We start from the raw sequence: 288,358 nt of genomic DNA on the forward strand, positions 1-288,358 counted from the left end.
TGAAGTGTTACTGCGACCATCCACTCAGGACCTTTTCTGTAGTGCGTTTATCTACTGAACAGTGGCTTTCACATAGCACCCAAACAAAAAAAAAAGTCACTGTGACAAAGAGGCAGAAATCTGATGGTGGCTTTCAATACTGATGTTTCCATCTGGTCGAAAGTTCCATTCGATCCACAATCAAAGGCAAAACTACAGCAATAGTGAGTCAAAGTGAGTTTTAATTGCACCTTATTAGAATAGTTAGAACGTCGTATCAAACAATGAGGAAAAAAGTAACTGGCGTCTTTTTTTTTTTTTATGGAGCTTTCTCATTGGCCTCTGGGGGGGCGGGGAAGCCAGGATACGGTCAACAAACTCTGCTCCCCCGAAAGCAGACGCATTGAAATAAATCCGCACATTAAGACATTATTTGTGGACTTCAGTAACATACAGTTACGGAGGACAGATGTGTTGCAGGAGTTTGACCAATATCACACCACAAGTGGCGATGAGACCAGGGCCTCATTTATCATGTACGTTTATTTTACTACTTCATGTAGATTAAAGTAGTTCATACCATTAAAAGCAGACATCTATTTTCATACGGTAACAAACTTTTCCTATATAAGTCGCTTTTGTACTCCTGCCCTTCCATTGCATACCTCCCATTTTATTACAGATACAAAACATTTTATTATTAAACTTTTGTATAAATCTGGTTCTTGAGTTCCTTGAAGGATCTTTGCACTAAGGTTAAAAAAGAAAAAAAAAAACATGTTCATGCCAAAATATTCAGTAAAAACAATAGTTTTATAATTTATACACAATTTGTGGCATTTTAAAACAAAGGTTGCACAGAAAAACTTGAATATAACTTATCTAATTTAGTTTGCACAAATTTGAAACTGGTGCATTTCTGGGTTGCTATAAAATGGCAATAGCAATACTGCAAATTAAGAATCGGACAGAAAACCAAACTTGCTCCATGCTCATTTTTCCATAGCCGTAAGATCCGTTTGTTGTTGGGGAAACGTGGACCACAAATATGAACTAATAGTCATATGGTGTTTTATTTTTCTGGCTTTCTGTGTGTATTCTTTCAGTATGTACCCAGCTGCATGTCAATTAGCCCTGAACCCTCCATTAATCTAAGCTAACAGATTTTTCTCATGATGAATTTGCAAGAGAGTCTAAGCATTAGATGCACAAGTTTTTACCGCTGAATGTTGAAACGTGAATCAGCTGCAGGTGAATGTAAAAGTTTTTTGTTTTTTTTTTGTTTTTTTTTGTTTTTTATCATTAAACTTAGCAATTTATTGTGCTTTTATTTTTGTGTGTTTGGCACCTTTTGTATTCCAAATATAGTGTATTTGAACCTCTGTCATTGTAAAACAAACAAAAAAAAAAACTATCATACTTAATGTGCAGTACTTTGTAGAATACTTGTATATTTTATGCTGTTTTACCAAAAGGTTGTACTAAACCTTTGAAGTGAGGTGTTGAGCCTGCGAATTCTTGAAGAAGACAGTTTTAATCTTTGGGGTCCATTTAAAGCAAAAGGTGTGGAACTAAACCAAACTGAACCACTACTCCCATCAACAACTGTGTGGTTTAAGATGCACTGAAAATAAAATCATTTCCAAACTTTCACATCAAACTGAAGTTCTTAGAGAGATACTGTTGAAATTTTGTGACTGACTGCTAGGTTTGTGAGGTTCGTGTAAAAACAGTGACACTTCCACTAAAGCCCACCGTCCGTCTACCTGCAGTTTTTTAAAAGTGTGACTCCTCAAAAGTTCCATTTCTAATCTAGAACATCAGTGATACCTGCAAAATCTGAGATGCACCTTAATTTTAGGTGTAATTTACTTGTGATGGAACGTTTTGCAAAAGCAGTTAATCCAATATGATAAGTGGGCTTTTCTTTTTAAACCTCATATGCAATATCTCTATCCTGCTTGTTGACATAAATCCAACTCCACTCTGCCAAAACTTCTGCAACTTTAGTGCTTTATCAATCCTGAAAAACCAAATTACATCTACACAAACTGTTTTCCTGCACCGTGCTGAACACCACAAAATCTGCAGGATTTAGAATCGGCTTGTTTTTATTTTTTTTATTTTTTTTTGTGGCACGCGTGCAACATTCGGACATCCAGATGTGAACTTTGCAAATTGACCCGACATCTGTTTGTCACTTGAGGCTGCAAAGGTGGAATAATGAGGCGCCATTTCCCAACAACGTCCTTAATGAGATCATCTTTGTGTTCTAGTAAAATAAAACCTAAAAGATTCCAATAATTAAAACAGGCTGAAAAAAAAATCTAAACATTTTGCTTGTTATACTATATTTTCTGCTATGCTATATATATTTGATGGTGGAATGACTTTATGACTATAAAGATATGTTGAATGTTAGATGATGTTTGTGCTAAGGCTTCTGGGAAACAGAGTCCAGCCCATCCTCCACCCTTCCACCCTCTGTATCAGCCGCAATCTGAGCCTGGTCTCCAATGTCTTTCCTGCATTAACCCATTAAACCAGCCCTTCCTTTTTGAGAATGTACATGGGAAAATGTTTTTTTTTTTTGTTTGTTTGTTTTTTTTTTATTTTTAAAAAAAGAATTTGAAAGGTTTTATTTTTTATTTGTATTGATCACCTGGAAGCTATAGAAAATTTTCAACGTGTTTTAAACAGGTTTTACAAAATGTAAAACATTTTTTATTAATAAAAATGTCTTCAGAAAATGAAGCCTGAGATTGTTTGATTTATTTATTTAGTTGTTTGCATTTTTACGCACACACACATTCAAGTTGAGTTTCTGAACTTGTGGGGCCTAAAATCCCCCTGACAACATAATAAACTGTAATCCTGCAAAGCCTGTAATACAGGATTTAAGGCATTCGAGCCAACACAGGAGGCTGCGTCTCAGCCCACACGCTGGTAGTTTTCCTAAAGTATGTGAATAACTGCATTTAAAACGACTAAGTGGACGATTGTATCCTGTCTGTAACTAAAAACAATTTTTAAGGCGTTAATCAGGTGAAAGGTCCAAGAAGCTTTAGGTTTAGTCCGTTTTAGAGTTTAGACTTAAACTTGATTATTGTTACACTGGAGAATTTTTTTTTTTTCTAGTGCACATAAAATATTTATTTGCATGAGAAAAAAGGACTTTTGACCTGACATGTGCTTGTGCTGACATTCAGCCAAATACATACAATATTAACTAGTTAAGTTTTTTGCAACATATGTCTTCAAAGCACAAAGTGTTTTGTCTGTTGTGATGATTTGCAGGTGAGCTGCTGTGATTGGTTACTTTGAATGATTGCGCTGGTGGCTCCTGGTTAGTGATTGGTTCCTTCATGGGCCTCGTTGAGGACATTAGGCCAGTTACTACCACACACAAACACATGCAGTGTTTTTTTTCTAGTGAATAAAACAGGTCTGCACATCTGGGGTGAGTAAATACTTTTGTTGTTAAAAATGTTTCCCCAAAATGTAAGTTTGTGTGTGTGTTTGCCAAAACTAAGGCAAAATAAATCAGATACTCGCTTACTTAACCTCCTAACTACTGAAAACAAGAGGGAAAGCAGTACCCCTCCCTCCTCCCAACACACACATTAAGCTGCATGTTCTGAAATAAAATTAATGGGACTAAGCAGCTCTGTGAAGTTGCTGGAAACGGCTGCTGTTATGGAATATTTTGACCCAAACATCCGTTTCACAATATGGAAATAAAGGCTCAGACATGCTGGTGATAAACCGAAGCTGGGGACTGAACACGGCTAATTTTCCCATCTGTGACTTTCCATTAAAGGCTTTAGTTACATGAGATTTTAAATCAACTCACTGAGGGTTCTCTCTATATAAAATACTAATTTAAAATGTCCTGTCAAGACCTCACAGTAAGAAATCGAAGGCAGGAAGCTCTTCCAGGCATGAATCCACCAACAAATCTGTTTCTTGTTTTGCCCAGTAAAGTATCACATAAATTGGAGCATGATTACTGTGATTATTGCTCCCATGTGACCAAACAAAAGCCCCTTGTTTCAGCGAGAACACAGAAAATGTTTGTGGTCTGAACCTGCTGCTGAAGTGTATGAATGTTAATGATACTGTGTGTGTGTGTGTGTTGCTGTGGTTTGAGCTTTAAATAGCAAAAACAACACCACCTGACATTTCCATTCCCTGTCTTCAAGCTCCAAGAATAGCCTTTGTTGCTGAGAGTGTCTTTTGTTCCATTTCATCATCGGACATTTTTTTATTTTTTTGGGCACTGACACAAAGCTAGAAGAAAAACATATCCGCGTGTTTTTTTTAAGATTTGTGTTTGGTACTTTCGCCTTTTGTTCTGTGGTCAGAAATAGAGTCAGGAAATGGAAAGGCAAAGCAAGATTGATGATGTGAACATCAAATGTGGCCAGTTTGATCCCAGGATGTTGAGGGTTCTTGGTCTGGGTCCCAGGGGCACTGTTTATGCAACCCCCCCCCCCCCCCCCCCCCCCCCCCCCCCCATGTACTCCCATTTTTTTACGTCCAGTCCTCTCTGGACTGGACTGAGACCAGCCACTGCTAACACTGATGTCTGAGTACTTCAGAAAAACTGAAAAGGGGGAAATGATGGCTGCTACATGAAGCTAGATTGGTTGTCCACCAACGCCCCCCCCCCAGACCATAGGTGGGCTCAGTTGCACCTGAGTCCAGTCCTACAGTCTGTTTCACGACCAAACAGGGAGTTGAACATTGGGATTTGTACCACCGGAGCTGAAGATTTACAGCTTCTCATTCATCTTACTTCCTCTTTTTATTTTAATTCGCATATTGGTATATTAATCTTGTCAGGTGGTGAATGAAATGATGAGATATGTTAATCTGATAGAAAGCCAATTACTAAAGGCTGAAGAAAACATGTTTGCACAAAAATAAAGTGTTTAATTCGTTTGCATGCTAAAGAATTTAGGAGCTAACGTGCTGTGGTAAATGACACTTTTCAGGGTCTTTGTTTGGCCATTGGGATCCACATTAGGCCTTGGACCTGGATTTCCTCAGTGAACCAGGATCATCATCCCTTCACCATGAGGAGGAATCCACTCTGTCACGGTAGGACATTCTCCCATCTTATTAGCGTTTCGCATAAATGCTTTTTTTTTTGCTAAGTCACCCTGTGTCCCTGTCACCTAGTGCATTTACCAAGGTGTATAGTGTGTGTGTGTGTGTTTGTGTGTAAATGTGCTGTTATTGTAGCTTGAGCTTTAAAAGTAGTTTTCCTCCTGTCGGTGGTGTGTGTGTGTGTGTGTGTGTGTGTGTGTGTGTGTGTTATGTAACAGACTCTTGGGGATAATTAAGTCGGCAGAAGCAGAATGTACAGCACAGCATAAACACACCCAAAATAAATCTTACCATTTAGCAAAGTGGAGACCCGACATTATACACACAAAGATAATAAGGTCAAAGTTTTTCAAACACACTTTTCCCACACAAATAGTTGCAGGCAGACACAAACACACACAGTAACATGGGGTAACACCCTTTAAATTCTCCTCTTGAAGATTATTAAACTATCGACGGCAAACTGTCAAGTCTTAAAACAGTGGTTACTTTGGGGAATATAATTTAAAAAACCTTTTTGCTTAACACATAATTCCAAGTGCTCCATACTGTAATATCCTACACTATAGTCAAAAATAGAAACGAATGAATGCTTGTATGAAGTAAGGGCCAAAGAGTGGCCTCGGTAGAATTTGGAGAGGGTTGCATCAGGCGTAAAAGCTGCCTGAACTCACAGGATAAAAAAAAACCAAAGTCCAAGTTGTTTATAATGCTAAAAAAACAGACCAGTCATTCAACATAAAATTAGACATTTTATTATCTTTGTTCTTTTATCATGTCCTTCTCAAAAAGAGAAGTATAACAGTACACTTTGTTTCATAGAAAATGAAAAAAATCAAACGACAACCACAACAACAAAGTTATACATTTTATTTTTTCCTTTTCGTGATTTTTGTTATGTATTTTCTTCCCAGGTTGAGGAAGAGTAATATTGTCATAGAAAAATACTATATTACATAGAATAGAACTTTACACAATCTGAAAAAAATACACAATATCAACGCATACATTACTTATGGCCCAATCGGAAACTGCAACTGCAAGGTCTAAAAATGATTTAATGCTCAAATGAAAAACAAATAAAATGATTTCAGGCTATTAGGACAAAATGTGATGTAAAAGACTGGAGATGCTTTCACAACTAACACATTATTAGAGACACGAATATATGAAACATTTTCACATCAACACGTAATTTGTGTCTCACAGCCGTCTTATTGGAGTCCAAAGGTTTTAAATTCACGTCTGCAGCAGGTTGGCTGATTTGTTAGCTGAACGGATTGTGAATAGTTGCATTTAAAATTTACACTTCTAAGCAGATGTTTAACTGACGAGAGGTTATTGCAGTTTTCTGTGTAGATAATAATCTGAATTCCGTGATAATTTGGGAGGTAATGAAAATACTATAGAGGTGCTGAACAGACATTATGGTTGTTGCTTAAAGCTACAGTATGTAACTTTTTTACAAAAAATAAAATCCCTAGAAAAATGCTCCTAAACTTTACTTTGAAAGGCTGCAGTCAAGTTTCTGTGAGCCACACTCATGGGGGGAAAAAAGTTGGAGATGATTGCTTCTAAGTTGTGTCTGATTGAGACTCACCCTAACGGGTATTTAATGAGAACCCCCCCGAAGCGCTGAGCCAAGCAGGGTGGGGTGTAGGAGATTGTAGCAGAGCAGGTAGACGAGGGCCTGTGCAGAGCAAAGCTCGTTCAAGTCTCATTCTCGATCTAGCAAGTTGCATATTTTAGCTTTAACTGCAGGTTGTTAGAGAGTGGGGATGAATTACCTGAATATACACTTCGATTAGCAAACGAACACTAATTTCCTGGAGACAAGGAAAGTGGTTAGTTGATGAAGTTAAATGGGAGCTAACTGCATTAGTTTTAGCAAACTGAATCCATTATGAGACCTGCATACGGGACTTAAACATGAAACCTAATCTCAACATGAAACCTAATCTCTTGTCTGCCTGAATCGGAGAATTAATAATAGAGGGTAAAAAAAGGAATCGCGTTTGTACTTTGCCGTGTCCTGTAGTTACAGATGTCTCATATCATGGAGAAAATGCTGGGGGGATTTGTTGTTGTAGTACCACAAGTGGCCACTAGGACGAACTTGCTGAAGCACTGTATCCATCTGTGAGACACCCAAAATAACAAGCTGCTACCATAGATGTGTGTTTGATGCGGACAGGCAGAGATGCTACGAAAACGGCTTTGGGCAGCAGATGATGTAATAAAATCCTTGACTTCAGGGTTAAAAGAGGCCAGTGTCATAAAATGCAAAAACACTTTTTTTTTTTTAAACGGATTAAAATCTTTAAAGTGAGATTGCAACATTTCTACGAGTTATTTATAGCACTACACTATACAGTCTCACTAACTCAATGTTTGCTCTTGGTATTTTTCAACCACTTAGAATATAAATGTGCAAATTGTTGCATTTAGTACTACGACTTGGGGCCTTGCAGTTCCCGATCGGGCTTTAAACTGACCTTTGACTCAGAAATGCATAGGGAGTATGGAGGACACATACATACATAAAAACCAACAGAAGAGTTTGGAAGGCTTTTTCTCAGCAATATTTTTTTTTGTAGCTTTACAAAACTTTTTTTAAAATTCCATTTTGCCACTTGATATTGCGTAAAAAAACAAAACAAAACACCACCACTCAGATGAGTTTGCTCATTGTACATGAAAATACTTACAGTGCATGGTATTCAACAGTGTGCTTCTTTTTTGTAGTAAGTGCTTAGAGAGAAGTTATGTCCCTTTTTGTTGTCTTTCTCCAACTTTGGAAAAAAAAAAAACCAACTTTAATTTTAAGGTTTTTATTCTTTTTTTTAGTCTCGTCTGGATTTTAGAGGGAAGCATGGAAGTCTGACAGCCCTGAAAGTTATCACCACTGACCAATATACTTGGCACTTGGCACTTTCTTTTACACACACACACACACACACACACACACAGATCCACAGATGACATGTATAATAAACACATCTACAGTGGCTAAAGAAAGTATTTTTTTTTTTATTGTGTTGTATCATTAATTTAAAATATTCGCCCATTAACCTGCACTCAATAACACAATGATCCTATGTGAACAAGGTAAAAACAGTAAGATATTTTTTGCGCTGAGGTCTTTAGTGTTTATACTATTCTTTGTCCAGGGAGAATTGTTGTTTGAGCTTGATCGCTGAATTCTCTAGAGACTTCTTTGGAGTTGGTTTGTGACTCATGGTTTTGTGTGCCGAACAATTCACACTAGCAAATGTGTCTTCATAAAAAGTCTGACTATTAAATTCGCAAGACAAAGCAAGAAGCACCACAACGAAGGGTTTTAGGTTGTGTAATCGTTAATTTTGCCATTTTGCACTTTGAGTGCAGACTGATGGGGGAGAGCAATATTACTCAAATGAAATGAAATCAAACAAATACTTCCTGAAGCCACTTCATATAGTACACACACTCCCAGGGCAGCTGGACTCCAAAGAGTGTGTGAAAAAGCGAGAGTAAGAGAACAGTGGCTGCGATTGTCCTCTGAAGGACTGGAATATGTATTAATGGGAACAAAGGCCCGTCTCTCTCACACACACAGTATTGTTCCATGTATTTGTTATCTGTGACTGCTGGCCCTGTTCTGTGCTGATGTGTGACTTGTCCCATCTGAACAGTTGGGCGTTTCATCCGAATCCCGACTGTCTCTGTTTTTGCCCACGTGGCTGTTAGTTGTCATGATGTGCGTGTCACAGAGCGGCCGAACACTCGTGCACGACCCCGAAACATCACTTGAAGGTGCTGTGTGTAGCACTTACAAACATTTACTTGTTAAACTGGTTGTTTAGCCTGTTATGAGAGAGGCTGGTGGGGACTGTTTTAAAAAGCTGGTGATTTCTTAATTGAAACTGGCCATGAACGCTGCTGCCTCCTATATGAAAATAGGATTTGACTTATCTTTTTACTGTGCTTGTTGTTTGGATTGGTTTGCATCTCCTGCATCTCGAAGAACCGTATTACAGCGCTTGAGTTTTGTTAAGTCAACTCTTTAAGTCTTAACACTACCACCAGACAAAATTACACGGAGTCAAACTCTCGTTTGATTGTCGTAAATTCGACTTATAATGCATAAGCTGTTTAAGAACACAAACTTGGGTCAAATACCATTTTAAAGTTGTCACAATGTCTCCTTTGATTTGTAGCTATTGTACTGTGGTGCTGAATCTCTTGTAAGTGCAACACACAGCAGCTTTTATGTTGTTTCGCACATGCTGCACCTCTATTTAAACTGTGTATAGAAAGCTACTGCTTTTGATTTTGGAAGCTGGCAAAAGGTTGAGCTTTGTAATTGTCTGGGATCCGGTGCTCCACAGAATTATAGTGACAAAACGGGACACGTAGGACAACTCTGCCAGAAGTTGGAAAGACCGTGTTGTCGGGAGCATCCTTTCGTTCACAGCTGCCCAACTACTGTATGTTGCAGAGTAAGTTAATAACTGCAGCATCTTGCCCACTTTCTTTCATTCAGATCTTGGAGTGATGGTTTAAAAAAACAAACCTGAACGTACTGAAACAGTATTTGAGCAGACTGGCGAAGCAGCAAAATGGACTTCTACAAAGGTCACATCTGTATAGACCACTGTCAGACACGAGAACTATTCAGTTCCTTCATCATTAGTTCGAAGGTCTTGTATACATTCTTAAAAAAACTAAGGAAATTCGTAAAGTCACTAGAAATCTCCTATTGTGTAAAAAGGCAAATTCCTCTAGTGACCTCAGCAATTGAAATGTATGTCAACCTGCGGCCTGTCATTAAAACGGATCAAGTAAACTTTGGAATGGTTCAAGTTAGGTTTCCCGTTTGAGTGGTTTGGTTGAAATCGGTGGAAACCTAATGGGCAAAACTTGAGTTTACTGTGGAATGCTTCATGCCCCGTGTGTGCTCTGCTGTAGGTGAATGCCAGGGATTCACTTACGCCCATGATGGTGAGAAAGTTGTTGACGAATCAGCAAGTGTGTGCGGCTTACGTTGGCACCAACACTTCCAATACAGTGACCCATTTCACACGGCATTGAAACTCGTGATGAGACTACCTCAGACATGCTGCAGGATTGTATTCGTTTAAAGTAAGAACCAATCTACGGAGTCAGAGTTGGTTAAAAGTGCCAAGTGAGGGGCTGTTAATGTTGGACCAATGGTGGAAAGACCAGTAAAACCTCTGGTTGTTTTTCTGCAATGTTGCGTGTCTTCCTGTAAGAGTATCTGTGTTAAGTATAATTATTGCAAGCCACTGGAGTGTGTGTGTGTGTGTGTGTGTGTGTGGGCCAGATCCCAAAGATATAGTTTCCCACTTCACCAGGTTCAGTATGTTTCCTGCCTGAGTGTGACAGAGTGAATGTTTGCATGTCTAAAGATTTGTCCATCTTTTTGTGTGTGTGTGTGTGTGTTACAGGTCCAGTGGATGGTCTAAAGTGTTGTTATTCTCCTCTGGGTCGTCGTTGGCCAGTGGATTGCGGCTGATGACCAGTTCCAGTCTATCTCCAGCCTCTGTGATGAGAGGCACCGCCAAGCAGCAGTCAAAGTCCCTCGTCCTCACGTGATTCACCTGGACGCAGACGGAAACACAAATTCTGCTCCGGTAAGTTTTACTGCAGCAGACAAAGCACCTGTAAACACTTTTGTTGACAAGCTGTCTGACCATCTGACTACAGAAGCTTTTTGGCCATCAGCCTGGTCCTCAGGAAATCAATGTTTTGGGTATAGGCCAGATCATTAACTGCAACTAAAGATAATTAATGTTTTTATTAACGGAATCTTCTTTCTGGTTGAACCATGTTACATTCAAGTCAGAGCCAGAAGAAAAGGCTAATGTCTTCACACAGCAGGAAGGTGCAAAGCAGTAATAGTTGGATTTAAACCATTTGTTTGTTTAAAAAAAAAAAGAGCTGTGAATGGACAAAGGCAGCTTGTAGATCATTAACTACTTTCAGATAGAGTTTATTCAATTGAAACACAAGAAGGTGAGCTATTAGCAAACTAGCTGTAAAACCAGGCAGACCATAATATATCCTTAATCTAAAATGGGATTATGTATAAAAAGCTTCATGTTGCCCAGATACGTAAACCGATAACCTCCAACTTAAATTAATTTGATTATCATACCTGCAGAATCCTGTCATAAGGTTTGAGCCCAGCTCGGTCAGCGGGCCCATCAGGTCTGATCATGTTGACGTAAACTCCTTTCTCCAAGAAGCCATCTGACACACTGAAGCCAAAGTCATCGCTCTCTGGGTCCTTTATCACTGTCACCTACAGAAGATGACACAAAGATTTGAGGAGGTTCTAATGGAATCTCCATAATTAAGTAGCTCTGATAGAGGGGTAATGCTCTAATCTGACTGGTCCTCAAGGGTCATGGGGAACAAAATAAGTTGCCACTTTCACTGATTTCATGATTTCTGTTAAATATTACATAATCAGTCCTTTTATGCAGGCGATCAGCTGACTGTTGTCTTTACGGTCAGTTTCTGCTGCCACAACAAAGGAGCAAAGCATTTATAAATCACACTGAACCTGATTAGTGTCTTTGTACAGGCAGTTTTGCTTTAACTGTGTTTGGCATTTGGCAGATGAACAAAGACTTTTTCAGTTTTCTACTTAAAGAATAAATTCAGTCATTTTTAACAATCTCTATATGGATGCTAAAACCAACAGCTCACTTTTGGTGTCTGTCCGCCTGCAGCCTAGATTATCTTATTTGTCTGTTGTGTAGTCCTGCTGGTGTCCAATCGGGTGTTTCAAAATCGGTGGTTGAGCCATTAAAGAAAAAAAACGTTCAGTTGCTCTGAGTTGTCAAGAGATGCATGCTCAGCTGATTGGCTTAATTCAGACTGCTGTAAATAAATAATGCGGATTCAGGGTTTTCGGGTCGACATTTGTTATTTCGAATGAAGAAACATGTTACCCACTGAGGTGTGTGGCTGTTTCTACTTGCTAAACAATTGGGCTCATCGTTGGTTTTAGTATGTGTATGGCGGGGAAACAATTAATTTTTTAGATTGACTGAAATGAATCTTTTCATCCTTGAACTTTGGGGAAAAGGCATTAAAACTTTGTAACAAAGTTTTAATACATGCTGTACTTTATTCCCCCATACTGGAGGATTAAATGCAGCATCTTTCACAAGCAGTAATGCAGATCACATTGTCTTCCAAGGGCCGAGGTTAATAAAAATGCAATGGCAGTATTATGATACATTACATTTTAATGAAGCACTGTTTAAATGGAGTAACATTTTGGCTCACGACCAACGATCCCATCAGAAAAACAATCATTGATTTAAGCCAATGTATTTTCTCCCCATGGAAAACAAATGTACTTCCTATTCCGGGTCTGAACTGTTCAAATCTGAGTAGAGCCATGTATGAATAAAGGTTGTAAATCCACAGGAGGGTGAATACAGTCAATAGTATACAATAGTTGCCTAAGGGAGGGTGGACCGCTATATTCTACATTCTATACTATATTACATAATCACCTGCACATTTTAAAAACTTGTTTGTTGCCTAAGGACTAAACCTTAACCTAAGTTTTTGTTAACAACCCAAAATGAGTACTAATAGTCTGAAAAATTAGCCCCATCTATCTATACTTAATGTTGGTTGCACATTCACCTAGTACAACTGTTCTTTGGTCATTAAAAGTTTGCATCCTCCTTCAAACACTGCACGCTCAGCAAACTCAATCCCAATATTTGAAAAACTCTTCTGCATCTTCCTTTGATGTTTTCTCCTTGACTTACACTTGTAAGTCGCTTTGGATAAAAGCGTCTGCTAAATGTGAATGAACTTTTATTTCCTGATGAAGAAACATTTGTAGGTCAAGTAACTGTACATTTGCCTTATGTTTTTTTTGCCATGTTAAAATAAGCTGGTACCAGCTTTTGCACATAACTGTGTATCAACATAGGTGGTTTCTGTTCAGGGTTAAGTAAAAGTCTTAGGATGGAGATTAGAACTCACTTTGTGCAGCTCTAGAGGCGTCGGGGACAAAATCCCCTGCATTTCCTCTTTGATCCGACGAGACTCCCACGTCCTCTCTGACACCCTCAGTGAGGCTTTGGGCTTGGGATCATGGTGCAGAAGAGTGGAGTGGTTCTCTTGGTGGAGATGGGACCCCTGGTGTAAGTGGGTGTCTGAGTGCAATGGAAAGATTAGAATATTTATCAGTATTTCTACACACATTCTGACAACATTAATTATGGATGCACTTAAATTCAAATTAATTTTTTCTTCTCTCTTTTTAATCCTATGTTAGGAGCTTAAAGATGCAGGCGTCCTTGGTTTTGTCTAACCTTGGTGCAACTGGGCCTCTTCGTGCAGGTGGGCCTCCTCATGCAAATGGGCCCCCTGGTGAAGATGTGTACCCTGGTGCAGGAGAGAATTTCTCCGCAATGGGCTCATCCGGCTGTGACTCAGTATGGGTTCAGCTGGGGGCTTGGTGGAACCATCTACGCCCAGACTGATGGCTGTGCCCGTCATGATCGATGCCTACACAACCAAACAGACAAACAAAGTCTGAAGATTCTCAGTCATCCCCGGTGCCATTATACTACTTTTAAGTCAAAACGATTTTATAGACTAGCTATATAAAAGAGAAGAGAATTTCCAAATTACAGGTTTACATAATGTCACCAGTGAAACTTTGCCTCAGTGGGCTTCATTCTATGATACCCTTAAACCCTCCAATCAGATAACAATGGATACATACTGTAATTTTGGTCGGCTTTAAAACAAGTGTGATGCTAATGACTATGTTGTAAGTTGGAGGTGGATGCCAACATACTAAAGTAACTCACCTCTATCTCTCTGAGAAGCTCTGACTGGCCACAGGTCTCCAGGTCCTCAAGTGCCTGACACCAGAAACTGTCATCCGGATCCAACAATATCCCGTCTGGCTGCTGACCAATAAATCTGTAAATTTCAGACAAAAATGTTTGGGGCTGTATCATTGTATATATCCACATTCTTGCGCCTTCCACACCTTATTTCGCTTTATCAGTATTTTGAATAAAGACATGAAAGATCATGATATTGTTTGTTTATATTTGACTTTGGTGCAAATCAGATTGTTTTATGACCAATTTATCGGAAACCAGAAAATTGCCTTATTTTGGCCACTGTATAACATGAACATTTTCTGTAGCGTGAAATGATTACTGTAGAATTGAGTCTGTGTCTTAGTAATGCTAGAGTATCCTCAACATAACTATTAAGGCAAAGTAGTGTTAGTACAGGACAAGGCTTTTCATTCTGGTTAAACCCAACAAGACTAAGCTTTTAACATAGAATGTCCTTGATTGAATAGATTAAATCCCTTTCACTGTGCAACTTTCTTTTCTCCTCCAGCCTCACAAGTGGTTTACAAGCATGAACCTCCTGACTCATCACTATACACAGAGAGACACCAACACGTTCACCTACTTCATGAGTCAACCTTCACAATAACATTCCAACCTCACTACAAACTCTGTTCTTACTGGCAACACGACACCAGTATCAACTATTACAACTTTAAGGCTCAAATAGCCTACGTGCTGGTAGGTGAAATGAGTGTCCTATGGCTTATCCTCCAAATGGCTGCTCTGTTAAGTTAATATTTCATTACTGTTATTATAAACGACAATCTTTAAGTTTTCAGCTAAATTAACAATTTTGAAAACCAATGAACACGTTTGCACAAATTTCAACGAGGTACAACATAGTAAACTCTTGCTCGGGTTGTCAATGCGAGCCTGTAATTATGCTTCCTGAATCTTACTAAGGCAAACTGCTGCTTTGAAATATTGGTATCAATGGCACATCATTACTTTATGACTTTTACAAAAATCAAAGCAAATTCAAATGGTGATACTGATTAAACAAATAATCCAAGTTTCAGATTTTACAATATAAATAGGAATGGTAAATCAATAGCTGCTGCCATTTAGAAGATCTAAAACGGTATTGCATGAATTTAAAGCTGGTCAACGAAGCTCTGAAGGGGAACACAATTTGTACAATTAGCACGTTGAGTCCTACCCTGGTGGTTTGTCCCATTCATCCTCACTGAAGCCTCCATCACTAAAGGGGTAGTTCTTCCGGCGTCCAGGCGGAGGTGTAGTGCTGTGTTGCTGCTTGACACTACGCCACTCATGAGGATGCAGGGCAATACCAGCTGCTTGATGGCTGTAGGGACCTGCAGAAGGTGAACGTCGCTTATTTATTTAATTGTTGCAGTAGATGAAGGAAATCATTTTATATAAGAAATTGCGATTGTTAATATTTCTTAGGCGAAATCCAAGTCTGAAAATATAAAACAATGTCAAACTAACGTATCCACATGCTGACCTTTCATTTCATACCCCCGTTAATAAAAGACTCACCTTGGCTGCAATAGCCAGCATCCAGCCCTGAGCCATCCCATGACTCCATGGCGGAGTCCACACTGGGTATGGTTGTGGAGTAAAGCTCCGAAAGCTTATTAGTCTGTTGGCTGTCGGTCAAATCATCCTCCTCTGGATCACTGAGCTCATTCTCTGTTGTGTCTTCTGCCTCTGCTGCCTTCCTCTCCTCAACATCTTAGAGAGAAAATGCTGGATTAGGTTTTTGTCCAATAAAACGACTAACAATTCCTCAGACAATCATATTTTCAGAGGCTGATTATCTCTGGATTTCCAACTTGCTAAATTGATGGACAACAGCCACCTGGCAAAAGAAGCTGCTATTGAAGTTGGCAGGTTTAAGCGTGTCTGCCTTTTGTACTGACTGAGTTCAACATATCCGTTTGGTAATCTTCATAAGCGTTAGGCAATGAGAACGTGATGCAACGGAAGTTTGTACACTTACTGTCAAGCTGCTTTTTTATCTTGAGGGTGACCGTCTCTCCAGCCATTTGGAGCAGGTGGATAGCCTCACTCAGGGGCTTCCCTTTAAGACTGACACTGTTGATAGCCAGGATCCGATCTCCTACGTGAATAGCCCCTGTCCTGGACACACATTAAAACATATGTATTCAACTACTGCATCTCCATCACAGCGGGTCACAAAATACCCTCTTCGAGCTCATATCTCACAAATGCCACACATATGTACGAGTGAAGTCAAAGAAGAGTGTTTTGAAATCATCTTTTTTTTTAATAAAATGTCAAGCCTTCATTCTTTTTTTCATTTCTACTCACCCATGGCTCAAAAAAAGAATTGGGTCAGCAACACAGATTTAGCAGTGTTGATGTCATGTGTTTTCCCGCACTTCGTTGTGTGGTATGAGGAAAAGTGCTTTATTGTCAGCAGTTACCAACAGGAAGCAGCACATCTAAATCACAAACGCCAAGGAATGGGCTTACACAGTTGTGTGTTGCAGCCTCCCTAGATGTGTGTCAGTGGAATGATGCGAGTGTAACTGTGTGATGGACTGGACGCAAGCTTAATTCACCAGTGGATAATTATGAATTAGGGAAACCATTTTGTCATTTTCTGCTCCTGTTACCTTATCGTTGTGGAGACGAGCGGCTTCCTCATCTCTCAGCCTCACTGTGTTTCTCATTATCTCATTTGTCAACACCCCGTGTCACGTGACACCTGCTGCACACTTAGTTGCTGGTGGAGGATCCCACTATGTACTGCCGTTAGCTTCCTCTATTATTTCTCCTAATAAGGCTTTTGCCTCCCTGATGATGATGATGATGGCTAAATAAGGCAACATAAGTGGAGTCATGTGCGCCATCACGACTGCATGATGTGCTCCAAAAAATTGAGAAAAACTAAGTGCATAACACACAAATACATATTTAAATTAAATGCCAATGATTTTACTATTTATCTAAATATACTTTTAATATCAAAACATTTCCATGCAGACTGTTGTACTGACTGAATAATAATTAGAATGAACTTAATATTAGAAATAGTTCACCACAATTTTATTTAGTCAGGTGGAATTTCACACAAAGCAGAAGTAGTTTAGCAGAACAAAAAATGGGGATGAGCATTGGGTTTTTTTTGCCCAATCACAACTTATGTGTGTGCCTTTATTTCTGGGTGCTGACTGGTCAACTAAATGTGCCGCAGCCCTTTCAAACACAAAGTGAACACAAAGAGAACAATCACTGACAAATTTTTGCGACTTTCCTCAAGATAAGTAGCCACAATCTGCCCAAGAACTCAACTAGCTGTTGAGCTTCGCTTCGCAGACTGATACCATGTCCGAGACAACAGCGTAGACCCAAACCATGATACTGCCGACACAATGTTTCACACACAGGATGAGAAAGTTCTTGTGCTGGAATGTAGAGTTTGATCAGCGCCAAACATGACTCTTCTTGTTCAAGCCAAGACATTCTACTATCCACGGGAAATTCTTCCAACTGCCTTCAGTTTCATCCACATGGCCTGGATGTTGATGGGTTTTGACAGTGTTGGCTTCTTCTTTGCAGCTCTCCCATGATGGTGCACTCATGAAGATTCATACTAGCCACAGCAAGAGAGGGCTCCAGTTCCCCAGGGTTCCCTGTGACCTCTCGGACCTTTGCACGCCTTGCACTTGGTGTAATCTTGGTTGATCGACTACTCCCAGGGATTCTAACAGTGTTGTTGAACGTTCTCCATATGAACAAACTTTGTAGAACCTCTTCTGTAACCCTTTTTTTGAAGCCTGGCGAGCACCGATAACTATTACGGTAATGCCCACAGAAATCTCCTTTCTTTATACGGATTCTAACAAACTTCTACAGTACAAACCTGTGTTTTCAGACCTTGAAAGCAAAGACGTAAATGACAGATTCACGTCTTATTGTCATCCCGTTTATGAAAAAAACACACCTAATTAGATATTCCTAGAGGTTCAAGTACTTCTGCCACACAAATATTAAAGTTAAAGATTTTTTTGTTCCTGGTTTGTTTAATCGATTTCCAATTTAGGACTTAAAGTTTGATATTTAGGATTCACAAACTTTAAGGACCACTTTATTTTCTGAAAGTACATTAACAGCCCATTTTATCACTATGTAGTATTATTAATTACGTATTATATTTGTATGTTTTTGTATTATTTGTTGTTTCACTGCTACTGAAGGAAAACCTTAAAATGTGAAAATTAAGTAAAATCCTTAAGCCATCTCTGCTTTAAGATTCACAACTTAAAGTAAGAACCCAGATTTCTTAAAAAAAAAAGTGTGTGTGTGTGTGTACCTCTCAGCCAGGCCTCGTTTGGTCAGGCCAGATATAGTGATTGGATCAAAAGGCTCCTCAGTGCCTGAGATGGTGATGCCTAGAGGGCCTCCGTACCGCTTCAGCTCCACTGTATAGATGATGCTGCCTGACGTCTCCTGCTCATCTAATACACACACACACACACACACACACACACACACACACACACATTATTCTACAGTTTCAGCTCCAAGGAATAGATGACACTCCCTGATGTTTGCTGGTCATCTGATACACACACCAACACCACTTTGGGTTCACTGAGTGATGTTGCATCAAGTTACTTGTTCATATGAAACGCACACAAACACATTCCAGAAGTAGGTCAAAACTCATCTTAAGACAACACTGCCGAAAAAGACACAGTTTCCATGGTAACCAAGGAGAAGACTGCACTGTCATCGTCGTTTAACGTGAACACATAATGCATGAATGTTGCGTGTCTAGTGGATGTGAATGTGTTTATACCCTCTGAGCCATAATCCATCCCTGTGTTTGTTTGCGTGTTTTCACATCACCATAAAACACAGTACCTGGTTGAAATCTCTTTGATGCATACATTTAATAATTCATCACTCAAATACAAGACAGCAGCATATTAGTAGCATGGTCAGCGTGTTGTTCCCAGTAAACACACTACAATCAATGCGAGATACCTCGCAAATGTAAAGTCTCCTTTACATTTCTTTATTTAATTGCGAGTCTGTGTTTATTTTTAATTAGTATTTTTTGCATGTGCATTTTTGCATTTATCCTTTACACTGGTTTCAATTGTTGTGATTGCCTGCTGGGATCAATGAAGATGCATCTAACAATATCTACATAAAAAGGTAATTTCACAGCTGCTGCAGAATTTCGAGTTGTAGACAACAGCAGCACCTGGTGGTCAAATGCAATTATCACTTTAAACTGATCTTCTTCGTATACAGCCTCATAATAACCAACTGCAAACACGCACACACACACACACCTGAATTGTCTTCATCTTTGCGTATCTTTAGTTTGACCAGTTCTTCACACTGCTGGAGGATTTGCTCCGCATCTTCTTTGGAACAGTTCTCCAGCCTGATGTTATCAATGGCCAAGAGCTTATCACCAGGTTCCAATGTTCCTGTTCTGGAGGAGAGAGAGAGGGACACAAAAACACAAAGGCAGAAACAGAAAAAATGATCAGCTCTGTCAGAACTCACACGACCCACACAGTACTTCCTGAAGTTGAACCGAGCAGGACTAAGCATGCTCAGTAACAATGTACTTGTCCCGGCTGCTTTTAGTGCAACTGGACGCAGCACGATAAGGGATGACTTTATTATAGGTGCACAATAGAGATATAAATTCGGTTTGAGAGAAACATATACAGTATATTAGGTCAAGAGAAGCATCTCATACTGTAAGAATCTGTAGGATACCTGTGGGCCATGCTGCCCTTCTTGATGTCAGAAATGATGAGAGGCTCTCCAGGCTTCTTACTGGCTGTGAGGAGAGATGGCATCAGTATAAACAGCAGCAAACCAAATCAAAAAAGTTTGACATTGCTTTCCCTAATATGCCTTAACTCTTTACTTTTAACTGTCGGCTGTGAAGATTTCCATTCAGAAGATGGCGCCATTGCACCACTGTACCATTTTCACTTTCAGAGTCTGCCACGGTTTCAGAGCGAAGCTGAAAACTCTTGTCAGCCCTTCTGCCTCATTAACATCTATCAATACTTTCCCTAAATGGGGCTATTTGTTACATATTATATCATCAGTGGCATCACATAGTCACAACAAAGAACATTCAATGTTGAAATCCATACTTTGGGGAAAGATTTCAGCACCACTGTTAAAATGGTCAGGGGTGAGAGGGTAACACCACAGGCCGATTCTGCTGATGAGCTCTTGTCAATCTTTTTCTGATGGACACTGTGTGTTTTTATTAAACATACAGTTCGTTCAACAGGTTCACCTGCCATAGAGGTCTTTAGATAGTTCAGATAAAACAGTATACTCGCACTCTATGGAAGTGAGCGTGTTTTAACTACTACGTGGACAGAAGCTCAAAAGCTTAACAGTGAAGCATGATGCTGGGTAAAGCATCCGGCTGGGATAAACACGTCTCCCAGTTCCAATCCCAGCCCATGCACCAGGTGTGTCCTATAGAGCAAGCGCTAGCTGCCCCGGCGACACCTGTGGCTGCCTACTGCCGCCCCAGGGGGATGGGTTAAATACACATTGGAGGACAGAAATGTTCTGGTAATAAGTATATCTAAACATTATGTACCTAATGACGACCATCGAAGCTTCTAATTTAAAAACAAGGCGGCTTTTATTTCAAACCTTGTTGAAAAAAATTTCTCCACTGCATTCAGTCAACAAATGTAGTTACTAGTTACTTTTCAAATAAATATCGGAGATCAGGTTCCGCTGTATAATTCTCTGCAGCTAAGTAGCAGCAATTATTTATATCTGAGTCGACAACATGGTATAGCACCAAATATCGGTTGTAATTTGATGTACATATCATATCATATCATATCTGATCATATCATATCATATCATGCTTGCTACGCTGATGATTAGCTAAAATGTTTTTGATGATTATGGCATATTGAGCATTTTTTAATCAAATATTTGTCAAAACGTTTCTATGTGCAATGCAGTGCTTTTTTTATGCAACTTTATAAGACGGTCAGCGTCAAAAAACAATTGTCCTTCTTTCCATTGGGTGGTGCATCTCCTAAACAGCAGCCAGTTGCTGCTGCCCTAGACTCAAATGAATGCAGCTGCACGGCAGCGGAGAATCATACAGTTGCCCTTTTTAAATGTCATGGATCGGTTTGTCAAGTTCGTGACAATACTGGCAGATAACGTGAGACGATGTGTCGTAAATACGCCAACTAACGTAACGTGTGTCCGCGCTTCATAAATGGGAGGTTGGATGGCTGTTCCAATCAGGGGGTACGTGCAAATATTATCTTCAGGGGTCTGGCTTTGTGCACATGGTAATCAGAAAACAACAAAGTGGTTTCCCTAAACCGCTGCAAAAGGTTAATATACACATTTAGAAAGCTGTCTACATACTTTAGGCCCTACAATATAAATGCATCAGGGCTTGAGTTAAGTGTTAACAGAATAAAAACAGACTGTCATCTTGTGGCCTGGAATCTTTCCCACTTTATAAACACCTAATGTTCATAGCTGAGATTCCCTGCAGGCTCGTCTACCTTGAAAAATATACATTTGGCCATTTATGTGTGCGAGCGTGCAGGGTGGTCTCGTGACATTTCAACATTTTGCCAAGAGCCACTCGAAACAAAAACTAGATCATAAAAACAATGTTTTGTGTGCAAGTGTATGTTCCTACCACTGATGGTGAGCCCCAACTCCACTCCTCGTTTCTTAGGCAGTTTGACATGGAAAGTACCGCTGCTAGGCACTACTGACTCTGCAGCAGAAACGCATGCACACAGTGTTACAAACACAGAGAAAAGCTACTAATACAAAAAGCAAATGATTATTTTCATCCTGCTGAACATTTGTAATTACAAGGCGTTTAGCTCTTGCTCTTATCTCCTCTGAATGGCTCTTCTTCAGGGCAAACAGCAACTTCAAATCCTCATTGTTTGCCTTCGTGAGTCATTTTACTAATTCCACCACTAAAACACGATGAGTGCAAGTTGAGAGCAAAGCAACCACTTGGGCTTGTTTTAAACAAGTCAGTCATCTGGCTATAACATTCTCCATCTGAGTGACTTAATTTCATAAAATGGTGTTTTGTTTGACGTCGACAAATATTCACAGTTTCCAAACCCTTGCAGTCTGGTTGCATCCACATTTGGGTGTTCAGGGTATTGTGCTGATAATTGTTTAACAACTTGTTGACCTTTAAGTTAAAATGAAATGTTAACAACCAGTTTATTCCAAAAAAAAAAAAAACCACAACATGCAAGTGAGAAATGTAAATGATTGTGACTTTTCTATGGAGAAATCCGAAATAGGATCAACAACACAACACTTTGCACTCAGCCTAGTTGTTACATTTCCATGGGGTTAAAAGCCTGTGGATGTGGCCATGCCCTGCAGTGAAGAGCTGTAATTACTGTGTCCCACCGTCCCTTTAATGACTCAAGAGCTGAGCTTGACCAGTTCTTCCTGGCCGGGCAACCATATCTGCATTTTCTGACAAAACGTTTAAGTGCTGGCTAACAATGAACGATCCGTTGTCGTGTTTTAAATATTCAATATCATTATTAGTGTCTGACAGGTGTTGACAGTTTTTGCAATGCAGGTGTCGGAAACACGCAAAATATTGCAATTGTATTCCTAACGTCACGCACCTGCTACATCGAATTCTACCTCCAGTGTAACCTTATTGGTCAGCGCCGCGTCTCTGAGAAGCTGGTTGGCTTCCTCCAGCGTTCCGTCTTCTGTTGGAATTCCGTTGATCGACAGAAGGCGGTCTCCCACTTGCAGCAGGCCACACCTACAACATGAGTTACCGTGAGGATGCCATACAGACTGCAAACATTAAATATCGTATTCATTCTAAATGGTTTTGTGCTTTGAGAGATGAACGCATTTTACAGCAGTATTATGGTCTCATCAGTGTTCAGTTAACTTTTCTGTTTTGTTGAACAAATGCTTTTAATTAACTATTATTTCAATTCATTTTCATACTATGCAGCAGAGGAGTGTGAATTTCACACTGGGGATCAATGAAGTCGTATGATAATACTGTATTTTGCTTTAGAATCCAATTTACTAACCATATACTAGTTAACGTAGATGAGTAAAGGAATTATATTATGCTCCAAAACGCTGTAAAGTCAAAATGTGAAGTAGCAGAAAATGCTTTCCACCACTGCTTAAAACTGGGGCAGTCAAGGTTTATGAAGCCATTATGGAAAAGTTTCATAAGAACCTATTGAAGTTCTTCACATATATCACATATATGTTCAAATTTCAAAAAATAAAACATGTTTCCGTGGTTATTTCTCGTGCCAGCAGCCCCCCTCCCTGTAATGCATTTTTCATTATTATAGCCAGGAGCTTCAGATTCCCTGCTGTGCTACATATCACTACTGTACAACCCCAATTCCAAAAAAGTAGGAAGGAAGTGTAAATGTAATTAAAAAAAGGATTGCAATGCATTTGCAAATCTCATGAACTCATATTTTGTTCACAGTAGAACATAAACAACATATCAGATGTTGAAACTGAGGAATGTTACCATTTCATGGAAAATATTCACTCATTTTAAATTTGATAGAAGCAACACATTTCAAAAAAGTTGGAAGAGGGTCATCAGTTTGATTTCAAATAATAATAATAATAAGAGATAAGAGCTAACCATTGACAGGAAACCCAACATTTTTGCACCTGGCTACAGATGTTCAACACAACAGCAATCTAGAGTATATTCACCTCTTTAATAAATGAATGGGGACGATAGATAATGTGACTTTGACACGGTCACAAAGCCAGTCGCATTTTTTGTTACATTTCAACATCGATTTGAAGGATCAAAAGTCATAATCGAGTTACCCAATTGAACAACTTAAATTAGAGCCACTCTACTAAATGCTACTGATTAAGGTAGCTACCGCCTTCTGCCCCAATGAGATTTCTGACAGCGGAAAATCAAGATTAAATGTCCCATTTTAACTTGGCCTCACCTTTATGCAGTGACTACCCTTTGGATTTTCAGGGCATTTAGGATTTGCTCTTCGGTCTGACTAGGAGACATACACACACACCAATTGATGTTTCCTGATGTATTAAGCCATGAGTGGGTGACCTGTAATAATACAGTCAGACATCTTCATTACGATCAACCCAGGACTAAATGGCTTGTCATCCCTGTCTCACACCCATTTTATGTTTAGGAGTTGTTTTGCACAGTTTGACATCAGACTTTATCTGAATGCTTTAAGCTGGTTTTATGTGTTGCTTTACTACTTTTGATACCTCAAAGTATCAGAGAAATGTTTGCACAGCCTTTATGCACAGCTCCCTTAGCTCCCATCCGTTTATATTGTTGGCCAAATGGGCCAAGTAAAGCTAGCAACGCCTGCAAAATATGGAGGTTTAGATATTTAATTGCTCATATTTGATGGACTAAATTACCAGGAAAAAAGGGACAATGTTAAATGATTCAAAATAACGGACAATAACGTAGATTAAATGCTGCAGGTCATTAATTATAATATAACCACAATAAGTGATATCATGTTTTCTGTTTCTAGCCACACGAATGCAAGATAATTACGAGTTAAAACTTTAAAGGAAGATGTTGCTGGTCATAGTTGAACAAGATCTATGGTTTTAAAGACAGTAAGTTGTGGTTGCGAGTAATTTAGGGTGGTGTGTGGGGGTTTATTTAGATTCACTCTGTCAAGCAGAAAGGAAGGTACTTATTGATTCCTCCAGCGTGGATGAGGGGAAGCCAGCTAATTAGTGTTGTTAGTGTGGGCGCTAATGGAGAAGGGAGTGTGGCCTCAGGGTGAAGAAACACACCCAGCACTTAGAGAAGTTGTTAATACAACAGGAACATATTGTAAATCAGTTACACACACACACACCTTTGACAATTCCTAGACAGAGGGTGACATGGAATTGTGAACTCATGCATGAATTAAAGGGAACCAAATATGATAACAGACAAGTGGGAGCACACACATGCAAATAAATATTTGAAAAAAACCACATTCAAGTAAATAAAGAATTAAAAAAATATTTTACACCCACACATCACAAAGCCAAGCAGGACTGGTAATGCAGCATTAAAGTCAGCGCACGCACACACACACACACACACACACACACACACACACACACACACACACACACACACAGCCATTAGTAGAGCTGTAGCACGACAGCTTGATAATATCAGCTGTTACTGTTACAACCCTTTCAAATTACATATGTTAACACAGTGTACTTGTGAATACATTACTGCATAGGTCAATAGTAGTAGTATGTCTTTACCTCAGTAAGATTCATGGTCAATTTTATTACGGTTTAACTTTAATACATTTCTAAGCTTAAATTATTGATACGATATGAATAAAACACGACACTTTTACACCTTTGGTAGCAAATTAAAGTAAATAGCAGGTTGGAATAAAACACCAAAAACACAAGCTTGTACCTGTGTTTAACACTTTTAACACCGTTTTAGTCCCAAGATCGACAAATTAAATTTCAGCCACACAAATGGTTCCCTTTCTGAAAAAAAGGGGTGTTACAAATGTAGAATTCATTTATTTATTTATTCATTTTATTTCACAGATGTCAGTAAAACATTTCAGAGTTTAAAGGACTATAGTCTTGTATTTATATATTCATGATATTTATAATGATTTTATGAAGTTTGTTTTATTGTTGGCTAAAAATCTCATTCACTTCTTGTTAATGGCAACAATGGGCCTGCTGTGGCATTTTAATGTAAAATATTTTTGGAAATGTTCAGGCAGGTTTCGGTACAGTTGTTTTTGGTCTCTTCAGATGGGAGAGGTTTAAAGAGTCTGATTTATTGTCTCAGCTGCACATATCAAGTCAAGTTGCAAGTTTTAATGGTCAAGTCAATTCAAAAGTAACCAAATTCATGACGGATTTCCCACCTCTGCTCATTTTTGCTTATCAATGTGCTTTTAAGAACACTGTATGAAACATTTCTCCTTTTGAAGGCACGAGGACAAGCGCGCCAGAGACAAGTGCAATTGCTCCCGACCGTCCACAGCATTTATCTAGATTAAATCAGTTGCAAATAACTAAAGATAATAACCTTGTTGGAAATCTGTCACTTCAAAAGTGGTAGACTTTGGATCAGTTTTCATATCTATCAGATTAAAACGTCATTAGCCTACAAGTAATTACTGGAACCACAATCAAGTATCAATTCTGTTGATGGTACCAGCAAATGAAGCCTACATTTGTGTGGAGTGACATCTGTCAGAGTTGGGTTTTGGCTCAACAACCGACTTAGACACAATAGCACATCTAATGTGGACAAGTAAGACAAGAATATTAAATCTAATGGTTTCTAAATGTGAAGCCCCATGTTAACTTTAAAGTTCCAACGTTGCCCCTTTCCCCAGTTGGAAACCATAAATAATATCCAATAAGTCTATCTTTTAAAGATTTCAACGCTTGTTCCTCAGATGGTTTAACAGGCCTACTGATGTTTGCCATTTAAGATTGCAACAATTATTAAAATCAACAGCAACAGCCTATGTGCTTTTTTAAAATGCGTCACACCATAACATAAATAGCTCTAATATGGACATATAGTCATATTCTTGGTGTGCTACAGTTAAAACAAAGTAGAAACATACAGAGCACAAGGACATTTTCTACGAACACATTATCTATCGTCAAAAACACCTAGGCCCCAGAAATCTGCCAAAAATCACATAACTAACAAAACTTTTTTCATTAGTGAGACCAATAAATCTGCTAATAGTAATATACTTTAATGTGATTGTGCACGCAGAGATGTTTGACCTTTGGCTAAATGCTTGATAACGGGCTCTACTCTATGCTTTTCCATGTGTGACTGAATGCATGTGTGCATGCTCACCTCTCCGCAGAGCTGTCAGGCTCTATGAATCGGATCAGTGGGGGTGCAGACAGTGTTTCAGTGGCAAATATTCCTCCCTGCAGCTGAACACCGAAGCCATTGAGCGGGTCGCCTGTTAGGACGACCTCGCTGGTCTCTACGTGAACCACCTGACCACCTGGCCCCACCGAACTCGACGCGAGGGACACTACAACGCACAAAGACACACAAAACACACACTCCATATTATATCTTTAGATGTTCATCCTTTCAGAAACCTTTTATCCAGGGCTTGGCATTAACTTTTTTTTGCTCACCAGCCACTGTGGCTAGTGGTTTTTCAAATTCACAATTTTGATATGTTCTTAAAAGCAGAGTAGAGTGTCGTCGGCCACTAGTACAGAAGCGCAAGGTTTCACAATGGACTAATGAGCATCACTGTGTACATGTGGTGCTCATGCGAGTTCTAATGTCTTACTTTCCATTTATTTCAGACGTCTTTTGACACCACAACAAATATATATAGTCATACCCAACCTGCCAAAGTAGCTAGTGGGAGTGAGTATGTTACCCACCACCGCTACAATCCCCCTGCATTAGGCAGGTAGGCGAGAGTTAACGTCAAGCCCTGCGTGTAACATTGTACAGACAGACAGATGAAGCCTACAGGAACTCTTGTGCTCTTTCTTTCTCTGCCGTCGTTTGAGCAGCGAGTTGCGTGGGCTCATGGGGACTGTAGGTCTGGGCAAGGTGCTGGAGCTCTGGCTACTGGGACCTGACGTGGTTGTAGAGCCTGGTGAGAAACTGGCAGAAACCAGAGCTGCAAAAATGAGAGTTTGAGAATAAGGGCAATGTCCACTGTTCCACTACTTTTATACAATAGCATAAAGAGTGGGATTAAAGAATGAATAGAAACAAAACTTGATTTTTTTAATGTTTTCTTGGGTTTGCTTTTTTTTTTTTAATTTAAAAAAAATAAATCTTTTTCTTCAGCAGTGATTAGGGATGTCTTTTAACTACAACACAAAGTCGTGGTTAAAATGCCAAAGGCTATAAATCGAACCTTACATGAGACACCACATGTCCTCTGTTTTACCAAGCAGAATGAAAAAGTAAAACCAGAACGATTAAAACGGCTACAAGATACTCAGCAAGACTAAGGCGAGCCTAAGTACAGGGTAACAGAAAGAACCAATAAACAAGCAGATGAAAGAGAAGAAATTAAAAGTCTGACAGGTAAAATTTCTGCCACTGTAGGTGTTTGTGACCTTACACTTGCAGTAGTCAAGGCTGTTGATGGTGTTATTATTTGAGGCTGTCCATGACTTGTTGAGAGTGGAGCTTGCGTTGCTGAGAGTTGAATTGGGAGGATGACAGTAGTTCACGCAGGGGTCCCAGGAGTGTGGGTGGTCTGACTTCTGAACCTTCACTGGAACACACAGACACAAGCACACACGCATGGACACACACAGACACACACACACACACTCAAGGTTATATCCCTGACGTCAACGCTTAATAATGGGACAAGAGATACTTGGGCAGTAAGTAGTCACGGTTTAAGTAAGAGAACATGTTGCTATCCCTTCTTTCCGCCTTTTAAAAATCATCATCAAATCATCACTCTGTCAAAATAAATCCAGTTAGAGTTTTATTTTTCCATTTACACTTCTTAAAAGTGTAAATTAACCCTTTAATTTACACAGAAAAAGTGGTAATGAAACCGCAATAACGCACTACAGAAAAAGGTTCTGAGAATGCAAACTAGCTTGTCCTCACATCCCCCTTCAAAGGTTTAAGCCTCGCTCTCTTACTCTGCATTAAAGCAATGCACAGATTGTTAAACTCTAGAATCTGCCTTTGTGACAACAGTAAGATGTCAACATTATAAATGCATCTTTGTGGCGGACTTAAGGATCAGACACATGGCTCATTTACTTCTGAAAATGCCTAACAATCTGAAGCGTGTTATATACCATGTAAAATGTATTGAATGATTTATATACATATATAATCAAATAACCCAATGATTACACAGGATGTGATTTTGACAGTGGACCATTTTCTACTTAATTCTGCTAAATTTTAAGGCCTAATTGTGGTTTGCAATGCTTTACTGTTTGATCCTCTTATCCATAAAAAAACTGGGTTTTTTTCATCTAAATAATTTATGGTCTTGCATAGCAAAGGTCTGAAGTTGTTTTCTGTGAAAGTGAGAACACGTTGTTGTAGCTGTACGAGCTCTAAGGGTCGACAAGCTGCGTTAAAATCATTATACATGTCTAAGTGTTTCTGATTAGGTCATAAAGCACAGAAATGTCAAAGTAGTTTAAACTACTTTGAACAATTAACTGGATTGTACTATTATAGAAATAAGAACGTCACGCAAGCCAATCAGACGCAAAACACCGATTATATAAGAGTCTGCTATTCATTAGCATATCATATTAGTAGATCTAGAACAGAGTTAAAAAATGAGATCTTGCTTTCAACTTCTTCAGTTGTTTTCAAGAAAAAACAATTTAAGTGTAAAAGGTTCTTTTAGATTTAAAATCACAATCAGGACTCACAGTTTTCTCTACAAAGGTTAAACAATCTTAGCGTGGAAAAGCTTTGGTTGGTTTGCAGAATTCCTACCGGTCAGGTTTATATTCTTTTACTGTGTGTGTATTTATGTGTGTGTGTGTGTGTGTGGAGTTGCATATGCACATGGTTGCCACTTCATGCTGACTGCACGTAGTGTGCAATGCACACACAGAAATATCTGTGCATTTATGTTTTATTTTCCCTATTTTTATCTAAAAACCTAACCAGGGACAGGGTCTGCGAACTAGCAGCTGCTTAGTATAAAAGAAGATGTACCCACTGATGTACCCACTGAGACAATCAGTATGAAGTCCAGTCTATTCCAACTTTTGCAGCTTCCTTTGTAATTCTCCACCATAAAGACTTATCAGTACTCTAAAGTTGATCCTAAGCTGCCCTGTACAGTACCTCCACATCCATCTAGCTTTTGTTACTTCGACACACAAGTCCACTTATCTAAACCGCTCTGTTGGCAGGAGGTCTGAAGAGCAGAAGCGCTGGCTGGCTGACATCAGTGTAAGATCTGAGAAATGCAGAAATATTCACTCATCTAACCCTCCCTGGGGAGAAGAGATTAAAGTCACTGCATCCAGCAAAAACACCCCGGCAAGATAGATCTGCTGACAGGAAAGGACTGCAGTTAAACTAATAGATGTGCACGGGCAGGACACACAGAAGAAGACATTATGCACACTCACATGCTCACTTACACTGCATAAACATACAAGACGCATAAACAAATGCTGTGTGTACACATACAATCATGTCTCATCAAAACTAATCTGCGCTGCAGAAATGCACACTGAAGCACAACCAAAGTCACACACACACCCACCAAATTTCCAAACCTTTAATCAGAGAGTCTATTATTAAAGCTGTGGCAAGTTGGCTGCAGGGTCTGCTGCAAGGCCATCAGTATCCTAATGAGCTGTGTTCACATCCTGACACACACATACACACAGCCAGTCAGGGTCGTGATTAGATGAAAGGAAAGAATGAATTTTGCCTTGCAGAGACAAATGAAGGAGACACAAGATGAGATGATGACCTTTTGAGTGTGTGTGTGTGTGTGTGTGTGTGTGTGTGTGTGTGTGTGTGTGTTGTTCACATGCCACCTCAAGGACTTTCTTAAAATTAGCTTTACACTCTTTTTTTTTTTTGGTCACAAAACAGTGACCAGAATGGGATGTGTGGGATAGAAAAACAGGAAGGGAAGAAAAGGAGACAAGAGCAGAAAGGAGGGACCTTTGGGAGAGGTGGTGCATAGCTAATTCAGGGGAGAGGAGGATACGAGATTGGTGGAGGAAAGAAGAAGCAATCAGGAGATAAGAAGAGAGGGAAATGATAGGAGAGAGGAAGAGGTGTCAGGCTGTAAGAAGCGTCTGACAGCTGCAAAAGAGGTGTAATGACTTTAATTAAATACCATCCTGCCTTTAAACTCTCTACGACTGTTACTTTTCCCTTCATCCATCGCATCTCTTTTCAGTTCGGTTCTCCTGTACTTTTTCATACGTAGCTGAAGCTCCCACCTCACACTAATTCTACAGAAAGTAGATGAAAATAAGAGCTTCTAGTCCAGTAGGTCTGTAATATCTACTCTTTATCCTCAGTTTTCCAGATTTCCATTAACCCTAAAACAGATTTCACCCCAAAACCAAAACGTGTGTGATTACATTTAGTTAAAATGTGTCGACCAGTGTAGACACGGCGTACAGGACTTTTCTTCTGCAATATGTGTACGTGCACACTCACACTTGCAGTTATATTTTAAACCCCTCAGCTGTGGGCATTAGCTCAGGATAATAAAGCAGCCCCTGGAATCAGCGTTTCGTAAATCCTCTGCCACTAATTCTCCTGGCATTGAAAAGCTGTTGCTTAGCTACCGGTAAAGAAACACGTCTTGGGGTAATTAAACAAAAAAGTTGCCGTCGCAGCCAAAATATTCCTCAATCTGCATTGTGCAAGACATGGTGGTAGGTAGGAAGACACAAGGGTGAGAGGGATTAATCCGCTGAAGTTGCATGAGGCAACATAATTGGGGCTAAGCACTAACAATATACTGACTGCTTTCTTAATGTTGCCTTTTTTGGGCAAAATGACAGCAGTTATTAAAAGCACACACCATCTACTGCCATAGCAATTTTTTCCAATACTAGTAATCTTGATGATGAATATCTATTGTTTTTTCCATTCTGTTCAATACAGTTGGCTCTGGTCAACTTGAAAGCAATAATTTACTCTTTACGCAAAATTCTTTTTATCAAGACTGACTGACTATAAAGTCAGATTTTAGAACAGAAAAATGAATGTTTTTCTTTAGAAAAAGGGCCTTTTTAAAAAAAAAAAGATAACAAGAAGTCAGCAGTCCAATCATTTTTTTGTCCTGACCCTAATCGTCTTTATTTAGCGATAACACTTTCTCATTTGTAAGTTATGCTGCTACAAATAAAATGCAGACCATAACACATGCAGAGTGGCAAAAAAAAAAGAAATCATAATAGCTAAACTTAGGCACAAATACTGCATAGCAGAGATTAGGAACAAGAATTTCTTTGTTTGGTTTAAGGACGTTTGCTCCCGTATCATGTAACACTAACCCATCTTTGTTAGCACGCAGTGGGTTTTACAGCCTCTGAGGTTTTCATTGAGCTATAACGTTACAACTGACAACTGAGAACTTCTAATTGACATTTCAGAGCATAAGGATGAGGACGTTTAAAATCTGCGAATGCTATAACGCTATAAAAAGTGCAAATATCATTTTGTTTTCTTTAACTCAGAATAAGAGAGGTCACGCTGAAATACTTTGAATTCTTCAATGTATGTTTTTGCTTCGCTATCGGAATAGGTATTGAAAATTTGTGGATTTTCAGTGGTATCTGTGCTGACTATCAAATATTTTGGTATAGACATTATACGTGAGCAAGTTATGTAAACAACGCACTTGTGTGAGTAACTCTTTCAGAAAAATGCACACATTTAAATTGTGCATACTTAAGAAGCGGATTTCCCTGAGTTGTTGTTATATTAGTGCAGCTGCTCCAGCCCACATTATCACTATTTTCCCATAGAACAATAATAAAAAACAGAGCTTCCGAGTCTCTTAATCAACTCCAGTGGCTAAAACAGACAACATTTTATTTTTAACATATCCCCTTGGGGATGAAGCCACAGTGAAACAATGATTGCAAACTATTTCACTGTATTCTAGTCTGTGTATGACTGCAGCTAAGGACTTAGGTAACAGACACCACTGTGAAGAAAACAAACATGCTGTAGGCACAACCATGCATGCACACACACACACACACACACACACACACACACACACAGCCTGTCCATGCTAGCTGTGACAACCTGTCCGTCAGCAGAAAACATCATTTTCCATCTAAGGACTATTATTCTTCTTCTTCTTTTCCTTTCGGCTGCTCCCTTTCAGGGGTTGCCACAGCGAATCATGTGCCTCCATCTAACTCTGTCCTCTGCATCCTCTTCACTCACACCAACTAACTTCATGTCCTCCCTCACTACATCCATAAATCTCCTCTTTGGTCTTCCTCTAGACCTCCTGCCTGGCAGCTCCAACCTCAGCATCCTTCTACCGATATATTCACAGTTTCTCCTCTGAACATGTCCAAACCACCTCAATCTGGCCTCTCTGACTTTATCTCCAAAACATCTAACATGAGCTGTCCCTCTGATGCACTCATTCCTGATCCTGTCCATCCTCGTCACTCCCAAAGAGAACCTCAACATCTTAAGCTCTGCTACCTCCAGCTCTGCCTCCTGTCTTTTCTTCAGTGCAACAGTCTCTAAGCCGAACAACATTGCTGGTCTCACCACCGTCTTGAACACCTTTCCTTTCATTCTCGCTGATACTCTTTTATCACACAACACACCTGACACTTTTCTCCACCCGTTCCAACCTGCCTGCACTCGCCTCTTCACCTCTTTTCCACACTCACCGTTGCTCTGAACCGTTGACCCTAAATACTTAAAGTCCTGCACCTTCTTCACCTCTGCTCCCTGTAACCTCACCGTTCCACCTGGGTCCCTCTCATTCACACACATGTATTCTGTCTTGCTGCGGCTAAGCTTCATTCCTCTGTTTTCCAGAGCAGACCTCCACCTCTCTAGATTTTCCTCCACCTGCTCCCTGCTCTCACTACAAATAACAATGTCATCTGCAAACATCATAGTCCATGGAGATTCTTGTCTAACCTCATCTGTCAGTCTGTCCATCACCAGAGCAAACAAGAAGGGGCTCAAAGCCGATCCTTGATGCAGACCCACCTCCACCTTGAACTCCTCTGTCACACCTACAGCACCTCACCACTGTCTTACAGCTCTCATACATGTCCTGCACCACTCTAACATACTTCTCTGCCACTCCAGACGTCCTCATACAATACCACAGCTCCTCTCTCGGCACCCTGTCATACGCTTTTTCTAAATCTACGAAGACACAATGCAACTCCCTATGACCCTCTCTGTACTTCTCCATCAGCATCCTCAAAGCAAATACTGCATCTGTTGTACTCTTTCTAGGCATGAAACCATATTGCTGCTCACAAATGTTCACCTCTGCCCTTAGCCGAGCTTCCACTACTCTTTCCCACAACTTCATTGTGTGACTCATCAGCTTTATTCCTCTGTAGTTGCCACAGCTCTGCACATCTCCCTTGTTCTTAAAAATTGGTACCAGTTCACTTTTCCTCCAGTCCTCTGGCATCCTCTCACTCTCCAAGATCTTGTTAAACAAACTAGTCAAAAACTCTACTGCCACCTCTCCTAGAAACTTCCATACCTCCAAAGGTATGTCATCAGGACCAACTGCCTTTCCACTCTTCATCCTCTTCAATGTCCTCCTCACTTCACTCTTACTAATCTTTGCTACTTCCTGCTTCACAACAGTCACCTCTTCTACTCTTCGTTCCCTTTCATTTTCCTCGTTCATCAACTCTTCAAAGTACTCCTTCCATCTTCCCATCACACTACTGGCACCTGTCAATACATTTCCATCCTTATCTTTAATCACCCTAACCTGCTGCACATCCTTTCCATCTCTATCTCTTTGTCTGGCCAACCTGTACAAATCCACGTCTCCCTCTTTAGTGTCCAACCTAACATACAAGTCCTCATATGCTCTTTGTTTGGCCTTTGCCACCTCTACCTTCACCTTACGCTGTATCTCCCTGTACTCCTGTCTACTCTCTTCAGTCCTCTCAGTGTCCCACTTCTTCTTAGCTAACCTCTTTCTCTGTATACACTCCTGAACTGCCTCGTTCCACCACCAAGTCTCCTTGTCCGCTTTCCTCTTTCCAGATGACACACCGAGTACCCTCCTACCTGTCTCCCTGATCAAATTAGCTGTAGTAGTCCAGTCATCTGGAAGCACCTCCAAACCACCCAGAGTCTGTCTCAGCTCCTCCCTGAAAACATTCTTCCTTTTTCAACTTCCACCACTTCGTCCTCTGCTCTGCCTTAGTCCTCCTTATCTTCCTCACCACCAGCATCATTTTACACACCACCATCCTGTGTTGTCTGGCTACACTCTCCCCTACCAATAATTTACAGTCACTGATCTCTTTCAGATTACAACGTCTACATAAGATGTAGTCTACCTGAGTGCTTCTCCCTCCGCTCTTGTACGTCACCCTATGTTCCTGCCTCTTCTGAAAGAAAGTGTTTACTACAGCCATTTCCATTCTCTTTGCAAAGTCAACCACCATCTAAGGACTATTATACTATATACTATATTAACCTAACGATTTAAATCATAAAACCACAAATAAAGAAACATATTAAGCAAACATGAAGACAACTATACAGCATCAAGAAAGTATTCACATATTATGTTAATGCCTCATTTAAAAACGGATCAAATTGGTTATTTTCCTCAAAGTTTTACAAACAATACCCCATAAACGAAAAAGAAAAGTATGAGTATGACGCTACAACTTTGCACACCTATCTTTGGGCAGTTTCTCGCATTCTTATTTGCTCTCAAGCTCCATCAGATCTCTGCAGAGATGTTCAGTCGGGTTCAACTCTTGGCTCTGGCTGCACTACTCGAGGACACTAGTCCTCCTTTCTTATCTTGGCTGTGTGCTTAGGGTCGAGAGTGTTCCGGGACATGTTTTCGTTAAAGGATGTCTCCGTATATTGTTGCATTCATTCTGACTAGTTCCTCCATTTACGGATGATGGAAGCCACTGTGCTCAATGGGACCTTCAATGCTGCAGAACGTTTCCTGAAATCTTTCTGTTCGTGAATACTTTCTGGATGCAATGCGGAAAATCGGAGAGCACACATGTAATATGTGAGTTATTGCGCTTTGTCTGTCTCTTTCCCACTCCCACCATTAATAAGTAAAACTAAAATCACTTTAGTAACATCACTAACAAGAGACTTCTGTCATACTGGACAACACAAAGTGTGAAAGTATAAACAGTGGCCAGGCAAAGCAGCTATATTTGGCTTTAACTGTGCTTGGGAATGAATTATTGATTAGCTGAAAGGGTGAACATCAATAAATAGTGAAAAAAGGAATAATTAATTTATTTTTATGTAACAGAGAAGCTGAACAAGTTCTTATGATGCTGTTTCTGCCCATGTGCTGCACATACACAAATTTCTGTGGAAGGCAGGCACGAGTCACAAACGTTTGTTATTTTTAGCCTCCTAATTTTTTCTGACAGTATGGTGGAAAACAAATTTGTTTTCCCCAGATCTAACTTACTGACATCAAACATGCAGAAAGGAAAGTAAAAACTGAAGTATCTGATCAGTAGTAATGTCATGGCAAATTAAATAATCAACTAAATTGGCTTGATTATTTGACCAAGAAAATAATGGACCGTGTTAATTGTTCAAAAAAAAAAAAAAAGCTTTGAGTTTATTCTGGAGGTTCAAAGGGCAATAATGATACCCACCTGTGTCATGTTGTTTTCCCAATAGCCTTGTTTGGTGGGAGGGGAGTATTTCTAATTTGACCAGTTCTGTTGTGCTCACTAATAGCTGTGTTGCCTCCAGGACCGTACAGTGTTCTGTCGACGTCCCATCTATGGACAGGAGGTGATCCCCAGCATGCAATGCTCCACATCTGGTTAAAAAAAAACAAATATTCAGATTAGAGAAATAGTTGCTTTTGTTCTGACGGAACACAAGCACGGAGGCAATGCACGTTAGCCTGATTAGCTCAGATCAGCATGCTGCAGAGTTGGTCAGGTCTCTGCTCTTTACACTGCAGTCAGAAATTTAAAAATGAATTTCCAACCATGTGGGAATGAATGGTGACAGAACGTTGACCTCCACAGTCAGCCTATTCAGTTGACTGAGGTTCTTTTAGAGTTCATTCCAGCCCTGACACAGAGTTCAAGTGCTTCATGTATATTTTAGAGCCAGACTGAGGCTCGGGGCAATATCTGCCTGCTGCTCGCTCTGAGTCTGTGTGTATATGCATGAGGGAGGATATAAACTGAGTATAAATGTGCAACCTCTACACGTCTGTAGCTCCAATTCATAGGTTTGGATATAGAATTCCTGAGAAAGGAGCTCCCCCCAAACCAAAAACGTTGAATGTAAATGCAATAATAATCTTGCAAATGGTACAGTACCTCGATTATTATGGTCTAGACAAATCTAGCAAAAAAAAAATAATAATCTGGATAACATTATCACCAGTGAAATATTCCCTGGTGGTAATAGGTTTGTGGATTTCTTTTGGCCCTGGGTAAAGTCTGCAGGCCTTTTTTCAGTCTGTGCAGGGGCCCTAAGTTCACCAATTACAGCTTATGTAACCTGAGACAAAAACAATCCATAAAGCACTAGCAGCTGCACATCTTATTAGTATGGAGCTTTTTTCATCTGAGCTTTACCAGCTGGACAGAGTGAATTCTGTCCTCAGAGATTTGACAGAATAAATCGAGAAATCGAAGTCTGGACATAAATAAACATATTGTGTGTTTGTGAGCGTATACCTGTCCACCACACTGCCTGGTTTAACCCGGTCGATGACAATGACTTGCTTGTTCCGATGACTGGCCGACGTCAGCGTGATACCCAGTGTTGCTCCTGGAGACTTAGCAATTTCCACTAACAGCGGGCCGGAGGCATTTGCTACTGTGTCTGATGGGTGAAAAAGTGATTTCCATTTTAATCATTCGGCTCTTTACTGCGAGCTGATGCTCTTGTGCAGATGAACAGAGAAATAAAGTACATTTCAATTTCTATATCTTCAACATTAAGTATCCCCATAAATGAACTTGACGCAAAAGGAAAATGCCTTAAAAGTATAAAACACCAGATGTGACGGCCAGGGAATTGTTTGCAATGCATTTTGGGTTTAGTTCAATTGAGCAAATGTTTCGCAAAAAAGGCAGAACTCAGCCTGAGGCAGAAAATTCAAACACATCAACAATCCAATTTCTGTGGCTTCAATTGTCTGAGTGTTGATTGTTTGTGTGTGTGTGTGTGTGTGTGTGTGTGTGTGTGTGTGTTTTCTCACCCATAACAGTGACATCATACTCTATCTGGAACAAAGCTTCCTGGCCACACTGAGCCAACACACTGAGGGCATCGCTGTGGTTGGCGTTGTGCAGCGGCACGCCGTCCACACTGAGGAGGCGATCACCGGGACGCAGCGTGCCCTCTCTGAAAACGTGTAGGAAGGAAATGACATGAGATTTTCCAGCATACGATTACCGAAGAAAATTAAAAGAAACCAAATTTCAGAATTTACACCAAACTTTGGAATTTGGCATTTCTCTTTTCTACCTGCTTACATTTTGCAACATTCCCTTTATTGCCTCTGCTTTTTTCCCTTTCCTATCACTCAGTCAGTGTTCGTCACCTATTCTCTTGCCAGTTTGGGGAGTGGTCATCGTTGCAAAAGCTTAAGTTGCATAAGTTTATGAAGTAACAATGAAAACAAAAATCATTACAAACAAAAAACCCATCAAAATAAATTCCTCCTCACTTCAAGTCCTTCTGTTGTTCATGCATAAATCTTCTCTTTTTTCTAAATGAATTAATTGTTTTGTAATTTTCAGTCCTTAGTAGACAAAAAAAATAAATAAAATTTACAGGCTGGGTTCTCGATATTTTAGTGGCATTCATTGCTACATATCAGGAAACTATTTACAGCATTTCACCAAAAAATGGAAATGCAGCACGTTAAATTTTTTATGCAGAAGGCTGCATTGGATAGCTGGTTGATGCTTTATGCATGATGCCCGAATGTGAGTAATATAGAGCTGTCATCATACCAGCCAAACGTTGTAAAACATGATGCTGATAGCCCTGAAGATTTTCAAAGTGATGCAAGCGAGGTTGAGACCAAAACGATTCATTATATGATACTGTATTTTACGATGGAGAATCAAGTTTCACAAGCAAACGTGGAGATTTATAAAACAGAAACAGTTTGATTAGTAGTGAAATTGAAAGTTTTGCTATTGAATGGGAAACAGGTGGCTCAAATGTAAAGTAATTGGAAATGAGCCTTGAGGGTTTGACTCACAATTACAGGCTCTCAAAGCTACAGTTTCTTTGTGGTCATGAAAAAATAAGATAAAAACATAAAAATAAATAAAAATCTCCACGCTTGCTTTATTACTAACAGAGTAATGCTAAAAATGTCGGCACTCCTGGACAGTATGGTGCTTAGGATTAGGTCTTCTTGAACTGGAATATAAATGGGTTATAAAGCAGCATGAATATCTAATTCGTCTCCCCTGAACTGACCCACATTTTATGACAATTTTCTTTAGAATGCTCTTAGATGAGCTGGGGGGGGGGCAATTTAATTCAATAGCAAGATAGAATTTAATCTTGGTCTTGGTTAAGTCTATCAACCTATTTGTGGAACTGCAGAGGTTTATTCAATCTGTCTATGAACATTTGGGCTGTTTCATGTGTGAATTTTCTGTAACTACACTGCAAATATTTCTATGGGTTAAGTTTCAACACATCTACAAATAATTCTGACAAAAATATCCATTTCAGAACATCTAAAGATGCTTTCAACAGATTTAACAAGCATGAATTCACCTACTCAGAAGAAAACTGACTTCAGGCAGTTATTCTGCACCTTCCCAGATTTATTGCTGCGTGCAATTTTTCCCTACATACATAAAAATAGCATCTCCCACATCTAAATCACTCCTTGAAGACGCTACGTGATCAGAGAAGAGGTTATGCATTTCATGTTTCCAGTCTTCTCCTGTTTTGGCTAGAGTGACAGGGGTAGAACCGGCCGAGTCAAGCAGTTGAAAATGGCTTGAAGCTGTGAAAATTCTGCGCTAGCAGTGGAGATGGGTGACAAATTGACAATAAAAACCCATCAACATAAAGTGTCTTAGTAAGGGCTTATTTCACCACAAGACTGCAGAGCTTAAAGGCTCCTTATCACAGAACTACCTGGACTCCATCTTTAGTGGAGAGACGATGTCCAAAACACATGGCCCTTTTGTCAATCTCCCAAAGGTGTCCAACATTTCTGTGGCACCTAACATTTCCTACACAACACTTTGCAATTAAACCCCAAACAAGTTTAATTAAATTTAGACCAGAGAGAGAAATGAAACACGTAGCAAAGTATATATTCACCTACTCTACTTAAGTGTCACTTTCACTTATGATCCCATTGGGTTAGATTAAGCATTTTTTTACAACAGCTTTTAAAAGAAACAGGAGCAGTTTCTTGTATAAATGTTCACCGACACATTTAGAACAGCTCCACGTTTTCTGTGAAAACCTAGGTCACCTTGTTAGGTTTGAATTTGTCTTCCTTCACACACAAAAGCACATAAGCTACAATTCAGTGTGAGTAATACAAGTGTGCATTACATTCAGCACAAATTAGCCATAGCGTGTTGACACCGGGTAATAAGTGCCAGCGTTCAGATTTTCAGATGAACCCTGTCCACCACAACATTAAAACTGCCAGCTGGTATAACTACTGCGGCTGATCAGTGTAGTCATTTATTTTAACTCACTTTAACCCGTCCACATATCCACTTGCTGTCAATAAGCTGCTACTTAGTTAAGGAATGATAAATAAAAGTGATAAACCAGCTACTCTTCCCCATTTAGTCATTTTTAAAAAAGTTATTTTAAGGACTATAGATTGTGTTGTTTTCTCTGTCTGCTACATTAGCTGTACACTCTAGGACTTATTCAGACAAACCGACAAATGTAAAACGTTTATTTTGCAGAATCTGAAAGAACATGTACACATTCATTTTCTGGTTGTGCAGAAAGTGGATTTAAAATTGCACCAAATTCGTTTAACTGTTGCAAAGTTGACCTTTATATGAAAATGTTGCAGATAAGTCGTCGTGAAGGCTGTAAACAAATGATGAGCACAGTAAAGGGAGATGAAACTGAAAAACTGTAGCTATGAGTAACACATTGTTGGGAATAACAAAGTTCCCCTTAGGGTTTACTTGCATCAAGGCTCAGTCAATATTCAAAGATGTTTGACTGGAACTGACGAAGCTGCAAACTTGATGGATGGCTGTAGTGGTTTTACTCACATTTTTCCTAGACATCTTTTTGGAAGTCATAAATGTTTCCTCTGTCTGAGTTTGACTGTCATCATGTGTTTGCTAGCATTTGTCTTGAACATGGCTGTCTCAGGGTAAACCTGGTGGTTTAAATGATGGGATGTACGTGGGCCTTGCGGGTGGGCAGCCCAATACGCAGCAGGCTGGAATACACAATGTGTTCTGACATTTGACAATCATGGCAAGTACCAAGCATTTTCCCAGGCCCGTAATCGACATTAAACTCTAAAAGCAAAAGTGGCTTTTGTGGGTATATATATGGATATACAGTAGTAATAGTAGCAAGAGTCTGTTCTACCTGTCTGCGGGACCTCCTGGCCTGACATAGGTGACCACCAATGGACGTGACTTATGCCAGTCTTCATGGGTACCACCTGTAGGAAGAACGGGGGACACATATCACACTAAACACTGGACCCATAGGACTAAAAATCTCAATTTCCTACATTTAATTCAATTCAGTATGAAAATTGCAAAAAACTATTAGCTGTATCAGCCAACATAACCATCACGTAAACCTGTGAGCAATTTGTAGTTGATTTATATGTCACAATACTGGTACTTTCCTAGATACTTTCGTTTAAGAATTCACTATCAACTAAGACTTAAGAAGGTATTAGTGTTTACGAATTCAAACCTAAAAAATTATTAAAATTTTTAAGGTTCATGTTTTCTTCTGAGCAAAACTTTGACCTTCCTCTAATTGCAAATAAGGGATTTGGATCAATTAAAGCTAACAAAATCAAAGCCACAAGGGCAGCACAAAAACATGACACTGATACAATAATATTTATACTCCTTCATCATTCTTTTACTGCTTATTGTTTCCGTTTTGTATAAATTGCCAACACAAGAAATGATGCAATGTCTGAGGTGAAGAAACTGTTTCCATATTTAGTAACACCATTACAGCATTGTGCCACATCCATCATAACTATTCTAACAGCACACCCCTCCAAATATGTATAATTGGGTTTTTTTTTTACTAATGGTTACCTCTCATAACGAAACCAAAACTGTTTCCCTCTTTGTGCAAACAGATGTCGATTGTCTTTGATATAACCCCTGAGGTGCTGTCTGGTGCTTTGAGAACGGGGAGAGAAAGAGAAAGGGAGAGAAAAATACTACTATTAGTGACAGAGAAACCTAATTTGCATTTCGTTGGCTCTATAACTGCACTTTGCACAGACAATAAAGCTGAATCTAATCTAATTTATACCGTAGCTATTAAGGCTTATTTTAATTGCAGATTCTATTCAGATTTGCTCACAATAATTTTACAAAACGTCAATAAAGTTTAAATGCTTAAAAAAACTAAAATAAGACAGCATGAGCGATGACTTATATAATGCCAAACAATAACAGCACGTTAAGAACCCTTTACTCACTTTAAATTTGATCTGATTTGACTGTGTGGACCTTATTATTCTTACGATTGCCAGGTAAAAAGTAAAGAGAATTTAAAATGTTGGCAATATTGGACTTTAAGTCTTTAAGGACACCTAGCATTTTACATTATCAGCCGCATCCTATTGAGATTTTGTCTGAATCCCACACTAACACATACCTGTAGGGGGCAGTTCATACTCCACCTCGAGCAGAACCCTCTCTCCCACGTTCTTCAGTAAGCTGATGATCTCTTCGTGCCGCAGTTTGGTCAAATTGATGCCGTTCACTGACTTAATGTAATCGCCAACATTTAGCTGGTCACTCCTGCACAAGGCAAAAGAAAAAAAAGAAGAAAGAAAATGAAATGATATTAGGTTTTATCATAACTTAGAACATTTGGATGCACATCATTTAGAAGATCTGGCAGTTGTACTTTGACATTATATCTCTAGTTCTTTGGTGGTGCCCGTGTTTCACCCACCTAGCCGCCAGTCCACCAGGCCGTAAGTTTGACACTCGTGGTTTGCCATCCTTGTCAGTTCCTCCGGAGATGGTGAGGCCCAGTGTGCTGCCTTCTTTCTTTACCAGCTCCACCATGGTCACCCCCCGCAGAGCTTCTAACCAAAAACACACATACACATAAAGACAAATACACACACAAACATGCACAAAACAGGCAAAGATTGTGACATAACCACCCACACATACAAGACATATAAACATACACTCAGACACAGAATACAGCAGAGAGATTAGTGGTTAGTAGCAGACCTTTGTCCATTCGGATTACTGGAATAGAGTGAAGCAGAGATACAAAAAAGATCCACCTAAAGAAGTTTGCTACTGTGTACATGGGTGTAACAATAATATATGTCTGCTTAAAATAAGAAATTCAGCTGAAATTACTCAAATGTACAAATTGAGGATCATGCATGATATGCACCAGCTAATGAAGATAAATGAACAAAGCCTGAGTGGTTCTTGCGGTCATACCATTTGAAAAGGTTCTGATGAGGACGGAAAGGCCTTGAAAGACTATAGCATTAATTCAATAACCGATTTTGGGCAAAATTAATTTCAGTTGCTTGCCCTCGAGAGAAAAAGCTGCAGTGGTAAGAAGCAATGGTAAGTTTATTTTCTTATTCGCTAATCTCAGTGGCGTCTTGAAGAATTCATATCAGATGATTTCATGACACAAATAGTTATATTTTCATGCTCTGGTTGACCTTCAACAACTAAACCCACTCACTATGAGTTAATTCCTTAAATGTAACGGTTAATTTCCAGCCCAACTCGTCAATGCACGTTCTGTAAATCGACGTATTTTTGTAATCGATTAAATCCCTTACGTCAAAGTGTCGCCCCATCCCTAACAAACAAGAACATTACAAACACAGAAAATAACTGAACATAGAAAATCTCTCTTGCGTAAAATATTTCACAAACTTTTATTGGAATCAACTAGGCCTTTCTTGGTGAGTGAATGTAACTCAAAATGTCTACGTTTTGTATTCAGACTACTTTGCAGCATCTTTAAAACTTTAAACATGAGTTGTTCTGACTTGAAATCTTTCGACTTGAATTGAGAAGAGGAACTAATGAAGATTGACTGAAGATTTTACAGAAACACAATTAACACATTAATAGAAAGGCCTACATGCATTGTCTTCCGATATTCTCTTTTGTAGATTAAAGAAAATTTTCATGATGGAAACTTTTGGTATATCGTTATACAAGATTGCATTTTCTGTATTTTGTATAAGCTTCAGGCTTTTATTGTCTCCGCAGATTGACACATTTTACAATAACTGTATGTATATTATGCACAAAAAGACACTATAAATACTGTTTCACACTGAGTGTACTCTCTCCAGAAAAGGTGTACTCTTATATCTTAAAATAAGATCTCAACACAGTACACTGTCCCTCAAAAACATATCTGAGTATATTTCAAAAACAGCATGAAAAGTGTTATTACTGCTCTTTAAAACCATTACTGATAATATATTTCAAAAAATTACGTCTACCACAATGCATTACATTTCTTTATGGTACATCTATGGCTCACTAAACAGTTGTTAACCCTCCATGGAACCTAGGGAATCCTCTATGAACTATGGTAATGAGGATCAACTAACAGTGAACCACTTGACTACTTTAAGAGGAGGACAAAAAAAACTTTTGTACAGTGTTTAAATATATTCCCTTAGCACTTAATTAAACTACTGTAAACAAAGGCAAATTCCCATATTCAGAGAAACTACATTGTAGCTGCTTTCATTGTAACAGGCTGATTATTTTATTTTCAGGCTGAGTCAAGGCTTGATGAGCTAAACAACTTAATGGGCTGACATGGGAACAACACCTCAGAGCTACAAAGCTGCAAAGTTCAGTTCACCTTCATCCCTCTGTTGCTTTGAAGTGACAAGAGTTCATGAAGAAAGAAGTTTGTGTGCAAACAGCTGACGCTTATTCTCCAAAATTTTATGAGGTCTGGTTTGAATCCTTAAAGTTGCAGTTGCAATGAAAAATACGAGCGGCACCTAGAAATGACAGACGGGCTGAACAAAATCAACGACAAACCTTTTTTTTTTGTGTTCTGTTATTATTGTCTTGTTTTTACTGCACGTGATAGCAATTTGTAAGGACCTATTAAAAAAAAAGAGCGTAAAGGCTTTTATTTTTTATTTTAAAATGTTATTTGAGGGCACAGACACAATGCTGGAATAGTTGTTATAAGTAAAATAAAACCTAAGCTGTAGCTGAACAAGGCCCCTCTCTGTCCGTTTGTCTTTATTTGTATCACTACCACACACACACACACACACACACACACACACACACACACACACACACACACACACACACACACACACACGTGAAATGATGCTTTCATGTGATAGTTACATTGGGTAAATCCCTCAGGTGACACTGGATCAGTGAGGTGCATCGCACTACTGTTCACTCTGATGGCCACACATACACATTATCTCCCTTCTTCATTAGTCTTGAATACTGCTCATATTTGCATAAGAGCACCAACACTTTTACAAATGCAGTATGTACCACGAACACCTTCTGAACTGAAACCAGCACAAAATGAGATTTTACACCAGAGAGTCAGTAATGGCCTTGTTGAGATTCATAAGGTGTTATCCACTACTTTACTCTAGTGCTCGGGGATTACAGTTAAGAATAAATTGTTACACAAAACAAAACGAAAAGACAATTATGGATTCATTTCTAATATTTTAGCAGACAACTGAAAGATGATTTTATATCCAATGATTAACAGGGATATTTAAAAAAATCTCTCTCACACTCACATACAGCACATCCAGATATGTACAGTATGTCGCTTAGGACGTGCACTCAAATAATATTAATACTGTAATAATAATAAACAGGGACACAGCAAAAGAGAGCATCTTTGTGGCCATACAAGGACAATATATCGTTCTAGTTAACAGTACACCTATGAGAGATGGGAATGAATGGTGGAACTGAGCAGAGGGGTCAATAATGTAAGTGCACAAAGGGTAAATAACCCTTAAGGAAAAGAAATTGGCCAAAGACCCAAAAAACAGTGTGGCTTGTTATTAATGCTGTCAGATAATATTGAACATTTATCTGACAGTTTTGTTATTAGTTAGTCTGCAGATGCTGATTCTTAATAGTAAACATTCAAGTATTAAATTACAGTATAATGTATTATTATTATTATGGATTAAACACTCAAGACATTCTGAGTAATAAGAACGTACTTGTGGTACTTTCTCTATATTCTGATGCTAATACTTGTCTGTACAGTTATCTTCGTAAGATTTGCTGTATTTATTTTTGTAATGTTCCCTCTGCAGGACTTTCACTTGTACTACAGTACGTCTACTCCAGCTGTTATAGTAATGATGCCTTCACGAGTCTTTACACATCTCCTGTTAATAAATTAATACATCTATATTTAAGTTTAATTCTAGACGTGTCAAATACTGCACTTGTCTAAAAAAAAAATGAAATGATTTGTTAAAGATATTTTGATGCCTAGTGACAGATAGATGGGTCAGAAATGTTGTGGTGAAGTCTCATCTTACTTAACCACGAGTAGGGAAGACGCCCACCAGTTAACGTCGTCACCGATTCATTTGTAAGACCGAAGACTGAGTTTAACTGAGGGGCTACTGCCATGAGTCTTTCTACATGCGAACCACCCATATTAACCTCCTCACACCAAGTGTAGGATTAGTTTTAAAAGTGCAACACGTATCTGTTAGCTGGCTTACATTTGAATAAATAAGCTCAACATCTCTTCTCTTCAGCTCTTCTGGCCACGCGACAGACCAAACCTGCATGTTTACAGCTTAAAATTTGCGTTTCGCATCTGGAAAATGTTCCCAAACTGCGAAAGACGTGTGTACTTTTCTGCTGTATGACGCTCATCTCTTCCGCCATTTTTTAAAAAATGTTTTAGTTGGTCTCCGTGACGTAGCCACCCCGCGACGTGCTACCGCTGCGTAACTAGACCCAACTAATCGATAATTACGGTGGTTGCCAAATGCTTTACTAATCGACTAAACAAATACGTTCATGGTTGGTAGTTGTTTAGGCTCTGAGGTAGTAGCCATTACAACAGAAATACTAATGGAAAGGGGGCGAAAGTGAGTCATAAAAAAAACTTTGTTGTTGGGACACTAAAAATTGTAACACTTTGCTTAGCTGCTAAAGAAATACCACATATCTCATCAAATACGTATTTATTTATCTTAATTAAAAACAATATTCCTGTGCACAGCTATACATGTATTTAAAACAGTTTGTGTGTGACTACAGTGCCCATTGCATACGAATATTGTATCTATACAATTTGTCTCCATGTGAAAAAAAGTTGCGTCCTAAACAAAACTAAGGGCAGCACCATTCAAATACAAGACTCAAAATATGAAAAATGTATAAGCTGCTAAATGAGAAACATTTATAGATGCTGTTCTTTAAAGCTACTCGTCCCGTCTTTTATTTTTAATATAATCAATCAGCGTAAACTATATGACTATCTAAAAGGCATAAAAACTCTTTCAGCTGAAGTTTATTTCTTCAAAAACAAATGTTATTATAGTAAAAAGAACAGTTTCAATGAAATTTATTACTACAAGTATTCAGCCATTAGGAGATAACCAGAGGGTATTTTTGTGCATCAACAAACAAAATTTTATTGCTGAGCAAAAGCCCATTAAAACATTCAAAATGTGCAACCCTGCCTTAAGTTAAAGGTATTCCTAATTTGATTCTATAGTTATTGTTCTTTCGAAGGAGTCAAAGCAGTTATGCCAATAAATATTGTATTATATAAGGTTTTTGGAACCCTCTTATAATCAGGCAGTCTATGTAGCTGTCTATAAAGAATTAATGAAAAGCTATCTTGTAAATGTCTCAGACTAAGACAGAAATGTTTGTCCAAGACATGACATGTCACTGTGATGCATCCAAGTGGAGACACCAACTTTGGCGCTAGACTTTATAGTGCTATTCCACAGATTAGATAGGTAGATAGATAGAAGTGGCGTGTACCTGGTATGCTATGTCTTCTTGAGGACATGGTGTGTTCAGGTCCCGCGATATCTTTTGTTTTTCCATAGGGCCCATCATCTACAGAGAAAAGACACACAGAAAAAACCCCTTTAGAGTTACAGCTCTTCAAACAACATTTTTTTGAGAGAAAAAGATTAAAAAAATGCTATACATGACTCCGCATATCAAAAATGTTTTGGGTATAAACAACTTGCTGTTAAGAGCCGAGCTTGAGAACAGGTTGGTCTAATAGTGTGAACACATACTCCTTAAAAGGAACAAGGGAACTATAAGGAGGAAATAGAAGAGCTAATAAAGCTTCTGTAGATATGAGTTGTGGATTAATGATGCTCACCTAAGCATGAGGCTGGATGACAGCTCCATTTAAGTGAAAGTGGCTGGGGTAACAACTTTAAAGGGGCAGAGCCTGGGATTAATGTATGCACATCTAATGGCATTATATAACTATTTCCACTAAATACACAGCCCTCACACCGACAGCTAATTGTTGGAAATCTCAACCTTTGTTGGTGAGAAAAAAAGACAGTGTTGTACCATCCACTTCTCAACACGAGAATCTGCATAATTAGAAATGTCACATTTTGACCTTAAAGCATAGAAACACACTTCCATAAGTAAGTAACACTGATCCTATAGTACACATGTGTATATACCAACCGTCATGCATCTCTGAATGCATTTCATATCCTTTTCAGAACGTGAATAATAATGCACAGTCTATCTGCCTCTTCTACAATATCCAATCTCGTAAAAACAAGAAACTGGATTCTCCACGGCTCCATAATGCATTTCTACTATTGAACTCAATAGATATTGTTAACTTACAGTTTCACTATGATCTGAGCTAATTGCTGTGTTCTATGCACCCATACGTCAAGCTGATGAAAGGTGACCGAAGTCTCGTAAAGATGATAGGAGACTGAAATTACACATCTTTTAACCGTTTGAAGTCTCCTCCATCCCTCTGAACATTAGATTTGTTCCCTTGCGAGAGCAGCAAAGTGCTCAATAAAGTGTAACATTTGCAAGATTTGAAAAAATAAAGTGCTTAAAAACCCTCCCTCATTAATAATGCACTTGCTTAGCATGATCACAAGTGCTATTGCATCCATACCGAATATACAATCATGAAAGAAGCCTGCATGTACAGCTCCATAAGTTTACCTCCACGTTTATTATCGTAACAATGACGACAAAGGCTCAGTACGCCACTGTCCGGTATAGCCGATGCCAAATGGATGCCGTTGTAGATGCTCCTATTGGGTCATAATCACAGCGTAGGGACAAGCAGCTTTTCAGGTCTTTGAGGCTGGGGGGACATGCATGAACGATAAAGCCATTGTGAAGCATTGAGGAAGATAGTCAACTCCCTGGTTAACAGTGAAACATAGGCAATCACTCTTATATGCCACAGGGGGGAACAGATGCCCTGTTTTATGGTCTCTGGCTGAGGGTTTCTGCCAGAGACCTGTGTGTATTTTAATATTTTATAAGTAATGTAATGAGTTCATATCTCCACAGGTGTCTTATCCTGCACTTTCAGACTACGGAACTTAGTTTGCAGAGTGGAGTTTTGCAGGAAGTTATCCCTTTTAAATTTCCGTGCAGCCCACCAGCCAGTCAAGCAATTAACCATTCGGTTAATTTGACATGGATGAAATGTCTAAATAAAAAATATTCAAACAAACCAATGGTTGAAATGCAACAGCCGGTGGAAAACTTTTATACTAGCTGTTGCAGTGGGGTGTTTTAAGAGCTTCTGGACCCATTGCCACGAAAGTGAGTCACCATTAACTCTACGCCCAGATAATGTAATCAATTAAGGAGGTCTTTCATTGCCTATAGGAGGCAGTGTAGGCCCACAATATCTGCTTCTGTTTGAAGTACTCTGGAGCAAACAGAGTGGATATTTATATTAATAACTGCCTCATAAATTACATTTTGCATGGAGTCATAGCCATTTTTTTCCCATTGAGTACTTTGGGATTCCAATGTACATATTTTTCTATTAATGATATATGAAGGATATTAAGTATTTTGCTACCGCACACTCTTTAACTCAGTTTGACAGCAGCTGTGACAGTGGGGCTGAGGCTATTGTTGTTGTGGCTCTTAGGGGAGAGGATGTGTCCTACTTTACAACCTCTGCTTCATCAGAGGGGTGGGAGAAGTTTAACAATTTATATGCCAATTCTCAACTCAGACCCTATTCCAGAAATGTGATTAAATTGCATCCTAATGAGGGCGACACACACAGCTAAAGTCGCAGAATGTTTTTTAATGCTTCCCAGCAACTGGAGCAGCATTTCAAACCAGCTTAGCATCATCAACACAGCAAGGCAGTCGGGAAGGAAAATTTAATACGCGAGTGTCCTGCTGAGTGTCCTACGTTGTGACTTTAATTCTCCTTTAAATAACATTCACTCTGTTCTGCAAGACTCACTTCAGGTTTTAATTGCACTGTAGGAAAAACGTGCAATGGTTTTACTGACTCATAACTACTGACTCATGCTTCTGTCTGTAGGGCATCTTTCATGATATTGTCATCAAGCTTAAGTAGTAGTTTTAATTTTTATATACTTCCAAATTAAATCCTACACTGAAAAAAGTGAAACAGCTTTGTCATTCATTTAAAGTATGTTTCTACACTGAATTGATCCAAATTTTTTATTTTTCCATTTGAACCTGTTTTTCTAATTCGCTTCAAAGTAACCAGCACCAGTCCTGGTAAAACTTGCAGTGATTCCGTTTACTCAAAGGACATTTCTACTTCAGAGCAAAGGATTTACAAGTCACATGACCTCATGACGTAGCGCCAGCTCGCTTCGAAAGAATCTTTTGACCGCCATTATTTTTTCGCTCGCATGCAAAGAGTGTGCTGCACAAGAAAACTCCTGTTCAACAAGGTAAGATGTTAATCTTATTTTCAGACTCTAAGGTAAATAGCTTTTGCATTGTCAAATTTATGATAAGTGTCATGGACTACACACCAACTTCATATGCTGTACCAAACGGTGTGCTTGTTAGCCAGTATTAACTAGCTAAGCTCACGTTTAACTTTTCCCAAACCCATAAGAAAAGTTGGCAAAACTGTTAAACTAAACTTTAAATTAGCTACATTTAGGTAATGCAGGCCAAAGATATCAAAAAGAATAGTTATGTGGTGAAAATACAATATAAATACTTGTGACATGCTAGCAGCATGCTTGTGGGTGTGTAACCTTAAGAACTATACAGTCGGGCCATGTACTTGCGCTACCTGTATTATATTAGTATTTCATATGGTAACTTTTTTCGGGGGGTTACCCGTGGTACTGTTTAAAGCCAGTGCTTATACTACTCCGTCTCAACCTGTGTTTGCCAGAGGGCGGCGGTTCCTCCGTCAGGTGCGCGCACACACACTCAGGTGGAATCATGAAGGAGTGGAGGAGAGAGTCAATGTATGTGGATACTTTTTCTGAAGACAAATGTCGATATTATTTCAAGTGCTCTGTCTCTGGTGACTAGGAATCAATTTATTACAACTTACATTTCACCTCTTTACCATCGGTGAGGTGACGTTACAGTCGTAAAATGGCAGAGGTTAAACGTATTTTGCAGCCTGCCTGTGTTTGCGCCGAGCAGTGCTGTGAACCGCGGTCGGTCGAACGCAGCCGGCTTGGCGCAAATGCACTGTTCAGAAAAGCTGTCCGCCTGAATAGCTAATAGTCCAAGGTAACCCCGATAAGACCTGGCTGATTGAGAATCGTCACCGACATAAGACTTCTCGATGTGATTAGCACATTGCATGTCCTATGACGTGTTCACAATAAAAGCACCACGTTGTTTCGCTAGGGTAAAGCTTTTATTGTGAAGCAGCTACAGCACTTAAGGCTTGGTTTGTATTAGCAGTAACTTAACACAGCTCTTACTCGGCTGAAAGCGATAAATATAAAATATGACTGACTCCTCAAATTACAATACAATACTCAAAAGCAGGCACACAGGAAGAAAATAGAATTAAGATAGGCTAAAAAAGGTATACAATTTACTCTCAACTAAGAAATGCAAAAACTAAACATGACACCTCACGTTTTGTTTTTTTTAATTCATTTATGAGTTGGAAGGCTTTTCCCTCAGGGACTACTGTTTAAGCCATACTTCACAATTTGGTAAGTCTAGAAATGCACAACCATGAACATGTACATGTAAATTTTAATAAGAAGTTATATAACCAAAATTAAAATACATTAAGTTATAGGACTAAACCTGATCATGAGCAGATACTAATTAAGGTTAAATATGGAATAATGTTATTTATTTGACTTGATTGGATGGGGTACAAGAGTATGAAATTGGGAGGTAATATAAGTTCAAATCAGTTTTATTTAAAAGTGAGAACTTAACAAGATTAGGAATATTGTAGCAGTGCAGTGTGCCTAGATGGCCCTTGGTTTAGTCTGTAAAATGTCTGTAAAAATTGTGATAGCCATGCAATTTTCCTATAGCCCAATGTGACATCTTTTAAAATGTTCTTTGACTTGTGTTTTAATCAATCCTAAAGTCAAGAATGTTGGAAATGTTTGTTTAAAATAATAGGAATAATCACAAGTTAAAATAGTTTGGATGAATTATCTTTTGATCAACTAATGAATTACTCAACTGTTTCCTGCAGCTGTAGTGAGACAGACACAGGATTTCGAATGTTTAATAATTTTGCCAACAGTTTATTTCAAAAAACTATAATTGATTCAGTTCAGATTCAGTTTAAAGATCAAATTCTTTGTTCTTTCCTAGTCTCCTGATGAATGTGGAAGTGCAAAGACTGTGGTACGTCACTTTCAAGAAGATCTGAGCTTCTTAAACATTACAAGCTTGAACACAGACACTATGGACGTCGCAATCCCTATCCATGCATCTATTTCAACTGTCCATGCACTTGTAAGACTTGGAATGCACTTTTGACCCATCTTTCAAGATTTCATAACCAGACATCCTCAAAACATGAACTGACAACATATCAATGTCTATTGTGCAGTTACAATCAACTTTCAACTTTAAAAAAATATTTTGAACACATAGCACAGCATCTAAAAAACAACGAGAATGTTGATTGTGTGTTTGAAGGGTGTTCATACAAAACAAATATTTATGGTTCATTTCGGACTCATAGAAGTAGAAAACATAAAGACTTCTCAGTAAATAACTTAAAGTCTGGAATACTTGAGAGACGGTGTTCAAGCATAGGTCATTCCACTGACAGTCATTCTTCTGACACTATTGAGATTGAGTGTGAGGCATTAGATGATAATTTAAGAACAGATGAAGTGGCAGATTCTAGCTTTGATGTTTTGAATTCAAATGACTTGCCATGCAGTATTGAGCTCAAAGTTGCCTCGCTGTTATTGAAGCTAGAACATATTTTTCTTGTTCCTAGTGTAGCTGTCAGTGAGCTTTTACAAGAATTTGACTATTTAATAAGTACTGCTTCTGTCCCTCTTATTTACCAAACTATATATCAGCATTTTCAGTATAGTGACTGCCAAGTAGATAAAACTGTTCTGCAAGAGCTAGCCACTGCTCTTTGTAAGTCACATCCAGTTACAGTTTCTTTTGGTCGTGACGGTCCACTTTCTACTGCATGGAAGCGAAAGACCTACTATAAAAAGCATTTCAATATTGTAGAACCTATAGAATATGTGCTTGACGCACAGAATAAGAAATCCTTCCAGTACATACCTATACTGAAGTCTTTACAGCAGATACTAAATTGTCAAACCTTGTTGGATGAAGCAATTAATTTGACAGCACACTATCCAATCCAAACTGATACAATTCAATGTAGATCCTTCTATGATGGCATTAATTACAAAGAAAATACATCACTGTCAGAGGACTGTGCTATTTCACTGATATTGTATGTAGATGATTTTGAAATTTGTAACCCCCTTGGCACCTCCAGAAAAAAACATAAAGTCTATGGGGTGTATTGGACGTTAGGGAATTTGCCTGCCAGTTGTCACTCCTCTCTGTCATCAATATATTTGGCTGCACTTATCCATACTGATGATGTTAAATCCAATGGTTTTGACATTGTGTTGAAGCCCTTGGTAGATGATCTTATTACATTAGAACAGCATGGAGTGTTCATTGCCAAGTTGGGGAAAAACAGTGAAAGGCTTGGTTCATTGTGTAATAGCAGACAATCTCGGGGCCCATAGTATCGCAGGTTTTGTGGAAAATTTCTCAGGAAAATATATTTGCAGATTTTGCACAGCAGAAAATGTAGACATTCAAAAAAAAGAAGTCAAATCGGGAGCTTTCTGTCTAAGAAATAGGGATACCCATGCTTCTCATCTCAAAGCTATTGAAGAAAATTCTTTGGCCAGTCATTTTGGTGTGAAAAGAAAGTGTGTGCTGTCAGAAAATCTGTCATATTTCTGTGTGACACAGAGTTTCCCCCCTGATATAGTTCATGATCTCTTTGAAGGAATTGTCCCTGTTGAAATCGCTCTTTGTCTCAATGTGTTAATTTCCAAAAAATATCTTACATTAGCCAATTTGAATGATGCAATAACCACATTTCCATTCAAGTGGACTGATAAGACAAACTGCCCTCATCCTGTGCCACTGTCCTACACCACCAAGAAAACAATTGGAGGAAATGCACATGAGAACTGGAGTTTATTGAGATTTCTTCCTCTTTTGATTGGATACAGAGTTCCTCCTAACGAACCAGCATGGCAGATCCTCATGGAATTAAAGGACATTGTTGAACTTGTTGTTGCACCTTATCACACCGAGGAGTCTATTGCTTATCTTGATTTCAAGATATCTGAACACCGGACAGTATTTCAAGAAGTTTTTCCCAGTGAAAGAATTCTGCCCAAGCATCACTATTTGGAGCATTACCCACAGTTGACCCGTCAGTTTGGCCCTCTTGTTGCACTTTGGACTATGAGATTCGAAGCAAAACATAGCTTCTTCAAAAGAGTTGTCCGTCACACAAACTGTTACAAAAACATACTGTATTCATTAGCTCAAAAGCATCAGTTTTACACTGCACATGTTTTGCACATGTGTAGATTTTCTCAATCCATTTTGGAAGTTACAGATCTTTCCAAACTTCCCATTGATGTCATTAATCAGGATATTGCGCAGGCAGTGAAACAGAAGCACCCACATATAGACAGTGTGAACCTTGCAAAAAATGCAAACTACAATGGTTTCAACTACAGGATTGGAATGGTAGTAGCACATGGGTCACTGGCAGGACTTCCAGAGTTTTGTGAAATTGTTCACATGATTATTCTACACACAACACTCATTTTCATTGTCAGGAAATTCGATGCTTGGTACATGGAACATTATCGAGCTTATCACGTGACCACATCTCCTGCCAGAGACCTAAGCCTTGTTGAGGCCCAGGAACTTACAGATCAGTACCCTCTGGCTCACTACAGGGTTGATGGATGGTGCCTCGTATCTCTGAAGAGATACATACACACATAAGGTTAGATATGTATGGTTGTGGAGGTACCAATGTCTAAATGAAAAATGTAAATGTGTGACATTATCCATAATGCCTGATTTATATTTTAATTACAGTTGTAGCCTTGAGCTTGGTTGCAGTATGTCTGTGTGGTCAGATTAGGTATTATTAAGATAACACTTTATTCATCCTGAAGGAACTTATTATGCAAGCTATCCTAAGTTTACACAGATAAGAAAGATGGCAGGTAAAATTGATACAATTTAAAAAACAATAATTAATAGAAGTGCAGATGTTATTAATATTAATAAGGTGCAATATATGATATACAATCTGATGCATAAATACTAGGTGTATAATAGCTGCAGTTCTAAAACAATAGTAGTACATTAAGTACGCTGTTGTTTGATTTGATTTCTTTTACTAATTTTACATTTATTACATTAGGTCCTCCTATGAACATTTTTTTTTTTTTTTTTTTATTATTTTTACAAAGGGGGTAAAAGTATTTCTATTAAAAAAAAAAAATGGCAATAAAGTACTCCAAGTACAGGCACCACTTCATTTTCTTCATATTTCTTTTTCTAGTTACATAAATGTTAGTAGTGGTGTTAGTGAGTATTAATAATATTTTGTATAAGAATCAAAGTAATTGATTCTTATCAATTATCTCATTCTTATAATAAGTATCTCATAATGGTACTTAAATACAGTACTCGAGTAAATGTATTTGATTACTTATCAGCTCTGAATTTGTAAATATAAATTACATGTGGGTTATAGTTAAAAATTTGCAATACAATTAATACTTGCATTAAAATTATTGTTTATTTATTTATTTTTCAGATCCTTTGGATGTGCTGACATGGCAAAGAAAGGACCAGCGAAGTTGCGTGTTAATCTGAATCCTGATGATACCCAGAAGTTAATTCTGCCACAAGGAATTCCAGAGACAATGGAAGAGCATATGAGTGAAGTCAAAAAAGTTTGTGGCTTAAGTGGGACTTTTAGGCTGCAGTACCAAGACAAAGACTTTGGAGATGCACTAGTAAACCTGACATCAACTGCTGAACTTGAGGATTTAGCCACTGTTAAGGTTATTCTGGTAACAGAAGACTCCAGGCAAACATTTGATCACTCTGTCCAGGATGAGTCAATTTCTGTTAATACAGATGACACAGAGCTTCTTTCCTCACCTTCTAGCTCTATTTCTATCAGAACACAAATGTGGCCAAGAGATTTTCCTATACCAACATTGTCCTATGACACGGAAATGCAGCATACAGATCAAACATGACAAGGTTGGCACTTAGTTCAAAAATGAAATCAGATATTCTGGAAAAGGTAGCTGAAGAGATTTACAAGTTCAAAGCTTATCCAACAGATTCGGACTTCAGTGATGTTTCAGAAGCACTCATTAAGAAGCATCCATGCCTATCTGAACCTGGTTCATACAACGGCTGCTATGGGTGGAAACAGAGACTGAAAACCAAGATGGGCAACTACCGAACCCAACTTAAGGGCATTGGGTGTTCTGAGGTGCTTGCAAATTCACTAAAATCTAAACCTCTGGATGATGCATTGTCAGCAAAGAATGTAAAGAGACCAAGGCGAGGAGAGGCCAACCACATTCCTGATTTTCCAGTTGGAGAGACCCTAGGAAAATTGGAGGATGAGAGACTGGCACTTTTGAATGAAGTGAAGAAGCAAAACAATCGCATGGTGATAAAAGAGAAAATGGCCAAGACCTTTTCAATTCGAAGGCAAGAAATTGTCGAGAAGGAAATGGGAGTAGAGGAGTTAAAGGAGAGGTGGCCAGCATTGTTTGGTGTGGATGAGGTAAGATGAAATGGTCAAAGACAAAAAAACTATTGTCATTTGGCAAAAGACTTTCAGAGTGTACTTAGGGTTACTGAAGTTTTACCAAGTAAACATTTTAATATAACTAATAACTTAATCATAAGAATAGTTTAGTGGGTACCTGTACAAAGAATGTTGCTTTGGATGTCTAGAGGATATTGTCGACAAACATCTTTTTTTTTTTTTTTCTTCCTTTTTTTTTAAGATTAATGCTGAATTTTTGAGAATTACAACAGTACCACTTCAAGCAAGATTCCTGGCTTCACTGGACAAGCACCACAGCAAGCTCATAGAGATAATCAGAAAGAGAGGAGGGACTGTCAGAGAGAAGACCAGGGACATCCTTAAAGTTCTTGATCAGGTTTGTACTTGCTCAGCATATTGAAAAATTTGTTTCACAAGCATATTATCTATATACTCATATAACCCTTACAAAAGGTCTATGGGGAATGTTGGAAGTGAGACATAAAATGTCTACATATGTCCAGCTCAGTGCAGTTTATTTTATTCACGCATCTATCTTATTACAAGACTTCTAATTTTTTTAAAGCCTTGGTGATTGCCACTGTACTATGTCTTCAGTGGCAATATGACAAAATGAACACTATGTGTAACAGTCTTGTACCGTGTACCACTGCCTGACAGGCAATGCACAAAATAAAGTTTGTTTTCTTTTTCTTTTTTTTCTTTTTTTACAAGCTTAATTTTTCAGGTACAATTCTCATTCTACGATTGTCAATGCAGTTGATTGACGGTTAATTGACCCATCTTCTCTCACTGTCTGTCTTACACACACACACACACACAGACTGTACTGTGCCTGTCACTTGTATAATATGGCTACATTTATAAGAGTTGCTTGAGGAACCACCTAAAACTCTGTCGTTACACTCACTTGTGCATTTTCAGGTTAAATCGCTATATAGGACTTTATTTTATGGAGCATTACATGTCTACGGTTCAAAAGTGCATTTGTCAAAGTTGACAAAATGCTCAGAGTATGTCTTCTGACCCCTATCCACCACAACAATAAAACCACCAGGTGATGTTAATGCTGTAGATGATTGGTGTGCGTTTTTAATAAGGCTATGGGTAGTATGTTGGGTGAGGATGTTATTTAGAGATAAATGCGGCTAATGGGTCAGGTCCAGTACCGAGCTGTGCAAGTATGGGTTTGCAAAATTGGACCTGATGACTCATCAGAGTCCTGGACCCCCCAGGACTCTGATGTCTAATATTGTTATTTTTCAGGCTGCATATTTGAGCTAATTATTACACATTGTGTTTGTGCATGCATGTACCTAGTGTCTGGATGTGAATCTAAGAAGAGAGTGTCTACTGAAGTGCCTCATTGTATACTTGGGAGAAAATGTGGATCAACTCATTAAGGAATATCTGGTAAGCTTTTTGTAATCAATCACTTAAGCAAAAATTAATGTAAATCGATGTGGTTGAATGCAAACCAGTGTATTCTGCACTGTGATGCTGTGCATACACAACACAACTTCAACAAAAGATCATCATTTTGCACTTACAAAGAGAACATTAAGTAGTTGATTTTTACATTTTTACATCACACACTAATTCATCAGATAGAATAATTTTCTAATGTCTTCTATTTTATTAGGTTGTTCAAAAGGATGAAGCTGAATCAGAACTTGAGAGGTGCACCATGGCAGTGTTTGTTCTCAGGGAGAAAGATGATCTTCTCCAGCCACCGCACGAAATCGGGATTGTGATTGAAGGTGTGGAAGTCATTAATGAGTTGCCGTCAGTGTCACATGCATGCGCTATATTATTTGGCCTCATCTATGCACTAAACTTGAGTTATCCACCTGAGCTTAAATACACCTTTGAATCACTGCAGAAAGTTTTCATGGAGGTTGAGCCAAAGAAAATGTCACGCAGAGTGTGCAGTTTGAGTGTCAAGCTCTAAGCATGAAATAAATCATGACATTTGGATACATAATTTTTGTTCTGTTCTGTTGTAATGGCTGTATTCAAAATCAACATTATCAGATAGTTGGAGGGGCTAGCAAATTTTAGATTTTACATTAGAGCTACAGTGTATAATTGAATGATGATAAATTTTGTAGCATTCTTGCTGATCTTAATTTCATTAACAAAATAGACAGGCTTTTATTTATTTTTATCTAAAATAAGAAGATAAAAAATACATTGCTTGTTCATACAGTGTTTTACCAGCAACAAAAAAAACTTCTTAACTTTTTGCTTTTGCAATATTTTAAATATCACTAATAGTCCCTAATAATTTCACAAAGAATTACCACAGTTGAACAGTTTTAGCAATTGTTTATACAGTTCTATGCAGATTGAAGTACACATCTCACGTTTTTTAACAATGGTGAGATGCACAAACTTGTTTTACTTCTCAAGTTTTAAGTAATGAAAACAGTTCTAGAAACGTATATTTCACTCCAAAGACCATAATTTACATCATACCTTTTTATTTTTATTTAATTTTTGTAAATTCCTTATTTTTTTTAACGAACAAATGTTTGTGTTAATGTTATATAATACACTTGTGTTTCTGGGTATACATTTCAAATCAGCACAGTTTTGTTTGTTTCTGTTTCCATATTTAAATATTATTTTTCTTACTGAAATTTTGTTGAACACAGAAAAGCTGTTGTGTATACATACAGGCTAATAAATGTACAAGTCTTTTGGAGGACAAAGTCTTTTTAGTGTGATTTTTGTTCTGCAGTAAAATACATTTATCTGTAATAAATGTTATAGTTTCACCTCAAGAAAAAAACAGCTTCACTGTAATAGAAAATCTTTGGCTGTTCCAATCTTAAAATGTAAGTTGTCACAAAGCAGAATATTTAACGGTTTTGATCTACACAAATTAATCTGATGAGTTAGGTGGAAGTATATTTTTGATTTGAGTACGGACAAGATATTGATTTGGGTAATAATATTTTTTAATTTATTATGACTCTTACTTTTAACTTGAGAAAACTTAGAAAAATTAGCTGTGACAAAATTAGAAGAAATTATATTAGGTTTTTCCAATGTAAAAGTTACACTTGTGTTTAATTATGAATGTGAGGTTTTTCTAAAGTGAAATATTGGGTTGTTACAAAGTGAATAAATAGGTTTTTGACTTGTGTGGATGCAGGTTTTTGCTTTGGGGAAAAGTAAAATTATTATTACCATTTAATCAAATTAATCATTTTAATAAAACGCAATAAAATTAGCTGTAACAAATTACAGCAATTTTTTTAGGTTGATCCAAAGTATCATTTTTTTCAGTGTAAACAGTGCCCCAGTGGTTAGCAGTGTTGCCTTGGGGGATATTTATTTGCTCATTTGAACTAAGGCTGCATGGATTTAGTACAATAGGTTAAACACATGTGACATTGTGTTTTTGTCCAGAGGTTGTATGAAGTAGAGAGTTGTCTATCATCAGGTACATTTACATATTGCTGACAAACCTTTTGTGAAAGCTCTAAAATGTATTTGAACCTTGGTGCTGATCAATTTTTGAACAATGGTTTTATCTCAGTTTGGCTGTTTTCCACTGGCATCAAGGTTGATCTGAGTGATAAGAGTGACCGAAAGAGTCCTGAATAGGAAAGTAATAATCAGACTGTGACTATGATTAAATCAGGGGGACACTTTACACATGATTTCACAATCCACTGCAGATGTAACAGACTTATAAATGTAAATATTATATTTTGATCAGTAAATTAGCTGGTGTATACTAGAGTACTATTAGCTAAACAGAAGTGTGACAGTTTCTTTATGCAAAATTTGTGTTTTTTCATTCTAAAACTGATAATAAATAATCAGAATTACTATGTCATGGCATTACGCCTCTGCTTTCCAGACTCATATTCTAATCTGTTCAACCACAAGTCCAAAAAAATCCAGTTGAAATCCAGAGTGAATGTATTTAAACTCTCATGTTGAAAAAAAAAAAAAAAACTTTTAGGTATCTTTTCTGTTACAATATTTGAAGCATTTTGCATCCACCAACATCATCATATGAAGTAGTTTTAACCACTTTTTCTATAACCTAAATAAATAAAGTATTTTCCATCAAGCAATTTCAATACATGACACATTTTCTTGCCCTCTAACAACTTTGAAACACGCAGCACTTTCCCACGAGAAATGCTTAGAAATCAGTTCTCGTCCCGACAGTGACTGTGAAAAGGAGGCCATTGTTGTTGTTGTGTCTCAGAATTTAGCTATGTTCACAGAGGTGTAATAAAGTTTAATAATTCATAAATTGGGGATAAAATTTAGATTTAAACTGTATTCATAAGTTTGCTGGCTGGCTGTGTTCCTGCTGTGGGATGTCACAGGCATAACGGACCCCAAAGGCTGCTCATCAACACAAACACACACACACACACACACACACACACACACACGAACACACACACACACAGAAACGTGAGAATACAAACTAACATGCAAGAGCCTCTGATGAATACACAAAAGGATTTAGGCTCCAAATGTACACCTGCAAGTGCACAGGCACGGAAACACTAGACTGAAATTATGTTTCCACAAATAAGTCCCAGACATGCAAATATATAAACAGGAACCTGTGCAGACAAACTGATATAAAAAAAAAGCTTTGGGCACCTTTGCCATCTCTGTTTTTCTAGCTGGATATAAGACAAACGGTTTTAGTCACAAACCCCCACCCACATCTCTCTAATGACACAGCTCTCATCCTTACAAATCTCTCATGCCACAGCTGAGGTATATTTGTCGCAACAGGAATTTGTTAGCAGATGATCTGTTAGCACCAATAGATACACATGAGCCTCACTCTGAAACTCTTTATAATTCCTCTTTTCCACTGCCTTTTCTCTCCTGATCTGTCTAAAAAATTTACGTCTCCTGGTGAATAATTTGAATGTGATTAGGCTAATGACTGCTGGCGCTGTCAGCTTATTGAACAGGTTGAGTTACAGATGAGGCATAAGGCCAGATTTTCCTCCTGCAGTAGAAGTACTGGCATAATGCTTACAGCATGAGGGTCTTTTCAAGCAGAGGCGGTGATAACTTCAGCATGCACAGGGGAAGTGTGACAGATAAAAGGATAGATGTCATCTCTTTGTCGTGTCTATTAACTGTCTGTTTTTAAGTTTTTATTTTAGCCGTTTCCTTACTGTAATACAAGTTAGAGTACCAGTTAAAGGTTACTGAAGTTCAATGACATACAGTATTTTTGTGTTTTTAGCGTGTTCTCATTCTCGAGGCATCAAAAAGACACAGGAGCTTCCACAGAAGACCAGAGTGGTGCATGTCGTTACTTTTTTAGTTACTGTGCAATGGAGCATCCATTACCGATTCCAAAGTGGAATTGTAGCATCATTATGATACGCCAAAGGACGTAACAAGCAGAGCAATTTGACGCCTTACGAAGCGGAAGAGAGAATGGGGAGGAAAGCAATAAGCCATGGGGAGAATATGGAGAGAGGCTCTATGGATTGAAGGTCTGAATTCCAGAGATGGAGGGCAGAGCGACTGAATGCTCGAGCCCCCATAGAGGACAGGCGAGCTTGTGAAATGGACAGGAGGTGGGCTGAGGATGAATGTAAAGAGCGTGAGGGGGTATATGACTGAAGGAGGACTGAGCTATAGGGGTGAGAGTTTTTGGAGGGCATGGATATGAGAAGTAAAATCTTATAGGTAATGTGGAGATGGACCGAGAGCCGATGTAGTTGTCTGATGATGGGGGGGTAACATGATCTGTGAGGATACAGGCAACCGAGTTCTGGGCCAGTTTAAGTTTATGGAAGCATTTTTGAGGAAAACCAAACAAGAGAGAATTGCAATAATCTCAACGGGATGTTTATTTTCAACAAGCAGTCAGAGAGGGAGAGGGAAGCATAATGGTGGGTTTGGTGGATACGTAGAGCTGGGTGTCATCTGCATAACAGTGGAACTGGATTTTATGTTTTTCCGAAAAATTTAACCGAGGGGGAGTAGGTTTATGATGAAGAGGAGGGGGCCAAAGGCCGAGCCCTGAGGGACACCAGTATTGATAGGGGCAGGTTGAGATAGGTAGTTCTGTAATTGAACAAACACAGCGGCCAGAGATGTATGAAGTAAACCAGGTGTCTGTGATGCCAACAGAAGGATGATAGGGTGAGAAATCATTTGGGATTTTTAACAGGGGTGTCTCTGTGCTATGAGCGGGGCAGAAACCAGGTTGAAAGATGATTGTGGACCTGAGCAGAAGTTTTGAGAGAAATGGTAAAATCCGTAATTGGCTTGAAATGACTGAAAATTGACTTGGTCTAAACCAGGTTTTGTAAGAGTGGGAGTAATAATTCCGGTTTTCACAGAGGATGGGACAATACCTGAAGTAAGAGAGGTGTGTATAACATAGGTGATAAAAATAGACAAAGAAGGGAGACGAGCTTCAACCAGGACTGTGGGCAAGGGATCAAGTTAAACATGAGGAATTTATGGATGATGTTGGCGACATCATTAGTGGTTGGAAGTTGAAAGCCAGAGAGGAGAGAACAAGGAGGTGTAGGTAACAGTGAACAGAGGTTACAGTTAGAGCTGTTACATTGAGATAATATCTGTAGCTGAATATTTTAAATTCTGGAATTGAAAAACGGACATAAAACTACTACAAAGAGCAGAGGAATACATGTGTAATTGGAAAGAGTCCGGGGGTTTGAGTCTGCTACTGGGGGGGAAAAAAGGCTCGAGAGGTTCTTTCCTCCGAGTTTGTAAGGAATGAACAGCAGATAGTTTTAGCAGATGATATGGCTTCTTGATAGTAAATTATGTGTGTGAGAAACTTATGAATAGTGAGACCAAACATTCCCGGCGGCGGCCTTTGGTTTTGAGCTGGCGAAGGGCCGGGGTGTACATGGAGCTGTGAGCGGTGACAGGAAGGTCAAAGCGGTGCAATTCCTACGGGGTAATACCAGCACAGCAGACGAGAACTTACTTACATACTGAGGATTACAACCGTGCACTGGACAGTAAATAGTGTGACACTAGCAAAATACACATGCACTGAAATCACGATCAAAAAAGAAAAACCCATGATATGAGACTCACAATGGTGTTGGAGTAGGCTGCTCACTCACTGTTGCCTAAGTGAGTGAATGAAATAGTGAAAGACCAAAATGGTGACTACTCAGCCTGCAGCTCTGTGCCACTCGAAATAAAAACGGAACTGAACCAGACACGAAACAAACTCAGCGTGAAGGCAGCGAATTGGCAAAAGCTGAATGGTGGACTGTCTTTTTCAAGACAGACTTTTTTCATTGCTTTGAATCGGACTGTGTTTTTTTCCCATTTTGTTTAAATGAAGGCATCGCTATTCGGCTCAGTAAAGACCAGTAGTGGCTGGTGACAGATTGACTCGTTACCATGAAAGAACACACACACACACACTCCCTCTCTACTGGAAAAATGAGCCGAAAGTGATGCGGACCAGAAGGAACAAATAATTTACCTTGTGACACACCCACAATCCCGCTGATAGAAGGACAAAACACAGGTGCAGTATCTGGTGCTTGGTTTACAGGCTGTTAGGGAAAGATTCCACCTGTCAGAGCCAAAACACCCAGCTTTAAGCAGAAACACCTGCTAGGCCTGCGTGTGTTTAGCGTGAGAGTGTTTTAGTCATGCATGAAGAGAATACTAACAGACAGTTGCAGGATTCCCTCAAGCTTTTAGCGAACCTGTCCACAAACACGCGCGCACAAACATTACACATAGTACAGTCGAGTCGCCCACGCACACACATTTCTGCCCTTGCTGCAGGCTGCTGGGGATGAGTTTGTACTGCTGACACCTGAGATTTAAAGAGACGTGATTGTTGCAGTCCTCGCAGCCTCCTCGTAATCCTGCAGCAGCTTCAGGCTCTCGTCCCCTAACGGCACAAAAGATAATTTCTGTGTAGATGGCAGACTTCCAGATATGGTGTCAGATGGCAATTAAACTACAACATTGTACAGTTTTAGAGTTGTTGTTTTTTTTCAGTATTCAACAGACGCCTGTTCTGTAGAGGAGCGGGTGGTGTGTATGAGGTGTTCACCAAGTAATAGCTGACATGTATGAGTGACCTCCTGTCTGCTTAATAACCCATTCACACACACACACTCCAGTGATGATGGCTGCCATGCAAGGTGCTAAACCCCCAGCAACTTGGGCCACGAGGAACCAGGAGTTTAACCCCCTGACTCTGTGATTCGTGGACGATTGCTCCATCAACTGAGCTCCTGCCGCCCACATGAATGTATACGTGGTTGTTTCTACCAGCTGCATAAAATAATGAGTAGCAGCTGGAAGATCTCTGGTCCCTGTAGCAAACATAACTAGTATTTACAGGTGCGGAGCGGGAGCCTGGAAGTGGTCAGGGTGGATGGATCCCGCAGGAGACCAAAGCCCCACACGAGTGTGAAACTACGTTAAAGTCAGTGTCCCATGGTCTTTTTTTTTCCATCCACACAGTTTGTGCTCTGATATTCGCAGCCCCTCTGAACATTTGCTTATAGGAGCACTAGAATATTCAGTGAAATGCTGTGTGCTTTTTGCTCATTTCCCTCTGCAGAATTACATGAGGTGACTCATACACCTCTGTACTTGTTAGTTACATTTTGTGACACGCGGTTAAACATTGCACAACAAATGGGAGCAGGATGAAAGAGTTCGGCCTATCACCAGCAACGTTGTTCTCCGAGTGGATCAAACATATGTGCAAACTGATACCATATACTAACTCCAACACCTGCAGCACAACAGAAGCCCTGTCTGGATGGTGAAGTTGCTGCTTTTTTTGCACACTTCTGAATTTCCTAAAAACAAAAAAAAAAAAAAACAACCACTGCTGGCCAACAACATACAAAGAAAGACCATTTGGAGAATAAGTAAACGTGATTTTCTTCTGTATAGAGGCTGGTTGTTTGCACCTGTTTGTACTCTATGCGTATTCATAATACACACTGGAATTATTTCTGAACACAACGAATGATGGAACATTGATCTTCTCATCTCTCAAGTCCCAACAAACATAATTACCCCCAAAAATTGTTGCTATTTCCCTTTGATTTCTGTTGTATCCTTAAGGAATACAGCACATTTTCCCAAGAAAACTGTTTACACACACACCCACGCACACACACACACACACACAAAGAGCGGAAACATATGCATCGTGTTATTTTACATTTTGCCTCAAGGTCACAGAAAAACCTATTAGACAGGGAATGGGCCAGACAGACAGACAAAGAGGGAGACCACAAAAACACCCTCAAACACACACACACAGAGTTTCCCAAACAGGCAAAATATACATCTACTGTGTGAGAATTTCGGCAAGCATGATATCCCATAATTATATCAACACGTTCAAACACACAATCTCGGTTTCATTTTATGTGTCTCTTATTTTACCAACACACACTCGTGCAGCTTTGCCAGAGGGCTCTGCTGTGCTAGTTGCAGCCACAGTGACCTTATCTATAAGAACTCTCTTCTAGGTGGAGTGACACACACACACAGTCAAGGCAGGAGCATCAAGATTATTACTGTGTGTGTGTTTTGGGAACATGAAATTGATCAGGTAGTGTGTAGTCAGTGGATTGCACTAAAAATGCCAATGGAAGACCATGAAGTTTCAGGATAAAATTGGTAAAAACAGACAAAATTCACACCCTAAAAGATAAAGCATTCAGGAACTTTATCATCTGTTTGTTGATTCTGACTTTAGGAAAATCAAGGTGCATTTGAACCATGTTAGAAAAACTGAGAAATGTCTCATATCCAGAGTGAATGATGCTGGACGTTGTTACAATGCTAGAAGTAACAACACACACTGATTCCAAAGTTCAGAAATAAACTACATAAAACTTTTCAGCTTGATCCCTGCGTTTCTTTGGGTTCAGTTAAACATGTGTTTTTACAACAGCAACAAGAATGAAATGTTGAGTGAATCTTGTACTAAAGCAGGTCGATTTACTGTGAGCACTTATATTCGTTTTAATGTAGAAATACTTGTCCACAAGGCAACAACACGGCACAACGCTAAATATTAACATAATAATGCTTCGCGGTATTTTGTCGTACAATGCGTAATGAATGATTTGTAGTGTGTTGTGTTTGTGTTGAGCAGCTGCCAGGTACCAACACCTGTATTAAAAGTAAAAGAGCCTGCTAAAAAAAAAAAAAAAAAAAAAAGCTCAACTAGGTTTCTGTGCAAACATCAAGGACAACACAAGATGCCAGTGTAAGGAGCCGAAGTGAACAGAGTAACGCACTTAAGCTGTTTCACAGTGCTGAATGGGGCATTTAGACTGACTCACCATTACAATCAATCAGCTATTCAGCGAACCAGCAGTTAGGCCTTACAATACAAAATGGCCTAACACAGAGCTCAAGAGGTTAGACGAAGAAAGGAGCACCTGTTCATTCACAGCAGTAAACACAGTAAGATTGTCACAACTACTGTACTTGCCTTCAAAAAGTCTCATTATAAATGCACAACATGATTTTCCACATCTGACCAATGACCACTTTTACCAATGCTACTCTTGACACTGCTAACTTTGCTGTGGCTGCGTCCAAGCTGGGCAGTGCCAGGGTGCACGGAAATCTCTGAAAAGGATTCGGGTCTAAATTTGGTGACATTCTTTATTGTGTTCATTTTTTCAACAAATCCCAAGAGAAGACACACAAACCACCTATGAAGAGGGCTCAGCAGCATTTACTGCAGCTTCTGTGTCTCTGTTACAAAGGCTATTACAGACGCATCAATGAGCCACACATGTTTCTTTTGGCTCAATCCCACTTAATGTTTGCTGCTGTAAATTTTCTCCAGAGCACATATTCATCCACAGCTGAAAATAGTCCCTCAAACCGCCCTGTTTGCATTTTGTTTGAGTGAGATTTGGGGAGAACTTTTAGTGCCCAACTGTTTTACGGGAATCACGTGACACAATTTTGAAAACAAAATACTGATGAGACATCGATAAAGATTTGCACATTCAGCAGTGAACAGTTTTGGGAACGAGTCACAAAGACAAAAAGTCCTTAAGTACTGAGACACAGACTGTGCTCCTCTCTCTTTTCTTTTACCTTTTCAAATACAGGGAAACCCCCTAATTTATTCTTGCAACTTATAAGACTCCAACCATGGAAGAGGCAAATTTAGAAGACATGCTCACACACAATGCACATAGAAAAGCATATCAAACTAAGTAAACAAGACTGTACAAAACCTCCAGGTACCTTTGTGTGTGTGAGTGAGAGAGTGTGCGTGATGTATGCACAAGCACACGAACACAGACTCGTAGTTATTGAATGCCAAAGCCTGTGATTGCGGTCATTATGATGCTGAAGGCGGAGAAGATGTGTAATTAGCTATTGTCCAGCACCTATACTGGCACACAATGCAAGTGCGGTTAACGCTCACAGCCACACGCACACACACACACACACAAACAGAAAAGAGTAGAGGCACAACTCCTGTAACGCACAAACCGCATCGCACTCCCACCCACCCAGAAAACGCAACACAGCCGGGGGACAAAATAAACAGAGGAAACAAAAGACGGGATGTGCACGATAAGACGCGTATAGTAAAGCGCTCACGATTACACTCATCTGTACACAAATAAACTCTGTCATCCCCTTACACATTTTTTTTTTTTTACACCCCCGATCCGCTACCACATGCACACACACAAGCAGAGCTATCTCTCTCCCACACGTATAGAGCGGCAATGGAAGGAACAAGCAGTAATTAGGACGGTTAATGGCTTCTCTGTTGTGGTTAATTGCAGCCTGTATGGATCTGGTGGGGAGCGGGGGGCAGAAATGAGGGCTGACGAGGGGTGTCATCACCGCCGCAGCTCTAACAATCTCGTGTTTTTCTCTCCCCCTCTGTAACCCCTCTTTACCTCCCTCTCTCTCTCTCGCTCAAAGCTCCAAACTTTATTTGTGCAAAAGTTTTCGAAAACTGATGACACAAAGCGCTTGCTGATTGGAGGAGAAAAAGGAGACGTCATCCATTTTGGTGTCACACGAAACATTCGGTCAATTCACTTCTGACAATGGTGCAAACCCCCCACTTGCGTTCAATTACTGTTTTCTCCTCTAATGTCCAGAGCCAGTGTTCCGGAAATCTTTGGACGTCATTAGGGAAAAACATTGCATATTTTCAACAATTCTGATGAAAGTACGGTTACAGAACTTAAACACTTGAGCGTAGTAGAGACGGTGGGACAGTGCCAGGATGTCTGGTCGACTCTCGCATGCAGATCGACAGTGTTAGGGAGCAGTAAACTACATGCAATTAAACAAGTTGTAACCGGATGTCGGTAGTTCATCCACATTCATATTTGCACAGTGATTCAAATGGGTTTTAGGGTTCATTTTTCATCCACTTACATTTCAGGATGAGGGGACGCAAACCCTTAACCTAACATGATAGTAATGCACATTCAGCTATTGTTCCTTTATCAAGGTTAAGGAATTTTCATAGCCACATTGTCAGTTTGTATTACTTTTATACCTTTTACATTGCATGTAACTGCTACGAGTACTGGGACACTGACTCTACACGTGCAGTACATCGCTACAGCAATGTACTGTACAGTCCAGGTTGTCGTAGAAGTTTGTGCTCAGACAGAACAACAAAACTGATTCATTAAAATCGAAAGAAAGAACCTCGTGTTTCTCATGTGTCTTCCACTTTTCAGTGTGTCACTAAATCCTCCATAATAGGAGCCAACCTTCCATAAAAACATAACAAATGAAGAAAAAAAAAGCGAAGCAGGCATGAGAAGAACAGCTTGGCAGGTGCAGACCCCCCCCAAAAAACATCAAATATTCCTTTGAAGTTGCAGTTTCTTTCTGCCAACAAATCTGCCATGACGCTCACTTAACCGCCTTGACGAGGTTCAACAGAGGGCGCGCGAAGGAAGACAGAGACAAGAGGGATGAAAATGAGAGGTAAGTGGGTATTGTGGCGTGAAAAACTGTTCCTTCATTAATAAGTCTCGCAGTTTGATCCCCAGCAGCTGTCGTACGCTCTGCCGTGAGGCACCTGAGCACTGCCTGGAAATCCGCTTGAGGTAAGAGCGTTATCTAAATGCCTAAAAATGTAAATGGCAAAAGGGAGGAGAGCAAAATGAGATGAGCACACACACACACACACACACACAGAGAAGTTTGTCTGTCTGCCACTGAAAACATTCTTTTGCACACAACGGATTGCTGTCATGTGCAATGAACACTGTAACGGCAGCATGTGATCGGCGTGTGCGTGGACAGTATGTGCGAGTGTGTGTTCAGGAAGCTCCCGTCACTGTGTGCCGTTGGGCTGCGTCGCTTCACGCTCGCAATCACCGAAGAGACGGCCTCCTGGAGGACTGTGGTTACAACATGCTGAGCGAGATGCAGTTTGTGGAGAACTGCACGCGTCGTGCACAGCTGATGATAACATCCAACGCAGTCACTGTTAAATTCTGTACTGTGCGGCTCCGAAAATGAATTGGAGCAACTCGAGCAGCTGGCGGAAAGCCGAGCCAGTGATTAGATCCCTCATCATTCGTTCATCCGCCCCCATTAGTATTGTGTGCGCACATCTTCTTCAGCAATAATAAAAAGGTTAAACCGATCCTGAAAGCGCCGGTGATCAGTCATTTGCACACAATTATACAAAAATACATGTAAAAAGGACCAAACTATAGCAAACAGCAAGTGAAACACGTGCGGCAGCAGTTTAACAACATCTTTAGTGACATGTGAAACCTCTAAAGTGTCTATATCTCTATAGAATTACAAAAGAAGCCTATTTCTGGGTTTCAGCACACTCCCAGCACTGCTATCAGCTCAGTTAGTCTCCAGGGTCGCTGTGGAGAATATTGCTCATATACTCATTGGTGCATGAAATAGGATGGCGCTCACCTTATTAATATCCCTAATGCATCACGCTAACTCAACTACAGTGCCCACTGCTATAAAGTCAAAGATTCAATTCAGCTTTCTGTTTCCAGTTACTGGGAAGATGAGCAAAAGACTTTTTAATTCCTGGAAACACGAGGAACGTCAATCAAGCAGTGGGAGGAGCCTATAGGATGGTGAGGCGCTTTATGAGTTCTTCCAGTGGATGTGGACTTTAGCAATGCACGTCTACAGCAGACACAGCTTTTCTGTAGTGCTGCAATAAGTCATTTAGCAGATGCTTTGATCCAAAGCAACTTACAGCTAAGCATGAAAAAACATAACTACAATTAGAAAGACATTTTTAGGTCCAAGTCATTTACATTAAGAGAGTGGGATGGATTTGAATATGAAATTTCCATCCCTCGACTGGAATTGTATAAATAACAATTTGCTTGATATGCAGGTCTTTTGATTCGAAATTTTAACCTGTGCATGATGCCTGCTCTCCAGCCCATGGACCTCTCTCTGCTGATGTGTATTTTTTATTGGCTTCGGTTGAAGCACTGAAGAAATCCTAAGTTCGGACTTTGGCCATTTTTTTTATTTCTAAAAATTGAATTCCGAATGTAATAAAACTGAATTTGGTTGGTGATACTTTTGGTTGGTAGCAACAGTCTGCGAAAAATGCAAATGTTTTTTTTTTCCCCGCTCTCCTCTCTGTGGTTGAGTTGTTTTTGACACCTGGTGTCTCTTATAATTGGATTTAGGCCTACTTGTGCACTTAGGCGTCCATAGCTGCACAGTACACAACAAAAGGGGGCTTACGTGCCTAAAACCACAAGAGCTGTGATTAGTTGGATGTGGGATACAGCATGTTTCTGATGTTTGCTCAGGAAAAGCAACGTGAAGCAAGTTATGGAGCAACTTCTACTCCATTTACAAATTTCCACAAACATCACTCTCCAGTGCAGACACACACTCCTCTTATATAAATCCAGTGACATGTCTTACATGTTTTAAAGCAATACAATTTTTGACAAAGCTCAACAATAAAACACCTACATTGACCCTATTGCCATAAAAAACATTTTAATGACAGGTGACTTCTGGGAAGTGTAGTTCAGAAACACGACAACAGTGGCATCTTAACAGCAACACATGACTAATTAAAAGCTTAATGATGCTGCTATCTGTTCACTGGAGGAATTTCCCTCATGCATTCTCCACTCACCGACACTATTTGCCCCAACGTCCCTCCTCAGACCGCAAAACATGACAGCAGACATGAAGATTCCCCTTGCTATAGTCACATCCACAGAGGAAGACGAAAGAGACACGGACACTGAAAAGGGAAGAAACGGACAGCGAGGAGAAAGACACAGAGGTAGAGATGTGGACTGCCGAGCGCTCGGGGAACACAGTGGCGATGATGCGAGCAGACTGGCGCTTGCGCTGCGACCGCACAACCCCAGAGAGAGAGAGCGAGAGAGAGAGAGAGAGAGAGAGGGGGGAGAGAAAAAGTGTAGGATGAGCTTACAGGCGAGAGAAAGTGCGTATACTGAACATATGTGGGAGAGTGGAAGGCAAAGAATTACAAATGAGACAGCACAGGGGAGGGAGAGTATTCATTTTGAAGGGAAGAAGCAGAGAAACATAGAGGTTGAGAGATTTTTGCCAGTTCTTCCATGTTCATCTGGAACAGCGTTGCCTTAACATCAATTCTTACTGTATCTTTCATATTTAGCTTTAATATCCAACTTTTGTAACGTTAGAGTAGCAGTAACACAGTCAGCCATAATTATGCTTTTTTTTTATTAACATCCTCAGAAAAATATGCTGGGACAGGTGTTACGGAGCACATCCAACCCACACAACACCTTGGAAACGTCAACAACATATACTGCGTGGAAACATGTGCATCAGACGAGCTGAGAAGTTCATCCGACGTCCTGTCCTCCATCAAAAACCTCAATCAGAACTCGGGTCCGTCATAGTGCGAGAGGTGTAGCTTTCAATAAAGAATGAAGCACGTTTCCCTTTTCATCGACTAGTGTTAAAAAAAGAGAGCGAGAGATTGAGCCACATAAAGGTTTACGACAGCACTTACACGAACGCGTGTCCCATTTTCACGTCAAACGTAAAGTGTTCGTTGAAAAAGAACACGGAGTTGACCCTAAAAGTTGTCACAAAGAGAAATTAGATGCATGACATAACTAAAAACTGCAACAACAAACAATGCAACGCTCTTTCATACCAACAATTTCTCCTTAGTCACTTCTCTCAAATCGTTGTTCACTCTCTTTACTTTTTGTTCTAGCAGCACTCTGTTCCTTCTCTTACTCACTCTATCGCCCTCCCTCTCAGTAAGGTAGCTGCTTCAGGTTATTTTCCTCTGCCGCTGTCTGAAATCATCTAAGCAACGCACACACACACACACACACACACACACACACAGTAAATTTATGCATATCAGACATGCTTGTGCACACAGATGCGCTCACACACAGACAGACATCACCCTAATCTGGCTGCTGGCTCTGTGAGGGGGCAGAAGCACTAACAATCCCAGTTATTTACTCTTCCTCCATCATGGTCAGTTCATCATGAGGGTTGCTCACCCTGAGCTGCCTGACCTAGATTCATGCCAAACAGCTCAAGCCCACATCTTACCATCAGCAGACGTTCTGAGTCACATAGCTCCGTCTAGTCTAGCTCCAACAAATCAGTCAGCTGTCAGCGGCAGATATGCACACAAATGTGCAAATGGATTTTTTTTTTTTTATAATGTGATTGTAGTGACATGACTCAGGAACCTTACAAACTCATCCATACTCACACATAAAACACCTGATAGGTCCAGTTATAATTACTTAATTTAATGGATGAATCCGTTAAATGTTTTTTTGTCTGTTTTTTTTATTGTTTGGTATTTTATCTGTTAAAGGGCAACTTTACCAATTTTAAATTTTCTCCCCGTGGTTTAGCATGTAAATGTACACTAATAGTTTTAAACTTCTCTCTGACCTCCCGGTATTAAAACGTGTCTCTTCTTCTGGCTGAAAGATGCCTCCAGATGACATCACTTGGAGGAACATTCAGTTGTCATCTCAATGATCACACCATGGAGGTTGTGATTGTGGTCAACCTGCTTTTCCAGAGCTCCTCCAGATGACATTATCTGAAGCCCTAATGATGTAAAACTCCTTCGGGTGATTTTGCTGGAGGCATTTTTTACCCAAAAGAAGAGAAATATTTTAAAATAGGGAAGTAAGAGAGAACTTTGAAAGCTGTTAAAAGAAGTTCCTCTTTAAGCTGGCAACTTGTGATCTGTGAGGTTGGATGAAACCATCAATCACTGTGTTTTTAAACTATTTTTAAACCTTTGCATGCTTAGGGCTTTTAATTAACCTTTGTCTTAGCCAAATACATTTGTGTACACTAAAAGGTTCTGTATACTCTACCAGATCCGGCAGAAAACCATCACGTCTCCATCTGATAAGTAAACTTCAAACGCCAAAGAATTGAATTCAAATCAAAGAGTGTCCAAAAATATCACTGGGCTCCATTTTATTTTATTTTATTTTATTTTTTTCTGCGTTTGAAAGTCAAAGCAACTCACATTAAACTGCACACTGAAATATTGTTGTGCACAGGCTGTCAGACAAGTCTGATGTCACAGGGATGTGAAACACAATTTAGTTCTTTTCTCAGACTGGTTGTTTGGCTGGAGAAGTGCTCTGAGGATCTGAATGTTTTGAAATGGTTGTGAGTCACTGTTTTGAAGATGATTTTTTTGGCAGTTTTCTATATTATCAAAGAGCTCAGAGAGGAGATTGACCAAATAGCTAAATACATAGAATAACAATTCCAAATAAAATATCCCGGGCTACAACCAAACACTTATACTTTTCATGGCTATTTCCAGTGACTTGATATGCACCAAGTACTACAGTTCAAAATAAAAGATGTATGGACAGTGGACAGTGTGTGTGTATACACTTGTCTGCCTATGCGCCTGTGTGTGATTAAAGCTGACATATGAATCTCTATTATGTGTATAAGTGGGTCGGCCAAGTGTGTGTGTACATCAGCATACTGCATTAGTAAGTTTGTATTTGAGCATCCCTATGAGAGCATTACTCAAGGCTGTGAAAGAAAAAAGAAACGAGAGAGGCGAGAGTAAAAAGAGAAAATGAGAGAGAGGCAGAGGTGGAAGGAGGCAAAATAAAAAGTCAAAAATGAGTCATGTTAGCTCGCTCCCACACACACACACACACACACACACTCTTGAAACACTCGAGATCACATTTTATGTTGCACATTTCTATCCATTTCAAGTGCAAATGAATCCACACTCTGAGGATTATGGGTAAGGACTTTGAAGTGGCAAATGATGGCCTCGTGTGGCTCAGTGAACACACACACAAAAATATGCACATAGACACGCATAAGATAAGACATCCATGTTCATGTACACATGTACCGACCTCTTTATACACAGAGAAACACAGACACACACGGGAAGCTGAATGAGCTTTTCCCACACAGGTGCCCTCGTCTTAACACAGATGTTAGGGAGTGGACTGTGCACACACACACACACAGAAATTGATTCCATAACTTTAGGAGATGTTACATTTGCTGGAGACTAAAGTAAACCAAATCTATTAAGGAAGAAAAAACCTAACCTTACCCCATTCGCAGCCACACCGTGGTATCAGGCTGTGTAGCTTACTTAGAGAAGCATCTGCACCATAGATACGTGGTCTACTGGGTGTTCGAGACTCATTGACGGCAGGTGTCCAATACTCAACTTAATGTTAAACATGAATCAGCAAACTTATTTCCTTATAACAAAAATACATTTGGTAGAAACCAGCGTTTGAAATTACAACATCAAAGGGCAGTACAAATGCAATTATCATAAAAATATTCCAACAATATAAAACTTCTAACAACAAATGCGACTGGTTCTAAACTGGACAAACCCTCTGTGGAAAATGTACAAACACTGGCACCATACACAGAAGGTGCTGAAACTTTTCCCAGAAGCCACTTTATTTCAAAATGCATTTATTTGTTCATTTCTTTTCTGTGTATTTTTCTGTGTACTGTGGACCACGGTGTAGTGTTTTAAAGTTACAAAATATACCGGAAACGCCACAGAACCAATGGAAGTAATAGCGAAAACTCAAAACCGTTGTTTTTAACACCGGATTTAAAACTAATGGAGAAAATTACACTCCGAGCGTAAAACTCTTCCACTGTCACCGTCAGTGTGGAACAGCAAAAAGTAGCTGATCCAACCAGAAGAGAGATGTGAGCTGGCGCCAACAGTCCAATAACTTATTTAACAACGATCTTAAATTTAACTCTGGTGACCAGTGAAGAGAGGCCAGTAGAAAAGTGGTCTGGATTTCTGTTCTAGCTGAAGGCGAGGAAACGATGACTCAGTGACTCCCAAAGATGTGAAGAAATGTAATATTCCAGGATTGTCTTCGGGTCTCCAAAAGAAAGAAGTGGTTGGATTTTTACTACTGACCTCATGTGAAAGAGGCTCCAAGGAATGATAAGAAGCACCTGTGTCTTAGGGTGTTTTCCAACATACATGTCTGATCCAGCTCAGTGAACCAGTTTGTAAACTTGATGTGTTTTTTCCCCTTTGCACAAAAAGCAACTCGGTGACAACCAAAAGCAATCACTACCAGCCATGTGGGAATAATATCGTCTGCTCCCAGGTTATTGGGCAGGAGGGAGAACAGGAACAAGATCCTGTTCTGTAATTGGTGAAAGTTCCTATGAATGAAAAATCACATTGCAACATTGAACAACTGCACAACTGTGGTAATTACACAGAGCAGAAATCCGCCTGCATAATGTTTTTTATACTGTACAAGAGTCTCGCGTTCAATCAAAACCCGGTCACCTCAAGTCGATCTCTAGTCATGTGGCATTTTTAAGGCGACTTGTTGTGTGTAGCTGCATAGCAGAGGTGATGAATGACGTGTCTTCTAAATGTTAGGTTGTTTTAAACAATGCATTATAGTTACGTCAGCTTGCAGCGTTTGTCTCCTGCTCTAATGATCCCATACGGTTTTATTCCCTTCACTGCAGGCACAGATCACCTTTTCAATAAAACTCCCTCTGTGTCGTCATCTCTAAGTCGACATCTCCCCCTGCTGTGCAGCTTCATTTTATCACTCTGATGCCACTCGGCACTGAAGGCTACGAACTGAGGACAGATGGGGACTAAAAACTGTCTGGCAGCGACATTAAATACAGAAGAGGAAAGCTGTGAAAAACAAAAGTGAATGAAAGAATGTGGTGAAAAGAAAGAGTCTAAGGAGAGGAGGGGGCAAATGGAAAGATGAAGAAAGAAAGGAAGGATAAAAGAAGTAGAATAGACAGTCAGGAGTGAACCAATCTGCCAAAAAAAAAAAAAAAAAAAAGACAGTGGGTGAGAACCCCGGCAGTAAATCACCAAAATAGTGAAAAGTGGGGATAGAGATGAAATGAGATAGCGAGAGACAGTGGAGGGGAGTAGAGTGCAAATCAGCAGGTTTCTGGCATTGCAGGCTGGAAGTCGGGCGAGTTTGAAATGCAAATTAACCCTGAATCTGTTTTCTGCTCCTTCTCGGTGGAATCACAGCTTTCCGCCGTGCCAGCTACTCTACCTGTCAGTCCTCCTCTAATTCACCCTCTCATTTCTGCGTCTGCGCTCCCTCTTTTATCCTGCATGTTCTCTTTTCTCTTGCTGTATTCAGGTTGCCAAGAATGGGTTACACACACACACACAAACACACACAGAGCAGGTTTTTTCTTGTGTTTTTCTGGGGGGGGGGGGGGGTCTCTTCTACACAGAGAGCTATATTTATGCATAGAAATCTCTGATTGTTACTAATCTCTGCAATTTTCAGGTCTAGCTAATGTGGGTTTCCTCCGGTTTCATCCCACATGGCGTGAATGTGATCAGCCTTTCAAAAGACTGGTGGCGCGTCCGGGGCAGCAGCCACGATTAGCCCCAGTCCCAAGTCCTAGTCCCAGCAAAAGTGCCATGGATAATGGGCGAGTGGACAGTCCACTGAAGACACATGCACATACATTCCACCAATTGCTGAATCGGTGCTTCGAGCCCCAGCTCAATCCGTCTATATGTCCGCGTGTCCTTGGGCAAAATAGTGAAATCCTAAAACACCTGAATGGCAGCTGCTGTCGTTGGTGCATGTGTAAAGCTCTTTGCCTACTGATAAGGTAGAAATAAGATCCACTTTTACTGGGATCACTGAGATGAAGACTTTTGCTTGGTGTCTTCTGTGTGGTGCTGGGACCACCAGCCGTCGTTCATGGCAGAGTGCAGGGGATGGGGGGGGGGGGGGGGGGGGGGGGGGGGAATTGTAGACCTGAGTGGGGGAGTAGAGGTGAGCAGGACCTGTTGAGCTTGACCGTCCTGTAGGCAGCAGACAGAGCTTTGAACATATCAGTGGCGTGCAGCTTGTCACCAAGCTACAGTTGTCTGTTAGGATTTGGGCAGATGTACTAGCTTGATTTTCTGTTAGTATGCAGAATTATTTATGGTATATTGGCTCCCAGTAACCTACTTCTGCTTCTTAATGATTAAAAACAGGTAATGTGATCTTTTGATCCAAACTGAGGTTTTTAACTGTTTTGAATCTCAGTACTTATCCGCTGGGATTTGTATGCATGGAAACATTTGGGTTAAGGTGTCTCCTTTGTATGTTGCTGTTGATGATGTAAGTATTCAGAAATACCATCTACCCGGCAGCACCTTGATGATGTTACGCTCAAAATGACACTTTTAGTTGGCTTCTCTGTGCATCGCTTGATCTGCCGCCTTAAAGAGCAATGTCACTCGTTTTCAACGTGCTTGCTATGGCTGTAGTTCGGGGAATGCGTGTAGATGAATGCCATTAAAATTATTTTCTGCTTTCCCTATATCAAAACACTTTAAGCTGGAAAATGCCTCCAGATGACATCATCCAGAGGAGTGTTTTAGGTCAGATGTCATCTCCTTGCCCACAATATGGTTCTCAGAACTCCTCTGGATGACATCATCTGAACCCCCTGACAATGAAAAACTCCTCCGGATGATGTCACCTGGAGGGCTATAGGCAAGGCAGACAGAAGTTCAGAAAAACGATCATGTGTTCCGTAAACCAAACGCATAGGATACAAGTTGAACACTGTAGAAGTTTTCGTAGGATTTCGTTTAATCGACTAAAAGTAGAGAAGGTTAGCAGAAGACTGCGGCTATGGTCAGATACACCATGTGGACGTTTGGCGATTTTGAAATGATAACTCTTGTCATCTCTGAGCCCTCTTAACCATTCTCTCCCTTTGTTTATTCATTCTCTTTCTAAATACGACTTCCCCTTCATCTCCCCCCCCCCCCGCACTCTTCCTTGACACAATGAGGCCAGAGTCCCAAAAAGTGTGAAGCCTCTGTCTCGCTTTCTTTTCTACTTTACTTGTTGGCTTTATTTTCTGTGAGCTCGTTGTCAGCACTGGCAGTAGACGAAGGCAGCAGAGAAAGTCCAAACAGCAGTTTTTGAAAAGGTTTGTGAAAGGGTTTCTTGAAAGCATCAGCCCGAGCCCTTATCTGACTTACACAACCCTGGCACTTGTCACTGCCTTCATTCTTTACCCGAACATGCAACCTACCCTGTCATCACCTCCTAGATTTCTCTCTTTCTTTCTTGCTTTTTATTCTTTCACCGATTCTCATGGTGTCGTGGCTGTTTCACCTTTCTAACCTCTATGTCACTTCCTGCCATCTACCTGTCCCTCTTCTTTCTTCCTCTCTTTGATACTCTTCTACTCTTTTCATATCGGTTTTGTTCTACCTTTGTGTCTCTCTTTTCCCCCTCATTGCTTAGCTATTAGCAAGTAATAAAGCTGCAGCTTGCAGACAGTGCTGTTGACAGACATAAGAAATAGATGCAGCTTCTGTTGTTTGCTCCTAAAGTGTAACCTGAAGCTACAGGAGCTCTCATCAACGGTGCCACGCTCTTGTTCCTGACAGATGGGGGCATTCTGAAATGGAAAAGCCAAGACCATAGTCGGAATTCTCAGAAGCTATATATCAATATGATGGAGGCATATGTGTAAAATGTTAAATGAAAAAAAAAAAAAAAAAATCAAGTGCAAGGTGAAGGTTCATCCGACTGAGTTGTTGTGAATGGAGCATTTTAACAGTTATTCAAAGCTTTGTCCATCATTTTCTCTCTGTCTTCCTTTAACTATTACTGTCTGGGGAAAAAACGATGGAACACGCCTTAAAGGCTATGAGACATTTCTCATAGTTTCTCAAGTTTTGCCGTGTTAAACAGCAGCTGTGGTCATTTTAACTTGCTGGTTTCAATGAACTCAAGAAACCAAACATCCTGCACATGACATACCTGTTTGCTCAGGGCATTTTCTTATAATGTAGGAGTTATGAGGAATGATGAGGAACTGCAGCAATCCAAACCTTTTTCTACCATTGTCCCCTGTAACCAGGTTGAACACAGCCCCACAGACGCACATTCAAAGCAGGTAGTACATGTTAAATGTCTGATTCAGCTTTGTGGAGAGAGCACACCCTGATTAAAAACACATTATTTCAGCCCTTCTTCAGCTTTATAACAACTATCATCTGCCAGCTACACCTGGATGGGAGCTCCAGCTCCCTGGACTCACATGCTGCTGCAGCGAGCGGCAAATCAAACAACAAGCAAGTGCACAACCTCTTTCTAGTTGCTATGCAACAGGATTTGACAACAACTCGTGAGCGCTGAAAGGGAAGTATGATGTGTTTTGAATGGAAAATGAACAAAACAATGTTTGCTGATGGGAAGGAGTTTGAGAACACCGGGAACTTGGGAGGTCGTCCGACAGTGGTGTGTGCTGCTGAAGGCGAGTTGCATTCACATGTTCCAGAGAAAGACTACAAATCACCAAACACATTAAAAGTGCCTTTAATCAGATGCACATCGTTTTACTCGTTGTCTGGTCCACATGTTTTTATCCTTGTCCGTTTTAGAGCAGTGTCTAAAGCCTGGCAGGCAGAACAAGCTTTAGGTGTCCGCTAGTTTAAATCTGACAGAACTATGCACACTTTTACGTTCGCTAGATTTCGTGCGTCGTCTGTCTCTTAGTTTTTGGATAACGTGACCACTAAAAGCCTTGAGACAGTCTAGCGACCTGTCCAAGGTGCCTCATGTTTGGATGGAGCGTGACACCTACATTCACGTAGCTAAATACCATTTTACACTTTACACATCATTTCTACATCATCCTCCTGTTCTTTCAAACCTCTCAAACCTTTTGTTGTGGTACAATATCCAGGTTTACCTTACTTAATTATACGTTAGTAGCTAAGTAATAAACGGCATTGTACAAATTCCAGCATCGTTAAAATCCCAAGTCCTGTGTTGGACTATTGACATACTTTGTCATGTAGTTTGACCAAAAGTCACCTGCCTGTTCCTTTTGTCTCTTCACTTTCCTTTGCGGCACCATTTTATTCCGGTGTTGCAGTTCTCTCTCTCTCTCTCTCTCTCTTTTTATACTGCATGTTTCTCATCTCTCCTCTTCAGCCCTTTCTATTTTCACTCCTTGCCTGCTTCCTTCTTTTTCCATCTCCCCCTCCACCACGTTCCACCATCATTTCCCAGTTCCCTTCATGTTTGCCTCAGTCTTTCACTCCCACTTTGCCTCTTCTTGCTTCCCTCCTCGTCTCTCTCTTGTTCTCCCCCACCCCCCGACTGGAGGTATAAATAGGACTCCTAATAAAGTGCTAATTAATCTCTGGTGACAAAATCAAAGAAAGCACATCTACATTGCTGAGAGGAGCAACGGAGGAAAGGAAAAAGGCGGGTAGGCAGGATGAGAGGGGGGAATGTAGGAAAGGTGGAGAGAAATAAGTGCAGAGATGTAGATAAGTTAGGAATGAGGAGACAGAGATCCAGCACCAGACTTAGACAAAATCACAATGTTTTTATAATGTGCTTGAATAAATTCATATTTAAACCTTTGTACATGCAGCATCATCACCGATTCTTTGCATAGCTCGCTTTGAACCTGACATTTCACTTTTTTTTTTTGTAGCTCCACTGACAGCAGCCGTGCTAAATGTGGCTACTAGCGTCTGATTGACTTGATATGAATGGATGGGCTACAAATGTGACCATTGAAGGCCATGCGTGTCAGGTTGCACTGACATTTTATTAAGGGTCAGATCTGTATTAACATGTATTTTAGTCGAGGTTGAAGAGTCGATTCTGAGTCTACATCACAGTCAGCAGGATGGAATTATATAAGTGGAGATGGCTAGAAAATAAATCAAGATACTTTTAGGGATGACAGACAGAAATGGGTTATGTGATGGAGGGGGACAGAAAAATGTGAGAGAAGAATGTGAAAGCCATTTGTTTGAAGGAAGCAGGAAAAAAGATATGAAGATAGATGGTGAGTAAAACGGCTGTAATGTGCAGTCATTGAACGATGCGACAGGAGTGAAAGAAGTTTCAAGCTCGTCAGAAGGATTTATGTGCACAGAAGATACAATGTGGTGCATAATTGTGACTTATATTAGCCACCTCAAGCTCAACTTCCACACAGACTGAGCGATAAACTGTAGACACAAATTAAAGCACTGCAAAATGTTTCACAACTAACATGCCACCAACACACTCGTAAATACTTTGTCACCGATGCAGGAAAAATGTCAAACATCTCAACAAAAGTCAAGCAACCTCCAAGCATGCGGGTGTTTTGGACAGATTGGGAAATCTGATCTAAGGGAAGAAGAACAGGTGCTATTCCACCAAGGAAGACATTACACCTTTAGCTGCGTGTTTCTGCACAGAAACTCCAATTATGATAGTACAATGTGCACATGTGGAGTTAATTTGAAACGCATTCGACTCACCGCTCATATCAAACATTAATCGAGACACTCAGGTGTCACACCAGCTGCCATTTTGGTGCCATTGCAACAAAAGGCATCTGCAAAATATGCCTCTCTGTCTGCATGGGGCCACTGTTTGAACATAAAGGGACAAACAACCTGTGTGAACGTACAGGCTGGAGGACTTTGATCAAATTTGCCAAAAGAGAAATGAATATTGTGAGATAAGAAGTGTGAAAACTGGCACAAGTTGCCTGTATAATGTTAGGAAGCTTAAGCACAGGTTTGAGAGTACAACATAGGGCTTGTGTCAAAAGTAAGGGGTTAAAAAAAAGTGTTAAAAAGTCTGAGATATGTCCCTCTAGAACCTGGAGATACCCTTAAAAATGGAGAGAAAGCTGGCAGCCCTGGAGCAAGAGGTTCCCAGTGGACAGGTAGCTAATCTGCAGAGTAACTAACAGCAGCCTAGAGAGAAGGGACGTCATTCAAAGCCACCTTTGGTTAGTCGTTCCCCAAGGTTCGAGTGTGTAATAGGTTTGATGTGGCTTCACAGGCAAACTGGCTGGTAGCGGAATTATTAGGCTTCAGACAGATTTTTACTCAGTGGAGAAGGAAATATATATATATATATATATATATATATATATATATATATATATATCTATATATATATATATATATATATATCACAGGCAACCTGTAGCCCCTGCAGTGCTCCAGAGCAAAAGTACAATGTGGACAGATACGAACCTTCCAACAACAACTACAGGGACCTGGTGTTTTCTGACAGAGAACAACGGAACATTTTGTTATTCTGAGCAGCACAGTGCATAAACAGATGACATAAAATGGGTCCAGCACCTTTGGGGAACACACAGTGTTAAACATCTCCATCCTGACCTCTCTCTGGGGAGTGGGATGTTTTACCACATCTCAATAATCTCACTTTTACTATTGAGACTATAAAGTGTTTAGCTTAAAGTACTTTTGAACCATTTTACAAAGGGAACTTTAAACACTTTGTGTTAGTTTTTACTACAGCACCTAAATATAATTTATGGTATACATCATATACATAAATACAGTACAGTAGTACATTCATTTTATAACCTTTGTTACTTTTTGCAGATGCTGATTCTCATCAGAATCATTTATCCAGTCCAAAAAGTGTTCATATGTTTTTGCCGTTGTTTTTGTCTTGTACATTTGTACCATCAACTGCATAACATTCAAAGCTTTTTAAGATATGAAATAATATTTTTAAAGGAGTAAACTTATAGTTTTTTATAATTATGCAGCACACTGATGTGGCACCTCTACAGTATTTGCAGTGGGGTAGTTTCGAAGACGAGCACTTGTATTTGTACTTGCTGAGGTCGTGTACTTTTACCACCTCCGAAAAGGTGCGAAGACGTCGTAGTGTGTCGGCTCCAAATGCCGCTTGCTGTGCTATAGACAGCACAAGCAAGGATTTCAATGACAAAGTGTCTTTTCCAGCTTCTGAGTGAACAGATTTATACAGCGAGACCTTTATGTCAATTAAACTCATTAAAGCAGTAGTAATTTCATGCATTTTAACAGGCGCTAACAGAGCAACTTTACCACACCAGTGCTGCTAAACGACACCCGGGCTGTATCTGCAGACCCCTCGCAGGGCTCAGGAGATGAATTTAGACCCCTCACACATTAATGCTGTTGCTCTGAGCTTTGACCTTTGTACTCTAATGTCACTGCTCATTGATAGTGAAGCTTGTGCTCCTCTGTCAGTCTGGAACAGCTCCTCCTCCACCTCCTAAATGTCAAACAGCACATGATATACATGTCTTATATTTGTTCTGTGTTGCTGCGGCTTTGGTGACTGTGGAAGTCACAGCTTTCCCGGCAAACTGTGTGACCCACTGCGGTAAAATGTTGTGTTCTACTGTAAGTAAGACGCTTCCCTGGGTGCTCTGGATCACAGTCACCGAGAAAAATGTAACTGGTGAAACTGTGACACGTAGAAATACAATAAATAAACTTCACAGTGTGACAGTGATTTATTTTTCACACCGTGTGGCAATGAAGACAACTTTAAGTCGCACTGCCGCTGGTTATTCACATCCTTGAATCCCAGGACGGGCTGCAGTGCGCACTGACGCGCCGATAGGCGGCGTTTTGTCCCCATTTGCCTCCTTCTCCACTGTGTCTCCAGGCTTCACTTCAAAGCGGAAGATCCACAAATTCATTAATAAATCAGCAAAAGAGGGAAGGAGAAAAACTGCACATCGTTCCCGTACAAACGACTGCAGCAGTGCCGCATTCACACTATCACAGATCATTAAAAACAGATTATGAGACATAGTGGAAATACAATTTAAAAAAATGCCATAAACCCTGCTATGTGCCGCTTTTCAATCAACCATTTGTTTTTCATAACAACAACAACAACAACAACAACAAAATGAATAGCAAACAATAGCTTAAATAATGTAATTGCGTAAACTAATGTACAACTTTGGTCCGCATTAGAAAATCATGCCAAAGAACATAATATGCCAAAAAGCCACTAGTTACACAACCTCCCTGTAACTCCGGTGATCATTCACACATCTTCGCAAACGCGCTTAAATAAACATTCAGCACAAAGACGCCACTGTAAATTATTCCACGTTTGCACGAATTCACTTCTTCAAGCTTAATGCGACACATCAAGTAAAGCCAGAAATTGTGACTTTCGTTTTATAAACGTACCGTTAGTCCGTACGATGGAGTGATGCGCACAAATGGCACGTTACTCAGGAAAATCTCCACGGACTTCACACAGACGCGTGCGGCACCGCTTCATCGATGTACACACATAATATAAAAAACAAAACGTGTTGGCACAGACTATTTTCGGACTTGTTTTTGCGCGCGGTGACATAACCTCGCCGATAACCCACTACGGCAAGGATCGCTGACAGGCAACACACACCCAACACTGCCCATCCACATAAAGTTGGATAGAAGGATGAGTTCTCTGGCTTCAAAGCATCAAATCTAAGAAAAGTCAGTCAAACGCTGGTCGATGACAACACAGGGAAAGTAGCACCGAAGCGGTTTGGCAACTTTAAGCTGCAGCAGTGAGCACAAACCAGTAAACACATGAAGAGCAAAATGCTGTAAAGTAAAGAAAAAGAGTCGTTTACCTTTTTGCAGCAACCTTCTCTTCAATATAGCCTGAAGAAAAAGCATTTTCCTCCACACCGGAACGAGACTGGATGCGTAAATCTCTCCTCATGAAAGAGCAGAGGAGGAAGACTGAGGCAGAACTTCTGCTTCTGTCTGTATGCCGCCCCCCCCCCCTTCTGTGTGTGTGTTTGTGTGTGTGTAGTCTCTCAAAGGGACCCCCTCCCTGTTGACACCAGCTGAACTGCGTAAGAGTTGGTGCGTGCCTCTAACACCCTTCAGAAGATAAACATGGTATAAAGACCCGTCTCCATAATCGACTTTAATCAGGTCTGTTCTCCGTCTGATATTCGTGTTTTCACATGTTCTCCTCCTCATTTTCTTTATGCACTAATTTAATTACATCATTCTTTTTTTCTCTCTCTCTCACCTTCTCACTCTCTTAGTTTCTCTCCTGATTATGCAAAAAAAAAAAAAAAAAAAAAAAAAGTAGCTCAAAGCCTTCGGGACTTTTGATGCCCTACTTTTTTTCCTTCAGAGTCTGTGTGTGTGTAGTGGGTAGCAGGTCTGTGGGCGTGCGTGTGTGCGTGTCTGTGTGTGTGCGGCCATCGAAAGTGTAGGCCAAAGATGAAAGCTTCCAACACTGAAAGCCTCCAGATCACGGCTTATTTCCTGCCTCCCCTGTCCGTTAGTGATCATAAGGTGACCAATGTAGCCTGAAGTGACATGAAACCAAAAAACACCGTCTCACTCTACACACAAACGTGTCCCGTCCACATTTTCTATGGTACTTGTTCTCCATGGGATGGGAGCTAGAGGCCGCAGTGGGTAAGATCCTGCAGAAGAAAAATCGCAAAATTGCAAATTTTACCTGCTTCTAAGCAGAGAGGCAAAGAAAAAAAAAAAAAAAATTCGTTTTGGGAGAATAAGCCACTTGCATTTAGTGAAAATGTCCACAGAGGCGCGTGGCACAGTGCAGTTTCCTTTCAGAGCGGTAACTTCTGGGTCTGCACTTCAGCGTACTGGATTTCAAACAGCAACGACTCAGAAGTCGAAGTGCTGACTGGCAGCTTTAAATCGGAGTGTGTGTGTCCAAACTGGACAAATCGTGGAGAAATGGCAACACTCGTTACATTTGTTCAGCACTAATGAATGTGAACAAGCCCGAAACTCATTTAAAGCTGAGAGTCAGCAAATTTCACCTCTTTCTCAGGGTTTCGTCTCAGAGCTGGAGCAAAGCCAACACAGTGTGCACAATTTCTCTCTACCACATTGCACCACACTAATTTCACATGTTCCCAGGACATTTTGAGTTGTGTGACTTGCGCTCAAGCCCCTTGATTATGTCTGGATTACTTTAATTAGAGTTGGCCAGCCCTGCATATAATGCTGCCCTAATGCAGGCAAATGCAGCACGTTTAGAACTTTATTTCTACCAACGTTTTAGGCGCCATTCTTTCAAACAAATTTAATGCGTAGTAAGTTAGTGCAAATTGCAAAGACACATGGATGCGACATATACTGAACCTCAGCACCATGGACAGCTCCTGCAAACCCCAGTATTAGTTTGTGTACAGTGGTGTAGATCTACATGAACTTTCCTTTTTTTAATTTATTTTTGTGCTTTCTGCTTATTCCGTGAGTTCCCGGTTCCCACAGCGAATCGCTTTGTCAACTTGTTGATTTGGCACACTCAGCCCTTCCTGACGCAATAATTTCAAACCCAGAAATCACATGCAAATAGCCACAACCCACGCAAATGAAGAAACATGCTGGAAGGAGAACAGATGACAACAGTTATGTCTCCAAGAGCTACTATAAAAGCATCTGTCCACCCCGTCAAGTAAGTGCATATAAATTTTGTCAGATTATTAACATTAACAGGATAAAATCAGTGAAATGTGAACACTAGGTCAACAGTATAGTCATCATCAATATAGTTAAAAAACAAACAAAGTGTGTGTGTATGTAAATATATTTATTTGTTTATTATTATTATTATTTTAATCTGCTAACACAAGTCGAGGTTGACTAGGTACAACACAAATGCTATGGCAAGGGGTCTGACAGGTCAGGGGGGAGATATCATCATCATCATCATCACCCCCACAATTGCAGATTGGGTTCCAAGCCCCAATAACAACAGACGAGCTCAATGCAAGAGCATCTGACCTGAGATTGAAGATCACGGCTTAAGTAAATTTGTGTGTCAGAAACTATGGCAACTAGTGTAGACAACTGTCATAGCTTTGGTGTAAACTCTGGGAGACTTTAGTGTATTTTTTTACAGACTATGTCAATTTCTGCGGAACAACTACTAATATGAAAAAACTTTCATGATCTATCGAAAACCCCATTTCCAGAAAAGTTTGGATGCTGTGCAAAATGCAAATAGAGAGCATGGAATGTAATCAAAGGCCTTTTAGTCAAACATATTACTGTAAATGTTGAAAGTTGTTCATTTCAAAATCTCACTAAAAGATGGAATGGGGCGTTTAACACAGTGTTACATCACACGTTCTTTCAACACCAACTCTGTGCACATTTGGGAACTGATGACCAGGTGTTTTTTATTTTGGGGGCCATTTTCCCCCTGTGTCTTGCTGGACATACATTTTCAGCTGCTCATCACTTGGGGGCCTCTTTTGCCATATTTGTGGCCTCATAATGCTTCAAATCTTTTCATGGGCTAACAGTTCTTGACTGCAGGTAGGGTCCAGCACCCAGACTATCTAATCGTGGAGTCGTGCTGTTGTAAAATGTTTATAATGTATTTTTTAACACTGTGTTGCAGAAATAAGCAAAACTCTTCCTGAATAAGATGTTGTCTGGATGAGACCATATGTTGCTCCAAAACCTGAATGTATCATTCAGCATCAATGGGGCCTCCCCTGATGTATAAGTTACCCGTGCTGTGTGCGTTAATGCCACCATGCGACCTATGGCTTGTGAAATGTGCACTCATCAGCCCACAGGTCAGTTTTCCTCCGTGACTCAAGTCTGTTTTTAAAAAAGGTGACGGTGCCCCTGAAGATTTTCTCAAATTTCTCAGTTTCAACATCTGATTTCTTGGGTTTATATTATTTACAATCAAAAATAGGGCTCAAATGATTAGCAAATAATTGCATTCTCATTTTATTTACATTTTAAACAGCGTCTCACCTACTCGGGAAATGGAGATTGTTCATGTGCACAGCAGTTTAAGCCTTGAAATGCATTAAAGAATAAAAGTACTAAGACAACCACTGCAGCAGAGAAACTAGATATATATACAGACACTTCTACTTTTCTACAATTTGAAAAAAAAGAAAAACAGACTTTTCATCCAAACTGTCAAACAGTGGAAGGCCACAGTCGCACCAGGCAGCTTCTGTGCATGTGAAATGCTAAAGCGGCCACGGCTAAAAACAAACAGTGTTTCTCATCAACGACGCCTGGGTAATAAAAAGGTGAAAATAAAACTCTAGTCACCAAGCTTCTGTGTTTTCGCGTGCGGAGGCACCGCAATGCTCGACTATAGGAACTGTCAAAGAGAGAAGTTTCACAAGTTTCTTGAGTGGGAAAAGAAACCTTTTTATGTCTTCATGTATCCGCAGTGAAATATCTGAAGTGGGGAGAACATAGATACAAAAGCTACCACTGGATATTTTGAAGATATAGTCTTCATTGCACACCAGTGACACATTGAAAAATGATGAACTGTGCACTAAAAAAGTTTTGTTATTTATCAAAGGAATATGCATCTTGGGCTGCAGAAAGCTTGCAAGATAGTTCTTCTATATTTTAAGACTAAGCAAGTGATCAGTAGAGTAAAAATGAAGGCAAAAGAGAATTTAATATCACATTTACTGTGGTAACTGTGTCTAAACTGATAAATGTAACTGATTACTAAAATACTATAAGGATGCAGTGTAAGGTTTACAAAGCACATAGAAACAAACGTCACTTGGAGAGCGATTATCCAGAGCTCCTCCAGACGACATGGTCTGAACTCCTAATGATGTCATCTGGAACAGTTTTTAATCTAGAAGCAGAGAAATATTTGAATGTAGGGAAGCTTAAAAGTATTAATGTACATTTATACCCTAAACTAAAGTCATAGAAAGCAAGTTAAAAACTGGTGAAGTTGCCCTAAAATTCCTGACCTTTGGGATAAAAGCAGTAAATGTACATTAGCAAATGACTCTCATACGTTTCATTTACCACCTGCTTTGCCATCGAAAGGCAGTTATCTGTTGTGATCAGCACCATAGCCATGGGTTAGTAGGTACCTACTCCACATACTGAGTCCCAGTGAGTCATTATTATGCTGAATCATGGGCCACAATTTCATTTGGTTTAGATAAAAAGGATACTTGCTTATAGTCACATTTGGGCACAAAACCTAGAAGGTTAGCATTAGGGAAAGATTCTGGATCGGGTTCCAATGGGACAAAAAGGACACTAGTGTCTCAAAGTCCTTCGTTTTTTCATCTGCTTTGACCTTCTTATGTCACCAGATGCCATTCTGGTGCCTGTAAGGTTTGTGCACAGTGTGTTTCCATGCATCATAATTTTATCTGATGCCTCTAGCAACGCACATTCAGTCAGAACCAAACTATTAAGCCTTGCTGTTAGTGTTTGTTGCAGGGATGTTACATTAGAACACACTGGAATTTGTGTCACTGCGTCCACATGATGGTGGGAGAAATGTGAACACTGTGAGATTCATCACTTATTCATCCTGCATGATGTAACTAATTTAGTCGTCAGTGTTGACCCCAGTATAACGTATTGTTTCCAGTTCCATTTGCTAATTTCTTCACTTCTTCTCACTTCATGCCAACACACATAACAGCTATATTACAGCTGGTCGCAGGGGCCCCGTCACCGAGAGAAGTGTCAGGAAAGTGTCTCCATCTAAGGGAAAAGGTCTTTTTTATCTCAACTGTGTCAACAGTGAAGCGAGCAGTCCTCTGAGTGAAAGGATGAGGAAGTCTGCTAGCTCTGACTCCTGCTGTGGTATTTTTGATCTCTCGTCTGCTAGATGAGAGCTCGACCTCAAACTGCACGCTAAAAATTGGTAGTTTCATTTATTTATTTTTTCTCTGTCTCTTCCCGACATTGAGACGCCGACATTGCGTTGTGCACACAGCAAATGAGTGTGTGAGTGATTAGATCTATTTCTCACATCCATAACGCAGGTGACAACACAAATTAACCCAATTATGATTTTAAAAGATACAGAGAAAATTTGCAATGTTATGAAAAGTACGTCTTTCAAGCATTTTCTGATTGACAAGTTCTAGGAAGCAATAGAGAGAAAAGTAATTACAGTGCAAAAGGTTGTAAAACTCTCAAACAATTGTATCAAGGGAGTCTCTGGGAACCTGTTTGGAATTGTGACTTTTTTTTCCCCCCATTTTAAAACGGAAGATCTCGAGATTACATTCCACAGCTTTAATAATCCAGCATTCAGTTTCAGACCAAACAAACACCGGTGAACGTACTTAAAAGTTAATATCCCACTAAACGTCACAACTGAAAGGCGATAAAAAGTTGCATCTCACGTTACATGCTGAACAAAGCAGCGGAATCCAGGACATGTTCTTTGCGTCCAACGCACTCCGTGGTAAAAGCTGCTGCCTACAGCAGGTTGCAGGTTTGCTTGATGAAAGTTGCGTCTTCATTCACCTTTTAACATAGACAGGAAGTTTGCTGCACTCCTCAATTTCTGTTAATACTTAGACTAAAGGTGCCATTAAAAAGTTACCACGGGCTGGAAATTGGCCCAATTAAGTTTTAAACTATACGTGAGCTACAGAGTCAGGCACCATCTGGTTTTACAGGCCTAAAAAGGTTTTAAAGGAGCATTTTAATTTGGACCTCAATATTCCGGCCTCTCATCCCTGGGAAGCTGAAGCAGACACACACACACACACACACACACACACTTGCCTGTTATGGCTTATTACAATCAGCCTTCATCATCAATATTTACACTGCCAAATATAACAAAGGAGCTAAACTGCTGCTAGAACATTCGTGTCAACATCATTATCATTCCCATTAAATTCGGTTATCGTGATGCCATCCCAGCAGTCTTCAACAGACATCGTTATTTGTAAAATATCAAATCGGTGACAAGATTTCCTCATCTTTCTTTATCCATAATGCTGAGATCTCCACTGAGAAATATTTTTGGGCTGTGCTACTGTTGACCCATTCTTTGAGACATGACTCGAAATTGATTTTGATATAGCTGCTGTAAGACGAGCTAGAACAAACTCTCCTCATGTTTATTTCAAGTAGTCTACCATGCTTTCCTTTTTCCCTGGGCGTTCCACACCGAAGCAATATGAATAAGCTGTATGTAAATGCGAAGGCCGAAATAGGCTGCAAATACAGACAGAGCATCCTCAGCTGAGGGGAAGGATACTACCTGACTTGACCCATTGATTATGTCTTTAAGAAATTTGTAGGTATTAAAGTTATTGCAGAAATGCAGAAACTATTCCCATCGCTTAACTTTTTCCACATTTTGTTATGTTATAACCTTATTCCAAAATGGATCATACTCATCGTTTTCCTCAAAATTCTGATGAAACACCTGATGATGACAACATGAAAGATGTTTGTTTGAAAAAATAAATCACATGTACATAAGTATTCCCCACCTTTCCCAGCCACTTAAAATTGAGCTCTGGCACATCCTGTTTTCACTGATCATCCTTGAGATGTTTCTATAACTTGATTGGTGTTAGATTCTTGCTCATTGACTTAAATTTTTGCTGCCTTGTGCCTTTCTTGTAAGTCACTTTGGATAAAAGCATCTTCTAAATGACTACATGTAAATGCAAATGTGGGAAAGGCAGTTGATTGGACATGATTTGGAAAAGCACACACCTGTCTATATAAGGTCCCACACTTAACAGTGTATGGCAGAGCACAAACTAACCCATGAAGTCCAAAGAATTGTCTGTAGACCTCCAAGACAGGATTGTAGAGAGGCACAGATCTGGGGAAGGGCCCAGAAACATTTCTGCAGCACTCCACCAATCAGGCCTGTATGGTAGAGTGGCCAGCTCCAAACCACTGCTCAGTAAAAGGCACATGACAGTCCGCCTGAAGGCCAAAGAACAGAAGAAACAAAATTCTCTGCTCTGATGAAACAAAGATTTAACTTTTTTGCTTGAATGCCAACTGATAGTTTGGAGGAAACCAGGCACCGCTCACCACCTGGCCAATACCATCCCTACCGTAAAGCATGGTGGTGGCAGCAGCATGCTGTGGGGATGTTTTTCAGCAGCAGGAACTGGGAGACTAGTCAGGATGAATGCAGTGCTGTATAGAGACGTGCTTGATGAAAACCTGTTCAAGAGCGCTCTGCACCTCAGACTGGGGCGACGGTTAATCTTTCAGCAGGACAATGACCCTAAGCACAGAGCCAACAAAGACTACGGGACATCTCTGTGAATGTCCTTCAGCGTCTCAGCCAGAGCCCAGACTTGAACCTGATTGAACATGTGTGGAGAGATCTGAAAATGACTTTGCACCGACGCTCCTTCCAACTTGATGGAGCTTGAGAGGTACTGCAAAGAAAAATGGAAGAACCTGCCCAAATAAACATGTGTCAAGCTTGTAGCACCATACTCACAAAGACTTGAAGCTGTAAGTGGTGCTAAAGGTGTTTTATATTTTGGGTTTTAACTCAGAATTAAAGTTTTTTCTCTTAAACCTCTCACTTTACAACCAGAATTATTTTCTCTCAAAATTTTGAAAAAACAAAAAACAAAAAAAAAGTCCGAATTGAAACATAAAAGCCAAAAACTACATTTTTGTGGTAGCCCTAATCCTATTTCATCCAACAGCTACCATGTAGATATGGTATAAAAAAATGACTAGCATATTATAAGGCTGATATAGACTCATCAACACACTAAGGTCTGTATGAAATTCAGATGCCTGATTTGCTACTACTTCCACACACCACCGAACATAAGCGATAAACAACCATGGTCTTTTACAGGATTATGAACATAAATCAAGGCAAGGGAAGGGTGCAAAAATAAAAAAGAACCTTCGCACTCTGTGTGAAGCAGAGTGCTTTTTAATCCAGTCAGGGATTGTAGTGGCATTGCCATTTATCCCCTTCAGTTGATGGATCGGCTGCATTGATGCATGAAGGCTCTGGCCTTTACAGCCACCGGACTTTGTGTGCTGACCCTTTGTACCTTTTGAAGGTTGAATAAGTGTTGAGTACTTGCTTTTGGGGTCTTTCTGTACCCTTCAAGCTACACGGGGCCACTGTATGTGTCATGTCATGATTCAAGGAGCGTGAGCAGCCGATGTCCAGGCAAAATTGTTTTTTTTTTTGTATTTGCATAGTTAACACAATTATCTATTCTTCACAATAGAGAATTGTGAATAGATTTTATTTTCTTAATGTCCCTCTCTCAACACATCTTGTTCTCTCTCTTTTCAGAACCCTATTAAACATGTTCAGCTCAAGTTGAATGCACCTGAGGCTTTGTAGGGGTCAACTCCGTCCCCCCTTGCGTGTCAGGTTGACCAAATGGAACCACAGCCGCCTTTGGAGACATCAGCCAACAGGTGCTAAGAGTTCATCACACACACACACACACGCACACACACACACACACACACACGCAGACTAAATTATGCTGACAGCTCCCACCTCCTGACGACTTCCTGCACAACCACCTAAATCAGTCGGGGGTTTAATTTTCTTGGACAATCGGGAACCTGTGGTGTAAGGTGAAGCTAAAAAAAAGTTTTACAAATCCCTGTGAATTTTGTGCATCTTAAGACCTTATTGGACTCACTGTAACTTTCCACCACCCACGTGAAGAAATGCTAAACATTTAATCTGTGTATTTCTTGGTGTTACTACTAATTTTGACAGTCAAAAACACATAACAACATACTGTTGGGAGTTAAATCAAAAAGGGAGATGGAGGAACATCTGCCTGGTTGCAACTGCTACAACTGCTTATGTGACAAAATAAAAAACCCTGAATGTACTTAACAGGGTATTTTAGATATTCTCAGTTATTTACAATAATAGTTTTTCTTGTGTTGAAAGATCTACAGCGGGTACCTCCCACTTTGTCCTCCCCCCCGAATCTCAACACAACTGGCATCTCCTAACTTTCTCCTTGGTTGAATAACAGGTGTGGAATTGGCAGTTATGGCCACGAGGATTAACAAACTATCGTATGGCTCATACCCAGGCCATTAAACTACATGAGTTTCAAAGTGACGGCATTACGTTATGTAGCAGAGGTGTATGCACGCTCAGTTTCAAATCAGACCTCTGTTGGTGGTTTATGTTCAACCCCCAGTGGTGGTACTGTTACAAAAACCAAGACACAGCAATGTTACAGACAGCAAATTATGCCTCATTTGATTTTTTTTTTTTTATGCACCAATTGCTGGGGTAATAAAACTGCTGCTCAACCTTCAAAAATGATTTCAAATTAATCTCTGAAAAGTCTTGGCATCTCTCCACAATAACCAAATTAGTGATGCCTGTTTGCCACAAGATGAATGTACGTCAAACCTCTTGACATTTAATTTGGCAGCATTTGAAACATTCAGTCAGCAGGATGCTTTAAGATTAGAATGTTACATTGAGTTCCTGTTCATTTTCCTAATTTCCCTACATTGAATCAACATGCGTAAACTTGCTGTACCTCCTAGCAAGCGAACATAAAAAGCACTATCGGACCCTGATGAGCAGTATGAGTAATACGAGGTCCCCGTGCCTCTTCACATTATCCCACGAGGGCTCAAACCTCACATTGTCTTATCCAGCAGCTACAGTAACATCTGAAAGAACGAGGCCTGTAGCGAAGACACTTCAGAGGATTTATTCAGCTCTACAAACCTGCTTCTACCTTAAATAGCAGCTCATCGAGTGATTAAAGACTTAAGTAATTCTCTCCCTCTTTTCCTTTTGTGTGTCTTTTATCTTTTATACTCTCATTTCCTGTCTTTTGGCTTTTGTTTTGGATACAATGGTGGGAAGACACCGACTGTGCAGTATTTTTTAGAGATACTACTTTTGTTTTTTTTACCTGCATTATAAAATATCGAGTCTACGTACAAATGAAAGGTTCTCCCAACCTTCGCTTTTTCGACAATTTGTCGTAATTTAACATTTGTTTTTGGACGTTTTCAGTCTGTGTTTTGGTCATTTGTTCAGCATTTTTGCATTATTTCATCATTTCTGTGATTATTGCGCAACTCTTTATGGTCATTTCTTCTTTTAGCTGAGAAATGTGAATGGTAACTTCAGAGGGGCTGGACAAAGGATCCTCTGACCAATCAGCAATGCGTCTGTGATTAAGAATGGATGCATAGTAAGTATACGTGTTAAAATACCTCTGCAATGGTCACTGCAGCAGCATGAGTCTAAGTTTTAAATACGCTGTGTCTTGTTTTGAGATTTCCACTGACTGCCTGTGTGAATAATGGATTAAAGATTTGCTGACTTAAAGGTGTGATGCAGATGAGATGAGCACTCGAACTGCAGTTATGCTGAAGTGAATCACATTTTCTAACAGGCCGTGACAAGGAGCCATGAATAATTTGAATAATTTTCCTTCCCCTCAGTTCTGATTTTTAGTTCAGGTTGTTCCGCTTACATCTTTTTTTCTGACTGTTCTTCCGTGAGAACTTCTGACACACACATATTGCCAAAATAAAGCAGTCGGGGTTTTTTTTTTTTGCAGTAAATTGGTTTAGATTGTCTAACAAAAACTTTTCAATGTTCCTTTTGCTGTTGTAGATTGCATATTAACAGGTTTTCTAAGTATCACAGCACTGAAACGTCACGGTCATGAAACCATTTCAGATGTTCCCCCTTTATGTCCCATTGTGCACACGTCACATTTTCTTTCTGGTTTTAAATTTTTCAAAAACACAGGCCCGTTTGTCTTCGCTCACAGTACTGTAGCTGTGTGTGCATAAATGTGTGGATGGATGCTGTACAAGTCCTGACATTATGCCACAGCTAATGAAGCACGCTGGGTAAGATGCATGCAGCTCATTATTTTTAGCTTCCGTAAAATATAAGAAAAAAGAAAAATAGAGGCCCAGGAAACCATCCAGGATCAGATGGTGAAAAATCAATCATTTTTAGCTTCAGTTGAACTATTTGTATGCAGTAACGCACTCTTTCACAGTATCTATGTATTTATTCATAGTAAATGAAACAACTGATACATTTAGACAAACTGATATGCAACGGTTACTTGCTTGTTTACCCCATTTTATTTTACACTCGGCTAAGAAAAGCAGTGTATAACACAAACCACCAATACCGCCTGATCAAACACACATCACTTCCTGCTTCGAAGTAACTAAGAATTCTAAGAATTCTCTTTTCTCGTGACTGCTTGAATGCATCCACACATCACATTTTCACAGCTCTCTGTAGTTTAACAAGCAGCCAGCCTACGGTCTGCAGGTGTTTACAAGCGTAGGCCCTGCTACTGCGTGAGATCACAGACACTAAACGAATACCAAGTTCCTGGTTATAGCAAACGGAAAATCAAAATAAAATTATAATTTTAGCAAGTGATTGATAAATGTCTGAGACTGGTTACATTTTCTCACTATACAGATCACTTGTTATTCATTCATAACTTAGGAGTCATGAGTCCGAATGATTCAACTAAAGAAGTGCTCCAAGCTTTTCTCCTGAGCCCCACTTCAGTACAATGCCATAATCCCATCCAGTCTGTCGGTTACCGTCAATATCAAATGCCTTCATTTCTACAAAATAAAATAAAAAATACAATTCTAATATTCACTGTTCAACCAGTGTGCCTGATAAAGTAATCAAATACTGTGACGCCTCTGCCATGATTTTACTTTTACAAGGTTATAATTTCTCAGTTTTCAGGTTTAAACTGTCAGAAAGTCGATAATTCTACTATCTGTTTGTTCTTGAGGCCAAAGTGGCTGATGGAGTCGTACTGGAGTGGATTATAATAAGAGGTGGTTCTAATGTTTTGGCCACCTCATTCATTTTAAATAGGGTCTGTACAAGTTCAAACATAACTACAATGTGGAGAAAATGGAGCTGAAATGTGGAAACACACTGCAGAGGCACCTCTACTGAACAGTTGAAAACGGAATTGTTTAAAGCAGTCAAAGACTTGTTTTACTTTACGAGTTTGTCATATTGTTGAATTCAAATCTTTATAAACCCGTTGACCTACTCCAATGGTTCCTTTATGATGCTGTAAACTTGGACCACAGATGGATTGCCGAATAGACACACCGGGCACAGGCCCCAGAGCCCAAAAGGTCAGGAGGCTTAAAGTGGATCCGTTTCATATTTCCCGTTTGAAATCTCAGTTAGAAAAACACAATAATAACAGAAAGACATGTACAACAACAACAAAACATCGGGGGCGAAAAAATGGAAAAAAAGGCCAAATTATTAACAATTGACTAAAAGGAAGGAGCTCATTTTCTTTCCTCTATGAATCTAACTTATTCTGCTACTCAAGCAACAGAGAACAATATCTGTGTGCTGGAGCATACATGGCTTTTCCACAACACTAACAGCCTCGTTCATAATAAGGCATGACGGGGCTGAGCTCAGCAAACAGGGGATGCATTCATTTATTAAGCTAATGTGGTGTGAAAGCATTCACCTCCGTGAGCCTGTGATGAACTGAAGTCGAAGCTGTCCGTGTCCTCAGGCTCAACCTTGTCTTCATCTGCTTATCACGACTTTATGTGCTTGTCACTGGATGGGCGTCAAGGGTTACTAAAGGCCGCTGCTTCATAAACCTGTTTGTGTCTACTTAGTCGTTGTACTTGGTACATTGCTCCAAGGTGCAAAATAAGTTACAGAGGTCCGAACAGAAGATTAATAAGACATCAGTGTATGATTCAGCTATTTCTCTGGATGCTGATGTGCTTTTCTAAATTAAATAACACATCTGTTCAGTCCACTTCTAATTGTGGTTGTATTGGATTCAAGTTGAGACCTGTAGTTAAGTTGCTTGATTAATGCCAATTGTAAACAAGCCTAATCAAATGTGTGTGTGTTCAATGGCCCTTTAGATTTTTAAATGAGAGTGGATTCTGAGTAAGATGCATTCGTGGATACACTGCGTGGTTGGATTGGAATAGATCAGCATGTGTTCTTACTCATCCTGCCCGTGTACATGAGAAAGAATGAGGTGTTCACAGTGCAACTCATTATGTAAAAACGTTTCTTGGAAAATGTAAATTTGCACAAAAAATTATAATCTCCATATAAGCTCCAAAAGCAGGCCTGTTGCTATCTGATTCAATCCAGTCCACTTTATTTATAAAGCACCTTTAAAAAAACTGGGTTGACCAAAGTGCTTTACATTGTACGATTAAGAAAAATCAATAAAACAACAAAATAAATAAACATAAAATAAATGAAAAAAATGGAACAATAAAAATAAAGCAATAAAAGACAAAGACAAATAAAAGACAAAAAGATGAAAAGAAGCACGGTCACCTCTGCTCTTGAGCCTGGTCTTAGGGACCTTAAGGAGCAGCTCATCAGTAGACCCGAGGGGTCAAACCGTTGTATAAGGATGGAGAAGTTCTAAAATGTAAGAGGGAGCAAAACCATTAGGAACCTTAAAAACAAACAATAAAATCCTAAACTCAAACCTTGCAATGGGTCGGATGGTACGCTAGTATTGGAGTAATATGCTCTTGCTTATGAGTCCCAGCAAGCATTCTGGCTGCAGTGCTTTGTAAGCAGTTGTTGAGAGAGGGATGCCTGACTTAAAATGAGTGACAGGGGAGGTGTTACTAGGGTCAAATCACTGCTCTACTTAAAGTGTTAAAAGTTAAAAGCCAACTAAGTTTCAATATCAGTGAAACAATCCATATGCCAGATTTTCTTCAAATGGAACCAAGGGGAACCAGAATGGGGCCAAGAATAGAGCCCTGGGGGACACCACGCATGAATGGGACAGAAGATGAGGTGGAGGCCCCTAGGCTGACTCTAAAACTCCTCTCAGTTAAATATGATGTAAACCACTTAAAAGCTGCACCTTTATTCCCCACCAGGATTTACAGCATCGAAAGTTGAAGAGAGGTCTAAGAGTTGATGATCACTGCTTCTTTAAAATATAACAGGACAACATCGGTAGAAATCATAGGACTGTCAAGCCAAACACCCGAGTCGGGTTCCTGAGTCCTGTGTCTGGTTCGGTTCAGAAACCACTGATGTTAGGGTCAGAGAAAGATTGTGGATGTGTTTAAAGTGATGAATTACACCAGCCCTCACTCTTCCTCTGACTCTAACCAGCTGCTGTAACCTAAACACAACCATAAAATGCTGTAATAACACTGTAGTCACACAAATACTGCACGATCGCATATTACAGGAGAAAGCAAAATCAGACATTTGGCTGCGTGATCTGATATTGTTGCAAACAAAGATATGTTTCGTTCAGCATCAGTGCATTTGCAACTCGTCATTTACATTACATGTCAACATTTTCTCGTTGTGTTTACAGGAGACGTAATGTGGATGAAACGACGTTCCTCTGGAAAGTGTAATCGTATTTGCAGTTTACATGTATAGGCACGTAATTTGTAGGGGACAGATATAGATACAAAAGTTATGACACCATCCAGTAGGGAATTATTAAGTACTTATCAGCTCATTCTTGTGGTTCTACCTTCCAGATATTTGATAGAGGGCCATTCATTTCGTCACGGTGACAGCAACCATCGCCACATCATGGCACATGATAAGAATCTACTGAACCTACTAAGGGGTAAGAGGTTGTCCGCTGTATGAAAATGATGACATGATAAGGATCACAGCCCAGTGAATGGTGTGATTTCTGGCCAACTGGCTTCAAAGGAATATGCCATTTGGCTTTGTGCGACCGAAGAGCACGTTATCGGTTAAAATGATTGCGCGGTTCTTTAGCTCGTTAGCACGGCGCTGAAGTTAAATCCAAAAGAAAGAAAGTTGCATTTGCTCATAGTGAAGTTGCCTGGCTGACTAAAGATTGGCGGCCACTTTAGAATGAATGAGGTCGTGTTCACAGTCAGTCTGGTTCCGAAAAAAAAAAAAGGAGCTTCTTCTTAATAAAGACGTAAATCCACTTTGCGCAGCAAATTACAACTCCTGAAATATCAAACAAGTCTTTCATAGCCTCTTAGTGCTGAATAAGTAACGTGTCCACACAGAGAAATTGGATACGGCGGAGTGCGTTTGAAGTTTCAAAGTCACGGCGTATAGCCTCTATGATCCTCCTCTGCTGATACAAAGACACGGGCTTACTGTTGGCTCACATCCATTTATTTTCAGATGTTTCAAATGAACATCTTGTGACGCATTTCTACTTTCCTCCCTCCAAAAAAAAAAAACAAAAAAAAAAAAACCACACCATGCATCTTTAAGGAACGAGTGCATGAAACACTTTGTGAGTCTCTCTGAATTTATGACTGCTCTCTGCTGCTTCTATTCACTCGGCTTCCCACAAACCATTTCAAAGCAGCAGCCACATAATTGTAGAATTATTATAATTACGCTAAATTGCAATCACTGTAATTATGGAATTATTGTGATTATTATTAGACTGAACATTTCCCACTTGCAGGATGATTGTGTTCCCACTGGATTCGAGGACTCACAGATCCAATTTTCACTGCTTGTCGTGCTGCTCTTTCCCTCTCCGCCTGCTATCGTCGCATTTCGGATCTGCTTGCATAAATGACCAGCGTTAATATCGACACCTTATTAATTATATACTCTATCTTAATGATCATGTCCTTTTTCTTTCTCTTCATCTTCAGGTTGCAGAGCTCATCATCTTCCCCCTTATGTCTGACTTTTATTCTTTCATATTTTTCGTAATTATTTCTTGTCATAACTATCTGTCTACCCGTCTGTCCTCCCCCTTGCTCTCTCATTTCCCATCCATCTCTCACCTTCCGTTTCCTCTAATGAGCAAAATGTTGTCTGTCTCTGCTCCAGATATGTCAGAAATCTCCCCTGACACAATCAAACATTCATCACACACACACACACACACACACACACACACACACACACACCTCTTTATCTGCTTCAGAGGACAGTTCTGATCATCTGATCAGAACTTTTTTTGCCTTCTGTCTCAACGTCAATACTTCCTCCTGCTATATACAGGTCCAAATGTTCAAAAGATACCATAATGTATTTAAACTATAGATAGCAAATGTTAAAATCTTTCAACTCTGATTGCAAAACAATATGTGACAATGTGCTAAAGTTACAGCAAATCAGCAACTTTGCTTTCTAAATTACAACGATTGTATTATTTCATTATGGAGCGGTTAGTCCCGGTTTGACTCCACCTGTCAGCTGTGGCCTTTCTGTGTGGAGTTTGCATGTTCTCCCCTATGCTTGCGTGGATTTCCTCCGGTTTTCTACCCACAGTCCAAAGGCGTGTTAGGTTAACTGGTGACTCTAATTTGCCTGTAGATGGCAAATATCTGGCCACCACATTAAAAACTCACAGTGTGTGAGTTCAAAAACTCCCGCTGGACTCAGATGAAACCATAGTGCCCAACAATGTCATGTCCATTTTCACCAGCATTTCCACTGCTGAGTCAGTCAAGACTGTGAGGACAGAACCAATCCCAGCCCAGACTGAGCCACAAAGGCCACACGTTTTGAGTGCTTCCTTGATGTGATTGTGTTGCCTTTCGTCTCCCTCCATCGTTACTGGCTCAGGGGTTTAGGTTTGTGCAGAGGCTCGTGTGAGTCCAAGAGTAAGTATTGATCTGTGTGTGTGGGAATTCCTGAATATGCTGAGGCTTCAGCACACTGTCCACGTTCTGGAAAAGGAAGCCGCTATTTGGAACAAGACATTAAGAAATCAATTCTTATGAGACTAGAGAGAAGCTTCTCTCAACAGAGGATGACACCAACAACACACATGAAAACCAGGCGGAGAAACAACTGAACGACTCCACAGCCACTTGGTCAGAACTGATACAGCCTTTGGGATAAGAGGTGAAATGAAAAGTCCAGTTGCCATTGAACGGCATCTTTGGCATAACCACGACCTGGATGAATGAGAATCTTTACACATGAACCACAGCCACAAGACTTCTTCTAATCACAGTTAGATCTCTGCCTTAATAAAATTTAAATTTAGCTTAGCCATAAAATAAAGGTCTTTGCGAGTCACAAGAGGATTTACCCTCAAATGCACAATTTAGACTGATGTAACAGCTAACGAGAATGAAACAAATCGTTGCTATTAGTTTGCTAGTTAATTGGTGTTTTCCGAGTGTTAATAACAGTAATGATGTAGTAAAAAATGATTTGATGATTCAATATAAAACTACCATAAACTTCTCTGTTCCTCCCCTTCTCCATGATTGGACCGGCATGGGATCCACCTATCAATCAGAGCCTGCAGATGAAACACCTGACCACTATATAAAGGAAGCTCACAAACACTTCAGGGCAGCTGTGATGTAGTGTGAGCAGCTTGCCACTGCTGTGTTTGTTAGCTTTGTAAGCCAGTTAGAAACACAGTCAAGCCTGTGTGTTAGGTCAATTTGAAGCTTGATAACTTTGATTGGTTTAACTTTGACACCACTGTTTTGCTCGTGCCTTTACTTTAAAAGACACAACCTTGTTTTTTTACGCCCCAAGTCTGTTTTCAGACTCCTTTTGGTTTTTATTTCTGTTAGTTGTTTTTTTGGAGTTTTTTTGTTTTGTACATTGGACTCGAACCTCCTTTCTTGCATTAAACACATTAATCATTTAAACACCTGGGCTTTTCTTTCATGTTAATTCCCCTACCCCTAGCAAGCCAGGGTCATAACCGGAAAGAAAAAAATAAACTAAGAGGATGCAGATAGTAAGACACAGACACATACAATGACAAAATATGCAATATCAGTAGTTGCTCATATTTAAAGTTACCAAATGGCATTAAAAGTGTTTTTTTTTCACAAAGACATAAAGGAGATGATAGACTCCAGCAGTTCGACTGGGATGTGAAGCCTTGCTAAAGGAACACTAGCAGAATGTCTGCCTGGCCTTTTTAGTGTGATGCGAGTCTGCCATGAATCAGCAGAGGGCACTGATCACACAGAGGAAGAAGGCAGGAATGCAGCAGGGGGATAGTCTAGCAGAGAATTAGAAAGTAAAAAAAAAAAAAAAAGGATCTAAGAAAAAGATGAGAGAATAATGAATGAGAAAATATGTTTAGAGATGAATATATTAAAGAGAAGCAGAGGAGGAAGGAGACAGATTCTAGATGTGAAATTGAGAAGGTAGGATTGGAGGATATGTGTGATGATAGGATAATGATGATAAGAAGGCAGAAAGGTGAGTTCAGGGTCACCACAGCGGATCATTGTCCGTGTGTTGATCTTACACCGTTTTTTTTTACCCCTTCCTGACACAACCATCACCAATTTCTACCAGGCTTGGACCGGCACTGCACAGCTTGGGAGGGGAAAGGGACGACTGCCTTTACCAACTAAGGCAAGGAAGGAAGGGTGTCTTACCTAATTAAATGAAATAATATAAAATGTTCACAACCTCTCACTGCAAATGTTAATTGTAGATAAAACAATAAAGGTAATAACATACAAATCAAGTAGAAATTGTTGCTTTGTTCAACGAGTCAGAAGGCCTCCACCACACTGCTCCAACATTTCAAACAGGGCACCTTCTACCTGTGAGGCAGCAGTGCTAACCACTCCCCCACCTTGCACCATTGGAGCTTTTAAAATCACATTTCCATTTAGTCCTTTGGCAGAAGCTTTATCCAAAGCCATTTTACAAGTGAGGCAGAAAGCAACAAAAAATGTAAGTCGAGGACAGAACATTAAAGTTTCGAGTGGATCCATCTTCACCAACTCTTTAAATATTTGGAGGGAGGCTGCTGAGCGTGCAGAGTTTGGTGGCTCATTCCTACATCTCGAGAAATATGTGAAGAAGTTGCACACTGCAGCTTTAATAGGAGAGTGTGCAGAAAACTGATTATAAGCATTGACCACTTTTTCTCAAATCCTCCCACGGTTTCGTTTTCCATTTTGTGCACATTAGATGTCATCAGTCTATGTTATAAGCCAAGAATGTCGAAAATCTGTCATAAATAATTTTGAATAGCTCAGAATAATGGATCCCCAAATCTATTAGGATTCCTTATATTTGCCACCAATATCAGCAAAATTGAATTGAATTTTCTACAATACCTCATGGTGGCCCTATAGAGGAGATGTCTGAGGGTAATGGAAGCCTCCACAGTATGTTCTTATAAGACAGTTATTATATTATATTCATCTATCCACTGTAAAACTCCTCACTGAGTCCATTCAAGCTAATAGCTGCTGTTCTCTCTACACCGTGAGCCCACAGGATGTTGGTGTTAGATGCTAAAAATAAGATTCAGCGTTAGCTTCTTCTGACCTTAGAAAAAAACGATTTTTCTTACTGTTTTTTTTTTTTTTTTAATGCAAAAAACACCAGGAAGAAATATTTGGTTCATTGCTTGACGCACACTCCTCAGTTCACAGCGGTGTCAAACAAACTCTCCACCTCGGGCAAACAAACATGTGTAGACACATTCTACGCGGTGATTATGGGGCCATATATAGACATATTCAGGTCACATAATTGCTGAGTATAATGAACCATCCCTGTCAACAAACCAATTAACAGTATGTATACAAAAGATCCACATTATTATGTAGACATAAACCAATCTGTACAGTATATGGCTTATTGTTCCACTGCCCATCATCCTCTTTCAACATTATGTTAATGCATCAATCCTGACTGAATTTATAATGCAGACTGCAGGAGAATGTGTTGCCTTCATATTACACACTACTACTACTACTACTCAGTCTCCTCCTCATGATCATCATCATCATCCTCCTCATCCTCATCCGAGTGTCGTACAGAGTGTCTTTCCTGTCCAGTCTTGACTTAAATCTACAAAATAATATTATATTAGTAAATAAACTTTTATAATTCTCAAATAACCTTGGCTATTTATCTGAATCATAATGAAACATGGAGTACATTGTGGCAGGATTCAAACAACAACAAAGTCTCTTCAGGATTTCATAGGTCCTCCTGTGATTGTTTTGGTCTAAAATGTCAGAATTCTTTGAAAAAAAATTGTGACGCACGCTGCAGATTAATGTTTTAAACTGCAAGGTTGCACAGAATTCACAGCGGATTAATTGAATTACTTCAACGCGAACGCAACATTGTGAACATGTCAAATCAAACATCAAAGTACACAGGTTGCACGTCACTTCCTTCCATATTTCTGAAGACAATGGTGACAATCAGCGTAATCAGTGTACAAGTGTCATTTTTTGTGATACTACTTTTGTGGTCGATTTACTTGAATGTCATCGGTAACTTTTATAAGACGATACACAGTCAAAAAACATGCGACATAAAGTATCATACCAAGTCTATTTACAGCTAAGTATTGATATTTCGTGGCAATAATAATTACCAATAATAATTAAGTAATTGACAGCCAGAGAAAGTTGGCTCAAAGAGAGTACGAGACAGTTAATACATTTGGCTCTAACATGTGTTGTCATTCACTTATTTGAATCAAACCAATGCTGGGGAACCTTTACATGTCAAGGGCTGCAGGCCTGCTTGACTATCTTTACTCTACCCACTGGTGCAGATGTCATTACATTTGTTCCATATTAAAAGCTTAAGTGGACAAAAGAGTTATGTCCTATTGATTCAGTTTTTTCTTCACATTTAGAGACAGCACCGGCTGAACACACTATGGGGGCTTGCAGTGGCTCAGTTGCTACCAACCATAGGGTCGGAGGGAGGGTTGCATCAGGAAGGGGGACCCTGAACTCACACGATATGCCAAAAGGACCAAAAACATAAAAAAAAAAACGGCTTAACACACTATGCAAGCTTTCATCTGATGTCCTCTGTACCAGTGGGTGAGTTCAAACGTCCTATGAAGGACATTTGTTGAAGTCCATTTAGCATAATTTTAAATTAAAAGATAATCTGTGTCTTACACTCCGGACTCTGGGATAAATTAAACCTTTCATTCCAGTCATGCCAGTGCAAACTCATTCGCCATTCACTTGTGTGTCTGCCTGTGTATATTTATCACAAACAACATGCTGCATTAGTGAGTCGGTGTGAATGAGTATGTATGTGTCATATGTCATGATCTTATGAATAATATAGACGTGTGTTTCACACTGCTGTGACATTATGAATAATACATCTGATCGATTGCTCAGGCGGTGTGTGTGTGTTTGTGTGTGTTTGTGTGTGTGGTCTGACAGTGTGTATAATGCACTAAGCCACAGCAGCATGTGTCTGCTGCTTCTGCTCTGTAAGACCCAAACAGTGTTGAAAAGCCTCAGCAACATACATAACGCGTTATATCCTCAAGGTTTAAGGAGGCTGAGCTCTGCTGACACTGTGTGGGCTACAGCCTCCATTTTAAAACACAAAAGCACAGTCAGGTCCTAGATATACACTGGAAGCCCCCCCCCCCCCGCCAACAACTTCCATTGAAAGCTCATCTCTTCAGGGAAAACAGAGGGACTCTGTCCTTCCTTACTCGCTCTGTGCTCTCATCCTAAAAGTAACGACGTAGCTTCCACACATGCTAATTCAGAGGTCACAGGAATATGTTAGTCCACATTATTATGGTGTGGTCGCACTGACCTTTTCGCTCATTAGTGGTTTCTATTGGTTTATTTGGAAGTTAAATCTCTCGAGTCCAATAAGAGTGTCACAAAAGAGAACTCATCGATTAATGATTCACAGAAACCATTTCCATTGGACGAGTCTTTCACATGGTTAATACATCGCATACATCAGATTATAAATGTCTGCCGATTTTACAGCGAGCAATGCTGATGAAACAAGTCTACAGTAGCATCACCAAAATAGCTTGTAACCACGGTGACCTGCTTGGCCCTGTCAGTGTCATTTTTGAACTGACACTCAGAGGGAATAAAATATAGAAAATGTCCAAATATGATCAATAATCTTAGGAAATCATGTGACACTTGGCTATAGGAAACAAGAAATACTTGGCAGCAGCTAAAAAGCAAAGTCAGTACCCAGTGGTGGATGGTGCACTAATTAAAATCGCCCCTCACCCCCTGCATTTCTCTGCTTTAATATCACAACTTACAAAAGGTGTCAGCGGAGATGAGTTGTCGGAGCTCACCAAGGTGTCAGGTTTCCAAGTTCCGTGTTGGAAAGAGTGCATAACCTTTAAAACCAGTTTAGTTTTAAAGCCTGCGTCTCATAAACTCCCAAACACTTAAGCGTTAGAAACAAGCAAAAACCTGTTCAGGAAGCAGAAGGGTTTAGGGTGTCATCGTTGTAAGCAGCGGAATCTGCTAGATTAACAAATGAATTTATTCATTTATTAACTTCCACATGTACCAAACTGTGTCAAGCTACACCAATAAAAAAATCTGTACTCTCCTTGCAGTGCTGGTTTCTTCAACTTCTGCAGCCAAATTCACTTGTCATCCTTCTATTGTTGACATTCTGTATCATACATACATGTACATAATACATGTTCCCCGTCCCAGGCTGGGCCTCCAGGCAAGACTGACTGATTACATGTATGGTACAGAGTAAAAGGATGAGAGTCAATCCCTGAAAGCAAATAAATGTTGATAGATTAGTTACTGCCACAATTAGATGAAGAAGTCAATGAAGTTATTCAAACTATGTATCTTGAGTGCTGACTGGAATTAGCAAGAGAGATCATATTTCACCTTCACTAGCTTCTCTCCATTAGCTTTCCATTAAATCTAGAATAGAATTTAAAACCTTGCTTCTTACATATAAAGCTCTGAATGGTCAGGCTCCATCATATATAGAAGATCACATAGCACCATATCATCCCAGTAGACCACTTTGCTCTCAGAATGCAGGCCGACTTGTGGTTCCCAGAATTTCCAAAGGTAGAATGGGAGGTAGAGCCTTTAGCTATCAAGCTCCTCTCTTGTGGAACCAGCTCCCAGTTCAGATTCGGGAAGCAGACACCCTCTCTACTTTTAAATCCAGGCTCAAAACCTTCCTCTTTGATAAAGCTTATAGTTAGTTATAGTTATGCTGCTATAGGCTTTGACTGCTGCCCCCCCTCTTCCTGTTGTCCCTCTCTCCTCTCCTCTCACTTCAAAATTGCCACTACTGTATGACATTAACTCTGTGCGTTTTCTCCTGTAGTTGTCTTTGTCCTTCTCTGTCTCCCTATCTCTGTCCCTTTCTGCAAGTGTCCCCGGCTTTGAAGCTGTGTGTTTTCCAGTGTGCAGCTACTGGTCCGAACAACCTGCCTGATGTTTTGTTGTTGCTTTTGCTGCTCTTTTTCTTTTTTTTTTCTTCACTTTCCACTCACCCCAACCGGTCCAGGCAGATGGCCGTCCACCCTGAGCCTGGTTCTGCTGGAGGTTTCTTCCATTAAAGGGAGTTTTTCCTCTCCACTGTTGCCTAGGGGTTGTCCAAGGGGGAATTGTTGGGTTCTCTCTATACATCTTTATAGTCTTGACTTTATTCTGTAAAGTGCCTTGAGATGACTTTGTTGTGAATTGGTGCTACATAAATTAAGTTGAATTGAATATTAGCACTGATTTAAAGGTACAAAACATAAGCTAATTTTCCAAAAATGTTACTTGACGCCAAACTTAGAGTTTAAACATACAACCTGGAAGACAACACTCAGTGCTTTACATTTAATGTACAGTGCACTTTAAAAAGAGTTACAAGGACTGAAATTAATCTTAACAACCCCAATATTGCAAACAATTCCTGATGTGTGTCAGTTGTACACTGACAGTACACTTCAGTTAAAATTGAATAACCTGGTTCAAGTCACTTTCAAATGTAATGTGTGTTTTTGTCTTAAGGGGCTTTGCAAACTGAAAGTGGGTAAACCTCTGTCAATACACACAAGAATCAGCTAAGAGTAAAAAAATTTCCATATTTGTGCCAAAGACAACAATGCATCAAGTACGTAAGGGTGTGGATCACTTCAAGGCCTGTATGTGGAGAAGGGAAGACTTCTAGCGCTGAGATGGTGAGCAGGCGTTGCCTTTTTCATTGATGTCACTTCAAACAGCCTTGGTGTGAGGTGTGTATAACTACTATTACAACTTTAATATTAGAGGAAAGTGTCAAAGAGAATTAAAGAACACAGAAAGGAATATGTGCTATGAAATGAGTAGTTACAAGCACGGTGACCAAAGCCACATTAGAAAAAATGACTACGCCTCTCACTGACTCACTCACGACTGAATTTCATTTATATTTATTCAAATCACATTGAAGAAAGAGAGAATGATCCGGTCACACCACTATCGGGCTTATTTATCTACTGCAGATGAGCTGTGTTGTGGGCAGAGTGTACAAAATGAAATCTTCATGAGATCAAAAGTCAGCGCATTTATAATAAATGACCCAGATGCCGCCTCGTCCACACACTTGTGCATTGGAATTTCTTTCTTTAATATTTTATGAGTCTAATTCCAAAATGATTTATCTAGAGTTTGAAAAATGGGACACTTAGGAGGGAAAATGGCCACTGACATCAAAGCAAAACTCACTTCTGATTAAAGTTATTATATCAGAGTTTAGATTAGCTTATGGGATTTAGTTTAAAGGGCACAAAATCATTATTTTCTCCTTCAAAGAATGCATCTCTTCATCCCCCATCAAAGCCTGATTCCAATCTTTTGTAATGTACTGTTCCAAAAGCTAGTTAAACAAGAAATTTGACCAGTATTATATTAATTAAATTTACAGTGGTGCATCCCCCCCCCCCCCCCCCCCCAAAAAAAAAAACTCCCACATTGCAAAAAAAAATAAACCAAACAAACTCAACACATGACCATTAGCTGTAATTTTACCTTTGTTGTGTGCACTAATACAGTAATTCCATACAAGTGAAGCTTCTAGAGGCTTTGTGCTGTGACAGGAACATGTCACCTGAACCTGAGGATGGTATAAAAATGAAACAAGACAGGAATGGACAGGCAGTGCTGTTTGATGCCTCTCAGGCAAACAGAGAGGCACAAAAACCCACAATTATGATCCAAGATTCATCACTGGCGAGCTGAAATAAACTGAAATGTAAATATGTGGAAACAATTTACATATGAATTCTGCTTTTGTCAAAGCCTTAAACCCCTTCTGAATTCTGACAAGTCTGCAGTGCTCAGTGTTGGTGCAATATGGCAAATATGCTGTGGTTCAGCCAGTGTAGAAGTTATTCTAAAACACTTAACAGCTTAAACATGATGACGATGAGACATAAGTTGGGCTAAAAGCTGTACTACGTTGTCTGGATTTTCAGTTTTGGGGTCTTTTGGTCCTGACAGCATTAAAGATCTGGATTTGGAAGGTGTAATTTTATGGTTTAAAAGGTTGGTACAGTATTTGCTTGATATGTGCTGCTGAGACATGTTTTTATCTCAGCTGCACACATTTAAATGTCTCCTCTTAAAGAGCATATAATCATAAACCTTAGATTTAAGTCACAGGGGGAAGGAACAGAAGTTCTCCCTGCCACAAGCTTATGTTGCTGGGATCGTGTTTTTTTTTTTTTTACTCTTCGACATCTCAAGACGTGCTGCTGTTGTGAGCTTTAACAAGTGACAGTTTGACTATAAGCCTGTTTTTCACTCCCTCTACTTCGCCCACAACCCTCCCACACTGGTTCCTAAACATAAGAAGTCTTAAAACAATGAAGATTTTACAATCCTACATATCCATTGCAAAGACCCAGAGATGAGTCGCAGCTTACCGATGAAATCCTCGCGAATCCGAGAGCAAGCAGACAGAAAATGTAATGCTGCAGCTGCTTTGTGGACTCATACTTGTGATCCATCATCATTAAATGCCCTCGGGGCAGGGCTTCAGAGAGCATGACTCTGCGATTCCCGCTCATTCACAGTTAACAGGTTAACTGTGAATCTACACTGCTGGCCAGCAACAGCTGCAAATCCTGGTCAATGGAAACCCGACATAGAAGGACCCCAGCCACACAACAAGGACAGTGCAAATCAGATGCCTCTTTATTTCAGCAGTAACCAAAGCAGAGAGTGCATTTATTACCCTGCATCAGGAGGGACAGAAAAAGATGGCTTTTAAATAATAATCACAGATATTACTGGTGGGACCCTCAACTTCTTTGAAGAAAAAACATACCGTTGTGAAACAATCAAGATAATATTAAATGCACAATTAGCTAGTATACTTTTTCCCTTTCATTTATATAATAAATAAATAAATAATACATTTTTTATCATCAGAAGTAACAAAAATGGTGGTGAAATGTATTTAAAGGGATTCCTTTTGATAAAGCAACATCTACATTAATTACGGTTTTTGCCATTTCAAAATAAGGGGATGCAAACTTTCTCTCCCAACTGTTAACCAGGCAAAGTGCTTGGGGGGAAAAAAAAGTTCAGTACAGTAGTTGTACTAAAGGAAACAGATAGGAAAATGTCTCATTCTCCTCACCTGCTCTATTCTTAACTGTGTCAAACCCTAATTTAGTGTCTTCCATCTCATCCAGCCTCAGTCTTGCTTCTATCCAGATTTGTCATAATTCAGTCTGAGTATTCATTCAGGCTCTGATTTTCAACAATAGATCCTCATTCATGTGTATAAAAAAAAAGCATCATTGTTCACCATCATTGAACTCATACGTAGAGATTATCAACAGACTTGATAATACGCAGGCACATACACATCATTTTAAACTGAAGCCCTTGTTTTCTGGCATTTCTGCATCACATCAGAATAAATGTTAGCTAACTGAAAACATTTACCAAACATCCCACCAGCTGCATATCAAAATGCATCTTACTAGACGTAAAGGCACAATGAACAGCTAATGCACAAAACACTAAAATAACACTTGCAACCACAAGGGGGCACAAGCCAGTGTCTTCTTGTGGCAGTCCCAAGTCTGGATAAATGCAGAGGGTTGTGTCAAGAAGGGCATTCGGTGTAAAACACATGCCAAATTAAACATGCAAATCATGACTTTCACACCGAAAATGACTTTCGACCGGATACGCCAGGGCCCGGGTTAACGACTGTAACGATGTAGGACTGACAGTAGAGACTTTGAATGTTGGCACTATGACAGGGAAGGCTAGAGAGTTGATCGACATGATGCAGAGAAGGAAGGTGGACATACTGTGTGTCCAGGAGACCAGGCGAAAGGTAGCAAGGCTAGAAGCTTAGGAGCAGGGTTCAAGTTGTTCTACCATGGGTCAGATAGGAAGAGAAATGGAGTAGAAGTTATCCTGAAAGAGGAGTTTGTGAGGAATGTTCTAGAGGTGAAAAGAGTATCAGACAGGTTGATGAGTCTGAAGATGGAAGTTGAAGGGGTGATGTTCAATGTTATGACTGGTTATGTCCCACAGGTAGGATGTAAGTTAGAAGAGAAGGAGAAATTCTGGAATCAGTGAGAAGAAGTGATGCAGAGCCTCCCCAGAGGTGAGAACAACAGATGCAGTATTTGCTTTGAGGACGCTGATGGAGAAGTACAGAGAACGTCATAGGGAGTTGCATTGTGTCTTCGTAGATTTAGAGAAAGTGTATGACAGGGTGCCGAGAGAGGAGCTGTGGTATTGTAAGAGGACGTCTGGAGCGGCAGAGAAGTATGTTAGAGTGGTGCAGGACATGTATGAGAGCTGTAAGACAGTGGTGAGGTGCTGTAGGTGTGACAGTTCAAGGTGGAGGTGGGTCTGCATCAAGGATCAGCTCTGAGCCCCTTCTTGTTTGCTCTGGTGATGGACAGACTGACAGATGAGGTTAGACAGGAATATTCATGGACTATGATGTTTGCAGAAGACATTGTGATTTGTAGTGAAAGCAGGTGGAGGAAAATCTAGAGAGGTGGAGGTCTGCTCTGGAAAACAGAGGAATGAAGCTTAACCGCAGAAAGACAGAATACATGTGTGTGAATGAGAGGGACCCAAGTGGAACAGTGAGGTTACAGGGAGCAGAGGTGAAGAAGGTGCAGGACTTTAAGTACTTAGGGTCAACGGTTCAGAGCAATGGTGAGTGTGGAAAAGAGGTGAAGAGGCGAGTGCAGGCAGGTTGGAACAGGTGGAGAAAAGTGTCAGGTGTGTTGTGTGATAAAAGAGTATCAGGGAGAATGAAAGGAAAGATGTTCAAGACGGTGGTGAGACCAGAGATGTTGTTCAGCTTAGAGACAGTGGCACTGAAGAAAAGACAGGAGGCAGAGCTGGAGGTAGCAGAGCTTAAGATGTTGAGGTTCTCTTTGGGAGGGACGAGGATGGACAGGATCAGGAATGAGGACATCAGAGGGACAGCTCATGTTAGATGTGTTGGAGATAAAGTCAGAGAGGCCAGATTGAGGTGGTTTGGACATGTTCAGAAGAGAAACTGTGAGTAGAAGGATGCTGAGGTTGGAGCTGCCAGGCAGGAGGTCTAGAGGAAGAGCAAAGAGGAGATTTATGGATGTAGTGAGGGAGGACGTGAAGTTAGTTGGCGTGAGAGAAGAGGATGCAGAGGACAGAGTTAGATGGAGGCACATTCCCTGAAAGGGAACAGCTCAAAGGAAAAGAAGAAGATAAAATGCACAGACCACAATGATAAATCAGCTAACACAACTTTGAGCTTCTAAAGAGAAGTCAGAGAGAGTGAGGGAAAAGAAAATGCACTGTCACGTTGTACATTGGTAAATTACAATTTTAGGTTCTTCCGCACATTCTGATTTAGATGACACATCATTAAGATGAGTGACAAGTTTGAAGGTGATACAGCGATTCTTTAAAGAGAGCCCCCAACTCAAAGATTGACGATGGTCTTGAAGGTAAAAACAGAAACTATGTAACCGATTTCAGAACAAAGATCATTATTTTTTCTACATACAGTACCTCTATGGATTTATATTTGATATTGAAATAGCTGTGAATGCAAGAGAGCGGAGAGTGAGTATATGCACCCTAAGGCAAATTATTCCCGCACTGTGCATTTCCACTGCATCAGACCCAGCGTGTTGTACGTGCTCCCCTCATTTAACCTCCATGTTCCAGAAGGAGCCGACTGTGGTGGTGCATCAGGACGTCACTTGCACAGTGTGTTCTAGTCAGAGTCTACAGTCTAATGTCATCTCTTCATAGCTGTGCTTGGAGCCTCAGGGGCTCGCTGGGGGGGTGGGGGGTGGGAGGGTTCAGCCGATGAACAGCAGAATCTGACGTGTTCTTTATGCCCACCCCGGATAGAAAACCATTTTGAACACAGCAGCGAAGGAACAAAGAAGAATTAAAATGAAAAACCAAAACAGAAAAAAGCAGCAGAAGCCGACAGCTTGCATTGTCATTTCTTGCTTTGTGAATCAGTCAAATGCTTCGGAAAAAAAATACAGACTGTGACATTGTAACATTCAACAACTGTTGAATCTGCCCATTTGCCTTGAAGCTGATGTCAGTGTTTTTTTAACTACCAAACAGGGTGTTTTAGACACACACACACACACACACACACACACACTTTCATGGTCTCATGTTCTATAGAAACAAAGTCAGTGGCAAAGAATATTGGAAGCTTCCAGTAGCTTTGACAGGTTCTTTCCCAGACCCTTCATCTGTCGCGCTCTTTGCTTGGGACTTTATTAAAAATAGCATAAAAACTCGTAAAAGTATTGATCAAGAGCTGAAATAATTGGTATGTATGAAAGGTGAGATCTGAAGTGTTACATAGCCAGTAGCACAAATTATTCCTGACAGTTTTCTACCCATTTCAGTTGAAATAATCACTGAAAGGTGGATATGCAGGAAGGCACAAATCCAATAGAACTGCAGATCAAAGAGCTAAATGTTTCACACCTAATGGGTCTAGAACTTTGTGTTAAAGATTTGTAATGAGCTAGGCAGCAGCGCAATAAAGTTGCAACATGAGTGGGATGGTAGGGTCACATTCTATCCCTTACACTGGCATGAAGTGCACCACTAAAACACAAACAGGTGCAGCGATCGTCAGTAGTTTCCAGGACAACGGTGTACAGTGTTGAAAACACTCATCTGCATGTGTTAACATTTCCTCAGCACATTTTTATACTGAAACATTGCAACATGTGAATGAAAACTTGTTTCACAACTTGCTGTAAAGAATTGCACCCAATTGCTGTGAAAAGAATTACAGTATTTATTTTATTTTATTATATTTTTGTCCTTTTGGCTTATCCCGTGAGTTCAGTGTCGCCACAGCGGATCAGTGTCCGTGTGTTGATTTGGCACAGTTTTTACGCCGGATGCCGTTCCTGACGCAACCCTCCCCAATTTCTACCGGGGAATGGGCTGTTGGGGGTCTTGCCCAGGCATATAGCCAGGGCCAGGGATCGAACCACTCACCTTGTGGTCCGTGGACGACTGCCCTTACCAACTGAGCTACAGCCGCCCCAAAAACATTACAGTATACAACTGCATAAATATTACGGGCTTTTATTGCATTTATCATAATTCAGCCATAATGTGCATCAAATGCAGTCCAGATTGCCTGTAATTGTACAATATGTGATTGTGGGAAAATGCTGTTAGCAACTGTGGTTGTTGTTTTGTTTTTTTTATTGCACATGACGCATCGCAATATACAGTTAAACTTAGTTATTGTAAAACTGTACTGTAGAAATTACAGCAATTTGTCACCGTGCGGAACATTTTACAGCGCTGTGAAAATACTCTCTCACTGTAGACTGTTTAAGATCAAATACAAGTTTGAAAAAATGGTATTTATTGAGGCAAAAACGTGATGTAATACTAAAAGTAGGTCTGATGGTCAAAAACATTTGCCTCCCTTTGCCTGTGCATCCAAAAAAATAAAAGATCAGACTGCATTGGTCAGTCTGAAAAGGGTTATTCCCAGTGTAATGGACACTATCTACAAATGGTGCCAGAAGTAGCCAACCTTACAAAATATGCCCAAAGCATGAATAGGAAGTCACTAAAGATCCAACGGAAACATTGAAGGACCTGCAGCCTCTCCACCTCAACCAAGGTCACTTTTCTTAACTCTACTCTTCTTCTTTTTTCGGCCACAGCGAATCTTCCGTTTCCATTTCACTCTGACCTCTGTGTTATCCTCAATATCCTTTTCCCAATGTCGCGGGGGTTACATAGACCTCCTCCGAACATTCTCAAATCATCTAGCATCCATGGAAGAGTGCTGAGGTGACAACCACTCCTAACCCAGAAGATCTTTAAGGCTTGTTTGTATTCTGCCACAACACACATAGATGTGACCCTTAGAGCTTTAAGGAGAATCTTCGTTGCACTGATGAGTCAAAAAAAAAAAAAAAAAAAAAAGGGTCCTGGTACATCGAGTTTAAACCAAATCTAGAATACCAAAGAAAAATTTTACAAATCGCATACACAGTAAGTGGACCTCAAAATGGCTCAAAATGAATGAATGTTCTGCCTAAAGAATTACATCATCGGACCAGATCATCTTTTCCTTAACCTCCCAGAGTCCTTCAGATGTTGTCTGAGCCCGAATAAGTTTAGGCACGAACTCATTTTTCGCATAATGCGATTGAAGTATAACGTCACATTTTGCTTCAGCAAATACACACAAATAGTAACATAATCTTGCATCACTTATTTTGAGTAGTTGGCTTTAGCAGTTCTGCACTTTCCGAGTGACTCCAGCTGGACTGCTTCCAGCACAGCTGTCACTGAGGTTGATTAATCACCAAATAATGAGTGAAATCCACCCAATCAGGTCAGGGAAAGCATTTGGGCTGGAAAGGCTCCGCTCAGCAGGTTGCCTCAGTTGAACTACGCGAGTTGCTCTTGATGACTAATCAGGCTTTCGTAACGCCAGTTGTTCAAATTCATTACACTGACGAATTGAGGCACAGTTTTAACTAAACATTTTTCTCTTTCAAGAAGCAGATTATTACAATAATCAGGACGACCTCGAACCTACAGTGTGGGCAGAGTTGCAAAAAAACTTCCACCTCTATAAGAACGCAGGACTGTTCTCACAGCCCGGGAGTGTGTTCTATGCACTTTACATACAGGTACTAATGTATATGCACCTGTGGCAATGATACTTGGTCCCAGTTATTAATGTTATAATCTGATTGAGATCAGATCTCACTGAAAAGACATTGGCAGCAGGTTACATATGCCCGATTTTCCAACCATTAGAAAATGAGACTATCAGTGTTGATTGGCAGCATTAAGCTGACGATGACCTCCCTCATTTAGGGGCAAAGGTAACTCTTCCCAGCTGTTAAGGTTAATGGCTTTGCACCGAGTTAGATTGCACATTAAATTGCATCTTAAACCACATGTTTACTCAGTTTTAGTGGTAATTGGCTCAGTTTAGTTTTTTAAAAAAAGAACAACAAAAAAAAAAACCTACATTTGTTCTGCATTGTCACCTTTTTACAGCTTCTTTGGCTAAAAGGTTGTTTAAAACATTCAAATTTAATGGAGATGGGAGGAGATGAGGAGGAAGAAAAGGGATCTAGAGGTTCAGTGCAAGATCTACAAAATGACATGCTGTCAAACTATATCGCAGTACTGGACCAGGTCAAGTGTTACTCCTTCACTGACCTACTATGGCAGAGCACTGACTTCCTCTGGTGACGCTTTTTAGAATCTAAAAATATCAAAACACAGCCTACAACCCACCAACAAAAAGGGGCAGGGGAAATCTCACAAGATGGCGCCTGTGTCCTCCATAGTTGGCAGAGCATGAGGTCAACTTCATGCTCTCCAAAGTCAAAGTGTGCATTTTCCCCCAGGTGTGTACAGTATCTGTTTGGGGCTTTTGAGATAAGAGACAGAGAGAATCCAGGACAGAGAGACATCTGTGGTTGCCCCCCCAAGGGAACAAGGCACCCCGCTTTTTGCAGGTCTTTGATGATGTTCCTGCTGTCTCCTCATAGACATACAGCTAAACCCTCTCACATAGCTGTAGACAGAAAGCGTGACTGGATCTTTAGAGACGTCCATCTGAAAACTTGCTCTCTGCAGAAGGACACAACAGCGAGTGAGCTGGCAGAGGCCTCGCTGAATTGCCTGAGGACAATTTGTCAGCTGTTGTTTGGGTCAGTTTGACTGAGAGGCCAATCTGTTGTAGCTTCTGCTTAGAAAACACAATGTCAAATGAAACAAATGGTGCTTCATAACAACATGTAACAGGGTTGTGTTGGCATGTACACAATGAGCCACCTCATTAAAACTGGTGGTTTTAGGTGCAGCATGGCCACACTAAGCAGTCTGCAGCTACACAGGCCCATACACAGCATCATACTGTGTGCAGAGGTGGAAGAAGTACACAAACTTAATATTCAAGGAAAAGTGCAAGTATTCAAATTTAAAATTCAAATCTTATTGGTCACATGCACAACCACACACAGTATGACATGTAGTGAATCGCTTAGTTCGACTGTCCATATAAATTCCAATTAGAATTAAAAAGAAATGAGTAACATAGAGTAATGTTTATAACATTACACTAAAACATTGTAACATATCATATATAATACAATATTTATATACATTACCGGCTCTAAAATTATTTATAGTACGAAAGTAAATGTACTCCACTAAGATAATGTATTTAAAAAGTACCCATTGTGATAATCCTCAGCTGATGTTTGTCTGACATACTGCTCCCTAAAGAATCAGACCAGGTCATCTTTTGCTTAACCTCCTAGAATCCTTTAAATGTTGTTTGACAAACTCCTAGTGTGATATGATATTATTTGTTTTGCGCTTAAAGCCTATAAAAGGACAGAGGGGTGCTGCTGACATGGTCATGATTTAAGCTAATTCTTCAATTTCTGTAGAGGACATCAGAAGCTCAGTTAAAGTCACCGTGGGCCACCAAACGAGGACCTTCTCATCATCAAATCACTGTATTATGACATTGAGGTACACAGCAAAGCTCCTTAAAAAGAAATAATGGCCAACATGTACTTATTTGTTGTGACTGTTGTCTTGCTGAACTCGTGACTGTAGTTACTGCACAACTGAAATTTACAGGTTACCTAGCAACTACTAGCTTATGGAGCACGGAGAAAGAGCTCTGATTACTGATTCAGCTTAGAGAGCGGAAGGTTCAAGACACTTGAGGGGATAACTTTTGACCTTTCCCTCCCCCCCTTTTTTTTTTTAACATTAACATGATGGGTTAGGTCACTCCTGCCACTGATCTGCTACCACTCTCGTGTCCTATAGGCATTTAGACATGAGAATCACGGTCTTCCGTTACACCAGGAGGGACCACAATTTGATTTGTGCATCGTCTGTTGATTCAAATGTGATTTTGAAAAATACGCACAGGAAGATGAATAGAGGAGAACACGATGGGGGGCAGTTATCAAGAATTTCTACGCAAAACCCTCAGACAAATAGCCATGGATTGCCAGAAATTAAATATAATCCAACAATGTCCATTATGATTATGACAAGGATGAATGTGTATCATTCCATGTACTGAAAATAGTGAGTTTAGTTTTATTCTTCCTCTATAAAGCACATTAAGCCACTGAGTAAACTGTATAACAAGTTCAGCACCACGGAGAGCGTCTGAGGTCCAGGGATCAGCACCAGGGACACAGCTGCGTGGGGGGGAAACCAAGTCCGTGTGGCAGAGAATCTATTTTCCAGTTCAGGTGCTGCACTCTATTGGATCATGGACCTGGAGACAGCGCTGACCGCTCAGTGATCAGCACTAGAGCCTTTTTATCTGGTCACAGCTCAGAGGAAGACGCACGGTCAAAAAGCAGATAGTGTAACAAATCTTTTAAAACAGGTAAGTCTTGGGTTCACCTGCTCTTCTCTTTCCCAAGAAGAAGTGAAGTACAATTTAAGTTCACCTGCGTAAAACAGTAAAACAAACGAGTGCAGTATTGAACACACTGAGATTTCAGTTGCGTCCCCTGATTAGGATTCAGTTTTAGTTAGTTTTTTTTTAATACTGCATCTGATTTAAGGGGAGATGTAGTTCCAATCCAAACCTTGTTTGTCTGAGTTGATGTATTGCAGCTCTGACAACAGCAATGCTGTAACTTTTCACAGCACGTGAAACGTTCGCTGCTGTGCTCCGTTTGCAGCCTGTGGCATCTGAGACCACAAACTATAGGTCCAGTGGTTCCACAACAATTCACCACATTTCACAGAGGGTAAAATGTAACACAGTGTGATGTGCTGGCAGATGTGTGTCAAACAAAACAACTGTTTTCGGGTATTAACAGTAATGCTCTACTCTGTCAAGTGTCTTTTGCTTTGAACAGGTTGAAAGGTGTTTATGTGTGAATATGCCATCTGGACCAGCTGAGCTGTACAGTGTTGCAGTGGACAAGAGAAAACAAAAGAGGGAAATATAAAAACAAAAAACAAAAAAAGAAGTGACTAAAGATATACACAACAGGAAATTCCAGAATAAGCCATATTACTTCTATGTTCACATTTGACATGTTGACTGCACGCAACGGTTCCTATGTCTTAGATCATGAAGATAATTTGGTCTCCTGAAAAACAAAAACAACAACAAAGAACTGGTTGGTGGTGCTTCTTATCAGTGCTCCAAGGTTTAAATACGGAAACTGTCACAGCCCTCGTAGATAAGGCTGCAATTTACACCACTTGATACAACCAAATAACGTATAATCAAAGATCCCTGCGACCCTGCACTGATTTATACTCCAGCGCAAAGTGTGATGAATAGAGTAAAGCAGTGCAACACACTTACTTCGATGCAGTGCAGAGACTTTATTGTGCTACGCCTCAGCTGTTGAGCTATCTGAACCATGTAAACCTCTTATCTAATGCACCCAGCAACACCTCTGCTCTATTGATTTCTGCACCTACTACTAAGTGAGGAATCCTGAACACGGGAGTCTTCCACGCAAGCCGCCTCTGCCTCATTTTAAAATGTCTTTCACTCAGGAAATGTTTGCTTAGCACAGTTTTTCTCATTTTCAGCTGTGAACTTCCATCCATTCACATGCATTGGTCACAGTGGAAAGAGCATAATTCAGTTTGGAGAACACAGGTACTGCTCAATGTAGCCCAGAAGAGTTTTTGGAAGAATAAAACGGAACTTGACAATAGTTTTCCTTGCAAATGCTATATGTGGTCTGGCAATAATAAGAATAAATCTGCCAATATTTTTAAAATAAAAACTAATGTCATCATGTGATTGATACATATTTGTGATCGTGCACATAATGCAAGCTACAGGAAAACATACGCATACGCAATATTCATACAGTCTGCATAAGACTGCACAATTAAGGAAGACAGGTTTGACATTGTGCTGCTAAAAGAGACATTCATGGCTGCTGTTGACTGGGCAAATTAATGGAAATAGTCACAGATGGTGCACCAGCTATGTTAGATCTTGTAGGGGTGTGTAAAGCCGACGACTCTTTCCTGTTGTTTTTTATTTTTTAAAAGACATTTTACTGCATCACCCATCAAGAGCACATGGTTCCTAAGAGGCTTAAGTTGAACCACGAGTCATAAAACCTGTGCTGGGAATTGTGAATTGTACTCATACCCATTCTCTTAAGCACAGACGGTGGATTTTGACGAAAACCTTCCCACTGATCTGCTTCTCGACTTCAGTGTGCGAGGGCCGTCAAGAGGTAATGGAAGAAGAAAAAACACAAGGACGATCCCGAGTTGCACGAAGTCCACTGGATTTCAGATTTGGCGACTCACTGAAGCATCTAAACCGAATATACGTAAATCTGGAAGGGAAGTGCAAAATGCTGCCACATCTGGTGCAAAGTGGTTTGTGGGTTTTTGTTTTTTTTTTTTGTATTTGTCAGCAAACTCAAAATCTTCCAGACCCATGTTCAAAATCAAGAGCTCATCACACATTCTGCCTTTGCAAAAGGCAAATGAAGAAAGCAGCTGAGGTCAACATTGAATAAAAGTGGGCAGCAGGGCAAAGGTTCAGTATCCTGAAGCAAAAACCGCCTCAACCCTCTCACCGCAGAATCCGACTGTTTAAAGGCCCGTGCAGCAGCGGATGAAGCAGCATTTCAGTTGGAGAGGTTTGAACTTCCTGAACATGACACAATTAAAGGGGTTTTGAGAAAATGAAAGTTTTGGAGAATTGTGCCGACATACACACTTTCCATTGTCAAACAGGCTGCAAGCTACACTCAATGTTTGGATCAACTGAAACAAAGACTGATGTAAATTTGTTCTTTGGCTTTTAATTGTGTAATGGTTCACCACCCCTGATCTATAAGGTGGGAGGGTCTTTGGAATAATCCCCCTGTCATTATTAGACAGTCAACCTCCTTTGGAGTCATCAAAAAAATGCTACTATATGTACATGTCAAATATAAAGAGTAATTTTTTTAACCGTTTTTATGAAAGGGGCTATAGAAATAAGGCCTATTATTAATGATAAACTATTCATTTGCCCAGCCCTTCCCCTCCCTGCTCAGCTCTTCAGGAACACATTCTCATCAAATTCCAATAAATAGGAGGTATTAAATGTGTTTGAACTCTCTGGGTTTAGCGTCACTCCAAAAGCTCCAAAAGAAGTAATAATGTGTGCACTATTCCAACTTTAAAAAATATTTGAATAAACAAATTAGTAGATCTGAAACTAAAGTATGTAAATTAAATGGCTTTAGGTCAAGAAAGTACAAACAAGATTGGCTCAATCTGTGATGAAGAAACTGCGCTAAGCACAAAAATGTAATATTGGTTATTTGTTCAGGTGCCTAAAATGACCACATGCGATAAGACAAGACAAACCTTTATTCGACCCACAGCGGCAAAAGTTTGCAAAATGTGCAGCAGGAATTTTTGTAGAGGATGAAAAACCTAAAGTCAACGTTATGCAATAAAACACTGAAAGAGTGGGCTGTTGGTTGGACATATGGAGTTTGTGACTTCAACTCTACAGATGCAGTTTGCATCAATATCTTTTATCAAAGTTTAGCACTAGTTTGTTTTAAAAGGTTTAGGTTTGATTGCATGCTAATTTTAAAAAGTCATGTTCTTGGCAATTGTTAAATGAGCAGCCTGACACCACTTTCATGAACCAAAGACTGGAAATGGGAAGCAACCAGTGTGACTCCCTTAAAGAAATTTTAAACAATTAAAAATGCTGAGCAGAAGCTGGTAGATGCAGTGTTAGCTGCTGTTTATGAAACTTCAGTGAAATGCTGAAAACTGAAGAGTGAGGAGCTGATGATTTGTATTCAGCTGCAGCTTCAAGCCACGTCCGCTGTTACACACTCGTCTCTCCTCTGAGACTAAGCACCATTCATCTACAGTCAAAGTGTTTAATGGTTTTCTTACTCAAATGATCTCAGAGCACAAACTCACAAGCAGTGGTCTCCACTGCAAACCCTAGCTCCAAATCAACAACAACAACAAACACTAATTCCAACGACGCACCGAAAACCAAGTCTTAACCCTTAAATAGCTCCTTAAGACTCACAGTGCAGGGACGTCCTACAGTTGTTGGACACACAAGCACATCAACCACTCTGTCAGCCATTACACACACAAACACACACACTGAGCAGTGGCCTGCTTCATAATGAAAGTAAGTATGTACGCACACACACGCACACACACAAGACTTATTGGTCCCGGTGGCTTACAGAGATTTGGAGATCAATCTTTAACACACCCAACAAAAAACACAGACACAGGAAACAGACTGGCCCCAAGTTCCCCTGGCAACCGACCAGGCATCTCACTCTCTGTGTCTCACACCCACATACACACACACCGAGCAGCACGAAAGCATCCCATCCCAAACTATGTCATACATAAAACGTACCCACAGCTAACCCACATACAGCAGCCCCCCTGCTGCCGTAATGAGGCACAGGTATCTGCTGTAACACAAACACTGTGATCAGTGATACTTCATTTAAATACAGCAATGATCACTGCACTGCACTAAAACAACGTGTAGGCTAGTGGGGTCTCATAAAACCTCTGGTGTGTTGGAGAGAGATACAGCAAGGGAAAAACTCATTTGAGACATAATGGGAGACGTGGGGAACTGTAGAACTGTAAACTTCAAGAAAACTTTGTCAGAGTGAGACTAACTTCATAAGCAAACTGATGCTCACGTCTGTCTCCCCTTCACAGGGGTGTGACTTTAGGGTTGTCGGTTTAAACCCGAGATGAAAATAGTTGTGCTCATCTCCGCACCTAAAGTTGCAGAGTGTTACTTGCTAAAAAGAGCTCAAAGACTCTCTGCTCTGATGCAGCTTTATTTCAAGCTTTGCTCAAAAAAAAAAAATAAAAAAAGTGAATTTCTTTGCACTGCTGACCATGTTATCCAATGAATCAGATTCCCCGGAAGCTTCCACCGTACCTCTTCAGGCTGATATGAGTGCTGGATCATATTTCTATTAAGCATGTGAGAAAAACTCTGCACTTTGTAACTTTTGTTTGAAACATTAAATATTAAATAAATATGCGATTTTCCTGTATTCTATGCCTGCAGTGCCAGTGCTTGTTGTGCATTTTTCATGTGTTTCAAGTATTTGTCAGATTAGTTCAGGGCAATGATTTGGTTCTAAGGTTCCTTTCATGCTTTACAAGTTGCATTAAACCGCATTCGGTTGTGATGTCAACAATTTCATCGCAGCACTGAACTGGAGCAAAAAAAAACCAAAAAAAACAAATTGTTCATGGTGATTAATAAAAAAAACATCCTCCACTGTTTCATTTCACTAAATTGAGTGAAGTTGTTGAATAAAACAAGAGTTGTGAGCTTCATACGCTCCAGTCATAAAAGTTTATGAACTGGCAGTTATCCAGACAGTCACTGCACAGTACGTCCTGAGCACAGAAGAGAGAAGAGGAGGCATCTGATCAGGTCTTACTTAAAGCTGCAACGTGCAACATTTGGGAAGGAGTCAACTACTGACATGCTGCGTCAAAGCAGGCACGGGACATAAAACACTGCTGCCTCTATCAGTGACTTCCCTAAGACTCGGGTACTATCGATGTTAACGTTGCACGTGGTTTCATTTTCATGGAGAGAGTCAGTTCCGTTTCAGTTTTAGTCATTTTAGGTGAGGATAATGATAATGACCAAGGGCCAATGTAATGTGGAAAAAAACTGCTGATCACAAAAAGCCAATATTTAAAAGGGCTTCAGGCCATTAAATGCACAGGCCCCAACAATACAATGGCAATTGTGTGTATTTAACTATCGCGGGGCCTGGTGGCTCCGTGGCAGAGCATTGAGTTGGGATGCAGAAGGCAGGGGTTTCAACTTGCACCCGTTCCGCTGTGGCGACACCTGAAGGGAGAAGCCGAAAGCCGTTGGATCTTTTTTGTTGTGTGTTTGAATAAAAATGGTAATAACACATTGAATGTCGGAGTTGCAGTTTAAGCACAGTAACCTGAAGACACCTGAAGGTATGATGCCATCTTAAAAGAAAGCTTTATAACTTAACACAAAAACAGATATTTTAACACCATGAAACCCAAAAATGTAAACAAAAAGTTAAAGATTGTTTCAACTCTTAGCAAACATGAAAAGCCAGTGAACTTCAGATAAAGACAACAGACATATTTTCATTGAAATGTGTCTCACTGCAGCTTCACATTAGCCACCTAGTTTTGTTTCTCCCCAACAACTCAGGCCCAACGGACCTGAGTTCATACAACAAAATCCACTCGTTTCAAATGACACTCGTGAACAGGATTTAGAAAGAAATGCACCTGAAGAAAGAAAAAAACAAAACTTTCTAAATCCATCTAGCCAGACAAACCAAACCTGTTGGGAAGCTGATGAGCTGCACTGCACAGAAAAGGAAACCAAGGCGTTTTGTTTATGTACGTCATGAAAATCAAATTGACTTGGCGAGAGGAGAATAAGATCTTCTTTCGCTCCAGTGTTTTGAGGCTTCCTGTGGACACTGAGCCTTTGTAGCAAAGAGCAGGAGAAGTGAAAGTGAAGATGGAAAAAAATCAAAGAAGAAAAGGGAGGAAAGATGAAGAAATGACAACACAGGTCCATACTGTCAAATGAGAACTCAAAGACAAAGAGATGGAACTATGGTTTTTACAGAAAAACTCTAAAGATACATATACAGTGTTTTACACACACACACACACACACACACACACACACACACACACACACACACACACGCAAATGCATTAAAAAAATCACACATCAAAGAAAATCAAACATCAAAACCATTTCTACACACACACAGCAGTGGACAGTTGACACACACATTAGCAGCATAATTAACAGTGCTCTCTCTTTGACACACACACACACACACACACACACACACACACACAGTACCCTTGATTCGGCGTCTGATGACCCCTAAGCGGCACTTGAGCGAAACAGAAAACATCCTCTCCCTCGCTCTCTTCTTTTCTATTTATCTTCTTTCTGCTTTCTTCCTCTCCTTCCTCCTCCTCCTCCTCCTCCTCCTCCTCCTCCTTTTCTTCCTCAGTCAGACATAGTGTGAGCCGAACGAATGAGAGAGACAGAGAGAGAGAGAGAGAGAGAGAGAGAGAGAGAGAGAGGGAGTGAAAGAGTGGTATAGGAGCGTTAGCCGGTCACATGGCGAAGAGAGGAAAGAGAGCAAGTAAGTCCTTTTTCTAAGAGGGAGAAGTGATTACACAGCCCCCCCCTCGCGTCTTTCACCTCTGTCTCTTGTTGTTTCTCTCCCTCTCTTACTGTGTGGGAAGTAGTGTGAAATTAAGCTGCCTTCGCCTTTCTCTCTCGTTTCCTCTCTCTCTCTCTCTTTACTCTTCCCCTGTGCTGCCTGATTTCTGTCTTGGTGATGCCTTTTTGTCTTTCTCCATCTCTCTGTTCGGCCATTCTTCCCGGTTTCTTGCATTGTGGTGCCATTTTCTTCTCTTCCTCTGCTTTTCAGGAATTTTGCACGACTTCTTGTTCACTTTACATTCCTGTAGTCAGTGGTATCCTGTAGGACTATGCACATTAAAAATAGATGGACATTTCCAAAGGTTTAACTTTTCTATTGTGATTCTTCAGTTTTTTTTTGTGTGGCAGGACTTTGGAGGTGTCCAAATATGTTGGTTGTTTAATCAGGGGAGTTTTGTACAGATATTCAGCAGGGACAATTACAATTAGTCAGTTAGCCGACGTATAGCAGATACTTGGGACCACGCTGGGATTCAGCGTCTTTCCCAGGGACACCTGGACATGTAGCCAGGAGGATCAGGAATCAAACCACGTACCCTGAGCTACAGTTGACCCCCCACAGACAACCATCATGGTTATGCAGTGATCAGCTATGGTCTGCAGTCTCTCACACGTATGAATATTAACAATGTTGAGGATCTCAAAACATCAAGGTCAAAACATCTGCAGATGTTTTTAGCTGTTCTTCATCGCTGTGCCATGTTTAGCTATTCTAGGTAGCTAAATGCTTTAATCAAGTACTATAGAATGAAATCATTTTCTTCAAGCTAAAAATATATAAATATGCCTCCTGTCTGCATCAGTGAGTGTTTGTTTCTTGATCTTATTGGTGTTTTTTGGTGTCTCACCCACAACAATTTCGTCACTTTTGCTTTTGTCTGTTTTCCAGTTTAACCTCAAATCATCTTCTGCGAGGCTTTAAATTCTTACAATCCACCACTTTTACTCGGTTTCTAGGCTATGACATAAAGATCAAAGCAGCAAATGACTGGACTCAGCCGTGGAAGAGAAAAATGGAGAGATGATGTGGAGAGGCATTAAAAACAGGAATGAAGGGAGATAAAGGAAAAAGAGGCGAGAGGAAAGGAGAGGAGAGCTAAGGAAAGAAGCATGGACAGGAGGATGAGGAAAAAAAGAGGAGAAGAGAACATCCTCGTAGAGAAGACATTAAGGGGGAACAGGGGAAGAAGATGAAAGAACAGCGGAGAGAAAAAGTTATGGAGAAGAATAAAGTGGTTTGGTCGCAGTGAGATTAGAGGCCACAAAAAAATACGAGGATGAAAAGAGCGCAGATGAGAGGTGGCTCGGATTAATAAATGGATATAGGTGGAGTGAGAAAGGAGGAAAGAGAAGCATGAAGTGTTTGTGGTTACGGTTAATGAGACACACCTTGTTTAAGCAATGCGTGCTTGTTCTCATTATGGGTTTTCAAATAACCGCAGAAAGTCTGCAAACTCATCGACTTACGTGCTCTCTCAGTTTTGGCAAAGCTGGAGTAAGAGGCTGACAGCTGAAGTCTGAAGGAGTCAGCACAGATTACCAGCGTATCCTGAATGGACCCACACCCACATAGCAACAGTTTATTTTAGGTACAGTATGTCTGTTTTCCAGCCTGGTTGTTTTAGTGTTACCCCTGTTAGCTGCCGGAGAGGTGAAACTCCATTTACTGCATCCTTTTGTGCACAAGGCAGCAACATAACGGCTAGAATCAAACTATTCTTTTAATCCAAAATGTGCAAACATAGCGGTTTTGGTTATTGTACAAAAGCGTCAGGGTCACTTGTAGGCACCAAATAAAGATGGTTGGAGTTAGTAAAGACGTTGTGGTTCGTCTTAAAACATACTGCTTCCTTAATGTCGCATCACGGGTCACATGTCGTGCGTGGTTGCAACAGCAGCAATAGTTTCACACTGGACTCGAACTCCCGTGTCCTCTGTAGGAAAGTCGTGTGTTTTGTGAACTATCAAACCACCAGCTGTGAAGATTCTCAGTCATCAAAGTCCTGGTTATCCCACAAGTGGCTTTCAGTGGCAAACGGACTATGCTTCGTGGTTCTTTCTGTCCTCTGAAAGGCTTCTTCATATCTGACCGACTGGCTAGAGAGGCGGGTCGATAATCTCTGTTGTCCCTCTGAGGATGACCTGGGGGTTGTTGTCCTGCCCCACTGTCATGTATGTTGTTGGAGTCTCGTGGGATGATGTGTCCCACATCTGAAGATCTGATGTTGATGTTGCGTCTGAAGATCAACATACTCTGATGCCACGGCGTCAAACTCTAACGCTTACTAAGGCGTCAAATTGCACTGCTTTTTGAAGTGTATCAAGTTGATGGCACAGGAACTAGTGGTGCACGATGTCGACGTGAGCAGTAAATGCATATACAGTTATCACCTGACGGAACAAGAGCCAAATACAAGAGTGGGGAGCAGGAGCACGGCGACAGGAATGACACACACAGCCAGGTCGGCGCTTTGATGAAATCGCAGCAGTGCATATGGGAGAGAAACTGAAACCAAAGTTTGAAACCAAAGGGTTAGAGAACAGAACTTCAGGGTAACGTTACATTAGGAGACAACATTGGTTATAGTTGAGCACAAAAACATAAGGGTAAGTTCCATAAATACAAAAACGCCGCACACATGCTTCTTTACAATAGTTACCACATTGTTAAAGCGCATAACGTCTGGCACTAGAGTTGAACCCCAGTTCTGTGTCTCGTAGCATCCACCGCCCCGTCCACCTCCCTGTGAAACTTTTTTACTTTATATTCTACGTCACCGCTTTAGACAGCACATACTGAAACGTCTGGGTTTCCACTGTAATGCACTGAAAGCTCCATCACGGCTTCAAATGGCATCAGCACGTAAAGCAAAGGGACTGGACAAACCGGCACTTTGCCGCAAGAAAGAGAAAGGGCTGATTGTTGCGGGGTGAATAGCTGGACTGTGATGCACTGTAAGTCTCAGGTCCGTCGTGTTGCAGGCCACCTCCTCTGTTGAGAGAGAGAGACACTCCAATCGGACATACATGACGTCCTTTGAACCTCGTTAAAAATGCCAGTCCTTCTCGTCCAGGGTGTGGATGTTGCTGTGTTCAACAGAGCCTTGTCTTTCAGATGCCAATACTTAACAACTCCACAGAGTTTCAGGCCTGCTGGTTCTAAATGAGGAAGTCTTTCACATGGAAGATTCAACTTTTTTAAGAACTACAAGCAGATTCAGTCGCCACTGAACAGCACTTTTTGAGAGTCTACTGTAAATCATGACAGTTGTAACTTCATTATCATTGTTAAATATTTAAACTCTGATCCCCGTTTGCTACCAAATCCCCAAACAAAAACCGCATCACGTTTGACACAGGTTCCAACTGTATTACTGACTAAATGAAACTACTCCAGTGTGAAGGGGATGTTTTACAGGTGTCACCTAGAGGAGGTCAGGACATGTTTTCTTCTCTTTGAGCTTCTGGTTTCAAAGCACATCTGATGAAGAAACATTTGTACAAGCTAAATTATGTTAACGTAAGATCGTTAACATAATTAAGACGTAAGACTTAGAATGTCTGAGATCAGTTATGCACACATTCCCAGAAAATTGCATCCCACTAACAAACACACACACACAATTCCCAGCTTCCCTAACAAGGGAATAACATAAAATTTATGGTACTTCCTGTTGCATTTCTAACAAATATCATTTTTTAAATTTTGCTAAATCAAATAAATAAACATTTGGAAGTAAAATACTCTAGAACACTTCAAGCTATAGCTTAAAGAAAAAACATCTCTAGCATAAAGCAGAGGCTTTGCAAAATGCAGCCGCATCATTTTCTGGTTCTTATTAGACTCTTGTGTGTGTGTGTTCAGCGAGAGTTAGTGTTATTAATCACAGCACTGCTGCATAGCTAGTGCACTTTATCACCCTTCAACACACTCAGAGTGCAGATGTACAAAGCAGTTGGGCCCTGTGTGTTGTTAAATAAATTGGTTAGATAGAAGAAAAAAAAGAGATGTTTTGCACAAAGATAATGTGACCTACAGACCAAAGTTTACACAATTTTCAGAGCAACACACACACATTTGAATTATCCTTCCCTTAATTTGACACTTGATCGGTTAAAGAGCTTGACAGCTCATAAAGCACACAACTATGATACTGAACATTGGGCCTTAAACTTTTTGAAAAGACAATGAACCAGTTTTGAACCATTACCCACAATGCAGATGGGTAGAGCAGCAATAAACAGTCCAAACCACGAACAGCACAGTCCACGGAGTATAGCAGAGCACTGTACGTAGACGCCAATATGGCCGCTTTGTACAACACCCAATTCAATACAGTGTGGAAATATAGAAAAATGCTGTGCTGCACAAATTGCCACCAGCCTGTGATAATTCAAAGGACATTTGCACAGATGAAGCTTTTCTTTTGTTTGAATGTAACAGTTACTCAAAGCTCGTTTCTCAGATGCACACAACAGACAGAATTGGACATCTTTTGCAAAGTTAATGCAACCTGGAGACCACGGTGTGGTTTATGCAAGATGTGGAAATGAAAATATTGATTATTGCGGAGTGAAAAATGTCCTTTACTAAGGAGCCAAATCCCAGGAAGTTTCTAGCAGTCGCCAAGCGTAGTGGCAGCCAAGAAAATGAATAAATAGTTAAAAGTTAAAAGTTTGAGAAACAACTCTAGTCTTCAGCAGTGTTCAGTGCTATTGTCCATATACAGCAACATAAACGTGTTGGCATACATAAGTAGATTATAGTCAATATCAAGCTGATCAATATCAATGAATGAGCTCAAAGCCTAAACATAACATCGCTTTATCTATAAACTCTGAAATTTGTTCGAATTTCACTGAACATCTTTGGGTTGTTTAAGGCTTCAGAGAATCATGGCTGGATATGGATTCTCTGCTACGCTCTCATTAGCTTTACCTTCTGGGGGAAATGCACACAAGCACCAACACAAAGGGACACACTTCCTTCCCGGAGACAAAAAGAAACATATTGTACATACAAGTGTGTAATATGTTCATGCATATGAGAACATATTCTACACTACTTGGATATTCAGCCAGTGTGCAAAGACATTTTACATTTTACAATATTTACACTTACAACTTTGGAAAAAAACCCTTAAACTTAATCCAAGACTTTTACATTCTGTTGATCCCTTATACACATATTTCTCTTCTTATTCTCTTTTTACTGTGTTTACCTCCCAATTTTCTTTTTATCAGATACATGATTTGGGGTCACTCCTCTTGGTTTCTCTTCCTTCTTACTCTGCTCTCACTCTTATGCAGCGTTCGGAGAAAAGAAAATCGATGCTAATCTCAGAGCAAGAGTTGCCTTATTGACAGACGCACACCAACAGACCACACATACATACAGTGCAGTTTGTGCCCTCAAGGCTCTCAGCTGTGTGTGTGTTCCTGCATGTTGTACATATGTACTTGTGTGAACAATGTTTATCTCTTTGTATATCGTATGTTTTTGTTCGTGCATGTGCAAATTCTGGTGTTGCATTTGTTTTTTTGGTCCTGTTTGTGTGCGAGTGTGCCTGTATGTGTCTTGAATCTAGGCCACATCTTCAGAGCTTGACACTAAAATGGCATCAGAAGGCAAACAGAATTTAGCAAGCAAAGGGAGCAGTGATGATGGATTTAGCCCAACTTTGTCCTCTGACATCGTCATGTCAGTCAAACATAAATGATTCACTGAAACTGGATTTTTCCCATTTGGACAGTTGTAATAAAATGCCCCATCTTCACAGTGCTTCTTTTATTAATTCAATTATTACACGTATTATAGAACTGCAGCGTTTGATGATTGCCATCATTATTTCAACTACTGCTCTGATGCTTTTGATTTTAAAATAAAAGCTCCTCAAAAGTGAAATGATTCATTGCTTAAATAAGTAATGCGTTGCCCTGCTTTTGCAGATGCAGCTTAATGTTTTTGCAGTTCTCCTTACGGCCAACAGGGGGCAACAAAAGTAACTCAGCTTAATCAATCCCTTGTTTCATGGTTTAAATTGCACCTTTAAATCAAAATCATCGGTTAAAGAGAGATGAAATTCTGCAAATGCTCAAGTAAAGTAAAACAATCAGCTACAAATCAATTCTGTTTTTTGTGACTAGTCAATTTAATAGTTAATTATATGCACTCTGCATAATTTCAGATCTTAGGAGCCTTTTCACCATCACAAGAAGCCGCTCATTTTCTACAGACTGCCACAAGTAAACAACATAATGTTAAAATTTAGGTAGCTCATGTTTTTTCCCTGCTGAGGTGTGTATTTTTATACTGGGTCTTCACCAGCAGCAGACACATTTGGCACGTACAGTAATTCTGAATGAAAGAACAAATGAAATGAATGAAATGCATCGACTTGCAGAAGTGGCACCTACATAAAATACAGCACATTAAGTTCAGGCTCCAAATGATCTTAAATGAAACATTAGTAGCTGAAGCCACACCCAACTTTCACATGCAGGGACAGTGATGATGGAGAAATGTTGGAATAAAAAAAAAAAAAAAAAAGGAAGAGGGCAACACAGCGAGTGGGAGGAAAGCATGTGTGTGTGGGCAGATATGGAGGTGAGGGAATTCCAAAGCAGCTTGGAAATATTGATCTCGAGATGTGAGGGTGGTGAGTGGGATTTTTGTCTCTCACACACTCTAGTGGTAAAACTAAGACTCTAATGGTGCATTTACCTAATTCTTAACTAAGTCATTAAGGACATATGCTGTTTGCTATACAAGTGCTTCTTGGTCTCACTTTTTTTAAAAGTGTTGTACAACTGTTTACAGAGCGGAGTTGGGAACATGGGGGTTTGCCAGCTGCTATCGTGAGACGCCCACATCTCTGACCACAACTGCCGACTGTCCAGTTGCATTGTGGATAATGTAGACAGCAGATTTCAACCGTATAGACGAATGTGTGAAAGATAAAATACAATGATGCTGGTTCTGTTGTAGCAATTTTGACAGTAACCTTATGTAGCACTCGCTCAAGTGAACTCGTCTTTCCCATTTTTGGATCTACACATTGTAAATTTGCATAAATATTTAAGGAATGTAACATCTGTGTGTATTTTTTGAAACTTTTTACTAGTATTTTTGCAGAGGCATCAAACAATGTGGCAACTCACCTTCAGAATGTCCTCAAGACCATTTACCAAACCTACTCACAGCAGCTTATAAAACGAGATTGCAGAATGGAAAAAAAAAAAAAAAACTGCTCTAGCTAGCAAATAAACTTCTCACAAAACAGCAGCAAGATTGAATCAGACAAACAATCAGAGAAAAACAAACACTGCACCGAACTGTATGATGCACAAACATTTAGACAACGTGACCGAGCCGACAGACAGACAGACGGGTCTTGGACAAAGCAAGCGCCACACATTTACAAGCCATTCAGACAACCCCCTCTAAGTACCATTTAAGTCAACTGTCTTCTATTGTCCTCCTTTAGACAGGGAATTGATTTCTTTGTCCTCCATTATCTTCCTCTCTTTCAATCAATTCTTTCTTTCTGATGCTTCTTTAATTGTCTCCACTGTAATCCCAATGTGGGACATGTCTTCATCAGCCGTTCCCTTATTATCCCTCTGTATCTTGTTTTCTTTCACCTCCTTACCTTTGTCTCTTGTTCCAAATTATTCTCTATTCTAACTGCTTTTATCTGAAATTTTCCTCTTCATCGCCATCCCTCCTCCAATATTTACAGAACTTCTCCCTCTTCCCTTCTCCTCCCCCCCAGCATTCTATATCCATCATATTCCTACCAGTTATTCCCCGTTTCATACCAAACCCCTAACTTCTCTAACTTTTTCCTAACTCTTTTCTCTAAATATTTCCTTTCTGTTTAAACATCTGATGCAACCGAAAGCAACAGCACCCGCTGCTGCTTCAGTCCCACAGTGCAGCAACAAACCAATCACGCTCCCAAGGCCCGTAAGGAAGGCGGCAGAGGCTGCGTTGTTCCCGCAGTGGCCCGTGCATAAAAAAAAAAAAAAGCACCGGCGTCACATCTGATTTGACGCTTTTCTTCTAAACAGAGCTATGCACAACCAGACGCGGGCTGAGGCGATAGAGACATCCCCAGTGCATGGTCACAATTTTAGAAGTTATATTCCTATAAGCAACATTTGGCAAGCAGATGAATGACAGTGGAGGATAACAAAGGATAAATGCACATGACAGGATATCACAGGCCAATATAGATATAAAACCTACATTATGAACAAGTTCCACCATCAACTAAACAGAAAACAAAGATATAGTGAAGCCTACAACAATAACCATCAACATTCTACATTTATCACACTTGAAAACTGGCAGCTCTTTTTCACAACCCACTTAAACATGAGCGAGTACAGATGTGTGAGCTATGCTATGAGTTAGCTATGAGTGCACTGCTTTTGCCAACAACCATAATTTGCTTTTCGATCTACGCTAATGTGTGGCTCTACACTGAGCTAATTAAACCTCAACACAGTGGCTGCTAATGGTGCTTCAGGTGTCTGAGCCATTTCTGATGCCACCCACCGTTGTCATAATTCTTTAATCGCTAGATGTAACCAAGCAATACTGGCTGCCAACTGCCACTAATGGTGTATTTTAAGCACCGGGTGAATTAGGGTACAAAGATATCAGTTTAGCATTTTTTTTGCTTTTGCAATCAGCTAAAAAGGAAGTGTTCTTCCTGGTGTAGCCTCTAATTTGAAAGAAACAAAAAAGGACACTTCTACATGGATCATATCACGGCATTTTCTGAATAAAGGCCACAATAGCTACATTTTCAAAGATGTCCACAGGTTCCCAATGGAAGAAATACCCTTCAAATTCCACCACTTAAAACCTGGATCCTAGACGCCTGGTGGCTCAATGCTTAGAGTCAGGTTGGGAAAGAGTAGGCCGCGGAATCGAATCCCCACCCCATTAGGTGGGAGGGTTGCGGCAGGAAAGGCATCCGGCGTAAAAACTCATGCCAAATTAACTTGCGACAAACGTTCCTCTGTGGCGACTCCTGAAGCGACGTGGCGAAAGCTGCTAATTCACTATAATCATTGGCATTGTTATACTGACAAGTACCTACAACATCCACCAATTACTGAAAGAACAGGCAGCTTTTTTTTTTTTTGTAAAGTTACTGTACAATGTGAAATGATCTGACCTGTGTGACCTGTGAATTATTGGTAATCATAACTATAAAGGCCTAAGATGCTTAAACTGCAAAAGTGTTTACAGATGAGTCGATCCAAACCAGCTTATGAAATGCTTTTGCGTGCAATTATAATAAGAGGAAGTGGCTTGAGAGAGGCAACTGTGGACACTAAACAACTATTGGAACCATATTATACAATAAGACATATGAATTTGACATAAAGTACCAGCCCGATTCAATGCAATAATGTGCTTTCTGCTTAAAAAAAAAAAAACAGTGCTGCAAAAGAAAGACTCCCAAGGACACACAGTCTGTAGCTGCAAGTTTCCACATGAGAGAAATTGCCAGAGGGCAATTTCCCTGCATTTGACAGTACACTTGGTGAGACGTCCAACTCAGATTTCAGCATCATTTTCTCTTAAGTTTCATCATTTGTATGAGGAACAAATCCCAGCGACAGTCTGTGCTATCTGTGTTGCCTGCTATCCATTCAAATCATCTCCTTAATGGAGAATACAAACGAACGGAGGGAAGGACAAATGTTTTCCTTGCACCTTCCCATATCGGTCCTATCCGAAAACGATTCTTTCTTCGACTACTATATACTCCTACCTGTTATCGTCCTTTGTGCTTTTTGTTAGAGTGTTTGTTAAAAAATGTGACATTATCCATAAATAATATCCCATTACATACTTGAAGCCAATTCCAGGCAAACACCTCTGTGACAGACGTGGTCCTGGATTACATCACTGGGCAACACATTTATACAATTTTAAGTCACCATTTAACCCAAGTGTACTTGTTTGGACTGCAGGAGGAAACCAAGGCAGGCACACGAACAACATGCAAACTCTCAGAAAAGCCACAGCTAGTCGTGGGATTTGAACCCATGATCTTCTGCCAGTGAGGCAGCAATTCTAACCACTGCATCACCGCACACCCACAAGTTGGATTAGGTTGCTTCCAGTGCATGTAGATTTAGCCAATAATAACATTTCAAAAGACAAATAAAACTTCATTTTAACAAAAGTTTTTAAAGGTCTGTAAATGCTCGATGACACCACCAAAGACACGGTGGTCTATCGGCCTACTGTTTGTCATCCCTTTGCAACGTAAACCAGCTTAACTGCTGTGTGCTATGGGCATTTCCATCCCCAGACATAAACTAATACCAACACGTTTTGTGCCATTTTGTTGACACAGTTCAGAGACAAAAAGACTATATTGTACAATCCGAAATGCCAGTCTGCGTTTGATGGACACAATCACACAAAGGCGAAGTTCCTGAGAATAAACCGTCTTTGTGCATTATTTATTGGGGTTCTTGAAATGTCTAACATGCAGGATAAAGTCAGACTGCTCATTGTATATTCATGCTGCAGAAGTTATTGCCTCTCTTTGATCACAGGCTGGCAGTCAGAGTGTACTAACTCTTTTCAGTGAATTGCTTCTTTATGGGATTTACAATATAGTATAAAGAAAACTCAAGTTTTTTGAAAAATGTCACAACGCAGTAAATTACTTATGAGCAGTCCTCAACACTTTTGCATATCTCAGATATAGCGGCAGTTTGAAAAATATCTATCTATCTATCTATCTGTGCTATCAAGCCAGACGCCCAGATACTTATAGAAGTTATCGGAATCAATGTCGGAGCCATCCAGGCAGTGGCTGGACAAAGCTGGACTTTGCATAGCCTGTACCTGGAGTCCTGCCCTGAATGGTGGACCCTGGTCTCTACTGATCCTATGCTTAGAGCAGGGTTCTCCAACCATTTTTCCCTTGAGAGCTACTTTTAGAAAATGGAATTGGCCGAGAGCTTATGTGTCGTAACATTTCGACACAAACTGATGATGTTTGTCATTTTTGTGAACCTTTCAAAATGTTGAATAGACATGCAAGTTCAATCACCGAGTGACCAATTAAATTTGACTTTCACGTTTTCAAATTTCTGTCGGACTCATTAACCCTTTGGCGAGCTACTTGGAAAGTGGTTGCGAGCTACTGGTAGCTCGCGAGCGACATGTTGCAGACCCCTGGCTTAGATGGCTTCAATTATCTTCATCTTTACCAACTGTGACCTTTGACTCTCGTTTTTATTAAATTACTGTACACGCTTTGCCAGATTTACCACAATTAGTGCCGTTTAAAAATACATAGTTTTCTTAGTGGAGTACTTTTACTTTTGTAATTCAATTAAAACGTGGTTAAACTAGATAGTAGTTTTGCAGTGGAGATTTTTGTTGGGCCAATACTTGCACTTTTGAGTTTTGAGTTTGTGTACTTGTACCATCTCCACACACAGTGTGTCACATTTTGCTGTGTAGCTGCAGACATTATTAAATACATTTTTACTTTGCGTTTCTTATTTTTCTCTTAACTGACAACTGTTTTCTGCTCAACAACTTTTACACAAGTTGCAAACTTCTCTTTGCCTCCAACCAAAAAAAAAAAAAACATAGTAACGGAACTTTAAAAGAAAGAAATAAATAATATAGGTAAATCTAACCTAAAAAAGACAATAATACGTAATGGCAGAATGAAATCTTCAGCAAGAGTTTCTTGCCAATGACAGCCCAAGCAGATACAGACTCTAACAGAACACATGATGATGTTCCTCATGCTCCAAATAGCATCAAGGAGAACGAAGCAGTGAGAGAGAGAAAAACAGAGAGGGGGGATTTTATTTTTATTATTTCATTTCCCTCTCCTTACCGATTGCAGCAATCTCTTTGACGCTGTTCCTTCCCCCCAGGAGATCAAGGTTTAAACAGAAAGTAGACGTTCCCGAATCCAGTACCTTACGTCTCCATCCGGCTGATCTCTGTCTCTGTCTCCAAACACTGTTTCAACATTTCACCACGGAAAGACATTTTCTGCAGTACAGTCTATGTAAATATCTGTATACTGTATTGTCCTGAGCATGAAATATGCATCTATTTTCACGTCAGGAGAGGGTTCGTTGAATCTGAATGGGTGTTTTCTCACACACCTGTTCATGTTACATGGGACATAAAAGACTGGGATTGTGTCAATGAATCTTGTTCTTACTTGCTCTTTTGTCCTCTACATCCTCTGCTGTCAAAGGTGACTTATCTATTAGTAAAATCATTTCTTACTAATAGAATAAATATTAAAGGTAAATGTCTTATGTGGAACTTGTGTGTTAAAATATTGATCGATTTGCTTTGCGGCTTAATAAAAGAAAAGCTATATAAATAAAATTCACTTGACTAAGATTATAGTATGGGGGGCCTGGTGGCTCAATGTGTAGAGCATCGGGTTGGGATGCAGAAGGCCGCGGGAGCGAATCCCACCCCACCAGGTGTGGCCCTGCCCAGCTATCATTGATCTTTTATAAGAAAATCTTATAAAAGCCAGACAAGCTACTGTTGCAGACTGGAATTGCCTGACTCAAACCTCAGTCCAACTTGTAGTGTGTAATTCTGGAAGTCGCTGATAAAGTATCTGCAGCACTTTATCATAACTATGATATTCAAATAGAACCAATGGAACCATCACGTCATGAAGGAAACAGTCCCACGACTGAGTAACCAGCAAGAACCATCCAGCACTTATCTACATCAGCTTTCCCTCTCTCAGTTGGTATCGGCAGCCACACAAACACAACTCCATCAGCTCCGGCACAGGAGGTGAAATGAGTCAGCTTCTCCAGTCAGATGCTTGAGACGAGAAGCGAATTGCCAATTTTGTTGACAGATGAAATGAGAGGTCGGAGTCTATTAGGAAAGCAGACGGCAGATCTTCAATCTGCCAAACTGTACACAACAATTAACGTCTTCTCCAAAATATAAATGTGCTTTTAAAAAGCACCTAAAAGGTGTAATTAACTTCCAGCTACAGGCATCAGGCCCAGTCTCTAATGTTTTCTGTGATATGATGGATCCAGGTAGTGATCAAATTGAATTAGAATTCAGAGTGAATTCCTGCCCACGGGAGTCACGGCTTAGTGACGCTTGGCTTGGTTATCTTCAGGCATTCATGGTTATCTTCTATCATGGATGTCTGCCAGCCAATTGACCTCTTGACCCAGACATTTCAAAGTGGAAGCAAATTGCCAATTTTGTTGTCAGAGCCCTGAGTCAACTGGACTTGTCATAAGAATATAACTGCTCTTTCTCCCTGGGAGCTGTGGCAACTGCCACTCAACCTCTACAGTGTGCATTACCCTGGTAAAGTGCCCATCCAGACAAGTGGCCATTCCATCAGATGGAGGAGATTATGGTGAGGGTTTAATCAAAGCAGAAATCCAACCGAACAATGTTCAGTGGTTAAAACCAACCACTGAAACAAACAAACAAACAAAAAAAAAAAGTCAAGAACTTCATGAGCAGAAGTACTGTCATGGTGAACTTGCATATGGGGCAACGTCTGTTGAGATTTTTACAAACCCATCGTGCAATGTCAACACGAGTCTCTCTCTCTCTCTCTCTCTCTCTCTCTCTCTCTCAGATTCTTTCTGGTCTTCAGAAATGCGGTTTGGAACTGGGCCAACCAAAACCACTTTGGTCCTTTCAGCTTCTCTTTAAAAAAAATCCACTTCCACCTTCATTTCATGTCTCCAGGCTAAAAAAAAAAAAAAAAAAAAACTGAACTTTTAAAATAATTCTAGAGAATAAATCAGATTTCTGAGATTTAAAAAATTGTGTTATCCATTTGATTTCTATTAAGCAAATTGACTTTTGCAATTCCCTTCATATATTACAGTTTCCAAGTCAAATACTGTTGGACTTCAGGTGTAAGTTATTAAGTTGCTTGCCTGGAGAAATCTGCACAGACAGACATAAGTAAATCACAGACCATAATTACAGATTGCAGTCAGTTGTCATGAATATTTGATGTTGAATAATGTGGGAGTGTTGAGTGTAGAAAGGGTTTGTGAAAAGCACAAAAGTACAGCAGAAATGCTCCTCTCTGTAACCTCCATCGTTACTGCACACTGCTTTCCCAGGAGATTAGACATTTGTGACACAAACACATCAGTCTGTAATTCAGGCTGGAGCAATTTTCCTCCTCTGCCGTACAAACCAGATTCAATCCTCAGCCTCAATACTGAGGAGCTGTTTTACCGCCCAGTGCCTAGGAGTCCCTTCAAAAATGTCCTGCAGAAGACTGGCTGCATACACTGCAAGTTTTCATTGGTTAACCTTACTTAAAAAAAAAATTAAAAATAAGCATGCACATTGAAAAAAGGCACCTTTTATACTAGCAAATGCTTATTTGGTGAAGGACACTTAGGGGTGAGTTGCTGCAGTTGCCAAGAGCATAGCTGGTACAGTAGAAGTACTCACTCACGGTGAATAAAATAACCGATGTGGGACAAGCTGAAGCAAACCAGTGTACACAGGCCGTAAAGACAGAATATACAACACATTCTCTTTCCACAGCTTCAGATACTGATCTGATCTGTTTTACATCCTTTGGTGTATCATGTAATGCCACAGGCTTTCTATTGGACGCTCCAGGGGCATCACAGGAACGACTTTAGGGAAAACAACTTCAGGCTAAGATTATGTTCTTGTTGTACCATTAAAGGAGGCCTTCACTGGGTTTGAACTTGCCTCTTTAGGTGCTAGTTTGGTTAGTACATGCAAATAAATGCCATTAAACTTCCCTTTTGATCTCCTTACTTTATTGGAAAAAAGCCTTCAGATGACATCACTTGGAGGAACCTTCAGTTCAGATTATGTCATCTCAATGGTCAGACTATGAAGTTTGTAACAATAAAGTTATCTGAGCTTCTATTGATGGAAGACTCCTCTGAGTGGTCATCTGGGGGAGATTGTTCTCTAGAAGCAAAGTTGATATAGGAAAGTCAGAGGAAAGTTTAAAAGCATGAATGTACATTTACAGCAAGTTGAAAACTGGTGAAGTCTCCCTCTAACCACCTCATCCCCCTGCCTATGAAACCTTTTCACTTTATATACCGTGTGATTTCTTTAGGCTTTTGATGCCTCAACAATAAGAACAGGCTGGAATGTATAGGTAAAGGATGCATTCACTGATATTGAACTTGCTTCTTTTGGTTCTAGTTTAGGTAGTACATGTACATAAATTGGCATTAAATTTCCTTTCGACTTCCGTATACCAAAATATCTTTCTACTTCTGAAAAAGATGACATCACTTGGAGGAACCTTCAGCTCAGATTATGTCCTGTTGTTGCTCCCACTATGGAGGCTGTAATCATGGTCAGCCTCCTCCGGGTGATGTCATGTGGAGGAGTTCGTCCAGCCACAAACAGAGAAATGTTTTAATATAGTAAAGTCAGAGGCAAGTATAAAAGCATTATTGTACATTTACACCTAAAGTAAAGCCATAAAAAGCAAGTTAAAAATGGTGAAGTATCCTTTAAGAAAAATCTCAAGTTGCAGACTTTGTTTGCCCAACACACACCCCGACTTTTGCAATGAAAGCAATGCCATACGATGTTTGATGAACAAAGCCATAACTATAAATGATAAGGCTGCATGTTTCAGCACCTTGATTTGCAATCATCACCATAGAAAGTGGAGTCTTTAATTTCAGCATCCACAAAAACTCTACTTTCGTTGGCTGCCACCAGCTGACCACAGCAAGCAGGTGGGTGTAAGCGCTGGAAATTCAGTAATACCTTCCACCTGAAAAGGGCTCTCACATCACTGTACTACGTGAAGCTGGCTCACCAGCAAAACAAATGGTGTCAGAATTGAAATGCTCGATGCCCAGAGCAGAGGAAACATCGCACTAGTTTGACCGTGATCAGCGCAAAACATTTGTTGCGAACATGAATAAAAAGCGATCACATTTCATAAATATTACGTTTTTAGCAGGGTAAGTAGTAATATGTAACCAAAGTAATTCAAAGTAACCTCCCTTAACAGTGGTCTGAGAAAATGTTGGATCATGTCAGTAAAATTGCGACTGCTGTAATAACACATTTCATTTTGCCAGTCCTGAATAACAATGAACACAAAGCAAATCAAATATCAAAAGCAACATGCAGCATAAGACCATAATGTAAAGACATGCAGAGCTGCAGTCAGTGACAGCAGGTTAGAAAGTTCTAGTGCTGGGAGAAGAGAGAGGAAGGAATGAAACCTCCACCCACACACTGCTGGAGTATCACCCAGAGAGTGAGAGAGCAATTTGAGGGTAGACTATATGAGGGAGAGAGGATGACAGAGAGCAAAAAGGAGAAGCAGAGAGAGGGAGAGAGACCAGAAGAGGGAGATAAGAAGAGGGCTGGGGGCGGAGAGATGAGAGAGCAAAAGAAAAGGAGGATTTAACACCTAAATTTAGCTGCTAAATGTGTCTCATGAGGCGACGCACAGACACAGCAGCAATAACATCTGATATCCAGAGCTCAATACCAGAGGGATTTTCCTAATTTATAACTTCTGAAACATTCATCAAATTCATAAGACATGATGATGTATCAGTGCTGTCAATTGGGTTGAACATGCTGTAGGAACATGGCCTGGAAGTTACAGGCGACTCCAGATTTAAATGAAAAGCTCACTTTAAATTTAACAGTTTTAAAACCCTCCTGACGCGCCTGTGTGTACATTGAAATTGGGCTATTGAGGTATTAGTCTTGCTTTTGTGCAGAGCGGCCTGAAAGAAAGTCTTCTTAAAGTGGTTTCCAAATCCGTGTTCATGTTCTGCACAAAAATAACTTGTAGAGTTCAGCTGAAGCGAGGAGGCTGCAGCAGCCTGAGTCACAAACTAAGAAGGTATCTTCCAGTGACATTTCTTCAAATTCCAGCTTATGTTTCCACAGTGTTTCGTGCTGAGCTGGAGCGGAGGGAAAGTCAGAATGTGATACTAAAAATTCATTTTGAAGAGCACCGATATGACGCATCCAACTCACACACTGGCTTCATCTGAACTTGTCTTGCACACTTTTGCACTGAAATATTCATAGTACTGTTCATTGTGTCCCTAATTACTTCCATGCTTTGATATTATAACTACGTACTGTAACACAAGATCTAAAGAAGATTTATTATTATTATTATTATTCCACAATATGCACGGATATAGGGGGCTCTCAGTTGTGTAATGTATGTACCTGCGTGGGGACTGCAGATGGAAATTAGCTGAGTACAATGCATCTCTTTAAAAAAAAAAAAAGGTTTGTACTTGGTCCCTCATAAATAAGCTTAATACTAGTAGCCCAAACAATGTTACTCTGGGTCCACGGTGTAACAATGTCAGCACCTGCACTGCCATCTGTGCTAAAATCTGTCTTTTGCAGAACAAAATACATCTTGTGTTGTAAGAGGTGTTTTGTAATTTCCTGATTCCACACGATCCCACTTGTAGCATCTGAGGGCGGGGTTATGTTTATACCCATCAGGCGGTGTTTCGGCATGAAACGGCATTCACATTTATGTTCTTAAAACTGTTCAGGGCAGATTGTCATATGAGGTTAGTGTTGGTTATAATGGGTTAGATTACATGAAAGTAGATTATGGAATATGTTGGCTTGTTTGATGGATTTTAACACCTGCCCAGTGGAACAAATACGTTTGGCTTCTGGGAAGAGAAATCAAAACATGCCATCAACAATATCACAAAAGCTGATCATCATAATTGTGGCACCTGATCAGGATGTTGTCGCACGTTTCAATAGGGTTAGGTGGTGTGCGCAATCATTGCTATGGTTACAATAACAACAGCAGAATTACAACCTTCTCAGGTTTAAACACAAAAACTGAAGTTGATGGCAAAATTGTGATTTGGGTCAAAATACTGCTTCTGTTACATTTACTTGGCTGTTGGATGTCATCTTATGATCAGATGCATGGATGATAATGAGCCTGTTGATTGTTAGGGGAAATAGAGGGTTGGCTACTTCATTAAAAGTAGGACTATGATAATAGGCCAATGGTTTAACAGTTAGATTGGCTAAACATGTGATCCTTAAATACATAACGGGATAAAATTAAATAGATGCAGATCAAAATCCATATCATTAATACAATGATGAACGAGTGCCGTATCACAATGCTGTTCTTTGAGGTCATGGTGTGTGTTAGTGAGGCAGCGTTCCACTAAGAAGATGACGTGGTAACACCACTATCAGTCTTGTCGAAGACGTAGCCAATAAGATAAGAAATCTAGGTCACTTTGATACTTTAAAATATGTTTGCATCACCCAGGTCTCAGTAATGTAAGTGTCTTGTTATATGTAGAGTGGTGTGACATGCATGTTCAATAGATGTCTGGCGTTTCAGAGCACAAACAGTGCATATAGTGTGTGGACATATGAAAGGAGGAGGAGACCATAACATCTGCTCCATCCCGTAAAGGAATCCTACACCTATATTTCCTATCATGTCTGTATATTTCATTGCAACTTTGAACGACGGGATTGATTTAATGGCTGTGTCGTGAGCAGCAAAATCAGTCACCACCGTCATGGATTGTTGTCGTTCACATTTATGCCTTAACTGCAGTGAAGCCAGGTTTATTTGCATTTATTTATTCAAAAGGGGAAAAAAGGTTTTCGTTCCTCACAGCAGCAGGTAACTATTGGGTACTACATGCAATACATTTAAAGTGTTTCTGAAATGAACATTATCATATTTAAGAGTATGTGGGGGCAGAGAATGAAACCAAACTTTTTTGAACAACTTCCAAAGTTTTCCAGCTGACCATGATTTACAACTGTGGGTGCACATCAATTGTAGCCTAAACTTAGTCTCTGTGCACTGCATCTTTAGATGACTTTTTTTAGAGGACGCCGTCTCCACAACACTCCACCTCACACTGTGACATCAGGAGAGGAAGAACACCTATGTCAGAGTCCTTTTCATTACTTCAGCTCAGCTTGTAACAGCTGAGGCTACTCAGCTTCCTGATAAAGCGGCAGCAGACAGTCAGGGTGGGTAATCAGACATCAAGACTCATCTCAGTGAACACAGGCTCACCCCAGGGGTGTGTACTGAGCCCGCTGCTGTTCAGCCTGCCGACACATGACTGTACAGCTACTGTAGATCCAGCACCAATCACTGACTGAATAGAGGTGGAGTAGCTTGCAGTGTGGTCCAGACCCCACAACCTAGTCACCAATGTGGATAAAAAGGCAGGACTTTCTACACCTTACCTCATCACATTTTACAGGGGCACCATTGAAAACATCCCGACACACACTTCACAGCCTGGTTTAGCAGATACAGGGCCTAGGACTAACAACAGCTCGACAAGATTTAAGACCCTTCTCCCGTTCCTGAAGAGATCTATCAGCAGCGCTGCATACGCAGTGCAATCTCCGTCATAAAGGACCTTCACCACCCCTCTCAAGGGGGGTTCCTCCTCCTGCCGTCTGGCAAGACGTACAGGAGTATCAGCTGCGGATACAGCTTCCTTGCACAAGCTTTAAGACCTGATGTAAACAGTCTGCTCAGACACTGTAGCCCTTCACTCTCATTTTAAGCCTCTCTCCATGAGAAGACCACTGCTCAATGACTGTAACTGTCCCCTTAAACTCACTTGTCACTTTATTTCACTGTGTGTTTCGTTCTCGCTATATATTTACAGTTTTTTTTTTATTTGTAGTTTTCTGACTATTTTGTCCACTGTCAGGAGCTGGCGAGGAACAAATTTTAATTTCAGCCATAGTCATTTCATGTGTGAAAGGACAATAAAGAATCTTGAATCCAATACAATTTCTCTGTAGCTCTACACTCAGGTTCTTATCCAAAACTTTTCACAGCACAAATTGCTCTACTTATAATCCATGAATCTATGACTTAAAATGGACAAGCTGCTGGTTGTTATCCATGTTTGCTTTGGTGCAAGAATTGTGGGTATAGAGTAAATTAAGTCATATGGTTAGATAATTAACAAACAGGCAAACAAGATGGGCTTATTGACAAGGTCACAGAGAGGACGAGAAGTCGCAGGGTGTGTGGGTGAGGTTTACAGGATGCTTAAGGTCGACACATAAGATACAATAAAATGATTTCACTGTTTCCAAATTCAAAGAACAAACAGCTTCAAAGGGAAAAGGAGTAAGCACTGACCACTGTGTGCACGTTTTGTGAGGGTGGGTTCTCACAAGTAGTTTGAGTACGAGTAGAAGAGGTCTGACACATAAAATGGAGAAGACACCGACATCCGTGCCCGTATGTTTTAAACAGAGATGATTCAACACAAGTCCTGTCTTCAACTCATCAAAATTTAGTAACACTAGACTAAGAGGGAAGAGGGAAAGATTTCTACAACAGAATCCCCAAGGGTTTCTGTTCTTGCTGGATTGTGGCCTTGTCCATCTTCAGAAACTTCTAGTCGTTCAGTGAGTTGACCACACTCTACTCAGTTGTCAGGTGCATTTTCCTTTCAGAATGTCAAAAACTACAAATCTGGGATGGGGGGGGGGGTGAAAACTATTTTTAAGTGTGACAAGTCCAGTCTTTGAAAGTTTTGAATAGACATTGGGGTTTACCCCCAGCTGTTAAGCCAACATTAACTTAAGAAAAATTAACGTAGGAAAAATTAATGTAGTGACAGAGTAACATGATGCATTGAAAAGGTTCAACAATTATAAACTAATGTCAAACTCAGCAAGACAATGGCAGAAAGACATTTGTGCAGGCGTTTTGTGCATCATTGGCATCATGTGCCTTTGATTAACCTTCTGCAGATGATGGATGCGCTGGCACATCCAAATCTTTAAGACAACATAAAAGGAAGACAAAGCGCTTTTTGAATGGTGTCAATAGGCCAAGCAAAACCAGAGTTATGAGAAATGGTTCACGCGTGTTCAGTTGCACAAATTAGGACGCATCTAGTGATGCTTCGTCTCAAATATTTCACTTTTTTTAATTCATTTATTTTATTTGTGTTTTTATTTCGCTGGAAAACAAAGGTGTTAAAAAAAAAACAAACAAAAGTCTTTTGTGCGTTCCAATGCGTTAATACAGTATGAAAAAATTAACACACAGGTGAGGTTGTGCTGAAAAAAAAAAAAAAAAAAAAAAGAAAAGGTGAAAACTAAATGGTAAAATTAAAAGTGTTCGAAAACGACCAGATATGTACCACAGACTCCAGAGGGTTAAATTCTCCGGAGGGAAACCTGCAGTGAGCTGCCGAGAGGTGGATCGTGTTACATCTTGCTGATCATCTATGAATTTGTATGGATGTATAATGTTTAAAAACAGTAATACTTTCCTCAGATCAGATATTCAGTCAGCTAAAAGGAAACCTGACATGGATGTGTTGTACACAGTACTTGGCAGTAGGCAGTGATGTTCATATTATATACCTCAGGCTGAGGTTCAGCATGGAGCAGGGTTCTAACATCCTCTTTCATTACCCGACCTGTTTGGCGTCTTGCTTGTTTGTTGTGATCCGTTTTTTAAGTGGCATATTCCATTACCTCCCCTCTCTGTTACGCTTTTGATGCTCATGTAGCCATTGAGCTAGTTGTGGATGCTGTTCAGCCTCTTCGCCCTTAATCAGCTTGTTGAAAAGGGCTCATAAACTTTTTCCCCCCTTTAATCCATTATGCTTCCAGTTAACAGGCCTGTCGGCCACTTCACTTGTTGTAAACAAACCAGGGAACCATTTTTTTTTTTTATGCAGAGTAGAACCAACAGCAAATTCCTTGTTATACTCACCTGCCAGGGCCATTATTTTTAACAAACGATACAATTATTAGAATTAAAGTTGACTACAAAATGTCTGTCATTGTGGCAGGACAACACACCAGCAAAAGCCAAAATAGATCAAAGTTGTAGTTAATAATTTCTCTTCGTCATTGTAAGTTGGAACCTGCTGTTTGTAGGAGATATTAATGTCATGTTTAGCCTTTAGAAATGTTGTAGGGAAAATAAAAAGGAAGAAAAGAAAAATGCCAACACCTGTTCAAACTCAAAAGTCATTATTGACATTATTTGGCAATAATGCAGAGGCTCAACATCTTTGGGGCATATTTAGGTTCCTGAAATTGTTTTAAATTAATAATAATAATAATAATAATAATAAAATTGCATCGATATTTAGCTGTGTTGTTGGAACCAATTCGAATTAACTGATTTCAATCGCAAATTCAATTAAACCACCATAAAACCACCCGCACATAGCGGCAAAAATCTGCTCCACCTCTACGATTAGTGATCTCTGACCAATTACTGTACTTCAGCCATGATTGGTTTTGTACTTCAAAATATAAATAAATATAAATATATACTTTTAGTGGAGAAATTTTTTTGGAGACACCCATTTCATACCAATGCTATGAATATCCAGATTCTTATTATCCACGTACAGAGGAGGTTTACCTCAGAATTACAATGTCAAAAGCGAACTGACTAAAATGTTTGCAGCTACTTAACATCATGCTCGAGCAATTGGCTTTTCATGCACGTGTCAGCATGTGGGCTGCTATTCTCCTCCGATTGCATGTAGTCTGCATTCTACCTTTCAAGACATCTGCCTGAGGTAAACTTGAATTTTTGCTGCAGGGCACCTCCACTCTGCTTATTTAAATGTTGCACTGGTTAATGGTTGGTAGATTAACTGTCAGTCACTTTTGCGCAGTGACATTCTGGAAAGTTTTGAGACACATATGATGTCTCAGCCTCAACTAGAGGCAAGATTCATTTTCCAGCACCCAGTAATTTCCCATCTTTGCCATCGCCCACCTAACACACATTCAACATGACATGGAAACACACACACACACACACATCTATTGTTCAGAGACAACAGACTGTGCTCCATGCTTTTCTCCTCTTGTAGGTTTGTGCCCATCACCATCTGTCAGTTATTGCACTTAACCGAAGAGGAAAAATGCCATAAGAGCTGCAGTTAACAAGGAAGACTTAGGGAGGCTGACAGATATTACAGATTTACAGTACAGATTGGCCAGTGCCTCGTGGCAATATTCCGGCATTACAAGTTCACACGTCACATTTGTCAGAGTGGAAACGCGGGACGCAACAATTGTCCAGTGAAAGCAAAACTTATTGCAGTTTGCACTCACTACTCCATCCAGGAACCGCTCACCTACAGCAAGGACTCTGTAACTCAAGAGCATTTTTCAGACCAAGTAAGGGCTGACAAATCTTAGTCGAGTCTGCCTCTACAGGATCTGAGACTGATTGCAGTGAAATTGTGATACAGTTAGTAACAATGCAGTGGATTAGAAGGGCGACGTTTCTGGCTGCAACTAAAATCAATAGCCATTAAATGAAGGTACAATGACGAAAGAGTTGAATGACTGTGAAAGCACATATTCCTTTTCAGAGTCTTGTTACCCTCTAACATGTCAGAGGTCCATTAAGCGAAGGAATCCAACGATCGGACCCTTTGTCTGCATTCATGCCAGGCAAATGTTTACAGTATGATCTCCAGTCTGTAAAGGATGACAGCATCCGGCAAATGACACATGGCATTAGAGAAGAAAAAGAACTGTATCCATGGGGCAGAAACAGAGGCACGTAAAGGGATGTTTGCCAAGATATGCTGGTGTTTCCTCTTGTTTTCAAAGTGACCTTTTCCCACCTGCAGTGTAATGTTTGGTTCTCTGATGGTAGCTTGATGTTGTTTGAAGTCTGGCTGCTGCAGTTGCTGCTGAGTGATTAGAAAGATTGTTTGATGAAAGGATGCATGTGAGGGGGGGAGAGAAATATGGCCACACTTCCCCCATTCACACATTTACATTTAGCGCTTCTCTATGCATTTCCCACCACACTCACTCGCTTCGCACTGAGCTGTTTGTGTTCAGCAGTTAAAAAATAAACCTCAAACAGTCTGAACTCTGTGAAACACTTTCCAAAGGCTTTGAAGAACATGAGGTGCCCAACGAACTATATCATCAACACTAACCAGCTCAGAGCTAATTAAACGCTAGCACTAACTAATTAAGTCAAGTGAACAGGAATCCAGCAAACACTGGCAAACAGACAACAGTGTCACAGGAAAACTGAGAGCCAAACTTTTCTGTCCCTGCAGAATAATAATTTAAAAAAAGAAATAAAAAGGTCTCGGACATGTCAACAGTGCCAGAATTCTCCAGTCCCTTAAGACTTTAATGTGAGACACCCCTGTAATAGCAATTATATTCCAGGCCAAGTGCAAAAACAAACTGATTGATGGGCAGCAAACACAGGTTCCCAGCACACAGTATTATTCTATCAGAGGCCACAAAACAATTACTCATGATTGAACCAACCGTGCCGCGGAAAAATCGGATGGTGTGAGCACATGAGGAGAAGCATGTGAAGTGCCAGAACCTTCTGGGTCAATCGCGGAGGTGAACTTGCTGCCAGCCAGTGGAAGTGGGTCATAGGGGCTTCACTAGTAATTTTCTCACCAGGGTTTTCACACTGCTTAGAATTAGAGCGGCTGAAATATTTGAGTCATTAGATCCGTTGCTGAAAGGTACAGAGAGAAGCTCAAGAGGACTCGGGCGAGAGAAACGGGCGATCAGTGGACCACTGCTGCAGGACAGGTCAGGGGACAGTGAGGTGTCCAAAATGAACTGATGAATATACTGTGGGACGCGTCACTGTTACGCGTCGATGTGCTTCTTTTGAATGTTTCTCCACATTGCACCATTATGGAGGCAGACACACCACAACATGGGGTCATGGATGATGTCATCTAGAGGAGCTCTGGAAATGTATGTTTACCGTGATTACAAAATCCGTATAAGCAGCGAGGTGGCATAATCGGGCCGACAGGTTTCTCCAAGTGATGTCATCTAGAGGCAGAGAGCCATTTCTAATATAGGGAAATCAGAGGGAAGTTTAATGCCACTTAATTCCATGTAGCACTCAAACTAAAACCAAAAGAAACAAGTTCATCATCAGCGAAGATGAAGGTTTAGGCTGACAAATAATATAGGACATTTTTTGAACAAAAACAATCATTTTTAAAGCAAAAAGCCTGACAACTACAAAAGCCACTAAACTACACATAGTAACTATAATAAACCAAAATTAGCTTTTGTTTTGATAAGGTTAAATTAGTGAACCTGGTTAGAACAAACCAGCAGTGAGTCCTGCATTTTATACCCCCCCCCCCCCCCCCCCCCCCCCCGACAACAATACCATGCTATTTCTAGTTTTGTAAGGTTATTGCCAGTAGTTTTAACCCGTTTCATTTGTTGTCAGCTCAAAATGCACAATGTGGCTCATTTTGTGTCATTTGATCAATGAATGAATGTTACAAATTTTTATGAGGCCACTTGTTTGAAAACACTGAATTGCACTGGATTCATACTTGATTTTAAAGAAAATCAGTTAAAAATCTTCATATTGCCGTATGTGTGCAAATAATGATAAAGCCCCAAGAGCTTTATCGTTTAGTAAACATTTAGTAAACACATGTGTTGTGTCCAGAAGAAATGTCTGAAACACACACACACACTCACACACACTCTCACCGCTCATGCAGAGGCTGAAGCGACAGAGTTCGTCACACAGGGTGTCTGGACTCTCCAGTTCTCCTCCTCCTCCTCCTCTTCCACCCCCTCCTTCTCTCCTCTTCTTCCTCGGCGACATCCTCTTCACCATCTTCATCACTCGCTCCACTTTGTCCATGCTGGGTGACTGAGGTCCACCTGTCAGCTGGAGATGTGATCTCTGAACCCGTTTCTTCTTCTTCTCGTTTTTGTCTTTCCCAGTTTCCTGCCTCGTTTCCCACTTTGTTCTTTTTTGTCTCGCTCCTACTTTCCTTTTTTTATTTTTTATTTTTTTAACCTCTGTTTTGTCTTCTGGGGAATCCTGATAACTTTTGCCACTTTTGCCCTCTACTGTTCTTCGTCTCCGTCTCTTCTCGCCTTTCCAGCACAGTGGCTTCCCAAAAATACCTCCTCTTCCTCCTCCCCCTTCTATCCTCTTCCTCTCCTCAGTTTGGTCTCTTCTTCCTCACCTCTAATTTTCCTTTCCCTTTCCAGTGCAGCACTTAAGCGCTCAGGGTTGGTCCCAAAAACAACTCAGCCATTCTCTTTGTCGTATTGTGTCTTGTTGCTCTCTTCTTTTTCCCCCCCTACTCTTCCTCCCTCTTCTTCAGCTCACAGAAAATCCGATGAACAAAGCAACGGGAGAAGTGATACACTGAGGGAAAAGATGGGAGGGGGAGAAAAGGGAGAGGCAGCCCGTTTACTTCTCCCTCCCCTTTCTCTCTTTCTCTCTCTCTCTATGCACCCGCAGCCCACCCATATCACCTCATCTTGTCACCCACCCCCCCAATGATCCAACCTTCACAACTCACAGCCAGTGCTTCCAGAGGAAAAAGCAACATTTTTTTTTTAAAATCGACGTGATGCTTGGGATATTTTGTGTTTGTCTCTGCAGTGGTACGCTTCATTATCTCTTCCGCTCAGACTTTCAGTCTGTCACTTAACTCACACACTATCTTCTACAATCAATCTGTGTCTCCCTTCTTTCTCCTCTTTTCCATTTTTTACCCATTATCTCCTTTTGTATCACATTTTCTCAATCTTTCTTTTGGTTTAGCCCTACACTGCCTTAGCTATACCATATATTTTTCTTCCCTGTGCTTCCATGTATTCCTCTCACTCCACCTGTCTTCTTGACCCTATAACATAAACCATCCTCTCCTCTCATCCTCTTGCCTCCATCTCATCCAAACCATTTGGTCTCTCAACTTTACCCCTTTACTATATGTTCACCTTCCTCTGTTCACCTTCCTCCCTCTCCTTTGGTTTCACCCCTCCATCCTTCCTGTTTGTTCTCATCTCTTCCCTTTAATCTCTGTTCCATGCTTCCCAATAATAAGCTCATCATCTCCTCTGGAGGGGAGGTCACGTGCACACACACACCCGGACACTTCAAAATGAAAGTATATAGCCTTTATTACACACACTCCAGCAGCATTTTGCAGTCGCTCAGCACACACACACACTCGAACACCAGGTAGCTATAATGAAAACTCACCTGGGGGTTTAGGACATGCTTTTTTTTTTTTTTTTTAAAAATCACTGACCCATGACGGTTTGATCCTGCAAGCGGCGTTTTCGCTCTTTGAAATTTATGACACCTGACAAAACTGATTGCTGGCACGAAATTAAAAGTCACCCCAAGAAGATCATTAAGGCTCTGAGTGTCTTGAGTCACATGCTTTTGAAAGAAAAGCACCGAGGTGGATGCTTTAATCTGAGCGCTTTCAGCATTAAACGGCAAAATAATTATGAAAGTATTCTCTGGGTTACAAATTCATTTTAACATGATGTGAAAAAAGAACATATTATTTTGGGTGAAAATTTGCATCTGCAAATTAATAAATACATTTTAAAAACCAAACCGTAACAATCTTATGCACCAGAAGCATGTTTTCCTAGTTGTTATCTTCTACTCCACTAATCATCTCCTGACTCATCTGATGACACTGGCTGATGTGAAGCTTTTCTGGATACTCCCAGGTTGTAACAGTATTATTGACAAGCTTCAAGTCCCACAGGACCTGAACATGGCATTTAACAGGACAGCTGGATCCATGAAGCAGTCAGCACTCGCTTTATGTATCTATCTACAAACCACAATTTCTCAACACGAATTTAAGTGGAACTGAAATGAGAGTTTTTAGAAAAGCAGGTCAGCCACAGACTGGCAGACTGGCAGTGCAGCAAAAGAACTGCCCTCAGCTCACAGTATAACTACTTTCAAAGTATTACAGAGTCGGCAAGACTTAGAAATACAGAAATAGACTGAATTCAGCATTTGGCTTTGTCAGCGAATTCCAAGACCTTAAACCAGTTGTTTCTCCCCGACTACTGCAGTGCATTGTAAGAGTAAATTAAACTCTACCAGACCAGAGGCATCTTTACTGCTCAGTGGGCTGAACAGAAATTCATGTGCTGCTGCCTGATTGATTTTGTTTTGTAGGATATATTTCACATGAGTAATTTCCAACACAACTTGACATAAATATTTGCAATGAGGACTGATTGAGAGCTTTTCTTATGAGAAATACCAAAATCAAAGACAGAATAGCTGCCCAAAGAACGAATATCTGACCAGCTGAATATTCAGGTCCAGCCCTAATATCCAAGGATACTGTGTTCAACCCATGTCATTAGGTACTTCTATTCAATCTAATGCAATGCAATCACCATCAAGACTACAAGTTCTCGGCCACTTTTTAGGTTGAAACTAACGACCACTATGACTTTAATAATCAACGCATATAAACTGAGAAATTATAACTTTTCAAAAGCAGAATTGCATTGCATTGGACTGTACCTAATGAATTGCCCAGTGAGCATATATTTACCAAAACCTACTGTCAGGTACTCTACATGTAGACACCAACATTCTTTACCAAAAAAATCCCTTTGAAAAATCCCTTAACCCATTTTAGATATTTTACATCTGTTTAAGTCGACTTCACACAGGCTTTCTTTCAATAAATACATTACAGGAATTTAAAGGGATATTTTTCTTATGCCAGAGGGATGTTTAAGGAAGTTCAACCTCAGATGACACCAACTTTACCTACACACACACTCACACTTAGATTTTTGGAACAGCACACATTGCGGTGATTTGGTGAACCAGCCCAAAGGAACCGTTTTCTATATATGCTGCTGGGTGACGGGACACATTTTGATGCAAATCTCTGTTTTTAAAGATTCTCAACTGTACAATCAGAGCTTTAATGCAAGTCATGCCTCATGCACACACAGATCTATAAAAGTCAGGGGCACAATAATCAGAAAAACAAAAGTCGAGGTAACATTTGAAGGGCTCAGTCATAAGTCTCCAGCAAAACCCCAAAGTAAAAATTTTTTTTAAACTTTCTATGAAAGAATTTCTATATGCATTTGAACTGCTACATGATGAAAAGCAATGAAAGATAGAAAAACAAATAAATAACTTTCACATGCATGATGAGATGTTTGGGATTCATCTGATGTCAACGGGGCATCTTCTGATTAACTTTGAATCGGAACATCGGATTTCACATTCACTTTGCGCTTGGTGCAAAGCATTTGGGTGCGACACCTAGGGAACTAGTTTCATCAAAACAGCCTTGTGTCATGTTGGCAAACCACAAAAAATAAAAAAATAAAAATAAAAAGAGGCTCATGACCCATTTTTACTCAGACTCTGCTCTGAATTCACTGAACCTTTCCCATTCCTTAGCTTGGAAGGTGGATTGACAAGCTCATTGAAATGATTTTTACCAGAGTGGCAGGTGATTCGGTCAGGTGAGAATAACGCCAGTAACTGCCGAATCCAACATGTGACATGAGACCGTAGCACCCCCCCCCAAAACAAACGAGCTAAATTATTAGTATTAGGAGGATTAGCGCATAGAAATTGTAACTTCAACTAACTGCAAAACCTTATCATTTTATAAGATGTGGGGTATATAAAGATAAGGACATCTAATAACCAGCAGTTCCTAATGTTAGGAACAAAAGCAGAAGCAACTAAGCCAAATGTACTGAGTATAAAGTTTATGTAATTGCACTGAGGCATAGATTTTTTTTTTAATCTTCTAAAATATTCAAACTATTCCTTATTGTCCAAATAACATGGCAAATATTATCTCTCCCTATGATACAAATAGTAATTCAGTTTCATACAAAAATAATAATAAAAATTTTGATCTAGCTAGAAGCATAAATTATTTATTCCAAACCCTTTATGTGTTGTTACACCTAACATTAGCATTTCAAAGCTAATTTTGATGCAATTTGTCCAGGTGCCAATAACTGTATGTCAAACTCATCGCGTTTCCTTAAAGTTTAGTCTTTGGACTAAAAGAAAAGCATCTGCTGGTACAATTATGCTAAAGACATGTTAAAACTAAATCCACGGGGAAAATTCTTAACAAGTTTCCTCATCTGTGAAACGACAGGATTACATAAAGGCCCGACAAAAGGTTTGCTTTCTCATAAAGCTTTTATTGCAATCGAAACAATTGTCTCTCCCCTCCTTGCCCATCAACCGTTCCCACTTGCTTTCTTAGCTTTTGTTTTCCTGTCCCCAGCCTCGTGCGTCTTGTCAGGCAACAATTTACAGTAAGTTGAAACACCGGGCGTGTGCTGTAGAGCCAAATTATAATGTGGTGACGTGATGAAGTGACAGGCTAACGGGTTGCTAGACACCTTCACCAAATTTGCACGAGGTTTCCTGGAGGCAAATGTAGACATAATACAAAAACTAACAATCACTGGAGCTAATATATGTCAAACACATTACTCCCAGCGACATCTTGTGTACGGGACCATAGACTTGATTAGTTCAGCAGATATTCACAGCTTATCCTGGATTTGGTTTGTTTGTTCTTAGTGTCTAAAGTTTCAATGTGGAAATAAACACGTCTTCCCCGACCTTGTTACTCAGGATGATCTAAAGACAATTCACCAAGTTTCTCTGAAAAGAGATTTTGCAATGTTTTTCCTGCTCTGAGTGAGTAAAACATCTAGGAGGGATCTCAGAGGAGTCATGAGCGAGGATACACGATACCATTGTCTGTGGCTAAAATGCAGCTGAACACAATTATGGATCAACATCTGGCAGATTGGAAGGAGACGCAGAAGAAATGGCATAAGTGGGAGTGTTTTCTTTGGTTGACATTTAGATTAGTTCACATTTATTTGATTTTGCATATTGGATAAACTGGATGAAGTGATGAGCAGTATAAGTGTCACGGTAAGTCGAGGTCCTACAGGGTTCAAACGCATTCGTTTATTAAGATTTCACAATCGTTTCATACCAATTCTGCCGGGAAACACAGAGAAAAAGTTCTGAGGAGCCATCACAGTAGACAGTCTAGGTAAATGCATGCAGCAGTTCCAGAGAAAATTTTCAGCATTGATGTGTAGAGTCTGATCGTGTTTTGAAAGGGGGGGGGGGGGGGGGGGGGAGTAAATTATAGTAATCAGAAACACGTGCACACACCCATTCAAATGTAAGCGGGATAGAGAATGGTGAAGTGAAGCCGGACGTAGGATGTAGAGTGTGTGGGGAGCCGAACCCAAAGTGTCTGCACAATGCAAACACACACACACACACACACACACACACACACACACACACACACACACACACACACACACACAGAAAAGGGAATAGAATAGGAATTTATTAGCTCCTTCTCCTTGAGTGACGTACAAAGACCTTCAGCAGAGCACACACAGAAACAGATGCACTAAATCCGGAAAAATGTCCAAAAAATAAAGAAAAAGAAAAAGACAACACTGTCTTATATTAGTGTCATTTTATTAAATCACTAGCAGCGACCTTCTTAAACCACGCACTCTGGGTGTTTTTGGACTACGGTTTCAAAGATCAGCATATTGGCTTTAATTTAAGGCCTTGAACATTTAACCTAAAGTTAGCAGAATATGGTTTCCGACTGAGGAAGCGTATGTTTCCAATGTCTTTTGACCTTTGAACTTAACATGAGGATTCACCTTTAGAAACGAATAGAGTTGGTGTTCTGTTTTCTGAAAAGGCTCGGGATGTGCTGCTGTGTCAAATGTAGCTGAATCTCTTTGGCTTTATTAAATTGCTGGGACCACCAACAATTCCAGAGGTACCAGTTTACCAGTTGGCTAATGAGATTTCAAACCTCTAGATTTAAAGAATTGATGGGAACTGTTTATGCTGGGATTCAATTCTTGTTTAGTTTAATGAACACGGTTCAAACCCATTAAGACTGTCACTGCATTTTTCCACTGTTTGTTTATTTATTGGTTTTAGTGCTTTATTGCAGGAAGGTTTTAATTTTGCCGCTGAAAAACAAGATCTGAATCATTGCTAGAGGCAAATCCATCTCTTAAGTAAAATTAAATAAGTAAAGCCTAACAAGACACTTTTCGTCAACCTGAACATCATTGTAGATCTATGGTGGAGGACACTTTGAAAAATACTCAAAGTACAAGATCCTCCAATTTGTTACTTTTGCTACTTCAGAATTCCCTAAGAAATATAACAGTGGCCCCACTACATGCTCTAGTTACTGTGCAGATTTTTATTAATAATAAAAAAACAATACACATTACTTATCCAACATGCAATGAAATAACTGTTGACGTATTGAAATAAAGCCCTGTCTGTAAAGAAGTGGATCCACCTTTACCAGCTGCAACATTTCTGATATTTACACATTAATGCACCAATAATTATAATCTTATTATATATATCATTCTCTTCTTTTACTTATCAAGAAACAGGTTTTGTGATGGAATGAAATGATGCTTTTTGGGGCAACATGAGTGAGTGCACGATACGACACATACATTCAGTACTGCGTCACGTGTTGTAGTGAACAGCTTTTACAGCTCAGCTCCCTCTGCGGGAAGAAATGTGAAACTCTTTCCCTGCCCACAAAATCATACTGTTTGGAGCCCTACCTTGAGATGCTAACAAGGTTCGTACAGGTGCTGGAAATCCTGTAAAAGGTCTGAAATGCAGTTTTGGATAAACTGCTTGAAAATTCTTGAATGTCTTATACAACAAATAGCAGTGTGACTGAGTAGTTAACTCGCTTAGTAAACGGATAAATAAATAGTCAAAAATGAAAACTGTTATATCAGGGTCTCGCTTGCGCCTCTGTGTGTAACCGAGTTGGACACGACTGCGCCAAAATGTCGGGAGGTTGATGGTTTGAAAACGAAAGCTACAAAGCGTAGATAAAAAGTGGAGCAAATCCACGCGCAGCCTTTTGCAGAAAACCCCTACAGAGAGTGTGCACATTTAAAAAACATGAAAGGCTTGTTGTAGTGTATTGTCGAGTAACATTACACGTACATGTTACTGTGTTAATGCCAACCGCTAGCTGGCGAACTCGCAGGCTAAATGATTGAGAAGCACTGTGCACGTTGGTGTGTCAATGTTAATATTGCATGGTCAATTATAACACGCTTATTTATGGAATATGCAGTGAACGTACCCAACTTGACTTAACAGTAACTGTAATGTTAGTAACTTTCCACAACTGAAAAGTTTAGCAAACGTTTTCCCACTGAATAACCAGCCAACTTATGGCTAACTGAATAGGTAACAGCAAAGTAAAAAAATATAAATTAATAAATTTTTTAAAATAATAATTAAAAAAAAGGGTTTTCACATGTTTTGCAATGAGCAGTTTTGGTTTTTCTGATTCATTTTAAATAGCATGGCCAAAACATTAGAACCATGTCTTAATCTACTGTACTCCAGTTTGACTCCACCTCTGACTATGAACTCAGTAATAAACACATAGTAGAATTATCACCTTTATGACACTGTCAACATCAAATATGAGAAATTATAACCCTGTAAATGCAGGATTCATGACAGAAGAGCTGCATTAAATTGCAACGGTGGTCAAAATGTTAATTGGGTTATAATGCAACTTTACTTGGCAGTAGTTGTGTTGTTAATGCCGTTGTGTTTGTCAAATCAAGTTTTGCTTAGATTGCCACAAGAAAAATTATTTTCAAATTTTTCATTAACACATTTATGGAAAATTATTTGTCAAGTGAAGTTAGTGTGTACCCTATCAATTTTGGTGGTTTAAAGCACAATGCCATCTTTTTAAATATGGGTTTAAAACTGATAATCATTTGCAGCATTTCTCAATTTGTGCCAATATAATTTTCCACAGCTGTAAGGTGCTGGAAAAGCTTGGAAACTGACCTTCAAAGTGCCTTAATTTCACCTTTAAAAAATGGTGTATGAACCCTAAACCTTTTTCAAACATGCTTCATTGCATGTTTCAACCCTACATGCAATAACCCTGACACATACCACCGCCGGTTGTTTTCCTATGCAACCACCTTATTAGCATTGAGTTTTAAACGCACCTGTCAACGTGTGTTAATAAATGATAATTTTCTCGATTAAAAAACAAACAAAAAACAAACAAACAAAAAAGTAAAAATGCAAATAGATACTAAATCTTCTGTAATTGACATGCAGATACTGCTCAAAGCACTCAGGCTCCAACATCACACTCCACACAAACTCCCTCTAGATCCCACGTTGGAGCCGTGCGTTGTCATGGGTAACAGGAGCGTGTCACCGCTGTACAGAGTAAAAAAAGTTAAATCGATGCACAAAATGAGGAGCAGAGTTGTGTGTACAGCAGTGATAGTGTCGAGTTGTGTCTCTCTCACACACACACACACACACACACACCCACACACACACACATACACACCCACACACAGGATGAGTCATAGTCATGCAATGCAAATATATGGATTAAGTCTAATGAATGGATAAGCTCAGTGTCATGAAGAACATGAATCAGCATGTTCGGCCAGTGAGGGAAATGTTGTCAAATATTGTCAGCATATGTAGCTTATGCATGTGTTCTATGTAACAGCCATGGATTGCATACACGTAGCTTTTATGTACTCTGTGTGTGTGTGTGTGTGTGTGTGTGAGCAACTGTGTTGTCATTTCAACAACTCCGTGCCATGAATAAAAAAATTAAAAATGACAGCAATTTGGAAAATTGGTTAAAGATGCACCTTGAAGAATGAATGTGAACGGTTGCTACGAGGTGCAACAAAAGCCACAGCCAACCACACTGACCTTCACCCTAAGATGCTTCTTCCACCAACTGCGTCCGTTTAAACATGATCGAATCGTCTGTGCATTTATTTACTTGTCAACTCAGTGGCGAAGGTATTTCTGAGACAGGTGCTGATGAGCTCCTGCAAAATCTTAACATGGTCACTGTGGAAAATCAGAGCACATACTAATTATAAACATGAAGTAATGATATTAAAGTACATGTACTTCAGTATGGTTTTACGCATCCACAAACCGAAGTCAAGTTGCAGTTTACCTGCTTGTCTGTTCAGACTAATTTTTAATCAGTTCATCTATTAGTCCAAGAGACATTTGAGCACCGAGACTTTCACCATTTATTCTTGAATTTATGCCGTATTTGTAAAAATGTCCCTCAAAGAGTTGCTCTGATGTTGCAACAAAAACTGACACACTTTAGGTCACGGTGATCCTAAGTAATTGCTCTCAAAGTCTGAGCATTTCCCGTCAGAGCCTTCAGTTAATGCTTGCGCTGAATTTGAAGGAAATTTACTCACTTCCTATGATATTGAGTTCACAATAATGGAAAAGTGACCCGTGGCCACTGAAGTTGATTGAGTTTAGTTCATCCTTAAGTCCATATGGAGGATTTGTGCCAAATTTGAAGAATTTCCCTCAAGGTGCTCCTGAGATAATGGGCTCAGAAGAACGGGATGCACGGACATAATTCCACAAACCCCCAGCATTCACCAGAGCAGAAACCTAACAATGGTAACAACAATTAGATTCTGGTTATGTCATCTTTACTTCCTGTCTGATCTGTAATGGACTATATGTAATATCCAAATTAACGTAACATACACACCCAGCAAATGTTATGATTGTGTTTAAATGCAGTTCCTATTTGACTGGTGGCTGGTATGTTTCCATGGTTAACACACTAAAAATGTACAAGGGCTTCACTGTATTGCTGCCAGTTTCATACATTCTCTGTGCCAAAGTCATCAGCTTTTGGCTGCACAAAATATTACAATATTAATTGCAGGATTAACATATGGCTTTCATGCCAACTGTCTTACCTTCAGCATCTTCTCACTGTCTGTCACTGTCATTCTCACCCAGTTTACAGCTCCAGCTATTTTTTTTTTTTTCCTTTCCTTATTTATTCTCTAATCTGCTGTCTGTCAATTTCAGTCCCTCTCCTTCACGTCTCTGCTCGGGGTATCGCTGTCAGCTATGCTAATCCCGAATATTCCTAAATACTGTGTTAAAGTAAAAACAAGCTGAGGAATCCATCCTGTTAACATCTGGGCCATGTTCATTGGACGTAGCTTGAAAGGTTAGCGGGATAATATTGCTGATGAGATCCCGGATTCTCGTTGTCCCGGCAACACATCCACAGTCTGAGGCCTGCTCAGGAGCAGGCCTTGCGATGTAAACCAGATACCCACAAAGACTTGAACGGTGTTGAACCAGGAGGTCCATCAAACTGCTTAAGTGTTATTCTGAACAATCCACTGAAATCAGGGTGGTGGGAATAAGATGAGAGTTTAAACACGGAGCCCTGAGCAATGCAACAACATACACAGCCTACGTATCGGTGCAAGCAAGTGGTGGTATCACACATATAGAAATGGATTGCGTTACAAAATTTACCTGCAATAAATTCTCCACACTGAGGACTAAGAGTTGTAGTATATACAGGCACCATGTTTGCAGAACATTCTGTTAAACATTACTAATATGATCCTGTGTTTCCTCCTTTCTCATTAGTTGGTAGTCAATGGAAAACCTGCTGATCATCTCTTCAAGTGTAGATATTGATGGTCTAGTTAACAACATGAGAGATGAGAAACCCAGCATTTATAATCCTATTCTCAAACTGCTTCTACATTCACATCCAGCGTTATTCGTCTGATCTTGGATCTGTTTGGCGACATGCAAAGAGTAGGACCCTGCTCTGAATAAGCACTTGGGCTTTTAGATTAAAAAACAATCAAATCTACATTAAACTGGAAAGTTAAAAACAACTATCAGCATGCATTTACAGATATTTCTGCATGATTGTACGTTCCAAAAAACAATGTCAACACCTTCAGCCTTGATGTGGCAACATAACCACGTGCATATACAAGTGGTAGTAAAGGATTTATGTATTAACTGACAGACCACATCTAAGGCAAAGCCAATTAACTTCATGTCTTCTCTCACTACATCCAGAAATCTCCTCTTTGCTCTTCCTCTAGACCTCCTGCCTGGCAGCTCCAACCTCAGCATCCTTCTACCGATATATTCACAGTTTCTCCCAAAGAGAACCTCAACATCTTAAGCTCTGCTACCTCCAGCTCTGCCTCCTGTCTTTTCCTCAGTGCCACTGTCTCTAAGCCGAACATCATCGCTGACTTTATATACACACAAACTTCAACGTAAGGTTAATTGTCAGCATGTAGCATAATTGTATATTTTGCAACTATTACTAACCAACACCGTCTCTATCTTGTAAATATTAAGTTTAAACAATATTGCCATTTTTTGTCCAATCTTGTGCCTTGTGTTTCTTTCAGGGAGTTAAGTTCAGCAAATGTCTTTTGCCTTTATTCACCTTAGAGAAAAATTAGTACTTTGGTTTTTTTTTTGTTTCAGTCTTTGAGTTTTACTGCCCGTCACCTTTTCACTTATTTGTGGTGCTAAATTATATCTTTGATTGCAAATTTTAGAAAATCAGACCTTGGTCTGGGGAGGGAAGATGGAGTTGTATTGTTGCACTCATGCTCCCTCACACAGAGGAGTAACACTGGAAGTTTAAGTCCATCTGATTGCTGCACTAATCACTTCAAAACCAGACCTGCACATCTAAAATATGAACTTCAATTAACAAATCCTTGTTCAAGTTTAATGCAGCAGAAATCATTTACAACTTTGCTGAGGAAAAATGTGAAACTGAGCTGATTGTACTTGCAGTCAAAGAGGGAACAAACTATTCTCTAATTTTTAAATTAGTCCTCACAAGCCAACAAGAGGTGAGGATTTCAAACTCAACGAAAATCCCTAAGGACATGAACAACTTGTCTTACTTACATTTACCAGCAGTGTGTGTTTAAGGGAAAGTTTATGCAGCATTGTACAACTACATAGAGCAGACCTGGTGCAGACCCATGCGTCTTTTTCTCTTCACAAACAGCAGAACGTGTGTGTGGCCTTGGTGAGTGTGCGCTTGGAGCAGGTGCCTCAGCAGATACAACAGAGCAAGTGGAAACGGCAGCGAAATAAAGCAGCTCAGGGAGAGAAGTAGGTTGATTTTACTTTGCCTCTGCCTGAATTTAATTTAGGCAGAAGTAAAACGGATTCAATTAAAAGTTTAAACAACTAGAACCGGTGAAAGTTCTCAGAAACACCAGTGTGAATCAAAACTCAGAGAAGAGAAAATCCTGTCGGACGACCTTTGGGAAGCCCGTGATGGCGTTTTGATTGGATGCAAATTTGAAAAGAAATTGCTGCAAACAATTCTGATTTGGTACAGAGGCTCCTCCATTGGAGACTGACGGTGACAGCTGTAATGTCTAAAGACGTAAAATGCAGAACCACAGAACAAAACCCATTTCTTTTCAATTTACAAGGCAATTTTGCTTTAAAAAGACAAGGCCCCAGTGCAAAGATCTTTCTGCATTATTCATTCAGTGACCCTGTCAAAGACCGGCTGTGTGTGTGTGTGTGTGTGTGTGTGTGTGTGTGTGTGTGTGTGTGTGTGTGTGTGTTCGCGCGCGCGCACGCACATGAGTGCTAGTGGCTGAATGTGGCCTGAGGAAACTGATTTCTGTGCGGCCTGCAGGAGGTGACAGGCTTTCTAATTAACTCCGTGCTGGGTTGTTGTACCGGCTAATTAATTAACACAATGACCTAAGGACCGTGAGTGTTTGTACTTGTGTGTGGGAGTGTGTGTAACACATGTGTCTAAGAGAATGTGCGGCGTGTTTGTTAAAGCATCTTGGCTTTTTTCTCTGCAGTATGAAGAACCTAGAAATGTTACACTGTGCATTTGCATGTCAAAGTTCAAGACGGGGCAACTGCTTGATTTGCGAACGGAAAGTCATGTCGAACTGATGTCACCACGCAGCCAAAGCCTTTATTCTTGTGCTCGAAGCATGTTGACCTCAAATGAATCCATGTGAGATAAGCAAACACAGCGTCCAACGCTGCTGGAAAAGCAAGTAACGTTCAGGAAAAAGCAGGAAATGCATCCTGTAAACATGACCAAGATGGTGGTGTAAACGCTCGCAGTTGTACTAACTCGATGTAGTTATTACAGAGCATGAGGAAGGATTCATTCAATATGATGCCGTATGCTCGGTTTTTGTTCCATTCAAAATCTCTCGGCCCACCCTACACTGAGCTGGAAGCTTCGTGGTCACTTGGATCACGTGTTATAAACCCATTAAACGGCCCTTTAATCTGATCTTATTTACCCACCTATATAACTTAGTGAGCCCCCTGCTCTGCCTGCCAGCAGGCTCACTCGCGTGGTTCTCAATTAATATTAACAACTTCTTTACATTTCAGGCACATGTGGTTGTAGTTGCCACAATTCCTGTTGGTCTGAAACTTGAAACAAACTAGGGTCTCATTTTTGTGTTTTGTCACCTGCCAGTCCACATGACTACCTCTCTAAACTGAATCCAGTTACATCAGTCTTGTTCCTGTCACTTTGATGTCGCCAAACTGTCCCGTGTATCGATGATGATAAACCGTCTGATGAAAGAGATGAGTTTGCCTACTGAACCACTATAGGGATGATAATGACTGACCTTTAAATATAGCACCGTTTTTACCACACTCCCTCTATAAAGCTGTGGATCTGCTTTTGTCTCAGAACCTTCAATTTCCACGTAGGGTTTTCCTCTCTCAGTCACGCTCTCTGCTCCTAAGTGCTTCGAAGGATCTCCAGCTGACTCTGTGATCGACTAGCCCTCCTGTGGGGATCCCCTTAATAAGCTGTGGGCTTATCTTGCTGTCCCATGGTGATGATGATCACACACACACACACTCCAGGTCTTGGTTTGCCTCTCTTCCCTTGAGAGCCGCACTACTCCTCTGCGAGCGCACACACAAACACACACACACACACACACACACACACAGTAACCTCTACTTGTCAGTCTGTGCTGTGATGATTAGACTTAAATACAGAGCCATCGCTTCACTTGGCTTTTGCTAAGTCTCCTGCTGTGTCATGATTACTTCAGTCCATGTGAGGTCGAATCCAGAATACACCTGCTGGACCAGGAATTTCCGGAATATCACCACAACTTAGAGAGGTGAAATCCAGAAAAGAAGTAGATTGTTAAAGACCACCCCAGAATTTGAGTGTGATTTGAACTTCTTTTCTTGCAGTACTTTTGAAATATTTGATATTCAGACGACTGTTTACCCCTTTAACGCTTTTCTGAGCTGGAAGCAAAAAAGAAAAAACCTTGGCAAGACAGGAATAACATTTTTGGGTCAGGGAAGCTTTAGTTAACGAAAAGGTTCTGGCTAAGTTTTCACGTCAGACTCACAGTGGGACAGATGAGATGTGTAGAGAGAGACATCTGTCACAGCAGAGTTACGACTTAGAGTTTTCATACATGGGAGAAGTAATGAGGTGCTTACAGTCAGTATGAACTTATTTTCTATGGTGTCCAGTCAGTCAAGGCAAATAAGTGGCTTCTTCTTTTAACTCGTACTGAATTCTGCTGTATTCCAAGAAATATTTTTTAATATAAGGCAATGCCTGCTTTGCTAAAATAAATTATCGAAGTAACGATTGCATTGTATGAAAATGTTTTAAGTTACACATAGCAACATTGGGCATCTTCGCGAGGATACGGTTTGTGTAAACGCACCTTTTAGAACATTACTTATCAAGTGCTATGTTTTATATATGCATCCACAAAGCACAGAGACATTAATAGGCATTAATATAAACCAAAGAGGCTTACTTCAAGGTTCAAGGTAGAAGTCTGAAGCCGGCTGGCAGGTAAACACAGGGAGAAATCCAGATGAAAAAATACAGGGCAAAAGGTCCAAATCAGGCAGCCAATGAGGATTAGGTATAAACAGAACTCCAAGAGAAGAACGTGCACAACAATGCAGCAATAAGCCACGATATAAACTACACATTGGGCATTGATAAGACAAGGAACAGGTGGAGAGGCAGAGCTGGATGATTGGTTGATTCAAACCAGGTATGTGCCCTGGAGTAGGAAAGGGAAAGGAGTGCGAGGGCATCTGGTGGCAGGGAGGAGAAATGACAGTTTGGCAGCAAAGCCCTGCTGCTGGAGTGTGCGTTTTTTTTTTTTTTTGTCTGTGTTTACATTACATGTGCCGATTAATTTCATCATTTGAAAGATTGTTGTAAAATGGGAGAACTCACGGCCATCCACATGTCAGCACTCGTGCATGAGGTGGACCTGAAATTTGACTCTTGTAAATGTCAATTTAAAAAGTGCAGAGTAATAGACAAAGGGGGGGCAGACAGACAGACAGACAGACAGATAGATTTGTATATAGTCATCGAGTGATCATAGCACTGCATAAAAATTATGCCTTTGACCTTGAGATTATGCCAATCATCCCACTGTCTTTGATTAGACAGTGGGATGATAGTATCATGGCTACGATCATTAAACTGTCTCCTAAAGCTGCCTATTTAAAATGTTGTATTTCTAATGCACGACCCATAAAAAATGTAATAAAAAAAGTTTGATGTTACAACATTTAAGTCATTTCTAGTTACGACTGAAGGGCAGTGGTGCAGCCCTGGGCATCGCACACCACCAATTACCCTCTGCACTAAGAGCTTTTTGAACTTCAGTTCAGTTATAGGACTTCAAAGTTCACGGAGCTTCCTGGGGATCACCTCATGACGTCTGAGCTCCGAAGAAGTCATGTAAAAGCGTGAGCTATTTGGTCCGGAGATGCTTTTTTTTTTTTTTTTAAAGATCAAATCCACATCAGAGCTCCACAGTTGACCCAAAGCTTTTTTTTTTCCCCCATATTTGCAGCTCTACACAGAAAAAGAAAATAACACACAACTGAGGTCAAACACTTAGTCAGTGAATTCAAAATTCACTGATTTTGTTTTTAGTGTGTGTGTGTGTGTGTGTGTGTGTGTGTGTGTGTGTGTGTGTGTGTGTGTGTGTGTGTGTCATGCCACACTTCTCCTGCTCTGTGTTTGGACAGCATAACAAATAGGTAGAATATATTTACATCAGTTAGAATAAATATGAGTAATATTCAAATAAACTGAAAATTATTCACAGTAAGTAGGACAAATCTCTTCTATTGTTCCTGCTTGTCTCCTTCTGTCTCATTATTACATCTCATGTCCTCGCCTTTACTTGTCTCTCAGTCAGTCCCTTCTCATTCTGATTTCATCGCGCCTTCATCTCCCGCCTTCGTCCTCCTCCCACGTTCTTGCCTTTTCATTTGTCATCTCTGTGATCGTAATCCCCATTTCTGTCTACTTATCTGTGCCTCTCATTGTCTTCTCCCATCCTCATCCTTCTGCATTTATTGACTGCGCACCATTCTTATAGTAATTTAACTCCCCTCCATTCTTTTCCTCTCTCCTTTCCTTCTCTCCTTGCTCCTGCATTACTTATCAGACCCCTTCACCGAGCTCCTCAGCTTTCTGCCTATAGTCACATGTGGTGTGAAGGTGGTGCCCTCTTGTGGTTATTGGAAATGTCTTTGTCTCACCCAATAAAACTACTTTTACTACAGTTTGTTTACTCCATTTTGTTTTTCTTCTCGTCTTCTCCCCGGGGAGTTTTATTCATGTGGCCTAATTCCCAGTGGGAGTTTTTAAAGTAAACATCAAATAGTAATAATCAAAAAAAGCCTTGGTCAGCAGACAGACCGTTTTCCAATATCTTCTGAGTCCAGACTGCCAAGATCTCCTTATTCAAACAAAGACATAAAAACTAAATATTTGATCATTGTTAAATAAGCTGCCCTGTAAAACAGGACAATGTGGTTTATTTTAATTGATACATTAAAAAGACTCCACTAATTTTCAGCTTGCTCTCTATGGCTTTACTTTAGCCTTTAAATGCACATTCATGCTTTTTAGGTCCCCCTGACTTCCCCATATTTCAATATTTCTCTGCTTCTAGCTGAAAAACTCCTCCAGATGACATCATCCCGATGAGTTTTTCATCATTAGGACATCAGATTATGTCATCAGCAGGAGCTCTGCAAAAGTACCTTGACCATGATTACAACCTTCATACAAACAACAAGATGACGTGATCATATCTGATGGTTCCTCCAAGTGATGTCATGTGGAGGCATTTTTCCACTAGAAAAAAAAAAAGAGAGAGATTTTAATATAGGGACCTGTGAGGGAAGTTAAATGGCATTCATTTTTCCTCGGTTTTTAGGATACAACAACAAACATGGTTGACGAAAAAACAGTCCCGCTGAGTTGTTTCAAAGACACAGGATGTATATGTTTAGAAAGCTGTCCAGTAAAAGAAAGTAAAAGAATTAACAGTCTGTGGACACTTCGATCAAAAGACAGGCATAGATTGTCTTCCTTTATGGATCGATAGAGCAGCTTTATTTTTACGTTCTTTGTCATATTCAATTTTATTACTCAGATCCTGATTCTTGAAACGCAGCTTTAATAGTAACAGTAACAACAGGAAGTGCTGTAGTGGTCCTAGAGTGGAACAACAACATTCAATCATGTTGAGCTTAGAGACTGTACCGGACCCCCAGCTCCATTCACGCTTCTCTGGGTGAGTTGCCATAGCATTTCACCTGAAAGGATACAATGGCAGAAAAATATCCATCTGGCCACTTAAAAGAAATTTGCAATTTTTTAGTTTCACATTACTTCAAGTAGCATTGAGTAAAGAATAAAAGCTCAACGTGAAAATTGCTCAGTGCACAGGTGACCTTACATGAACGATTACGGTCAAGTCATTTAGCAGATGCCTTTACAAGCAAGTAACAGACACTAGGGACAACTTTGGGGTTCAGTGTCTTGCCCAGAGACACTTCGACATGTACCCGGGAGGCCCGGGAAGTTAAACCAATGACCCCATTGTTTGTGGATGTCTGCTTCACCAACTGAGCTACAGCTGCCCAGGAAATGCATCAATACAAATTCTGTAACACTAACATCATGTTAAGTCACATTGTAGTTAAAAAGGGTTGAATGTGTTTCCTGTGAGAGGTAAAAACATAGAAAGGTGAAAATGTATTAAGGAAGTTAAGGAAGAAAATACAGATGTGGACACACACACACAAAAAGAACTTGAAACTGACAAAGGTAATAAAAGTCCCGGAAAATGCAAAATGTGGTTTTTGAGTCAACAGAACCATTTATAATCATCTGACAACGGTAAACCGAACAACAGAGTGACTACTTTTCTCCATCTGAAACAGGCTAAATGACTGATTGAAGATTGAAGACATACGTATGTGATCCTAACTATCCCACCTACAGATATAAATATGCTGTCCACAGATACAGACTAGTAGATTCCCAGATTGATGGTTTTAGAAAAAATTGAGTAGAAGAGGGAAAGAAAAAAAGAGAGCGGGATCCTGGGTTCCCTGGGGTCTGATGGTGAGCCTGGCAACCACTGCATGGTCCACCTGAGACCAAAACAAACAGCTGCTAACAGCAGTTTTCACTAATGGAGCAGAGCTACTTCAAATACAGAAACACACTTGTACTGTACACACACACACACACATTCACCATGAAAACAGACCAAAGATCACTAAGTTGCAAATTCACAACGTAGAGACATTTGGATTTGCAGAATAAAGATACAGTATCATAGTGAAATGATTGCAGCACTGCTCCTCCTCATCTTTAACTCACAATGTCAGGGACGGAGCAGATAGACACAGGACACAGGAATTAAGTTGCAAAAGAAAATGGGTTTTATCAACCCAAATGTAACAAATTGAACTAATAACTGTAACTAGACAAATTATAAACACACACTAGATAAACAGTTTAGTAACATTATCCAATTACTTAAATGTGCAAAAGCAATAACAAAATAATGAACCAAATAAAGTTTAATAACCTCTAACATCTAAAGAAACATTTTCCCCATATTTTCCCCTCCCTGCATCAGACGGGGTACCTGGTACCCAGTGCCTGGGCCCAGTGGAAAGTATTTAAAGTTGATAAGGGCCTCAATCCAATCTTCTATTTGGACGGCCGAAGCCCTCGGATCGGCAGAATGGTAACGCAAGAAAAACTGAAATTACATTAACACAACTTAAACTTAATAGCAAGAAACTAAACTTAAGGTAAAAGGTAAGTGAAAACATGACCGTACAAACTTGGGGTGTGGACGAGGTTGTGGCCATCACAACCACATACACACACACTAATTTATTTGTTATTCATTCCTCACAGAGTTTCATTGTGATTTTTGACATGTATTCTCCATGCACTCTCCATGACTGACAGTTATTGACAGCAATATTAACTTACCCCAGCACTAATACAAGTGTCCTTCATATATCATATATCAAGCATTTCCTGGGGGACAGGAAATGCTTGAATCAAATTCCGTGAAGTCATCTAACTGAAAACTGTCCTGTAGAAGTCATTTGGCTGAATTGAGACAGATCACAATTCTGATTTAGCTTCATCTGTATTTAGCATTTAGAAAAACAAAACACACAACATTCACTTGATGGTTTAAGCGGATATGAAACAAAAAGCAAAGAAAATGTCTCAATTAATCACCAGAAGGCACCTAAGGTTGCAATTTCAGTTACCTAAATGAGGATATGACCTCGATTCATACAGTAATGTAGTCACTAAATCACAATGTCAACTTGTTTCCAGCTCATCAAGTGTCACGACCAGCCCGTATACTATACACCAGAGAACAACCGATTCTACAATTCTAGAATCATAGGAGAGGTACAATTTAGGATGAAAAGTTTCAGCCAGACCTGTAGAGTATCTGTATGTAAGTTCGATTGATTGTCGGCTATGATTTCCAGAATGTAAATTTCATCAGTGTCCAAATCCATGAGAGCGAGCGCCAACTTTCTCCAGATAGCTGTGTCCAGCCCAAAACTCTCCACGGTTTGCAAACATGTTCGACTCATGCAGACATGGTTTGCTCTTATTCTTCCTCTCGCTGTTGGTACTGTCTGGAGCTGCCATCATGTTTCTTGGTTTTCAACTGTAGTATGAACAGAAGCTCATCTTTAGGACAAGTTTGAATCCATCAAGGGGGCAAACAGAGACGGAATTCGCCTCAATACTCACCTCGGGACCGTTTTCTAGTCATTTCCTGATTAGTTTGTCCCGAGAGCTCACAGAACTGCAATTTGACAAAACACATGCGAATAGACGAAACAAAAGCAAATTAAAAAACATAACTTTATTACACAGGCATAGCACTAAAAAGAAGCTACAACACATGGTTTTTACATGTGTTTTCTCAAATTGCAGTCTTATGAGCTCCCAGGGCCACTGTAGGTGAGGATGTCTGTGCTAATTTACACTTTGATCAGCCTTTTTTTTTAAGGCTCTTTCTATTAGCTTGACTTTATTTTGTCAGGTAAATCTCACAGGAAATGCAGCTCTTTTGCAGGAAAACGTTTACACACAAAACCCATTAAAATAAATCACCAAATTCAACTTAAACTATATCACATCATATCATATCAAATAAGAATATAAATGACAATTAAGGCTACATTTGTGTCCGCTCAACCTTTGTCCTTCACTTCCTTCCTCCTCCTCCTTCTTTCATTTCCTTTAGCTCTCTGCTGCAGCCAAAAGCAACGTAATACATTTATATAACATAATGCATGCTGCTAAAACAATGGGCTGTTCTTATCTTAATTTATTCCTATTATACCCTGAGGATGGTGTTTAACTGGTTCACACACACACACACACACACACACACACACACACACACACACACACACACCCTATTAACCTGAAGAGAACCTCTTAGTGCACAGGAAGCTTTCCACTCCATTAGCCAGTATCATTACTGCAGGTACTTGGATTGTAAATGGGAATATGTGTGTGTCTCCTGTCAGAGGGTGGAAAAAGGTACGAACAGGTAAAAATACATAAATATGAATAGCCTGCATAACATTCGATCCTTTGTAATACACAGTGTACTATTAAAAAGCTTGGGAAATCAGACAAGCTTTACAGCAGCAAGAGACCGAAGTCACGCCTGCTTGATTTAAACATTTGATTTGATTTAGATTTAGATTTAGTCATTTCATGTTCGAAAATGATGATAGAAGAAAGAAATTGTGACACACCAGAGGAACACCAGAGGAACAGAGAAGTGGCAACGACAGCAATGAATCACTGCAGAAATCCATCATTTCCTTCTTAACGGGTTTGGGTTTTTCTGTATGTGTGGCTCTGTTAGACACATTGTCTCTCTCATATAACACACACACACACTGCAGTAACCAAAGTTTTCAATTTTGGTAAAAGCTGATGATCAAATACGCTTGTTTTTTTCCCCACTCATCCACAATCTGCATCCCATCATTCTTTCGTCTCCATTTCCTCACACTGCCATATCTGGTCACTGGTGCCCGCACACACACAGTTCATTCACAAAAGCAGTCAGTGTTCTCATTCGGAGGCCACTGTCAGCAACAAAGACACAGAGTCCAGAGACGGCCAGCAGAAACCCGCAGCAGGGACTGTCGTTGGACGCTCTTCAACAGTAAACAGACTAAATGTCTCGCTGCACTTCAGATATAATTATGACGATGTCATCCGGAGGAGCGAGGACTTGGGGAAGTTTCATACAGGCAGCTACTGTAAACGCAAGGAGACACTGTGTGACTTTTATCAGGAGTAATCAGGAGCCAGGACCCTGCTCACACTGCACTCCAAATGACAGCTGCTCTAAAATCAGTCGGGCACGAGGAGATCGGGACTAAATTAGGAGTAAATCCGCACAGTGTCTGCCTGACTCAAGGCTGTTGATGCAAACCACAGGGTCAATGTCAGTGTCGCGGCTTTGTTCACCTTCTCCTCCAGCCTGAACTACGGCCTATGCTTTTCTTCTAGCCTCACATGTTTTGCTTACACGCCCCGAGCTTTACTAATATGCACAGTTACCTAGTCATTAAGTAAAGAAACGACAAAAACAAAACACTGATCTAACAGCAAGCTGGTGTAAAAGTGAAGCAATCAAGCAGAACTAAAAAGAAAACAAAAAAATTCATCGGTTCTACATTCAAACTTGGCTTGAATAACTTCACGTTGCCTTGTGAACAGAACAGAAAGTATCTTTTAGGTTTACTGTCAGAAAAGCAAAACTGCTCATTTGTACAAGTGACACAAAAAAACCCCAGAGAGAAATTCACAAAACAGCACAGAGCAAATGGGAAGCACATGCAGAGAGACAAGAGAGGAAATGTGAATGACTGATTACTGCATCTAACATGAAGCGCAATGTTCAAATAAGGAAAAAGTTCAAACTAAAGTTAAAAGGAAATTTAAATGAATTGGAGAAGATCCGAAAACAACTTGTGGAACAATGAGAGAGCTATGTGCAAAGGCATAAACAAGTGCAGGATGACAAACGTTCAGAAGACTGATTCATTAGGGTTTTCACCCTAACTACTGTCTAAAAGTAAGTTATTCCTTCTTGTGTCAAATTTAGCCTGTGGAAGGCAGAAAGTCACGTTCTGATAACAACTCACATAACCCAACCAATGGTGTGGCAACAGTCAAATCTGCAGCAGATGCCTTTTTATTTATTTCATGCATTTCCCTTTGTACAAACTTGGCATAAACATTACCCACAATGCAATTTAATCCCCCAACAGCTGGGTGAAAATTAAAGCATGTCCTGTAGCCTCAAGCTGCTAACTGCAGAGATGAAGCTCTTTTTCTCCCATGGAACAACGCTGTCCGACAAAACTAATATTCACATCACTGATCAGGTGAAATTCAAATTCAACAGAATTATACCCCCCCCACCTCCCACCACATCTACAAATTGTTCCAATGACCTCCACCTAGACTTTTTTAAGTTCCAGTCATTGCTTTTCTTAAAGCTGTTGGGTGGGTGTGGAGGTGGAGGTGGGGGGCTAAAGTACCAGAAGAAATACAAAACACTGAATTTATGAAATCAGTGTGATAACGTCCCAGTCTGATAAAAAAAATAAGGGACGAGCAAGCAAACAGTAGAAAACAAACAGCACCACACCTGGGATCCAAACGTAGTCAGACACTAACTAATAAAATATGATAAACAGCTTTACTTTCATCCATAACTTTACACTAAACTAAACACAAACATCTTAAATTCCATATCAATGTTTTACTTGTCTGTGTAAATGCGAATCATTATCAGTTAAAGTATGCAGATAAGGAATGTTATTCATAAAAACTGTTCCCAAAAACAGGTTTAGCTTCTGAAAAACTAGAAAATTACGTACACACCTTCCTTTTAATAACACCCAATAAGACATTATGAGTAAACAAGTAGCTGTGATAAAGACAAAAGTGCACTTGTTATTAGCAACAGCCTCTTCCTGCAACACAACTAACAGAGCATATCAGATTTTCAAATTAAAAGCATTACTACAACACGGTTAGAGCAATGGTATCTTTTCAGACAGGTGACATCTTTTAAAAAGGACGTTATGGCAGAAACAAGGTTTAACACGTGATTCTGTATTCATTTGAAATACCACAATTAACTTAAACTTACCATAATTCATTTGATTTTCTAGACGTCTGTCGAGTTCATTTTTACATGACATTGTCGGCCCAGGTTTACAATCTCACCAGTTCATCCTTCAGTCTGAGTGAACTTTTGTGCCAAATATGAAGTCATTTTCTCAAGTCATTCGACATTTTGTGGTCACGGGAATGGGATGAAGGCAAAAACCCAAAAATTATGCCTCAAGCCACAGCCGTCGTCAGAGTGGGTGTTGTGTCGATTCTGTGCTGTGTACCAGTGGAAATCTGCTTAATGCCAAATTCAACAGAGATGTGCTCATTCACCGAGCAAACACTTTGTCCACAGAAAGCTTGATTCAATAGTCTCAAACAACAGGCTTCGCAGTGGAGCATTCTTGCAGAAGCACATAATCAGAGAAATCTGCAAATATGCAGAACTGCCCAGAAAACCATTGGGTGGATGCGACGACAATGTGTAAAGACAAATATGGGGATAAATTTCACCTTAACATTAAATCTAAATAAGATCGATTCAGTACGTTTCCATTTTCAAGCGTATGACGAGTGACGGGAAGAGAAGGGATGGAGAGGAAGATCTGGAAAAGTAATAAATGGGAGTGAGAGGGTGAACTGGGGGTGGAGATAAAGACAGAGAAGAATGAGTGGGATTCAGTTCAATGGGGAGGGGGCATGAAAAAAGTGTGGCATCCAAATCAATTCATCTGTCTTTTCCTGCAGTCTTAATCACTGGGCATGGACTCAAACAAACACACACTGGAGAATTTTTATTATGTCCTGCGACTCTATGCAAGCAGTTCTCAGTCACTTAACCATTTGCCACATGTATGAACTGCTCAGCGTGGGGCCAGTTCTCGTTATCTATGTTCGTCTTCTCTGGGGTTTAGCAGAGTGAGAGTCAACCGGCTAAGATGAAACCGTTTCTTTCTCGGCGTCACTTAGAGATTTTAACCTTTAGAAGTCTATATCGGGTGATTTTTGAATACTTTGGATTTTACCTTTATATTTCAACATGCCAATATTTGGTGTCATTTATTTCAGCAGAAACTTGCCTGTGTGACAGGTTTTTGTTCCTTTTCGACATACTGTAATAAAAAATATTCTTCAAACATCCTAATTTGCACAGTTGAACACACATGGACCATTTATCTTAATTCTGTTTTTTTTTTTGGACCTATCGACCCCATTCAAAAGCCGACATAGAGTTTAAAATCTGCACTTTTGACATGGAAAAAAATCAAGTGTCTGCAGCCCTTTGTCTTCCTCATAACTGCATCTTAAACAGAGTGTGTGACTTGATTACACCGGAGTGATCATGGATTCCTAATTAAATAAGAGCTAAACTACTCCAAAGCATCGCCCTGAATGACCGGCCAGTTCTCCAAAGGAGACGGGAAGATCTGATGGACCACAGTATCGAAACCAGCTGTTAGGTCCGACTGTGCCAAAACAACACAGTGACCAGTCTGTGGCTAAAATCATTAAAATCCCTCAACTGTGTTGATTCAGTACGAAATCTATGAAGAATATTGTGCTCATCAAAGAACATTTTCACAAACAATTTCCTCCAAAACCTTATCTGTATATATATATAGATATAGATATAGATAGTTGGTGCGACCCAATCACCATCATTTAAAACTGAATCTTGTATATATGCTGCATAAGTTCCAGAATAAAAACTTTAGTTTCCAAAGTCAAGAATTAATTATAATAATAATATATAAATTGTGAGTTTTAATAAATGTGACCTGTCAGCTTCAGCGAAATTGAAAAATGTTCCTGATCATTTTAAAAAATACTGAATAGAGAATCATTTTTAAAAAAAATGTTTTGATTAGAAGAGGTGTCTTTTGCTATGCAAGAATATTCCAACAAATAAGAAGTCAGAATGTGGTTCGATGTGTTTATTTTCTTCCAGTTAATATCGCAGTAATGTGTATTATGCAAGTACCTATTGATAATCAACATCATTCGCAGCCCTGGACCCATCACTTGTGTACGTCTCAGTGTCTGTGCTTAGTTTGGTCCCAGGAGCTCAGCTTGAAGCAGATTGAATCCGAGCACTTAAAGATTCCCCAGAGACAAACAGACAAACACTTACACTGTGCTGCTCTGTGCTGTCTGCTCTGCTGTATCTCTATCCTCCCTTTGTGATGTGCAGTGCAGCCCCGGGCCCCGACAGAGACACAGTGTTGTATTTAAGCAGGTACCAGGCCGAGTTAAACAAGAGCAGCGTGCAGTGCCTTCGGCCTTCCTCGCATTTTCTTTATTTCCACTCTTTATTTTGTCTCCCTGGGGCCTGCACCTGCACACACTACTTGTTTCTACCCCTTCACTGTCCTTTCTTCACTTATATCATCCCTTGCTCACTTAACGTACAAGCTGAGGCTATTTTCACGTCTTTTCTCTTCTCTGTTGCCCTTAATCTCTGCCCTTTATTTATTCCTCATCATTCTCTATCTTTCAGTTATATTCACATTCTTCCAACGCTCTCTTTCCCTTAACTGCAGTTTCTTCATGTATCCAATTTTACATTCCTTTCTTCTTTTGCTTTTTAAATTCTGCTTCTTGTTTCCCCTTTTCCTCCCACCTTCCATCCTTTTCCCCATTTACTCGAAAACATACTGTAGCCGCGGGCTGTCTGTATCAGCAATAGTAACAGGCTGCAAGAGTGCTTTAATAATGCAACACACACATGCTGAAACAAGCTTACAGACCGACTGACTCACTGTATCATGTGTTATGCTTCTGTAATGACCTGTCACTTTGGGATATTTGCATTTGTATTCGATAAATTACTTTTTAATAATGAAACAACCTCACACTTGTGACTAAACACTGGCTTACTGGTGGAATAATGAGGTTATCAGGTAGCAGTTAACTGAACTGATATTCTGAAGGATGAATATTCAGCAACTTGCCAATTAGCCTACATCCAGCTAAAACACCGAAACGTGGCATTGCATTATTACTCAGCCAAAATAACCATATTAAGCACCAATATTCGTGTTGCATGAAAATAAACGGGCTCTTTAATGATGCTGCATTCGATACTGAATTTGGATGCAGTGGCTGACTTGGGCTGCCCGAGGCTCAGGGGCAAAGAAATATAGAATCCTGGGGGCACATGATACATTCAGTGGGCCACCATCAGTATACAGCAAATACGTGTGGTTGGTAGAAAGGTCAACCAATAGACAGGTTTCTTAAGTGCTCAGCAAGAGCTGCATACATCTTGGATGTACAAAATTAATCATTCATTTAATAAGGAAATGAGGGACAAGTGTTCATAGGGGCAAGAAGTGTACATACAGAATACACTGTTAGCTCCAGTGATTTTATCAGGGTTCACACTGAAAGTGCACTTTGTCCAGTTCCTCCTGCGCTACATACTGCTGGTAAAGGTACCCGTTAGTGTCAGTGATTGATGCTGTAAGCTTTCAGTGTAGTTCAGTGGAAACCCAGAGACGTCAACATTTGACGCGTAAAGCAATGACATAGTAAATAAAGTGAAAAAGTCTTGTAGGAAGGTGGATGGAACAACCAGGTGACCGTGGTTCGACTCTAGAGGCAGGCATGGTTACTAGTAGTAAGGAAGTATGTATGTGATGTCACTGTTAGTAGCTTTTTGTTTTTATGTAATTTATCTTTTAACGTAACCGTATGCTGGAAGTTTGTATTTAAAGACAATCCTAAGGTCCTGGAGGAACCAATGGTAATGCCTGAGTACCTGTACCGTCAATATGATACACCAAAAGAAAGTGGCACAATTTGATGACGTAAGAAGTGACATTATCTGAAACTGGGATGAGAACGTGTTGTCAGTTTAGGCTTTTCAAAGACTATTTCAGGCATTTGTACTTAATATTTTGGGAATATGTGACAGCAGATAGAGTAGAAGCCTGACGATAGATGATCAATATGTATTAGCTAGTTTGTAATGTCCAAGAGAAAAAAACAATTAACAGGCACATCTCATCATGTGTAAAACTGAAAATAATGCAGGTAACCATGGTAACTGGGATGTAAACAACAAATTTGGCCTCACTTTGTTTGAAAGATCAGCGTGTTTGTGAGGATCGCTTTCAGCAGTGGTTGTCAGTCCTTGTCCTCGAGGCCATCTGCCCTGCTTGTTTAACGCGGTTTCCACCAAAGGGACTTTTTTCCCCAGGTCCAGGAACTTTTTGCGGAGCTCATTTCTTCCACCTGCAATTCCAACAGGGTTTTAAATTTAGTTGTGAGTCATAATTGTAACCCCTGAGAAAGTCCCTGGTGTGTTCAGAGACTTTCAGGGTGAGGCCTGTGGTGCTAAATGTAGTGATTGTCCAGATTTAACCCACCGTTTTACACTTTTGGCATTTCACAGTTGGGGCTGAGCTGGATGATTTGTTTGTTTTGCTTGCTACAAGAAAAAGGAGTAATTGACATTTGGATGATAGCTGTGATGCTGAGGCTTTGGTGCTAAGAAGGAAAAGTGTTAAGAACCTTCTGTAATACATTCGAAATGCCCGTTTTGAACACGCTTCTTTACACTTGCGTTATTGTAAGGGAATCTACTGTACATGTGTATTTTTCCATAGAATGTATTCTGTCATGTATTTAACATCTTCGTGGCTAAAATAACAACAGACAGTTGTTTGACACTAGAGATAAACTACTCTGAATAATCCACCGGCTTTTTTGACCAAAGCACCAAGTCCCACTTCCTCCTATACAAACATTTGTGCGCCTAAATATTAGGTGACCATGGTTACTAGCTACTAAATGTTTAACTACTGTAAAGCATCGTTCCACGCAGGCCTTTCCTGCCACAACCCTCCCCTTTGTATTTGGGCTCGGACCGTCACCAAGGTGGCCCTTGGTGGCTGGGCAGGGCCTCACCTTGTGGGGTGGGATTCGAACCCGTGGCCTTCTGCATTCCAACCCAATGCTCTGCCACTGAGCCAGCTGGTAAAAATGACCAATAGAATCAGATCTTACTGGACAGTCGCCTCCTACACGTACCTGAATCATCGTTGCAAAAGATGGGAAAATGTATCTGCAAAGGCCAAGTTCTTCATGTGCAGATATTTCAAAACAGGAAAAACCCTATTAACTATATGAATAAATCTTCTCGCACCCCACCCCTCGGTCTCACATCCCAGCCGGCATTGTGGCACCAAATTTTAACTCCTCACTTAATATAGTTTAAATAAGTCTCCCGTTCAGATAAGAACTGTTTATGCTTTCACTAAATCCTCATTTCCCCAGAAAATGCTAAACATTTGATTTACATGCCATCTGTGTTTTTTTATACAAAACACAGCCAAAAGTAAAAAACAAACTTTATAAGCTTCTGCCTGAACCTCAGTGGAAGTCACGCAAACCACAATGAAACAGCTGCGACAGGCGCCAACATCTGCCATCAATTATTCATTGACTTTACATCAACGTGCAGATTGCCTGATGAGATCCAACACAAACTGCAACACCTCCTGTGTTCCAAAACGTAGGCATTCACGAAGGTGACACAGCATCGGCCTCATTGTTCAGTGCATCCATAATTAATGCAGCAATCTGTACTGTATGTACAGATTGTACTACATGAAACTGCGCATTGCTGCTTCTTCATTCACAAAAAAAAGAAGGGACTCAAAATTGAATGAGGGCGATGGAGTGCAAAACACTTCTGTGGGATGCGGCCATGAGGTCATTACATGAAGTGTATATAAACCTTAGCCTTGAAAAGTTTTATCCCACTCACTCAACCTTCCAGAAACTTCATGAATTATCTGTAAAAGCTATTGTTAGTTTAAGTAGGCAAACCAAAACATGGGCACTGGCTTGAACATTAGAATTCTGAGAAAAGAAGAAAATAATTCTAATTTCAATTAAAATAGATTCTGATTAAAAAATGTCCAAACTCAGAGACAAGAATTCAGATTTCATTAATGCCGGAATTACAAGAAAAAAAAAAGATTTTTTAAAATTAATAATTTAAGTAATAATTCTAATTCATTTTCAATTGTGGCCCTAGTTCTACTTCATGGGAATTCAACATAGATATTTTTAGAATACAAAAAAAAATAATAATAATTGGAAAAGTAGAAAAAACTAATATAAAACCCGGATTTTAAGAGATAATAAACTGTATTTTTGTAATAAGTGTTAATCAAATGCTAAATATGCAACATCGTGTATTATTGTCTGAAAGAGTAACAATAGATAAGTTGTTAGTTATTAAAAACAATTAGCAATACATCACTAGGCAGAGGTGAACACCCATGAAGGAATTTTCTGCCTGGTTGCAGCTGCTACAAAATTATGTTGTGAAAAAAATATGAAGAAAATAAAAGTACTTTTGAAGTAAAATACTTATCTATAATCAAGATTTGTTAAAATGTACCTTCTTCTGTTTAACCAGAATCAGGATTTGGTATTTATCAATTAGCAATTACTGTTTTAAAGGACAACTGCAGTCATTTTCCAAATTAATCGTGTTCACTACTAAAATCAGTGCACAGACACTGAAGCCAACAATCTTCTCACATTTAGTCTCCGTCAGCCTGCAACCTGGACTCACTTATTCGTCTGTGTCGTAGACCGGGGGGTTCTCTATCCTGGTCCCTAAGGATCCCGGCTCTGCTATCCCTACATTTCGTGCCGTTGATTACCTGGATCAGGTGCGTTCACTCAATGAGAAGCTGGAAGGTCCCAGTTTACTTAGTTTCCCCGGCTCCACCCTCATCTAAGATGATCTCTTCCATCGTCTCATTGACTGAACACACCTGAGGGAGGTAATCTGCAATGGGCATTGCAGGGTTAGTTGGAAAACAAGCTGAGCAGAAGGGGTCCTTGAGGCTCAGCATTGAGAACCACTGCTGTAGACCACCACTACAGTATGTCATTCTTGGTCTTGGTCTCAGGTTTTCACCAAGTTGCTTTGTAAGCAAAGATGGATGAAGTAAAGAGTGTTTACATTTTTCAGTTTGCAGAGGTGGAGAGGAAGGTCATATGGTGTTTAGGCTGCTGAGAGGGAGGTGGGTGAATCATTTATGCTGATGAACGGGATTTTAATTTTGGAGCTTTTCCCGGTGACTCCTTGGCCGTTTTTCAGCAGTTCTGCCAACCTATGTGCTGGTGATCATCCTTCTTATTTACTCCCCCTCCCTCTCCGACGTTGCCGGGATTACATTTTTCAGCCAGCGAAGTGCGCAGAGAGGTAATGCAATTGCAGTAAGTTCAACTAAGAATTCTGCAGAGGTGCTGAGATGATGGAGCAGGTCTGTTTAATGGTTCTAGTAAAACAAGTAGACAGCGTGCTGCAATTTGCAACAACAAAAACGTATATGCAGGAATGATGTTATTCACTGTGGGTGAACCAACGAGTTCCAAAAACGGGACAAATTTAACACATTAAATGTAATAAGTGGGATCTTTTCATGAATATTATAGGGCAGTGAGAGGAAAACCGGAAGATGTATTTTAGCCTTTAATCCTCCGGGTGATATTGTCCTCTTAATAAATATGAGACGTGGTTAAATCAAAGCTGGAATGTCATTGAGGATCAAAGCCCAACTGTTTACCGACTAATTAGTACGACTGCTCAAGCTTTCAGCAGTACAGAACTAGTTGTTTTTTTTTTAAACTCAGTTTCACTTTACTGAGTTAATGTTTTAATGGTTTTGCATTCAAATGAGGTTTTGAGCTCCTTTCTCTTACTCAACTCTTGGTTCGACTGTTGAAAGGATTATTGGCCAGGGACAATGTGCTAACATTTCTGTCTCTGGCTTTGACCCATTCAGCTTTTTAACTTATTGTCTTATTGATTTTGATTCACTTATTGATTATCCTTTTTCTGTGTTTGATAATTTTGCATTTTCACATTTGTTTTCCATCCATTTCTGCATGTTGTTTTTTTTTCAGTTTTCTCTGTCCACATCTTTGATAAACAGAACCGTTATCCCCTCTTTCTTTCAGTTCTTTTTTTTCCATCACACTCATACATGCTGTAGCCTTATTGAGCTTCCAGTTTGTGTTTGATGGCTTGCATTTCAATCGGGCTAACCTTCTTCCCCTCTTTTCCCTTTCTGCTTTTCCTTTCTTTCTCTCTGTGTCTTGGTGCAGTGATCAAAGCCTCATTTCCCAGGGATACATTTGTCATATCCATTTTCCTTCACTACCTCAACTCAAGATAATGTGCCAGTTGGTGGTGGCTTTTATCCAGGGAGACTCAAATTGCTACAAGGCTAATATGGGCAGAGCCAAAGGGGAACAGAGCTCCTCGCTCTGATAGTGTTAGTACCTAACTTTCCTCGTTTTGCTAAATGGAAAAATCTACAGTAAACTGAACCACTGAGGCGGAATGGGAGTGAAAAACACCTTATTTCTGTAAACATCTGTTACATGCAGACATCCACACTAGAATTGGTAGAATATACTGTATAATAACTTGGCGTTGTTACCAAGGTCATTACTTTCAAACCTGCCTTTGTATCTGAGTTTTGAACCATGTTTTTAATGTTCTAGACCAGGAGACCATACCAGTTAAAAGTCAGAGCAAAAAATACATAAAAAAGGGAAAATTACCAGAAATGTGAAGTAGAACATAAATTATCAAACTTATATCGTCTGGAACTCCAGCACACTCTGCTCAGCCCTTCAGATATTAGTCATTATCGAATTACAATCGATAAGAAGCTGGAAAACTAATCTTCTAAGCCAGGGGTGTCGAACTCCGGGCCTTAAGGGCCGCAGGCCTGCTAGTTTTCCAACTTTCGCTGCACGACCCACTGTTAATAACCTGGAGTAATTATTCACTGCCTTTGCTGAAGCACCGTTAGCCACAATTACAGCCTCATGTCTTTTTGAGTATGATGCTACAAGCTTGGCACACGTATGTTTTTCCCGTTCTTCTGTCCAGTACGTCTTAAGCTCCAATAGGTTGGATTGGGAGCATGGGTGCACAGTCATTTTCAGATCTCTCCAGAGATGTTCAATCAGGTTCAAGTCAGGGTTCTGCCTGGGCCACTGAAGGACATGTGCCTTTACGGAGGAGTGGTTTCCATCTGACCACTCTACCCTGCAGAGATGGTTGTTCTTCTGGAAGGTTCTCCTCTCTCCATGGAGAATCGCTGGAGCTCTTTGGAGAGACCATTAGGTTATTGGTCACCTCCCTGACTAAGGCCCTCCTCTCTCAATCGTTCCGTTTGGCCAGCCGGCCCGCTCTAGGAAGATGCCTGGTGGTTCTAAACTTCCAAACTGTGCTCATTGGGACCTTCAATGGACCTTTCTGTACCCTTCCCCAGATCTGTGCCTCAATGCAATCCTGTCTTAGAGGTCTACAGACAATTCCTTTGACTTCATGGCTTCGTTTGTGCTCGGAAATGGACTGTTAACTGTGGGAGATTACAATATATAGGTGTGTGCTTTTCCAAATCATGTCCAGTCAACTGAATTTACCACAGGTTGACTCCAATCAAGTTGTAGAAACATCTCAATGATGATCAGTGAAGCTCAATTTTGAGGTGGTGAATACTTATGTACATGTGATTTTCTTCATTTATTTTTAATACATTTGCAAAGATTTCAAGCAAACGTCTTTCACGTTGTCATTATGGGGTATTGTGCACAATGCACTAAAGAGAGAAAAATGACTAAAAAGACGTGATTGCTTCAGCTATAGTGGATTTTGTCTCTGTCTTGTCTTGTCTCAGGGTCGTGTGGGTAGAGGGCCTTATACCTTTCTGAGACCAGTGGCCCATTTTGTCAAATCAATGCCAATGAGTCACTGTGCTGCCAGTACAATAGATGGTAAATGGTCTGTTCTCATGTGGGTCTTTTATACTTGTCGGTATCCAAAGCACTTTACAGTGTTGCTTCTCATTCACACATACCAATAACGTCAGACTTTCTACGGTCTTTATGAGCTGCTTGTGGTCTAGTGTTTTGCCAAAAGACTCTTCGATATCTGGACAGGAGGAGTTAGGGATTGAACCACAGAACCCTTCGATTTTTAGAAGAGCGTTCCGTGTCTTAATCCACAGAACTGATTTCTTTTACAAAATTTGTATCTTACATGGTGTATTTCTCCTTTAATGCTAAGTCACTCCCATTTTCTCCACATCTTTACTCAGTTATTTCAATTCCTGATATTACTTTCTACTAATCCTAAAGGCTTAGCTCTCTATACTGTGTATATTTTCTCTCATAATTTTGGATATTTGCTTCACAGAGCAGCTAATCGACCACTTAATAAATCTGGGCAAGTAGCTGAGCATCAGAATGGGGAAGAAAGGTGATTTAAGTGACTTTGAATGTGACATGGTTGTTGGTGCCAGACGGGCTGTTCTGAGTACTTCAGCAACTGTTGATCTACTGGAATTTTGATGCATGAACATCCCCAGGGTTGACACAGAAAGGTCTAAATAAAGATCCAGTGAGTGGCAGTTCTCTGGGTGATGCCAGAGGTCAAAGGAGAGTGGCCAGACTGGATTGAGCTGATAGAACGACAGCACCGACTCAAATAACCACAACCCGTCTGTCCTAAAAAAACGAAAAAATATAGACCCATCTTGTCTTGTATCAATGGTTCAGGCTTTTTCTCTGCACCCTTTGGGCCCCTTAGAACCAACTGAGGGTCATTAAATGCCACAAGCTACTTGAGCACTGTCGCTGACCTTATCCATCCCTTTATGACCACAGTGGGCCCATCTTCTGATAACACATCTGAATTCATGATAATTAGTTCACTGTACTCAAATGGCCTCCACAGTCACCAGATCTCACCCAAATAAAGCACCTTTGCAATGTGGTGAAATAGGAGACGTGCAGCTGACAAATCTGCTGCATGAGGACACTATGTCAACACGGACCAAAACCTCTAAGTAATGGTTACAGCACCTTGTTAAATCTACACCACAAAGAATTAAGGCAGTGCTGAATGCAAAAGCCAATAGTGTCTAAGTATGTATGCACGCATAAACAATTATTTGCATTTAGCGTGTGTGTGTGTGTGTGTGTGTGTGTGTGTGTGTGTCCAGGAGGTGGAGAGCGTATGTGGAAAAGAGACATTCTAGACAGACACAGTGTGTATTTTTCACTGTATAGCTTGTATGTGTGTGTTTTAGCCCGTGCTACACCTGACTTCACCCTGATACTGCAGCACTGTTTCCCGCCGCGCTGAGTGTGGTGTGTGTGTGTGTGTGTGTGTGTGTGAGTGACAGAGGCAGAGGGAGAAAGAAAGAATGAGAGAGCTATTGAGTAAAAAGACAGTGAGACTAAGCATGAGTGTGGACTAGAAGACGTGCTTTTGTCTGGATCAGAATGTGAGTGTGTGTGAGTGTGTGTGTGTGTGTTTGCATGTGTGTATTTGTGATAAGCCCTGGTTGACTGAATCCTATTCAGGGAAATACAGGAGAAGGTTATCCCTCCACTGCAGAGGCTACACACACACACACACTTGGATTTCTCTCCCTATATCTTTACTTTCTTGCTTTGTCTTATACGTACACTCCGTCTACTCTCGCTCCTAAAGTTGAACTATCTTCCTTCTGCAGCTCACACACTGCTCACACGCACAAACACAAGCATGGGTCCCACATGCTGGCACAGCCTATCATCATTTTTCTCTTCGCTAATTTGTTTTCCGCATCTTTCCCTTTCTCCACGCTACTTTAACTTTTCCTCTCCAGCTTAATTTGCTTTGTATCACACACACACACACACAAACAGAAAGCTGTGGCTTGGCAGGAAAGACTACTGCAGTACCAGGGCACTGAAGTCAGATTTGGTTGCAATTCAGACACGTGAGCCCATGCACACACACACACACACACACACACACACACACACACACACACACAACACAGAGCCTGGCAGGACCACTGCAGCACTGGGCGCAGTGGAGGAAGCTAACATTGTCATTACCTGCCTGAAGGTGATCCTGCTGTTTCACTCTCCTGCACCCAGCGAGGCGACAGCAGCAGACAAAAGAAAGATTCCACACAACACAAAATAGCCAGCAGCCTCATGCACAGTTTCTGTCATAAGCGCTGACACACGGAAGTCAGGGAGGCACAGGAACATGGTGGCTTTTTTTTTTTTCTTGAATCTGGGAGGCTTAGCATGCGTACATGCACAGACTCCACAAAGCTGTGACGAAGTGCCAATGAGTTGTTTAATAAGCACCTACTTTTAATGGCCACTGCAGAACTTAGCCAAAGCAACACAGTGGTCTTCTGTGACCAAAAACATAGCAATTGTTTTGCATTTGAGTGCAATTTTGTGAAACCTGGATCCAGTTTGGGTCGTGGTCTTACATTACATTATTGGCCTTACTGTGTGAGGCTGCTGCCTGTTTTCAGCTCCTTTACTCCATATGCTGCAGTCCATTGTCAGAGCCAGACTGAGGCTTTGCAGAAGCTAATCCCTGTTTTTAGAACAATTCCAGGCTACATGATTTCATCCTCTGGAGCCAACACTCTGAATGTCAGGTTGAAAATATAATATCAAAAGCTTCTAAAATTCTATACTATGCTCCATTAAAAGGTGCTATATGTATATAGTGGGTCAACATCTAGCGCCTATGCTGAACGTACAGGGTGATGTCAGGGTTGGGTCGACCATTCAGAGGACTTGACTCGAGGTCAAGTTTCTGTTGTTGTTTTTGAGACAGTGAGGATGACAGTGATATGTAAGTGACGTTTAATACATCATTATATTTGTGCCGAGATCATTTTCAGAAAGTCCATCTGGTGTCTAAACCTCATCTAACTGCTATGTTTGCACAGTTGTAATTCAGTGCAGTTAATAGCGACGTCCTTTCCTGTCATCAAACGTCTATCGCCACCTTCTATCATTTTTAGCACTTCTTCTTCCAGTTATTCTACATTTTTTGAAGCTATAACTACAAACTAGAGCTCCTGCAGTATGCTTGAACGATATGTACAATGTGCCCATCCAATAGGAGTTCTAAGTGCTCTGAATGGCCTGACTTCAATGCAGGGCGAAAAGCCAGCTGTCAGAGCGAGAAAGGCAAAAGGCCATTATCGCTCAAACAGGGAACCCGGTGCACGCTTTCAGGCACTGCTTCCTCGTTCATTCATTCACAGTTTTGCACTTGTTTTTTGTGCATGGAACATGACAGGAGTACGGTTCTGAAGAATGGAAGTGGGGAACGTGAGGGTGCAGGTAATTCCTTCGCACCTGGTCCGGGACTATGTGAAGTGAGGACGCATGTCACATCTGAGGAAAGTGGTTTCAGTCATTATATGCCACTGCAATGAATACTGAGTTTAGACATTCGCAGGGCCACTTGAACGACCTGTAAGGTTGAGGGAATTGGAGTTGTGAACTTTGCTTTTAGCAATCAATGATTTGGTTCGAACATTTTAAATGTTCCGATTCTGAGCACGTAGTCAGTCACATCTGAAGCTCAGCAACAAAATTGCCAAGTAAACCAATTTTGTAGTTCATAAGAACCATGGGCAAAGTGACAAAAATAAGGTGGAGTTCGTGAAATAATTAAATTTTCCCCTAGTAGGAGAATGTGTGTAGAGGTGCGTGTGTGTGTGATGAGGCTAGTGTGTGTTTATGTCACAGTCTGTAATTACTACTGAGTGCTGATGTGTGCTCACGTCAAATTGAGGTTCTGCATGTGTGTACTGACGTCTTTGTGTGTGTGCAGGAGTGTGCTAGTGTGTGTGTGTGGGATGCAGGCTCTAAGCCAGGGCAATCTTGGCAACGTAAAGATGTTAACAGAGACAGACAGGCTGCCATCTCCCTCAGCTGCTTGGCGATCACACACACACACACACACACACACAGTTTGAGTAACAGATTGACACTCACAGACCCACAAAAATACACAGAATTGCAGGCGATCACATCAGTTCTTGCGCTCTCACACGCTGCAGAGTGCTCACATCAGCGAGAAGAAAATGGCCATTGACAGAGAAGGAGGGGAAAATCTTTGCTGACTTTTTGGAACCAAGTTAATGGTTATCAGTCCGTGTGAGCGTGGATGGCTATAAAAACGAGGAAAGAACCGAAGGGTAGAGGAGAATAAAGTAGAGAGGAGGAAGAAATGTCAGCAGAAACGTTAAAGCGGTGCTGGGTGAACCGTCCCCTTGACATGATTCAATCTTCCGATAACCAATCCTGGATGTCTGGGAATCTTCACGGCCAGAGTGCTGGGTGAATTACTCAAAAACTGTACTTAAGTAAAAGTACAAATACAAAAGTACATACAAACAAAAATGTACTCTAGTTAAATTTCCCACAGAAAATTATAAGTAAATATAAGCAAAAGTGCATTTAATACTTTAAGTAAAATATAATTAAATTAAAAGTACTTGACCATTTTTTTACTCCGTCTCTTTCTGTGTTGATGAGCTCTGGTTAATTATTATTTTATTTTTTTTTTTGGGGGGGGGGGGCATTTTTTTTACCTTAAGTCTCAAAACCTTCTGAGATAATTGCAACGTGACACAATGACATTGCTGCCATTTTACGTCGTGCCACATCAAAGGTAACAAAACCAGGAGATGGGCCTGTCACAATAATCGCAGCATCGATTTGTGGACATGACTTTGATAGTTTTAGCTGACTGCTGTCTGACAAGCTAAGCAGCAAGCTAATTGAATATTTATTGAATCTTTATTCAGATTTTACAGTTTCTCAAAACTGCGGCCAGAGAAAATGGTAAATGGCTACTAACATTAGAAATTACAAGCAAAAAAGTTCATGTCATGCTTTGCTCTCATTGAATCATAGTCAATTTAATTTGGCTTTTTTGACAAAAATATACATAAAAGGCTCATGTGGAAGTCATATAAACTACTTTCCAAAGTCACAGAGTTGGTTAAATGGGGATCACCTGCATCTTAGTCTAAACTCCTAGTATGTGTGTGTGGAAGGTCCATCTACTGGTGAATCAGTATCCTAGAAACATCTGCACCGTGACGATAAAGCAGCACTTCAACCAACTCTGTGAATGGATTTTTGAAAAGCACAACTCAGGGGATGGATACAGGAACATTTCTGGTCACTCAATATCTCTTGGAGTCCAGTAGATTCATCAATAAGAAACTAAAGGAATTGACAAGAGTTTGTGTTACAGTTTGAAGAAAAAAAAAGGGTGTGAGATCCGCAATCAATGAAATCACCTCTTAGCTGTATCGACAAGCATGACGGAGAGTCAGCGAAATATAGTGACGGCTCATTTTGGCTGCAAACCACCATCATGCGTCATCCTCTCCTCAACTCGCTTTTCTGTCATTTTGTCCTTTGCTGTCTGAGTTTTCTGTCTTTTTTTTTTTCCTTTTTCAAATATTTGTGCAATGACTATCGATGCAGAGCAGAACTGTGGCAAGATTACTGTTATTAAAAGAGAATTACAAGCTGAGCGGCCCTGCTCCGCGTGAGGGAACACAAACACACACATAGACAAGGACTCGAACATTCATACGAGTCGAAACACAAGCAGACATTATAGACACGAACACAGCTTAAAATCAGTCAGCGTGTGTAACTGCTTCCTTCTTACTTTGAGGGGTTTTGTTTAAGCCAGGTAAAGATTTCCTGGCTGAACTATGGAGTCAAAGATTGGTTTTGTTCTGGCTGCTGTCAGACATAAATATGCCGTCTATAAAAATGAGTGGAGATCAAAGCGATTTTACCTTTATCTTACAGCTCCTGTATTTTTCATCTAATCTCCTGGACACATTCCAGGAAATTCAAAGAATTCCCAGAAAATCTAAATATCTGATCGATATCGGACAAGAAAATATTATACACTGCTGCAGTTAATAATTACCAGCTTAATGTACGGGATTTAAATTTAAAAAAGCGCAATTATTCATAAACAGAAGTATTCACTGTAGTACTGTAATATTTATTCTAAAAATGATAATAATCATTCATTCATTGTTTATCCAATAATGATGATCCTTTTCTTTCCATTCCAGCTTGTGAAAATTATGTGGGAATATTTTTCCTGAGTGGGAAAACCGTGTGTAGTATGACGTGAGTTTTAGTTGTTGAATGGTAATCAACGGCTAAATAGCACCTAGCATTTAGCATAGTGTAAAGAAAGCTTCCAGGATGTGGAAATCTGATTTAAATCCGTTCTGTTGACATCTATGAAGTCACACTACAACACATTTATGCATTTACGGAGCGTTTTTAATTGCCTCTGCCCGGTTACGAATTGTTTCACCATTCTTATTTATTTCCATTTGATCGTGTCTAACACTGGTGGTGATGTGCAGAGCCTGAAGGGAGCGTAGCAGATGGTACAAGAGCATAACAACAATGGCTTATGGTGCATGTTGCATCTTTAACATTAATGTTTTCTACTTCTAGTAGAAGTAGAGTCAGCAATCACCTAATGGGTCTTTTTATTAAAAGCGGACAATAGCACAGCAACTACGGTTTAATTATGAGGGGTAATGGTATCATAGTTGTATTCAGAGTAGCAGTGAAATGCAGATTATTCCACTAGTGATAATATTAACTTTCACATTTCCAGCTCTAGAGCTAATGAGATGATAATTAAAAATAATGAATTAATCCTTATAATAAAAAATAATAGCACGCACCAATATATGTCTGCATTTGATATGAGCTGATGAAGTTTGACTTCCTGGATTTGTAATGCGTAAGCTTCGCTTGTTCCCTGTTGATTTAAAAACAATTAATAGCTTGGATTTACCAATAAATCAGAGTGACGCATTAATCAGATCTGATATGGAGGCTTGCACATAATTAGCGATCTGCACAATGAGTGACAGTAATTCACTCCTGATTAGTTTCACCTTCCGGAGAAAGTTTGCGACATTTAAACCTTTGGCCAACGTTTTAATCCAACACCGCTGACGTTTTGGGAATATCACCCAGAGTAATTTACAGCTCGCGCTGTGCATCAGCAGCATTATAAGCTACAGTAATAAAAGGTGCCCATGGCTGCTACTGTCGTGTTCTGGCCCTTCAAATGTACTTCCTGTGCGGGACTTTTATTTTTTTAGCCCTTCCCCTACTTCCGGTTCCCAGATGATTCCACCAGCTTCCGTTCAAGTTACACCTGTTCCCCTGCCTATTTAGACCCAGCTCTTCCCTGGGTTTCCTGGCAGATCCTCATCTCGTCTCCCCAGTGCCTTCTGGTTTGCCTGTCTCGTGTTAATCGGACTACTGACTCTTTCCATTACGACTCTCTTGTCTGTTTACCGTTGGTCTGAGCTTTGGTGGTTGTGTTCCTTATTTTAGTCTGATTCTATAGCTGGTCAGCTTCCCCCTTGTTGAGTCTCTTAGTGCCTGTATCCAGATCGTTAATTAATTCTTTCATCATCTACTGACACGTCTGTTTCTTAGTCTGCACCAGCCTCCATTTCTGTGTATGAATTGATGCGAACGCACTCTAACCTTTCACCCTTAACAGTCCACGTCTTCACTAGCCTGCGCTATCCCAGCTATTTAAATGCTAATCAATTCATTACCGAGCACGTCATGCTCTTATTGCAGTTCACTATAAATCCCATCAATCTATGCAAACATCCCTGATAGGGGGGGGGAAGAGGGGGGTGGGCGACAGAGAAGACTAACATTAGTTTAACTGAGGTCTGATTGAATCCTCATTCTTAATTTCTTAATGAACGGTTTCCCAATCTGCCCCAACACACACACTTCACCGTCCCTCCTCACTCTCTCATAATCTCACTCTCTCCGTCTCAGTCAATCACTGCGTATAATGAGAAAGTGACACACGCACGTGTGAGCACACACACGGTGTCAGAGGTGCTTTCACACACTGATAATAAACTGCCACGCATACAGGAGACTGGAAATAAAAATGTAGCTGTGCTAATTCTTTCCCATTGTCTAAATGCACAGTAATTTCTTGCTTAGGGAAGTGTGTGTGTGTGTGTGTGTGTGTGTGTGTGTGTGTGTGTGTGTGTGTGTGTGTGTGTGGAGGGGGTGAAACTTCAAAACCAACTGCAGTCTACAGCAATATAGAAACAAACAGTGCATTACAGCTCTTGCTTAATTATTATGCTAATCAAGCCGCCTGTGGGGCCCACAGAAGTGATGTAACGCTAGGAAATAAATATATAACTGCACTTTCACACTGTTTCAGTCATTTTTTTTTATGTATTAGTGTGTGATTTTGTTCCGTTCATTGGATTATTGTTTTCCTTTTTTACTTATTACCCTGACAGCAGGGAGTAAAGAGAGGAAGGAGGAGAGGCTGCGAGGTGGGATTTCAGCTCATGACTAAAGAGAGAGAGAGATGTCTTAGTTTTTTAAAGAGCTGTGTTTTATTAAGTTGTGCCAATTTTAATATTTTGTTATCTGCAGTGTAACACTCATTGCTGATATCCCCCTTCGTAAATTTGTCCTTGCATTAGTGCCATTGCACTGCATCAACTGCTAACTGTTGGACGACAAAACCAAACTTTCATCTCATTTTCCCAGACAAACTTCCACTACTTTGAATCGTGGGGTTTATTTTTCTGAATCCTGAATATCTCAAAGAGATAGAGAAGAGTTTCTTCCTAGTTACCAGGCATTTCATTTACGATCCCGAGCGTCGGAGTGTGTTTTCTCGCAGTCCGTTTTCCCATTTTGTCTTCATCTATGTGTCTTCAATCATATTCTGCCCAGTAGTTTTGTGAATGCGTTTTCCTTCCAGGTCATTCCAGCTTCGTAGGGATTAGTTTCCCCTGTATTGATGCCGTTGCTTCCGTTATCTTGCTCAGTTTAAGATCCCCTCACTCTTGTAATCAGTTTTATGTCTTAACTCTTTGGCTTCCCCTTCCTCATTTAGTACCTGTTTAATACCTTTGTCCGTGTTCACAGCTTTTCTTTAGTCTGTCATTGTGTCCTGCTTTGGAGTGATTTTCCTCGTCATACATGTAATAAAGCCCTCTTACCCATCCTACCCTCCTCACTTTGGTCCTGCCAAATGTGGCAGCCATATCATATTGTCGCCACAGGTACTATTTGGTGCTCGTTTTGACGCCACGAGAACGAGCTCTGCGCAAACACTGCGTTAGGGTTAGGGAAAACAGTTTCAGGGTAAAGTTCCGTTAAGAGACAACTTGGGTTAGTGTTAGGCGCCAAAACTTCAGGTTAAAAACATAAAAAACAAAATGTTACAAACACAACATCACACGTGTGCTGCTGTGCTATTGTAAGCAAGCGTCGATCACCGGGCGTCAGCATGTAACGCAGAGGTGCTGGACAAAGCCTTACTTTTTTTATGCCTCTGGAATCACTCATATTCATTCGTCCGTCATATGACTCCCAGGAGTTTTTGGTGAAAGAGCAACATTATTTTCCACCCTAAATGCTGAAAACAGCTGGATTACAGCTGTGAAAATCATGGTTTGGTTAGGTTTAGGCACACGGCTTAGGTTTAGCCACTCAATAAACATGGTTAGGTTTAGGGAAAATGTCATGTTAAGAATAAAATCCCTTCTTCCTCAATGTTATTGCAGTGTGGTACGTACTGTACGTAAAGTCCTCATCACAATAACAACAGAAAGCTGTTTCACACTCATTCCAGACCTTATTCCAAGTACTTTAGGATTTAATGTGAAAGGCAAAAATGCACAGTTTACTTGATTATTGTGTACAGCATCTATTTGGAGACATGTACACCAATCATTTTGAAAGGGCTAAATGATTTAAATGACGTTCGAATGTGGTGACGTTTGGCATCTGTGCGCAAACTTGTATTATCTCAGTGTGCATCCATCAAAATGACATCATCCAGAAATGCCCAAAAAAATAAATTGGATCTACATGAAATGGTGAAATTGAGTGGAGCTTTGTAGCCCTGAGAGCGGTCGAGGGCCAGCGGCTCCTTTGAATTCAGTCACATTTCAGCATCTGGCTGCGTACGAGCTACTGCCAATCATTCCGCTATGGAGCAGAGCAAGGGAAAGGTGCATCAGCCCTGTGCTTTATGTAAATGAAACGTCTGGGGTTGTCAGTGATGCAGCAGCCAATGGCAATCAACATACAGAGTGTGTGTGTGTGTGTGTGTAGGTTGTAGGCTGAGTATATGTGTATTTGTGCATGTCTGTTGGTTTGCAACGTGTATAAGACAACATTTAATATGTGTATACATGTATGTTGATAAGGAACAAGTGTGTGTTAGGTTGTGTGTGTTTGAAGTCCCCTTGTGTGCGATAGTATTGACTGCTTGTGCAAATTTATGCAAATGCCTGTCAGTGAGCTACATTTTATGTTTGAAAGCCTAATATGTGTGTGTGTGTGTGTGTGTGTGTGTGTGTTTATGTTACCAAGGGTGCAGCTAAGAAAAAATAAATAAAAGTGTCTCTTCGAAGCCCTTTGGCTTTGGATGCATGGCCCAGGGACTCGTCACTACAGTCCCTGACTTACTGTCAGTGACGAGCAGATGGGCAGGCTAAAGTCTGCTGATACATACTGAATTAAATCAAAGAGAGTTAAGGTGATGCAAGTGGGATTCGCTTTATTTGTCTCAAAAAAGACAAGTTTAGTTCATCCGACTCTAAAAAGGGTTTCTTTAGCATTTAACTAAACTTTCAAGTTTATATTCAAGCTCCGTAGCTGGCAACTGCACAAAGAATCCATGGAAGGATGAGCTCATGGCCCTTTTGTTGCCGGGGTTTTGTCTTTGCTGGGAGCATTCAATTTCTCGTTTCTGTGCCTGTTGTGTGAAAACCCTGCAGCGTTTTCACCTTCACCTCAGTCAATTTGGGCTCGTGACAACGGAGAAATTCCACATGGAACCAGACCAAAACAAATCAACCAAGTTTGACGCAAGCACTGGGAGGACATGCCAACTCCGCTCGGAAAGGCTGCAGCTGACAGGTGGATTTGAACCGGGGACCTTCTAGCTTCTAACCACTCTGCCACCGTGCTGCTCCTACAGTATGGACCATATACAGCATATTTAATTTTAATAGAGCAGAATTAGATTCCAAAAGTATTTAGATGAAGACTAACACCTAACACCTCGTTAATGAGTTGAGACAAAGTCATGTTCAAGCACAGACAGCAGCATCATGAAATTCCCATGTTTGATGAGTTGGCTCTGTTTTCGTGTTGATCTTATGGCATCAATCGCTGTGTTAATTTTAAGATCAAGTACTCTGTCACAGTTGTACGTCAATGTCTTTTTTTAATTCAACATAATTACAGTAGCTTTATGTCCTACATCTATTTTAACAGCAGTCCACTGGAGTGAGATTAGAGCCTTGCCCAAGGCTTCACTCATTAATTTCCCATCAAGATTTCTCCGGCCTGCCTGGAAAAAAGGGCCTCATCCACCTCTGTCAGTATGCGGCAGTGATACAAGAGCGATGCTTAGGCTCTTTTACAGGAAAAGTAAGTTAGTGCTGATGGTTATGTTTTCTCTAATGTGACCGACATGAGCCAGAAAACATTATCCAGAAAAGAGCAGTTGTAATAAAGTGAAGTAAAATTAAAACAAAACTGCATATCCTGCAAATCTAAAGCATCACTTAAAAGACAGAGCACAGTGCTAATGCTTCTATATGGCAACGGCTTCATTTGACACCAACAGTGAAGCAGATGATGAAGCATATGGTTCCTGAGACAGAGGCCCGAAAGGGACAATTCACAATAAAACACAAACTGCATATATAAACGGCATCTTGGGGAAAAAAAGCTGCAACATAATCGTTCGTGTTAATGTGCCTTAAGGGTCGTCCTGCAAAAAAAAAAAAGTTTCTCTCTACATGTAAACTTTGAATAAATCACTGTGAGTGAATTTCTGCGAAAGCTACATCTTCAACCGTAGTTTTAAAATTACTTCAGCCTAATTCGTTTTTATAACGAGATTTTCACGTTTACATCTTTGACATGTGCCCTGATTCTTCTCTTCCTCTGCCCTGTTCTTAAATTGGGATTCAAGTCAGTTTATTTAAGAAAGAAATGCAAAGAAAGCGGTTCAAAACAAAGAAGGGGAAAAAGCCAGAACAAATCAGGATCAAATAAAAAAGCGCAAACAACAGCTCCAGCCAAAAGCCAAAGCACACAAACCTGACCTCACATTTCAAAGATACCCACCCCGTGAGAACACACAAACATATTTAATGATGACAGATATCGACAGACTGTCCGGCTTTATATTGACCAAACTGTCCCCACAGACAGGAAGAATGTTCCACTATGAGATAACTAACAAGAGCAGGAAAACAACCCTCTGTCGTATAAAATGATTGCTGACGAAAAGTGGAATGCTTTCCAGTGCTAGCCCTTGAGGATGAACTCATCTCTTCAGCTGAAAGAAGTTGTGAGCTTTGAATTATGACAACGGCTTCAGTGCAGAGCTCTCTTCTAGGCCACAGACACACAATGTGGCATTTTGAATGGCACAGGGCCACGTAGGCAGCACATAATGCACATTTTGCAACACACATTAGCACCTAAGATCACTGCCGTACGTCAGCATGTGTGTTCTATGAATTCATCAAAACTTTAGTATCTGAAACAGATGTTCATAAGTTGTTGGTTAGAGCAAGATCATGGATTTGTTTAAAAGCAATAAAACGTGTTTTGTGCAAAGATTTGTCGTCTGTTACACCAGCACTCGATCCTCTTGAGACCCTAGCCAGCCCCTGTAACTGCCTAAGCACAACTATAAGATGCTTTATTAATGCTGTAGTCAAACAAACTGGACATTGTGCTGCAGGATCCTGTGTTACGGCAGAAAACGAAACCAGATTTTTTGCTGCAAGATCAGATATTTTGGCGAACAAAAATGTGTCCGGCAACATTTCATTATGTTCAGTATTAACATATTTGCAACTCACCATGTACGTCACATTACAATATGTTGTCATTGCATTCACAGAAAACGTAACGTCACTCACATTATATTTTCCGAGGAAACGCAATCGCGTTTGCAGTTTAGTTGTGTAGGAATGTAATTTTTAGAAGACCTGGTCGTTCCGTTGAGCAAATTCTCACCTTTGACCGTAAAAAAAGGTGTAGTTTATTAGCTAAAGTGGGATCTTTGGGGCTTTATTTGACGGGGATTTTTAATTACAGCATGTGGGCTCTGCGTCGGTGGTTAGAGTGCTACTAAACCGCTCAGGCGTGTGATTTGAAAGAGGACAAAAAAATTATGCATTAGCAAGAACAAAACAGGCCGATCTGTAGTTCTTAATTAGCTGTGAGAAACCGAGCGTGGCTGTGTCTGTGTGTGTGTGTGTGTGTGTGTGGGGGGGGGGGGAGACAGGAAATAGGGACGTATGACGGGTCACTCACGTCACTTTTATGTTTGCGTCTCTCTCTCTTAAACAGTCCCACTTGGTGGCGTGACTCTGTTTCCACTCCCGGAGTCACAAACTGGCATATGTAACGTATTCTGCTCGCATTTTCATGGCCTAACAAACTGGGGACCCACGTGCACATTGACTCACACAGTTGCATCATTTCCCTGCCTTGTCTGCATTAGCAGCAGTTGAACGCTGTTGCAGGTTTTGACAGAACAGTCAGGAAGTAAGGCAGCCTATTATTATGATAATTATATTTTCTTTTCTTGGTTTAGACCTGCACACGGCGCAGTCACACGTTGGATTGATTCACCCAGGGTTCCGTTCTGCATGTGCTGGAATTGGTAAAATTAGACATTTTTTTATGAAGAAGCAACACAAATGTCCAACCTGTTCCTAACTACCCACCTACAACGACATTATTTGCATTTTAACAAACACTTCAACTGATTGACACCTTTCCAGACTCTTTAAATGAAGGCACTAATAAAAGTTTCACTTCTTACTGAGCTCAAGAGCAAACAAATGGCATCTGTGAGGAAAACAAAGTTGCTGCTCCTTCTAAAACGTCACCCACCCTGCTATCTGATCCACGGTTTAATCTCTGCTGCTTCAATCTTCATCTTTTGCTTCTTGTCTGACTTTGCTCTTCTATCTCGTGTCCTCCCTCTGAAACGTCTGGCTCTCTATCCCCTTCCCCCTTGTTCTCATCGGCACGCTGAGTCTGATTTATTTCTAAAGTGCTTTTATCAAACAGATTTGTCAGGAAGTGCTTTACGGAGATCAGAGAACAACAAATGCAGATAAAACAAAACAAACATAAAAAAAAAACAAAAACAGCAGATAAAAGCAAGGAAGTCGGTGCACATCACAAATAAGATAAGCGAGGTTAGATGCTCTGTGTCTGTGTGTCTGTTCTCTTTCCCAGTACAGATTTTCCCTGTCTCTCATCATCCATGTGGAAGTCGATAATGCCACACAATGTAAAACCTGTCAAAATGTCACAAAATCTCTCTCTAAATACTGCTGAAGATGCAGCAGGGCTGCAAAAGTGTTATAAAAAGTCAAAGTGTTATAAAATGTACATGTACGTGGCGTTAAACTAAAACACACTAGTCTCTATTCGGTGCAGGCCGCGATTGAGCTGAACGTTTACGACTTGTTTTTGGAGCAAAATACAAACCACGTTTCCACAAACGCTGACACTTTGGTTCTAAAATCAACCAAAAACTACAATCCGTGATGTGTTTAGTTTAATCTGACAATAGTACAAAGACAATACTTTCTGGATCCAAGACTTCAGCTGCTCAACACTCTATGGTCATTGTTCTTCATGATGTGCTTGGTGATTTTTATTAAGAGACACATCTTCGCTGCCAGAATGAGCACTGGCATTGTCCTGAAATATCTACCCATCCAGAAAAATCTAAAGACCACAAAATGTTTGGTTTAGACATTTAGATTTGTAAACGTAGTTTCAGAAAGATTTTTTGTCTATTTGCAAGCGTTTTCTCAAACTGCAGTGCTTTGACCTTTCAGGGCCACCGTAGAATGGTATTATTTCATCATATTCATATTTGTCATTCCTCATTCATCGCTTCACTTTTTACCATAAAGAAGATCCAAATTCTCCCTGGACATTTCTTTTGAAACCCAGTAGCATCTCTGGTCCCAAGTGACCATTATAATTCATTATTCATATTGAACAACTGCACCTTTCATCAAAGATTTGAACCCAGAATCCCCTTGGTTGTTTCTTACCTCACAACTTTATCCTGCTTTCCAATTACTAGAACGTTGTATATCTTCTCTGTCCAGTAGTTTTGTATTTTCCCTGTATTTTCACTCCCCCCTCATGTTTACATCCATCTTTTCTTCCCTTACACTCTGTACCAAGTCTCACTGGTCACTTTTTGGTTTCTTTTTTCTGTTCAGAGTCACAGTGTCACATCTCTTTCTTAGAGCGGCCATCCTATCCTTTCCATCATCGGCCTCACGCTTTTGTCTCCCTCTCTCACCTTGTCACGCTGTTATTTGCCAATGTCACCATAGATCAAAAAATAGAGATGTGTGTGTGTGTGTGTGTGTGTGTGTGTACGTGGCTTTATAGTGTGAACTTGGATCTGCTTGTCTGTCTGAGTTAAACAAATGCAAGTCATCTGTATGCATCCTGGCATGTTTTAATCTGTGTGTGTGTGTGTGTGTGTGTCCTCCCTGCAGCTGTGTACTCATGCATGGCTGCCACTGGAATCTGTCTGCTGCCGCCATTGAAGGCTGATGACCCGATTTGTACTTTCGTTCAATCTCTTGTCCTCCTCATTGAAAGGTGAGTGATTGAGAAGCTTCACCGACATACTTTCATAAAAAAAAAAAAAAAAAAAGAAATTTGGTCCTGTGTTTATTGGACAGTTATTAAATATTCCAATACTCTCTGACCATGTGACCATTCTGACAGTTATTTAGACAATAGCTAATGTCCCCAAAACCAAATGCAACAAACAAACATTCTAACATTTGAAAAGATGAGTCGTCACGCTGAAAGCAAATACATATTTTAAACAGCTAAATTTACATTGTATTCAGCCAAATAAAATCAGACACTATCAACTGATGAAGCCCTGCAAAGAGCAAAGCATAATCACTACTTCAGTCTTCCATTCAAAGAACGACCACGATAACTAGAAAGCACGTACCGTAAGTTGCTAACATAAAGTGACAAGGATGCTCAAAATCTTTAACCACCAACACAAGCAAACAGTTTGCCTGCAAGACCAAAAGCCAAGCCTCCGAACTCCAACCAGTGTCAAAATGTGACACAACAACACTTCATTTTATCCAGTGCATGTTTGGGTCTTTGCTTTGTTGTTGTCTCCGGAATAAATGAATATAAAACTTTAAAAAGAAATACACATACACACATTTTAAAGACCTATTGTTCCACCTACTCTTAAGGCTTTTTACTCCAACACCGGCTTGGCATTGGTGTACAGTGGGACACATGGCATTATTCCCAAAATTCTGCCTACTACACAGTTTCATAATACTTCCTGCTGGTGCATTAGGACAATGTTTGTCTGCCTTTTGCAAAAAACACAAACATACTTTGACACTAACAGTGTAAAAAACTAAGAAATACATCTCACCGCTTGCTGACAGCTAGTGGCAGTAATGTGACACTCCGACACTTCTCCAAGCACAACACTTTCAACACACGAGACCAGGGTACAATCCCATCCAAGTACAAAGATTATTTAGGTTTTCAAACATCACGTCGTTAAGGAAGTACAGATTTTTAAGGCAGACTGCAATTCTTTCAATTAACACTAACATATTAATTAGTGACTAATTTTAACCTTAACTACCCCTGATGTTTTTGTGTCCAGCCCTAAACAAACATTAGGGTTAGATGTGTGCTTTCATATTATTAATCTCACATAGTTAAGATTTAAAAACACTGCTGCACTATTTGTTCCCTGACTGGGTTTACATGCACTTACGTTACTGGAAATCTCTATTATGAGGGGCCTTTTTTTTCCCTTTGGATTCTTTGTCCACTGTTTGTGGTTGTGATATGATAAATCCTTCTTAACCTGTGCAAATGGCTAAAAAAATAACTTGACTTTAAGTGAAGCAGGTTTTTTCTAGTAGGGCCTTATAAGGAACGACAAGGAGACTCAGGTACACATACACACACACACACACACGGCTTCAACAGTCCACTTGCCCTTTTCACCCTATGTGTAGATGATGCATGATGCAACATGGCGTCATGCACAGACGCCATGTTGGGCACAGTGGCCTGATGACCAAACATCTGTGTGTGTGTGTTCCAGAATGCATTAGGTCATAGCTTTTTTTTAAATGCTCTAAGTCTAAATCTGTATAGCAAGTACTTGTGAGTTTTTGGTTGTGTGTGTGTGTGTGTGTGTGTATACCAACAGTTGTGTATAACGAGTGTTCCGCTCTCATGGATTTCCATTAGCGCTCTGTTCGTTTACTGCAGTAACAGGGGAACTTCTAGCATCAATTTCAGCTTCATTAGCTAAATAAAGCCAGCTGAAAAGAAATCAGTGACACCAGTGGGACAGTGGATTTCTTCAGCTCTAAAACATGTATCAAATACTGCAAAACTACATTATATTAGGTGTTACTGCAGTGCTATACAGTAAATGTGCACCTGAACGAGACAACGAAAGAAAGAAAATACACAGAAACAGACTAATCTAATAAGTCAGATCAGGATGGTTATGAGACAGCCACGACTGACCACGCAGTTTGATGAAACTCTTAGGACCCTGCCTCTATAGTATTTCATGTACCAGATCTTTATTGTCATAGTACAATAATAGGCCAAGGCAGAAAAACAACTCACTTACTGTAGATTCAGAGAGATATGGTTTTAATTCAAACACGTATTTGTTAATTTTATCAATTAACACCAATTCAACCTTATCTGTGAATTATGCTCAACGTTCCAGTTTTATTCACTTATCACTGCAACCTTTGCACAGATTTGACCTACACTCGCTTTGAACAAGAGCTGCTGATGAGAGCTTGAAAACAACTTGTGGTGTTGCTTTCCCTAAAGTGAAACACAAATAATAGGTGCACTTGCAACAAGGACAGAAGAAATGTCTAATTTCTCGATTGTTGTATATATACTGCAGGTATTAGGGAGCTAGTGTCAATGTGAAGCACCAGGAGAGGTGGGAAGTCTGCAACAAGTGCTGCCAAAGGACTTGAAAAGCAATTGATATGATGTTCTGCGTGGCACTGGGGGTAAAGTGCCTTGCAACGTGTACAATGCTGTGGTTGCACACAAAGAGAAGTCATTGATGAACACATTTCATCAACAGAGGCTGCTGCAGTCAGATCTATTGCAAGTGCTAAAAGAATCAAGGTGACTTGCATTAAATGCTTAGTAATAACAGTGCTAACAGCCTTTTTCCATGAAAAGCTTAGGTCAGGTGCAAATCCCTTTTTATTTTTTTTTGGTCCTTTCTTGGACAAAATGATCGACACAGTGGATCGTTGCCCGCATGTTGATTTGGCACAGTTTTTTTTTTTCCATTTTACGCAGGATGCCAGGGAGCTAGGGGGGCGGCTGTAGCTTAGTTGGTAAGGGCAGTCGTCCACGGACCACAAGGTGAGTGGTTCGATCAAAGTGAACAGCCCATCCCCCTCCCCAGCTGTGAGAAATTGGGGAGGGTTGTGTCAGGAAGGGCATCCGGTGTAAAAACTGTGCCAAATCAACATGTGGACAATGATCCACTGTGGTGACCCTGAACTCATGGAATAAGCTGAAAGGACAAAAAAATAAATTTAAAAAAAAAGCTGTTAGGGGTTCAGTGTCTTGCCCAGAGACACTTTGACATACAGCATGGGCCAGGGTCAACTGAGTTGACTGCATTTACCAACTGAGCTACACCCCTCAGGTGCAAACTCATGTTGATTAGTACAAAATTGCCAGGCTTAGTCACAAAAGCTACTTCATTAGCTGCAAGTACAAAACCGATCTGGTTAGGATTTACCTGATTAAAGTCTTTTTTTTTTTTTTTGCCAACTTGTCAATATGGGCTTAGTAAAACAATAACCATACAACAGCATGATGGTTTAACTCAGAATATCCCATTGAGCACTGGTATTTGTCATGTAAATTTGTCCATTTTCCAGCAGAAAAGAAGTCCCTCTTGATGTTTGGAGAAAGAAAATAAAGTGCCAAAGGAGGAAAAAAAATTAAAAAAAATAAAAATGTAAATGAGGATGGAATAGAACAATGACGAGCACAATAGAATCTGAAACAACATTGAAACAGTCAGGATGCAAAGTCAAATCCAAGAGAAACAGGAAATGATGGAAATTAAGTAGTTTATTGACCAGCTGTAACCAGGGGAGAGAGATGAATGAGAAAAGAGCGAGACGTAGAAAAGACTGAAAAGACGAGGGGTAGGCTGGTTGTAAAGAAAGTACGCCTGTTATCGACTTCTTCTCTGAAAAGGGACCATCTGATGCACACACACACACACACACACACACACACACACACCCCTGCAAAGCTCTCACTCACCTATTGTCTGATAAATGGCAGCAGGGGAATTCAGTGATAATTGAGGTTGTTCCATCGGAAATCACACCATGACTCCGTGTATCACAATGGTCTGGAACTGCACTCACACAAACACACACACACACAAATACACACACAATATTTCTATAAATCGTTATAGAGCTATTTCAATTCGTCCGCAGGCCCCTCTGTAATTTTCCGTAACAATGTAACTTGCATTGTCCTTTTCTGCATCAAGTTTTTACTGACTGGTTTTATAGGACTGACGACTGACTGATGTGGAGCAGTGATGGAAATAGTGGTAGAAGTACAAGAGAACCGTAGTACGTAGACATACTGTATGAACAATGGGAAAAATAAAGTAACAACTGTATCCAACACATCATCCCACAGCATTGATAATGACCCTTCCCAAGAGGTCAAATTGTGCAGCTTTTTATGTCCCTCGGCGTATGAATTTGACCCCACGGGTACCATTACTATTGGATGCTCCAGGATCACCAGTATTTGACGCCACGGGAACGACTTTACATACCCCCAAAAAGTGCATTAGGGTTAGAGCAAGCGACTTTTCATGGTAAGGTTACGTTAAGAGACAACATGGGTTCGGGTTCGGCACAAAAACTTCAGGGCAAAGTTAAGACACGAGACAAATTACATAAAAACAAAATGTTACACAAATGACATCACACGTAATGTACTTCCTCATTATAGTAACCACCTTTCGATGGGGAAGATATTCACTTGTGTTACAATGCTTATTAAAGCAGACAATGTCTTGCAATACACTTGAACCCCCCAGTCACCTGTGTCTTGATGTACCGTCCACCTCCTCACTTTATATAGTATGTCACTCCTTTAGGCGTCAAACCCACCTTGGTTCAATGATGAACTGATTAGATTTCGGTGGTTAAACTTCAAAGGCTGCTCAAAGATCAACTTAAGACTTTTTAATGCTGAACAACAAATGTTTGCATCCTTTGACAATTACTACCGTGTCGGTACAGTGTTTGTCTTTCTACTTTTAATGAACAGAATATCGTTGTAGTCGGAAAAAAACTCAAGACGAATCTCGAGGAATCTTATACTTTACCAACAACCAGACACACCCTGAAAACATTTTTACAGAAATGAGCAAAGAAACATGATTTCAATCAGCTGTCTCTGTTTTGGGTTTTTAATAAGCCTTCCTCCAGAAATAAATGATCCAATCAGACAGTTTCTCAGACAGAGACAGACATTTAAAAAAACACCACTTTCTCTTGTGTTTACAGCTCTCTCATTCCTGGGGCGGGGTCAGATAAGATGTCTCGGATAGATAGAGGCAGATAGAGCTTCTTCTTTTGTTCAGTGACAAACTGCACTGGCATCGCCGACGTAGATAGAGTTCAGCTGGAAAATGAGCACAGAGTCCCAGTTTCAACGCAGAATCCTAAACAGTTTAGTGACGCTGACACTTTTTTAAGAGTTTCTTTACTGACTTTCTCACAGATTTTCAATGATAATAACAAAGCTGGTACTGAAGCTACCAATCAGAAATATAATATCTCTCCCTTTTTTTTGGATAAATGCAATCAAAACTATTTCCCCCCATGTTGCCAAAGAAGCTTAAGTTCACTATGTAACCATTCAGAGAAAATATGAAACAAAATCTGCAATTCAATTCTTAGTAGTTCTGCGTCTTTTGGAAAGCGTCCTTGGAAAACAAGTGTTTTTTTTTCCTTTTTTTGTTGAACATGGGATAAAGACAAAAAGATAAGAAATAAAAAACATCCAGGTAAATCAAACATACTCTGCAATACTTAAGAAAAAGTTTCAGCACTTGTGCAAGTTGTTTGTAATTCCTTTTTTGTATAAAGTTTAAAAAGTATTTTCCATTGACCAGATTTTTAACTGGATTTAACATACTGGTGCTGTGTCACAAACCTCCTCTCTGCTCGGCTCTGTATGGCTGCATTTATGGCTCGGCATCAAATCCACACTGTAGCTCTTTCAAAGGTAACGGTGTAGATGCACCTCCCCTAAAATGCAGACTGCAACAACTGGGACTGGTCCTCCTGGTCCTTCTACCTCAATCAGTTCAACGACCACACAGACCATCTCCTCCTATGTCTGCTCTCTTTTCTGTGCTGCAGTCATTCAAACCACAAACATGTGCCACAGTGGCACTGACGCTGTTTGGCGATTTGTAAATGCAGAGGCTCCGCACAGAATCAATGCAGACTCATAAATCTACTGCATGTTTTGTCTGTAGGCAGCACGCTAGGCAAAGGATGGGCAGAGAGAGCTAGAGGCCCGTAGGTTAAGATCCACAGCAGTGAAGTGAGGATTGTGACCAAATTGGCCCAATACCAAACCTGAAGGATCATCTTTTTTTTTTTTTAATCACAATAACTGTGACAATGAACTGTCAACTGCAAATTTGTTTTACTTTGATTACACAGCGGTGTAAAAAAGAACGGGTCATAAAAACCTTGACTGCACTACTCTCTACGATAGGTAAAGGTAAAGGCCGGATTAGATTCTGTTGTGTATAGATCAATAGTCCTGTGAGTGAAAAATTGAGCTGTCAACTCGGTGTTTAGCTAAAATATGCACATTTGGCCAAACACATCGAGAAAAGAGTCTCATTACACTTGCTTTGGTCCAGAAAAATATCCAGAGTAGTTGTTATTTTTATCTTGCAGTTAGTCTCTTTTTTTACTTTCAAATTTCTTTCCTTGTGCCTCCTGTTGTTCCATCTCTTATGTTTCTCTCTATATATCTCATTATCCTTCTACTCCCCCAATTCAGCTCTCAATGCTTCATTGCATAACTGGCATTAAAAAAAAATCTCTGTCATCTCACTGTGTGGCCATGCTTCAGTACACAGGTAAGCTGCAGTGGAACTGGAACATACGTCACACACAGTAACATGCAGTCTGCCCACTGGTGTAAATGAACACACTCTTACATGACCATGCATGTACACACCTTCCACTTTACCATGTCCCTCCACATCTCTCTCTCTCGCACACACACACACACAAATTTGGTACCAGTCTTGACAGCAGTCTGACGTCTTTGTCAGTGAAACCCAAGTAATCCAACAGTCCAGCAAAATCTTCCCATCAGCAGCTTTTAACTGCTTGGATATGTGCTCCGTTATAAAATGAGAATGACTCAGACTGGTGCCTGAGACTATCACAGCTCGAGTGTGTGTGTGTGTGTGTGTGTGTCAGTGTGCGCTGTGTAGCTGTCAGTTAACCAAATTACCGTTTTCATAAACCGAGTCATTGAGATTCGGATTTTTAAAGCTCCATTGTGAAATGGCTGCTCACCAGCTGAGGAATCATGAAAACACATGGAAAAAACACATGAAAACTCCACATGGCTTTAACATAGACAGTAAATGTGTGTGTACCTGGCTTTATTTCTGGTCATCTTTTTGCGTCTTCATTTTTATAACCATCATACACAAACACTTCCCAGACTCCATCTAACACTAGACAGGATTTCTAGGAATGCGACATTCACTTGGCTCATACAAACATCAATTGACTTCACGGAATCTTTGCTGATTTCAATTCTATGGGCTTTTTTTGTGAATGTAAACATAATGTGATTGATTATGGCACTTTTCCATCACCTTCTCGTCCCACAGTGTCAGATAATGACACGTCATTACAACACATGGACCCTTTTGGCGTAACTATTGGACCCTCCAAGACCACGACAATTTGATGCCGTGGGAACAGCCGCGTGGAAAATAAGCAGAGCACAGGTCCTTGAAGACCCAGAGTGAGAACCACTGTATTAAAGTAACCAGGTTACTTAGAGAAAATCAGGTTTCTTTGGTAACCAGGAATTGGTTTAACATGCGATTAAAAAAACCTTGTTCCTGGAGACCCTGTCCTGTGCCGTCAGTGTCCTTAAGCAACACACTGAACCGCTGAAACCGCCCACTTAAAGTGCACCGGCTACAACAAATGCTTACAAATTTCAAATGTGTTTAAAGGGTCTAAAATTATTTATGTGTGAGGTATGAGTTGAGGTTTTGGATATTCTATCCTCTGTGTGCTGAAGCCAGTGGATATGACGATATGACAGAGAAATGATCTTTCAGAAAGAGATGTGAGGTGTGGAGAGAAGAGCTGACAGGGCGATGACAAGCCCGACCTGGCAGCTGCTCACGCACGCAAACACACGCAAACACACGCAGACACGTTCATACACAAAAATATAACACACAAAGTCTAACACAGTCAATCAGCTGAAGGTGTGGACATCGGCATGATCACAGATGTTATTCCAGTATGAATTCCATTTTGTAGATGCAGCCAAATTCGTCAGACTATCACACGTGGTAAGCATGAAAATTAGTGTGTTGCCTACGTCTTCCTCCTCACATATCACAGACCAGCTGAGTGTATCAGACGATCATTTGGTGGAGTGTGAAGATCAACTACATTAACACTGCACACTTAGCTCCAATAGACCCCAGTTTGTAGAAACACTAATGGCACCTTAAACGTGTGATAGTGGTAAAATATTTGACACATGTAACCGTCTTGTTCACAATACTCTAAACTGCATCGTTGAAAAGCTCCAACACCTGGAAGATGGTGTGATATTCTTATATTTACTTTTTGAGCTTCCAATTTAGTTCCAAATCTGGCCCGACAAAGCTGACACAGTTGATGCATCTCCTATCTGACTGATAACATACCTCATGCTATTTTTTTATTTATTTTGGATCTACCTGCTCCGAGATCAAGTGCTTGTGTTCTGTTGTAAACATAAAGACTTTTTTTTCCACTTGTGTCTTTATTATTAAAGTAGATACAGTAGATTTAAGTCACCAGGTCAAAGTTGTTGGTCGGGAAATTAGGAAAACCTGGTTTCCGCTGGTAGATTTTGGTCAGAGAACGTAGATTTCTGTGCCATATATATGAGTAACCAGGTTTCTAATCAGCTCTCTTCAAGTGTGTAACAAAAGCCTGCAAACGGTAAAAACACAGCTGAGTGAGATGAGAGACCATTAATTGGGCAATGCTGCCTCGTTTTTAAAGCCGTCAGTCTACAGTCTGACAAACAAACGGAGCACAAACGGCCGAAATGAGTTTCCTGCAAAAGGGGGCTGGGCTCAGCCTTAGAGATTGGGTGCGGAGTTCTGACATCCAAAGGTAGTTCATAGTAGAGTCGCTGTTCCTTCGTGTTGAAACTCCAGTTGAGGTAGTTTGGCCATTTAATAAGAAGCCCTCTGGCTGCCTACCGCTCGAGGTCTTCCAGGCTACACCCAACTGGTAGGTGACCCTGTGGTAGATGTATAACACGTCGGAAGGATTATATATCCCATCTGGCGACCCGACTCGGGATAAGCGGTTGTTGCGATATCTTTAGCTTAGAATGAATCAGTTCCTGCTGTGGATCCGCGGCATGCGTCTCTCCTTTTTATTCCTTTTCTTCCCCTGCGCTGTCGCTCTGCTGCGACAAAAACACAAAACATTTTTTTGAAAGTTGCATTTTTTTGTAACTATACATTTAGAATCGGTGCGCCAGGGTTCCAAAATAAGTCGGAGGTGGACGAGAAATCTGGTTGTTCTTCTGCTCCATGTATACCAGATTTCCAGTAACTACATTTCTTAAGTGCCTGTAAATGCAGTCACTGACTTTCAGAGAGTACAGCTTCCATGACCTCAAGATATCGCTTGTCAGAAAAGCAAAAGGTAGTTTTGAGTTCCACATGAACTGATGCCTCATCATGGACGAAGACAGGAAAGGAAAGACATCACTGCTAGAAGGTCGCTGCTTATCAAGCTTGGAGTTTGCGTGTTTCTTCTGCTGTTGCATTGGTTTCCTCTCACAGTCCAAAGACATGCATGTCAGGTTAATTTGTGACTCTAAATTGTCCGTGTATATGTCTCTGAGATAGACCGGAGACCTGTCCAGGGTGTTTCTCGCTTCTTGCCCAGTGACTGCTGGATAGGTTCTAGCCCCCCAATGACCCTATCCTATCCTGAACAGGATAAGGGGTTACAGATAATGGATGGATATCATCATCCATGTTGCCCATTTAAAGCTCGTGTGTGTAAGATTAGGAGGAACTATTAGCAGAAATTGAGGACAGTATTTATAATTGTGTTTAATTCTTTGTGTTCAATATCTTTAGCTGAGAACAAGCCTTTTTTAAGTTTAGGTTCCCTTTTCACATAGGTCACCATGTTCTTACAGTGGCCCCCAAATGAACAACCCAAACAAAGGCTCCATAGAGGGACCTTTGTGTTTTCCCTTTGAAGTAGTTCTGCTTAATGTAATGTAGATCTAAAATAAGCCACTGAAGAAGTTTAGTGCAAACTGGCCATAAATTAGGACACACAATCAGACTGGGTTGTCTGACCTTATACCAGTTGATTATTGCCTTTGTTCCTCAACCAAAAATCAGTCCAAAGCTGCGTATTTTACATATGACAGATGTGTCCTTGTCCCGGCTCTCATACTTAGTTCATTCTCTATGTGTAGCAACTGAAACACAGTATGAATGTTCAGTAATTAACTTGGTTAGAAAAATCCGAACTCCCTGTAAGCTAACAGCGTTAGGTTACGGCCCTGTGCAGTTCAACACCTCACTGGTGGCAAAAAAGTTGACCCCGACACTTTAACTTCATAACTTTTTAACTGCGGACATTTACAGAGGACACAAACTCTGAAAGTACAGACACAGACAGCCGCTTACTTTCAGTTGGCACTCCTTCACATTAAAAGCATTTGATTTTCAGAAAAACCAGCTGGCTCTTATTGTGAAGGAGTCATCGGAAGTGTAAACTTTTGACACAGACGTTTGCCAACATGGGTCCTTCGAGACACTGTAGGCTCGCGCTTGGACAGGAGGGGCGGTGTATCCAAATCGTTGCCCAGCTAGATGCCACTAAAACTTAAACACTGCATCTTTCCCTGAACTTGCGAAGGAGGATAAAAGGTGTTGTTCAGGCTCTCACCTTAAATAAACCATTTGTTCTGTGGCAGTAGTACTGTGTGACTTGAAACAGCGTGTGTGGCATTTCAAGGAATACAGGGTGGTACCAACATATACTTGATTGATATGAAATATTTCATGCTTTTATAAGACTATAAGATGTCACAATAAATCACACAAATAATGTTTTGCAACTGTTCAGTTGTAGGTTGGTAAGTAAATGTAGGACACTTGCACATAAGCAGTTTTATTAAATATAAAGAAATGCATTCTAACTCACAACCTCATTTCACTTCAAAACTGTGGAAATGACTTTGGCAGCGTGCATGAAGCAGCAATGAGACATGCTGGTTGGTGCTGCTCTGTGTGAGCACAAAAGTGTATGTGTAAGTCCTTTCTATAGCCAGCGACCAGCTTAGCCTATAATTGACTTATAAGCCGCCTGTGGGTGTGCAATTAACCGAAACCTAATTAAGGAACTGCCTGGAATCTGCATAAGAAGTTAAGCCAACCCAACAACATCCAGCAAACACAATGGATGCTTCCTTTTATAGACTTTTATTTAACCGAGTACACTGACGTTTGAATAAATCGGCTTTTTGATGCACCTGCTGCTAAAACACCGAGTAGGTTTAGAAGTGTGTAGTGTGTTTTTCCTTTTCCATTTTAGGCCTCACGTGTGTGTGTGTGTGTGTGTGTGCATGCTCTTTTTCTTCTGATCCCTCTAAAAATTCAACTAAAACGGGCAGAACAAGTTTAGGTACAGAGTAAAGGTCCTGAATCATTTCATTATAGAAACTCAGGGACAAATAACCACATGCTCTGTCTAAATAACAACAAATGAACATGAAATATCCAAAAGCTGGAAAAAGATGGGTTAATGTGCATTTTGTAAATGGCTTTGGATAGGATATATACTCCATATAAAAAATGATTTAATTAATATTAATATTACAAAAGAATCTAAACAATGAAATCAAAGTAAGCTGCATGCACACAATCTCTATTTGTTAGCACATGTGGACTGAAATAACAGGAAGGGAATATCTGATCAATTTGGAACTGCAAAACAATGTTACAGCAACCCTGTCTCCTGAAAAAGTTATTCACTTTGTTCTGATGCAATGTATTTTGCGAATGACGCAAACTGTACTTTTATTAATGAAAAGTCAGTTGAAAGGAGGTTGTTGGAGAGGGTGACAAAGCACGGGACTGTCAAGCCAGAGACCTGAGATCTATTCCAGAAAGAAAACCAGTGACGTTAGGGTTAGGGATGTGTTTAAAGGGATAAGACACGTTTTGTGTAAAATATGTGTTACACCAGCTCTCGATCTTCCTCTGACCCCCAACCTACTTCTGAAACTAACTAAACGCAACCACGAAACGCTTTAATAATGCTGTAGTCACACAAACTGGACATTGTACTGCAAGATCACATGTCACAGCAGAAAAAATAACCGTGATATTTTGCCGCAAGATTGGATACTATGGCGGGCAAATAACCCAACTCATCAATTCAATTGTGTTACATTATGTTCAGAGTAAACGTAATGTGGTTAAAATGACATTTCTCGAAACAAGGCTTAGTTGTATAGGGACAACTATTGGGTTGTTTATAGAAACACATTAGTCTCCTGAATTCCCAGCTGATTCCAAAGGGACAGTAAGGTGGTCTCCAAGGAAGCGCAAACCTTCTGACACAGCACATGAGCTATTGCAGGGACTGAACTTACAACCGTGGGAAGAGAAATCACTATTTCCGGCCACCAGGCCACTCAGTGCTCACTGTGCATGCTGTCAGTTTAAGTGGCTCCAGTGCTGATCTTGTCAATAGGCGTTTGTGCAGGCGAAGCATAAAGAGGAAACTAACAATGTGTGGTTGGATCCTATTTGGAGAAGCAGATGGCCCTGCCAAGTGCTACACAGAAGATATTGCATCTTAGAATAAAGATGTGCCTTTTTAATTTGGCATAGAGTGGTGCTACGGCAAAAAAAGAAAAAGATAATTGTGTCAACATTGTGGATAAAGATGTGAAACTTTGAAACGTGCACCAACAACAGAGCCGAAGCCACAGCCCAACAAAGCAGATGTGAAAATCCATTCTAAATGTGTGAGCAGATAAAAAAAAAAAAAAAATCACACACATAGTGAACACAGAGTGGGCCCCACACAATGATCGCACAACGGCAGACATGAGCGCACACAAACCCACCTCGACAACGACGCACAACAAAAATCACGTGCACGCGCCGCACAGCACATTCGCCGAGAGACACGAATGCAACACTTTCACAAATAAATACGGGGTCGCACACACGCATGCGCACACGCAGACAGGACACGAACACGTGTGCATGCGCGTACAGTTTACTGCAAAAGGCCATAAGGCATGACTCTCTGTGGAGCTGCCCTGTTTGTCTGTAGGTCAGCGAGCTAAAACTGCAGAGCAGAAGGGGCCACACATCAACAAACACACACCCACAGACACACACACTCTCTCAGCTCACACACACACACACACACACAGATACACCATTTCTTCAACTAGAAAGCTGTTTCTATGGATGGGGGAGCATAATAAAATCACCTGACAGGATTATGCAGTTGAGAAACTGCCCAATTCGGTTGTGCAGAAATTCAAATGTGCCAGTGGCCTTATTGTGACATCTCATCTTTAAGGCATCTGTCTCTCTTGCAGTTGTGTGACCAGAAGTTGAGACATAGAATCATAACTGGTAAATGTGTTTACTTCTCAGATGAAAGTATGAATTATGGCCAACATTATCTGAATGCAAATTCGTCATCCCGGGGTGTAATAAATTCTTTGCATAGTCCCCATTTGTCATGTGGATGATTTTCTTTTTAAACAGCCAGGGAGCTGCTTTATTGTGCTCAACATTACCTGAATCACATTTTATTTGATATTTGCTCGAATTAAAAGAGCAAATAAAAAATTAATCCTTTCGATCTTTTTGTTTTTCCTTGTCTCCTGCACCTTATATTTCTTTTAGGAGCTTTTTTTTTTTTCAATTAGGAAGAAACTGGGTGATGATATTTTTCTTTGAAACAATTTTTTTTTCTAATTCAGGCCAAGTTTACTGCCGTTTTTAACCTTTATCACAACCTCCACGATTATGGGAGAAAAGGCCTAAGTTATATTTCTTGTTCGTAAATATAATTGTTTCAACAAACGTTTCATTGAATCCTGAATGCAGCTATGAACCTCTGTTGTATAAAAAGCCAGAGTACCCACCCACCTCAGATGCTATCATGCCATTCAATAGCCGCTGTATGTTGTTAACCCCATAGCTCCACATGCAGGCTCAGCAGGTCAGTACAATGTGATATTAGGCACCATAATATATTTTAGGCACAAAAAAAAAACAACCTATGCTTATAGTGAGGTTTAGGCACAAAAAAGACAATGGTGTGAAACTGGAGTCTCTTGTCTTAAAGTCAAAATGTGTTTTGCTACCATCTGTCCCTACAAAGACTTGGTCCAGCAGAACCAGTGGATATCTGGGGCTAAATACCGTGGTCACAGACGCCTCGTCAGTAGCTGCTTGGAGCATCTCTCTCCTTAAGACATCTTTCTCTCCCCGTCAGTTCCCCGCTCTGTTTTCCTTTTCATTTCATAGCTTTTGATGTTGTTCTCTTGTCTTTATCAAGGGAGAAGAAAGCTGATGTAATTTGGTGTTTTGACACATTCAAATGCAGCCGTATCTTTCCACTAGTGGATCGAAAAAGGGCACTTTAAAATTCAATTATTTTTTTCCCCCTTTTCCCTCTTATACTTGCTCCCTTATGGCTTCTTTCCTTCTCTATCTGAAGCTCATTCCCTTTTCCATCACTCTCTGGCACTATGTGCTCCCCCACCTTTAACCCATCGTCCACACACACACACACACACACACACACACACACTTCTCTTATCCCCTGCAATAGTGCTGAGCTCTGGCTTATGTAGTGGAACTTGCAGCAGGATTTTGGAGAGCAATGGAGAGGGTGTAGCAGAAGTGTGGTGGGGATTTTTAGCATTTATGTCACTCGAGAACGATGTTGGGCTTGTTACTCATAAAATGTAATATATTTCTCGTTACTGAAAATGAATACTACTACTTTACTACTACAGTCTGCATAATTGCATTACTTGTTGTTACTTTTCTGAACGGTTAGGGTCTGAAAGATGAACGGAGAGTCGATAGTGGATACATTCACACATGCAGCCACAAGCTTGCTAAAGCCACTGTCCACGGCCCGAGAGGACACATCCTTATTGGGGTGTATCCCCCGCACACAATTACATTCAGTCCCAATATAATTAAACCACTGGGAATATTTCCAGTCACTGATTGTAAACACTTTCATCAGCCACACCAGTTGACTGCTTACATTTGGAAAAGTAATAATATTGGTTAATATATGGTTTTGATGAAATATAAAACTCAGAGAGTCTAAAAATAAAGGTGCAGAGGTTGAGGTGAAGGAAAAGCATTTAGCACATGCATCTTTGACATCTGTGATCAGTATCTGCATCCTTACCAAACTGTAGCTGTCATGCATGGTCACAGGTTGGTGTCACTGATTAGTTGCAAACAGAGAGCAGACAATATGGATATGAATACATAGGAACAAGAGGCTGCTGGTACAAAAATACTACTACAAATGATAACTTTAATCCCATTTGAAGTTTTCTTTTCCTTTTGTTTCACACTGAGCTCAGTGATGGTTGGCAATGTAAGAAGAGGACAGACCCAGCATGATGAGTGAAACTCCTGCAGAACCTGAGCCAAGCTCATGTGGTTCAGGTAAGGCCTACAAGCTGTTTGTAGCTGCCAATCAAGGCATTGCGTGTATGTCTTACTCTACATACAGACAAAAGACGTAGCAGCAATTACAGCCTCAGGCCAAACAACATTGCAATAAATGCGAAATTAATGTGGGTGCATTTTAAAACAAAGTCACGCAGCTTAACCAAATATGTTTCTCTGTGTCCAACAAAAGGGCTGCAACAGGGGGTCCCAGGGTAAATGCTATGGCAGAACAGTAATGGTGGCTTTATCAGGTTTAGATAAGCAGTGATCAGGTAATGCCTGTTGGGGTTTGCATGACAATGAGCATCATAGACCCCTTTTCTGTTCTCATACTTTTTGACACTTTATAGGTGGGGCTAACATTAGCCAGTGCTGGCTACTATGATTCCGATTGCCTTTTTAAAACACTGGCTAAAGAGAGCAGTGTTTATCTGAATACATACATGGTCACTCGCTCTCTGGGGTCATGAGTTATAACATTGACCAATGTCATCAGATCTTCCGACCCCTACGCACCTAGAGCCTTTAGTGGATTTGATTCTGGTACCCTGCAACATGGCAACATGACATTTTCTATGAGCAAAGTAGCCCCGTGCGATTCATTTTTTCTCGGATTCGATTGCTTCGTTTTGCCTCCAGCTAACACAGTGATGTAATCATGACGTAGGCACTAAAAGGGGTCTACAGCAGGGCAGTTCAAAGAGTTAAACCAGGATACATCTGCACAGTACCTGGCAGTATAAAAAATCTACTCTGGCAGTATAAACCAAAGGAGGAGCTGTTATGTCATCGAAAACCTTGAACTGGGAGAGTTGAGAACTGTCGGGGGTCAGTCACTGACTCAGGTGTCATAGTTGGCTTGCATTTAATGCTGAACTTTAAACATGGACTCGATCTTTAGGTTTGACCCTTGTTCTGAGGACTTTCTAATTACGTACAATGACTATATATACACACACACACACACAAGTATTTCTCACTTATATAAATCATTAGAATTGGCAGCAAAGTATTCCTCATCACCCTCGTCAGCCATCACTTAAAAGTGTCTAAATAATCACATGTATTAAATATTCTACAGTTTGCTGTGGAACAGGAGGCATGTAAATCAGGGGTCAATAGAGCAGAGGAGTGGGAAGAGCAGATCATAGTGGAGCAATTTCAAACAAAATAAGAGAGTTATGCATAATTTAAAAGGTGCAGAGACAGGACCTCAAAGTACAGTAGTTCTCCGCTGTTTTTTCAGGTCCGACGGAGCAGGGAGATATTCTAGAGATATGGTACAGCAGGGTATATCAGGGCAGTTTCTGGAGGTGTAGCAGGGCATGCAGCAATTTATATATTAGGACGCAGTGAGGACTAATGAACATGAGCACAGATGAAGCACCCTGCTCAAGACAAATGATTGCCTCTGCTAGCAGATAATGACAGCAGAGATGCAGACAGACCAAAAGCACACAGATGTATGGGGGGGTCGAGGAGCGGCAGACTACATGTGTGGGTTTGTGTAAGGGGGGCACAGAGGATTGGGCAGAGGTAGATCAACAATGAAGCATGGAGAGCATCAGAAGATTTGGAACTCTGAAGACCTGGGATTCACTTGAGTCTTTATATCATCCCCACTCAGTCACCTTTCACTGTCCTGTCGCTAAACAGTGGAAAATAAATGAGTCAGTGGAGCAGCTCAGACAAAAGCAAGTGGAAGTGACGAATGAGTGCAATTGATAAGTTGATGACCTTGGTGATATGGGAGGCCGGGGACGTCTACAGGTTTCTGCAGCATCAAAAGACGTGAAGTTTCCTTAAAACAAAAGAGGAAGGATAGGAATCAAACCCCTCGACAAGGAGCCTTTTGTCACGGAACAGTGCTTTACAGCGCCTTTGAAAAACCTTCCGTCTGGGTCACGCACTCACAAAAATTTCATTCTGAGGCTCATAAATCTCTTGTCTGCAAGGGATAAGGGCTAATCTCAGTTTGGTGAAGGAAACCACATACCTCTGCAATAACTACATTTTTCTGGGGAAAAAAAATAAGAAATCTTGCCGACAACAATGTGTTTGTGAGACAGTGTGACTCAAATAGGTTTCGAGAGACCAAGGATAATGAAACAAATAAAAAAAACTAACTCCAATTGCTCTTTGTTCAAGAGGCTCTGAGGTGTGCGTTCGGTCACACAGAGGAGTGCGTCGGAAAGCAATCAGCCTGGGACAAGCACAACAGACTTTAATCAACAAGAGGCAGAAAGACGGACAGCGGGTCAGCTGGACTGTTACATCCGCTGAGCGAGTATGTGTGGGGCCGCAAGGTGAAAAACAATCTGCAGTTGTTCCGTGTTGAATGTAACAAATCCGACCAACATACCTGGGACCACTGCGCAACATGCAGCTAAGCCGCACTATGTCAAGGTGGTTTCTTCGTTATGTTTAGAAGCGGGTCCCTGACTCATCTATATAACTGTCCCTAACCCTGCTGGAGGAAGGAGATGTGATTATGCTTTGTGTGTAGTTAGATCGGAAATGTAATGTAAGCTGCAACGTCTACATTCTTTCCATTTTGAGTGATTTAATTTAAAATGTCAACTGTTTCTCTACAACAAACTTAAAGAAGCTTTGTCGTTTCAATTACGAATAGTGGTGAACAGCCCGATGTTGGCACTGGAACGACCAGGCCTAAAAAAAACGACAGGAAGCTTTCGAAACTTCCCTTTTAAAGTCAGATCGTACAGTACAATGTGTCAATGCAGGTATAGTATATAAACGTGTGTACTATGGCTTTGCCAAGTTGACTAAGAGTGAAGAGTGATGATAACTTAAACTTAATCCATCGCGTTGAGCCAGATTTATGTTTGTAAAAATACACCTGGCTACCATTTACAGCTGTTGTGGTCAGCACAAGCAGGGTAGGGTGCCGTGTTCAGATGCTCTGGCATACTTACGACAGCCCCCAGCCTCCGTATGTAACCCCTCTTGCTGGGGTTACTTGTAAAGTAGTATTCCAATAGTTCCCTGTTATCAGGTCTTGTCAATATCTTGTTCCTGTGCCAGTAGCCCACTTCTCATCAGGTTGCCCTGGTTCTCCAACACCTTATGTGTATCTTGTTGACCTGGGTGACATCCGGGCCAGAGTTACTCTCATTAGCATAACATGAATTAGCAACATATCCTCAAAACCTTGTTGTAAAAACAATAAATAAATTGTTTTCCATTCCTACAGAATAAATGTGCTTTTTTTTTTTTTTTTACGGACCATTATATTTTATGCTACATACTCACTGAATATTTGATCATGTTTTTCTCACTCCATTAAACTCGCTGGCAGAGAAAGTGGCATTATTTGAACATTCATCCTAATTTCCAAAATTAATTAGATTCATAAAATATTGAAAGTAGGCAGTAGATTTTTTTTTTTTTTCTTTTTAAAAAAGACCTGATATCTACTACGGGCAGGAGAATTATTATATTTGCAGATTCAAAAGGAAGAAAGAAAGAAGAAGAAAACAGCAGAGAGAAGGAAGAGGATTAAAAGGTGGTAAGAGGCAAGAAGAAGGGAGACAGGCAAACAGAACAAAGAAAAGGCACATGGCAAATGATGAGACATTAGAGCAAATATTAATATAATATAATATAAATATAGAGCATTAGAGCAAATATTACATACAGAAAATAGCTAAAATACAGAGGAAAGAGCTGCAGAAATGTGGCATGAAGAGAGATGACAGGAAAATGTCCCAAAAAGGAGAAACACAAGCAAAGCAACTAGAGGAGGGAATGATGCACTGTGAGATAAGAAAGAAATTAGGTGGAAAGATAAAAAAGAAAAGAAAGAAAGAAGAGTGGAAAAAGAGAGAAGAATAAGGAGACAGAGACTGTGATGAGACGGTAAAGAGGAAGAGGAGATGAGGAGGGACGAGAAGAGCGTTTGTTGTTTTTGCTGTGCATGACTCATCGTCAGATCCTATTATGACTGAAGCAGCGTAGCCGCTCTCGCCCACTGCTAACCTACGGCTACATGCATTCTATACGCAACACACACACTTATGTGAGGACATTTTTTTTTCAGTGTTGTCTCATTACATAATGCCAAGGTAACGGCTTTTTTTCCTAGGGTCCAAAAAAAAAAACCAAACATACATTAACAAGATTACGATTTACAGATACACTGATTACAAACACGATTAGGACTCATCATACATTGTATGGTGCGACATTTGACTCCAAAATATTTCCTGTCACTTACATTTGTTTTCTGACCCTTGAACCTTAACATTTCAATCAGTACTTCAATCTACACGGTGACCTGCTGCCGTTTGTGAAAATCAAGAGTGTTTTTAAGGCAACTGGGAATTTAACTGATGCCAAATTTCGGCATCACAATAATGTGTAAATAAACGGTGAAGTTCTTTGTGGGATGTAAACTTCCCACCGCTTGGGAGACAAACATGTAATCCGTGTCCACCCACTACAGTACACTACTGTGAAGACGTTCTCATTGGTCAGTATTCCTCTTACACAAGTCAAGTCTGTGAAAAATAACAGATACTATCGACACGATCATAGAAAAGAGGATGAATTCTGACTTTTTTTCTCGGAGCTCTTTATTCCCAGATAAGTGCCGAACTCTGGGACTAAAGTCAAGATTCTGATTTTAAATCCAAATTCCAAGTGATAAGCCAGAAATATGAGGGGGGGATAAAACCCTGGATTTTCGGGACGTTTTTTAAATTTAAAGTCTGAATTGTGAGAGAAAAGTCTGAAATCTGAGTTTAAAACAGGAATTGTGAAAAAAAAAAAAAAGAAGAAAAGTCCTGGGAGCTCAGTGTCCTGAGTTTTGGCTGAGATCTTTTTGCCGCAGGTCACACTCCACCTCTTTCCTCCGGTTTCCTGTCTACTCTCCACTGGCACATTTTTAATAGACGCTTTACAAGTTGGAATTTTGGCATTGAAGCCGGAATTCTGAGTTGAAAGTCGAAATTCTGGGATAAAAAAAAAAAGCCAGATATGGTTTACTGGTTTGAAAGTTCCTGTTTACGTTGCTGGTGTCTTTACTTCAATGGGCTGCTAAGGCAAAATTCCTGTTATTACAATTCAAGTCTTGCTTTTGCACTTGTGCTCCTCCTCATTTTCTCACTAATAGTCTCATTTTGTAATTATCCTAATGCTTAATAATAAACACACTAATGGCGGACTGATGTCAAATGTTGCCAGTGGCACCTTCTGACTCATGTCTTTCAGCGCGTCCTCCCTCATCTTCTCCTGTCTCCTCCTCTGACCTCCTCCTCCTCTCAGTTTCCTGTCTTCTTGATAACACAGCTAAGCCTTATTAAAAAAAAAAAAAAGGAAAAAAAAGGCTTTTTTGTGGGGTTTGGTGCTCAATAACACACTCACAGTTTATTGCACACTCGCACAATCGCAGGCTTGCTCTCCACCAACCAGCACATTATTTGATGTTCTACTCTCCTGATTAATGGGATCCTCCTCCTTCGACTGATAAGGACTCAAAACCCGGCCTTCTATCTTTCTCCTTCACACTCTCCTCTCTTTTTATCTGTTTGTCTCTTATGACTTTCCCTCTCAGGTCTCTCTCACTCAATGCTTTTTTTGGGTGTTCTTATCCTCTTTTTCATCCGTCTTTCCTGCTGATTATGGAAGCCAATATTATTTCTAACCTTAAATTTCCTCCATCGTCTGCATGACGGATGGAGTTGATCGGTTCCCTCTGCAGCTTTCGCTTTTCTCTCTCTCTCTGCCACAGTCCTAACATGCTCGCTTATCCGTAATCTGTCCTTCAACAGGGGAACGAGATGCTGTGATAAAACAACTGTTACACAGTGAAGCTGCTTATAAGCGCGTCGCACAGTGGTCATTTCCATTTAACTGCAACACATGCACACACAGAAAAAAAAGTGTGTTGCTTGGACTGTAATATCCAGCGGAGGCACAGAGCTAATAGTGCTCTCCATGAACCGCAGCATTATTGGCTTATCATTATTGAGGCTGGCCAACCCATTCGCCTTGTAACTGTCAAGACGTTATTCCAGCAGAAACCAAAGGCATAATTACAGTATTACCAATTCTCCATGATGTGTCTTTGACCAGTTACTGGGACATAAAAGACATGATCAACATGTGGAAACTAACAAACTAAGCAGAGTATGTAAATTACTCGAATTACGTCAGCGTGATGAACCATCTCAGTTTAATACATGGCGGCATGGAGAAGAACACTGAGACACTGAGAAAACTTGACTGAAGAAACCAGGTGCATGCATCATACTTCTTGTCTCTTTCTAGGTCAACTGACCCACCGGGAGCAACTTGGGGTTCAGTGTCTTGCCCCAAGACAACTCGACATGACGCCGAGAGCGGGGATCAAACCACTGACCCTGTGGTCCGTGGAAGACTGCCTCACCAAGTGAGTTACAGCTGTCATCAAGCGGTGTCGCACCTCTGGCGTCCTATAGTGACGCCAAAGTGTACCTGACGCGTCAATATGAAACACCAGAGGACGTAAAAAGCAGTGCAATTTGACGCCTTAGGAATCATCATATCTGATGCTGTGGGATGAGAACGTGTTGGAATACACCTCATTGTGGAAGGACCTGTTCCCGGTCAAACATCTACACCATGAAGACGAACACAACACTCCAGCCAACTCCGTGAAGAGATTATTGAAAAGCAGAAGCCAGGGGATGGATACGTGAACATTTCCCAGTGGTACAGTTGATGCATTTAAAAATGCCGGCATGGATCTTAAAGCAGGCTGTCCACAACACGGCTCCTCTGAAGGTGTTTGGGAGAGTGGGGGAGCAGTGCCTTGCTCAACAGCAGCCCCCGGTGAAGACAAGACGCACTCAGCTCCTAATTACTGATTGTGAGGTCCTCCCTCATTAAAAATGAAGCACTGACACAGTGGGGGGCCACAAGTAGCCACCCATAGGTCCGTAAGGAGACTATCATTGGCCGGCAAGGTCACTGTTTGTCCAGCATACAAATTTAAAAGTTGCATCTCTCTCACACACACACACACACACACACACACACTATTTTAGCTTAGTTGCACATACATAAATATAGTCTTGCACGTCTTACAAACATGCCACTCACATCCATTCTCACCCATCCAGTACCTTTCTCTCACACCGACAGATTGAGTAACAAGCAATCAGAAGATAATCATCCCCAGAGTTAGACATACATGTTGGGTTACACGAGGTCACACTTGTGTAGCAATAATGGAAAAACAATCACTTCAACTGTTCCACTGCAGAATATCTAAACTTTGCACAACAGGAAACATCTCGAGACCGGTTAGAGTCGTGGACACATCACTGGCAATAGAGCTCAGTCGCCACATACTATGTGCGTTAGCGTCACTCCAGGACCAGTTTGTGGACACCTTAACATTGCTTTGCGGTGACTGAGGATGTCCTCCAAAAACCTGTGCCTTTACGTGCTACTATTGAACCTGCCGTGTCTCATCTGAGAGGGCTTTGCACAAAGTTTTGGAACCTGGCTGCAGGGATTTGCTCCAATTCAACCACAAAGACATTAGTTGAAGTTCTGCAAGCCCTGGCTTGCAATTGACAGTCCAATTTGTCCCTCGGTGTTTGCGCTCTGTGCGTTGTCTGTGTGCATCAGTCTGTTGTGTTCTTTTCGCACCAAGCTAACAAATCCATTTGTTTAAGGACCAGACCTTGTCCACACCGTAGCATTAAGACGCCCAATCCACTACCATCCCAGATTTGAAAGTACACTATTTGGGGACAGCAGTGTCCACAGCAAGACCATATGCCAGGAGTGCATTTGTTTTTATAGTGTGACAAACTGAAGGTGTTCTGTGCTGCAACAACACAATCGCAGTAGTTCGAAGTATTACACAGCTTAGAAAAACTAATCAGTTTATGCATATTATTACAGAAATCTGGGGGGTGTTGACCACACAAGACTTCATTTGATTAAAGACACAACAGGTTGTATATTTTATCATTGGACTATTATTGATGATTTAACTGCATTGATTGATTTAGTTAAAAATACTTGTGGAACTGAACGGTGCACGATGGATCTGACCGACACCATCACAATCTGACTGCCACTGTGTTCATGCTGCAGGACCAACACGCAGCCTTTCTCCCGCGCTTGTACGAACACACACATGCGCACATGCACGCACGCACCCTGACCTGCCAGCATCAGTAGCCTCGCGCAATCCCCGCTGAAACGGCGGAACAAACCAGTAGTGACAAGTGTGTGTTTGCGCGCGGCTCCAACAGACCCAGCGTATACACACAAACACACACAGAATACTCACACGTGCGCACAAACACGCACAGTTACCGAAGCTGCAGGTGCTTCCCAATCAGCTCAGAGAACTCACGCGCCAGCAACGAAGTGCACGCGCGGGCACACACACACACACACACACACACACACACACAGTTCCAGTGGAGCAAAAAACTCTAAACACATGAAGCGGAAACGGTAAAGATTCAAAGTGTCTTCACAAACAAACCGCTCACATTTCAGCCACGAATTTAAACGGCGCGCAAACACGCACGCTCCCAAACACGCGCCCGCACACACACAGACTCTCACGTGCTATAGCGCAAACACGAGCGCACATTCATTTGTTTTGCTTTCCCTACCTTCCTCGTGCATCCGCTGCAGACAGAAAGTGAGGTTCCTCCGCCAACCCGGCATGGTGATGAAGAGCACGGAGGAAGAGGAGAAGAGGTCTAAATGACGAGGAGGAGGGTGAGGATGAAGGTGATGAGGGATGATGAAGAGGACTGCTGATGGTGAGGGCAGTAGATCCTGTCCGGTGGAGGTGATGCCACGCAGGCGGCGACAGCCACAGCAAATAAAACGCGTCTCCCTGGGTTTTTTTCCTCCCCCCCTTCTTCTCTGTCTTCCCCCCGTGTGTCTGTCGCTGAACGGCGAGCAGCGGCTGCTCCCTCCAGTGACGACCCCGCTGACAGTCCGTGTGACGGTCGCTCCCGCTGCGGCACCACTGGGCTCTTACTCTGTTTCTGTCGTACTCGCTCCCTCTACTCATAGAGTTCACTCACCGTCTTTCTCTCCATTTGCCCCCCGTGTTCCACTCTCTGCGTCCAATCATCTTTCCCTCCTTTCAATGTTTATTTACTCTCAAATTGATTTACCACCAATTGATGTCAAATCTGTTTTCTGTTCCACTAGCTGTTTTATTCAAGGACGCATTGAAAAGCAAACCAAAAGACTTTAAATAAGCTAGAAGTGGAAACTTCTAGCACCAAAAAGGGAAACCTAGATACTGACTCTGCCAACCCACGCAGGTGGTGAGACTTTGGAGACGCAGAGCTGTGCTGATAATCATGTGACGTTCCCAGACGTCGGGGGACATACTTGCATGGGTTGCAGCTCAGAGGCCTCGGGAGGTCAGAGACGGGCCCTGATCGAGGAGCTCAGAAAAAATGATTACAAGAAATTGCCAAGTTGGAACACGTCCAAAGTAGAACCCAAAAAATTAATAATGCAATAAAGGACAAATAATGAGACAAGAAAATTATCCTAGAGACAAAGTGCAACTAAAATCTGCAAAAAAAAAAAAAAAATTTAAAAGGCAAAAAAATGATCAAAAGTGGAACAAAAAACAGACTAAAATTATACCAGAGAAACCAAAAAGATTAAAAAAAATATATATGTGTATAACCTTATTTGTAGTCAATGTGTGTTGGTGGGGGTCTTGCAGGGGCTTAGTTTCTCACATTCTGTCGATGATGATGCCAGAGTTGCCGCAAACCAGCGCAACAAGAGCAAAAATGAGCATCTGAGGGGGTGTGTAGAAGTTGATGGCGCTTCCCAAGGCGTAGAATTGAGCTTCATCTTTACATCCTCTGGCACCAATGGGCCCCTGTGGCATCAATATGATACACCCTTGTTCGCACTGCTGTACTATTTGATGCCCCAGGAGCGAAACTGTTAAACACCAGACAGCAATAAGGGTTTCAGGGTAAGTTTAAGTTGGAAGACAATCTATAGAGTTTGTAGCCCCCAAAAGCCTGATGCAGGGTAAGTCGTTAGGATAATGGATGGAGGAAGATAAAGTTTCTTCTGCTAGGTCCTATCAAATGAGTGGTTTGTTAGGACTTCAACAACCTACAATCCCATTTATACAGTAAATAACAGGTTTAATGTTGCAGTACTCTGTCACTGATGTGTGTCAGTCCATGACTGAAGGGCAAAGCCAAAGGGTGATTTGCACAGTTGATATTACAGTGAACGCCCTTAAGTGATGCAGTGAGGTGCCGTTCACGTTGTGTGAGCACTTGCACTCGTGCAACCCATAGTTAATGGGCCGGTCAGAGTTCCTGCCAACAATACAGCCAACACTAATTCCCATGCCCGTGCTTTAAAATTTTGTTAACTAGGGGCAAACTCTAAGGGGCAAATTGCAGAGTGTGGGCATCACATAAAAGGGAAAACGGCACTGATTGGATTCGGTTAAATAGCCTACAAAGTAGCATTTTCCACTGTTTGTGCTATGAAACCGTTAATACCTTCCCACGTGTGGATAGTCAGCACAAGCCAGTCTTCCTGGCGTCTTAAAGAAAAGGCATTTTGTAATAATCATCTTGATCACGTGAACTTTGTACTTCCGGAAAATTTCATACACCACCAAGATGGCTACATTAAAACCAAAAAAAATAAATAAAGATACATTTAACAATGTTATTTAATGCATCAGTAACTTCTGCCAATAACAAGAACTGGTTACTTTTTCTACTGATCAGGTTTTTTTCCTGAGCAGGAAACAGCGTGGACAGTGAACTAACTTGTGAGTAGACTAGATTCATAGGTGTTTGGAGTAGTTTTAGCATTAACTTCAGCCTTAGCAGTAGCACATCGCGTGGTCAATATCAGGTTTGGGCACTTAGGCAAGGTCTTTAATGCTACCTGCCTACCTTGTTGCTAATGAGACAAAAGAGTCAGTCCACGTCAGGTGTTGGGGAACTAGGGCACCCAGACGAGAAGTGGTCTACCGGAACAAGGACAACACATTCGTGGACAAGAGGTGAGAATAAGGAACTATTGGAATGCTACTGTACAAGCAACCCCAGCAAGAGGGGTTATGTACAGAGAATGTGTGACCTATGGATCCAGCTAGTAGGTCAGCTAAGATACAGCACAGGACCCTGAAACTCCCAGGCCTCTGGTAGAGGCCCCGAGCTAGAAGGAAGGAATTAAGACTGTCCTGAAGTGGGTGGGGGAGTAAACAACAATTGAGTCGGAAACAACAATGAAGTTGTAGTAGTGGTGCTTCTCTCTCAGAAAATCTGACACGCACCAACATTTCGGGTTTTGTTTTTTTTTTTTTATGAATAATAATTACTAGCGGAAAAGGAATCTTTTCACTAAACCAGGTGCAGGCACAGTGTCATTTTCTCTTTCCAGTAACCAAAGTGAACTGTGTCAACTCAGGTAAAAGCACAAGTTGGGGCATTTAATATCTAATGCACAGATCATAAGATAACAGATAAACGCAGATCTTGGTAGACAGGCCAAAGTCAGCACAACCCTTTGTCCTCCATTAATTAATTAAATAATAACGCATATACATGACATAGAATTGCACATTCTATAGAATATTACATCATGATGCTACGTGACAACCACATTGTAAAATACAGATTTTTCATTGACCACTTTCTATTTTAGTAATGTGACTGTATAACACACTCACATCCATCGCTGGGGTTTGTTTCTCTCGTGCTGATCTTCACATGAAAACACGCCTGACTGACCCTCTGCAGAAACAACTGCTGTATTACTGACCTCTGTATCAGACTCTGTCCAGATGTGTTTGTATTCCATAGGCACCACTTTAGCTCATGCTGTAAGTTAAAGAATATGGAACCTTGTGGACAGATGATGCAGCCTCTCTAATGACTATGACTAATGATATTTTTGTTTGTGACATAGAACAACTCCACAAAGTTGGTAAGTAACACTATGCATCATCCAGCAAGGCCCTGCATGTACAGTAAGTCCTTGTTCCTGTGGGGTCCACATGTAAGAAGATCTGCATGTGCTTTGGTGTCTAAATGCTCACTAAGGTGCAGAGGTGGTGATGTGTCTGCAGGGTAACATTACTGTAAAGGCACTGTCCATTTCACAGCGCACAAATTCATTTGGTCTGTTGTCAATACAACAAATAATGATAAGCACTTGTTAAGCCATCTTTCCCAATGAGTATTGTGAAGCAGCGCTATAGATAATCGCCTTTGGAAGCTCCACTGTCACACTCATCTACTGCATGTTCCTTAATTTCCTCTCTGTGGAGCTGCACTTGTACATCGGTGTGACATCACAGATGAGGAGTAGATCGGGCTCTTCTTCATTTGGTGATAGCGGACTGAAGAGAGTGTGCACTGAACTGCCCTGAGGCGTAGGAAGAGCAGATTTGAATACACATTTCCATTTCAGTGGCTTCAGCTCTGTGCTTGTAGACTGCAGTCACAATGTAAGATGGCACTTGCAAACACACACACACACACAGAATCCAAAATAGTGAAAGTTTTGCAATCTCTCTTTGTATTTCGTATGCAGGTAATCGGCCCGAGTCGCATTTAATGCCGGGTTGATAAATCAGTTTTAAGACTTTTGCTCATGTCATCATGCACCTCATAAACGGTTTTCTGTGTGATAAAAGAAATGATCGAAAAATCCGTTTCTTCTGTTTTTCCACTTTTACAAGAACCCTGCGAAATGTTAAATGCACACACAACTACCGGCTTTTTAGTAATAAAAGCAGTGAGCAAAGACAAAGGCTGAAGGATACAGTTTATACCGTGCTCAGATACAGAGCAGCTGGCGAGGCTGTAAACTTCACTGAACTTTTGTAACGCAACAATATATATATATAATCTTTGTGTTACCATGTAGACGTGCCGTTTTACAGATTTCAGAAAGCTGAATTAGTTTGGACTGTGAATTAAACGTGAAGTCCGAACACAATCTCCACGCAGAAAAGCCACAGCAGGCCGGGGATTCAAACCAGACACATTATAGCTGTCAGGCTGCAGAGCCAACCACTCCACCACCATGCTGGCCTCAAATACCAAGCAAAAAAGGAAATAGTAGTAGCTTACAATCATGTAAATATGTAAAGCTAATAAAATGTAACATAAAATAATTGAGTATTTGTAACGATTAGATACATTAAATCTCCAGTGCAGTAACAAGATATCTAAACAAAATAAACAACATAGAGAATGGATGAAGGCTAAACGCTGCTGTTCAAACTAACACTCTACAAACTTGAATAATGAGGTGGAATAAAACTGGGGGAGGCCGTTTGGTGGAGGAGAGTGACCTCTTGTGGTTAGTCCTTGGAGATGCAGTGAAACGAGTTTCAATGCTGGTATATACAGTAATGAGAAAGTCGCTGACCCATGAGCTAACTGCATCAGAAACTGCTTACATCATCAGATTAACACAAAACACCTTCTTACTGCAGTTTTGTAACACACTTTGCACTGGCCTCTAGTCTCTCTCTGTCGAAGTGCATGCTGGGAATGACCGTAAGTGTAGAGCGAGTCTCAGACTGAGTGCACCTTCCTTTCTATCTTTGATGTGCTGTTGATTACCGTTACTTGGTTTATGATTGGCGTAGTTTTTTGCATTCATTGGACATATATCTTGTCCAGATATACTACTCTAATGCAAGCTGAATGGACGGCCTCGTGCCACTCTTTCCCCAATTAAATGTTGATCATCTGATTACCGAAATCAGAGGTTGCAGGAGTCGATTCGGTAGCAACTCATCGTGTCGCTGTGTCGTCAGCCTGGAGAGGTCACCGCTCGCCATGGCACCCAGAAACCTTACAGTACCTGAACACAATAATAAAATATCTCAAATCAACAGAAAAACTGATCAGATAGAACACACTCACTCTGAGAGGGAGGGAGACAGATAGGCTGAAGTACCAAAAGTGTTAAAAGGTGCAGTAATAAGCTGCTCTGAGTGTGTTTGTGTTAATCTGTTGATGTAAGTAGTTTGTGATGCAGTTAACTCATGGATCAGTGACTTTATCCTTACTGTATATTACACTGCAGTTCTACTGACTAACCACCAGAGGTCCCACTCCGCCACTAAAAAAGTCTCCATCAGTTTGTGTCCTCACATTATCCGAGTTTGGACAGTAGTAGTTTGCACAGTGTGGTTTACCATCCATCCATTATCTACGCTTAGCATGTTTAGGGTCAAACCCAGGCCTGGAGCTAATCCCAGCTGCCACATCCTGTGCAGTTCACCAGTCTATCACACGGCCACACAAGGGGAAAGAGATAGTGTGATGGGGGTTTTATCTGGCAGTAAACCTGCCATCACTCAATTTGAAAGACTTGCTTCGGCTGATGATGTGTCTTACTATGTTGTCCGGGGTTTGAATCTTTCAGGAAGGAAGCAGAGAGCCAACAACCAATAACAAAAGAGGAAAAACAGCAGAGTCCTCCGAGCTGTCTCTACCACCATATCAAATATGTGGCGTATTAAACATTATGTTGACAAAATTGTTTTACTGTTTTGAAATTTTAAATTAAGGTAATGGACAAGTTTGCACCCAACTGTATTTATTTATGGACTGCTTCTAGACCAAGAAAGGATGGTTTTTACCTCTTTGGGGCAGTTTGGAACTGTGGAAACACTAAAATTAAACATTTATGTCAGCAGCGCAGATATAATGTTGACATAATGACAAAATTACGTCTATTAAAAATCTGGATTTAGCGATTGTGGAATTAAAGACTTAGTCAACTTAGCCATGAGCCGATGTGCTAAGAACTTCACCCCAGAAAAAAGACATGGAGCAGCTGTGGAGGCCTCTGGAGATGCGGGAATTTATGCTGCCCTGCCGAGCGTGCAGGGATGGACAGTTCCCCGCACAGACAGTCGAGATATTTCAGGAAACAATCCTATTTAAAGCATAGGCGTCAGGTTAAGTGATAGACAATATGAAGGGAAATGGGTCAGAAACACCTGCTCGTAAAGCTTTAAGTTTAACTTTTACGTTAATATTCCTCACGGCTTCATTCAGACAGATTTTTTATTTTATTGAAACATTAAAACCATCATCCAATATGATTAGAAGCAGAATGAATAGAGGCAGCTCGGAGGAGGACAGCAGGACAGGGGAATCAGTGCCCAGACTGTCTCTGTCTCTGCCCGGTGGTATTTTACGCAACCTTGGGTTTTTGGTTCCAGTCCTGCACCGTGCGTCCTGTTACGCGCGGCGCCACCGGTGCTGGTCTCTGGTGCGGACTGTGCGATGAGACGAGCCTGCAGCTCAATCATCGGTAAAATTCAGCAAATGAAATGTTTGTTTTTTGTTTGTGTCATTTTTTATAACAGGTCTACAGGTGCAATTCTTACAGGTCCCCTGGCCTCATTTCTATTTTCAAGGTCATGTTCCAACACAAAAAATGACAAATAACTATTTGGAAAAGGCACGTTGGCAACACTTGCTGGTGAGCCCAATGAAGAGTGGTACGAATGTCTGATGGTGGCTTGTGATTCATCTTTGTGATTGTATTTGTCCCTACATGTTTTTGTCTAGTTGGGAATGAAGGTGTCTGCAATACATTTTTATATTAGTGACTATGCACCGAGCTTCATTACAAATTAATTTACTTTTACAACATTTAGGACTTGAACACTGTAGCAACAAAAGCCCCTTTTCCTGATTTGAATCAGCTCTTTGACAGAACGTTTTGTTTTCTTTAGCCATCTTGATGCCATCATCATGGTATGAAGTCAGACCTTTTGCAAAATAAGGCCTCATGATCTTGGTTAAGTGCAGATCAGGTACATGGGTGAGTTTAATGTTAGATTAGAAGAAACAGAGACTGGACAGTACAGCACATGTTAGAATCAGGGACTATTACGGGGACAGAGCTGGCAAACTAAGCACTAAATAACAAGTGTGTCTATAATAACAAGGGGAGTTAAGTGAAGTCAGTTAAGTGAGTATGAGCTGACCGGACTGGTGACACTAAATGACTTAGAGGTTCTGAATAAACTGAATACTCGCAAAAGAACAGGATCCAAGAGTAGAGAAACTAAAGAACCAGAACACAAATACCAATACATAAGCTGGGACATAAACATGACCTATAACCCGTAATAAGGTGCAAAGCGAATCTTGCTAGTGGTTTATATAGACCAGGGACAATTAGAACTAAGTGAGGTGTGTGAAGTTGCTGGAAGGCACAAAGGGAACAGAAAGTGGGGAAGAGTGGCTACAAAAGTAAAAGTCCAAAACAGGACGTAAAGACGAGCAACTGAAGTCCAGGGACACACGATGGACAAAGATCAGACTGGAATGTAGGCAAGTTTTCTTTCTTTCATTTATTGAAAGTTGGCAGACATGTTATGAGTAACGTCATTTTACTGTTCAGACAACACATTTATCAGTTTAACAGTTTAAATTTGATTCTAAAAGGGAGAACACATGTCTACTTGGATTATGTATTTTGACGTTTGGATCAGACTTATGAAGTTGTGCTGGTGGAGTGAACAGTCAAAGACAGAATTCTGAGCAAACATCCATTAACATTAGTTCTTCAATCTAATGTCTTGGACAACAAACTCCTAAAAGGATTTTTATCTTCTTCTCTCAGAGGTAAATGAAAAATTAGTAACCCAGCAGCCTGTGTCTGTAATAAAAACATGAAAAAAATGCATGATGGGACATTTTTTTGGAAAAAACGGAGCCTTAAGAGCCATAAGTCCTAACACTAACAGTTCTGGGTTTGCACCAAGTTCCTAGCTTTTCTTCCAAGAACCACTATCAACCAAAGCAGAATCTTTAATTACATTACAGGACGACAGATTTACTACATGCTGGTTTTTCGTCCACAGAGCATTTTTGTTAATGGATGTTGGCCCACCACTCTAATCAAGAGGAGGATTTCACTAAGTGACATCAGCTAATGTCTATTTAATGATGCTCCACACTTAGCAGGCTCATTCCTTATATTCAAAACGTTGTTTAAGACAGAAGTCTTCCATGCAGCTAAAGTGCGCCATGATAGCAGGCTGAAACCAGCAGGGCTGACGAGAAAAACCTGCTTTTCCTCATCTCTGCCCAGCGTTTCTGCTCCTCATGTCCTCACTGAAAACAAATTTGGATAAAATGACCACATATTTGAAATCTGCATGGCTACTTCCTCACCTGCCAGCTGAATAGTCCCAAAATAGCAGTTCAAAGGGGAAAGTACCATCGTTAGGCTATGGCTCAAACCCACGACCCATGGTTTACTTCCTCATCCTGACGTGAAGTGACTTGATAGTGACACTAGAGTTCAGAAAAGGAAACAAGCATGGCAGTTAGGTCATAGATAAGGTAAAGAGGACAAACAAGCGGATGGTGAAGCAGGAAAGATGCAAACAATGAAAGAAAAAGTAAATCTGAGGGAAGCAGTACTAATAAGTACTTACGTAAAAGTACAAATGAACAAACAACAAAGTACTCCACTAAGTGTATACAGTAAGTACCTGCTGAAATTTCTACTTAAGTGAAAGAAAGTAAGAGCATCAGTTATAACAAGTTCAAAGTGAAGTATTTTTATTGATGAAGTATTATGGATATAACAGGCTGCTTGGATCATTTTTGAGATTAAAAAGTGGCCTTACATCTTGTGTATCATCTTCTTTTTTCTCAACGCTGGAGACTACTGTCCAATCTGGGGATCCAACCAAGGCTTCCAGCAGCTTCCCTACCTCACAGCCAATAAAGACCTGCTCACCTTCACCAATACCACATCCATGGCTCTACCTCTTACTCTTACCCCAGTTATTGTTGCACTTTATATGTTTGCCCCGTCTGCTCCTTTTTACTGGAATCCTGCAATAACTCCTACTGACACGATTTCTATTTGGAAATGACTTAAGCCACACAGTATTAACACAAGGCTGGTGGTAGATACCCAAATAACAACATATATGACAAGAACATGAATAATAATAACATGTATTTCCTGATGTGACCACTCTGAAGATTGAGTGTCCGGTGATGTTGTCGGCAGAGCAGATGGTGGACTACAGCCTCTGATTGTCTTGTTTGCTGGCTGCACTATATTAGACAATGATGGATGATGTGGTGATGGAAACCAATATAATCTAATGTGGCAGTGCAGAACTGGATCAGCACTTCCTGAGACATCTGTTATCAGCTCCACTGTGTTTGCCGTAGCTACAGGCTGTTAGTATTGCAGCAGGATTTTAGCCATGTTACTTCCTGTCTGTATGCAGACTCCTCTTAGCCCTGCAGTTATTTGACAGCGGCTTAGTGTAACTGAAGTTATCGCATGTTAGTTACAAATTTATTTTAGACTTAACATGGCCTTTTGCAGATTTACTTGTTGACATTCATCCCACAGCAGCATTACTAACTGCTTGGAGTGGGGTGGCTCCTTTGTGGATAGATTCTCACAGCATTAATTGTACAAATACCAAAACAAAAGTTAAACATTAAATTTGAATACACAATTCTTTCTGCTGTGTTCTTCATCTAATTGTTTAAGACTCTGTCTGTCCTCTAGTGACTCGGTCCGGCCGACTGTTTCGGAGTTTTCCCAAGGACTCGGTGCAGTCGCTGACTGGGGAAAACATCACTTCCAACTTCCACAAGTGGAGTCTATCAACTCAGGTATTTTTTGCTCTTACTTTTAATCCTTTTGATTTGTTTGATTTCTTTTACACTGTGTAAGGTACCACCTCTGACATAAGAGTAGCTATATTTCTGTTATGAATGGTCTTACAAGTGAGAGTACAAACAAATACTGCATTTAGTCCACCTCAGTCTTCTCTAGTACAGTACATTTGGAGAACTGCCCACCAGATGGCACCACCATTTCATTTTAAAAGATAAGTTTGATCAATATCTAAATTAATCCCATGTTCCTCTATCACCATCCAGATGCTAAAACCAGTGCTAAATATCCTTTGCAGGGTAGATTAGTTGTCCGCACCCTGGATGAACTTGGTTGTGTGTCATAGACCTCTGTTATTTTACAAGAACTATTAAAATCACATCAGCCTGAAACATTACTCTATTGTTTTTACTAATGATACTAAGGAGTACAGTTAACAGATTAAGGTAAATTTGAAAGATGCTGAAACAGCTCAAATAGTAATGGCAATGATCATGATGGTCTTATTTTAAACGAAAAATGATCGATAAATGTGAAGGCAATGACTGCTTTAGTTGTTCAGTACACAAGAAAGATTTAATTGTCTGATGGCAATTTTTCTGTTTTTTTTTTTTTTTCTTTTCAGCCTACCGTTACCCATTTTATGCAGTGCAATGGCATCCGGAGAAAAGCGCCTACAAGTGGATAGATAAGCCGGATATGGTTCACTCCGCCGCTGCTGACGTGATCCTGACGTGAATTGACTTGATAGTGACACTACAGTTCAGAAAAGGAAACAAGCATGGCAGTTAGGTCATAGATAAGGTAAAGAGGACAAACAAGCGGATGGTGAAGCAGGAAAGATGCAAACAATGAAAGAGAAAGTAAATCTGAGGGAAGCAGTGGTGGATAAGTACTTACGTAAAAGTACAAATAAACAAACAACAAAGTACTCCACTAAGTGTATACAGTAAGTACCTGCTGAAATTTCTACTTAAGCGAAAGAAAGTAAGAGCATCAGTTATAACAAGTTCAAAGTGAAGTATTTTTATTGATGAAGTATTAAGGATCATTTTTGAGATTAAAAAGTGGCCTTACATCTTGTGTATCATCTTCTTCGTTCTCAATCTTCTTCAGGCCAACAATGCTGGAGACTACTGTCCAATCTGGGGATCCAACCAAGGCTTCCAGCAGCTTCCCTACCTCACAGCCAATAAAGACCTGCTCACCTTCACCAATACCACATCCATGGCTCTACCTCTTACTCTTACCCCAGGTATTGTTGCACTTTATATAGTATTTGTATTGTGAGGTTTCCAAATTGTAGTATATTAAAATAAACAAACACAAAAAAAGAAAAAAGTCTGTGATTTTAATTTTTAAGCTTTAGACATTAAGAGAGTGTTGTCTTTCAATCCTTTACTCCCTTTTTCTTATTTATTCTGTCTTTCAGTCTTTCATTCATGAAGAGCCATCACCACTGTCCCAGTCCTGAGGAAGAACAAAATGCTCTCATGTACAACTTCGCTCCTGTCTTCAAAGACACAAAAGCTATCTTTATGCAGAACTATTACTTTGACTGATGCAGAGCACTGACTACAAAACAGACCTGGGCTCAGTCTCTAGTCAGAATCTTTCTCAGGTAAAAAATCATGGCCCAATTTTTTTAAACAAATCTGAAAGACTCACAACTTAAAGTGTCCTCATCATGTCAATAATCAGCAGTTTAGTTGAAGTGCCATTGTGGTGCTTGAGGTAGAGCAGTTGTCCCCGAATCCCAGGGTTGTTGCTTCGATCTTGTCACATGATGGAGACACTGAACCCCAACTTAATTGCTCCTGATGCGTGTTGGCCAGTCAATTTGACCTTCTCTAAACTTTCAAATGCACATTTCCAGCTGTTCAATATTTCAGAACCTATTGCATAACATGCTGTTCTCTAATAAGGTGATTAACCCCAAACTTTCCAACGTAATTCACAGATCGGGTCTGATCCATGAATCGACCACTTAAATATTCTGGTTCAGTGACAATTTGCATTCAAACAGTGCTCTTTATCACGCTGTTCACATTTGGACATCATGAGACCAAGATGACACATAACATCTGACAAGTTATTGACATTTTTTGTGTTGTGGTATAACCACCCACCCCAATTGTTTTAAAGGTGAAGGAATTACCATTTCATGCGTCTACATAAATGCTCTGCTTTCATGATATAATATCACTGTAGCATAAACTTTTAACATTTTTCCATAAATTTCCATAAAAGTCGAATATCCGTAACTTTTTGTGAGTACTGTATATATTCCTCATATTCTGATGAAAACAAAAAGAGATTAAGTGAAAATAAGTGTAATAAGAAAAAAGTAAAAATTGGATTAAAGAAAATCTGGTAGAATTTAAATGTAGATTGCAACAATCACTTCATAACATCCCGCGTCATTTAACTGTTTAATCCATAATAAAAAAGGCTAATGTCTCATTTAGAGGTGCTTGCTTGATTTTAATTTTAACTTTGTTACACAATATCTTGTCCGAGCTACATGACCAGTAATACTATTGTTCAACCTTCAGAATGTTATAAGATAGAATGCAGCAAACAAAATTCAGCAGGCACAAGAATGCTGATGACTTTGTGGTGACGGTAAATGTGATTAAAAAAGACAAACCAAATGATATGTGTGTGTTTGTGTACATTTATTGTCCTGTGTCTAAGATACCTGCAATATCTTTAGCTCAGGATCCAACTGACACTAAAATGTAAAGAAGAGTTTTCTATTTGTTTTAAATACTTAAAACAAATAGGTGTTTTAATATTTAATATTTGTTTTAAATACTTAAAACAAATAGGCAGCTCAATGTCCTCAGTCTCAGCATTAAACTCTGAAAAGCAAATAAAAAAAAAAAAATCAAAGAACCATTTTCTATTTGTTTTAAATCCTCAGAAATTAAAAGCCTTTGTTGTGTTTGGCACTATTCATTTGAGTCTGTCAATCACTAACTAATTTGAAACCTGTTCCTTTCTGGACTATTGTATCACAAGCTTGTGTAAGTACACACAAGTTTCACATGATTACATATTTGCTTTACTGAGCGTAATTATTAGCCTCCTTCTCCTGTGGAGAACAACTGGAAGCATTAATGGTGTCAGTACAGCCAAAGCCTGATGTAAACTTAATTCAGTCAGAGTGGTAATATCTACGATACGGTGTGGTAATAGTGAGGGTAAAATCTTAATAATAACAGGGTAATAGGCGGTATTATTTCTGTAATGATATACAGGGCTGTTGGTTGGTCTACGGTTGCTGTATAGGTCATAATCCCTGTCTTTCTTCGCCATTCTTCGCCTTCATTACCAACTTAAATTAGAATGATAATATCAATCTAAAAAGTGTCACATGGATGAGGCATAGTTTATGTCCTATACTTTAGTAACTGCCGTAGTACTTTATTATAAGCTATTTTCAACATAATAACTGTTACATTTTTATTACAGAGATTACCCACATTACTGCTTTGTTATTACTGCAAATTACCCACTATTACAATGGTATTATTTAGCTGTTAAGTTACTGTTTACTCTTTTTTTCATTTTTTTCATTTATTAGTATCTATAATATATACAGCGTTTTGTTATCTAATTACATAGATGTAATTCACTACACATGTTTTTAAGAGCTACCATCTTCAGTTTGCATCATCGCCTCACAAAAGTGTTTCAATCAGCCATCAACTTAAAACTTACCAAGCCAAACAAAGTAATTTCTTTGTGATACAATATAATTTTTTCTTTAATTTCTTTTCCTCTTTTTTTAATCTATTTTACATTCCCATACATTTAAACATTGTGATTTTTTTTTATTAGAATAAATATAAAACAAATAAAGCCAGAGTAAAAAACTATATTCAAACCTAAAACTGCTACATTTGCATAATTTTTGTATTTATAAAATTGTTAAGATGATTGGGGATACTATTACCTTAGCACTTTTGCCTCACCTTTACACACTCCTAGGTACCATCTAGCCAAATATACTGTAGTGGCAATTTGCTTGTGTATGGTTCACATATTTTTCATTGTCTGGAGATGTACATTTCAGGTTCAGTAATGAATTGCCCATTTGAGACTGTACTTATACACCATGTAAAATTGCATAATCAAGCAGTGAGTCCAGTAAAAAGATGAATGGGGTTTGAACCCATGTTCTTTGGTGAATGAGACCTACACTTTACCACTTAACCACCATGCTGCCATGAAAGGCTTTTTCAACTTAACCTCACAGACGTAGCTTAATGTAGTATAATAGCAAATGATTATCAATAATATAATATCACTGTAGCATGAACTCTTAAAATTTTCCATAAATTTCTCCCGAAAGTCAAATATAACCTTTTGTGAGCACTGTATATATTCCTCATATTCTGATTAAAACAACAAGAGACGAAGTAAAAATATAATAAGAAAAATGCAAAAATTAAATACAAAATCTGGTAAAATTTAAAAGTTGATTACAGCGATCACTTCATAACATCCAGCATCAGGTCATTGAGTACAGTTGTGTGGATGACTGTAGTCCATAAGAAAAAAGGCTAATGTCAAATTTATAAGTGCTTGCTGTTTTTTTTTTTAACACAATAACAATAACATTTATTGTCCTGTGTCTAAGAGACCTGCAGCTTTAGCTTAGCATCCCACTGGCACTAAGAAAAATATTCTATTTGTTTTAAATACTCATAACTTAAAAGCCTTTGTTGTGTTTGGCACTATTAATTTCAGTCTGTCAATCACTCACTAATTTGAAACCTGTTCCTTTCTGTACTTTTGTATCACGAGCTCGTGTAAGTACACACAAGTTTCACATGATTACATATTTGCTTTACTGAACGGGATTATTAGCCTCCTTGAGTTTTAAAAATTCCAGGATGCAGAGAACAACTGGAAGCATTAATGGTGTCAGTACAGCCAAAGCCTGATGTAAACGTACTCAGTTAACACTGCACTCATTTCGCAGTCATGTTGTGTGCTGCTGGTTACATAGGTTCTCTTTAATGGAATGGAAAACCATACACACCATAGCAGAAACCGAAACCGCACCAGATGGGATTTTGAGTGCACCTACTGACTAATGTGACACAATAATCTTCTTTCTATGTTGGTTTCATCTATTTTACATCCCCATACATTTGAACATTGTGTTTTTTTTTAAATTTGATTAAATAGAAAGTGAATAAAGTCAAAAATAAATTAAAACCTAGAAATTAACATTTGCATAATTTATAAATTTGAAAATGTTTGGGGTTGTGGAAATGTACATGTCAGGGAAGGCACCAAATCAAGAAGTAGGAGATAGACTGAACGCATAGGTGCTTAGTTGTGGCCTTTATTGGAAAGTAAATTTTAGTTATTTGAAGGCATGGACGGGGATTGAACCCGTGATCTTTGGTTTACGAGACCAACGCCTTACCACTTGGCCACCACGCCTGCACTCACTGAAGTTGTGTTCCTCTACATCTCTGTTGGCAATCCTGCAGCCTTAAAGTAAAGGCTAGGTCTGAATGTTTTAAATTATCTTTTGATATTGCATTTACATTTACATTTAGTCCTTTAGCAGATGCTTTTATCCAAAGCGACTTTCAAGTGAGGTACAAGGCAGGAAGAATCTAAGTCAAGGAGAAAACATCAAAGCAGAGTCCTATCAGAAAAGTGTTAACACTTCACGAGATGCAAGTGTGAGAAAAAGGAAGGTGCATAGGAAGATGCGGAAGAGTTCTGTTTTCAGCAGTGTTTTGACTATTGGGAGAGAGTCTGCTGAGCGTGCGGAGTTTGGTAGCTTGTTCCAGGGTTTGACTGTGGATACAGGTAACCCCATTAACAAAGGGTTGAGACAATGAGCTGGGTTGTCTGTTCCTTGTGGTAGGCTCTGATCTTTCTGATGTAGAGGGCAAATCTGCATGGCCTAGAAACAGAGAGCACAGTTGGTCGTCGATGATGAGCCCCAGATTTCCAACTTAGTGGGGACAATCTCTGTAGATCGAGTGTTGATGTTAATGTGGTTTTGCGTCAAAGGTCGGGCTGGGAAGACAGGGACTTCTGTCTTGGAGCGGTTGAGCTGAAGATGTCTCTCTCTAGTCCAGGTAAAGATGTCTGTGAGACAGGCAGACATGCGTGATGAGACAGTGGAGTCGTCCGGTGGAAAGGACAGGACAAGCTGTGTGTCGTCAACATAGCAGTGATAGGAAAGGCCACGTGAGCGGATGATAGAACCCAGGGATGTAGTATAGACAGAAAAAAGAAGAGGATCAAAAACTAAACCCTGCAGCGCACTGGTAGAGAGTATATGAGAGAGAGAAACATCCCCCGCCAGGACACCTTGAAGGTCCGTCCCGATAGGTAAGACCGAAGCCAGGGTAGAGCCAATCTAGAGATGCCCAAGACAGAGAGTGTGGACAAGAGTATCTGATGGTTCACAGTGTCAAACGCTGCATATAGATCGAGTAGGATTAAGACAGAAGACTGACCTGTGGCTTTTACAGCTCGGAGAGATTCCACGACAGTCAGGAGTGCTGATTCTGTGGAGTGAACCCTCTTGAAGCCAGACTAGTTGACATTGAGGAAGTTGTTATTGGAAAGAAAGTCTGAGAGTTGATTAAAGACTGCTCGTTTCGTTGTCTTGGCCAGAAATGGCAGAAGAGAGACAGGTCGGTAATTCTCCACAAGTGAGGGATCAACAGAATGCTTCTTGAGCAGTGGGGTAATCTGGGCCAGCTTGAATGATGTCGGAAAAGTGCCTGCGTTGAGAGATGTGTTGATGATTTGTGTAATTGCTGGCATTAGTGCGGGTGCAACTGCAACTGCTGGAAGGAGAGAGGAAGAAATCGCATCCAGAGAGCAGGTCGGATGGTTAGAGAGGAGAGGAGGAAAATGATGAGAGCGATGCAGTGAAGCAAAATACTTTTTAAAATTTTTTGTTAAGGGGTTAATTTGAATTTGAAGGCATGGATGGGAATTGAACCCATGATCTTTGGTGTACGAGACCAACGCCTTACCACTTGGCCACCACGCCTTTGCTTAGATGAGTTATGTTCCCCTACATCTCTGTTATAAATCCTGGAGACTTTGAAGAAATAGACTTAGCTAGAATGTTTCAGATTATCTACTGATATTGACAGCTAACTAGTTGACCGACTTCTCTAAACACATCAAACTCAACTCCTCTTTATGGATGCGCTTAGTTATACCATCAGAAGGAATTGGTACACTAACTACTTGACTTGACAAATATGAGTACCTTATTTACTTTCAGCAATGCCTTACCAAAAACTAAACTTTTGGTCTATGACACCAACGACTTCAACGACTTAGAGGAGTGTTAGCAGTCAAGGAGACTTTAAAAGTAAATGTTAAGGCTCAATGTTTGTGATTATGTTTTGAGATTGACAGCTTGCCCCTTACAAATCATTTTGAGAATGTGGCTGCAGAATCTAACAGCACAATACCACACACTCTTAGTTTAAACTTTATCAGAACAGAAACACTGCTTTGAACTCGTGGTTTAAACAGATGTTTCCAATTTGAAGGCATGGATGGGGATTGAACCCATGATCTTTGTTTTACGAGACCAACGCCTTACCACTTGGCCACCACCTTGGCCACCACCACTCCTCAGTCTCAGGATTAAACTGTGAAAAACAAAAAAAAAATCAAACGTCAAAAATCTATTTGTTATAAATCCTCATAAAATAAAAGCCTTTGTTGTGTTTGGCACTATTATTTTCAGTCTGTCAATCACTAACTAATTTGAAACCTGTTTCTTTCTGTACTTTTTTTTTGTATTGTATCACGAGCTCGTGTAAGTACACACAAGTTTCACATGATTAAATATTTGATATACTGAACATGATTATTAGCCTCCTTGAGTTGTAAAAATTCCAGGATGCGGAGAACAACTGGAAGCATTAATGGTGTCAGTACAGCCAAAGCCTGATGTAAACTTACTCAGTTAACACTGCACTCATTTCGCAGTCATGTTGTGTGCTGCTGGTTACATAGGTTCTCTTTAACGGAATGGAAAACCATACACACCATAGCAGAAACTGAAACCGCACCAGATGGGATTTTGAGTGCACCTACTGACTAATGTGACACAATAATCTTCTTTCTATGTTGGTTTCATCTATATAACATCCCCATACATTTAAACATTGTATTTTTTTTATTTGATAAATAGAAAGTGAATAAAGTCAAAGTCAAAATTATATTAAAACCTAAAAACTTACATTTGCTTAATTTATAAATTTGTGAAGATGATTAGGGTTACGCATCACCTTAGCAATTTTGCCTCATCTTTACACACTCCTAGGGAGCATCTAGCCAAATATGATGCAGCTGTAATTTGCTTGTGTACAGTTCATATGTTTTATTGGAAACTAAATTTATGTTTTATGAGTATGGCTTCAATTTGAAGGCATGGATGGGGATCGAACCCATGATCTTTGGTTTACGAGACCAACGCCTTACCACTTGGCCACCACGCCTGCACTGACAGGTAATGTGTGCCTCTACAGCTGTGAATGTTTGAAATTATCTTTTGATATTGACAGCTAACTAGTTTCTAAATACATCAAACTCAAGTCCCTTTCATGGATGCCCTTAGTTATACCATCAGAGGAAATGGGGACACTAACTACTGGACTAAAGTGAGTACGTTAGTCACTTTTAGCAATGCAATGCATTACCAAAACAAATTTGATATTGTACAATGCAAACAGTTAAGGACATTCACAAATCACTTTCAGAGTGTGGCTACAGATTCTAACACTGCACTACCACACACTCTTAGTTTTTAACTAAGGTATCTAAAAACTGCTTTTGTTTGAAGAGGATGACCACTGCCAAGACCACTGCCATACCACTTGGCCACCACGCCTGCACTGGCAGGTGTTGTGTTTTCTCTCCATTTGTGTTAGCAATGCTGGACACTTGGACACTGTTTACAAATATCTTTTGATATTGACAGCTGACTAGTTGGCCTCTTACCCACTTCTCTAAACACATCAAACTCAAGTCCTCTTTATGGATGCGCTTAGTTATAACATCGGAAGAAATGGACTTGACAGAAGTCAGTACTTCAGTTACTTTCAGCAATGCCTTACCAAAATCAACGGTGTACAATGCAAACAGTTAAGGACATTGACAAATCACTTTCAGAGTGTGACTGCAGATTCTAACATCACAGGAGCTACACACTTAGTTTGGTGCTTTATCTGAAGCAAAATCCTGCTTTAAATTATTTTGTTAAGAATTTACACCTTTACCACTTGGTCACCACCTCTGCACTTACAGGAGTTGTGTTTCTCTACATCTGTGTTAGCAATCCTGGAGACTTAAAGAAAAGACAAAGCTTGAATGTTTCAGATCTTCTCTTTTGTCATGGACATCTTGAGCTTGTCTCTTTAGAGTTACTGTACCAGATAACAGCATTACAGTAGTCAAGATGAGAAGACATACAAGAGTGTGGATAGGGACAGACGCATTCTCCCGGGTGAGAGAAGGAAGAAGGCAAGTGATTCTTTATGATTCTATTGACATGGGATTAAAAACTTAAGGTGCTATTGCGGAGAAGACCCACATTTTTAAACTGGAGGAAGGGAAGACAAAGAACCCATCAGAATTGAAAGGCATGGATGGAGATTGGGGATTGACCTTCAGTTTATGACACTAACACCCAACCACCTGGCCACCATGCCACAAAACGGAGCCAACAAAACTTCCGAAACTGGTAGCCTAACTTTACAAGGTTTACAGTCCTGCAGGGTTGAAAACATATGACTAAGCCTGAGCATTTAATTTATTCAATATTGACTTTACTGAGATGGATTATTAGCCTTCTTTAGTTCTTAAAATAACAGGATGTCGAGAACAAATGAAGCCTTGATGATGCCAGTACAGTCAAAGCTTGAAGTAACCTTAAGCCTGGAGCTTAGCCAGTAAATACTCGGTGCACTCCATTTGGCTAGGTTAGTCTGCCGCTTGTTACATAAGGCCTCTACAGGTTAGTATGTGTAAATGATCACCTAACCTGAAAGGAATGGCTTTGGAGTAGGAAAGATGCAGACATAACACAATATACTTCATCATCCAGCAAGACAGTGTAGTGGTCATTCAAATGCATGTAAGTCCCTGTTCCTGTGGGGTCAGTATGTAAGCAGAGCTGCATGTGTTTTGGTGTCTTAAGTGCTCACTAACGTGCAGAGGTGGTGATGTCTGCATGGTGCCATCACTGCAAGTACATTGTCCAATTCACAATGCAAAAAATCATTTGATCTGCTGTCAATACAACACAATAATTAGGGGTTGCTAGGCCCTTCTTTCTTAATGAGTATTGTAAAGAAAAACTATAGATAATTTAAGGTAGTCACATCTTATAAGCTCCACTGTCCCATTCATCTCCTGTATGTTCCTTAATTCTCTCTATGGGGATCTGCGGTGTACATCGGTGTAACATCATGAAAGTAGCGTTGACCAGTACATACTGAACTGCCCTGACGTGTAGGAAGAGATTTGAATCCACATTTCCATTTCAGTGGCTTCAGCTGTGTGCTTGTAGACTGCAGCCATAATGTAAGATGGCACTTGCAAACACACACATTCAGAATCAGAATGGCACGTTGCTGTCCTAAAAATGGTTGTATTGTCTCACTCTCTTGCTCCTTACATACATCATCAGCCTGAGCTACATTTATTGTCAGGTTAGTAAATCAGTGTCAAGCTGATGTCCTCAAATAAACAACTGCAAAGTGGAGCTTAAAGGTTGAAATTTCAGTACAATAAAAGAAAAAAATCAAAAACACCAACCTGTTCAGTGTTGCACATACACACACCTACAGGGAGACATCAAATTTACTAGCAACACCTCCAATGAGTACAGACATAGGATGAGGGATTCACTTTATTAATCAGTACAGGTCCACCTAAACTCACTCCATGTTAGCAGATACTATTAGGAACACTAGAAATAAGCTATGCCACCTGTCATTGGTTTTAAAGCAGAAATAAGATGACTTCTCTGATGGGTTAGAAAGAAGCAGCTGTGGCTCAGGAGGTTGAGCGTTTGATCCGCTAATCATAGGGCCAGCAGTGCCCTTGGGCAAGACCCAAATTGGATGACTAAACAACTACAAAACAAATGTTATTCCATTCAGATTCATTCTTAACTAAGATCTTCTCAAACATCATCCATGCCTCCCTTCACTATCTTAGCATGTATCTCAAAGCAGCTATATGCCTAAGTGGAGGACAGTTGCCAAGGCTGTACTTGGGTTAAAGCACAATAAGGTTTTTGTCACAGAAAACTAAATGGAATTTAGGGAATATTGCAATGGCAGTAGAACTCCTTGTTGTTTGAAGGAAATGAAAATGATTAGTCTGTTTCCATAATGGCAGTTTTTCTGTCTGTGTCCCATGGATGGACACATACCATCAAGCAAATGTCCATCAAATTTCAACAATTTAAACAACATTTTAGCCAAAAAAGGTATGCAGGTAACCCACTGTAACAATCATGGCAGGTTGACAACATACCTTACAGGATGGTGCCCACACCCTGCCACAGTTAACACAGAGTGATGCAACTTCATATTAACTATTCAGTCTCTACTTGCAGACACAGGGTATAATAAAGTCAGTTTTTATTTTTTTTAATTTTTTTTATCAAAACAGGAGTTAGAGACAGGAGACACCAGTTTGTATTCTGTTTGATATGAGTCACAGTTCTTACTTTAGTGATCTTCATCTAACCAAACAGACATAACAGTCTAGTCTGTTAGTCCGGGTTAGTTTACCCTTTACAAAACCAATTAGAAAACATTGAAGTAACTAGTAGTGTGTGTGTGTGTCCCCAGGAATCAACAAGAATGTGTGTGAAATACCAAAATTCTATTTAAATTAGATCTTTATCGACCATCTTGATTAATATCCTCAATGGTCCCCAATTAGCAGAGTGGAGACAGGATTTAATTGTTAACATTTTAGGGGAAGCATTAGCAGTCAAATCTTAAAATATCGCACCGGATTGTTTTTCATGTCCCCCACAGGATGGTCCCCACACGTGATGGTCAAAACTGTGGTCCCCAACAACCACGGAAACTAGTATGTGTGTGTGCCCCACGTCCCTTTCCAGCTGCGTTTCTTTGCAGCTCACTCGGTGTTTGACGGAAGAAAGACAACACGTGCGCTCCAGTAGCCTTTACCTGTGGGGCGGATTCCTCACTGATTAGCAGTTTCTATCTGACTGTGGAGCTGGGACGTTCTACCTGGGCTTTGGGCTACCTGTGAACGAGGAGGAGCCAGCGGGGGGGTGAAGGAGACTGGCTCGTGTGTGGAAACCCAGAGAAGAGGTGGAGCCTTCTCTGACGTGACGTGGGGCCGCGGAGGCGATATCTACACGCAGTTGAGCTGCTGCGTTTCAGAAGGAGCCTGGACGGAGGCAGAAACCGATCCGAGAGAGACAGCGAGACTGAAGCATCAGTGTTCAGTCACACAGCGTAATCAGCCTGCGTGTACATCCGACCTTTGGTATTTTAGACACAGCTGGAGCTTTAAACCCATCCTACGGTCTCTTCTTCCAATCCTGCAACCTGTGTGTGTCATGTTTCGCCCGGCTGCGGCGGTGTTGGCGGCGCTAGTCTCCGGTCTGTGGTGCGGACTGTGCGCGGCGGGGACGAGCCAGCAGCTCAATTACAGACCCATCATCGGTAAGATTCCGCCGCACGGAGCTTTGTGTGTGTCCGTCCAGCTGCAGAAGGCGCCTGCACAGGTCGGATTATGACAGCTCTTATGTAATTCCCATCCAGAATGTTCGAGAAAAGGTGTGTGTGTGTGTGTGTGTGTGTGTGCTTACTATAATGCCCTGTCGTTCTATACCAGCAAATGGTGGTTGTTTAGGAACACGCGTGCCCGATAGTACACATCTGTGTATCTGTGTACTCTGGCGATGTTCGCTTTATGTTTGATACCGAGCTTCTTCATTGGTGAGTGGAAGCAAAGCAGCGTTAGAGTATTTTCACTATATGCTGGTATGCAGTCATTTTTCACTCTTTGGCTTCCTGAACTTGAACTTTGCGTTGGTTCCCTCTTCTCCTCACTCGACACGAGTAGTTTAGTAATAAAACAGAAAAAAAACCAAAAAAAAACATAATTTATGTACATTACCATTATTCAATTAATGTCCCCAAACATGAAGCAGCACTGGTCCACAGAAAACGACAAAGAGGGGAAAAAAATTAATTTTACTATTAATGCTTTAAGTAAAATGTAAATCATGTACTTATGTAGAAATTTCAGTGGGCAGTTTTTGAGTACTGCATCCACCACTGCTCATTCATATTTTTAGGTGTACTATAAAATGCATGTACTGTAGTAAAACATTTTGCAACACCTGGTTCTTACGCCAGGGAGTCAAAAGAAGAAGAACATGATGATGATGATGGTTGACGATGACGATTATTTGGGTGTTTTACAGGTTTGTGTAATTCAGTGCTTATTTAGTTTTTTCCCACAGTAACAACAGTTTCTGCCACAGGCTACTGTATTGCACAATATCACTGTGTGTTCAGAACATATAGAACAGTGCATCCGTATCTGACTCACGGCTACATTTTTTTGATATGATTTACAGAACTATAACAAGTGCATTTTGTTGCCTCGAGCAAACTTGCTGCAATCATGGTGGTGTGAAGTGAGACAGGGTTTTCGACATCAAGACCATGACTCATGACCTGTGGTTAGAACTAAGTACACTATGCTACACTAAGGATACTACTGTGTTGCCTCATTGAGGTGTTTACATGTTACATTGTTATAAGAAGCAAACATGTAACAATGGGTGTGTGTCTGTTTTTCTAAATTCTATGACTAACACAATTTTGTAGTGTGGAGATTTTTATCCGAACCCTAGACACTGAATGTTGCTCATAACAAAGTTCGGATAACTTTGGTCATTTACCACATCGACAATCCTCAAAAAGGCACTAGAACCAACAATGTATTGCATGTTCAGTCTGCAACCTGAATTAGGTGATTAAGTTTTATTTTTAATTTTTTAATTTTTCGTAAACCTCGACACACTATTCCACAGGGTTTTTGATTCAAAAACATCATTGGTTGAGGCTTTTTTTTTTTGTTTTACCCCAAATTCTCAGAATCTCTAAAATTCCAGAGCTCCCACCTATGCAGTTGGATCATTTGAGGTAACATTTTCCAAAAAACTTTGTGAGTAATAAACATGTCATCCAATGGTCTGATTACCTGGTTCATGCGTTTTTAACCGTTTTTCAAAACCAGAGCTCTACTGCACATAAGAACAAGCTACTCCAGGTGGCTGACTTATGGACATTTCTCAAGAGAGGCAATGTGGTGTTGTTGTTGTTTTAGTGTCTGTGCGGTGGGAAAATGGAAGTTATTTCCATGTGATCCACAAAAGTAAGTAAGTTGTGAGGTTTAAATTTCATTATACTACTTGGGGTTTGCACCTTCAGCCGGACAACAAGTTCAGGTTTGTGTGCACATAGTTTTGCGGCCAACCAAGATAAACATTTTTTTATGGACTTTATGTATACCTACCTATGGAAGCCTGACTTAAATTTATTACTTCTTTATTATTTTGAAATGCAGGCTATACATTTTTTTTCCCCCAGTGGCAGAAACAGGCTTCCATACCTATCAAATATTGGATGTTCCTTTACTATGTGTTTATTTTGCCCTAGGTGTGTTGGCACAGGAAAACCTTCCAGGAGATCAGCTTGCTCGAGGCTCTTCTTACATCGCCGCCTCCTATGTCAAATATCTAGAGGGAGCTGGAGCCAGGGTTGTACCCATCAGGTAGAGCCATTTCATTTCCATTCATTGTTGGTTCTGTTGGTGTACGTATGCTATTGACCAGAAACCTCAATTTTAAATCAAAACCACTTGCAATGCTCAAGGAGGTTACAGTGTTGTTGATGTTGAGATTACTGCAGAGGAAAATTGCAGCAGCGAAGAGCTTCTCTTCGAAGTGGTCTGCCTCTCTTATACACTGCAACATGTTGACCTGCATCAATGTTGACTCCAATAATTCAAACAATATAACGTCTCTTGTGTGCTGTGTACGGCCTATAGGCAAATAAAGCTTCCGGTTATGTGCAGTGACGTTTCCTTTTATTTGCACTGACTTTACTCACATCCAAACACATCAGGTACTTTGACTGAAAGCTTTGAGTCAGCTGACGGACAACATTTTAAAGGTAGTTTGGTTAGAAAGTAATGTTGTTGTTTTTTTTTAACCGTAGCCGCTAATAGCGCTTCTCAATAATCCGTTGTTCTAATTCTGGCCAGAAAAGACAAATGATTCAAAAGTGGAGTATTAGAGGCCATCTGTGTCAAACTGGGTGGACCATGACACCACTTATCACCCCTGGACAATGCAATCTTGACACCCATTCATAAAGATTGTTTCTCCTCTGGTTTGTTAGGTGGAAAATGGAGAAGGTGAGAGCCAGGAGAGATTTTACATCCAAAAAACTTGAAGAAACATTTTAGATGATTTCTTTGGATTATGTACCGTATACCAAATTAAGATCACCAACAACTACAGTTACGGGTGGTAATGTTCTGTGGAAAATGGCCTTTAAAGCTAAATTTTTAACACTGTTTTTGTTTATCATAGTCTATTAATAATGAAATGCAGTAAAAACATAATGTGTTTTTGATGCAATACATTTAACTTTGCTTGACATACATGTAAGACTATGGGTTTTATCAGCTTTTTTTCACCATCTTTGTCTTATTTTGTTCATCAGGATTAATCGCACGGAAGAAGAATATGTCAAATTATTCAACTCAATAAATGGGTGAGTGGACCAAAGTTTTGTTGTGTGTTCGATCAGTCCACATGCATAAAGTAATCTGATACTACTAAGCAGTAAGTGGCCTTATGTTGTTATTACCCAGAACACATTTCTGCATCATCCTCACAACGTTAGGGGTCACACAGTCCCCCCCCAAAAAAGTATTAAAACAGCAAAGCCAACCCTTTGGAATTAGTTGCCAACTGAAAACATTTGGGTTAAAGATAAATATGTGACCAAGGTTTTATCCAGGATGCTTCCTGATGCTTCTGATTGAGGTAGGGATCAGGTAGGGATGCAGAAGGCCACAGGATCGAATCCCATGCCTCCATGTGTGACCCCACCCAGCCATCAAGAGCCACTTTGGTGCTGATTCTGAGCCTGCATTAAATGGGAGGGTTGCGACAGGAAGGGCATCCCGGGTAAAAACAAAAGACCTCATGCAGAATCAACCTGCGGAACACATTCCACTGTGGCGACACCTGAAGGGACAAGATGAAAAATACTGATCATTTGGTTTTCTGACCATTCTAATTAAATATTATATATTTTTTTCTATCATAAGTGAAGTTTAGACACAGGTGGAGTGATATCAATTTCTTTTCTCTCCCAGCATGTTGCCTGAATGTTTAATGGAGAACGTGGTGTCTTCTCAGGTTATTGCTGCCGGGAGGAGACGTAGATATTCAGACGTCACTGTTCACCCGAGCTGCCAAGATCTTTTACAGCTTGGCTCTGAAGGTAGGATATCTGCCACGTGTAATGTTAATACTATAAACTTCTCTGTGCTTCATGCTTTTTTTTTCCTATTGTGATATTAGAGGACAGTTTATTTTAAGCTAAGCATACCTGCACTTTGTGGTAATTAATACTCTGCTTTTTGGCATTTAAGGCACCTTCTGGATGACGTTTTAATAAATGTCCAGATTTTACTTTAAAACCTATGTACAGAGCAAATACTAAGTGATTATGAAGCAAGAGATGTTCACACATGAAGCCTCGATTGGTCCACACAGGTGTCCAACCAGCATCAAAGTACGATACTATCAACTTTCCTGTGATTTTCCGCCTTCACACCTTCTTAAAATTTAAAAAGGTCTTAAACAACTGATGAACTTACTCCTTCACATAACAGTACTAATTATACAACCCGACGTGCACAGTCAAATAACTGGATATTCAAGCACACTCCATAAGCCATAAACACACATTTCAACAAGGTTATGCTAACATACCTGAGGCAGCCAGTCTCTGTTTCCTCCAATCATCCTCCAGGCATTAATAAACAGCCACTTTTAACTTTCCCCCTTTTTTTTCCCTCTGTTAGTCGCTGCTATTTGGCTGAACCAGTGAATGAAGGGACTAGTCCTGAACCAAAAAAAGTAGATAGGTAGATGGCTTCCTGTCCACATTACCCAGCAGTCCCTGGTGTTTATACATCTACATTTCCTCTCTGTCTTTGTATCTGCATGTTTCCTTTTGATATTATTTATTTCCCATTTCTGTTACCATTAATCGGAATTTTGTATTTTCAACAGCAAGAACTTTTAGTAATAATCTTTAGTTTGTCACCGCAGACACCAAGGCAAGAGGAGCCACTGGGTCAAACACAGATCAACCAGTGATTTGACTTGATTAAAATAATGAATTTATGTTTATTACTTTTTAACTATTTTTACCAGCAAATTGTTTATTAAATATTATATTCTTGTTTAAAAAAATGTGGTGCAGCAACCTTTGCGTTCAACAGTAACCTCTCAAATCCGTTTCAACTTTTCCTTTTGTCGATCTTCATTTACAGGCCAATGATGCTGGGGACTACTTTCCAATCTGGGGAACCTGTCAGGGCTTCCAGCAGCTGTCTGTCCTCACGGCCAACAAAAACCTGCTCACCCTCACTGACACCAAGGCTGTGGCTCTACCTCTGACATTCACATCAGGTATTCATTCTGACTTTGGCCTCTGTGCTCGCTTTGCCTTCAAGTAAATGTGATCTTCATGGTTATTTAATCCGGCAACAATCATAAAGACAAAATCAGCTACAGAATCATAGCTATAAGATTAGTAATAAAGTTGGGCCGCAAATTCCCATTTTTATTGTCAAATTGTTTCTTTTAAACTCTGAGATGAAACAGATGAATGCATCAAAAGGATGGTGTAAATGATATTTTGAGCCTTACTTAAGCAGCCAGACAAATCAGAGTAACAGCTAATCATCAATGTCTGATGACTAATCTCTCCATTTTATTGACATCAAATATTATTATTATTATTTACAAAGATGGTGGGATTCCTTTTAAAGGCATCCAGCTAGAAAATACTAAAAGAGCAATGCTTCTTGTTCCTGTTTGCTCACAACCTGCATTGTGGCTGTGACTCACAGCACCATCAGTCCTGGTGTCAGATGTAGAATATGGGTGGATCCTATGCAAATCAAATGGCTCTGTTCATCAACTGCACCAAAGCCTTTTAGATTTCACATTTGACTATAAATTGCTTTTCTATATTCTCAAATAATGTAACTAATATGGAAGATAATATTAGATTTCCTTAAACATACCTTTAACACTTGTAAACTTCAGTCACTGCTTAGTTTGGTAGGATGGGGGCGGATCTATTGTGGGCAGATCCACTCACAGATGATGAATGTTAGAAAAAAAACCAAAAAGCAAAATCAACAACTTTAAAATTAAAGAGTTTTAGGTATAAAAGTTTTATATTTCTTCTTCACAAATCTCTATCTTTCCCCTAGTGGCCCAGTCTAGCCGTCTGTTTCGGACTTTTCCCAAGGATCTGATGCAGTCTCTGGCTCAGCAAAACATCACCCCCAACTTCCACAGCTGGAGTCTGTCGATGCAGGTTTTTACTTTAATTTTTGTCTCACCTCATAAACCTCATGTTTGTGGTATAAAGTTGCGCTATCCCTCACAGTTATTGTCCAAGTGGCAAGTATTGCTCATTTAGTGCATAAATTATAGGTTTAAAACCCTATTCTGTCTTTTTTTTTTTTATCTTCCCTGTGACCTTCTTCTTACGTACACATTTTACACTAGAGTTGTCCTCACATCAAGGACAGGAACTATGCTTAGGGTAGCGTCAAAGATAACAGTTTGTGGAAAGCAGAGAAACAAAACTGGAAGTGTTGTTCTCCTGTTACAAAAAGGCATTATGAGGCATAAAGTCTTCAGTAGGGATCTAAAAAGCATGTTATACCGACGGCTTATCCCCAATGAGATGACTTGATCATATACTTCTGTTCTTTAAGGTGAACAGGTGTAGATGGAGACGTAACCCCTTGCTTCACAAGTCCAGTGCTTTAACACTAGACCAGTATTACTCCACAAAGAATGAAAAAGATTGGTTTAACAAAGTGAATATCAAGGTTCAGTTGTTTACAAGAATGTGTTCCAGTTGGTCAGGGCTTCATCCGGATGGTTTATAGTTATTCTTAAGCTCACCTTGCAGCTACAACTTTATTTTGAAATGAATGCATTTGCCCCAACAGAACTACACCCGAAATGCTAAGCTGAGGAAGTTTTACAAGGTCCTATCCACAAACACTGATGGAAAGAAAGAATTCATCTCCACCATGGAAGGTACTGATCCTCGACACTTTGGAATTTGACTTGCACCCGTAGCAGTGCTGGGAATTTGGCATTTAGAGAACTGGCCACCAGGTGGCGCCAGCAGGTTTAGAGGAAAGTGGGACATAATCTAATGGCAAATGTTTCATTGAGGCATGTTTTGGAATTTTACAGCTCAAACTGTCGAATCGCTTTGAGAAAAAATTTCGACCATATCTTTACTTTCTTATTTGTGGAACAGCATTGAGCTGAAGAAACAGCTGATGATCACCGTGCTCCTGTTTGAAAAACAGTGTTTTGGAAAGATGTTGACAATGTTTCTGTCTTTCTTCAGCCTACCGTTACCCATTTTATGCGGTGCAGTGGCATCCTGAGAAAAGCCAGTTTGAGTGGATAGATAAGCCGGGTATGAGTCACTCCACCGCTGCAGTAACAGCCAGCTTCTACACGGCTGCATTCTTTGTCTCTGAAGGTAACGTGGCACCACCGTGTGCATTATTACCTCCATCAGCCTGTTGCCACCACTACTTGTTTGCCTATTTCTCTCCCAGTCGAGATTCACTGTGCTGTACTCTTCCACAACACCATTCTGCTCTCTTATTTCTAAATCATTCCTTTTTATTTCTGTAGCCATGAAGAGCAACCACCATTTCTCCAGTGCGGCGGAAGAAGAAAAGGCTCTCATCTACAACTACAGTCCCGTCTTCAAAGGCATCTATGCTATCTTCATACAGAACTATTACTTTGATTGATGGACACTTCGAAACAGACGTGGGCTCAGTCTGTAGCCCGAATCTGTCACTGGTTAAACATCTTGGCCCAATTTTCGATCCAAACTTGATGGACTCATCACTTACATTCGCCTCAAACACCACAACAATAATTAGCAGCTTAGCTTAGCTGATTTGCACGGCCGTATGTTATGCGTTGCCACAAAACAGGAATGAAGTGCAGGGAAAAGTAAAACACGTAGAAGGTAAAAGAAACTGTTATATTCCAGATAAAATAAAATAGAATGGGGGGGAAAATAGGAACACAAAATAGTACCACGCTGGGTTCAGTTTAAACTTAGGCTACAGTGTTCACCTCACTTATCAACATATATCTACAATCTAAATGTGATGCTCCTCTTCATTTATAAACAGTTGCAGAATTTATATACACCCATTACAAATATTTGATTACATACTGGTCTAATTAGAAAAATTCATCTCACAGTATATTTATGTCCAGCTACAGTCTTTTATCCAAACCACCTTGCATCTGATGATCTGAAATGATTAGGGTTCCTACTGCTGTTCAATCTCCAGCATTGTGAAGGAGAGATTGGAGTCAACATAAAATTTGGTTAAACTCAAGAATTCCAAACTAGTTTTCATGGCATCCTTTACCACAGGATATCGACTGCAGGTAAAATGTGAATGCTCTTAGAAAGTAATTTTTTTTTAATGCCCTACAAATATCTTTATGAATACAGCACATGGGATCAGTTACCAACCACCCACTCAAGTGCCAATATTTCCTAAGTCTTCTAAAATTCATTTAGATTTATATTTCATTTGAGTAATTATCTATACCTGACCTTTGTGAAACCTTCAAGCCGCTCATTAATCTTATTACACAATCACCAACTTAGTGTGTGTTTGTGAAACGTTGCAGTACAGCTCCCCATCTTATTTGGAAGCTATTATATTGTGTGTCATAGTATCACAAGCCTGTGTTAGTATACACAAGAATCAGATCCTTTAATTCTTTAAAGTCCAGGAGGTTGAGAAGAACTAGGAGCCTCTTCAGTGTCAGTACAGCAAAGCCTGATGGAAGTGCCACTTAAGCCTGGGCTTCAGCCAGTAAACACTGACTCATCTCATTTCCCATGTTGCATCTGATAATCAGCAGGAGGCTACTTATGGTCAGTTAGACTGTGACATATTGCAGCCTTAGTATGTTTTTACATTATCACTTTATGATTGTGTTGTTCCAAAAAGAGATTAATGACCCACAAAACTACACATGAGTGTTGAGAGAGTTGCATACAAGATTGTACTTTTGTGTCTCTATGGGTGTTTGAGTCTTTCTGGGTTGTTTCTTCTATAACATGCTGTCGAATGGCTCTTATATCGGAATGTTATCAGGATTTGGGGAATTTTCTTCACACTGACATTCATGCTTCTCTTCTTTAAGTTGTAACAGCCATGAGGTGAATCATGTTATACGCTTTATGCAAATGGAATGAGGATTTGACTTTACACGTATGCGGTTTTCTTATGTCAACGATATTCGTGGGATGAGTGGACTGTGTGGATCAGTTCTTGTCTGCATTTAAATTGTAACCTTGAATGTTCGATGTGGCATGTTGTCATTATGACCTAACGTCCTGTCTTTTGTGTCGTCTGTGTTTTTTTTTTTTCTTTTTTTCTTTTCTATCAGTCATTGTCGGGAAAACTAGTAAACCAAAACAATAAAGTTCTTTTTTGGAAAGCGATACAAATTTCTTGTCTAGTTTAATATGCATTCGTTATCTGTAACCACTTATCCTGGTTAGGGTCACAGGGGGCCTGGAGTCTATCCCAGCTGTCATGGTGCAGGGTACACGAGGCATTGGGTCTCGAAAAAAAACAAACAAGTCAGGTTTCACTGGCACCTGTGTGTTTGTGAGTCTTATTGTTTGAAAGGTTCAAAGTAGAAGTTATTCATATAAGTTGGGGTTTATGCTAAAAAGAGATAAACCAACACAGGTCCGATTTGGTGTCAAAGTCACGGTGATCAAATGTGAGGAGCTCGGTGTTGGACATGCACAGCGAGATAGGGGTTTGTCCACAGACTGGAAAGGTTAAAGTAGATTACTGCAAGATATCTGGACCTTTTTTCACTACCAGATTAATAGTGAGACAGACGTGGTGCTAGTCCTCAGGCTGCAGTACTGTTACTCTTTGACCTACTGGTACCTCTCACTAGGTCCACAAAGATCTGCATTCAATGCCCAGGAGGACACAAAGCTAAAGCTTAAACCCCAGAGTAATGGTCTGTTTTCAGTCCTAAATTTGACTAAAGTCACTGTGAAACAAAACTTTAATTGGGATCATTAAATACCCTCAATACAAGAAATCATGTCAAACACCTTAAAAATCAGCACTATGAATGTTCACAGACCGTTTAAATGCACAGTTTTTTTCCTTTCACAATCACGGTGGGGTTTCTTATAAAGAAACCCTGCTAGAAAAACTCTGAAGAGCAAAAACTTCCTGATGTTCATTGTCCATCACGTTGTCATCTGTATGTGACCCACAGCATCATCAGTCATGGTGTCAAATATGGGCGGATCCTTTGTTGAGCAGAAGGCTCATCTGGATTTAGTTATACCATAATTTCAAATCAGACACGTGCTTAAGCTTAATATAAGATCTATTTGAAAGGCATAAATGGAGAAGTAGAAAATCATTTACTGTTTCAATAATAACGGCAGTCGCCATTTTAATTCACCTGTTAAACGTAAACTTATCGCAACGTAAACTTAGCACAGTGAGCGTCGCTCCTGCAGGGGAAAAGCATGGGTGGACAGTTCATAAGAGAAAGGAGGATCCAATTTTTCTGAAAGCCTTGTAGAATAGCCCAGCAAATCACATCAATTCTTTTTTTAGTGATGTGTCGTTCGCCGAACGAGCCGATCGTTTGTAGTGACCAGAGGAGCCTTCTGCTCAACAAAGGATCCAATTTATTTATTATTTGACACCATGACTGATGATGCTGTGGGTCACATACACATGACAACGTGATGGACAAGGAACATTAGGAAGTTTCTGCTCTTCAGTGTTTTTCTAGCAGGGTTTCTTTATAAGAAACCCCACTTTACTTGTGAAAGAAAAAAAACTGTGCATTTAAACGATCTGTAAACATTTGCGGTGCAGGTCATTAAAGTGTTTGAATGTTGAGGCAATTTTGTGGATTTGAAAGTGTATTAAACGATCCCAATTAAAGTTGCGTTTTACGGTGATTTTAGCCAAATGTAGGACTGAAAATAGACCATTACTCCGGGTTTAACCTTTAGCTTTGCGCGTGAATTTCAATTCGCATGAAAGTAAGGACATCAGACCAAAACATTACAGTTTACACAAGTACAGGTCTAAAATAAATGCTCCATTGTCTCGTGACAGGAATAACAGAGCAGGTGGTGTCAATTATTATTATTATTTCATTTTAATGAAATGCGTATCGAGGCTTGTAAAGTTTGCTTTTGAGATTTTAGGGTTCGTGAGTGACGTTTTGCTTCGTTTTGGAAAACTTTAAATTCAAAAACACTGGAACAAAGTGTTTTTCTCAATAAAAACTCATGAAAACATTTCCCCCCTTTTTTATCTATATATCCCCAGTCACACACTTTATACGTATTTTTTTTTTCACTAAAATGTGGAGTTCATCCCCAAATAAAAGTATAGCACGTGCATTAAAATAACAATGACATGTAATCAGTCACACAGGCACTTGGCACCACGTTTTTGCAGAATTATAAAATGCATCAATTCAAAGAATAGTACGTTCTCCAAATCTTTGAATCTTTCCATAAGCTCTACACACATTTCTCCAGCAGATGTCGCCAAATTCAAATGATTCAAAACACTGAACCATTCTCTGAATGAATTGCTTCGACTGGGTCAAAGCTTTTACAAAACATTTACATTTACATTTTTGTAATTTTTGTAACATGTAAATGTAAAGCCTCAATTCTCCCAACACTACTACAAACACATGTGCCTGTCTTGCATCCTTTGACCAGCAGGGAGAGTTATGTGCATACAAAGCCCCAATAAATGAAGCCCTGTTCAAACCAATTGCTCAAAGCAATTTGGTGCTTTACACTCAATGCGGGAATGGACAGGGATTGAACCTATGATCATTAGCTAAAAGGACTGAGACCTTACCGCCGCAGCATTAAAGGTAATACTACGTGTAAGACAGTATTATGACTCTCGTGCATTTTGGCGATTGATTCAGTCCCAAATACAACATAAAACACCTCATCACAAATTGCTTCCAAACCTGGCTCTAGGAAAGTATAACGTGGTCTATGGTGACGCTAGACAAGTTACAAATACTAAGAGTTTTAGAGCGAAGATTGGAAGGTCCAGTGGATGGAACTTTAGAAACAGGCTGATGAGAGACTTTACATTACTAATTTAAATGTTAGGTGTAAAGTTTAAAATCAACAGAACAGATATTACAGCCTTTTTGACATCCCATTAAAAGTTTGTTAGGACAAAGAAAGTTCATAAATCACAGAAGTGGTAACACTACCTGTAAGGTTCTTGCATCCCTGCAAACATCTTAAATGTCTATCGGTGCTGCTCTAAGGGACACAGATCCATTTTAAAGGCATGAATTTGGTGGAAGCCATGAGTTTTGGTCAACAAGACCAATGCGTAACCACCGTGCTCAGACTTTGAAGCTGCACACATACATACATGCAAAGTTATCTGATGTACTGTTAACCAGGGACGTATGACTTCAGGCTTCAGGTATAAGTAAATGTAATCCCACCACATGTTCCACTCCCGTGCATGGAGTGTGCAACACGTTTCCACTAGATGGCGCCATTATACCACTCAATGTTTCTGTTTCTGTTTCTCAGCAGAAACTGAGAAGAGCATGCTTTCTATGACTGGATGTTTTTTTTTAAATTAGTGACTGTGAGGCTACGTCCGTTGTGCAGGAACACCATGCTCACATTTATGCTTTTACATATTTATACCTGGAAGTTGCCCAGTACAGACCTGTGGCCATTGATCAGCTCCACATTTTCACTTCTTTTCTGCCTACTCCAGATACATGTTTTACAAATTCTGACAGCTCCAGAATACGATTCATTTAGTGAGTAACACCCATACTGATAACTTCTTTGACCATTTGATGCTTTGTTTGTGGAACATAACCATAACGGAAAAGAAAGACTAAACACACTTCTAATATCAAAACGTATGACGGCTCCTTTCAATGGAAATGGTCAAGCACACACAATTCAATGGCAACAAAAACTAAAGAACCCAGTATGTTTGCCGGTGTAGAACTCAGCTGATGTGTTTTCAGAACAGCTCCCTCCAACAGCAGATGCATCACTTCAAACACCGGTTTGCTCCAGAACACACTGTTATTCGAAGTGACTCCTCTGACCTGACAAAGCAAAGCTTTTTTCACTGAGACATGGGCAACTCACACTGCGTCTGAGGATCAATGGCCAAGGCTGCTATGTTCAATGTATAAAACAGTTGGTGATCAAAGAACGTGTTACGCCTGAATAAATATTTTTTGTGTATTTGTGAGTGTTTTGTGTGTGAAAGTTGGAGATTGCTCGCTATTCATAAAAGTAACTGTGGCTTTAAAGGTTTGTCTAGACTGCAGATGACACAGGGCGGCTCTCAGGTCATTGTTTTTGATATCTAGAGCCCTTTTAACATTTAATAAGTTTCACTTGCATATTCTTAAGTACATCATAGCTCATTTCAAACTGCATTTTGACTACTCAAACTTACATTAGGACTATTGATATTTAAGATATTCTTAAGAATTCACAATACAGTTATTTACTACTACAATTAAACTGCAATTTAACTGTAACCGGTAAAAACGTAAAGCTTCAACCAGTTGTAACACTGAAAATATGAATGTGAGTCCTGATTATGCGTTTACTGTATTTGCCACGTCAAATAGTCCAACTTTTAATTCCCCCAGCATGACATTCCTTCCCATTTTGGTTGTGGCTGACATCTACACTGCATCTGGAGCATAGATCAACAGCCCACCCACTGAACGCAGGCACTAAATGAGTTTAACCCTCCACCATGCTGGCCATTCTGCCTCCCACGGCTAATACACCAAAGGGTCTACACTTAAATGGCATGTGTCCCCCTTATCAGCGCCCAGGAGGTGCAACTAATTCGGGGTTCATTTTCTTGCTCAAGGATCTTTCCACAGGGAATCAAACCAACAACTCTGGGGATTTTGCCCTAAAGTCCCTTAAAACATTAAGTGCATTGGTTAAAATGCCTCAAGTATCTATGCAACAGCTATGTAAACATCCCAGCACCCGGTAAACCCAGGACTGTTTTGATCCACTTTAAAACCGCAGCGCTGAGATCAGTTTTAGCCATAGAATCTGCTCTGGAGTGGCACAGGGTGATTCATCCTCACTGCAATTGTTCGATTTAACTTACAAAGCCTCACTAGCATCTAATTTGTGAAGATGAACCATAACAAATCTCCCCAACTTATGACAACAGGTTGTACATTATAATGCTCAATAAACTAAAATGAACTTTGTGCACAGCTAAACACTCTGATGTCTAACAATTGTAGCCTAATGGGAGGCTGAGTGCTCTGCACCGTGTCCTGTGCTACTGTAGCTAATAAACATGCTTTCCACACAAATGTAATGCTACAGTATTTGATGGATGATGCTCTGTATTTTAATTAAATAGTGGATTGGAGCAAGGACTGCAACCAGTTTCATATTTGTTCCCTGAGACACATTAATTACACAGGGCTTTCCTCTTATCAATTCATGAAATAACTCAATTTCCTCGGCATTATTGAAGCACAAGGACACGGGGAATCCAATCAGAATATTTGGAGTTTATTAAATGATCGAGTGTGGTGGGTTGCAATGGTAGGGTAAGCGGGGTAATCTTCATCAGACATACTTTATGAGTTACTGTGGAGCTTTATTCAGCTCGAACCTCACGCACGCACACACACACACACACACACACACACACACATCCTCGCCGTTACTCCCATCAGCCATCCTCATGCATATACAAACTACCACACACAGAGCAATTCCTATCATCATCATGATGATCGTCATTTTCCTAGAAGCATTTCAAGAGCAGCAACATTCATCTTCACACATCATTAACCAAGAGACAAGGGTGTCAAGACCATCTGAATGCACACACGCAAAGCGTGCACGTACACACGTGTGATGGTATAGAAGCTCGCTCATGCAAATCACAAATGCACAAACACACTTTTGTGCACAGCCAATCACACAAACATACACACTCCCCCCTCCTGCACAGGCACCTGCAGCGAAGTGTTGATCCACAATGTGCATACCCACCCCATCATTATCCATGTAACGTATCATCACTGCAAGTTAGCCTGTATTATACACCATTCACATCATTATACAACTTAGTGTCTGTGTCGTGCTATGATGTGTATTTGTTAGCGAGTGCATTTGTAATGCGCAGCGCCTTCCGAGCTAATGTTGAAACTCGCATTGTACTGTAGAGGGAATCCACAGTGTTTTATCCAAGGTCATTGTTGTCAGTATTTACTTATGTTGAAAAAGTGGGGGCGCACAGATGTGCAGGTTCAAAGATGGAAAATAGCTCCAGCAAGCAAAAGACCGAAAAAGCTGACAGCTCCTCAAACCCTAATGTAGTGAAAGAGCGACATTCTTCTGTTTGCTGGTTTACCGGGCGGCATTTTGGAGGTGTTTAAAGCATACAAATGAACAGGTGAGAGGTGTTTTATGCTGCAGGATTGGTTTGAGAAACTTTTGGAGATTTTCTTTTTCTGCCAATAAAATGTATTGCTTTTCAAATCAAATGTCACTGCAGTGAATCCTACGTGGAGGCAGCTCATTGTCTCTGTAACAGACATTTTGGGTTCAAACCATCCTATTATGTCACTTTTTACCTCCAGACAGGCAAATTGACAGACAGTACATTTCATCCAGCTTTCATGCTTTAGTATTTTAGCAGGAGTTTTGCAGCTCCCCCTTGCTGCTTTCCATAATTAGGGTGGACTAAGGTTTGTGTTAGCTCTCAGAGTGTCACCTGCTGGTTGTCCTTGGACTCTTTTTCCATTACATTTTATATTTTCTGATCGGGTCCCTGCTTCCAAAAAGCATGCATCATATAACAGAAACTACTTAACAAGTTAGATCAACATTAGCCAGTGCTAATAGCTCTGATTAATTATTTAGTTAAGTGCCGCGCATCCGGTAAAGGCCAATTTAAAAACCGAACAAGATGATTAAGGCAAAAGGAAACTCAGTGCAAGACCTCAACAAACTGTTTCATTAGAGGGGGAGAGATCTCTTTGGGCTTTGCTCCGTAATAGAGCGACTAGATCAGTGTTCAGTGTTTCCCATTTCACAGCTGCATGTTCCCAGTAATTAGCTGATCCAAATAGATGACAGAAAAAGTCAGAGAACAAAGGTGCAAAATTATCAATTATGAAAAGCTGAAATGTTGTGCTGTCTATTCATTGGTGTTTAAGGTGGTCTTATGTGCATGTCTATCTGTGATTACTGTATGGTGGAGATCACATGTGTCAGTTTTATGGCACAGATATGACTTTTAAACAAGGTCCACAGGTTTTTAACATGTTTAAACTCCACACACACACTCTCTCTCTCTCACATACGCACAAACACCTGTCTCTTAAATCTATGAACCCAACTGACACCTGGAGGTTAGGAAAGAATAGTAGATTGAAGATAGTGGGGGGGAAGCACAAAGAGACACCAAACAGTCAAAAAGGGAAAGGAGACACGGTGGAATTGTCATGAAGACAAAGAAAAGTAACAAGGGTGAGATAAAAAGACCTGGAACAGGGATATTTAGAAAAGGGAAAAAATATAAAAAGAGTCTGAGGGACAAAACAGTTCAAGATGAAACCAAGATGATTAGACACAGACCCATTAAATTAGAGATATTTCAAAGAAAGAGAAGTATATCGGAATATTTCTGACTTAAAATCTAACCATGTCCAAAAGGCCTCGGCTAAAGGGCTTAAGTGTTTCATTTGTCATTCAGACGTTCTCCTTTTCGAAGCCCTTCCACATGTGGTCGGAGAATCAGCGACGTGATTCGATGAAATGTCCTGGTCTTGAGTTGGCCTGGGGGGGGTGTCCACTAGTTTTGTGAGCCGTGCTGCACCTTGGATGTGATTACCACTGCTTAGTGCTTTCCAGTTATTAAAAAACTGTACAGTCATTAAAACGGAGCAACCATTCCCAGAATGATGCTTGGAGTTTTAAACAACACTGGGTTTTATGGTGCAGCGTGAAGCCAGTTGTGTTTAAATGTTTAGTGGATGTAATAGAAATGGCACAGCAGTGAAAAAACGTAATTTGCAGTTGTTTGTTGATGGTGTAAAACAATATGCAATGATCCTTTTTGCGTGGGGACAACAGACAGACCCATCAACCAACCAACCAAATGTTTTTAAGTGAGTTCATTGGAGCAGGAACGGGAGAACAAGATTCCCAAAAAGGTACAGCATCTAGACCTACTGAGACAGAACAGAGAGTGGACATTTAGGGTTTGTCTCGGTGACTCTCAAGGTTTAACGGTTATTGAGACAGTTAGAATGAAGGAGGGAAATAAAGGGGAGAAGGGGAACTCAATGGTTAAGGGTTAACAGGTGGATCTGTTTCTTATTAGTCTACACATCCATCATGAGTTTGACCTGACTTATCTAAAGAGGACTGTTAAGATTTACAATGGTTGACGCTGAGATTTACATGTCGATGCAGTAGATGAATGATTAACTAAAGGTATTATCGGCCGATTACTTGAGGCTCAAAGGTAATTAGAGGCATTACAGAGAGTGACTCCTTCCAGGGGTTCGTTGTTGTCGACCTATCGTATCAGGAACTTTACCTGCTGATGTTGCAGCTAATTAACAATGGCTGTTTCACGTGAATGTGCTCGCAGCCAGGTGGGGAACTCGTTTCATGGCACCAAATATCTAGAACGCACAATGTTTGGCTCAGTGAATCTAGAAACCCAAGATAGGCAGAATAAGTTAAACTCGCTTTGTGGTACAGGCCCCAGTTTGCCTCATGTTTCAAAGCAATATCTGATAACTTTACTGCTCTTCCTTTATTTAAACACAGGTTTTAGACTGAACCCAACCAACCTAATAATTTCTGTGCCTGACCCCTAAGTTGTAAGTTCAGGCACCATCTATTAGATAGTATCGCATTTAGTGTCTTTGATTTATTAGGTTGTTAACCTTTCACATTCTCGCCCATGTTGACACACATGACAACACAGCATGGTACAGTCGATGATAACCACCTACTGTGCCCACTGGCAAACCTGCTAAGCCATACGCATGGGCTGATAACAACAGACAACGGGCCATTAAACATCTGAATCAGGTGGTTCCAATTTAAGAAACCCAACAAAGAGAGTTCTTCATGTATACAAGCAAGTTTGCCAACTGGGCCTGAGTCTCCATTAAGCACATTGAAACCTATTATACAAATTTGACATGCAAAAAGGTTAAATAAACCAAAGTTTCCTCCTCCATGATCACACGCTGAGAACTATGGAGAAAGTAAGGGCGAGAAAAGAGAGAGAAACTAAAGGTGACATAAAAAAAATAGAGCGAGAAGGAGGCAAGAGAGGATAGGGATGACTGGTAATTGAAAGATGAAATGGTAATCATCCAGAAGGGGCAAAAGATTGGAGCTCTTCTTTTTCATTTAGGTGGCGAGCACATGGGAGCAATCGAGATGGAGAGAGAGACAGAGGAAAAGAAGGCTGGAAGTAACAGAGCACGAGAAAAAAAAAAGGAAAGTGCATCAGACTACTGGAGGAGGGCGAGGGAGGAAGGGATGTGCTCAAATTCCACTTTCCTACCACTCATCCTTCTTCATAATAGAACTGTCAAATCAATGTGGAGCTTAACGACAAGCTGCTCTCTTACTCTTTTACTCTTCATTTATTTATCAGTTTTTTTAAAAAAAAAAATCTGTTCTCACTTCTCTTGCTCACTTTTCGCCCTCTCTCATAATCTAGTCACTCGTCACTCTCGTCCTGTCACCTTGTTTCTTATTTTCTTGATTCACTGTTTTTTGGTCCATCGTCTTTCTTTTGCCCCATTTGGCTCTTTTGTCACTTACTTGAATTTGACTAAAGCTCTCTTCCTGTTTTGCCATCCAAATACCTTTCTTTATCCCTCTACCTACCTTCAGTTCTCCTCTCTCCATAATCCCTCTCCATTTTCTCCCTCTTCAGTTTATGCACATTTGCCTAAAAAGCTCTGCACTTAAACTGTGCTGGCTCTTTGAGTTCTGAATATTTAATGTGGGATCCTACTTTCATGCTAATAAAATGAACAAACTTGAAATAACAGTTTACTTTGAGTGGTAAAAAAAAATATATATATTTTTTTAGACAACAGTGCGCTTAAGACAAAAATGACACTGTAGGCAAATTTATTCTTTTCTCTTCTTCTGTGGATACACTTTAACCTCTATGCAGAGCTCTGCAAAGAAGGGTGTTATGGGTAACAGAGACCCTGATTGATTGGCCCTGGTGACACTGCCCCCTTGTGGACACGTGTGTCACGCAAATATAACAAAAACCTGAAGTTGGGTGCAAAAGTTTATGCAATGACAACATTCATCAGCACAATAATATTTATTGCACAGCGAGCTGGTAAAACTGTGCCTTCATCAGACTGTAAAGTTTATTTTTAATCAATTTAATGCAAACTTTTGCATCAACAACAACCTAAAGGTTGTTGGTTCGACTCCCTGGCTCCTTTTGCAACATGTTGAAGTGTCCTTGAGCAAGAAAATGAACGAACCAGCTTAGTTAGTCACTGTGAGTGTGGGCCTCCTTCATTTGTGTGAGAGTGAATGGAATTAAAAGTAGTGTAAAGTGCACTGGGTACCAACAAAGTAGATAGTGTTAAATGTGATGAACTGTTATAAGGAACTGTTACCATTTCAGTGGAAGGAGATGCAAACTTAACCCTAAACCCATTGGTGGAAGGTAACGGAGAACAAATACTTCCTCACTCTACTGCATTTTTCCCGTATCTGCAGTTATGTGGATTTAATTCTGACTACTTTGACTTTTACTCCACAACATCTAAGAGCAAATATCTATACTTTTTACTCGGCCAATCACACGACGGAGGAATCGCTTCATCAAACCCCGTGCAGGTGGGCTGTTAGTCCCTCCATCCATAGCCTTAATCGAAAGACTTATTTGACAAATTAGCAATACTCAAAGTGAGCGAAAATGCGGCAATTTTACTCTTTGTTGTGTTGTGCTGAGTTTGGCCTGAGTTCATTTACTGCACAGGAGCACACACACACACACTGGTCCATTTTCCAGACATAGAGCTGACAAATCCATTGTAAAATGTGCCTTCACATGGGATCATTGGACGCTTTTATACACATACGTACATTTACTCTCGTATTTTCTCCTTGTTAACAGATTTCTGTGAGCTTATTTCCATTTCTCTGGAGCCTTTCTTATCAGTTTTTTGGTCTTGAAATCACAGAGCTGTTAGCTTGTTAGTTGCTGTGACTATGCCATGTTACAACATGAGTAGTTTAGAAATAAAACTGAAAGAGTAAATTGTTGGTATATTTGTACTTTTACCTAAGTACAGTTTTTGAAAACTTCATCCACCACTGCCTGAACCTAACATTGTGGTTAGCTCCCTCCACTACGCTTCACTGCAGGTCCAAATAGGGAGAATGATTCTTCTCTCTCTCTCATTTTGTGGTTTCCGATGGGCTGGCAAAATAAAAAGGCCATAGAGGAATGTTCTTAGGCTTTGACTTGTATTGTGGCCACAGAGACATTTAAAATGTAGACGTGCTACGGTGCTTTTCTACAGGCTCTTTGAATCTTAAATGTGGATCAAACTAGACGCTTGTATGGATTCTTTCTTAGCTGCTTGACATTTACTGTCTATCAGTTCGGGCTCCTTAACATATACTAAAAAACAATGTCTGTCTAAATTAACAACTACTTGTTTTATTTCCCAGGTTACGTAAAAAACAAACTGTTTTCCACATCTTCATTTTGAAAGTAAGCCAGCTTTTCCCAGTTCGGTTTAGTGTGTTCGCCATCATGATTTACTTTTCTTTATTGCTTAATGTGTAGCAAGAGGACATGAAACACACAATGGTGTATCATATCTAAAAATGTCCCACTCAAGCACAAAAACACTTTTCTGATTATTATTATTTTTTTTTTTTATTAAAATGAATCTTCAAAGAAAGTAGTCCCACCCTGGCTTTTATACGCCATCCCAGAGAGAAGCAAGTGGATGAAAACGGGAAATGGATTACTCCATCATTTCAGAGCATCAGCATTGTGGGGAGGAGAAAAATGAGAGACACTGGTGGCGCTGAAATGCGAAGGAGATGCTAAAGAGTGAAAAGAGGAAATGGAGCAAGCCGGGTGGGTGAGTTGGGACGTGGTGGTGAGGAAGACAATGCAAAGAGGAAAGGAGCAAAGGCAAATTGAAATGGGGAGATGGAGTGGAAATCAGAGCTAAAGGCGGGGGAAAGGTGGAGGGAACGCCGCAGATAAGCAGGGGGGAAGCTGTGGAACAGACTTAAAGAGGAAGGAGTGAAAAGTGTCAAGCTGAAGGAATCAGTGGTGCATTCATCTAGAAGGCCTGAGCTATTTCCTTTTGTTCTGTTCATTTTGTCATCTCAGTGTCATCCCACAAGATTCCCATGCATGATTGGTCCTGTACTGATCTGCTACCTGCCAGTGAAAATGTTTGCGTGTCATTACCACAATTGCAGTGTCACATCACATAAGTTCCTTCCAAGTCTTTAGAAAATGACATTTACTAAAAAATAAATAAAAGCGGCAAAGTCGACTTCATTAGCATCACAGTTGTGACTGTATGTCACAGGATTTACTCAGCAAATGAGTAAAAAGAACATTGCAGGACGGTACAGAGAGAAAAAACAACAGCTGCAGTCAAAAAGCACCGAGACAATAGGCCAAAGGCAGAAAACGTGACTGAAGAGACAGCAGAGAGTTGGGGAGTGAAACACAGACACCTACAAACTAAAAGGCATATTAAAAAAAAAAAATGGCAGCAGTAATGACTTCTTATCCTGCCGTCTAAACTGATTCCACAGCCCTGTTATTTGTCAGCTGTTGAACGGCCGCAATAGTCGGCCTGCTCGGGCACAAAATAGAGACCGACGGAACTGCCAATTATTCAAGGAGCACATTAAAGCAAGTTGTCTGAAAGTAAAACACATGGCTAATGCCAGGTTCAGATGCAGCACTGTATTTGTTTAGCCTTTGTTTTCCAATAAATGCTCTTAACCTCTTTACAGCTCCAGCTAATGAAAATGACTCTGCTCTGAGCCACACTGTCGAAAACCAGTGTGGCTTGAAACAGGAGCAGATTTTGCCGGAACCTTCGCAACTATAGCAGGATCCCAGTTCTCGCTATTCAACCTTCATATGAAGTGTTAGGGTTTTATACTAAAAGTGGGTATTTTCGGGTCGTTCTCGTTCCCGAGGTGTCAAAATGTGCAACTTTGTCCAGTTGCATGAGAACGTGTTAGTGTTCTGTCCCATTTCCTCCATGGGGAGAGTTCTTTAATACAGCAATATTATTTTGTACTATATCAGAGCAGAAACCTTTGTGTGCCATGGGTCAAACGCTTTCAGCATAATCATCTATCCGACAATAACGTGGCAACTGGGCCTTTAATTTCTTTTCATTTGTTGCTTATTTGTTTGATAGTTTGTTTAAAGTATAAATGAAAATCCGACAACACAATACAGTGACTTTACCGAAGGTGTTGAAGCACTTTTTCCTCTTTACATCTTTATTGCAACAATTCACCCTGTGTTTGTTTATAACCCCCCCTAAATAATTTACTTACTATTTAACCGCCCATATTAACATATCTCCAATATTTAAAGTTGGAACTTTGTTTTATTTGGAAATGACTGAAGATAATTTTCATCTGCCTGCAAAGTGCTTCCAGTGGAAGCCACCGCAGATATTTCGTTGAAGATTTTCACACGACGACGAGACAAAGCAAACATTTGCATGTACAGATGCCCTGTGCTAATGGCCTCCACCACCCTTTTCACTGAACCCGTCTGTCCATATCCCTCCCTACCTAATGACCTATGCCTTAATGATCCCGGTACATGTCTGAGTGTTATTGTTGTTTTCTATTTTCCGCAATCATCAAGGTGCCGAAGGGAAACATTTAAAAATATGGTATTTGAAATGTACTATTTCTGACAATTCAGAGGAAATATGAGTTACTTTAAATATGAAATACCAGCACACGCAGTTTAGGATAGTTCGTCATTTACCTGTGCGTCCTTCCTCTTTACATCCTTTCCTCCGTCCTCCTCCCTCTTCTTGACAGTCCTGTTCTTCACAGACCATTAGAGGGAAGAAAGTCAGACAGATAGGTAGACAGAAGTGAAGGGGTGAAAAAAGGCAAACAAACACACACACCAGTGAACACGCCTCCTCCTCTAACTTGTCATTTTTCTGATACAGTGGGTGGAATTTTTGTTTTTGTGTGTTTTGTGTGTCAGTGTGTAGTTGTGTTTTTTTGTGCTTCTTATTTTTTTTATTGTTTTCCGGTTTGCCACCTGCACGGTTAGGTGATTAGGTTTAGGATGGTTTAGGTAAAGAGTGTAACTGCATGTTCTTCCTGTTGTGTTGTTGTGTAAGTGATGGCCTGTCAATCATTCATTACGACTAACAGACAGAAACATGGTGTTTAGTTGACTGTAAAACTTTGCATCCTCCTTTCTGAAAAAAGCAAACGGAATAAAACCAAGATTTCATTTTTAATCAACATAATGTTAGAAGGCAGTTACAATGCAAATTCAGTTCATACAAATGGTCCATCATCGGAAATTATTATTTTATAATAGCGTATCATTTCATACAGTTCCTAACCATTTTTGTTGCCTTTGCATTACTCAATGTGGATTAAATATTATATTTTTATAACGCAAACTTTTTCACTTAACAATAAACTAATGCATTATGTGTTTGGTACAAAAGAGGGAAGTCAGAGAAAAATGAAATCAAAGTCAGAAATCCATCATATTGCATTTGTTGTTTGTTTAAAAATGTCTTGGTGTCCTAAGAAGATGCTGTCCATCTGACCCTAATAGGACGCACTGTTGTGCATTTCAGTCATGTCAGTGCCTTTCAATCCCCAGAATTTATAGTGGAACACAACTTTCAAAATCTTCTTCAACAACAGCGAACACAGTTCATAAGCCGCCCCGATAAAGGAAGTCTGGCTCAGTAAAAAGCAGCTTTATCTGGAAGTCGAAGGTTCCGAGCATAAATCATTTGAAATCCTCGTTTTAGACCTGATAGCCAAAGGGCACTGATTCAGTACTGTACTCGCTCAACTGCTACTTAAGGATGTAGCACTACCAACCTGTGTTGCAGCTCTTAGATTACGATGGCAGCCTGTGTTCAGCCAGGTCTATTGCTGTGAGTGGCAGCTGTGTATCACACATTTTACAGCAGCGCACATTTTTTCTTCATAAGCTATGAAATGAGATATGCTGTCAAAGCGAGTGAGTCCTGCTTGATGATAAAATCTGTGTGAATAGTGATGACATGGAGTCGATAAAGCATAAAACTTGTGACTCTGGAGTAAGAATTTGATATGTTCCCCTCGTTTTCTCCATTTTCTCCGCCCTTCTCTTCTTTTCCTCTCAAAACGGCTCGTTAACGGACAGCTCCTTGTTCATCATGTCGAATCTTTTTGGAAGTTTTGTCTTTTTTGCCACTTTGTGTGGTTTTTGGCACGTCTCCTCTAACTAGTTCTGTGTATTTTTGTCATTGTTGTGTCTCCGTTTTTTAAGTTCTGTGTCTGGGCCTGTGCCCAGGAAGTTTCCCTGATGCTCTAGTTGACAACGTTCAAAATTCATTATCATAACAATAAAACATCAGCACAGAATTTGTTGCATTTATGTTTTCATGTCCGACTCAATCCCAACTTGCTCTGAGGTCAATCAGAGGTAGGAAACACCTGGCTCTCACCTGACTCACCCAGGTTTTCAGTATAAAGATTATGTGATTATGTGAACTGAATAAATACATCAGTTCATATTACAGACATTGGTTAAATAGCGTACATGACTTAAAGTTTTCGATTATTAAAAGACAGAAAATGCTGGAAAGTGGGATGTGGACCTTAAAATAATATTTGTACAGATGTGAAGCCCTGACATCTGATGGAGCGTGCAGACTCATTTATGTCGTTTTCTATAAAGTCTGTTTTAACTTGATTTCGCTTGAAATATATATGGAGTTTAAATAAACACACTGTGTTGCTTTAAGTGTCTTTGACACAAATAGAACCAGATTAGGTATAGAGACGGAGCACATAGCTTCAATCAGACCTCACAGGAAGTGAGTACTCATCACTTCCTGTACAGACGGTAGCTTTACTATTGATTGGCTTCAGCTATTTGTTGCCGCCTCCTGCTGGAGCCAGATCTCATCCGCAGTTCACTTGGAATACTTCCTGTCCTGTGTATTGCTTTGGTCGGTCTATAGCGCCCACTGTGTGGCTCGTGTATTGTAAAGATGTCCCCGCTGATTGTTGTGGACACTGGACACACTCGTAGCGGGATGTTTAAAGGGTTTGTCCCGTGTAGCATGTTACAGACTTTCAGGTAGCTGTGGCGGTTAAGGTCACTGAAGGGGGGCTGACTCACACAGTGTTTTCTTGGAGTGATTGTCCTCACAGCTTCAGGAAGACCACTGCGTGTTGCATGTGTGTAGGGCCTTCAGGTGATAACACACGGCAAACAGCGGCAATTATTGCTGTTTGAACCCTTTTGACACATGGGAGGAGACACACGCTGGCTTCCTGTTGGGCTGTTATATGACTTTGCACACGGTTTCTGCTTCTTTCTCACACACAGACACCGAAAAAGTAATTGTCCATCCAGCACAGCCCGTTCCATTCCCACACATTTGATTCACGCTGTGCTTTTGTATCAAACATTCCTGTTGTTGCTTCCATTTGTTATGTTTCCTCTCTGAACTGCACAGCGCTGCCTTACCGGGTCTAAAATCTAATGAGCACACACACACACTCACACACACGACACAGTGGGGAACATCTTTCATACTTGTAGATAGTTATTACTGTGCAATTAGTCAACACAGAAGCTGAGTTAAATTGTGTTTTCACATAATGGCTCGAATGTTTGGAGCGAGGTTTGTCATTTTGGGCAGCACGGAGCTTATGCTCATAAAAAATGAGCTAATATGAAGTAGCACAGTGTGATGTCCAAACAGTGTCTGGCCACAATCCTGCTTCCCTGAACTTTTTTCTTTTCTAATGTATCTATAATTTACCATGTAGTTCAGTGTGTGTGTGTGTGTGTGTGTGTGTGTGTGGTCCAACACATTCTCATCTCGCAGCACTTCCTAAGTCCTTCGGCGTATGATATGGACGCCGCGGGAACCCTTTGGTATAACTATTAGACTCTCCAGGAGAGTCACCATCATAGAAACATAGAATCACAGAAACGACTTTATCTGCACACAAACATTGTGTTCGGGTGAAGCGCAAAAACGTCAGGGTTCAGGTTAAGTTACGAGATAAATGACATGAAAACAAAACACTATAGTAACTTCGTGCACCATATTGTTTTACGAACATCATTAAAGTGCACAATGTCTCGCATTAGAGTCGAACCCTGGTCTCCTGTGGAAAAGTTCCGTTTTTTTTCTTGTATCGTCCAGCACCACGTCCACCTCCCTATCAGACGTTTTCACTTCCTATAGCACGTCGCTGCTTTAGGCGTCAAAATTTGAAGCATTGGCGATTCCCTTGTACTGCGCTGAAAGCTTCGAGCTTCGAGCTTCGAGCATCGATCACTGATTCAAACGGGGACATTAAGCATCAGCATGTTGCACAGAGGGGACTGGACAAAGCGACAGACCCCGCAGTAATGACAACAGGCCGGTGTGATGACAATGTCACATTTAATTGACATTTTACTAAAACTGTAAAAACATGCTGTATTTCTTTAAGTATAACATCTTAATGAATATACGTGTATAAGTGTACGTGTCACACCAGTTCACAACAACCATACGTTTTAGTCAGGGATAATAATGTTTGTTTCACAGGCTGATAGAACTTACAGCACTTACCCCTGTTCGGGTGAAGAGACTACTGACATCATTAATCATCGCAGGTAAGCTGAGCCTTGTTTTTTAACAGCCAAAAGACATCAAACCTATATCAAGAAGCTTGTCTTATCTGACCAAACCATTTTCGGAAAAGTACAGACGCCTTTATGCACAGATCCTATTTCTAGCCAATCGTGGGCAACAGTTTTTTTTTCTGTTGTTTTCCCAAGTCACAGATTTGACTTCCGTTGACGACATTAGACAGTGACAGTTTCACCTCCAAGATACATTTAATTATGTAATTATGAACGCCATGGGCAAAAGTGTTGGGATATTACATAAAATTTTAAAAAGTGAGGATGCAATGATTAGCAAATCCTTCATGTGGCCTTTTTGTGATTGGAAGTAGTACAGTACATGGGCAGCTTATCGGATATTAAAGCTAAGAAATGTATTTTGTATTTATGTTCATTTTGAATTAAATTTTTCATAAAAGTTGGGACAGTGGAACATTTACCAATGTGTTAAATCAACAGCACTGTACAAGTGCTTGGGGACTGTGCAGACCAATTTTTAGTTTGACAGCAAAATCGCTTCCCGTTCTTGTGCAGGATTTCAGCTGCACCAGATTTTGAGGCCTCCTTTGACATATTTGCCAAATACTTTCTAAGAACAACTGATCTGGACTTCAAGTAAACCAGCTCAGCACCTGGAGCCATGCTGTTGCAATCCGCTTGGTACGTGGTTTGGCATTGTATTGCTCATACACACACACACACACACACACACACACACACAGTAACAGATTCTGGGTTTACAACTGTTCGAGGATAACGTGAGAAGCTTGTGTGTGTTTTTATTGCAATGCCACTTGAAGGCCTGAAGTTAGTTTTTTTCCCCCCTTGTTTACATAATTTCTCCAGAGTCTCTTCATGTTGTAATTACTTTATGTGTTGGAGATTTTTTATTTTTTTTTGTTGGCTTATATTGTGCGATTGCCAGTGCGGATCTAGTCGGCACATAGATTTGGCACAGGTTTTGTGCCAGATGCTTTTCCTGACATAACCCTCCTCCATTTGCCAGGCTTGGAACTGGCTGGGATGCACAGTGGCTGGGGATTTGGACACTTTGTGGGTTCAATGTCTTGTGCAGGGACAGTTCAGCATGAGGCCAGGGGGGAGTCGGGCTGTGAACCACCGACCCTGTCCACTGTCATTCCCCTGATAATTAAATCCACCAATTGTTTGGAATTGTATTATATTGAGAAAAGGGATTCACAGTTCTCATTTTTCACACGTGTTGCATGTATCAAAATCAAAACGCAGCATATCGAACAATTCTGGATATAATTAATACATTTACTGTTTCAAATCGCAGGATTGATTCTAAAACAAATCGCTGACTTGTGTTTGCATCCTTAAAAAAGAGCCTCATTTTATTGCCACACACTGAAATCTTACCTGTCTGTTCACTTCAACGCAGCACAACAGCTACAAATCTTCAGAGTAAACCAGTGACTCATTCTCACATCAGTATTGTGGCCGTGTCTGAAGGAAAATGCATGTGTCCCATCGAGTGTTTGTGTGTTCAGGTCCATCCTCCAGATGGACCCGAACGTAGTGTGGCAGGTTTTCCTGCCAGAGGCACTGGGTGCAAAGGACAGATCGTAACAGCTTTCACACAAACACTCTGGAACCTGTTTGGGTATTACAAGGCCATGAAAGGTTTCCAGGCATCTGCTGTCTGTTTGTGTGTGTCTGTCATGTGTGGCATATATGTGTGGGACGAGGACAGATTCTGACAGATTTCACAGATAATCATAGTTCTATGCTGGCTGTGATTGTGTGTATCTCAGGCTTTCGCTGTAATTCTTTTTTTATCTCCTGAAAGTGTTTTTGTCTTATATTTGGAAAAGCTATTGTGCATGTTGTAGCATATTGTAAATTGAACCAGCGACAGTGGGGTTAAAGGTGTGTCATTCATTTATTCAATGCCAATTTTATTGGGAGAGCAGTGCAGGAATATTATCACCAAATAAATAAACCAAAGAATCAGTATCAGAAACATTCTTGCACAGTACTACTGTGTAGGTCATCGTCTTTTCTACAGTGCTCAAAGACCCTGCAGTTAGCTGAAGGTTGAATCATGTCAGCTGGACTTCTTTCTTCTTGATTGGAAACATTCTATTACTCATTCAAGCAGCTTCTTCAGTCTGAGGGGAAGTGGGCTAGGGGGTCCCAGACCCTCCACAGTAGGGTTATTTCCTCATGGCCTGATTAAAGGTGGATAATAGGGGAGGTGAGAACCGGGTGTCACAGGGACGTAATGATCACGACTTTTAACACCTTTAATCCCCTAAAATGGGGGTCGTTAGGTGCGGCCTCCTTGGTGGATGTGTGAAGTGGTCTTAATCTTCCTGATTATGAATAAAAGGGCAGCATCCAAAATGGGAGACAGGTTGTGCCTGAGGTTCTACGTTGCAGAAATCAAACAGCCTCTACACAAGAGTACGGTCCAGCACAGGCGACAGAGGACAATGTATTTCTCTGAACTCTAGAGGGCCAAGCCATTTTTCTGGACTGGCCCGATGACTGACTTTGACTTATTAGTAACAGTTCCCCAAAACAAGACTAATGTTCCACCCACATTATCACGTGTCAGTCAGTGGGAGAGGATGAATTTTGCAATGTTTAAATCACACAAAGAGAATTGTCAAAGGTCTTAACTGCTGCTTGCAAAGGTTGACATGGAGATTTTCTTTAAAAAAAACCCACAAAAACATTTTTTCACAGTTATTTTTAAGAAGGCAGAGATCTGCTGCTTTGAAAAAAAAAAAGCTGAATTTAAGAGATTCTGACTCTTGGAAAAAGAAATGCAGGGAGTCATGAATTAAATGCGAGAGTCAGCATTTTAACGACACTGCTTCAATTCATTTACAATGTGCGGCAGTAACACAATGAAAGATGCGTGGCTGTCTCAACATTATGAACGTCTGTTTGCAGCATCTTTGCGTGTATATTCATCCATCTATCCGAATTGCAGGTGTTGAATTTCAGCTCCCCTTTGTAATCCTTCAAAGCCTCATTAGTCTTAGATGCTGAAGCCAAATGTGATGTGACATTTTAATAATCACCGGAGAGTGCAGTGTAGGTGTGCCAAAAGGATTAATGTTACACATAGCTGAGAAGAGTTACACATAAGTGAAGAATGCACTGAGTGGGGATCAACTCTTTAAAGCTCAGGGGCTTTTTGAAATTGGTAGACACCCACCTACAGTATGCTCAGGTTATGTAATTTACCATGAAACATACTGTATAACCATGCATCGGGGCAGATATGAATCCTTTCAAACAACTGAACACATTTACAGAGAACCAAACATTTTCTAAGTGATTGGTGACAAACTTGGATCCCTGTGAATGTACATCCAACATTCACAATGTCTAAACTCTGCTTTGGTCTCTAAATGCTCCACTGAAATGAATGAGGTATATTCAGCCAAGGGTCCCAAGGTTAGAGGGGCGGCGCCACTAGATGATTTAGTTCCCAACACAATCACCTCAGTCTTTGAAATGTTAAAATGTAAGAAGTTAAGACCCATTGAGGCCTCAATGGCCCTAAACATTCCAGTAATAAACTGACCGAAAAGCCATCTTTCTTGTTGAGGGGAACATAGATCTGACAGTCATCAGCATAGCAGTGAAACAAAATGCCATGTCTTGGGGCAGCAAATACAAAGAAAAGAGGATAGGGCCTAAAATAGAGCCCTCTGGAACCCCACAGGACAGGGGAGCAGAAGAGGACTGGAAGTCTCCAAGTTGAACACAAAATATTCTATCCTTTACATAGGCCCTGAACCAATTCAGAGCTGGGCCCTTTATACCGACCCAGTGTTCTAAGCAGGAGATTAAAATATCATGGCCCACTGTGCCAAACACAGCAGTTAAATCAGGCAGTACTGGGACAACTCAGTCCCCAGAATCAGAGGGTAGAAAAATGTCATTAAAAACATGCAAAAGAGCTGACTCAGTACTGGGTTTCACTTTAAAACCAGTTTGGAACGTCTGAAATGGGTTGAGCTCATTTTATAAATGCTATTACCTAACTATAAACAATTTTCTCTAAAATCTTTGATTAAAAAAAAAAGGGAATCTGGAGAACATGTGGATCTAGCCCAGGTGAGAGGTTGAACTTTGGCATGTTTAAAAGTTTTGGGGACCACCCCAGAAGTTAGACTGCCATTAATAATGGTGAGAACAGATGGTCCTGAAGTAAGAAAAACCTCTTTAAAAAGTCCAGGAGGAAAGAGCATCACACGGTGAACCCGAGGGCTTCAAACGACCAGCAATCTCCTGAACCTGAGACAAGGTGATGAAGGACAGCAGAGCATAAGGGAGGGACTGATGGGTCAAAGGCAGGAGGCACGATTTGGGCCCTGGCCATAGAGACCTGTTCACAAGTTTCAAAGGACTCAAAAGAGAGGAGTCTGAGGAGCATTAAGAGTTTTGTCAATCAACTGAAACCACACACGGGTTTGTGACGGTAAGAACTAACACAATTAGCACAGTGTTTCCTTTTAGCTTCTTTAAGTGTAGACTGGTAAAGATCCCAACAGTGTCTCAACATTTGAAAACACACTTGCCGTCATTGTCCGAGCGACTTTTGTTTGAAGTGCTGCTCTACCAAAGCGTAAAATGTAGACGCCCTGCTGCTGCATAACGCTGAGAACTGATCTAATCCAAGCGCTGCTACGTTTAAATGAAACGATCTCATGCTATATTGAGAGGAAAATAAAAGAGGCCCATTCTTACCAGATGAATAAATTGCCTTATATTATTAAACACATATATTTTTCCGTCTCTATTTCCTCACAGGTGACCAACCGCAGCCTAGTTTTCAGAGTTCATCTCCCTCTAAATGAATTAAGCTTTCTTTTCCTATCCTAATTGAAATGAATCCTCCAAGGCTGACTTTTTTTTCACGGAGAAGCACCAGATGTTAATTTAAAAACCAGTCTGTAGAAGGTTGAAAGAGGGAGGGCGACGAGTCCCTGAGAGATTTGAGAGGCAGGTTCTCACTTGCTGTGTGTTTGTGTGTGTTTACGCGAATTCCTACATTTGCCAAAGTTCGATTAATGTTTAAATTGTACTATAATTTAAATTTCAATAACGCAGCAACTCTTTTAACTTTAAATATCCCTCAACACAAAATCAAAATGTCATCGATTCATTTAATGACAAATCATTGTGTAATAACATAATAACAACACATTGTAATTCACCTGATTATCATTATTTTTCCTCTTTCTCCTACATCAATCGTATCCAACAGCACTTTTTAGCTCTTTCAGAGCAGAAATGTGAGTCTGCACGTGTTTGTGCAGGTGGGGTGAGATCTTTCAGTACCAACAGAATGGATTCTCCCCATGTGACAAAATGCTTAATGCCTGTTTCCCTCCAGGACCATATGCACAGATGATCTACAAGTTGGCATTCATCTCACACACACACACACACACACACACACACACACACACACGTGTGGGTTGTCTCAATTCCAAACACCCTCACTGTGTCCAGCCATGGGTACTTGTGTCCAAAATGGCTCCTGTAAGTCCACACATGTGGCCTTGGACGGTTTGTCGCACTATTTGTGTGTCTACCAAAATCTTACTAGGGTCAGTTCGGGCCTGGTGTCAATTCATACTGAATCACAAATTCATGAGCAATGACCACACTCGTATCTTATATGATAAAATGTATGAGTAGCAACTGCCGAATAAGAACTGTGATGGATGATGGAACGCGTTGACGCCTGGAGTGAGGAGCCGTTGTTGGGTGGAATAACAGCTGCACTGTGGGACAATGGGCCGTGATAACTGCAGTTTGGGGACGGCTTTGGACAGGCCCTGCTGTTACTCCATGTGCAGCAGCCCTGTGAAGACAATAAAATCAAAATGATCGTGGTCGGAGGGCAGTTATGGACGATAGAACGAAAGCGCAGTGTCCTGCTCTTTTTGGCTTTATCTCATCTCTGGACACATGTACATATGAAAAGGTTTGACACGGACTCCTGAAAAATTAAATATCTACATATCTAAAGGTAGGGACTCACCTGCACCACAGGTGATTCTGTACACCTCTACTTCACTCGAACCACCGAACTTTCAATTGAGCAGCTGATAATACACCGGAAAGTGTGACAGACTCACTTCTCTCATTCTCCTTCTGAAGTCCACTATACACACTGGCCATATTCCCCCTCCTCCCCTCGTCCCTAGCAGAGCCAGCATCCAGGCAGTCTGACGCCTGGAGAGGTTGGCATGACGTGTGCAGCACATAAAGCTGCACAGATAATTGCTTCTTGTGTAGTTTTCTCTGCTGTTGTCTACAATGAAGTGCACAGTCTGAGGGCCCTAGATGTTGGCAATTCAAAAACAACACACAGATTTCAGTTTACCACATCCTGCTTATTGGAAAGTGTTGCTTGACAAGCCCATAATCATTAGTATTAGAATGAATATCCTCTCATTTTCTACCTTCCTCCTGTTTTACGCTATTTTACAATCGTGTCACCCACTTTCCTTTTTTCTTTTCCTTCTTCTCCAACCTGCTCGCCTAATCTCTCAGTGTTTGTATAGTCGGAGCTGTTACTAAATTGACTAATTTTTCAGGAGAAATGTGTCGCCTGTGCCTGTGCAAGTGCTCATGCAGCCGGCAGGTTGCATGAGCAACTTTAGCGCATAATGAAGAGCTTAAAGAGTCGACTAATCCAGTGCAGTTACAATAAATCCTTTCCTTTTCCTGTTTCATCACTGTTGCTTTGGAACAGAACATTCAAACGGTGTGAAGCTGCAGAATTCCTCAAAGTATGAATGCATGAGTTAATTCTTCTAAATTTTGATTTGAACATGTTTAGGTTTGAAATGGACAGAAAGAGAAATCGAATTAGTAAGATTTGGAGGGAGTTCAATGGTTCATACATACAAAATAAAAATATTCACCTGAGATTTAGACACACACACACACACACACACACACACTCACACTCGCTGTGAGGGGTGAGGTGCTTCATTAGTCCTGGTTAATAAAGTGAAAAGGATATTCATTAGTGCTGATGAGCCAGCTGGCTGATGACAGAACTGACTGACAGGAGGTCAGAGAGGAGGAGGAAGAGGAGGAAGAGGCGCAGGGATGATAAGAGAGACAGTGGTGGGAGGAGAGGAGAAAGAAAACACACAAGGACTGGTTTCTATATAGAGCACTTAAAGGACACGTGGTTCAACAAAAAGCAAGAACCAGGAGTGATGAGACGAGGTAAAGCCACACAGGAAGAAGCTAAGGGAGTAGAGACGAATGAGGTAAATGGCCAAAGTAATATGAAGAAAGTGCAAAAGAAACAAAAGATTCAGGCGTAGCAATAAAAAGAGGAAGAAAGAAAAGATTTGGAGGAGCCAAAGGAAAGAGGGGAAGGAGACACACACATGACTGAAGGTATTCCCGAATTAAAGTATAGCATTTATATTATGACACTTTTATGCAAAAACAGACAGGAGGAACATGGGCTGCACCAAAAGGGAACCTGGGGTTCAGACCCAAAGCAACCAGGTTTAACCTTTATGAACAATTAAAGAATTACCAACATACCAGGAGTGGGGTTCGAACCCACGAGGGCTTGTGCCCATTGGATCTTAAGTCCAACGCCTTAACCACTCGGCCATCCTGGTTCACACCAGGAGGGGAAGGAGAAACAGAACAAACGTAGGACAACAGCCGTCTGAAGAGAGAAAGAAGGTGGAGTTGAAGTAAGATGGAGATGGACAATCAAATCAGGGAGGTGTCCAAGAAACAAGTTACGGCAGTTTTTAAGAGCTCGGCCGAGCAGGATGAACCGTTTTTTTAAATTTTACCTGGAGTTTCTGAATTAGCCAAGAAGCAAATTCATCTGAACCTGGTTTGTCTTGGCTCATTCAACCAGGTGTTTGGCTGACGTATGTAATTATTCCATGACTTGATTACTGGATTCACAGTCACAAATGTACAATTTTGCAACGCAGGTTTAGTCTTTCCCCTGACGTGAAGGTTATGATGCTTCAAACCTAAGTCCTTTTCATTATTATTATTATTATTATTATCATTAGCTTAACAGGGACAGGTATGATGGGGATTTAAGCCACTTTTTCTAAACCTACGCTGTTTCTAATCATTGTGCTCAATCCCAGCGGTTTTATATTACAGAAGAGGTTTAGGGTCATTACAGTAGTTTCTAGTATCAACACGACATCAAAATTTCATTTTCTTTAATTTTTTTTTTTGTTGCTTGTGAAAGAACATATTTATTCACATCAACATTAAAAGCTAAGCACTAAAAGCTAATCTGGGCATTAACAGGCAAAGATGGATCCTAGCTGCTGCGTCATGCTGCCACGTCTTTATGTTTCCTTTGAATTTAACTCTAAAAATGAGGCTGGTAAATGTTTTTTGCATTTGCCCCCGACAGACCCGTCCTCTTATTACAGGGACACGTGGGAAAGCAAACAGGGACATGTTTCCACACATGCTCACTAACCATGATGCTGACAACACACGCATCCTCAGTGCATCCTGGAGACAGTGCAGACGTGTGGATGGAGATAGAATAAAGTGGCCGTACGTTTTTTTATTTTTTTTTCTGCTAACATTTAGCAAAATGATCATTTAAATGTAAACGTGCAAAAAAAAAAAAAAAAAAAAAAAGCTACATTACGAAGTGAACAAAGGGACATGTTTTTATCATTGTCCTTCAGGGGTCACATTGTCCTGACGGCCCAGACACATAAGAGACAGAAACAAGTCCACGTGTGTGTGTGTGTGTGTGTGTGTGTGTGTCATTGACGATGACAGTGTGTCCTTTCACATCCAGACAGGATACAGTCGGGCCAAAGTCACCTCCTAATGACAAACAGCTTTCAGACAGCCCTGTGTGTGTGTGTGTGTGTGTGTGTGTCTGAGTGTGTATGTGTGCATTTGTGTGACTCTCTTTGTGTACTAAAGCCCTCATACACAAACATTGCGATGCACAGACTGGCATCTCTGAGGTTTCGGTGGGAGTTAAACTAGGAAACACAATCACGATAAAGAAAATGAAAGCAAATATTATAAAACCCAGTTTGCAGCTGCGGCGGCATAGCGTCAAATATTGACTCGTACAAATCTTTACTGGGACTTCAGACCTAGACATAGGAGGAAGTAGGGAAATTTCCTGCGAGTGTAAATTCCTCCATGTGAGTGCTGAAGTGATTTGCTGCATACACTCGCTCCCCCCCTCCCTCTCTCTGCCTCTCCAGCGCAGTTTATGGCCTCTGTTCCTCTGTCTTTGTTTTGATCTGTGGAGTGAGTTTATCCATATTTAATGATCATCCTAATGAAGCTCTCACCTCGTGTTTGCCTGCTCTTCATTTTCCTCACCTCCCTCCTGAGCACAGACACTTTGTCTAACAAAAAAAGAAAAGGAAAAAAAATCATCAGGTATACGTTTGTGTGGGAGTTGGTTTTTGCATTTGTGTGGATTTGTGTGTGCTTGCAAATCTGTGTGTGTGTGCTCATGTGGCAATTTGGGAAAAGGCCCATTAGTCCAGGCTAAATGACTGAAGGCCCCCACGGTTCCTTTTGAGATGCCCAGCTAGAATGATGGGTCTCTGGCTCAGATAAAGGGGTCCTTCAGGCAAAAGGCTGGATGACAATGATGCATTACCATGGCAAAGCCCCCCCCCCCCCCACAGACACACATCAAATGCACACTCTGTCTCACTAGGTCACTGTCTTGCTTGTTTACACACACTAGATTTTGCTCAGTTCCTCACTCACGTTCTCTCTCTCACACACACACACACACACACACTGGCCCTTCACTAGCCCTCATCCATTATTTAACATGGAAAACTCCCATTGAGCAGCATGGAGCTATGGGGCCAGAGTCAGTGGGAATGAATGGTCTAATTAGCTCGGGAAAGAAAAGGACGGCAGAGAGAGGGAGCAGCTCAGAGAGAAGAATAGGAAGAAAGAGCAAAGTACGATAGACACTGGTTTGGAAGCAAAGGAAGAAGAAATGGAAAGACATGAATGGCTCAAACTATCTGGGAGGTTTTAGAAAACGAAAAGATGAAGGCAAATATAATAATTAATGAGAGTAAAGGAAAGTAAATACGTTTGAGGAGAATTATTAAGGCTACAAAACAACACATTTTACTGTGTGTCTGACTCCTCCCTCTCTAATTGTGCGACTGTGGCGCTGGAAGGTAGAGCGGCTGTCTACCCATCCTGCAGTCGTTGGTTTGATCCCCGGCTCCTCCGGTCACCTGTCAAAGTGAAAAGACACTGAACCCCAACTTAGTTGCTCCCGGTGAGTGTTGGCCAGCGTCATAGCAGCTCCCCCATCGGTGTGTGAGTGTGAATGAGAAGCAGTGTAAAGCGCTTTGAGTGCCAATAGGTAGAAAAGTGCTGTATAAGTGCCGACCATTTACCATATAAATGTCTTTTTTTATCCTTTGTGGAAGTCGCTCTTTGAGGCAGTCTGAGCTGTCTTGATGACTCCTGCATGCTGACAACAGAGTCTGCATATCATAGCTGGCCTACTAGCCAGTCGGATACCAACTACTAGACTACCTGATGTCAATACAAACGAGTGGACCGACGGACAGTTCTTCCTGCAGCTGTGTAATGACTGTGTGTGTCAGTAGCCTTAGAAGACAAATGTGCAGGTTTTTTTGTGTTTGTACTAAGAATGAGTATAAACTCAATGTTCTGAAATTTATGGTTTACAGCGTGTGTCTTTGTCGAGTGGCCAACAGTTTGAATGTCAAAATAACTTCAGTCAAAGTGACTGTAATTTTATTAATTTTATTCCAAATTCCTAGATCTGTTATGCAGGAGAGAATGACTCAACAGAATAGCTAAACGCAGCTCTTCTGTGCGGTGCTGTAGCCTCAAAATAGATTTTCACCGGCATATTTCTAAACTTCATGGAGACTTTTCACAGGTTGGCTCAAATGTGAGGCTTTTATGAATACGTGCGCATGCTGTCACAGTATTCATTGGGAAAGCTGATAATTAACAGAGGTCATAGGTCACTGTGAAACACAAGGAGTGTGTGTGTGTGTGTTTGTGTGAATAATCTACAGACCCATGAATAATAAATAGCCAGAACAGATACATGGCAGAAGAGGAGATGTTAGGTTTCTATGCATTTGCCTTTACATGCACAGCGTGTTGGAAAGGCAGAGGAGAAAGCGACGGTTGTGATCCTTCGTCCTTTTCCAAAATCTGACATCAAGCAGATATTAAATGAGGGAATATCTTTTATTATGAAACCACCCTCTCTCTTCCTCTCTCACACACACACTAACACACACAACCTGGTAATATCCCTGTAATATCTGGTGTTTGGGGATCAGAGACTTTAAGAAGCCTGCACAAGAAGAAGTGAGAGTTAGACTTAATATAATATAGCTCTCAGCAAAATGACTCCCAGGGTAAAGTGCTGGTATATAAAGTTTACCCTGCGCTGCTTCATCACCTAAAATAAAAATATTTGATTTGTGTTATAATCAAACATCTGTAGAGACAAACTCAAAACGACAAAGAGTTTTAGGTTGAAAGTGGAACTAGGAATTAAAACTAATTGAAATTATCATAAAGCTGCTGCGTAATTTGCCTCATTAAAGAGAAATCAAGACCAGACCCTCAGACCCACATGTATGTGCACAAAGACACT

General features: G+C 40.4%; 3 protein-coding genes, 1 long non-coding RNA gene and 7 other non-coding genes across 25 annotated transcripts; 4 read left to right on the forward strand and 7 right to left on the reverse strand.

Moving 5' to 3' along the window:
• Positions 1-5,946: 5,946 nt before the first annotated feature.
• Positions 5,947-227,348, reverse strand: grip2b (glutamate receptor interacting protein 2b). 12 transcript variants are annotated; one of them, XM_067506130.1, is made up of 25 exons: positions 227,163-227,348; positions 47,988-48,065; positions 42,907-43,039; positions 42,604-42,749; positions 42,033-42,119; positions 41,335-41,410; positions 37,976-38,121; positions 37,449-37,596; positions 36,402-36,571; positions 28,154-28,309; positions 27,548-27,700; positions 26,902-27,088; positions 22,655-22,800; positions 21,682-21,762; positions 19,746-19,809; positions 19,307-19,452; positions 18,316-18,460; positions 15,976-16,115; positions 15,513-15,707; positions 15,169-15,325; positions 13,947-14,061; positions 13,443-13,638; positions 13,111-13,283; positions 11,252-11,398; positions 5,947-10,694 (listed from the first exon to the last, which is right to left on the reverse strand). In XM_067506130.1, the coding sequence occupies exons 1-25, from the start codon at positions 227,215-227,217 to the stop codon at positions 10,536-10,538; spliced, it is 3,399 nt and encodes a 1,132-aa protein (XP_067362231.1). In that variant the 5' UTR covers positions 227,218-227,348; the 3' UTR covers positions 5,947-10,535. The 12 variants fall into 12 exon arrangements, with proteins under 12 accessions (XP_067362231.1, XP_067362228.1, XP_067362224.1 ...); XM_067506127.1 differs by having other exon boundaries at positions 42,907-43,042; XM_067506123.1 differs by lacking the exon at positions 227,163-227,348 and adding an exon at positions 153,601-154,231 and having other exon boundaries at positions 42,033-42,113; positions 42,907-43,042.
• LOC137128279 (uncharacterized) lies at positions 50,654-59,944 on the forward strand. 3 transcript variants are annotated; one of them, XM_067506145.1, is made up of 7 exons: positions 50,654-50,914; positions 52,785-52,928; positions 54,707-55,500; positions 56,326-57,318; positions 57,545-57,700; positions 58,645-58,737; positions 58,967-59,944. In XM_067506145.1, exons 4-7 carry the CDS (start codon positions 56,773-56,775, stop codon positions 59,273-59,275), a joined length of 1,104 nt encoding a protein of 367 aa, XP_067362246.1. In that variant the 5' UTR covers positions 50,654-50,914; positions 52,785-52,928; positions 54,707-55,500; positions 56,326-56,772; the 3' UTR covers positions 59,276-59,944. The 3 variants fall into 3 exon arrangements, with proteins under 3 accessions (XP_067362246.1, XP_067362247.1, XP_067362245.1); XM_067506146.1 differs by lacking the exon at positions 50,654-50,914 and having other exon boundaries at positions 52,712-52,928; XM_067506144.1 differs by lacking the exons at positions 50,654-50,914; positions 52,785-52,928 and having other exon boundaries at positions 52,988-55,500.
• Positions 227,349-236,166: 8,818 nt separating the features above from the next.
• Positions 236,167-239,883, forward strand: LOC137128271 (uncharacterized). Of its 2 annotated transcripts, XR_010914532.1 has the most exons (5): positions 236,167-237,000; positions 237,100-237,206; positions 237,836-238,159; positions 238,327-238,465; positions 238,643-239,883. It is a non-coding gene; the product is annotated as an uncharacterized lncRNA (long non-coding RNA). The 2 variants fall into 2 exon arrangements; XR_010914531.1 differs by having other exon boundaries at positions 236,767-237,206; positions 238,643-239,882.
• Positions 239,884-242,601: 2,718 nt separating this feature from the next.
• Positions 242,602-242,673, reverse strand: trnat-cgu (transfer RNA threonine (anticodon CGU)). Its single transcript has one exon. It is a non-coding gene; the product is annotated as a tRNA-Thr (tRNA).
• A 1,510-nt stretch (positions 242,674-244,183) lies between these two features.
• On the reverse strand, positions 244,184-244,255 carry trnat-cgu (transfer RNA threonine (anticodon CGU)). Its single transcript has one exon. It is a non-coding gene; the product is annotated as a tRNA-Thr (tRNA).
• Positions 244,256-244,767: 512 nt separating this feature from the next.
• On the reverse strand, positions 244,768-244,843 carry trnat-cgu (transfer RNA threonine (anticodon CGU)). The gene has a single exon. It is a non-coding gene; the product is annotated as a tRNA-Thr (tRNA).
• An 811-nt stretch (positions 244,844-245,654) lies between these two features.
• On the reverse strand, positions 245,655-245,726 carry trnat-cgu (transfer RNA threonine (anticodon CGU)). The gene has a single exon. It is a non-coding gene; the product is annotated as a tRNA-Thr (tRNA).
• A 3,913-nt stretch (positions 245,727-249,639) lies between these two features.
• On the forward strand, positions 249,640-259,145 carry zgc:171566. The gene is made up of 9 exons (XM_067505045.1): positions 249,640-249,944; positions 251,955-252,069; positions 253,026-253,076; positions 253,730-253,814; positions 254,875-255,013; positions 255,826-255,932; positions 256,579-256,669; positions 256,992-257,129; positions 257,288-259,145. The coding sequence occupies exons 1-9, from the start codon at positions 249,839-249,841 to the stop codon at positions 257,407-257,409; spliced, it is 954 nt and encodes a 317-aa protein (XP_067361146.1). The 5' UTR covers positions 249,640-249,838; the 3' UTR covers positions 257,410-259,145.
• A 700-nt stretch (positions 259,146-259,845) lies between these two features.
• Positions 259,846-259,900, reverse strand: LOC137128311 (U7 small nuclear RNA). The gene has a single exon (XR_010914545.1). It is a non-coding gene; the product is annotated as a U7 small nuclear RNA (small nuclear RNA).
• Positions 259,901-260,446: 546 nt separating this feature from the next.
• Positions 260,447-260,501, forward strand: LOC137128312 (U7 small nuclear RNA). Its single transcript, XR_010914546.1, has one exon. It is a non-coding gene; the product is annotated as a U7 small nuclear RNA (small nuclear RNA).
• A 23,749-nt stretch (positions 260,502-284,250) lies between these two features.
• On the reverse strand, positions 284,251-284,333 carry trnal-uaa (transfer RNA leucine (anticodon UAA)). The gene has a single exon. It is a non-coding gene; the product is annotated as a tRNA-Leu (tRNA).
• Positions 284,334-288,358: the final 4,025 nt, after the last annotated feature.

Source organism: Channa argus, chromosome 5 (assembly GCF_033026475.1).
Source record: "Channa argus isolate prfri chromosome 5, Channa argus male v1.0, whole genome shotgun sequence".
NCBI lineage: Eukaryota > Metazoa > Chordata > Actinopteri > Anabantiformes > Channidae > Channa > Channa argus.

Coding starts and splice junctions, on each gene's coding strand:
- zgc:171566 (XM_067505045.1), top strand. CDS start 249,839: ATGTTTCGCCCGGCTGCGGCGGTGTTGGCGGCGCTAGTCTCCGGTCTG. Junction 252,070..253,025: donor GCCAGGGTTGTACCCATCAG/GTAGAGCCATTT, acceptor TTTGTTCATCAG/GATTAATCGCACGGAAGAAG. Junction 257,130..257,287: donor TGCATTCTTTGTCTCTGAAG/GTAACGTGGCAC, acceptor TTATTTCTGTAG/CCATGAAGAGCAACCACCAT.
- LOC137128279 (XM_067506145.1), top strand. CDS start 56,773: ATGACAAGGTTGGCACTTAGTTCAAAAATGAAATCAGATATTCTGGAA. Junction 57,319..57,544: donor CATTGTTTGGTGTGGATGAG/GTAAGATGAAAT, acceptor TTTTTTTTTAAG/ATTAATGCTGAATTTTTGAG. Junction 57,701..58,644: donor TCCTTAAAGTTCTTGATCAG/GTTTGTACTTGC, acceptor GCATGTACCTAG/TGTCTGGATGTGAATCTAAG.
- grip2b (XM_067506121.1), bottom strand. CDS start 153,757: ATGGACAAAGTGGAGCGAGTGATGAAGATGGTGAAGAGGATGTCGCCG. Junction 22,801..26,901: donor CCTGACAGCTCTGCGGAGAG/GTGAGCATGCAC, acceptor CTCATGTTGTAG/GTGTGGCCTGCTGCAAGTGG. Junction 15,326..15,512: donor TGCTGGCTATTGCAGCCAAG/GTGAGTCTTTTA, acceptor CACCTTCTGCAG/GTCCCTACAGCCATCAAGCA.